Source organism: Staurois parvus, unplaced genomic scaffold (assembly GCF_062004578.1).
Source record: "Staurois parvus isolate SC_StPar_1 unplaced genomic scaffold, SC_StPar_1.0 ptg000051l, whole genome shotgun sequence".
Taxonomy (NCBI): domain Eukaryota; kingdom Metazoa; phylum Chordata; class Amphibia; order Anura; family Ranidae; genus Staurois; species Staurois parvus.
Genome location: NW_028317847.1, coordinates 10,146 through 298,503, shown reverse-complemented (window position 1 = coordinate 298,503; position 288,358 = coordinate 10,146). Strand labels below are relative to the sequence as shown.

At 41.8% G+C, this 288,358-nt stretch overlaps 2 protein-coding genes across 2 annotated transcripts in view; both read right to left on the bottom strand.

The window, feature by feature from the left end:
• The window catches only part of C1QL3 (complement C1q like 3), an 85,574-nt gene extending 68,216 nt beyond the window's left edge, over positions 1-17,358 (bottom strand). Inside the window, exon 1 of the mRNA XM_089666224.1 lies at positions 16,053-17,358. Coding sequence (XP_089522350.1) covers positions 16,053-16,646 — 594 coding nt within the window. The 5' untranslated portion in view covers positions 16,647-17,358. The remainder of the gene's footprint in view (positions 1-16,052) is intronic.
• Positions 17,359-88,275: 70,917 nt separating this feature from the next.
• Positions 88,276-258,436, bottom strand: RSU1 (Ras suppressor protein 1; the record flags this gene model as incomplete). Its single annotated transcript, XM_089666419.1, has 6 exons — positions 88,276-92,345; positions 193,579-193,711; positions 240,545-240,659; positions 244,336-244,418; positions 253,307-253,425; positions 258,316-258,436. Coding segments are annotated over 6 exons (674 nt in total), but the record flags the coding sequence as incomplete, so codon positions are not given.
• Between the last annotated feature and the right edge of the window lie 29,922 nt (positions 258,437-288,358).

Below are 288,358 nucleotides of genomic sequence, written 5' to 3'. Positions count from 1 at the left end.
TCCTGTTCTCTTTGTATTGCTTTCTTTGTGTGAAATCCCTGGTGTTCCTGCCAGTCCTTTTGCCTTCATATTTAAAAACTGACCACACTAGGAATGATAGCACAGTGTGGTTATTTCTGTAGCTGTGCTGGGAGTTCAGCCTGCTGTGCGCCAATAATCAGGTTTGTGCTGACCCCCCCCCCCCCCCCCCCCCCCCCCCCACACACACACACACACACACACACTTAAAGCCATTCACTGGGAAGATCAATGTGGTGCTGTTTCACCTCCCCCAGCTCAGTTCAGGTAAGAACCGAGAGTATGTCACTTATAAATCACTTATAAAAAAAGAAAAAAAAAAGTGTTTATAATGTCTTTTATATCTATATACATATATATGCAAATGTTTTGCCTTTCATTTCTGTTTTAGACTGAAAGGGTTGTTCTATATGGTGAGGGTTTGCATATACTTTAACAAACTCCCATGTGATAGCATTGGGCAGGTGACCGGTACTCTTTATGGGGACATGCCAGTGCATGTCTTTGTTCAGGTGGGTGATTAGGGGGCAGTAGAACCACAGCTCATCCAACTGGTTTTACCATCCACTATCCGCACAGGTGAGCGAAGCCTTAAAGAACAGCCTTGTGTCTCTAACAGGATAGATACTGCACTGAAATATTGTTCTAATCATTCCTGTAGTGCCCGGGGAATGTTCCTGGTAACTGCGATGACCGCGGTGCGTTTGGCTCAGTATCTTTGTTTCACGGTAAGCATGCATTATTGATAGGGGCAGGTAGGATGTGTGAACCGCGATTAAAGCTGAACTCCAGGAAAACAGCTAAACACACAAATGAAATACAATGGACAAGAGCTATTTTACCTGTCAAAGGCTTTGAATTTTTGTCCATCCCGTTGTGAGATTTGCACAGCTGTCACCAAGACAGCTCTGATGAAGAGGGGATCGCTCCTCGAAACGCATCAGTCATTCCCAAGCGTCCTTTTTACATGTGGGACTCGTGCCTCATCTCAGACCATGGACCACTAACGGTCATGATATGCCTGTGTACATTTGTTATTTGTGAGTATACATCTGCTACTTTGTATGATTAACATTTTTATTGAGGTAATGCTCAAGGCTTGTGCACCTCTTTTCCTTTCTTATTTTCTATTTACACAGCTGTGACCCCCAGCAAAGTGGTGTCTAGAAGGGGAGGGGGCCTGATGTTGCAGTTTCACTTATACTTACAGGTCCTCTTTCCACTCCCAACTGGTAAAAGAATAAGCAGCATACCAATGAGTTCATTTTTCAGTAACTCTGCTATATTATTATACAGTATTTATAAAGCGTCAATAGTTTGCTCAGCGCTGTACATTACAAAGGGGGACAGAACATGTGACAGAACAATACCAATACAATGCAAAACATGAGGGGATTGAGGGCCCTGCTCTTTCGAGTTTACAATCTATATCCTACTATCAGCAAGCTACTTGTGCAGCATCACACCTGATTAGCTCCTTGTGCTGCTTCTCCCTTCCTCATTCTGAGCTTTGTTGTATAGATTGGACAGTAGGCTGCAGGAGGCTAATACCAGGTCAAACTCAAGAACTTGGACTGCTTACATTTACAACATATAAAGAATAAATGATTCATTTTGGAGCTGCCTTAAAGATGAACTCCAGGTATAATGTTAATTACATAGTTACATTGGGCCAACTTGGATTACTGTAAGCATACATATTCCATACCTGTGGGATTGCTGTGGAATCAGAGAATCACTGTAGTAGTTGCTGCTGCTACTACAACGATTGCCATGGAGTTCTGGGTTCCATACTACCCAGAGAGGCAGGTTGGTGGTGCCACCATTTCATTCTCGTCCGTTTAGAGAAGGCTTTGTGTTCATCGAAAAAAATGCGAGCCGTTTAATGATTGGCAGCCATGCCAAGCGAGTGAAGAAGGGCAGCCTCAAGTATGGAATATCTATTCTTGCACAGATCCAAGCTGGAATCATGTAACTATGCAGGAAAAACCACACCCAGAGTTAGCCCTGGTTTACACTGAGGCAAAATTGCATCCAATGATGTGAAGTGGAACCGTTCTAATCGGTGTGATTTGTAAAGTAGTTCCTCCACTATTTTGCAGATTTGGGGTGCGACTTGCATAGACATCTGTGCATGAAGTCGCACTGCCACCCGACTTTGAAATCGTGCGTCTTCAAGTGAAGTCGCACGATTTCAAAGTCGGATCCAGTGTGAACCAGGGCTTAAAGTGATTCTAAAGAATAATTGTATTTATTTATTACAAACATGTTATACTCACCTGCACCATGCAATGATTTTGCACAGAGCAGCCGTGATCCTCCTTTTCTTGGGTCCCCCTCTGGTGCTCCTGGATCCTCTCCCCACTGAGAGCCCACCATAGCAAGCCGCTTGCTATGGGGGCACCTGTGCAGGTTCGCTCCCAAACTCAGCTCTGTGTGTCCATAGTCACGCATAGTGCAGCTCTGGCCCACCTCCTGCTCACTCCTCACTGGCAGTGATTGACAGCAGCAGGAGCCAATTGCTCTCACTGCTGCCTCTCTGTCCAATAAGGAGAGAGAGAGCCGCTGCTCTCGTGCACATTGCTGTATAAAAATTGGGTACATTTAGGTAAGTATAAGGGAGGGGGAGGGAGAACTGTGCATTGAAGGTTTTTACCTTATTGCACAGAATGCGTTAAGGTAAAAAAACCCTTTTACTTTTGGAACCACTTTAAAGTGTTACTAAACCCACAACTATAAAATCAGTCTGTATGCACAGAAAAGCAAGCCTGCTATACTCACTGTAGAACCCAAAGGGTTAATCCTCCGCATTGTGTAAAAATGCTATTTGATCATGACGTCTCTGATCGTCCCCTTCTTCCAGTGACCCCCTCTTATCTCCTGATAAAACAAATCGTGTGGAGACACTCTGCACATGCTCAGTTTGGTGTGTATTCTTGGGAGGGTGCATTTGAGCAGCACGGGGCCAATCAGCACTGTCCAGACAGAGGTCAGGGGTTCTGCATCCTACAAGAGCAGAATGAAAACTCCTCCTACAAGCTTTAACCAGTGTTCTGCTGGACACTGATAGAAGTCACAAGACTGCTCTAACTGCTGATGAGAAAAGGTATTTAGCAGTTTATATTTACTAAAATCATTGCATTTCCATGTTCTGTGTATTGTGGGAGACCAGATATAGTGAATGCAGGGTCCTGGGAGACCAGATATAGTGAATGCAAGGACCGGGGAGACCAGATATAGTGAATGCAGGAACCGGGGAGACCAGATATAGTGAATGCAGGGTCCAGGGAGACCAGATATAGTAGATGCAGGGTCCGGGGAGACCAGATATAGTGAATGCAGGGTCCAGGGAGACCAGATATAGTGAATGCAGGGTCCTGGGAGACCAGATATAGTGAATACGGGGTCCGGGGAGACTAGATATAGTGAATGCGGGGTCCGGGGAGACCAGATATAGTGAATGCAGGGTCCCGCTAGACCAGATATAGTGAATGCAGGGTCCGGGGAGACCAGATATAGTGAATGCAGGGACCGGGGAGACCAGATATAGAGAATGCAGGGTCCGGGGAGACCAGATATAGTGAATGCAGGGTCTGGGGAGACCAGATATAGTGGATGCAGGGTCCGGGGAGACCAGATATAGTGAATGCAAGGACCGGGGAGACCAGATATAGAGAATGCAGGGTCCGGGGAGACCAGATATAGTGGATGCAGGATCCGGGGAGACCAGATATAGTGAATGCAGGGTCCGGGGAGACCAGATATAGTGAATGCAGGGTCCGGGGAGACCAGATATAGTGAATGCAGGGACCGGGGAGACCAGATATAGTGAATGCAGGGACCGGGGAGACCAGATATAGAGAATCCAGGGTCCGGGGAGACCAGATATAGTGAATGCAGGAACCGGGGAGACCAGATAAAGTGAATGCAGGGTCAGGTGAGACCAGATATAGTGAATGCAGGGTCCGGGGAGACCAGATATAGTGAATGCAGGGTCCGGGGAGACCAGATATAGAGAATGCAGGGTCTGGGGAGACCAGATATAGTGAATGCAGGGGTCTGGGGAGACCAGATATAGTGAATGCGGGGACCGAGGAGACCAGATATAGAGAATGCAGGGTCTGGGGAGACCAGATATAGTGGATGCAGGGTCCGGGGAGACCAGATATAGTGGATGCAGGGACCGGGGAGACCAGATATAGTGAATGCCGGGTCTGGGGAGACCAGATATAGTGAATGCAGGGTCCTGGGAGACCGGATATAGTGAATGCAGGGTCCGTGGAGACCAGATATAGTGAATGCCGGGTCTGGGGAGACCAGATATAGTGAATGCAGGGTCTGGGGAGACCAGATATAGAGAATGCAGGGTCCGGGGAGACCAGATATAGAGAATGCAGGGTCGGGGGTTTAGTAACACTTTAGGTACGCTGTGGGGACATGCTGTATGTTTGTAGCCTTCTGTTAGTAATTTGTTATTTACACTTATTGCAATTTGTTACTATTAATTTATTTTTTACAAGCTGATTTACTACAAACACTGGGGTATATAATTTACCAGGAGTGTATGGGCAACACGGCTCAGATTTCGGATAAGCGTGGGATTATAACACTTTATTATCTGCACACAATAAACACATAAAGTCTAAATACGAGAATCATGCTTATTCTTTTTTACTTCTTCTCAGTATTCTTACTTGAATCTCGGTGTGCCTTGCGTGTTACTTCCTGATCTGTGCAGTAATCCATTAATCCAGTGTGAAATTCTATCTCTAATACAGACCAGTCACTGGAGATTCCTCTAATAAAGACCAGTCACTGTTGCACTCTCTCCTTGTGCATTGACTGGTCTTGTCTCCGCCCCCTCCTGTAGTTTTCTGCAGGCAGCCTGTAGTGGGTGATGCCTGCTGCACCCCCCCCCCCCCCTCCACCAACAGCCCTGCTGTCTGCACAGGCACAATGATGGTGTCACTGCTGCTTTTACAAAGTGATATCTGGGTTTGCACAGGGATTTCTATATTTTTGAATAACAAATGTTTGGAGATCAGCTTTACACTAACTGGCATCAAGCAAAATCTAAAACTTCAGCGATTGGTGGAATGAACTTTAAACTAAGAATATACAATCTGCACAATTTACTTTTTACAAATCTAATTATATTAATTATCTAAAAATTATTTTTTTTTTTGCACTTGTTAACCATCTGCTATAATAAGAGGTGTGAATTGGCCAGTACTTCTCTAACGTGTCTGTTTAAAAATATTTATAGTGAGATCACTGCGATGTATAAGAAATAACTAGGCTGTTTAGATGATATTTTCAGGCTCTTTCAAGGCTCAACAGAAGCGCATCTGCTGAGCTAGTAAAAAAAGGCGCCGGCCCCAATGAGAAAAAAAAAACCCACTTTATTCCTTCAGCTTACCCTGGCCCATGGAAGCACTTGGGCACTCAGTACTGGCGCCTGCTGAGCAGCCAAATCAAGCTCTGGTGTCTGCTCCATTAGGCCCCATTCACACCTGGGTGTTTTGGGATTGCGCAGAATCGCTGTGATTCTGCCCGCAATCTCAAAATGCACTACAATCGCATAACGCAGGTTCAGGTGTCATTATTTTCATTGGCACCTAAAATACGGTTTTGTCACACAATTTACTGTGTGGCAAATCGCATCAAGTGAACCTTGCTGTCCAACAAAGGAGCAGGAGCTTCTTTTGGATGACGAGCTTCACGTGATGCGATTTGCCGCATTTGTCACGTGATTTACTGTGTGGCAATTTGCATCATGTAAAGATTGTCACCAAAAAAGGAGCAGGAGCTTCTTTTAGACGACGGGCTTCACACTATGCTATTTGCAGTGCAACAATCTGCGTGGCAAAACCGCACCACGTTTCAGGTGCCACTGAAAATAATGCCACCTGAACCTGTGTTTTTCGATCGTGGGCAGAATTGCACTGCTGCAGGAACACAGCGCTGTATATACAGTAGCTGATCCTACATAGAGTTTATACAGCACTGACTGCGGACACATGTTAGTAAAGGAAATAGTTGGTCTGGACTAACTAAACCTGTAGTTAAAATTTAACAGGTTCTCTTTACACCAGGGAGTGGGGGATACAAAATATTTACTATGCACTGTGCTCTGTTCAGCCGTCAGAGCCGCAGAAAAACCAAGGACATCTGGTTATAGATGTGACTTTCTCCCCTTGCTTCCCAACAGTTCAGCACTTGCATGGCCAGTCGCATGTCCCATGGTGGTGGGGGAAGTGTGTCTACCTTGTATAAGATAAATTGTAAATTGGAAAATGCACTCCTAACAGTACTTGACCTTCAGATAAATGGTGGATGCTGGAATTGCTACAGATGGGGCCCTGCTGACACCAGATGAGAAGATATGAAGCCATCAGCACTCCAAATAAATTTCTTGTACATGTTTATTATGAAGAAACCATCACATAGGTCAACAGAATACCAATGTTTCGGGGTCCCTTCCTCAAGGCAACATGCTGTCTCTGTGTTGCCTTATATAGGGGACCCTGCAAGCTCTGAAAAGTTGTCTTTCTTTTGACCTATGTGACACATTCTTCACAAAAAAACATGTAAAAGACATTCATTTGGAGTGCTGATGACTTCATGTCTTACCTTGTGTCAGTCAATGCTGTGGGAGTTCCAGTTGAATGGAGCAATGGACACCTACACAAAGCAAGATATGAATTCACCAGCATTCCAAATAAATGTCTTCCACCTGTTTATCATGAAGAAAGTGTTACATAGGTCAAAAGAAAGACAAACTTTCAGGTCTTGCAAGGTCCAATCCTCAAGAAGAAAGGAGAGTATATTGCCTTGAGAGTATATTGCCTTGAGGAAGGGACCCTGAAACCTTGGCATGCTGTTCACTTATGTGACTTATTTTTCATAAAAAAACATATACAAGACATTCATATGAAGTGCTGATGACTTCATATCTTACCTTGTGTAAGTGTTGGCATTGTTGGGTCAATGTTGAGGGGGTTCCAGCAGTTGAATGGAGTGGTGGACAAGGTGACAGTATGTTGCTTTAAGAAAGGGACCCCAAAATGTTGGCACTTTGTTGACTTTTGTGATGCTTTCTTTACAATAAATATGTACAAGACATTTATGTGGTGTGCTGGTGACTTCATCTCTTACCTTGTGTAAGTGTCCACCGACTTATTCAACTACTGGAACCCCCACAACATTGACCAAACAATCCTGTAGAGGGCCAGGTGTGTTTAGAGACCCCTGACCCGCAACACTGGCCCAACGATGTCAACAATTACACAAGGAAACATATGAAGTCACCAGCATTCTAAATAAATCTCTTGTACATATTTATTGTGAAGAAAGCATCACGTAAGTCAACAATATTTTGGGGTCCATTCCTCAAGGCAACATACTGTTACTATGTTGCTTTGAGAAAGGGACCCTGCAAGCCCAGAACATTTGGCATTCTTTAGACCTATGTGACGCTTTCGTCACAAAAAAAAGTGTACAAGATGTTCATTTGGAATGCTGGTGACTTCATATCTTACCTTGTGTAAGTGTTGACATTAATTGAATCAAAGTTAAGAGGTTTCCAGAATGGAGTAGTGGACATTTACACAAGGAAAGATATGAAGTCACCAGCATTCCAAATGAATGTCTTGTACAAGTTTATTGTGAACAAAGTGTCACATAGGTCAAAAGAATGCCAACTTTTTGGGGGCCTGCAAGGTGCCCTTCTCAAAGCAACACAGTAACAGTATGTTGCCTTGAGGAAGGGACCACAAAACGTTGGCTTTCTGTTGACTTATGTGACGCTTTCTTAACATAAACATGTATGAAACATTTATTTAGAATGCTGGTGACTTCCTATGTTTCCATGTATAATTGTCAACAGTGTTCTGTCAATGTTGCAGGACAGGGGTCTCTAAACACGCAAAGTTGGGCCCTCTACAGGATATTATTTGGCCGCCATCTAGGGTCAGTGGCATATCCTCAATGTGCACAGATTAAGGGTTACGGTAAGCAGAAGCTGCTTATGGTTTCTGCTTCAAACCCCCCCCCCCAGAAATATACTCAGACTCTGTAATTGGGACCCTGATGTAAGAGGGATCTCTGATGGGGACACTGACATAAGGGGGGACTCTGATGGGGACCCTGACATAAAGGGGAAGTCTGATGGGGACTTTGACGTAATGGAGTACTCTGATGGGTATGCTTATGCAAGGGGATCTCTAATGGGGACTCTGAAGAACAGAGCACAGATGGTGACCATGATGTAAAAGAGAATCGAATGGAGACCCTGATGTAATGGGGTGTATTGGGGTCCCTTGATGTAAGGAAAACACTGATGGGGAATTTTTTCGGCCAACAAATAGCCTCTTTGGTTGATGGTCCATGCAGTTTTGGCAGCTACCAGCTATTGGTTTCGTTGCTCCTATACTTGTGGATAATATTGTGGGAGTGAGTTTTGGACGGCCATGGCTATATGACCAGTGTGTAATTGGAACGAGGATAGGAGCCGCATGGGAACAGCCTGCAGTGTTATGTACCTAATTACAAGCTGATCCCTGCTCTCCCTCGTTTAGAGCCAGATCAGAGTTTGATCCTGCTCTTTGCTAAATATTTCCCAGTAATGTGATTCTCTTCTCCCCACTAGGAAGGACGTATACCGCTTCAATCTTTTCACACTAGGTGATCTGATATGGCTTAGTGTTGCATCTCAAGTGTGGATCCTGAGGAAGCAAATGCAGCAAAACGCGTCGATCATATACGAGTATTGTTTGTTCCTCACAAACTTGACTCCTAATCACACATTGTCTCTTTCTTGCTTATCAATCATTCTGCATCAGTCGGAAGCACTGAGACACTTTGTTCATGAATACCAGATTACAAGAGTACATGGTGGAACAGAGATGTAATTGATCATTTATCTTGAGTATCGATCGCAATCCACTTCTCCGAGTGTGGCCTAGTCATCGAATGGGTTGTCAACTATGGATCGATCATTCCTATCAGAAGTGTTTGATCAAGAAAGAAATTGATCATTTATCAAAGTATATATGGCCATCATAACACTAATCCTCCCTGAAGCCCTAACACCAATCCCTCCTGTTACCCTAACACCAATACCTTCTGTAACCATAAGGACTCATTTACACTAGCGGTTCGAAGGCAGTAAAACCAGGTAGTCAAGCTGCGTTTTTACCACCCCTCAATTACCCTCTATTTAACTGGAAAGGCAATGTCTGTGGGTGTATATATAGCATACCCGTAATGCCGTGGCAGGTATTATACCCCCGTCATGTTCAGTAAGCAATACCACCTGCCAAATGCAACCCATTTCCCAACTGAATGGGGTTACACTACAACTGCCCTGCAACTGCACACAATACACAGTTATGGCGTGGTAGTCTACCATTGAGGGGGGCTTAAACAGTTGGGGGCATACCACACCTCCTCACTACCTGGCAAATGCTCTCTGGAGAGTGAGAGGAACATGGATTACTCTTCAAAGAGCATCACAAGTGTAAACAAAGCCTAACACTAATCCTCCCTGAAACCTTAACACCAATCCCTCCTGTAACCTTAACAACCTTCTCTGTAACCCCAACCCTCATACTAGCCCTCCTTTTAACCAACCTTCACACTAACCCTCCCGTAAGTAAACGTAACCCATTTTTTGTATAGTTACCTCTATTGCACTGGAATCCTCTGTTCTACAGAATAACTTTGCTGCCCTGAAAGATGCTGACATAAGAAATGCATTCTACATTCAGGAAAGGCTTGATGCCCATCCATGACCTCAAGGCTTACTATGACAACTAGGGCTCAGATATAAGCAGGGTAACCCAGTTCACTTTTCTGGAGTGTTTTTCATTTATCTCATACACAGTCCACCAGCATGCTGGTGACTCCAACGTTGTAGTAGTCCTTTATCGGATCCTATGTATCCTAGCTTATACCTAAACCTTGACCCTCAGACCAGGACCAAGCACAGAAGGAGGTATCTTCTCCACTAGGGTTACAGACAGCAACAGAATCTAATTAGATATCAAAACCTATCCCATGACAGCCGAAGAAGAAAAAATCTGGATGGCACAGCACTTTTTACAGTTAGGTCTAAGCCAAGGTGCCTATATAACCCACAGGCTGACCACACTTATCAACCAGACCTACTTAACTTGGGTAACAGAGCTTGCAGAGACTTGTAATTCCCAACAGCTGGAAAGGCGCACATTGCTGACTCCTTGCTTATATTCCACACTCCACCTTCCAAGAGAAGGGGGGCGCTACAACTGAGTGCAGAGTGAGAAGTCACTCTGTAGATAACATCCTCTTGTTATCAAATGCACAGTTCTCATTGTTTCAAGACCTTGCGTTCTGGAACTTGAAACAAATCAGCTTGCATAGCTTTATTGCAAGTCTCTATGTTACATTTTTTCCCTCGAAGTCACAGAGGATAATATGTCACTTGGAGCCCCAACCCCACCAGCATTCCAGGATTCTTTAAAATGGGCTGTGTGCATATAGAATACTATGCAAAGTAAGCAATTAGGCCCAGATCTTCACATGCCACAGGTTAGATAAAGAAATAGCTGCATTTTGAATGTAATTCATATGTTGGAATGAAAAATCTCCCATAGATATCGGCCTGTTATATTGAAGACTAACTGATACCATTTACTTGTGTAAGTGAATACATGAATATTCTAAAGAATCTCCTTTAATGGGTCTGGATATTTATGAGTTATCTATCTGTGGAAAATGTTTAAATTTCACATTGCATATGTAACTAATAAATAGCATACAAGCATACAGTATAGATATTGGTGGATAGCTAGATAAGTAAATGATGAGATAGATAGATAGATAGATAGATAGATAGATAGATAGATAGATAGATAGATAGATAGATTCTGACGCACACCTATAGATGCTCTTCATGAAACGTATACCTGCTATGTATTGTAAATTATTTAGCATTAGTATAAGAAATACAGTGGATCAACTAGAAATATCTGTATGTACAAAAATAATAAGAGTTTTGCCCTCACAAACTGTGGAATTTGTGACTTGAAAACAATAAAAATAAATAAATAATAATAACAATAATATTAAACATTTTCTACTTTTTTTCTAATCTGTCGTTTGTAATTTTTGTAAACATAACAATACAAAGCATATATTTAAATACCTGTTTTATAAATATATTTATACACTGTATATCTCAGGTATGCCTGGCAGAGCTTTGAGAATATTACCATGAATATGTATGTATAGACAAACAATTGACATAAATGGATGCCTTGCGTAACCCTCATCTGTAGATGTTAGATACATTTGTGTCTTATCTTATTGAAGGAATACAAAGGTCGGTGAAATAGGGCACAGCTTTTACGCATGCAGAGTCCTGATCCGGCCACGGGTAAATTGCCACTTTATTTAAAATTCTTATATAAAATGTTCCTTTTTTGCTCTTAATAAGCCATCTCAATTTGTCTGTCTCTTGTGGCTCTCATAGAGAAAAATGGTTGTTCCCTCTTCAGAAGGAGGCAAGGGAGGCTTATAAATGGGTAGCAGAAATCATGAGATAGCCTAGATCAATCTTCTACTAAAAGAAGACTACCTCAAAGTCTCTGCTTGATTGACTTACAAAATGAAATTTCAGATGAACTCTACACTCTTAATGTTAATGTCTTCCTATGAGACTGAGAACTTTCTTGGTGTCTTAAAGGTCACGTGACCAGTACTAGCCCCAATCAGTTTAATACAAAATAAGTTTAAAGGTGCCATAAACACAGAGCAGAGTAGTTTTGACAAAAGATTAAAAATAAATCAAATAAATAAAAATAAAATATTATATATACAAATAAATATCCATATCTAAACAAAGAAATTAGATTTTTTTGTGATCTGTTTTTCTGTACAATTAGTAACAGGTTTATAAATGGATCTGGACATAAAGACTGGATCGCTGTTCTCTATAAACATCCAATCATATTTAAAGAATTTTTCAAATTCACTTTAGACTGCTTAGCCATTTAAAATGAGTGCAGGATTTGATCTCAAAACTAATTTAGATACATTTCTCTGTTTATGCCTTTGTTTAATTTATTTATTTGTTTTTTTATATAAATCCATGTACAATACACATATTTCCAGTCCTTAAAAGGACTCTCCCTCTCTAAATATACATATATATATATATATATATATATATATATATATATATATGTATATTTCAATTGTATTATTTATTTATTTTATTGTATTAAATATATATATTTTTTTCCTTTTTAATTGTATTGTTTATTTATTTTATTGTATTAATTATTTATTTTATATTATGTGTGTGTATATATATATATATATATATATATATCTGCTGAAAATGCCACATTTTGGTATGCAGCCAGTCTTGGGCAGTCTTGCAATCCTAAAACCAATACATTAAAATTCTTTAATGTCAATGTAACTCCACCTCATTTCCTAACAAGTCCTAAATGAGAAGCGTCTTTATTTCCACCAATCAGATTCAAACATTCATGTCACCATGTTTTTTTTTTCTTCCATTTTTGAACTCTTGGGATCATTTTCTTGTTTTATTTATTTATACCATAAGGCTGCCCGTACATTATACAAATTTCTTGTACAACTTTCCTTTAGATTTACCAAAAAGCATATAATATGAGGTCAAACCTAAACAAAACTTTCAATTGTATTCAATCAGGCAGGCCCCTTGTACTACATAGTTGAAGGTAAATATAAAGGAAATTGTACAGAAATTGTACAATGTATGGCCAGCCTAAAGCTGTAATATTAAGCATACACCGTGGTTTGTAGACACTGGTGCAAGGAATGGTCAGACCCCTGGAAGATCTTCTTTCCACCCAACATTTCTATTCCATGCATGTTCCAACCCACTTTCCACAGCCTGCAACCTATAATTGCCACCAAGAACAACTAGAGGCTAATGAACATTTTTAACACTTTGCCCAATTATTTTTCAAACACTAGTCACCTACTGCTGGCCATACATTATACAATCTAATTGTACAATCTCCTTTAAACTACTACATTGTGCAAGGACCTGCCTGGCTAGACACAAAGGGGGTTATTTACTAAAACTGGAGCGTGCAAAATCTGGTGCAGCTCTTTATAGAGACCAATCAGCTTCCAGGTTTTATTGCCAAAGCTTAATTGAAGAAGCTGAAGTTAGCAGCTGATTGGCTGCCATGCACAGCTGCACTAGATTCTGAGCGCTCCAGTTTTAGTAAATCTCCCCCAAACAGAATCATTTGCTAAGGTTCATATTAAATCTCAAGGAGACTGATGTAGAGAATTTACAGTCCAATTGTACAGTGTATAGCAATCTTAATGCTATCATTTTATCATTTTAATGCCACCAGAATCAACTGGTAGAAGGATCGGGGGTGGGGGGGTGTTGGGGAGTCTTACTATTATTGGTTACAACTGTATCGTAAAAGTAGAGAAAAGTGGAGCGTTTGCCTATAGTAACCACTCTGATCTCTAGTTGCGTTTTCCCATTGAAGCTAAAACCTGATTGGTCGCGTTGGAGAAGCTTTTTCATTTTTGCTCCAGGATTCTGTGCCCCAGTTCTGAATGAATGTACTCACAACCCTGCCTTTACCCCCCTCCCCTCCATCCTCATTGAAAAGGATATTCTGTCACTTACAACGAAAACAATGATTCAATCTATTGGGGGGAAAAATATATTTTATATATATATATATATATATATATATATATATATATATATATATATATATATGATATATAGATGAGATACATATATGTATACATAAATGTAATTGTTCTTTAGAAAATAAAATGTTATAAACAATTTAGGCCGAATCTTTAACAAGTTATATAAAACTGCCGATAATGACGCAAGTACATGTTATTATGCTATTATTTGGTATTATTATGTTATTACATTATGCAACCAGCTATTACATAAAGTGTATGGTGACACAACAGCAGTGGCGCACGTTAAATCCTTTGTGTGTGATTCTGTTATAAAAGGTATTATGTCACAGGTCTGTCTCATCTTCAGTGCACTCAATTGAGAATACTGCATCAAAAACACAATAAACACACCCCGCTATTAAAAACATAAACCTAACTGCCTTCCGTTATAAATGGATGAACTAGCGTACAACTAAAATTCCACGCTTTGTCACACAAGAAGCCAGATTGCAGTCTTGTAAAGCTGACAGATACAAAAAAAAGGAAATCTCTTTTTACTTTTGAATTTAGAGCTGTCCTTGCTGAGTAAATAACAGTGGAAAGCCACTAGCAGTGACGCCTTTAGTTCTAAAATCTGATTCTGTAGTAGAGTCAGAAGCTCTGGATAAAGTTTGGTGACTTGACGCTGCTCATTAATATTCAAAATGGTTGTACCCACTCTGATGTTTGGTCTCCACTTTAACAGTAATCCAAAAACAGCCATTCTGGTCTCATTAGTAAGCTTCCCCAAACCAGGGCCTCTTTTTTGTGAGTGTTGCCTATTTACACTCTACGTTTACACAACTATCTCAACCTTTTCTATAATAATTAAAACACACCTGAAAATTTTGTTGTTTTCAATAATTAATTACTGTAGTAGCAGATCACCTAAATATTGTGCAGAGAAGTCTGTCTTACCATTTGGATATATTTTATTTTATGCAGAGCTAAAATGCAAATTTATATATATATATATCTTTGAAATATTACTGCATATTACTATGATCCATCAACCATATAATGCTGCAATACTAAGAACAAAACTTCTAACTTAGAGGAAACTGAACACAAAGTACTCGTTTGCAGAATAAGCCCCTTTCCCTCGTTCCTCTTTGTGGATTTCCTAATTCCAGCACACAGGATGTCTTAGATCAGAATCCATGGCTGTCATGGTGAATCTGCAAGTCCCAGCAGTCACTTCTAGCCTTCATGCTGGGACTCTCCCAACTACTGCTGACTTCCAGAAATCTGCATCTAAGGTGTTCATAAAGGAGCCAAATAACATATCTATGTGAATGAAGGAGTTGTAACAATATCTATGGATCATATTTAGAGACTTCCAAGAGATAGTAGCAGTATTTGACACAAGAGTTAGTATAGAATGATGTTTTTTTTTTTCTTTTACATTTTGTGATTTCTTCCCCATTGAGCAGAATTTTAGAAACTGTCACTTTAAGTGTATTAAACAAGTAATAGGATAAAAGCACAGACTGCACAGTGGTGATGTTATATAGTGCACTTTGTAGAGGGACTTGAAAAGTGTTTTTAAATGGTGTTTTTTTTTTTAAAGAAGGAAGGGAAGGAGGGAGGAGGGAGAAAGAAAGAACGAGCGAAAGAAAGAGAGAGAGAGAGAAAGAAAGAAAGAAAGAAAGAAAGAAAGAAAGAAAGAAAGAAAGAAAGAAAGAAAGAAAGAAAGAGAAAATGGAAGAGTAAGAAAGTAAGGACTAAGAAAAAAGAGGAAGGCATAATAGAATGAGGGAAAGAAAAGAAAAGAAAAGAAAGAAAGAAAGAAAGAAAGAAAGAAAGAAAGAAAGAAAGAAAGAAAAAGAAAGAAATACTGGAAGTAAGAAAAAGAGAAAAAAAAAAGAAAGAGTATGAAAGTAAGGAGTAAGAAAGAAAGGAAGGAATGTTAACATGGAGGAAAGAAAGAGAGAGAAAGAAATAAAGAGTGGAAGAAAGAAAGAGAAAGAAAGGTAAAGTAGAGGAAAGAAGGAAGGAAGGAAAGAAAGAAAGAAAGAAAGAAAGAAAGAAAGAAAGAAAGAAAGAAAGAAAGAAAGAAAGAAAGAAAGAAAGAAAGAAGGAGAAAATGAAAGAGTAAGAAAGTAAGGACTAAGAAAGAAAGGAATAATAGAATGAAGGAAAGAGAGAGAGAGAAAGAAAGAAAGAAAGAAAGAAAGAAAGAAAGAAAGAAAGAAAGAAAGAAAGAAAGAAAGAAAGAAAGAAAGAAAGAAAGAAAAAGAAAGAAAGAAAGATAGTTCCTCATAGATCTCATTTGTACATCTTGGTCTTACCTGGTTGTTCTTGCAGAGATCAGCCCACATGCTGGTGCCATCTCCCCCCCTCATTAGGACATGGTAGGTGAAGAAGTAAATGCCAGGGATGGAGCAGGTAAACTTGCCGGTGGTCGGGTCATAGTGATTGCCCAGGTTGGTGACCACATCGTCGAACTTGAGCAGCTCGTAGCCCTCATGCTGCCTCTTGAGCCCGGCATAGAAGGCGATCTTGGGCACGGTGGTGTAAGTGGCAGCGCTGATGGCTCCGGCGGCATTCAAGCCCGGAGTGCCCGGCGGCCCCGGTAACCCCGGTCTTCCCGGCTCCCCTTTATCCCCCGGTGGCCCCATGGGTCCAGGCGGTCCCGGTTCTCCCGGAGGCCCCCTGGGGCCAGCCTTCCCTGGCCGTCCCGGCTCCCCCTTGGCTCCTTGGATGAAGGTGGGTAAGGACTGGAGGAGGCTGTGCTCTCTCACCGTCTCTGCCGTGGCAGTGCTGGGGGGTTTGGTCCCATAGGGGTCGCAGACCATGCGGCAGGTGCCCAGCATCTCGTAGTGGGCTGAAGTCCCCGCTGAGTTGACCAGAACCGGGATGAGGATGACCAGCAGGAGGACCATGACCACCCCCAGGGCGCCGGCTGCCACCAGCCTCTTCCGGGCCACCAGCCGGCTCAGAGCTGGCCGTTCCTCCTGCCTGCTTTTCGACGAAATCTTGAAGCCTTTCTGGGCACCACCAGCCAACGGGAAAGCCAAGGACGTGGGGCGCCTCCTGGAGAAGCCGCCCGAGCCGCTGCGTGGCCGGAGCTCCGGAGCTGGCCAAGGTGCTGAAGCCTCTGCCGCAGGACCTCCTCGGGATTTGAGTCTAGCCTGGTGGCCCCCGGTCTCTCTTGTCCAACTTTGTGGTCTCTCCCCTGGGGGGGTCTGTACAGCTCTTGGAGGGGAGGCAGTCTCTTTCCTCTCCGGGTGGTCTAATTCTTCTTCTCTGCTCAGCGATCTCTCATTCCTTCAGCATCAAAGACAATGCTGGAGATACCTCTCCCACCTCCAACAACCTGGAGCCCACGTGGAGCCTCACAGCTCAGCGCCTCCCAGCACCCCTCCAGTCCTCTTAATTGGCATCGACTTTTTTTTTCCTTTTTTTTTTATTTGCTCTCTCCCAGTTGAAATGAACTTTCCTGCTGTTCTATCTCCTCTTCTCCTGAGGAGGTGACCGCAGCTGCTGTGTGCTTGGAGGGGTCCAGATGATTGATGGGGAGGGTGGTGCTGGCAGAGGATCCCTCACTCCATCAGCTCCTCTCTCTCTCTCTCGCTCCCTCTCCCTCTCTAGTGTGGAACATATGAACGCCTAGCAGCCATGCACAGGGCTTCCCTGTCGTCCTCTCCTTCCAATGCAGCTCCATGTGCAAGGTGCTGGGGTCCACACCTGTAGATCAGACACCCCACCCAAATCCACAGAGACCTCTTACCTTCCTAGCCATCCGTTGTCAGATCCAGATGCATCATTCATGCTCTGGGAAGGGGCTTCTGCAATACTGCACTTGATGACTTACAAACTGGATTGGTCAACATGACAAAATAAATAAATAAACAAATAAATAAATACTTAAGTGAATGACCCCCCCCCCCCCCCAAGAAAAAAAAAAAAAATTTTAATATATTGTGGGTTACTAATCCTTGAAGTGGTATTCAACCCAAGAACAAAAATGTAATATATTGCAGTTTACCAATTCCTAAAGTGATACTAAAGTCAAAAACATGTCTATACTTACCTGCTCCGTGTAATGGTTTTGCAGAGCAGCCCCGATCCTCCTCTTCTTGAGTCCCCCACCAACACTCCTTGGTTTTACACAGAGCAGCCCCGATCGTCCTTTTCTTGAATCGCCCGCCAGCGCTCCTTGGTTTTGCACAGAGCAGCCCCGATCCTCCTCTTCTTGAGTCGCCCGCCAGCGCTCCTTGGTTTTGCACAGAGCAGCCCCGATCCTCCTCTTCTTGAGTCGCCCGCCAGCGCTACTTGGTTTTGCACAGAGCAGCCCCGATCCTCCTCTTCTTGAGTCCCCCGCCAGCGCTCCTTGGTTTTGCACAGAGCAGCCCCAATCCTCCTCTTCTTGAGTTCCCCGCCAGCGCTCCTTGGTTTTGCACAGAGCAGCCCGATCCTCCTCTTCTTGAGTTCCCCGCCAGCGCTCCTTGGTTTTGCACAGAGCAGCCCGATCCTCCTCTTCTTGAGTTCCCCGCCAGCGCTCCTTGGTTTTGCAGCAGCCCGATCCTCCTCTTCTTGAGTTCCCCGCCAGCGCTCCTTGGTTTTGCACAGAGCAGCCCTGATCCTCCTCTTCTTGAGTTGCCCGCCAGCGCTCCTTGGTTTTGCACAGAGCAGCCCCGATCCTCCTCTTCTTGGGTTCCCCACCAGTGCTCCTTGCCCCTCCCTCCTGTCAGGTGCCCCCATAGCAAGCAGCTTGCTATGGGGGCACCCAAAACAGGTGTTCTCTTGAGCCACAGCTCTGTGTGTCCATTCACCCATGGAGCTGCAGCTCAGCCCCGTCTCCTCCCTTTTCTGATTGGCTCAATGGCTGCCATTGGTTCCCACTGCTGCCAATGATGAGAGATTCCCTGGAAAACTGTGGCTGTCATGGGCATCACTAGATCAGGATGGAGCTCAGGTAAGGGTGGGCTGGGGGGCAGCTACACACAGATGCATAAAGGTAAAAAACCTTGAGAATTTAGAACCACCTTAACATGGTTGTAAAGAATCAAGGTATTTTACCTTCATGCATTGTATACAGTATGTGTGTGCAGAAGCCCCCCCCCCCCGTACTTACCTAAACCCCCTCTCCAGCCAGCAATGTGCACGAGAGCCTCAGTTGTCCTGAGTCTCTCCTATTGGCTCCCACTACTGTCAGTCACAGCCAGTGAGCCAATAAGAAGAGAGCAGGGGGCCAAGCCGCATCTGTGTGTGAATGGACACACAGAGCAGCGACTTGGGAGCGAGCCTGCACAGGTGCCCCCGTAGGAAGCTGCTTGCTGTGGGGGCACTTGGCAGGAGGGACTGCCCAGAAGCACCAGCATGGGATCCAAGAAGAAGAGGATCGAGGCAGCTCTGTGCAAAACTACTGCGCAGGTAAATATGACTTGTTTACTGTTTTTTCTAAAAACTGCCTTTACAATCACTTTAAGTCTCAATTCACACTGATGACGCATTACTTCAGCACAATTTCAAAGTCACCAATCAGTGCAACTTCATAGGTGGTTTGCCAACATCTGTGTGACTTCATTTACACAAATGTCATGACAAGCCGCACATGAAATCGCACAAAAGTATTGCAGGAAACATTTTCAGTGGCTGCAACTTGAGTTGCACCAGTTTGAACGGTTCCATAAAGGCAAATAGAATGCGACATGTCATGCAACTTTGATGTGTCAAATCTCATGACAAGTCACACTGGTGTGAACCGGGGCTAAAGGGTTTCTTCACGGTTTGAGGAAAAAGTGAAAAGGTGAGCTAACACTGTACCTTCCTCCCACCTACCCCACTGTACATTCTGTGGTAGTCCAGGGACTTGAAATCCCCACGCTTCTTCCTCTTCTTTTGCAGCGCTTCCAGGACTGATTCTGATTGGTCAGTACTGGCACAAAGCCTCACTCTGATCTGTCCTGGAAGCCCTGCAGAAAAAAGGGGAGGAAGAGTGGGGATTTAAAAACCCCAGACTGCTACACTTACTACGTGGGCACTGACAGCTCATCACCTGTGTTGGTAAGTACAGCGGGGACCAGGGAGGTGAAGAGGGTGCAGAGCGTTAGTTCTCCTTTTCATTGTTTTCTGAAGAGGTGAACTAACCCTTTAAGTGGTAATAAATCAAAAAACCAAAGTGTAATATAATACAGCTTACCAATCCTTAAAGTGACAGTAACGGAGAACATTATTTTGACTTTCAAAGATGTTATACTTACTGTACCTGCTCTGTGCAACGATATTGCACAGAGCATTCCTTTTTCTCCGCTTTGGCAGTCCCTTACCAGCACTGTCCACTTCTCCCTCCACCGGGTTCCTTCTTAATGAGCCAGGTGCCATGGAGGCGTGTGTGTGTGTGTTCCTGAGCCGGGCTGTGTGTGGACATAGAAATTCACAGTGCTGGTAAGCTACGCTGCCTCTCCCTCCTCAAGGACTTTGATTGACAACAGCGGGTGCCTAGGGCTCCCCCTGCTCTCAGTGTCTCCTGTGAGACCAAGAAGTGAGAGGAATGATGCTGCAGCCGGGACACTAGAGTGGCACTGAGCCAGGCAAGTGGTTAGAGGGGGGGGGGGGGGGGTTACAGGTAGTGGGGCATTTTTTTACCTTAATGCAGGGAATGCATTAAGGTAAAAAAAAACATTTTGCCTTTAAAACCACTTTATGTGGTAATGAACCCCAAACCAAAAATGTAATATATTGCAGCCTGCCAGTTCATAATGTGGTGGCTGCATTCGTTTTCTTTTTTTGGTTTCTTCCTTTTATTTTCATGGGTGGATTTTTCCTTACCCTGGTGTTCAGCTTTAAAGTTAAATTCCAGGCAAACTGCTAAATATACGAAATATATGTGGAAATTGTTTTACCTGTCAAACAGCCCTGATAGACAGCAGACCGGTGACCTGACTTTTCTCTGCTACAGTTTATCATTACAGCTTGGTCACCTCCATGCCCCCAGTCAGTTACTGGGAAATGAAAAGAGCAGCAGCTGACTATTGAGCCTTTCTGTCTCCTCCTGTCAGCATGTTCCTTATCGGCACACATGCATGCAGCACACCCAGTTGGCCTCAAGTGCTGCTCCCCCCCCCCCCCCCAATCTAAGACTAGGTTCATACCTATGCAGTTTGCGTTTGATCTGTTTCTTCAGTACGTTTTGCATTGTGTTTTGTGTATTTGCACATGCATATTTGATGCTTTTTTATGCGTTTTGCATTATTTTTGGATTGGGGACAGTAGAGCTTTACTGCATATACAGACTGATTTTACTGTTGTGGGTTTAGTAACACTTTAACACTTGCAGCACAGGAGAAGGTATTTAAAGTGGTTTTAAATTCAAGAAATGTTTTACCTTGCGTTCCCTGCATTAGGGTAAAAGATGTCTCACTACTTGTCCCCCCCCCCAAACACTCACCTGAGTCCTCTCTTGATCCAATGCTGTGCCTGCCTGCAGCAATGCTGCTCTCTTTCTTCATCTTCTCACAAGACTCACTGAGAGCAGTGGGAGTCATCGATGTTAGTAAAGCCCTGTGAGAAGGGAGCGCTGTGTATGTCTATGGATGCACACAGCCTGGTTTTGGAGCAAGCCTGCGCAAATGATAGCAAGCGGCTTATTGAGAGGTCACTTGAAAAAGAGGGGAAGCAGACAGCACTGGCAGGGGACCCTGAAAAGAAAGTAAGTGGTCACTCTGGGCAATGCCATTCCACAGAACAGGTAAGTAAAACATGTTTGTTATTTGAACAATAACTGCTTTAAAGTGTTACTAAACCCACAACAGTAAAATCAGTCTGTATATGCAGTAAAGCATGCTTGTTATACTCACTGTGGAACCTAAGGGGTTAATCCACTGCATTGAATAAAAAAACCATTTGAACCTGACTTCTTTGCTCCTCCTCTTGATCAAATGTCCACATCTTATCTCCTTATAAGACAGACTGAACCATAGCCATTTTGCACATGCTCAGTTTAGTGTGTTTTGCTAGAGAGTTTTTTTTCTTGGAAGAGTGCATGTGATCAGCACAGGGCCAATCAGCACTGTCCGGACAGAGGCCAGGGGTTCTGCATCCTCCTAGAGCAGAAAGCTTTAACCAGTGCTCTGCTGAACACAGATAAAAATCACAAGACTGCTCTAACTGCGAAAAGGTATTTAGTAGTTTATATTTACTAAAATAATTGCATTTCCATGTTGTGTGTACTGTGGGAGACCAGATATAGTGAATGCAGGGTCCGGGGAGACCAAATATAGTGAATGCAGGGTCCTAGGGAGACCAGATATAGTGAATGCAGGGTCCGGGGAGACCAGATATAGTGAATGCAGGGTCCTGGGGAGACCAGATATAGTGAATGCAGGGTCCTAGGGAGACCAGATATAGTGAATGCAGGGTCCTGGGGAGACCAGATATAGTGAATGCAGGGTCCGGGGAGACCAGATATAGTGAATGCAGGGTCTTGGGTTTAGTAACACTTTAAAGGAGTTCTATGGCCACAGCTTACAGTTTCATTTTATAACATCAACATTGTAATAACAATACAATTGTTAATATTGAAAATCCAATGCAACCTTACTTGAAAAATCTAATTTCTATCAGCTTCTCTGCTGTTTACTTTCCATTTCTAAGGACTACGTGTCCCATGGTACCTTGCTGCCTGCAAGCAGTAATTCCTGTACTGACTCCACCTCCTGAAACTCCTCCTCTCAGCTCCACTTTAGTTCAGAAGGCAGGCACTGTGAAATGTGTGACAGAATTCAGGGCAGTAAATGTGTGGGGGTCTCCACAAAGAAAATGTTCAAACTTCAAGATCATTTAGAATAATAAATGTAGTGTGATTGAAATACAATGTGGAAATGAATAAAGGATTTTACTTAAAGTGTAGTTTACCTTGAGCAACATTTTACAAAAGGCCCCCCATACAATTCCAAACCCCTAAATGGTGCATACCTGTGTTCCTCAAATTCAAATTCTGCTCCTGCTTCTCATTATATACACAGCCATGGAGGAACCTCTCCGAAGAAACTGCCCGTCCCTTGATCCCTCTTTGTCCCTATTTAACATACTATTACTAGAGCAAGTGACACCAGAGCAAGCACCACAGTGACATTGTACTGCTGTGACAGTTGATCAGAGGCACTGGCTCTGTATGTCAGTGCCGCTAACCATTGTTTCTGATCACTGCAACAGCAGTACAATGTCACCAGTGTAACTAGTCACATCACCAGACCAGTGTCCCCATTCCCCCCCAGACCAGTCACAGTGTCCCAGTTCACCGCCACACCAGTCCCACCAGTATTGTGACATCCCTGCACAGATTTGTCCCTGGGAGCAGCGGCTGTGTCCATCCGGCCACTGCGTTCTAATGTACTTGAAAGGGACTTCCTACACAAGGTGCATGGAACACTTGTACATCCCTGTGCTGGAAAACACAGTTGTCACATGGGGCACAGATGCAATGGGGACTGCTAAAGGTTATGCTACACTAAGCTATATTCCCTGACCACTCATACAGAGGCGACCATTCAAATTCATTGTTTTCTGTACAGTGTTGGTTGATTTGTGTGATACACAAGATGTGTACGGTACATACTCAGTCCAAACACTGAAAACATCTCACACGTGGTATTCCCATACTCAGGAGGAGAAGTAGAATATGTTTTGGGGTGTAATTCTAAGTATGTCCATGATGTGTGTGAGAAATATCTTATTAAAGTGACAATTTTCTATAACAAAAGACTCACCATTCCTCTTAAAATATACCTTGAGGTGTTTACTCTCCAAAATGTGATTGTTTTGTGGGTGTTTCTCCTGTCCCGTCTTTAAGGCACTCAAGAAATATACGTTGTCAGGAAATTACATGTGTAGCTTATGCTCCTTGAAAGCCGAAAGGCACTCCTTGGATTTTGGGCCCCTCTGTGCATCTAGACTATGAAAAAGCCTCACGCGTGTGGTATCCCCATACTCAAGAGGAATAGCAGAATGTGTTTTAGGGTATAATTCTAAGTATGTATATGCGGTGTGTGAGAAATGACTTGTTAAAACAACAACTTTGTGAACATTTTTTTTATTTACATTTATTTTCCAAAACATTATGACAAAATATTACAACTTCAAAAAGCTCACCATGCTTCGCACTAAATTACTTGGACTGTCCTTTTGGGAGTTTATGTCCTGAGCTGGCATTTTAGGACCTCAAAAAATGAAATAGGTAGTCAGTACATCAAGAATGATTACCGTATTTTTTGCTCCATAAGACGCACTTTTTTCCCCCCAAAAAAGGGGGGAAAATGTCAGTGCATCTTATGGAGCGAATATGGAGCAGCCGGTCTGGTATTTCCACCGCCGCCGTGTCAGAATACCGGGCCAGCCACTCTACAGCAGAGCCTTACCTGTTGCTCGGTCCAGAGCTGCGCAGTCTTCCCTCGCAGGCTTCTTTAGTGTGGGCTCTCGGCTTGACAGCCGGGTGCCCAGTGCGCATGCGCAAGAAGCGCTGCGCTTTGTGAATGGTACAGCTTCTTCTGGGACACATGACAGGTCGCAGAAGATGCCGGAACAATCACAAAGTGCAGCGCTTCTCGCGCATGCGCACTGGGCACCCGGCTGTCAGCCGGGTGCCCACACTAAAGGGAGGACAACTCCGTGGAAGTGGGAGCAGGTACCTGTCAAATTCAGGTACCTGCTCCCCCTCCCTCCCCAAAGGTCAGCAGTCATCTCCTGTACTGTCCGCAGTCTCTGGTCATCCCCTGTACTGTCCGCAGTCTCTGGTCATCTTTTGTACTGTCCGCAGTCTCTGCTCATCTCCTGTACCGTATCCACAGTCTCTGGTCATCTCCTATACTGTCCGCTGTGTCTGGTCATCTCCTATACTGTCTGCAGTCTCTTGGTCATCCCCTATACTGTCCGCAGTCTTTGGTCATCCCCTGTACTGTCCGCAGTCTCCGGTCATCTCCTGTACTGTGTTCGCAGTCTCTGGTCATCCCCTGTACTATGTCCGCAGTCTCTGGTCATCTCTTATACTGTGTCTGCAGTCTCCGGTCACCTCCTGTACTGTGTCTGCAGTCTCCGGTCACCTCCTGTACTATGACCGCAGTCTCTGGTCATCTCCTGTACTATGTCTGCAGTCCCCGGTCACCTCCTGTACTATGACCGCAGTCTATGGTCATCTCCTGTACTATGTCCGCAGTCTCCGGTCACCTCCTGTACGGTGACCGCAGTCTCTGGTCACCTCCTGTATTGTATCCGCAGTCTCTGGTCATCTCCTGTACTGTGCCTGTAGTCTCTGGTCATCTCTTGTACTATGTCTGCAGTCTCTGGTCATCTCCTGTACTATGTCTGCAGTCTCTGGTCATCTCCTGTACTGTGTCCGCAGTCTCTGGTCATCCCCTGTACTGTCCGCAGTCTTTGGTCATCCCCTGTACTGTCCGCAGTCTCTGGTCATCTCCTGTACTGTGTCCGCAGTCTCTGGTCATCCCCTGTACTGTGTCTGCAGTCTCTGGTCACCTCCTGTACTATGTCTGCAGTCTCCGGTCACCTCCTGTACTATGACCGCAGTCTCTGGTCACCTCCTGTATTGTATCCGCAGTCTCTGGTCATCCCCTGTAGTGTGCCTGTAGTCTCTGGTCATCTCTTGTACTATGTCCGCAGTCTCTGGTCATCTCCTGTAGTATGTCCGCAGTCTCTGGTCATCTCTTATACTGTGTCTGCAGTCTCCGGTCACCTCCTGTACTGTGTCTGCAGTCTCTGGTCACCTCCTGTACTATGTCTGCAGTCTCCGGTCACCTCCTGTACTATGACCGCAGTCTCTGGTCATCTCCTATACTGTGTCTGCAGTCTCCGGTCACCTCCTGTACTGTGTCTGCAGTCTCTGGTCACCTCCTGTACTATGTCTGGAGTCTCTGGTCACCTCCTGTACTATGACCGCAGTCTCTGGTCATCTCCTGTACTATGTCCGCAGTCTCCGGTCACCTCCTGTACTATGACCGCAGTCTCTGGTCATCTCCTGTACTGTGTCCGCAGTCTCCGGTCACCTCCTGTATTGTATCCGCAGTCTCTGGTCATCCCCTGTACTGTGCCTGTAGTCTCTGGTCATCTCTTGTACTATGTCTGCATTCTCTGGTCATCTCCTGTACTGTGTCTGCAGTCTCTGGTCATCTCTTGTACTATGTCTGCAGTCTCTGGTCATCTCCTGTAGTATGTCCGCAGTCTCTGGTCATCTTCTGTACTATGTCTGCAGTCTCTGGTCATCTCCTGTACTATGTCTGCAGTCTCTGGTCATCTCCTGTACTGTGTCTGCAATCCATTGGTTCAGAATATTTTTTTTCTTGTTTTCTGCCTCTAAAACCTAGGTGTGTCTTATGGAGCGAAAAAAACGGTAATTTTCAGATATACTGTATATATCATAGTTTGTAGATTCTATAACGTTCAAAATGACTAAATAATACACACCCGTTTGTTCTTTTTTACCAAAAACATGTAGTAGAATACATTTTTTCAAAATTTATAAACAAAGAATATTTATTTTCAAAGTTTTATAACTAAACTAAGAAAAATATTTTTCTTAAATAAAATGTTGGCCTTTATTTTATATAGCAAAAAATAAAAACAAGAGTGATTAAATAACACCAAAAGAAAGTTCTATCTACCTCAAAATAATGATATAAAATTTGGGTACAATGTTGTACGACTGAGTAATTGTTATTCAAAGTGTGACAGAGTTGAAAACTGAAAAAATGGCCTGGACTAGAAAGGGTGAAACAGACCAGTATTGAAGTGGTCAACCACTTGACAACCACAATACGTATATAAACGCTCTGGTTTTCAAGTAGTTTACTGGGGTTGTGGCTGAAGATATCAGCCATAACCCCGGTATCTTTATTTTTTCAGCAGGCTCCCGGCTTTCTGATGAAAGCAGTCTGAGTGGCTAATTAGCCACTGGAACAGATTCACTGCTTTCCGAGAAAACTGGTGCTCCCGAGAAACAATCTGACAGTGCGGCCAGCTACTCCCAGGGACAATAAGAGACTCTATGGTCTCTGATTGCCTGTATGGTGTTGGAGGACCGGAGCGACGTCATGGCGTCACTTCCAGTCGGGGGCGAATATAAACAATTTTTTTCTTTTTAAAGCAAAAGATCCCAAAAAAAGTTTTTTTGATCTTCTGCTTTTAAAGGTAAAGGAGAGATTTGGGGTCTTAACCCCCCGATCTCCCCTTAAAGAGGACCTGCCGTGCTTATTTCCATTACAAGAGATGTTTACATTCCTTGTAATAGAAATAAAAGTGATAATAAATAAAGGGACAGTGTAAAAATAAAAATAAAATAAATAAGGAAACAAAAAATTTAAAGTGCCCCCATCCCTCTGTACTTGCATGCAGACATGAACGTATACAAAAGTCTTGCATGCATATGTAAACAGTGTTCACAGCACACATGTGAGGTTATCGCAACGTTAGAGCAAGAGCAATAATTCTAGCACTAGACCTCCTCTGTAACTCTAAACAGGCAACCTGCAAAAAATTGTAAAGTGTTGCCTATTTAGATTTTTAAGTACTGTAGTTTGTTGCCATTTCACGAGTGGGACATGTTAGGTATCTATTTACTCGCTGTAACATCCTCTTTCATATTTTACAAAAAATTGAGGTATGTATTGTGTTTTGTTTTTTAAATCATCAAAGTGTATTTTTTCTAAAAAAAAGCTGCGTTTGAAAAACTGTGCTGCAAATATTATGTGACATAAAAAATTGCATCGCCATTCATTCTCTAGGGTCTTTGCTAAAATATATATATATATAATGTTTGGGGATTATAAGTATGTTTCTAGCAAAAAATACTGATTTAGACTTGTAAACAGAACTTGCCAGAAAATGCTTGGTCTTCAAGTGGTTTTAAAGTCCCGTCTGTAATGTGAACATCTTATTTTGCACAGGTTCTCTTTAGGTAGCACAGTACCTATCTCATATGCTTTGCATCTACAAGGAGTCTATATGTTCTTACCCAAGTATTTTGTTCAGTAAACCACTTGACCTCCAGAAGGTTTACCCCCTTCATGACCAGAGCATTTTTTTTGCTATTTAGCACTGTGCTACTTTAACTTCCAATTGCTTGGTCATGCAAAATCGTACCCATATTACATTGTTTTCACACAAATAGAGTTTTATTCTGGTAGTATTTAATCACAACGGTTTTTTTTTATTATGTGCTATATAAATGAAATTAATAACAAGAATGAAAAAATACAAGATATTTTGCAAGTAAATAATCCTTCTTCATAAATTTATGTTCAGGTTTTACTACATTTCTTTTGTAAACATAACCCAAATCAGTGTATATTATTTAGTCTGTTTGAAAGTTATAGCATTTACAAACTATGGTATTTACAGTATATATTTAAAAAGTGATCAGTCCTGACCTCCAGATAGCCCATCTCATTTCTTGAGGCTTTAAAATGCCAGGACAGTACAAATACCCCCCAACTGACCCCTTTTTGGAAAGTAGACATTCCAAGGTATTTAGTAAGAGGCATGATGAGTTTTTTGAAGTTGTAATTTTTTATCACAATTTTTTGGAAAATGAAGACATGAAATAATATTTTTTTTTTCACAATTTGTTTTTTACAAACTGTCACCAGTGCAGTACAGCATCATCATATGACTGGTGTGGCGGTGATCAGGGATACTGACTGGTGACAGTATGTAAATAAAGGTCAAAAATAGAGGGAAGGAAAAAGGGGGGAAACAAGGGAGCAAATGGACTTTAGAGGCACAGAAACTCCAAACACATATTAGTAAAATCATTTGTACTTTATTATGACAATGAATCATGAAAAAAACATCTTTCAGTTTAAAAGAAATCATTCTATGATGTCCCCGCAGACAATGTCCCGCAGCCCACCATATTACATGGAACAAACTAGTGATGAAACATACAATAACCACTTATGGGAGGATGAGAGACAATAAGCCGCAGGAAGAATGGCCCAACATGTTTCACAACAATGATCACTTCTTCAGGGACTTAGTAGTAAAATCTAAAAAAGATATACATATATTGAATATATCAAATTACAACATGTAAACACAAAAAAGGATCTATCATACAATAATATAATATGACTTACATATAATATTAATATGCACCATGCAGTAGCAGAACCCTCCAGACATAAGGGGTAAGCCTCCTCTGTGTTCCCACAAGGCAAGGGACCATCCAGAAGGCCAGATATGGGGGCGCAACAATAGTAATAGTATGTAAATAAAATGTAAGAAATTTTTAATTACATTTTTTTTTACTTTTTTTCTTTTAACATTTTTTTTTTAAGATTTTTTTTTACATCCTGTCATCAGAGTAGTTCAGTGTCACCATATTGATACTTTACTATTCTGGGGGGTGATCAGGGATCTTGTTTTAGTACTGTTACTGCTTATATCAGTGATGATCACTGTTATAAGCAAAAATGTTTACTGTCATGAATAGCTTTCATTCATGACAGCTTGTGATCTGTGATTGGCTACAGCTAATCACATGGCAGAGAGTGCTGAGATTGGCCCAGGCACCACGTGATAACTTTTATCCAGTCATAGCATCACAATACTAAGCAAAAAGTCATGAATGGAAGCCATTTATGGCTGTTTTGTTTACATTGTAATTATGTGATTATGTGATAGTATGCATGTGCCATGCGGCGTAGCAGTACATCACCTGACCTGGCTCTACTGCTCACTAGCAGTATATGTACTGTTAGTGAGCGGAAAGTGGTTAAAGATTTAGCTAAGTGAGACAGTCATAGTTCCAGGAGGTTATACCCCAACCAGGGGCGGACTGACCATTTGGAAACTCGGCGCTGCCCGAGGGCCCAGGGTCAGTAGAGGGCACTGTTTCTTCCACTGAAACCAACAATGGAGCTCTATTTCTCCCACTGACAACAACAATGGGGCACTGTTTCTTCCACTGAAACCATCAATGGGGCTCTATTCCTCACACTGACACCAACAATGGGGCACTATTTATTTCACTGACACCAATGATGGGGCATTGTTTCTTCCACTGGCACCAATGATTAGGCACTATTCCTCCCATCAGTACCAATCAGGGGCGGACTGACAACTCATGGGGCCCCTGGGCAATAGGGGATCATGGGGCCCCTGTGTCCTTGCCCAAACTCAAAAAAGCCTATGAAAAAGGTACCAGGGGCATCTCATGGGGCCCCCTACTGACCCTGGGCCCTCGGGCAGTGCCCGAGTTTCCATATGGTCAGTCCGCCCCTGGTACCAATGATTGGGCATTATCCCTCCTCCTACTAACCACATGCATTTTGTAATTTTTTTTTACTCCTACTGACCACCAAGCCTAAGGACTTGTTTACTCCCGCTGATGCTGGGTCATTCTCTACTTCCACAGTCCAGCTCCCTTAAAATCTCAATGACAGTAAACAGACCCTTTGCTTAGAAAGTTTAGTGACCCCCTGGTACAGTATGAGGCCAGCTTGAGTCTAAGGTACAATGAGGGATGTGGTTTTCCTAGCCTATTTGTAATTAGTAGCAGCACTTCTTCTGTGCCGTGCAATTATGCCTTGTAAATTATCTTCCATGTGCCCTAAACCATAATCCATTTTGAAGATGCATACAGCAAAACTGGCCCCAACGCAGTGAGATGAGAACCAGGGATGCCTTCTAACACAATCTATTTAGGCATTGGGCACCTCCCCTGCTACGCCCTTAGTTATGCAGACCATTATTAAGAATGTACCGTATATGGCAAAAACTTTTTTTTTCCTATGTTACTTTTCCTTTGTACTGGTTTTTCAAAACAGTACAGTCCCTCTGAATCAGGATAATACAGTGAAAAGGTATTCGGTACCTTTGCGGAAAGAATGGGGGTCGTCAAAAAAGGCAGCTGGTTATTTTTAGTGCCATCAGGAGACACTAGTCTTCATCAGGCCTTAACACAGGTCCCTTAGAGCAATCTGTTGTGATTTTGTTGGCATCGACTTCCAACGCATTTTGTGGAGTCCTTTACCCCTGAAACGTGTTGGCTATATCTAATGCTCCTAATCATTAAATGTTTAAAAAAAATCCTTCAACTGAGATGAACTTCTGTACCAGCTGCTCCTCTATACATCAAAATTGACTTAGAATATACTGGAAATTTAGTAAGAATGTAAGAATGGTAGTTCAAAATTATATTAGTATATGGCAGCGGAATCCAAACTGCGGCCTGTGGACCAGATGTGGACCTTTGTTTGCCTTTATCCGGCCCTTGGGTCACTATTCCTCCCACTGTCAACAACGTTGAGGCATCCCTTCCACTAACACCAGTAGTTGGGCATAATTGCTCCAACTAACACCAACAATGGGGCACTGTTTCTTCCACTGAAATCAACAATGGAGCTCTATTTCTCCCACTGACACCAACAATGGGGCACTGTTTTTTCCACTGAAACCAACAATGGAGCTCTATTTCTCCCACTGACAACAACAATGGGGCACTGTTTCTTCCACTGAAACCAACAATGGAGCTCTATTTCTCCCACTAACACCAACAATGGGGCACTGTTTCTTCCACTGAAACCAGCAATGGGGCTCTATTCCTCCGACTGACACCAACAATGGGGCACTGTTTCTTCCACTGAAACCAGCAATGGGGCTCTATTCCTCCGACTGACACCAACAATGGGGCACTGTTTCTTCCACTGAAACCAGCAATGGGGCTCTATTCCTCCGACTGACACCAACAATGGGGCACTGTTTCTTCCACTGAAACCAGCAATGGGGCTCTATTCCTCACACTGACACCAACAATGGGGCACTGTTTCTTCCACTGAAACCAGCAATGGGGCTCTATTCCTCACACTGACACCAACAATGGGGCACTATTTATTTCACTGACACCAATGATGAGGCATTGTTTCTTCCACTGGCACCAATGATTAGGCACTATTCCTCCCATCAGTACCAATCAGGGGCGGACTGACAACTCATGGGGCCCCTGGGCAATAGGGGATCATGGGGCCCCTGTGTCCTTGCCCAAACTCAAAAAAGCCTATGAAAAAGGTACCAGGGGCATCTCATGGGGCCCCCTACTGACCCTGGGCCCTCGGGCAGTGCCCGAGTTTCCATATGGTCAGTCCGCCCCTGGTACCAATGATTGGGCATTATCCCTCCTCCTACTAACCACATGCATTTTGTAATTTTTTTTTACTCCTACTGACCACCAAGCCTAAGGACTTGTTTACTCCCGCTGATGCTGGGTCATTCTCTACTTCCACAGTCAAGCTCCCTTAAAGTCTGAATGACAGTAAACAGACCCTTTGCTTAGAAAGTTTAGTGACCCCCTGGTACAGTATGAGGCCAGCTTGAGTCTAAGGTACAATGAGGGATGTGGTTTTCCTAGCCTATTTGTAATTAGTAGCAGCACTTCTACTGTGCCGTGCAATTATGCCTTGTAAATTATCTTCCATGTGCCCTAAACCATAATCCATTTTGAAGATGCATACAGCAAAACTAATCAGATGTTTAATCAATTAAATATGCTGCATTTGCAATGCTAACGACCTGATTTGTCACAGGTATTATTCCCATCATCAAGTCGCTGAGGATCAATGGTGTGCTGAAGAAGTCAAAATTTTAATACATAAAAAAAAATTGATCCTTCAGTCCCCGTCTTGTATTCTTGAGCTGAGCTTGTCAGTCAAGCCTCAATGACATTTCCTTGTCTATATCTGAGCGATGTTCCCTCCAATGCGACTTAGTACACGAGGCTCAGAATCCAAAATGAAGCACGACAATCGAAAAACAAACAAACCAACATTCCCTGCTTAGGGTCCCTTCTTCATGTTCCCGCTTGATATTTTATTATCTCCATCCGCCTTTATTTTCGTTTTTATGCTGCAACACAATAAGGTCAAAGAGCCTGACTCCAGGAAACAAAGATTTATCGATTCCTACATTTAAGGAGAAATGTCAGATACTACTAAGCCTTCTTCCTGAATGAATGAGTAGCAGATATACAGAGAAGAAAATCGGCACAGCAGATATTATGCTTCTTTTATGATATCTTTCCCATCAGGCTGATAAGGTTTGGCTGTAGCTTTTCATCTTTTCATTTGTAAATATTGTATTTGTCCCATCCCGCATCTGTCAGCTCGTGAGCTATTATCTGTCTCAGACACATCGCGACGGTTTGGTCACCAGAGCAATTCGGTCTGGGAGGGACGGCGAGTGTGATGGGGATGGAACATTGGCGCTTTTGTCAGATGGCACTTGAATTTAGCAGATAAAGGAGCAGGGAGCTGCGAGAGCTGAATAGAAAATCAATGGCTTGTCATTTTTGAAACTTTTGACAACCGATCAGATTAAACAAGATCAAAGAGACAGAAGTTATGATTTGTTGTAAGTTTTGAACCGTGGAGTTGGGAAAAAACATATGAGGGATGATGGGGAATGACGGGCGCCATGTAAAAACGACAGAGATGGAAAATGGAACAAAAGGCAAAAACGGAAGTGACATATGTAATGATAGAAACAGGAAAGTACCGCAGTATGGCCATTGGATTTCAGTTCTTTCAATTATGGAGGCTCACATGTGGGCGGTCTGCATGCAATGTAGCCTGTCTAGACTGACATCCACCCATCAAGTCATTTTGATATTTGCATAACTCCTCCAAAGAGCCACCCACTGCTTGCATCATGGCTGGAGGCTCTATAGAGCAGTACTGAGGCAGGGTGCTGGGATGTTTTCAGGAAACCATGTACAGCACCCTGCTGGCCCCTCCCACCAGCCATGATCTGTCTCCATTGCATAGAGAAGCACATAGCGATAAATACACACAAATATGGCGCAAACCCTGGTCCACTTGAAAAAGAGATTGGAGCAAGTAAGCAATTAAATAAATGTATAATGTATGAGTCTATAGAGTCCAGATTATTGGCGAGTCCACACACATAACTATGGACTACTAGATGGACTGCTCCACCAAGAGACCTGAAATGATCTTGGCTGCAACAAGAAGAAACACTAGGGGGCACCACTAAGTGCAGTATTGAAAACCACTTTAATAAAACATCAATATTGCACTCACATGGGTGAAGCAAATACAGCGCTTGTAGTAATAAACAGCCCCCAGCGTGCAAATCTGGAGGTCCACCAGTGGCAGTGTAGAAGGTGGAAACCAAGCAGAGTTGAGGGACAGACTGCAATGAACCATCGCTGTCCAGAATGCGGAACCGGAGTGATGTCAGAACCACCGTGGACCGCACGACTAGACGTGATGTCAGAAAAGGGAGGGGCCTGGGTAACCTAGGTGATGCGTTTGGAAGCACCAATCAGCTCCTTTTCTCTCTCTTTTGAAAAAGGAGCTGATTGGTGCTCCGAAACGCGTCACCTACGTTACCCAGGCCCCTCCCTCTTCTGACATCACGCCCGGTCATGCGGTCCACGTTGGTTCTGATGTCATTTCCAGTTCTGCATCTGCTGCAATCCTGGACATCGATGGTTCATTGCAGTCTGTCCTTCAACTCTGCTTGATTTCCACCTTCTACACCGCCACTGATGCACCTCCAGATCCGCACACTGGGGGCTGTTTATTACTACAAGCGCTCCACTTGCCCCACCCATGTGAGTCCAATATAGATGTTTTAAGTGGTTTTAATATTGTGCTTAGTGGCGCTTCCTTGTGTTCTTGGAGAAGCACATAGACCTGCTGATTGCATCACTGGGCCTATAATAATGTATGTAATAAAACCAGAAAGGTTTTATTTAAAAATATTATTAGCATGTTGATGAAGGGGGAGGAAGGAACCAGGAGAGGCAAAATATAAGCGTCATAAAGTGGTAGTAAACTTGTATTTTGAATTTTACCTATAGGTAAGCTTATAATAAAGGTTACCTGTAGGTAAAATGAATATCTCCCAAACGTGCACTGTATAGGAGATATTCTCTCCTTCCTAAAGCTGATGCATGTGCTCTGAATGAGTAGCATACCTGTGCTTTTCAGAGCTGTTCACTGTGGCCCAGGACAACCGCGCACATGCACGGGAGTGACGTCATTGGGGTCCGGCCTGTCAGATGGCCGGAGATTGAGAACCCGGAACAAGGACCATGTGAAGATAGAAAGCCTCTGCAGTGGTGACAGCGTGCCGCTGGAGGGCTTCGTTTTAAGGTAAGTCCTTCCTAATGTGCTAGTATGCGATGCGATGCGATACATACTAGAACATTATGCCTTTACCATGCAGGGGACTTTTTTTCTTTTCTTTTTTTTCTTTCTTTTCTTGCGGTTTTCTATCACTTTAAACTTCAGTTCACCTTTGGTAATATGTTACATGTTAGACTCATATTTAGAGGTAACATATTACGAATGAGCATCTGTCTGCACCCCTCCGAGCCCTGCTGTCACAGTGGCAGAGGATCTTCTTCCTGCTGTCACAATTTAAAGCAGAGCTCCACCCAAAAGGGGAAGTTCCACTTTAAAGACTGGTCCCCCGCTCCCCATTAAGGATTGGCACCTTTGGGGAGCGGGTACCGAATTTCACATGTACCTGCTCCCACTTCCGCTGAGATTGCCTAGGCGATCAGATGTGGAAGTTGTCCTCCCTCCCCGTAGTCTTCTGAGACACATGACCGGTCCCAGAAGACTATGGAACTATTTAGGAAGCGCTGCGCTACTTGCGAATGCGCAGTGGGCACCTGGCTGTGAAGCCACAAGTTGTCACAGCTAGATGGCCACACTGAAGATGCCGGCACCTGGGACATCAGATGGCTGGTGAAATGTGCTGTGGGAAGGACAGGTAAGTGGCTGTTTTTTAAAAGTCAGCAGCTACAGTTTTTGTAGCTGCTTTTATTTTTTTACAGTGTGAGTGGAACTCCGCTTTAGAAAGAGCGCGGCCCAGACAGCTGTTTCATTCATTTACAGCAATCTGTGAATGAATGAACTACAACTACCACAGCAGATGGTTTCTTAGCTCTCAATGAACTGCGAGGGCGCTGGTGAATGCTCTTGTCTCATTGATCTTCCTGCTCTCCGGTACCTGTCTGCGCATACAGGAGGTACAGACAGACAGCTGTACTGAGATTCCGCAGGAGCCTGACATTGCATCAGTCATCTGCTGAGAGGGGTTGCAGTGCTCTGCAGGCTCCAGAAAATAATAAATGCACATTTTTTTTTCTACCTGCAAAAATATGTGCATTTATTATTTTTTGAAATGTGAACTTCGCTTTTAAACACCATACAGTATTATTAACATTTAGGCCTTGTTAGAAATAAGCTCAGCTTTCCTGAGATGGTTTTCATCAATATGACAGGAAGTGGTGGCGTCTGGCATGCCATAGGAGTACATGCAAACATTGGGGGTGTTTTTGCTTCTGAATAAAGGAGTAAGAAACTGCTGAGCATGAATGTAGGAGGAACATCTGTTTTACAAGCAAAGAATCAAAAGTATATAAAAGAAATTTAATTAGCCTCTTCCAAATAACAAACTATCGTTACGTAGGTGAGACATAACACCCAACACCTTGAAAGCATAACTGTCTGGAAATGAAATAAATAAGAAAAAAGAGATGGAAAGTTAAAGCTGAAGTTTATTCTTTACAGCTTTATTTCCCTTCCTTTCCTGTAATGAAGTATGTCTCACTATATGTAGGCTGCTGGATTCTGTAGAAATCTTCATTGCATAACTGCCCTGTCCTCTTCCTGCTGCTGGACATCCAGCGCTGTAGAGGTTAACAGCTTTGGGTCTCCAAGCTCAGCTGCATTAAGATGATCCGACAGGGCTGGTGCTAGGATTTTTGTCTATACAGGCGAAGATGCACTTTGCTGCCCCCCCCCCTTACCCTACGTCTGCCATCCCCCACTAAATGGCAGTATGTAATGAGGGGGTGGGGTATGCATTCCTCTTTTCCCCTTACAGCTGGCAGATGAAGCAAACTAAAACTTTTATGCTGCGCCTGGTAGAAGGGCGCAGCGTTAGGGAACAGAAGACAGGTATTTTAAAAATCTGAATTCCCAGCAAGTGGCTGGGGATTCAGCTTTCTCTGACCCCCGCCCCTCCCCTCATCCTGGCACCTTAGGTGGCTGCCTTAGCGGCCTTTTACTGGTGCCAGCCCTGAGAATACACCCTCTCTTTCCTTCTGCACTGAGGAGTTTTCGCTGACTACACTGCCTGTAACATGATCTGGTTGTAGCGTTACCCTCTCGAGGGCCACTACATTTGTTTGGGTTCCCCCAAACTCCGCACAGCTAGGCAACACACATTTTTGCACACTTGCACACTTGGAGTCAGTCATACAGTCCTTGAGCTGGTTTTTAGTTTTTCTTATTGAGGGAATAACAAGATGGGGTCTAGGAGTATATGGATGCCCAAGGAACTGCATACTTGAGGACAAACGTCTTAGCAACCTGTACATTGTACACAAATGTGGCTCAGAAAGAATATAGCTCTGTCCCTTTAAGGATCACAGATGTCCTCTTGATGTACCTCCTCAGACCCCAGATGAATCATTCCTCTTCACCTGGCTGCTCCCTGGGCAAGGGATTCCAAGAACTGGCAATTAAGTAGTCCCAGATGAGAACTAGTTGGGTTTGGCACCTGACCACCCTCTCCCTTTATCTGGCCTAGGGGGTCTAGGAGTACTCACACTGTCCTGTTCTGTCAGCATGGTGGGTTTGTAGCTGCTTTCAGGCCTTTCACTGGGCTGGCTCCTTCCCTGCTGCACAGGTTGTCCTCCCTAAGACACCCTGGGCAGTGGAGATGCTCCTTTCCAGTGTCCAGCCTGTAGGTAGGCTCCCCTGCCTGAGGCCCCTCCCAGGCTCCACATTCCAGCCTTCTCTCAGTCTATCTTCCACCCGACTCTCCTGCTGCTCAGGTTCTGCCACATTTAAGGGTTGTCTTTGGTCACCATGCTGAGTCTCCTGCCTGGGGATTGGACAAGTTCCCTTAAACATGCAAGTCTAGGCTTCTCCTGTCTCTAGAAACGTGTGAGGGCTCTGGAAGCCGTGAACTGTAGAGCCTCCCAGCCTGTCCTGAGGTGAACTTCTGCCTTACTCCCCAGCTGACTGATCCCAGGCTGCTACCCAGCCTCTGCCTAACCAAAATACCAAAACCTAGCTACCTAGAGGGATAGTCTGCTCAGTCACATGATTCTCTCCTCACACTGCCTCCTGGAATAGCTGTGTTGTAGCAATTCTAGGAGGCAGTGGGGCCTGCCTTAGGCCAGAAACCCAAAAGTGCTGCCTCTCAACACAAAGATCATAGGAACAGATTCAATCTTCTTAGCATTTGCGTAAGAGGGAGGGGGAGGGACAAAGTAATAAATTGTTGCAATTTATAAAGTAATAAAGTGAGTTAAGTCCTGCTTTAGCCACTTTTTTAGCTTTAGCCATTTTTTAAATATTTCGCACACATGTTAAAATCAGCAAATTTTGCTAGAAATTTCTTTAACCCACCAAATAATGCTATATTTTCTGAAAGCAGAGACCCTGGAGAATAAAATAGTGACAATGTTTTATGTTGCACAATATTTGTGCAGCTTATGAAACACATTTCAATGAACACAATATCCACTTCTGCTGTACATTGCAGGCGGGCAGTCTTTAAGTGGATAATATTGTGTTTGCATGCATTAAAATGCTGCTGTAGGCAAAGCAAACTACTTCCAGCTATCACTGCCTACTTCCAAGTATCGCTGCCTACTTCCAGCTATCGCTGCCTACTTCCAGGTATGGCTGCCTACTTCCAGGTATCGCTGCCTACTTCCAGGTATCGCTGCCTACTTCCAGGTATCGCTGCCTACTTCCAGGTATAGCTTCCTACTTCCAGCTATCACTGCCTATTTCCAGGTATCGCTTCCTACTGCCAGCTATCACTGCCTACTTCCAGGTATAGCTTCCTACTGCCAGCTATCACTGCCTATTTCCAGGTATCGCTGCCTACTTCCAGCTATCGCTGCCTACTTCCAGGTATCAGGCGCGAGCATGTGCACTCCCCGACCGGCACCCACTGTGATTGTACACAGTGGTAGCCTGTCAGCAAGTCCAATGATTCACGGCTGTACGATCACAGCCCAGGTCTCTGTGTTAACATTCAACACAGAGTTGTGTACAGAGGGAGTGATCTCTCTCTATCTCATCCCTGCAAGGAAACAAAGATCTATTATTAAAAGCAGCACACTTTACACATAGTTAGGCACACATTTAACCCCTTGATTGCCCTAGATGTTAACCCCTTCCAAGCCAGTGTCATTAGTACAGTAACAGTGTATAGTATCATCACTGATCACTGTATTAATGTCATTGGTGATGTCAGTGGCAGTTAATCAGTTCCCCCTACCATCAGTTAGTGTCAGATTGGCATCACAGTCCCGTTATAAGTCGCTAATCACTGCCATTAGTAGTATAACAAATAAATATATAGCAATCCAGTATATATACCATAGTTTTTAGAAGCGATAATGTTCACGTATACCAGTCAATATACTGTACACTTATTGGGATTTGTTTTATCAAAAACATGTAGCAGAATACATTTTGGCCAAAATGTACTAAGAAATTAGATTTTTTAATTTTTTTTTATTGGATATGTTTTATAGCAGACAGTAAGAAGAAAGTAAAAAATATTGGGTTTTTTTCTCAAAATGTTCAGTCTTTTTCATATCACAAAAAATGAAAAACCCAGAGGTGATCAGATACCAACAAAAGAAAGCTCTATTTGTGTGAAGAAAATTATATACATTTTGTTTGGGTACAGCGTTGCATGACTGCGTAGTGCTGTATAGCAAAAAATGACTTGGTCATGAAGGGGGTAAAATCTTCCGGAGCTTAAGTGGTTATACCCATTTTTTTGGGGAAAAAAAAGCATTAGATTGTGATGAGTATATAGATACCAAACATATCAACTCTTAAAATTTGTGTGAAATTGCAAAAAAAAGGCTGTATCCAAAATTCTGCATAGGTGGCGCCTTATCAGTTTAGAACTAGCTCCGAATTAAAGCTCTAGAATTATTGCTCTTACCCCAACATTTGCAGTGATACATGATCTGTGGAGAGACAAGAGACAGACGTGAAGTGTATGCCAATGTTTTATAAAATAGAAATTTGGCCTGTGCTAAATATTTACAGTCCCAATACAACCCCTGAAAAAAGGCAAAAGAAAGGAAAAGCAAGAGAGAAATTATAATTGCAGATATGCTTGGTTCACCTTAACAAATTAAGGCAGCTGAGGGGTTTCAGATTTATTCTTACTAACAGGGACGGACTGACAACTCATGGGGCCCCCGGGCAATAGGGCAACATGGGGCCCCTATGTCCTTGCCCAAACTCATAAAAGCCTATGAAAAAGGTACCAGGGGTATCTCATGGGGGCCCCCTACTGACCCCGGGCCCTCGGGCAGTGCCCTAGTTTCCAAATGGTCAGTCCGCCTCTGCTTACTAAATAAATGTAAATCTGTTTGTTTACACAGCTCAGGATACCAGAAAGCGAGACCATATTACAGTATATAGGTGTTTTTTCTATCTATTTATCTGTCTATTTATATATACTGTATAGATATGTGTGACAGCCCCAGCCAGGACAGGGGCTATTGGAGGAGACTGCAGGCTAGCCTCTTGCCTACTAACCATGGGACCTGGTATCTGAGGGGGCTCTATTCTTTGGGAGGTGTGTGCCTGGGGAACCTTTTGCAGTAGGTTTTCTTCGGATTCAAGTCCATGTCTTCCCAAAACACGCAAACTCTGAGAACTGGAGGAGCAGGATACAGATTTGGGGTCTCTGTGCCCAAACCAGCATTGACTGCTTCAACCCCCCCCAGTCTCAGAGACTCTAAGCAGATGTTAATATAATCAACTCAAAACAACCTGATGCTGAGGTCTCTTGCTGTAATCTGTTTATTAAGGTGTGATGTGTTTATTATGTCTTTGTCCCATTGTTAATTGAGTTAATTGAGTCACCTATTGTTTCAGTCTGTTGGCTAGTCCTCCTGGAGGTTCCTACATGATGGGATTAGTCAAGTGTCCACTTTACCTCGTTATCTAATCAGTGTGAGATGTTTATCCCAATGTGTAATATTTGTTTTATTGTTCATGTGGGGACTACCCCTATTTCTGAAGCGTTTAAAAATCTGTATTTCTGTTCAATAAAGTGTTCATTGTTGCACCTAAGCTAGTATCCTCTAGTTATTGGGTGCAATGCTCAGCTATAATACCTTGGTCCTGTGTCCCAGAGGCGATGAAGCAGTTCTCTGACGGAAGCACCCAGGTGGGGTGCCAGGCGGTCCGTCACAATATGTATTAGTCCACAATAGTAATTCTGCAGCACCTCAAGTGATTTATTTATTCCACAAACATTACATGTGATAAATAAATGCAATATATATATCAGTTTTAAACTGCACATGGTCCTTCCTCAAGTAAGGCATGTTTTACGTTACTTGAATTAGGACAGTGAGTGGTTCAACACTGTTTACATATTGTATGGATTGTAAGTGGCAGGAAATCTGCGTTCAGCTAAAAAAAATCATCTCCAGTATCGGATAACTCTGTATCCTGATACTACATACAGTATACACACAATAAGACTACAGAGTAGGGTTGCACCGATACCGCCTTTTATCGGCGAGTACAGGTACCGATCCTTGTGCTCAAGTACTGACCGATACCAATTACTTTATATCTTTGCAGTGAGATTTGAGTTCATACAAAATGAATGGCTCAAATCGCACTGCAAATCGCACCCGAAGGGAAAGTGCATGTGATTCAGACAGGAATCGCACCACATTCCTGTTCAAATCTCATGCGATTCTTTGCAGAGCAATTTGAGTCCATTCATTTTTTATGGGCTCAAATCGCACTGCAAAAGGTATCAGTTTCAGGTAGAGCATTGGCATGAGTACTCGTGCTAATGCTTAATATCGGCACTGATACCATAGTGGTATGGGGGCAACTCTACTACAGAGTGCAATGCTACAAAATATCTGCAAAAATGTCATCCCAAGCACTAAAAAAAATAAATTGTGAAATCAAAGACTCCAAGAGTGCGTCTATTACACAATCATAGAAATCCACGTAAGTGTGTTGTAGTTGCAATAAAAAAATTCAAACAATTTGCACATTCAAAAAAAATCTGTGCAAATGACGCATAAGTGCATTAAAGTGCAAAAACCACTATAACCAAAATATAAATATGTGAGCATGGTGTGGTGACACACAAACACAAGTGATGACAAAGTCCATACATAAAGCGCTTGATGGTGGTTATTAAGAGCATCAGCATATAAACAGTCCCCCTTGCTGGTGCCAGTGACAAGAACAGCAGAGCATACTGTGCTTCACCCACACAGTGTGTATAAAAGGCTTACGGGAAAATTAAGATCCTCAGATAAAGAGTAGTCACAAAAGGCTTTACATAGCAGACTTCTCCCAGCACACAGCAACTCCAGTTTCCTAGCACCATGAAGCAAATGGGATGGAAGATCCCAAGATCATCCCCAGCTCATAAGGATCGGTATATCATATGGAAATGTAAGATACAAAAACACTTCTATTAGTGGAAAGCCAAACTGCCAAAATTAAAGTTGGCCGTCACTCAGAGCACATGCATGGTGACATGTATCCTGGCTCCACCCAACATGTTTCGTCATATGTGACATTAACAGGGGCTCAAGCCTCCTGATGATGACACACATTGGGCAGTGCAAGGATACACAAGCCTCTGATGACATCACGTATGAAGAAACATGTTTTACACATCCTGCATGGGGTGAAGCATCGGAAATCAAGCAAGGGGGACTGTTCATATGAGTTTGATACTCTTAATACCCACCATTAAGCTCTTCATGTATGGACTTTGTCTACACTTCCTTTTGTGTGTCACCTTTATAAGGGTGTGTGCACATATTTATATTTTGGGAATAGTTTTTTTTGCGTTTTAATGCAGTTATTTGCAGATTCAAAACAGAATTGGGTTTTTTGCATTTATGATTATACAGCAGTATTGTTTGAATGTTTTTATTGCAACTACAACACACTAGTACAGAGTGGATTACATGGATTTATCACATGTGAAGTTTGTGGATTTTGCAAGGATTTAAATCACTTGAGGAGCTGCAGAATTACTATTGGAGACTATCTTCTATATATGGAAGCAGATTGCAGCCACAACTGCCAGAAGAATTGTTTCGGATACAAAGAAAAACCCAGTAAAGGCTTCTTTCTAGCAACTCGACCATGCAGCTAATTTTTGTTCAAGTATCGCCGTATTGTTCTTGAAATAATCACACCGTCTTTTTCCAGAGCAGTCTGTATTTTAACTGAGATTACCTGTGGGTTTCTCTTTGTATCCCGAACAATTCTTCTGGTAGTTGTGGCTGCAATCTTTCTTGGTCTATCTGAGCTTGGTTTGGTATCAAGAGATGCCCTAATTTTCCACTTCCTAATAAGTGATTGAACAGTACTGACTGACATATTCAAGACTTTGGATATATTTTATGTCCTTTTCCAAATTTCTAAAGTTCCAATATCTTATTACGCAGGTCTTTTGACAGTTCTTTTCTGATCCCCATGGTTCAGTATCTAGCCTGCTCAGTTTATCCAAGTGAGAGCTAACAAACTCATTGACTATTTATACACTGACACTAATTGCAATTTAAAAAGCCACAAATATGGAAAATGAACCTTTAATTTCCATTTTAACCTGTGTGTGTCACCTTGCGTGTCTGTACCAAGGCCAAACATTCCAGGGTATGTAAACTTTTGATCAGGGCCATTTGGGTGATTTCTGTTATCATTATGATTTAAAAAGGAACCAAACCACTATGAGATAATAAATGGCTTCATATGATCAATATCCAGGGGCGGACTGACCATTTGGAAACTCGGGCACTGCCCGAGGGCCTGGGGTCAGTAAGGGGTCCCATGAGATGCCCCTGGTACCTTTTTCATTGGCTTTTTTGATTTTTGGCAAGGACACAGGGGCCCCATGATCCCCTATTGCCTGGGGGCCCCATGTGTTGTCAGTCCGCTCCTGTCAATATCCTTAGTGTTTTGGCCTAGTCAGTCATATTTTCAATATCAATGCCACAATTTTACAATTTCTGCCAGGGGAGGCAAACTTTTGAGCACAACTGTATATATATTACAAATATTTAATATGTTACAACTATTTGTTAATGGTAAATGCTGTTTTTAATTGATAATAGTCAGAAAATCAGAAGTTTTTAAGATAGCATCAAAATACCTGAAAAGTAAACTCGAACCTCTGGATCAGATAGAGAAAACAGAACTCAGCTAGACCCCCTGAAGAATTAAGTTGGCCCAGCTCTGTGTAAGAGCCAGGAGCAAAGAAAGGCAATAAGAGCTACTGGATCCTCAGAGAGAGTGTTCAGTAAAAAGCATCAGGATGAAAAAGTGTACAGTAATGTAAAAAAGAGTAAAAGAAAGGCACATTGGTAACCTTTGGTGCCAATTAAAATATACAATATAACAGAAGGGACATTGATACATGTTGTCCATGAAATAGGCAATCTCTGCACTTTAGTAAAACATCTTTTTGCTAATTATGTTACTCAAAATATGTGCAGTAAAAAATGGAACAGATAAATGCAGGAGGTTGTGGGCAACTGGCAAAGGTGCAAATGTTCCCTAGACTTGGCTGCTTTGATGTTTGAGATGTGTGCGAGGACTAGGAGCTATCTTCAGTTCTATGCATTGTATATGCAGCACCTAAATCATCATTTCACTGATTTTCTAAAACAGTGTTAGAGGATAATGAACAGTCACAACCAATGTCTCTTCTGCAATAAAATAAACCTACCTGTCTGTTCGTATGTCACTAGGACGCACATGTGCAGCTCGGTATACAGTGCCTGTGTGCCAGCATGACTGAACTCCTGCACATGCACGGAAGTTGCATCATCCTGTGCCAGCCAATCAAGATTCCCAAAGAGCAGCGCTCGGAAGAAATTTGAGGAGATGGTGACGGCACCGGCAAGGGACCACAAGGGCATCAAGCCTTTGGTGCTAAGGTAAGTATTTGCAGATTTTAGAACAAAAGACAAAATGAGCACTACAGGCAAGCTGCTGTGACACCAAAAAAGGTACCAAAAAACCTTCCAAAATCAACAATGTATAGAGTAGGTGCAGTGCTGAAATCAAAATATCAAAATACAATAAAGTGCAATAAATCCAACAAACTGCAAAGTCAATCATAAATTAGCAGAAATAAATAAATAATTATATTACTATTCCGAGGTTATCTGTAAAGTGATAATAGTGCTTATAAAGTGACCATAGATAATGACATTTATAAGTCCATAAGGTGACAAAGTGATTGAAATAAAGGTAATACCACTCAAGGTGGTTATTGGTGCTAATAAAGTGACAAAGTCCAAAATCAATAATAAATGTGAAGATCCAATGAAGAGATCTCAGGGTATGGTGATCCACTTCCTATCTCCAATCATATGGTGGTGTGTCAGGAAATAGAAGAATTGCGCACTCACCAGATGCGCAATAACATCATGCATTTGAGAACACAAATATCTCAGCAGGTCAGCCAGATCCTCTTAAGGGTATGCACAACCTGGTCTGGCTGACCTGCTGAGATATTTGTGTTCTCAAATGCATGATGTTATTGCGCATCTGGTGAGTGGTGGTGTGTCAGGAAATAGAAGAATTGCGCACTCACCAGATGTGCAATAACATCACGCATTTGAGAACACAAATATCTCAGCAGGTCAGCCAGATCCTCTTAAGGGTATGCACAACCTGGTCTGGCTGACCTGCTGAGATATTTGTGTTCTCAATTGCAGGATGTTATTGCGCATCTGGTGAGTGCACAATTCTTCTATTACCTGACACACCACCATATGATTGGAGATAGGAAGTGGATCACCATACCCTGAGATCTCTTCATTGGATCTTCACGTTTATTATTGATTTTGGACTTTGTCACTTTATTAGCACCAATAACCACCTTGAGTGGTATTACCTTTATTTCAATCACTTTGTCACCTTATGGACTTATAAATGTCATTATCTATGGTCACTTTATAAGCACTATTATCACTTTACAGATAACCTCGGAATAGTAATATAATTATTTATTTATTTCTGCTGGTTTATGATTGACTTTGCAGTTTGTTGGATTTATTGCACTTTATTGTATTTTGCTATTTTGATCTCAGCGCTGCACCTACTCTATACATTATTTGTAGATTTTCGTTTCCCTCTGGGAAATTAACAGATTCCTCCATCCATGCTAAGCAATGTGGATGGAGGAATCTTCTGCTGCCAGATATTGTATTTTGTCAGAATATCCAAAAAGTGTCTGTGTCTGAATGCAGGCACTATTTAGCCAACAATTTTCCATTTGGCTCTGTCAACAAAAGTTGATTGAAAAGTCAACTTTTTTTGAGCTGGGGGTGGCAACATGGACAGCCTTGGCTCAAATTTAGTCCAACTCATTGGAGCTGTGAATGGCAGCCATTACCCTCTGGGAGTTAGGTTCCATCCATGTGGCAGATCTTCGGTGCATAATCCGCACCTGCACAGTAGCTTCCTATATTTCTATAGGTTGTCTTCCAAGTGTCCTCACTGCTCCAATCCTGACAAACCTTCATGTGAAGTCCACAGGAAGGCTGATGTTTCCAGGAGTGTCGATCTCCTAGGTCCCCCCACAACTCTCACTGGTTTCACCTGCTAACCTCCTCACTGCTCTATGCTGTGATGCGTGAAATAGAACCTTGAAGATTGACACTCCAGGAAGTGTCGGTTTTCCTGTGAACTTCACATCAGGAAGCTTTAGGTTTGCAAAGTGTTTGGTGGCAGTAAAGGTAAGTAGTCACAGTATTCTTTTACAGTTATGCCTCGAAGACTTTAGTATAATGGCAGAGTCTTTACAGTTTATTTTAAAGCGGTATTAAACACAAAACTAAAACTGTATTTTAATGCAGCTTACCGTTCATTAGATGTGGCAGCTGCATCAGTTTTCTTTTTTTTGGCTTTTCCCCTCTGTTTTCACCTGGTAATCTGACCAGTAACACACCTCCTGTATTAGAGCACTCTGGAGGAATTAGCCAAGTAGGCACAGCAAACCGCAGCATTGTCAGTCCTGGAGGGGAGGATAGTGTTAAATGTACTAGCAGATATAGATACACTAACAAATTGAAGTCAAACTCCAGCTCACACTTTATAATCAGTTACAGTTTTTCCTTTTGGGATAAAGGTTTTACATGAATAAAAAAAAGCTGATCGTTTTAATCACCCCTGTCAGTGTTAAATGGATTGTCTCATCCATGTAAACTGATACATTTTGATAAAGAGATTGTGCTTCTGAAAAACAACAGATTTGGTAGCTGGATTACTAGAAAAAATAGAAAAAGGAAGAAAACTAATGCAGACATCACATCTACGATTTAGTAACCTGCAATAAAATAAATGTTTTTGCTTTTGGATTTAATAATTGTTTAAGGGCTCATTCACACAGGCAGCCAGAGGGTGGTAAAAGTGGACAGTTAAACTATGGTTTTACTACTCCCCAAGCAACCACCTAAAGAAGGGTATGTAGCCATTCAGGGCTGTACACATGCTGCAGCTGCAATGCTTTGCTTCAAGATCATGGCAAACAAGAAAAAGCATATCGCATTTGGTGGGCAGTACTGCTGCCATACGTGACCTATTTAAGAGCTGTGCTGTAACCAGGGGCGGACTGACAACTCAAGGGGCCCCCAGGCAATAGGGGATCATGGGGCCTCTGTGTCCTTGCCCAAACTCAAAGCACACCCAAAAAAGCCTATAAAACGGTACCAGGGGCATTTCATGGGGCCCCCAGGCAATAGGGGATCATGGGGCCTCTGTGTCCTTGCCCACACTCAAAGCACACCCAAAAAACCCTATAAAAAGGTACCAGGGGCATTTCATGGGGCCCCCTACTGACCCTGGGCCCTCAGGCAGTGCCCAAGTGCTCGAATGGTCAGTCCGCCCCTGGCTGTAACCACTCTGAAATCACTTGAAATGGGCGTTTAACCGTTTTAGGGTTAAAACAGCAACCCGTGAAACACCTCTGAAAAGTGATTCACTGTGTATCACTTTTCAGAGGGGTGGCAAGGGCTTACCCCATGTATAAAGGACTTTAGGAAATTGGTAGTGAGTCATCAGTTCAATGATTGATTAGATTTTTTGCCTGATATTGATTTTGGGAAACTTGACACCAACCTGCAAACAGAAAAAATTTGGAAGAGGTAAAAAGTATAGAAAGATGGGGTCCCTGTTTAGTTGTGTAGCTCTTCCCCATCTGAGACACTTGGAAGCTGTGATATCTTATTAGCTCAACAACATTTTCAGGACATTTTATGCTCATTTTCTGTGGCAGAATCATTCTCCAATAACAACAGCGAGAAAACATATTTTGACCTGTCTAAATGCATCTTTCCTGGCTGGAAAATCTCATTTTTATTATCTAATAGCGTTCCCATCTGCTGAATCCAGGCAACATTTGGTCTGTTTCAATATAAGTGACTTGTGTGTTTAGGGTGTGTAGGCAGTTAGTTACCGCAGATGTATAATGTGGGACTTTAATCAATTACATCAAATGTAAATTGCAGATAGAAATCTCTCCCAATTAATAGCTCAAATGGGAAATTTAAAGCTAGAACATAAATCCTATCTGCTTATATGATGTCCTTTAGTTGAGCAAACCTTTTCCTGTCCTCGGCAATATGCTCACCGAAAACATTGATTACTACATTGAATTTGGAAATCTAGTCATTTTCTGACAACCAAACACAGAATGTTCTCGGCTTAAATGTATTCTTTATTTAAAGGAACCTACACCATACATGAAATGTGCACGTCTTATCATTGTAATATTTGAAGCTGAAATTCCGGCTTGCAGAAGGAAGCATCAACCACTCTACAGTTCATGGGCGAATGGCGGTAGATAAATGGTGGAAGAGACACTGTCACTCTGCCTATTCAGGACACAATGTCGTTGTCGCTTGATAGCATCAATCATCCTGATCCCCCACCACCACCACACCCAGGGCTGTAGATAAGGGGGTACCACCAGTCCTCCTGTACGGGGCCCAGGCCAGTAGGAGGGCCCAGGCAGTCAGCTGGGTGAATCAGATGTGGGCAGGGAAGGTGATCGGTGTGGCAGGGGGGAAATTACTGGAACCGATCCCCTGTATGTCTATCTCTGCGCAGATGAAAGCCAGCAGGGGAGAGAGGAGAAGAAGCCAGTTTTCAGCTGCTGCAGAGAGACCCATACAGGGGATCCAGTAATTGCCCCCCCCCAGCCACACCCAACACCTTCCCTGTGTACCATACATTTCTCCCTACTGCCCAGGCCCCCTTGTGTGCCCCCACCCCCGCAGTGCTGCAGACTTCCCTCCTCTTCTTTCCACCAGCAGCTGCAAGCCCACAATAGGATCCTTCAGGATGGAGAGTGGGGGAAGAGTCCGGTAAATATGGTACATTTACCAGACCCTTCCTTTCCTGAATGCACACAATGAGTGATCAGTACCAATCATTCACTGTATTCATTCATAACTGAAACATAGTAAACGTTTTTTTTTTTTGGGGGGGCTTGTCAGGTTGGCTGTATGGGGCCCCGTGGTTTCTAACAGCAGCCCTGACCACACAATCCATTGCTTTACTGTAGGGGTCTTTAGACTTTCTAAACAAAGCCAGTTGTAATAGTTAACTCACGCCTAATCAAAACATTAATATACGCCCAAAACTAAATGCAGACATGTGATGAACCTATTATTAATGAGCTGCTGCTTCTATGCAGGTAAAAAACTGCTAAATGCAGTCAATGCACATAATAGCGAGATGGCTGATGCTACACATCCGGCCAGGGATTGCAGTGTACTGAGGGTAGTAGGCGGAGTAAAACATATAAAAGAGATTACCAATCACCACGGACCTATGTCTCTGAGGATACCCAGTGGGAGAGACGAAACTCGTTAGCTAGGGGCTGTTTGCCTTTTTAATCAGCGTTTATGCTCGTTTTATTTTGGAGACATGTGAGTGTATTACCAGTGTATGTCATTTTACTTAATAAAACGGAATCACACTATTCAGATGCCTTTTTCCATTCTTTGCATGCACTTATCCTACTTCAAGATGGAATGATTGAGGACGATAAGCTCCATTTAAATCAGGAGGACTACAAGACCCAGCAGGAATTCCACATGCCCCCCCCCCCCCAAAGCATGTATGACTCTTGTTTATTATAAGACTCCAATATATCTGGTGAGTCGGTGGGCACACAGGAGGGGAGGAGAGAGCACACATCACTTATCACTTTTGAAACAGAAGCACCTGCACTTATTATTGGCACTAATGACTTTATTTCACTTTAAAGCTTTTTGCTGTGTATTTTATCGAGTTGTGTTTTTGCATATGTTCATCACATTTAGGCAGCGCTCTTATGTATCCAGTTTTAAACAAAGAACCAGTTTACTGTCCATCAGACTTTTGGGGGACTGGATTTTAGCCGGTGGGATTAGAAATTGTCCTGGGCCCCATATTAGTGAGAGTACACAATGCCTCAGGTATGGTGGGAGTAACAGAATGAAATAGCATCTGTGGTCAGTAGGAGGAGGAATATCACACTATCATTGGTATTAGTGGGATGAATAGTGCCCCATCATTAGGGTCAGTGGGAGGAATAGTGCCCAATCATTGGTATCAGTAGGAGGAACAGTACCACATCATTGGTATTACTGGGAGGAATAGTGCCCCATCTTTGGTATTACTGGGAGGAATAGTGCCCCATCATTGGTGTCAGTGGGAGGAATAGTGCTTCATCATTGGTGTCAGTTGGAGGAATATTGCCCTATCATTGGTATCAGTAGGAGGAACAGTACCACACCATTGGTATTAGTGGGAGGAATAGTACCCCATCATTGGTGTCAGTGGGAGGAATAGTTCCCTGTCAATGGTATCAGTGGGAGGAATACTGCCCCATCGTTGGTGTCAGTGTAAGAAATAGTGCCCCGTCTTTTGTATCAGTGGGAAGAACAGTGCCCAATCATTGGTATCAGTGGTTGGAATAGTGCCCAATCATTGGTATCAGTGGTTGGAATAGTGCCCCATCATTTGTATCAGTGAAGGAATATTGCTCCATCATTGGTATCAGTGGGAGGAATAGTACCACATCATTGGTATTAGTGAGAGGAATAGTGCCCCTTCATTGATGTCATGGGAGGATTAGTGCCCAATCATTGGTGTCAGTGGAAGGAATAGTGCCCCATCATTGGTGTCAGTGGAAGGAATAGTGCCCCATCATTGGTATCAGTGGGGAGATTAGTGCCCCATCGTTGGTGTCAGTGGCAGGAATTATGCTCCATGGTTGGTGTCTAGGAGGAATAGTGCTTCATATCAGTGGGAGGAATAGTGTTCCAATGGTCAGATAAAGGCTAACAAAGGGCCACATATGGCCTTCAAGCCACAGTTTGGAGACTGCTGCTGTAGTGGAACAGGAATTCTGGTTATGGAGGGACATGTGCCATTCCCCATGTAACAATCCTCAAACCTGAGGAGCCAATCACCAGGCCCAAACACTCTCACATTGCAGGAACAGTACTATCACACATCCAGGAAAGCTCCAATGCTATGTTTATTTGTATAATCTCTTTTTTTTAAATAAATCTTTCAAAATAATTCAAAGAGAATACAAAGTATAGAATAAAATTGGATATAGAAACAAACATGCTGTAACCATATATCCTTATGCCGTGTAGCCATCTGCTTGCTGTCGGGGCATCAGGTACAGGTTCTATATAACGTATACAGTATAAGGGCCCCAGTTGCCATGCAGGAGCTACAGTACATCTCTGCACATGGCCAGAAGGCTCCTGAATGGTAATCCGGTTGTGTCTTTTCAAAATCACTGTAACAGAACAATAACGCGAATAAACATATTTGATGGCAATGAAAAATGAGATTCGCATAAAAGATGAGTCAGGGTACAGGCAAGGGGAAAAATAGAAAAAATAGCTGAAACCAAAGTAGTTAACCACAGGATAACTATGATCATGAGGTACAGTACTAGTCCACACCAGGGGACAGCATAAACGTGCATGCAGAGGAGGTCAACAGATCACAATATGCCAAGCACCTGTCAATTAGTGTCTCCGATTGATTGTCAACATCTGAGTATACCAAGGGCGTACCCTGGTGATCCCAATATTCAGGAGGTAGTACCATCTGGGCTGTCTAGTTTCATAGAGTAGTACATCCAGCCAAACCAGATGTCATGAAATTTCTCAGGGTCATTCTTGACCGTACATACCCAGCATTCTGCCTCCATTATCTCCTCCACTTCCCTCTTCCAAGCTTCTATGCTAATTGACATCGGAGCTTACCCGGGATGTACTCCTGGAGCTGGGGGTGGTAAGGAGGCATGGATCGGTGTGGTGGTGAGGGGGTGATTGTAAGTGGCACTGAAAAAAGACTGTATTAATTCTTACAACTTTTACATTTTCCAGTGCTGCCTCTACCACATTTCCATGATTGTATTACATATATGGAGTTGTGTTTTTCTCCTCCAGTATTTCATTGAGCCTCTGTGTTGAAACATTTCTGAGAAAAGTCCCAGCCAGGGTGTGCCTTGTACCTAATTAAAGGGACTGTGGAGTTTTGAGTTCATTTATTCATTGTTATTTAGATTTATGTGACTTTTGGATGGTGTAAGAAGTTGTAATTAATATACATGTATCCCTCGTGTATTGAATCATATTGTCACTGTACTGTCTCGTGTACTGTCTCCCATTATAATGTACAGCGCTGAGCAAACTGTTGGCGCTTTATAAATCCTGTATAATAATAATATACAGTTGTGTTCAAAATAATAGCAGTCAGACATCACTAACCTGATCAATCACTGTTTTTGGTAGAAATGACATTTCTACATGGCAAATAATTTACTAGCAGGTGTAGTAGAGTAATAGAAATCCAACAGACCCAAGAGTCATGACATGCATGCTGCTGATTCTGTGTAATTGAATGACTAATTGAAAGGGGCATGTTCAAAATAATAGCAGTGTGGAGTTCTATTAGTGAGGTCATTCATTCTTTGAAAAACAGGTGGCAATTATTGCCCTTATTTAAGGAAGGAAGGCAGAAAATGTTGTACATGCTGGTTACAGTGCATTTCTTTCTGAAATTCTGAGAAAAATGGGTCGTTCCAGATATTGTTCAGAAGAACAGCGTACCTTGATTAAAAAGTTGATTGGAGAGGGGAAAACATATAAAGAAGTGCAGAAAATGATAGGCTGCACAGCTAAAATGATCGCAAATGCTTTAAAATGGCAACCAAAACCTGAAAGACGTGGAAGAAAGCAAAAAACTACCATTCGAATGGATAGAAGAATAGCCAAAATGGCAAGGACTCAGCCAACAATCAGCTCCAGGAAGATGAAAGAAGGTGTAAAGTTACCTGTGAGTACTGTTACAATTAGAAGACGCCTATGTGAAGCCAAGCTATCTGCAAGAAGCCCCCGCAAAGTCCCACTGTTGAAAAAAAAGACGTGCTGAAGAGGTTACAATTTGCCAAAGAGCACATTGACTGGCCTAAAGAGAAATGGTGCAACATTTTGTGGACTGATGAAAGTAAGATTGTTCTTTTTGGGTCTAATGGCCGGAGACAGTTTGTCAGACGACCCCCAAACACTGAATTCAAGCCACAGTACACTGTGAAGACAGTGAAGCATGGTGGTGCAAGCATCATGATATGGGGATGTTTCTCATACTACGGTGTTGGGCCTATTTATCGCATACCAGGGATCATGGATCAGTTTGAATACATCAGAAGACTTGAAGAGGTCATGCTGCCTTATGCTGAAGAGGAAATGCCCTTGAAATGGGTGTTCCAACAAGACAACGACCCCAAACACACCAGTAAACGTGCAACATCTTGGTTCCAGACCAACAAGATTGACGTTATGGAGTGGCCAGCCCAATCCCCGGATCTTAATCCAATAGAAAACTTGTGGGGTGACATCAAAAATGCAGTTTCTGAGGCAAAACCAAGAAATAGAGAAGAACTGTGGAATGTAGTCCAATCATCCTGGACTGGAATACCTGTTCACAGGTGCCAGAAGTTGGTTGACTCCATGCAACACAGATGTACAGCAGTTCTCAGAAACAGTGCTTATACAACCAAATATTCATTAAGTGATTCAAAGGAAAGCAAAATCTTCGAACATTTTTCAGTTTATATAGTGAATGTTTGAGTTTGTAAAGAAGAATGCAAACACTGCTATTTTTTTGAACAGTCTAATATTCACTTTTCTCCAATTTTTTTAGAGGAACAACACAAATTTGATATATTTTTCTTCATGTTTTGATTTTGAATAGAATGTGTCGTGTTCCCAATGTATTTGTGTGTATGGAAATAAAAGCTATTAGAAGGATTTTGAGCTTTATTCACTTTTTTCAACACACTGCTATTATTTTGAACACAACTGTATTAGTTGTATAACCACTATCTAATTATTTATATGTACAGGGTTTACTTGAGAGGCCATGATGAGATTTAGTTGTATTCATCTCCAGTCTGTCACCATTCACCAACATAATTCATTAGAGGTCTAATAGCAAGTGCTTGTATATACAAAACTGGATATTAGACTGTGATGTTTCTGTCTTTCAAATGTGCAATAAATGCACATGGCAGCAACTGAGCAGGAACTAGTCCAGCATTTCTCCGAGAGGAATGAAGGGTGCACTGTAAAATCAAGCATTTACCTGTCGAAATGGCCACTGATATGTGATCGGTGTTGGTGAATGTAACATTGACCGTATTACAAATACATTACTGAAATATTAATTTTCCATTGGTGAATGTCAGTTGAGCAAATACAAGAGAGTTCAGCCATCAGCTGTGCTTTATAAAGGAGCAATGCTCTCTGGAAGAACAGTACATTAAGCAGTTAAGTGTCACTGAGAAGTGCCAAAGTTGCTATCGTTGTAACAAGGTAATAAGTCAGTTCGCTAACTGCTCCAGGAAAAGCGCACAAACCTAAGACAGCTTCTCACTACTTTCCTGTTATCTGACACTCTGATGGAAAATGAAAATATCTACATGTAGATCAATGATTCCCGGGAATGACTGGCCCTGTTCACTTATCATTGATGCTCTCTTTCAGTAAGGTCAATTCATGGAGCCTCCATATTGACAAGGTGTAAGCGGACAGTCGTGGCTATTGATAAAATCCGCATAATGAAGAGGATTAATATGTGATTGGGGAGGCTCACATCAATGTTTAAGCCAACAGCAGCAGAATATTTCTATGCTAAATCGCACTACGTCTAGTGACGTACCCCTGAAAATAACATGAACCAGCAGCAAAAAAACACAATCTGTTTGCAGTTTAATAAGATCAGGATCTTTTGAGAAAATATATATTGCCCCTGTTTATTCCCTATTTTAATTGTATCATAAGTATTTTCAATTTCTTTTTGTGTTGTCAAATATATAGTTTTTTTTAACCAAAACTTGATTTGCTATTTATTCTTCACTAGTAACACCTCCTTCCCACCTCTACAGCCCACACAAAATGTTGGGAGTTGTATTCTGATGCTTTCAGATAAAAAGATAGTCATGTGCACTTTCAGGTAATCCAACCCTGCTGATAGGCCCTAATCACTCAGAGAGGCCAATGCTGAGCTACTGTATGTGGTGCTTGGGTCATAAGGCATAGGTAGATGAGGCTCGAAGAAACAAGATTTGCATCAGGTTCATTCCTCCATCATGATTACATTCCTGCATCTAATTTCCACTCCTCTCTTGTTTTTTTTTCAGTGCCCCAACTCTGCATCCCACTTCTTTGCCAACCCTTATTTTGCTCCTCTCCTTTTTGCCCTCTGCTCTTGTCTTTTCCTTTTTCCTCCTTGTCATCTAATCCTGGTACCTCCTACTTCTCCTCATGCCCTATCTTTACTATCCTGTTCCCTTTATGCAGCAGATCCCCATGTCTTCCCTTCTTCCACTTTGTTTGCATCCCCTTCTCTTCTCTGCATCCTCCTCTGTATCCACTCTTTGCTCCCTTCCCTTCCCCCCTTGTCATTACATATCCAGTATATTTATTTATTACAGATGCCCTGAAACAACCAACTGTGATCAATCCCATCACAATAAACAAGCTAATACACCAATAAAAGACACACATACATGAATAAACATAAATAATATCAATAAAAATAATAAATAGATCTATGTAATTATTTTTTCTTTATTATTTATTATTGTTATTATTTATGTTTATTCATGTATTTGTGTGTTTTATGGGTGTATTAGCTTGTTTATTGTGATGGGATTGATCACAGTTGGTTGTTTCAGGGCATCTGTAATAAATAAATATACTGGATACCGGGGAGATGCAGGGTTAATGTGAAGGCGCCTGGTTTTTGTGCAGAGGACGGGAGAAAGTGTTCTCAGCTGGAATTTGGTGGGATTCTTCTATCACCCTCACTTAAGACGGCCGCCGGTAGACTTCCAATGGTACGTGCGCAGTCCTCGGGCGGAGAACAGGCCAGTCTTAGCCCTTCCGCCAAAGAGGATGATGTACTTCTGGTGTCTCCAGTGACAATTAGACACGAGTTGTGGGTATGTGTGTGGCTATAAAAAGTTTAGAAAGAATGGCTCCCCACCTACTGAGAAAGCCCTGAGAGGGGGAGCAACGCATCTAGGAAGGAGGAGCCGGAACTGAGTTACCACTCCACCACTATCTTGCTAGCGGAGTGGTGAGCTGGATGTGGACACATTTTATACCTGTAAGTGCAATTTTATTGGGGAATTCAATAAAGTGTTATACAGAGACCACTATGTATTGGTCTTTCTGTTACATGAGATCAATTTTGGCCTGATGTCAGAGTATGTGGATATCGAGAGGATATAAGAGGAAGATACGCAATTGTGACTGAGGAGTTTGAAAACACCAGATGAGCGCATATTATCTTTTTTTGAAGTGAGCAGGTTTTTCACCTGGTGTGGTGGAAGAGCACTGAACATAATCAAAGAAGATATTCACAGAAGCGATGTACTTCACCGATGGGATGATTTATGGACTTTAATTTTGGGAGTCATTTATATATATATTTTTCACAGGCGTATGAATGTTTATTAATATTTATTAATTTAGAGAGTTGCGCTGCACTAGTCATTTGTGAATTATATTGTGCCGTCAATTTACGCAGCACTTCACAATCTAAGTTCCCTAACTCATATTCATACACACATTCTAGAGCCAATATGGACAGGAGTCAACCTACTGACATGTCTTTGGTGTTTGGGAGGATACCGGAGTACCCAAGGGAAACCCACACAGGCACAAGAAGAACATGCAAACTCTGTGTAGGTAGTGTTGAGGTTGAGATTTGAACCTATGACCTTAGTGCTGGTGTAGACTTATCGCTTTTTGACCTCTGACAGACACTGGAGTGTTCACTCCAAATTGGAGGAGAAGCAAGTGTAGTGATCAGTCACAATCAAAACATTTCCCACACCACTGCTGTCATCAATACAAAAAAAGTCCATGCACACTAAATCCATTGGACCAGAACTTTTCAAGTGTTCCATAGGAGCAGCTCGAGTAGGCAGAGTTTTCCATTGCAGACATCTCACACAACGGTGGCAATAGCCCACAACAGCTTCCCTCATTCGTGGCCAAAAAAAACGGTCTCGGATTAATCCATATGTTTTTTCAACTCCTAGATGCCCATGTCGGTCATGCAAACTTCTCAAAACAGATTTTCTGTAGACTTGAGGGAGCACTAGCTGTCTCCTTCCAGGATGATCATGGAACAAATGTACCCTATACAAAAGTCCATCGATTATTTTGAGTTCATCCCATTCCTTAATATAGTAGGTACTCTGCTCAGGTAGGGTTTTTCTCATGTAATTAGGATCTTTGCAGAAAACCGACTCTCTAACATGTCTGATTACTGGATCCCTCATTTGTAGAAGAATCATATCTTTCTTTTGCAGCTGGATGTTTTCTGGTACCCCTAGAGCAGTGGGGCAGCAATACATGTCCGGGATACACTCTTCACTAGCTCCCAATGAGTCAATAACTTGTAAGTCAGAGAAAACAATATTGTCTCCTTGTACAGCAGCTGTAGCACAGTAGGCATCCACAGCAGGCCCAGGTACTTCCTCCCATTCACTTTCTTCTAAGTTCATTGGCAATCCAGGACGCCTGGAGAGAGCATCAGCCCCAATGTTTTTGGGTCCTGGCTTGTACTTGAGAGTGAATTGGTAATTAGACAAGGCAGCAAGCCACCTATGACCAGTGGCATCCAGCTTGGCTGTAGTCAAAACATAAGTGAGGGGGTTATTGTCAGTTCTCACCTCAAACTGAGCCCCATACAAGTAATCATGCAGCTTTTCAACAATAGCCCACTTCAGGGCAAGAAATTCCAGTTTGTGAACGGGATAATTCTTTTCTGCTGGGCTTAGACTGCGACTGATATAAGCAACAAGCCTTAGTCCTCCTGGGTACTCCTGATGGAGGACTCCTCCTAGCCCATCGTAGCTGGCATCTACATGCAGAACATATGGCTTTTGTGGGCCTACATAAGCCAACACTGGTGCTTCTGTAAGGATTTTCTTAAGCTGTAGAAAAGCTTCCTCACAAGCAGAAGTCCACCTCTCACTGAAAGGAGTTTTGCTGGTTGTGTCAATGCCAGGCGTTTCTTTAAGCAAGTCATTAAGAGGCCGAGCAGTCTTGGAATAGTCTCTAATGAAGCGGCGATAATAGCCACAAAACCCCAAGAAGGACCGCAGTTCTGTCAGATTTGTGGGACGGGGCCAGGTTACCACAGCCTCCACTTTAGCAGGATCAGTTGCTACCCCTTCTGCAGATATGATGTGGCCCACAAAGTTTACTGAAGAACAGGCAAACTTACATTTGTCCAGGGAGCGTTTCAGACCTTCTCTCCTCAAACGATCAAGCACTTTAAACAGTCTCTGATCATGCTCCTCCAGAGTGGAGCCAAAAACAATTATGTCATCTAGGTAGACAATACAGTGAGTGGGACAAAGGTCTCCCAGTGTCCGATCCATTAGACGCTGGAAAGTTGCAGGTGCACCACTAATTCTCTGACGCATTCTAGCAAACTGGAAAAACCCCAGGGGGCAAATAAAAGCTGTCTTTTCTTGATCTTCCTCACTCATTGATACTTGGTAATACCCGGATCTTAAGTCCATTACTGTGAACCATTTGCTGCCTTGCAGGACATCAAGAGCTTCCTCAATGCAAGATAGCGTGTATTGATCTGGGACCGTTCGCCGATTTAGAGTCCTGTAATCAACACATATTCGCACTTCACCATTTTTCTTTCTGACCACCACTATTGGGGATGAATACAGGCTTTTAGACTCAACAATGATGTTTTGATCTTTCATTTTGTGCAAGCACTCTTGAACATCATCCAGATCTTTAGGAGGTATGCGCCTGGATCTTTCCCTAAAGGGGGTGCTATCTATTAGGCGAATACTGTGTTGAATACTTTTAGCACACCCAACATCCATGTCATCAGTAGAGAAAACATCATTGTATTCCATTAGCTGCTCTTCTAGTACTTGTTTGTGCTCTGCAGGACTATCAGCATCATTAAGGTGAAAGTCTAATTCGGTTTCTTTCTCCTCGAGCTTGACAGGGTAAGAGCTAATGGTTTCCACTGGGTAATAATAGGCTACCTCCTGCCAGGCTGGTATTATAACTGGGTATGTGGTAACATTCCAAACCGTAACAACATCCACTCTTGGACATTTTAAACGATAGTCTTTGCTTTCTGGTACTATCTCCCAGCCATTCTTTGCAGCCTCTTTCGGATCAGTCTCTAGCAGGAAAAAGCTACCGTTTGCACCCGGTGAAATTTCCACATAAACCCGCAACACTCTCACTCCCTTGGCTGGAAGCTCTAAGGGATGCCATGGATTCCCCACACATCCTCCAGCAAGATCAGGAGCAAACGTTTGGCAGATATTTTGAAGTTCTGGAGCAACAGGCAGTGAAGGTAGAGGAGTACCCTGTTGTGGCTGAAGAAACCTTATGAAAGCAGCCTCAACGGCTTCAACATTGGAACCCACAATCATAGGAGCATACTCACTACCCCCGGGTGGAGGGCTCACATAGGCAATGACTTTAAGTGGGGGATCCTCATCAGCTGTCACACTAGGAATGCGTAGCTCAACTTCCAGACAACCATCCATAAAAACAGGATTTCTCCTACACCATAAACAGACATAGTGTCCATAGGTTTCAAAGGGAGGTGGCTTAAGTGTTGCTGATAGAAGGGTCTGTAGATAATAGTCAGCTGAGAGCCAGTGTCAAACAGAGCATTAGTGGGTATATCATTAACAAACAAATTGAAAGTACATCTGCGGCCCACTCCAAGCAATTTAGTGAACATTTGTTTTCTTGATTTTCCCTGTTTTTTTTTATACATTTGTCCAGCTTTACTATGAATTTCAGAACTATCAGCAAGCTGTGGACACTGATGAACTGTGTGGCCTGCTTGTCCACAGCAGAAACATTTAATGTGGAAAAGAGGCTTATCACTGGAGGTTTTTTAGCAACAGTCTCATTTTTGTGCTCACCCAAAGAACTCTGATCAACTTTGCTTTTAGAAGGGGTACTAAAAAGGATATCAGCCTGTTTCTTTACTTCAGTCATATTCTCAGTAAAAGTAAAGTTTCTCTCTCTCAAAACAACTCTTAGGAACAGTGACATTGGGTGATGCGGCAGTAACCCCTTTATGATTTGAGCAGTTCTTAATTTATCAACATCTGTAGAAGAGATGAGCTTTTCAGTGAGCAATGTTCCTAGAAGCACTTCTAGCCTCCTCACAAACACAGAAACATCCTCTCCCTCTTTATGCTTTGTTTAAAATCAGCAAGCATCTGATCCGGGTCACGGTGCAGTCCATAAGCATCTGTCAAAATATCAATCTATTCTTCAGCACTGATACTCACATATGTGTCCTTGTAAGCTCTAACAATAATGGATGCTGGTGGTCTTAAGCTTTCCATGATGCGCTGTTTTCTCTTTTCCTCTCAGCAGTGCCTCCAAATGTAGCGCTACCTGTACACTCTTTGCGGCTACTGGGGTACTGGGGCGCCACCTGTATAGTATTTAAGAGCAGAATCCTTATAATCTGTGTGATCAGGACAAGATCTCTAACAAGCGCTAGTGCCTCCACTCAATTGGGGCTTGTGGATAACAAGTGAAATCCCAACTGAGAAATGTATCATCCACAGACAGTAATCCACACAGCATTGTATATGAAAGTCCATGTATTGAAGAAATAACATTCAGTGAACCATCAAACATAAAGTAACTTCAAAATAGGAACATTAACCACCTTCCGCCCGCCCTATAGTACAGGCGTAAGTTGGTTCTCTCGTTCTGATAGGACGTCATATGACGTCCTACCATTCTCACTGCGCATGCGCGGCGATCGCTGGTCCGCTGTGTCCCTCGGACACAGCGGATCACGGAAAGAGCCGAAGATGTCGGCTCGGTCATGTGATCAGCAAAGTCCAATCACAGCTGATCACATGTAAACACGGAAATGCCGGTTATCGGCATTTCTCTCCTCTCGAGCTGTCACGCTGAGAGCTCAAGAGGAGAGGAGAGCTGGTAATCGGCTTTCCGCGGAGGGGACATGTACACTGATCATCAGGGCACTGATGATCAGTGTGCCCTGATGATCAGTGTGGCCCCAGAAGTGCCAACTGTCAGTGTTTCAGTGCCAGTGCCCATCAGTGCCACGTGCCAGTGCCCATCAATGCCACACATCAGTGCATACCAGTGCACATCAATGCCACATATCAGTGCCCATCTGAGCTGCCTTTCAATGTCACCCATCAGTGTCAGTCAGTGCCACCTATCAATGCCAATCAGTGCTACCTATCAGTGCTGCCAGTGTTGCCTATCAGTGCCAGTCAATGTCACCTATCAGTGCCGGTCAGTGCCACCTATCAGTGCCAGTCAGTGCTGCCTAACAGCGCCAGTCAGTGCCGCCTAACAGTACCATATATCAGTGTCATGTATCAGTGCTGCCTTTCAGTGCCCATCAGTGATGCCTGTCAATGCCCATCAGTGCAACCTACCAGTGCCTCCTCATCAGTGCCACCTATCAGTGCCCATCACTGCAGCCTCATTAGCGCACATCAGTGAAGGAGAAAAATCACTTATTTACAAAATTGTATAACAAAAACTAAGAAAAAAATTTTTTTTCAAAATTTTCAGTGGTTTTTGGTTTAAGAAAAAAAAAAAAATCCCAGATGTGATTAAATACCACCAAAAGAAAGCTCTAGCTGTCTCAAAAAAACGATAAAAATTTCATATGGGTACAATGTTGCATGACCGTGCAATTGTCATTCAAAGTGTTGACAGCGCTGAAAGCTGGAAATTGGCCTGGGCAGGAAGGGGGTATAAGTGCCCTGTAGGCTAGTGGTTAAAGCATTACCAGTCTTTTGTGCATGTCTCAGTGAGGGGAGGCTGCGACACTTACAGTCCGAGTTCTCTCTTTCTCTCTCTCTCTCTCTCTCTCTCTCAGGAGAAACCACCTTCCCTCTTTTTCACAAGTCTCTCCCTAATGACCTCATCCTCAGTGCCCAGAGAGCATAGCAGCCATATTGGAAAAGGGCAAAACAAACACTGCATAATAGAAGTATACACTGGAAAATGGGCAAAGAAATGATCACATCACTACACAAGGATAATGTATGTTAGAACGCAAAGGAAATGCAGCCAAGATACGCTGGCCAAAGTAAACATGTGAATATAGACTACATTGTAACTTAAAGTGCCATTACATTGCTCCCACCTTGTGCTTTTTCCTCCACTTGTATAATGATAACACTGTTCAACAGGTAAAAAGTTTTGGGCATAAAATTAGCTAATCTTACATAATTTTGGGGTGCTGAATACGAAAATGACCCTAAAAAATGTTGATTGGCTCTAGTTTCCATGATATATTCACCCATCTAATGACGTAAGCCATTCAAAATTATGATGCAACTTCAGCTGCATATTGCGCAATTGATACTGGTGACCAATAGAAAATTGCATGTATACTGAGATGATGCAATATTAGCCTTTAATTGCATCACTTCACTGCATAAAAGCTGCAGTATCTGTAGCTGATTGTAGTTCGACAGCGTCTTTACATTTCGTTTTATGCTTATATAGGCTACTCAGTAATGCCTCGAACTTGTGTGAATAAAGCAGATAATTTCTGCTATATCTGCGGTGAAATAACTTTTATCTCACAAAAAAGGAGGATAACAGGAATGATTAAGAAAGCCTACAACTTGTATTTTGGCTGCAAGATAGGAGACCAGGACAAGAGCTGGGCACCACATACTGTATATGCTGCAATTCTTGTGGGACGGCACTGGAGCAATGGTTGAATGGAAAAAAGGCATCTATGTCTTTCGCTGTGCCAATGATTTGGAGAGAGCCAACAGATCATGTTAGTAATTGTTACTTTTGTATGGTGCCTCCAATTGTAAAAGGGCTAAATAAGAAGAAAAAGTTATCTGTGCACTATCCAAATATTCCATCGGCAATACGTCCAGTTCCTCATGGAGAGGGGCTACCAATTCCTAAAGCACCAGAATCCTTCGTGGTTGAGTCAAGTGAGGAAGAACCTGAAGCGTGTAGTCATGTGCAGTTGTAAGAGATAGCCCTTTCCTCGAATACAAGAGAAAAGCCAAGAGAAGCAAAACCGACACAAACTGAAGACAAAACTAGTGAGAATCCTAAGTATTAAAATGATTCAACTTAGCTTATGGCTATAATTTTTCTTGGTAATCCTATGCAATATATTATGCCATTTAGGCTGTTATGTAGTCAATATCACTTGCTTTATATTTGTGGAAAGACATCTATCTATATAATTATTGTGCATTATGTAGTCATTACGCCTATAGTAGAAAACTTTCCGTTTACAGAAAAACTAGAGCCAATTGACAAATTTCATTGTTATATTTGAACTCAGAATGTGAAATTCATTAAGAAATGGATCCTTTTGTTTCCAAAACTGGCAAAAAATAAAAATTTGTTGAACAGTGTAACCCTCTCACTGCTTGTCCAGAAGGACAAATACAAGGAATTTATGATGGAAGAGCAAAGGAACAAGGAGAAGACAGAAGTGTTTGCACTCAAGTACACAAAGATTCAGAGAAACCTCAGTCCCAATGTAGAACAGCCTGTCCAGCAGGGGAGTCGAGTGGAAGATGGACTGATGGAAGGTTGCTGGAGCGTGGAGCCTGGGAGGAGGGCTGGTTGCTGAAGTGTGGAGCCTGGGAGGAGGCTGGTTGCTGGACAGGAGATCTTCACTGTTCCACCATCTATTAGGGAGGACATCCTATGCAGCAGGGAAGGAGCCAGCCCAGCGAAAGACCTGAAAGCGGCTACCAACCCACCATGCTGACAGAACAGGACAGTGTGAGTACTCCTACACCCTCTGGGCCAGATAAAGGGAGAGGGAGGTCAGATGCAAGACCCAACTAATTCTCAGCTGGGACTACTTCATTGTTATATTTTGGAATCCCTTGCCCAGGGATATCCTCAATGCAGTTGGGTGAAGAGATGGATTCATCTGGGGTCTAAGGAGGTACACCAGAGGGGCTTAAAGCTCTCTGAAAGAGACAGTGTTATTGTTCTTGGATCCACATTTTTGTACAGTTTTGTTGCTAAGACGTTTGGCCTCAACTTTACAGTTACTTTGGTATCCCATATACCCCTAGATCCCATCCTAGTTGTTAACCCCTAATAAAAACAACTAAAAATATCAAGGACTGTTTACAGACTCTGAATGAATAAGTGTGGAAGATGCATGTTGCCTGACTGTGTAGAGCAAAACAAATACAGTGGTCCTCTAGGGTAGCAGCACAATTGTTTTGTAAATAAATATTTAACACCTAACATAACTAATGAGACCCTGTCTGCTTTAGACAGGGTCTGGTTAACTATGGGACATTTCTCTTAAAAATTCACTTATATGTGTCAGTTTAAGCTTATGTTTTTCAGATCTGTAAACAACAGATACATCAAAGAAGCAAATGGAGAGTCTAGAAAACATGAAAAAAGTGTTCTAATCACTACCTGCAAGCTCAAGAGAAAATGCAACAGATAATGCACTATATTTCTGATAAAACTGGCAAATATAAAAAATATGTAAACTTCTTTAGACCTAATGATAACATTGTATATAGTGCTTTCCCTTTAGTCTACAATTTTGCTGGTTCTACAAAAAGATAGCCTACGTAGCTACCAAGCAGTAACATTAGTGTAGAAGAGCTGTTACATGAATATGCTTCACTATACATATGTTTACCAAGACTACTTCATTCACTGTGTTAGAGAATAGTGTAAAATGGTTGCACCACCTCCTATTCTATGGGCTATTGGGCAACTCTTTTACCTACCTAGAGAGTTCAGCACTACTAATCACTGGTTAGTCTGTTGATGGTTCATAGCCAAAGCTGTCTTGGTATTTGGCTTGGGTCTACTTGCATACCCACCCTGATCCCTGATGGATGTAGATGTAGGAATGACTGAGCTTAGATCTGCTTGCTAGGTGTTTTTGGCTGCTTATAGATCTGTTCAGGTGCATTGAGTTATATAAGTTGTGATTTTTCATGTTATCTGTGTACTCATTGTCATTGATGACAGCTACGATAACTTGAAGAAAAATCTGACAGAACTTTCACAGCTTCCACTTGATTCTCAAGTGGTGATGGCATCCTCATCTGAAAACATACATTTCTGGATGGATGTTTGCTGCACTAGAGATTTGTAATTATTTCAAAAATTGTCTGGATACACTAAATATATTGTTGACATATCCACTTTCTTTGACATGTTTAATGTGCCCTACTGAGAGCTGGTGTCCAGTATCCCCACCACCACCATTATGGTTGTTGAAGGTTGCTGTTGCTCAGTGCTGACACTCTATTGCCCACGATTTCTCTATTTAGCATCTTGTCAGATACTTTCTCAAGTTGATGTATCTATTGGTGATTGTGGGCATGTTATTCTGCTGATTAGCTTTAAGAAGCTAAAAAGTTCTAGTGTTATTTATCAGCCCAATAAAACATAGTAACTGCAATTTAGGCACACATTTTATCTGTCTTGAGCACCTCATTCTGTTGAACTATTCATAGGAGCAGGACTGGTTTGCCATTACTGCAGTATGCAGGCACAAAACATTTGGCACATAGAGCAGAACCCCTTTGCTGAAATCCAAGCACAATATCCCCAACACACACATTCCTGAAAGTGGCTGTAGACCAGGGGCGGACTGACAACTCATGGGGCCCCTAGGCAATAGGGGATCATGGGGCCCCTGTGTCCTTGCCCAAACTCAAAAAAGCCTATAAAAAAGGTACCAGGGGCATCTCATGGGGCCCCCTATTGACCCTGGGCCCTCGGGCAGTGCCCGAGTTTACAAATGGTCAGTCCGCCCCTGCTGTAGACGTAAGTGGGTGCTGCAGCGACCATATGCTGGAAACTGAAGACATTAAAAGCAAAACAGTATGTCACTAGCACACAGAGGATCTTCAGAACAGGTCCAAAGTTTTATTCAGCAATCACATCATAGTTACAAAAGTGACATTTTGGAGGCTCGTAGGACCCCTTCATCAGGAATGTGACTAGATGCCCGATGAAGAGGTCCTGCGAGGCTTTGAAATGTCACTTTTGGAATCATGATGTGATCGCTGAATAAAGCTTTGGACCTGTTCTGAAGATCCTCAGTGTGCAGGCAACATATTTTTTGTTGGGTTTTTTTCACATGCATAATTACAAGGACCATGTCTCTGGAGAACAGAAGGAAACCCATGCAAGCACAGAGGACTCCATGAAGGTAGTTTCCTGGTTGAGGAGCCACTGTGCTGCTTAGATTTTTTATTCTATTTTATTTTGATCAGGCATCATTTAAAGAGGATTTTTATCCTGGAAACAAAAATGTCAAAGTCAGCAGATACAAACACTGTAGCTGCTGACTTTTGAAAAACACACACTTACCTGTCCAGGGATCCTGCACTGTGTTCACGCAGGCCAGTCTTTCGGTCCTCGGTGCCGGCATATTAACTGTGCGCAGGCAGCTGTGACTCCTTGTGGCTTCTTAGCCGGCCTCCCATTGCACATGCGTGAGCCACTCTACGATTTGTGAATGGTCCTGCATCCTTCTGGGCAGATAGGAGGAAAATGGAGAGCACTAGAATACAGTCCCAGGTAAATGTATACAATATCATTGTAAAATGTATAAGACCAGATGAAAAAGTACAAATGTGGCAAATGGTTCAGGTAGTAGTATAAGAATTCCAAGGGGGACACTGGTCAATTAATATTCCAGCAAGACAATGTAGTCCATAGTTCATGAATAAAAGTCTGTATACAAGTCCATGGGGGCTTTGAAGCAGATAGGTGCCAGCTGTAAGAGCTGAAGCTTCTCTGTAGAAAGGGATACAAGTGAGAAAATATGGCCTGAGGAAGGAACACGCATGCTGAAAAACGAGCGCGAATCAGTGAGCTTGCTCCCGCCTCCCTGCTTCCGGTGATGTCACGGCTGTCGGCTTCGGATCACTTGGAGTCCTGGACACCACCAATGCGGCCAAGTGGTCCGTGGATCCAAATGCCTACAGTTCCCGAGGCGAAATCAGTCTGGAGGAGCTAATTATGTTTATTGCGAGCCATATTTCATTACTTATGAGTTTTTTTACTATATTGATTAAACCAATCTTTTTAAATACTACACTCAGATCAGCATTGCTGTTTTTTCACCTGCATCCTTCTGGGACCTGTGATGTGTCTCAGAAGGCTGCAGGCAAACAAATGGGGCTGAACTTCTGCTTGGATTGCCTAGGTCAGCCTTTCTCAACCTTTTCAACTCTGAGCAACCCTTGAAATAACTTTCCAGTCTCAAGGAACCCCTACTAATATTTACTACATTGACAACTCATGATACATTATATATCACATGTAGCACTACTCTTGTGAGGGCCGCTGTGTAGTGGGTACCCCTAAACTTCTTTCTGCACAGCCAGGCAACAGGTATTTCTCACACCGATTTGCATCCAAAGACAATGACCAGTCCATGGGCTTGGTTTTGTTGTTTTATTAGGGGAAATTAATTTGGATAGGGAAATAGGGATTATGGGATGCCCACTTTGGCTTGAATCAATGGAAGAGGGACACTTCCTTCTTATATACAAAGGCAGATACAGGACTGTTCTTTTCCTGAAAGCCGTCAGTCATTGCAGGTCAGTAGCAAAAGCCCTTTACGGGCAAGGAACTAGCAGTCCATGAAGGAAACCTCTCCTAAAGCCCATGCACAAAAAAGCACACCTAGAATTTGCCAGGGCACATGATGAAAAAGAAGACTACTGGGACTCTGTACTCTGGAGTAATGAGACTAAGATAAATGTTTTTAGAAATGATGGCTTCAAAACTGTATGGCGTCGCAAAGGTGAGAGGTACAAAGAAAAATGCATGGTGCCTACAGTGAAACATGGTGGTAGCATTGTCCTTCTGTGGGGCTGCATGAGTGCTGCTGGTGTCGGGGAGTTGCATTTCATTGATGGCATCATGAATTCACAGATGTACTGCGCTATTTTGAAAGAGAAGATGCTACCATCACTCCGTGCCCTTGGTCGTTGTGCACTTTTCCAGCATGACAATGATCCAAAACACACATCTAAGGCTACTTTCACATTGAGGAGTTTTTGAAGCGTTTTTGCATTAAAAAAAAGCACCTGAAAAGCTTAAGGAAAATGCTTCCCTGTCTATGTGAATGTATATCTATGTATGTTTTTACACTGAGGAGTTGTGCTTGCGGTGCGGTGTAAAAACTCCGGATTGCAGCATCTTTGGGGCATGTTTGGTGAGTTAAAAGCTCCAAAAACACCTCTTCCCATTGAAATAAAGTGAAAATACCTGAAGAACTCCTGAAATGCATCTGAAAAGTGCCTCAAAAACTGCTCTGGGAAGAGTTTTTGGAGCAGTTTTTAAGTCACGTGTCCTTTAAAAACCGCTTGGCAAAAGCACAGTAAAAACACATGCGTTTTTGCTGTGTTTTTGCGGCGGATCAGTGAGAAAGTAGCCTAAGGCTACTGTTGCATTCTTGAAGAACAGGGTGAAAGTGATTCAGTGGCAAAGTATGTCTCCTGATCTGAACCCAATCAAACACCTATGGGGAATTCTGAAGAGACAAGTTGAGCATTGCTCTCCATCCAGCATCCAGACTCTAAAAGAGGTAATTTTTGAACAATGGAAAAAGGTCGATTTTGCAATGTTTTCATTGCATGCCTAGAAGACTTGGTGCCGTCCTTACAAATCATGGAGGTCATACAAAATACTAGATGGAGTAGTTTTTGTTGTGGGGCGTATTCATTTTTGCATCCACTAATTTGAGTAAAACTTAAGATTTTGTCATCTAAGTTATATTATTAACCTTACTTTCCTGTAATGAGCTATACAAATGTTCTATAAAACTCAGTTTTGGCAATATTTTGGAAATTGTTCTTGTGTTCATTGAGATATTAATTAAAATTTTACTTTTCAAACACACACATATATATGTATATATATATATATATATATATATATATATATATATATATATACAGTGGGGATCGAAAGTTTGGGCACCCCAGCTAAAAATTTGTATTAATGTGCATAAAGAAGCCAAGGAAAGATGGAAAAATCTCCAAAAGGCATCAAATTACAGATTAGACATTCTTATAATATGTCAACAAAAGTTAGATTTTATTTCCATCATTTACACTTTCAAAATAACAGAAAACAAAAAAATGGCGTCTGCAAAAGTTTGGGCACCCTGCAGAGTTAATATTTTGTACTGCCCCCTTTGGCAAGTATCACAGCTTGTAAACGCTTTTTGTAGCCAGCCAAGAGTCTTTCAATTCTTCTTTGAGGTATCTTTGCCCATTCTTCCTTACAAAAGTCTTCCAGTTCTTTGAGATTTTTGGGCTGTCTGTCATGCACTGCTCTTTTAAAGTCTATCCATAGATTTTCAATTATGTTGAGGTCAGGAGATTGTGAAGGCCATGGCAAAACCTTCAGTTTACGCCTCTTGATGTAATCCCCCGTGGATTTCGAGGTGTGTTTAGGATCATTATCCATTTGTAGAAGCCATCCTCTCTTTAACTTCAGCTTTTTCACAGATGGCATCAAGTTACCATCCAAAATTTGCTGAAATTTTATTGAATCCATTTTTCCTTCTACTCGTGAGATGTTCCCTGTGCCACTGGCTGCAACACAACCCCAAAGCATGATTGATCCAACCCCATGCTTAACAGTTGGACAGAGGTTCTTTTCATTAAATTCTGTATCCCTTCTTCTCCAAACGTACCTTTGCTCATTCCGGCCAAAAAGTTAAATTTTAACCTCATCGGTCCACAGAACTTGTTTCCAAAATGCATCAGGCTTGTCTATATGTTCATTTGCAAAGTTCAAACGATGATTTTTGTGGTGAGGGCGTAGAAGAGGTTTTCTTCTGATGACTCTTCCATGAAGACCATATTTGTACAAGTATCTCTTTATAGTGGAATAGTGTACCACAACTACAGTGTCTGCCAGATCTTTCTGGAGGGATCGTGCAGTCAAACGTGGGTTTTGAATTGTTTTTCTCACAATCCTGCGAGCTGTTCTGTCTGATATTTTTCTTGGTCTTCCAGATCTTGCTTTAACTTCCACTGTTCCTGATGACTGCCATTTCTTAATTACATTCCGAACAGAGGATATTGACATCTGAAAACAATTTGCTATCTTCTTATAGCCTTCTCCAGCTTTGTGAGCGTCAACTATTTTCAGTTTCAGTTTTCTAGACAACTGCTTAGAAGAACCCATGGTGCTGATTGTTGGGGCAAGGTCAGATGAGTCTGGGCATTTAAAACCTTTGAGATTGACATCATCTGGTCTTCCCAGATGATGATTGAGAACAATCCATGACACTGGCAGGTCTCAGCTTGGCAAAGGGGGCAGTGCATGCAATAAATTCTGCAGGGTGCCCAAACTTTTGCAGACGCCATTTTTTTGTTTTCTGTTATTTTGAAAGTGTAAATGATGGAAATAAAATCTAACTTTTGTTGACATATTATAAGAATGTCTAATCTGTAATTTGATGCCTTTTGGAGATTTTTCCATCTTTCCTTGGCTTCTTTATGCACATTAATACAAATTTTTAGCTGGGGTGCCCAAACTTTCGATCCCCACTGTATATACATATATATACATATACACACACACGTACATACATATACATACAAACTATAGAAACAACTATTCATTTTCTATCACATTCTTATTAGCTTGAGGTCCATGTACAGTGCCGAAACTATTCCAAATACTGTATTCTTGTATACAATTGTTAATATATATATTAATCATAAAATAATATATAATAATTATATACAATAATACAGTACTTGGAATAGTTTCTGTATATGGACCTCAAGCTAATGAGATAGTGTGATAGTGTGATTAGTGTGACATTACGATTGTGTGATAGCTCAAGCATAGTGTGAAATGAAAGAATAGGCATTTCTACACATTTTCTGCTACCAGATGAAAGATTTTCCTAGTACATACACAATACAACATGTATGATTTGTCTCTTTAAAAAAATTACATAGACCAATAGAATTACGAATAAAATAACAAAAAATGTCCCATCCTGATCTTTTGAAAGTTTCAGGTCGATATCGACCGTCAGTTTGACTTTACGAACGGTTAAAAATTCAAACAAACATTTTGAAAACAAAGCTTTTCAAACAAACCTCTAACAATGTATGGCTAGCATTAGTCAAATAAAGTGTAAGTACACAAAAGTTACAGTTTAAAAGCCATGATATTATTGATAAGTGTATAGGCACCATAATCTGCTGGTCATCACTGTCGTATTAAGTCATTGCTGCATAAATATTATCATACCAATAACCAGCATAGTCTGACAATGGCTCATATTGTCCCTTGATGACACGATGAAGCCCCCTTTAAATGCCATTGAATGAACTCCACACGCAATATCTAGGGGATGCTAGCATTTTATTACATTATGGGTCCTCCGGCAATGAAAGGTTAATTGCTTAAGTGGAAGGTTGAAATACAGTTTGTGACAGAGGATGCATTGTATGTGCTGTGATTGATCTACGATTCCACAGAGAATATTGTTCAATGACACTCCAGCTGTCCTTAATAGGTAATTTTATCTGGTATGCACACATCATAAATCACCAATAAACAAAAGGGGTTTGTGCTCCTCGTTCTATTAATGTAATGGTTTTATTGTGGGTTACAGGGCACAGTAATCCATACCACAAAGTAATAGCATATAAAAAATTAACAGCACTTCCATGTGAAAAGACAATTTTCTTTCATTGAATTCTATAAACATATATTGATTAATATGTAAAAATACATAAAAAAATAACCACTGGATATGTGTACATTTTACTGTTAACTCTGTATAACAGGAAACATAATAAAATACACTAACACATTTGATGCAAAAGGTGTGCAACTACTTACAAATGGATTGTATTGTCTTAAAGTGAATCTAAACCCAAGAACAAAATTGTAATACAACCCCTGGCAAAAAGTATGGAATCACCACTCTTGGAAACCGTTCATTCAATTGTTTAATTGTGTAGAAAAAACACCAATCACAGATATGCCTCAAAACTATTTTCATTTAACATTCCAACCTTCTGGCTTTAAGAAACACTTAAAAAAATAAAAAGAATGAAAACTGTAGTTATTGCAACTGTTTTTGCAGATCAAGCAGAGAAAAAAAAAAAAAAAAAGAAGATATGGAATCACTCAATTCTGAGGAAAATATTATGGAATCACCATGTATTTTGCAATTCTAAAACAAACATCTGCATCAGATTCCATCTGCTAATTAGTCTGAAGTTAAAAAAGAGTGCTTGCACACCTTGGTGAGCTGTTGCACCAAGCTGATTGACATGAACCATGGCTCCAACATGAGAGATGTCAGTTGAAACAAAGGAGAGGAATATAAAACTTCTTCAAGAAGGTAAATCATCACGGAATGTTGCAAAAGATGTTGGTTGTTCCCAGTCAGCTGTGTCTAAAATCTGGACCAAATACAAATCAAATGGGAAGGTCGTAAAAGGGAAGCGTACTGGTAGACCAAGGAAGACATCAAAGCGTCAAGATAGAAAACTCAAAGCAATATGCCTTGAAAACAGAAAATGCACAACTGAACAACTGAAGAACAAATGGGCAGAAACTGGAGTCAATGTCTGTGACCGAACTGTAAGACATCGCCAGGGGCAGACTGACCATTTGGAAACTCGGGCACTGCCTGAGGGCCCGGGGTCAGTAGAGGGCCCCATGAGATGCCTCTGGTACCTTTTTCATAGGCTTTTTTGTTTGGGCAAGGACACAGGGGCCCCATAATCTCCTATTGCCCGGGGGCCCCATGAGTTGTCAGTCCACCCCTGGACATCGCCTAAAGGAAATGGGGTTTACATACAGAAAAGCCAAAACGAAAACCATCATTAACACCTTAACTGAAAAAAACAAGGTTACTGTGGGATAAAACTTAACTAGACTGCTGGAACTTTTGTTTGGTGACGTTCCAATGAAATGTATAAAGACGACTGACTGAAGAAAACATGGAAATTTGCACAATCATTGGTGATATGGGGTTGCATGTCAGGTAAAGGTACGGGAGAGATGACAGCCATTAAATCTTCGATAAAATGTACAAGTTTATATTGAGATTTTGGACACTTTAAATATTCCGTCAATTGAAAGGATGTTTGGTAATGATGACATCATTTTTCAGGAAGATAATACATCTTGCCATAAGGCAAAAGCCGTGAAAACTTTCCTTCAAGAAAGACATATAATATCAATGGCATGGCCTGAAAATAGTCCGGACCTCAATCCAACTGAAAATCTATGGTGGGAATTAAAGAAAATGGTCCATGACAAGGCTCCAACCTGCAAAGCTGATCTGGCAACTGCAATAAGAGAAAGTTGGAGCCTGATTGATGAAGAATACTGTTTGTCGATAGTTAAATCCATGCCTCAGAGAATTCAAGTTGTTATAAATGCCAGAGGTGGTGCAACAAAGTACTAGTGGTGTAAAGTAGTGTTTTTTTCCCATTATTCCATAATATTGTCCTCAGAATTGAGTGATTCCATATTTTTTTCCTCTGCTTGATCTGCAAAAACAGTTGCAAATGACTACAGTTTTCCTTCTTTTTTATTTTTTAAGTGTTTCTTAAAGTCAGAAGGTTGCAGTGTTAAATGAAAATAATTTTGAGGCATGCCTGTGATTAAAACATATATTCATTGACTTAAACCCAAACCCCCAATTATAGTGAAAAAATCAAGACCCAAAGAGATTACCCAAAAATAAAAAATATCAAATATATATAAAAGAACAAAAATAAAATAAAGTCCCAATATTCAAAGTGTCCAAATAATGTGTCCAAACAAAGATCAATTTCTTGATAGGAAGACTCCACTGAAGAAGATGCAAATCAATCACAGGTGCTCTTCAAATACCTCAAAAACAAAATCTCAACATAGTATATTACCTTTTAAATCCCAGAACTAAAGTGCCACACGTGTATCATGCAAAAAAAAAAAACACTCCAGTGTCACAGCACTCATGTGAAAAAAAAAATAATAATTTTTAAATATCACTGCAAACTATATATATATATGTGTGCTGATTTATACTTATTATGCCTGTGATTAGTTTATTTTCTACACAATTAAACAATTCAATGAACATTTTCCAAGAGTGGTGATTCCATATTTTTCTGACAGGAATTGTATATCACACCTTACCAGTCCATAGATGTGGTGGCTGCACTTGTTTTCTTTTTTTTCCCCTATCACTCGCTCACTGCACTAGGTAGGGAAGAGCAGCGTTGTCACCCTAGGATAAGAAGTTTATTGGTACTACAGCACTATTCCCCCTCCCCTCATCTTCTAAGTAAGCCTGACCCTGTATAGAAAGCATCATGAAGGTCCAAGGCTTACCTTTATCCTGCTGTTCTACTGCCCAGATCTGCAGCTGAAACCCCCCAAAAACATGATACTTACAGGTAACAAATCTCCACCACTCTCTGCCTCCCCAAATGCAGAGCTCAGTGGTCAATCTCAACCCAAGGAGACAAGGACTTGTCTGCATTGGACTAGAACTTCAGGCAGCCTCTGACAGCAGGGAGATGTAGTGAAGTTGAGAGTCAATCCCATATGGCTCCTGATACATAGAGTTGGGTTTACACGGATCTTTTTATCAGTCTTACAAGTTCACCCTTAAAGACAACAATACATATATATACATATACATAGTTACATATTTAAATAGTTAGTCTGGCTGAAAAAAGACAAAAGTCCATCCAGTTCAACCATAGAAAAAAAAAGTTATAATCCTATACCCACAGTTGATCCAGAGGAAGGCAAAAAACCCCCCAGCAAAGCATGATCCAATTTGCTCCTGCTGGGAAAAAAATTTGTTTGTGATCCCAAGAGGCAATTGGATATTCCCTGGATCAACTTTACCTATAAATGTTAGTATCCAGTTATATTCTGAGTATCTTGGAAAGAATCCAGGCCTTTTTTAAAGCAATCCACTGAGCTGGCCAGAACCAACTCTTGAGGGAGTCTATTCCACATTTCCACAGCTCTCACAGTGAAGAAACCTTTCCGTGTTTGGAGATTAAATTTCTTTTCCTTCAGACGTAAAGAGTGCCCCCTTGTCCTCTGTGATGACCTCAGGGTGAATAGCTCTACACCGAGTTCACTGTATGAACCACTGATGTATTTATACATGTTGATCATTTCCCCCCATAATCTCCTCTTCTGTAGAGAGAATAAATTCAGTTCCTCTAATCTTTCCTCATAGCTGATCTCCTCCATGCCTCTTATCAGTTTGGTTGCTTTTCTCTGTACTTTCTCAAGTTCCCCAATGTTATTTTTGTGAATTGGTGCCCAAAACTGAACTGCATATTCCAGATGAGGTGTTACTAATGATTTGTACCGGGGTAATATGATATCTCTCTCTCTGGAGTCTATACCTCTTTTAATACAAGAAAGGATTTTGCTCGCTTTAGAAACCGCAGCTTGGCATTGCATGCCATTATTAAGCTTGTGATCTACCAGAACTCCCAGATCCTTCTCCACCATTGATCCCCCAGTTGTACCCCCCCTAGTAAGTATGATGCATGCATATTCTTAGCCCCCAAGTGCAGAACCTTACATTTATCAACATTAAACCTCATTTGCCACATAGTTGCCCAACTAAACAGAGCATTGAGGTCGGCTTGTAAGTTGGAGACATCCTGTAAGGACGTTATTCCACTGCACAGCTTGGTGTCATATGTAAAGCCTGAAATGGGATTTTTAATCTCAGACCCTATATCGTTTATAAATATATTAAAAAGTAATGGTCCCAACACTGAACCTTGGGGTACACCACTGATGACCCTAGACCATTCAGAGTATGAATCATTAACCACTACTCTTTGAATACGATCTTTTAGCCAGTTTTCTAGCCATTTACATACAGATTTTTCCAAGCCTGTAGTCTTTACCTTACAGAATATAAGTGGAATACCGGGGTTATGGTTGAAGCTATCAGCCATAAGCCCAGTATTTTTTTTTACAGCAGCCATTTCCCTTTCACATAAAAGTAATCAGAGTGGCTGAATCTCTTTTAGAAGCAGCAGGAGGGGGGGGTGGTCGCCGGTGTTTCCCAGGCTTACCGTTCTCATCCGTGAGCCCAGGATCCGATCCGGCGGCTGGACACAAGGGTGAGAAAAGACCAGATCGTCTTTCCTCACCTCTATGATCTAGGACACAGGTGTCAAACTGGCGGCCCTCCAGCTGTTGCCAAACTACAAGTCCCATGAGGCATTGCAAGATTGACAGTTACAAGCATGACCCCCAAAGGCAGAGGCATAATGGGACTTGTAGTTTTGCAACAGCTGGAGGGCCACCAGTTTGACACTCCTGATCTAGAAGGACAGGAGTGACGTTATGATGTCACTTTGGGTCTGGGCCGGATGTAAACAATTAAACATTTCTTATTCCTATCACAAGGGATGTTTACATTCCTTGTGATAAGAATAAAAGTGCTAACAAAAAATGAAAGTGTAAAAAAAAAATTAAATTACAAAAAGATTTTTAAAGCACCCCCATCACTCTGTGCTCGCACGTAGAAACGAACGCATACATAAGTCGCTCACACATATGTAAATGCTGATCGCACCACATGTGAGGTATCACCACAAATGTTATAGTGAGAGCAATAATTCTAGTGTTAGATCTCCTTTGTAAATCTAGCCTGGTAGCCTGTAAAATTTTTTAAAGCGTCGGCCTATGGAGATTTTTAAGTATCGCAGTTTGTTGCCATTCCACGAGAATGCACAATTTTACAAAATTACATGTTAGGTTTCTATTTACTCAGCGTAATGTCATCTTTCATATTTTACAAAAAAATTGGGTTTTATATTGTGTTTTTTTTTAATTCATGAAAGTGTATTTTTTCCCAAAAAATTTTGTTTGAAAAACCACTACACAAATATTGTGTGACATAAAAAATTTAAAAAAATTGCCATTTTATTATCTAGGGTCTCTGCTATAAAAAAAAATTACACACACACAATATACACAGTGGGGAAAATAATTATTTGATCCCCTGCAGATTTTGTAAGTTTGCCCACTTACAAAGAAATGAAGGGTCTATAATTTTTATCATAGGTGTATTTTAAATGATAGAGACAAAATATCAACTACAAATCCAGAAAAAAAACACATGATATAAATGTTATCAATTGAGTTGCAGTTCAGTAAGTAAAAAAAAAATTTGATCCCCTACCAACCAACAATAATTCTGGCTCCCACAGACTGGCTATGTGCTCATGTGGTACACAGATTAGTCCTGTCAATTTAAGAAGATGCTCCAAATGACAGCTTGTTATGTGTATAAAAGACACCTGTCCACAGAATCTCTTTCTTCCATTCAAACCTCATCACCATCATGGGTGAGACCAAAGAGCGGTCAAAGGACATCAGGGACAAGATTGTAGACCGGCACAAGGCTGGAATGGGCTACAAGACAAGAAGCTTGGTGGGAAGAAGACAACTGTTGGAGCAATTATTCAAAAATGGAAGAAATACAAAAAAATAACCATCAATCGTCCTTGGTCTGGAGCGCCATACAAGATTTCACCTCATGAGGTAAGGATGATCATGAGGATGGAGTGAGGGATCAGCCCAGAACTACATGGGAGGAGCTTGTGAATGATCCCAAGGCAGTTGGGAGCACAGTCACCAAACATACCACTAACACAATATTCCGCCATGGATTGAAATCCTGCAGCACCCGCACTCCTAGGCATATGTACAGGACCATATAAAGTTTGCTAATGAACATTTAAATAATTCAAAGAAGGATTGGGAGAAAGCGCTATGGTCAGATCACACAAAAATTGAGTGCTTTGGCATCAACCTGACCAGGGGCGGACTGACAACTCATGGGGCCCCCCGGGCAATAGGGGATCATGGGGCCCCTGTGTCCTTGCCCAAACTCAAAAAAGCTTATGAAAAAGGTACCAGGGGCATCTCATGGGGCCCCCTATTGACCCCGGGCCCTTGGGCAGTGCCCGAGTTTCCAAATGGTCAGTCCACCCCTGAACCTGACTTACCATATTTGGAGGAAGAAAAATGTTGACTATGACCCTAAGAACACCATCCCTACAGTCAAGGATGGAGGTGGAAACATTATGCTTTGGGGCTGTTTCTGTGCTAAAGGTACAGGCCGACTTTGCCACATTGATGTATTGTAAAATCTTGGATGAAAACCTTCTTCCCTCAGCCAGAACACTGAGGATGGGTCGTGGATAGGTCTTCCAGCATGACAATGACCCAAAACATACCGTCACGGCAACAAAGGAGTGGCTCAAAAAGAAGCACATTAAGGTCATGGAGTGGTCTAGTCGGTCTCCAGACCTTAATCCTATAGAAAATTTATGGGAGGGGCCTGAAACTTCAAGTTGCCAAGTGACAGCAGAAAAACCTTAAGGGTTTAGAGAAGCTCTGTAAAAAGTAGACCAATCCTTCCTGAAATGTGTGCAAACATGGATGGACCGAATCATGATATCCCAGAGGTGTTCAATTGGATTTAGGTCAGGCGAGCGTGGGGGCCATTCAATGGTATCAATTCCTTCATCCTCCAGGAACTGCCTGCATGCTCTCACCACATGAGGCCGGGCATTGTCGTGCACCAGGAGGAACCCAGGACCCACTGCACCAGCGTAGCTTCTGACAATGGGTCCAAGGATTTCATCCCGATACCTAATGGTAGTCAGGGTACCATTGTCTAGCCTGTAGAGGTCTATGCGTCCCTCCATAGATATGCCTTCCCAGACCATCACTGGCCCACCACCAAAATGGTCATGCTCAACAAAGTTACCGGCAGCATAACATTCTTCACGGCTTCTCCAGCCCCATTCAATTCTGTCACATGTGATCAACGTGAACTTGCTCTCATCTGTGAAAAGTAAAGGGCGCCAGTGGTGGACCTGCCAATTCTGGTGTTCAATGGCAAATGCCAATTGAGCTCTGTGGTGCCGAGCAGTGAGTACAGGGCACACTAGAGGACATCGGACCCTCAGGCCACCCTCATGAAGTCTGATTCTGATTGTTTGGTCAGAGACATTCACACCAGTGGCTTGCTGGAGATCATTTTGTAGGGCTCTGGCAGTGCTCATCCTGTTCTTCCTTGCACAAAAGAGCAGATACTGGTCCTGCTGATGGGTTAAGGACCTTCTACTGCCTTGTCAAGCTCTCCTAGAGTAACTGCCTGTCTCCTGGAAGCTCCTCCATGCTCTTAAAACTGTGCTGGGAGCCACAGCAAACCTTCCGTCAATGGCACGTATTGTGCCATCCTGGAGGAGTTGGACTACCTGTGCTACCGCTGTAGGTCGAGATATCGCCTTGTGCTACCAGTAGTAACACTGACATTAGCCAAATGCAAAACTAGTGAAAAACAGTCAGAAAAGATGAGTAGGGGAAAAAGGTCAGCAGCCTACACCTGTAAAACCATTCCGGTTTTGGGAGTTGTCTCATTGTTGCCCATCTAATGCACTTGTTAATTTAATTAACACCAAAGCACCTGAAACTGATTAACAATGCCCTCTGCCACTTAACTGACCAGATCAATATCCCTGGAGTTTAATTGACTTGATGCTATACTCTGATTAAAAAAGTGTTCCTTTAATTTTTTTGAGCAGCGTATATACTGTATACACTATATTATCAAAAGTATTGGGACAACCCTCTAAATCATTGGATTCAGGTGTTCCAATCACCTCCATGGCCACAGGTGTATAAAATCAAGCACCTAGACATGCAGACTGCTTCTACAAACATTTGTGAAAGAATGGGTCGCTCTCCAGAGCTCAGTGAATTCCAGCGTGATATCGTGATAGGTTGTCATCTGTGCATAAGTCCATCCGTGACATTTCCTGGCTACTAAATATTCCACGCTTAACTGTTAGTGGTGTTATAACAAAGTGGAAGCAACTGGGAACAGCAGCAACTCAGCCACAAAGTGGTAGGCCACGTAAAATGGCAGAGCGGGGTCAGCGCATGCTAAAACACACAGTGCGCAGAAGTTGCCAACTGTCTGCAGAGTCAATAGCTAAAGACCTCCAAACTTTGTGTGGCCTTCAGATTAGCACAACAACATTGCATAGAGAGCTTTATGGAATGGGTTTCCATGGCTGAGCAGCTGCATCCAAGCCTTACATCACCAAGTGCAATGCAATGTGTCAAATGCAGTGGTGTAAAGCACGCCGCCACTGGACTCTAGAGCAGTGGAGACGTGTTCTCTGGAGTGACTTATCACACTTTTCTGTCTTGCAATCCGATGGACGTGTCTGGGTCTGGCGGTTGCCAGGAGAATGGTACTTGCCTGACTGCATTGTGCCAAGTAGGGCCGCCGATAAGGGGGTACCACTAGGCCTCCTGTAGGGGGCCCGGCCAGTACATGTTCCATACAGGGGTGGACCGACTATTCGGCCAGGGGGCCCCATGTGAGGCTGTCACTGCACCTCTACCCATTGCGGGGCACTGTTCATACTACATCAAACATTTCTGCAGAGCAACCTCTGTTCACGGTGCTCTTCTCCACAGTCCAATTTCCTAGAGAGCCATGCATTACAAGCCCCGCCCCTCCACTCACTGGCCACCAGGATCACTGCCCTGCCCTTCTGCCTACCGGGATCATTGCCCTGCCCCTCCACTCACTGGCCTCCAGGATCACTGCCCCACCCCTCCACTCACTGGGATCACTGCTCCGCCCCTCTGCTCGCCAGCCACTGGGATCAGTGCCCCGTCCCTCCGCTCACCGGGATCACTGCCCTGGCTCTGCAGTCCTGATCTCCTACTCATTCTACTGTGTCCCTAGCTGGGAAGATCCAGAGATGATCTTGTGTGTGGATGGAGGATGATATTCCCCCACCCCTGTGAAAGGGGCTATGGAGGTGGCAGATTTAAATGTACAGAACACAGCAGCAGCTCTGGATCCTGAATGCCTGAGCCTACAAGACAGCAGCAGGATACCAGAATTGACATACTGCCCCAACTCGCTCTCTCACCCTTCCTCCACTCTCTCACCCCATCTCACCCACCCTTTTTCACCTCAACCACCCTCTCTCTCACCCTCTTTCTCACCTCAACCCCCCTCTTCCCCCACCCCCCTCTTCCTCTCACCCTTTCTCACTTCCCTCCCCCACCTCTTTCCCCCCTCAGGGTGTGGGGTCAGGGGCAGGGTTAAGGGGCCTCACCAGATCAGGCTGTGCAGGGCCCTGTGATTTCTAACAGCAGCCCTGGTGCCAAGTGTAAAGTTTGGTGGAGGGGGGATTATGGTGTGGGGTTGCTTTTCAGGGGTTGGGCTTGGCCCCTTAGTTCCAGTGAAGAGAACTCATAAAGCGTCAGCATACCAAGACGTTTGGGGTGGCCCCTTCCTGTTCCAACATGACTGCACACCAGTGCACAAAGCAAGGCCCATAAAGACATGGATGAACGAGTTTGTGAAGGCCAGTCAAGTTCCTCCACCACAGAGTCCTGACCTCAACCCGATAGAACACCTTTGGGATGAATTAGAGTAGAGATTGCGAGCCAGGCCTTCTCATCCAACATCAGTGCCTGACCTCACAAATGCGCTTATGGAAGAATGGTCAAACTTTCCCATAGATACCCTCCTAAACCTTGTGGACAGCCTTCCCAGAAGAGTTGAAGCTGTTATAGCTGCAAAGGGCGGGGCCAACTCAATATTGAACCCTACAGACTAAGACTGGGATGCCATTAAAGTTCATGTGTGTGTAAAGGCCGGCGTCACAATATGTTTCGCAATATAGAGTGTGTGTGTGTGTAATGTTTAGGGGCACAAACTACATTTTTTAAATGTAAACAAAAAGTGTCAGAGAAGGCTTGGCTTTCAAGTGATCAGGGAACCTGAAAATCCCTTATATGACCTTTCCATGTGTTACTGCAAAGAGGTCTCTTCACACACAGATCCTACACAAAGCCTTGGTGCTATAGTTTTCCCGTGGCACCTGCTGGTGAAATCTGGCATTGCAGAACATCTATAACATACAATGAGTCTCTGTAGGATAAACGGTGTTTTCATGGTCAGCCTTCAAACTATAAAAGGACATTAAATAACATGAAAACTAATGACCTGCTAAGTCTATTTACAAAAAGGCATGGACTACAGCTCTGAATGAGCAAAACAATATTCCTAAGCTTAAGGCATATTAATGCATTTGGGGCCACAAAACTGGGATCATTAAAATAATTACATGAAACTACACGTATGGGCACTTATGTAATTGCTATGGTTTATACAGGCAGGTTAATAGCAAGCACAAAGCTCATCAGGCACATATACTGCAATGTTATGCAACCTCAGTGGCTATTTTAATGGCTTGTTCATGTTTTATTAGTGTCGGAAGTTATTGTACTCATTAAATCAGGTATGTGCCACATATGCCACCTTGTACACTGCTTGGGAATACCAGATAAACAATACAGGCTGATTGGTGCTGTCCAAAAATTACAGTGGCAAGGAAAAGTATGTGAATCCTTTGGAAATAACTGGTTTCCTGTGGTAATTTGCCATAAAATATGATCTAATCCTCATCTAAGTCACAACAATAGACAAACAAACACAATGTGCTTAACCTGATAGCACACAATTCTAATTTCTTGAACACACCCATTAAACATTCACAGTGCTGGGAGAAAAACTATGTGAACCCTTGGAGTTAATATTATTATTATACAGGATTTATATAGCGCCAACAGTTTGCGCAGCACTTTACAAAATGAAGGTAGACATTACAGTTACAATACAATTTGGTACAAGAGGAAACATGGGCCCTGCTCGTTAGAGCTTACAATCTAGGAGAGCTCATTGAACCTTCTTTGTCAGCAATGACTTCAAGCAAGCTCTTTCGGTAGCCAAGGATCAGACCAGCACAACTTTCAGGAGGAATTTTTGACCATTCCTTCTTACAAAACTGTTTCAGCTCAGACACATTTATAGGATGTCTGGTGGTCTCTTGAGATCATCTCTATAGGGTTAAGGTCTGGGCTGTGACTGGGCCAGTCCAAAAGGCATGTTTTCTTTTATTGAAGCCAGTCTGAGGTGGATTTACTTTGATGCTTAGGGTCATCACCCTGCTGCATCACCCAACTGATATTTTGAAAAATATGAGAATTAATTTTCCCCTTGATGATGGCAAGTGGTCCAGGCCCTGAGGCAGAAAGTAAAACAGCCCAAATCATAATGTTCTCTCCACCATACTTCACTGGTGGGATGATGCTTTTATGCTGGTAAGCGGTGCCCCTTTTTGTGCCATACATAGTGCTGAGTATTCTTCCTGAACAATTTATTTTTGTTTCATCAAGCAACAAAACATTTTCCCATTAGCTCTACATTTTGTCATGTTGCTCTTTTGCAAACTTCAGGCAGGCAGCAATTTTTTTTTTGGAGAACAGCAACTTCCTCCGTGATGTTCTGCCGTGGACACCCTTCCATTTTAGGCCTGGTTCACGCCTATGCGTTTTTTGCAGAAATGCACTACAGTCCATTTAACATGGTTTCCTATGGGACACGTTTACATCTATGATTTTCAGCTTCTGTGTTTTTGGGAAGCGTCAGGGACTTTTTTCCCACAGCAGATTGCAACCCGCATAGGTGTGAACCAGGCCCTAAAGATCTGGATATGGTAGACTCATGAACAGGGATGTTTGCCAGTTCCTGTGAAGTCTTCAATCCTTTAGCTGTTACTTGTGGCTTCTTCTTCACCGCTTTGAAGATTGTGTATTGTGCCTTGGGAGTCATCTTGGCTGGGTGCCCACTTCTAAGAAGAGCAGCCGCAGTAATAAATGGTCTCCATTTGTAGACAATTTGTCTGTCCACTGATGGATGCCTAAACACTTTGAAATTGTTTTGTATCCCTTTCCAACCTTATGCAGATCAACTACTCTTCAGCAAGCTTATTTTATGGCACGATTTACATCAGCTGATTCTTCTTAGGAACAGTAATATTAAAATGTTTGGGTGTCTTATCATGCAAGGCTCTAAGCCCTGGTTCACACTGAATGTGACTTTGAAATCGCGCTACTTCACTTGAAGTAGAGCGATTTGTACCGGATTTCACAGCGGCATGCGACTTCATTTAACAAGTCAATACAAGTCACAATGATATTGAAAAAAGTAGTGCAAGAACTATTTTTGAAATTGCGCTACTTTATATCACACTGATAAAGACAGTGCCATAGAAAAACTATAGATGCGACTTCAGGTGTGATTTGTAAACGGCATGTCACACTGGTGTGAATCAGGGCTAAATCATATCTCCAAACCCATGTCATTAATTGGACTCCAGGTGTGCAAACTACTGATTAGCATTTATAGAATAGTTGGTCTACACGGGTTCACTTAGTTTTTTCTCCGGCAATGGGAATGTTTAGAGGGTGTGTTCAGCAGAGATACAAGAAATTAGAATTGTTAAGCACAAATTGGGGGGATTAAATAAAGCTGCTGTGCCAATTTCCCTGCATTTCTCTCTTATTAATGTATTCCTTCAAATTCATGAAGCATCTGTGACACTTTTGGTTCTGACATTGACTCCTGCTCCAAATGCAGGTAGTTCTAAAATTTGCCAAACTCCAAAAAATACTGACAGTTCGTATCTTTCTCAAATTAAGACCAACTCTTTTTTGGGGTACAGAGAGAGAAACTGGCACAGAGAGATTCTATGAATGCGTCTTACATGCATTCTAAAAGTGATGCTGCATGTGCCAAATTCCAGTACGAGTTCTTGACAAGTACATGAACTTGTCGCACGCTGCACCACTTTTAGAGCACGAGAGACAATTTTGTAAAAATCTTATTTGGAGTGTAACATGTTTCAACACATTTCAAGAGTTAAAAAAAACAAAACAAAACGCTTCATTAGGGCTTGGAGAGATTAATCAAAAAGGAACTGCTTTCTGCTGGGCTTTTTTCATACTAATTGGAACTGCATAGATTTGTCCACAGCTGTGACTGGCTATACTTGGGCTAAGTGTATGTACGCAGAATGGGGAGAGGTTAGCACATGCTTGACCCCCAAAATGCTTTGCAAAGTTTTACACTAAAGATAAAGTTTAATATTTTCTACCAGTTTCTTCAACTTTGGTATTTTCTGCTTCTTTGTATGATCATATCTGAGATCCTAAAGTTTCCTTTGGTACTTAAAGGATAAGTTCACTTTTGGAACATGTTACATGTTCCCTCTTACAGATAGTACGGGGAGAAGTGTCCCTGTACTGTCAGATTTGAAAACAGCACAGCTGTGCGGGGCTCCGCCCACACGGCCATATTATTCATTCACGGACTTCTGTGAATGAATGAATGGAAAGACCCGACAGCCTTACCGGCTGTGGGCTTGTAGTTTGCAATTAACTACCATGGCGCTTTGGTAGCTCATTGAAGCTTCCAGTCAGTATATCTGCTTACTATACATCCCGTACGGCAAGCAGATTTTCTGACAGGTCTGCAGGAGACTTGCATGGCATCAGTGAACTACTGATTGCTGGTGCAATGCTTTCCAGGCTCCTTTGGACAAAAATAATGCATTTTGTTTACCTGCAAAGAAATGTGCATTTATTATTTTTTGTCCAAAGGGTGAACTTATCCTTTAAAAGCAGCCAAAAAACAACCTCTCTGGCTATAGAAAGTGTAGAAAAATTCACCTTTACATTTCACAGCAGAAGCACTGAAATTTCAGCTATTTTCTATGAAAGCAAATTCTTGGTAGCCCGAGAACCTTTTGTAAACAAACATCAGGTACTTGGTCTCTGCTGTGATCTTTGAAAATTAATTACTTCACAGTACAAACAGATAGAGAGGTCAGCGAGTTCTTGTATTAAAGCTCCTTTACGGTTTGTTAAGAATATGTAAATACTTTAATGTCCATAGTCTGGTAACAACTTCACTTTAAACATGAAAGTTTGAGAATTATGCCTTCCTTGTTCAATAATTTTATGAGATAATAATAATCACAGAATCTCCCACACAGAAGGACAGGATTATCTGGTTGATATGTAAACACTAACATCAAAACAGAAGGAGTACATAAAACATGAGCAAAATTTAACAATCCAGTTTCCCGAGACTCTGACAGCACAGACTGTTGGGCGCTATCAGGGGTCAGTTATGATACAGTCGAGACAGTGTATGCTTACTATATGGAGAGAGGGGAAGAGAGAAGAAAACAAAAAGAGAGCAGAGGGGAAAAGAGAGGTTGTGTGCCCTAAGAGGGGAGGGGAGCAGAGCCCACCAACATGAGACAGACCATTTAAAAGTAGTATGAAGGCAGGGTGTACTGGCACTGGCATCACAGATCCTGTATTTGCTGGACATTTTTTCACTAGTCCTCATCATGGCCATATGGTCTTTATCTTCTTGAAATGGTTTTGAGAGCTTCTTCCAGGCTTTACCGATTGTCTTCTTAGCTGCTAGGAAAAGATACATGGCTAATTTCTGCTGGTGGGAAGATATTTCTAGAATATTGTGATAAAGTACAGCTAATTTGGCATCCTTACAAACTAGTGGATGAGGGTCTTAAGTAGGCAGAAGGTTCTACATTATAATGCAAGTTGTGGACAGGACCATCATGTATGGAGAACATCACCCTGCTGTCCACAACCCCTGAAGCATCTATTATTCTAGATGGGGTTTGCTTAAGATTTATGCCAGGACCTAATGCCACCTAAGTAAGACTTTGTAAGCAGATTCCAGGCTGGTGGGGTTGAAGGAACATTTACTTACTGATGGCCAGGCTTGAGAATAATGCCTTTCATACAATGTATCTGAACTAGAACCATATTATACAGGTCTCTACTAATGGTCATCCTGGCATTAATTTTTTGCAGCTAGGTTGCAGGTGTTTTATAAAGAGATTGCCCCAGAACCTGCGAAAATGCAAAGTGTTTCCTGGTTCCAAGAAAAATCACCTGTGGTTCTAAGAGGTTTCACAAGCACAGGTTAAATGTTTCACTGCTCTGGGTCTGCTAGTGCCGCTGATATCACATTTAAAATTGTGTTGCCTCACCTTCTCTCTTTTCTTGCCTTTTTCTCTTCTCCCTCCTTTTTGCCTTCATTCTGCCTGATTTTTACCGCAATATGCAATTCTCACCAGCCAGTGCACTGTTAGTCTCTCATTATATGAATTGCTTGGTTACCATTGGGTGGAATTTGAATATTTGCTTCTACTGATGCACTAAGCCATGTGCTTGAGATTTCCATCCATGTATGTTCCAGCTCCATGTATTAATTGCACTATTATTGTGCCTCACTTTTTGTATACTGCTCCTAGAAATTTTTTTTAAATTAAAAAAAGCCTTTAGAAAAAACAGGACGTTGTTGCGCAGTAGAAGCCTCAGGACTTTTGGATGTCCACATGAGGTAGTCCTTTGAGGGTAAATACCATACTTGAAACATGTTCAATGCATATAAAACCTTACAGGAAGACTTTTGTTGAAATTAATGGTTTGGCGACAGGCTCTTTTTAAAGCACCAAGTGGTGATTTCTTCAGAACCTTAAATTGTGGTCCTATAATTGGCAAGCTTGAAGATTACATTTACTTGACAGGCATGTGTTCCAGATTTTAGGATGAAGTGGCACCTAATGATACATCACAAGACCCATTCCAAGTGGCATTTGATGGAAGATCACATGATCTATTCGGTTCTTTGCTTTAGAATCTCTTAAACCATTTCTAGCACCAGAACACTGACATAAATGCAGCATCCTAATTCTAAAACAAGTCACATTCCTCAGATCTCTACCATCCTTCTCCAGGGTGACCTCTATTAACTCAGGTTGCACACATGTAAATTCTGTGTGGATGACTGCAATAACATATATTTGACAATGTATACATTAAAAAGCCAACAACTGTTTATACAGCAAGATGGACTTTTTTTTTTATTTTGTGTGATATGTGTAGCGATTAGTTTACAAGAATATCCAACACAAAAATTCATCCCAGTCTACATATCTTGCAGTTATATAGCTTGAAGAAGGTGTTTTATGGTGTTAAAACCAATCTCAGATTTTACCACGAATACAAAAAGAATGAGGAAGTATTATATTGAATGCAAATGCTTTTCATGTGAAGGTTCAGGCCAACAGCTTTATTGCAAAACACTGATTTAACTAATTTTTAAAGAGAAATTGTCACATTTAATTTTACTCCGATATCCTCTGGAGAACAATAAAATCTGTAGCGCTAGGAGTCTTCAGATCTCCTAATATCAACAATTTTACATTACCCTCTGTGTGGCCCCTTAGATTAATGTTCATGCTCTTTCAAGACCAACTTGTGTTAAAAAAAAATTTTTTTGATTTGAAAGTGGAATGGATATAACATTTTAATGCCATCTGTGTCTCGGTTGGGGAGATTTTACCTTGTTCCCTATACTAATCACCTAACACCATTGGAGAGATCCTCTCCCAGCTGACAAGGATGGCGATAAAGAGGTACTCACACCTCCCCCCCCCCCCACTCCATTTTAAAACAAGCAATCACTTCTTACTGTCTGTGCTCCTGGTGGAGACATTTTTCACACCTCCTGTCTCAATGACCACACGGAACATGAAGAAAAATGTGCCCAATGTGTACAGTAGCACAAAACTTGACATAGGTTCTAACCCTAAAAAAAGGCATTTACAGCGCATTTATAGTGTGCTTGAAGTGAGCTTGTGGTGGTAAATGGATAGCAGTGTTGGAAAACAGATACCAAAATCGATCTTCATATGTGCTCACAGACCTCGTACAGCATCCAGGAAACCCTGATATCTATTGTAGTGAAGATCTTAAAGTGTTACCAAACCCACAATAGTAAAATCAGTCTGAATATGCAGTAAAGAATGCTTGTTATACTCACTGTGGAACCTATGGGGTTGATCCTCTGGACTGTGTAAAAAGGCTGTTTGATCCTTTCTTCTCTGATCCGCCCCTTCTTTTGCTGTCCTCAATCCATGTGCCATAGATAGAGCTGAAGTGGCAAGTGTGCACATGCTCTGTTTGGTGTGTATTGCTAGAGAGGGGTTTTTTTTTTTTTTTTTAGGGGAGAGGGTGCATGTGATCAGCACTGTCCGGACAGAGGGTCAGCGATCATGCAGCCTCATAGGACAGTCAGAGAAGAATGAAAACACCTCCTACAAGATTAACTAGTCTTCAGCTGGGCACCAATAGAATGCACAAGACTGCTATATACTGCTGATGAGAAAAGGTATTTAGCAGTTTATATTTACTAAAATACTTGCATTTCCATGTTGTGTGTACTGTGGGAGACCAGATATAGTGAATGCGGGGTCCTGGGTTTAGTAAATCTTTAAGCTGGGTATACACCTTTAGTTTTTGTTTTCTTTGGTTGAAGGAAAAAAAAAAACCTCACATCCCCGCAACGACACAAAGGATGTATGATGCAGGGATCTCCCCTGCCGCGCTATTGTATTCTGATAGGGAGGCTTCCCCCTTCCCCACCAGAATACACAGATCAGTCCTTGCAGCCATTGGTCTGTGTACACTCTTCTTTAACCTCAGCCCCTAAGATGCATAGCCTCTTGAATGAATACGCAGATATAGGATATAGCAGGACCAAACTCCGAGCTATGGGAACTTAAACAAAATATTAATATTATATGCAATATTATGAGGCTCTGGACCATGGGAGCTTGTCTAAATTTGCATAGTGAGGGATCCATAAGTTTCAGGGCTGCGGGGGTACCATGAAAGGTACATGAATACCATCACTGCTGCAATGGACGCCATTCTTGTTTTCACTGTGCATGAAAAGAATATCTACTGCGTGTTTACACACATGTAAGCATGAAACAACACTGCTATTGTATCGGAACTTGTATCCAAAAGCTAGCAGAAAATGCATTGAAATTCACAAGTGTTCAAAAACATGTCAAAAGTACATACAAAAATGCATGCATTTTCGGATTATAAAAGTATGAATCTAGCCTTATAAGGGTGTGAGCATGTGGCCACTAAGGGTCTCCAAAGAAAGAGACGTTCATTACATCAATCAGCTCCGATGTGTGTTGGTGCATACAAGACGTGACTTACCTGTGGATGTAATTTATCAATCAAGCATGTTAAAGTGGACATGAACCATACACAGTACCATGATCTGCTAACCATCACTGTATGCTAGCCTGTGCTAAAAACAGAAGATAGCAGCAGGTGACACACTGGGCCCATGTACACAAGCCTTAAATCTTGGTCCCTTAACTGACAAGCTAGAAAACTAAACTTCATTTCACCTGACAGGGATGTAGTCCATGTTTTTAGGACAAAGTGGCGCTTAATGATCACATGACCCATTTTAAGTGGTATTTAATAGGATATCATAAACCTCTTAAGTTCCTCGCTTCCCTATTATCTCCAACTGCTGAAAATTGGATACAGCAGGTCCAATGAAAGCCTTAGCACTTCACCATGGCGATACTACACTCACTTCATCTTGCGAACACATCTGTGATTTGATATGCAAGATATTAATTCTCCATATTATAATCTATAATAAAAAAAAAATAAAAAATCTAAAACTATTGGGGCTACTGAATTAAACCAACACTAGCTAGATTGAAGAATGATTTTGCGACTTCCTAAAGAAGTCGAGTCAAAATCTAACTATGTTTAAACCTACTTCCACCTCCATTCTAAGCCTATGTTAACTACCCTGTAAAGGAAAGATGTGTATACCTACCTAATCTAAGGGTGCTCTGGTCCGGTCATGTGATCTTCCCATTGGCCAGTTTCAGGCTAGAGGAGAGAGCAGTAAGGTGGTGACATCACCCATAGGCTTACTATGAGGCACCCTTTATCCGCAGTCCCACCTCTACACTGAAGCTGGGACCCGATCACATGAGCAGACCAGAGTGCCCTGAGAATAGGCAAGTATACACCTTTCTTTCACAGGGTAACTAGCATAGGGCTTAGAAGGGGGGTGGGAGTAGGTTAAAGCTTAGTTAGGTTTTGACTGGACTTGTACTTTAAGGAATACATAAGTAAACAAAGTAATGTCTGTATAGGTTTGGCTTCAGTTAAACTTTGAGAACTAGTCAAGAAAAAGCATTGGTAACACACATTCTCCACTCCTAAATTGTTATAATCATGTAGCCTCACCACAGGGATTGCAGTGTTTGCCGTTATTCCCTTGTACTCTCTCCCCGTTAAAGCAGATATGATAGCCAGTGTCAGGCTGTAAGGCTTCCACGGAAAATGACCTGTTCTCTTTCCTGAGTTCATTGCTGAAAAATGCCACTGTGTCCAAGCTGCTAATTAGTGTAAAAATGGCAATTAACAATAATGATCAAATTAGACGAACTGCAAATTATCACACTTCCATTCAACTGAACATATGCAAGTAGATCTGTCTGACCTGCAGAGAATCAAAGCAACTAGCCAATTCAGACAATCATGACTCATGAATTGTTTGATCCTTCAGAAATCAGAAAGATCTTCAAATGCAATCCAATTAACAAATTAATTCATTCATCACTCTACAACAGCTTTGGTTAAAATTCCTTATTAAGGTCCAATACTTACAGTAAGAATCACTAGAAAATGATACACAAAATTATGTTTGTGAAATGTATAATTAAAGGCAAGCCTGTTAATACCTGATAATATGTATATAAATATAAAAGTGTAACAGTTATAGATGCATAGCTAATAATGCTTCTTGAAAAGCACAATATATATATATATATATATATATATATATATAAGGCAATCAAGGTCAATCCTCATGGCCCAGAATAATGGCAGTTCTCCCTTTCAAGGAAATAAATAGAAATAATGAGGCACATGCAGACAGGCTGTGAAAACATGGCACCTATCAAAAATCTATTTATTCTTGGCGGCCAAGGGCTTGCGGCTGATCTTCTTGGATTTGTCGTTGTTCTTCTTTGGGGGCTCCGGGTTTGCCTGCATGTGTCGTCCATAGAGGCTACAGGAAACCAAAGAAGGAATATATTACACAGGGAAAATATCAGAAAATAGTATTGACCGCTTAAACCGGTCACAGCTATTCATTTCACACACACAAATAAACCATAAATACATAACTGTATATTGGGTGTCAAGTAAGGCAGTTTTTTATCATTGTAGAAACAACAGCTTATTACATAGTTATAGTTAGTCTGGCTGAAAAAAGACAAAAGTCCATCCAGTTCAACCATTAAAAAAAAAAAAGTTATCCTACACCCCCAGTTGATCCAGAGAAAGGCAAAAAAACCCCCCAGCAAAGCATGATCCAATTTGCTCCTGCAGGGGAAAGAACAATGATGCAATAGACATAATATGTGATTACCATTTTTTTTTTTAACTGCCTTCCCCTCACAAAAAAAAAAAAGAAAAAAAAAAAGAAACCATTCAATGACTATCATTGCTCCACTTATAGGACTAATATACTGTATAAAGCCTAGCTTATACAAGCTTCAGCTTCTGAACAGCAATTCAAAGAACGTTTACATAAAGAATTTAAAAGGCATTCCGCAAGCCCCAAGCAACTTTATTTTATCTGTTAAAAATACATGGTCATAAAAAATATGGGAGGTGCAATTGCTGACCACTTCCTGAAAAGACTAGTTGGCACCTTAATATGATGACCTGCTAGCTGTAAAAGAACACTGCCCCTGGTTTCTTTCTGGCTAGGATGTTCCACCAGCAGGATCTCCAAACCATAATTCCAACTCTGTTCCTGGCTACCTACAAGTTTTGGTTGCTCTCACCCACCTTTGTGTCTTTCTGCTTCTCTTCTTCTGAATTAAAAAAAAAATCCAATAGAGATGGCGGCCTCTATTTTTCTCTGATGGCCATTTTACTTTAACTCACCAATGGTTCTAGTCTGAGTGAACACAGATCTTGGAAGTGTAGGAGGTGTGACAATTTATTTCATGGAATGCCCGTGGCGTAGAACTATGGTGGTGAGTCACACGACCATTTGCACACAGAAGTGTGTTCTGAAATGTTCTAACTTGAACTAGCCTGAGTTGCAGACCAGATTACTGTTTTTATGGAGCGGTAGAAGAAATAACGCATGTGTGTGTGGTGCCCTGTTGGCGGAAAATGAGTGACAGGAATCTGGAGCAGCGCATTGACATAAAATTTTGCGTGAAAATTGACAAAAGTGTGAGTGAAAGCGGCTCATGGTGAACAGTCCATGAAGAAATCAAATGTTTTTGAATGGCATAAGCAGTTTAAGGAAGGACGGGAAGATGTCCACAATGACAGCCAAAAACACAAAGGACAGATGCAAATGTGGACAATGAAAAGGTTACAGAAATCGGTTTGGAGGAAAAGACAAGAACTCTCTGATAAGCGGATTCTCCACCATGACAATGCTCCTGCACATGATGTAATAAGTGTTTTTGAGTTCCTGGCCCAGAAATCCATTTCCGAAACTTGACCAACCAACGTATTCCGCTGATTTAGCACCCTATGACCTTTGGCTGTTTCCAACTTTAAAAAATGCCTTAAAAGGAAACAGAGTTGATGACATTCTGGGCATCCAGCATGTCGTGACAAAGATACTGCTCAGTGTTCCAGTAAAAAAAAATTCCAGGCATGTTTCCAGCAGTGGCACAGTCTTCTAGAAAAGTGTGTCGCTTTACAAGGGGGCTACTTTGAAGGTGACAACAGCTGCTAGTGTGTAGGTAAGAAACTTTTTTTTTTAGCAGTCTATTCCAGGAATTAGATTGCCACGCCTCATATACCTGCAGTAACTCTCTGCAATACATGCATGTTTCCCTCCCCATGTTCTATCTCCTAAAAAATCTGCAAGTTCAGAAAAAGGAAACTGTTGCTCCTACCAAAAATCCGTAGTTCAGCCCTGCCTAGCCCCGCCTGCTGGATTACAGAGCTCTGCCTACACCTACCCTCTCTGCCCCTTTCTACGTATAAATAATGATTTATTTGATTTAGTTTCCCAGCAAAATAGGGCTGCTGCCGTGACTTCCAAAAAGCCTGTCCACGCAGTGTGTGTAGGAAAAGGGCTTTTGGAGATGTAGTTCTGGGGGCATACTTACGTCAATGGGAAATAAGCTCCCAGCAGCTGCTCCTGCAACACTTTTACAAGCCTAGTAAATACATCCTGGGGACTTATAAAATCGGTTTCTTGCAACAGCATCAAAATAAAAGAAGAAATAATAATGGGACATGATATAGGAGGGGCAGTGGGAGGTGTGGGTCTAAATTTGGGTCATGACTACAAATACCAAATAGAAAAAACAAAAAAACAAAAAAAGCCCTAATTTGATAAAAGCTTTGCAACTGTTTGCTGTACAAACTCCAGCTCTTCAGAGTAGCATATAAAAGCAGAAGGCTCTGTGATCTAAACCTGAAGTGACTGCAGTGCTACCTTTTCCATTCGGTATGTATCTTAAAATTTCAGTTGCTAATGCACAGATTGAAATTTGGAAACCGTAATATAATACGACAAGCACAGCCACTGACTTGAAACCTGAAGTTTTGCCACAATTTTTTTTCTTGTTTTAGTGTTTATTTATACTTTATTACCTGACCTACTGTCGGACACAAAGCCGGGAGACACACTGATCGCTCAGCCTTTTCAAGTCATATATATCTAATTCATAGCATGTACCTGTCACTGAGAGCTCCAACTTTCCTGATATGTCACATTACATTTGATAGACAACTGCTTGGTCCATTTTCTCTTTGCAAGAGATCTTGAGAAGCTTAATGCCTAAAGGAAGACTGCTATCAACCTTTATTTCAGTCCTTTGTAATAAATAACAGTAATTTTATATTTATTCTTTAATCTTTTTTTTGCAGCTAGGTGGCTTAGCAGATAGTACTGTGGGGCTGCTGTTCAATTTCCACTCAGAACTCCCACGATCCAAACACATACTGATTGATTTAGTTGGCTTTCAAAGTATGTTGGCTCTATTGTGTCTCTAGGACTGTAATAGGAACAGTAGACACTAAGTTCCCTTGGGACAGTGACTGAAGTGAAGGATTCCAATTAATTATCAGCAAAATGGCGAGTCCTCATTTCCCCAAAGTTTTTTAAAACTTTTAGAGATTTAGTAAAAAATTTGCTGTTTTGGCAAAATGCTTTCGAATCAGCAAACAAAACAAGATGAGTGTGGTTTCCCATAATGTTAAAGGGTGCAATGGGCTTTAAATGGATCCGGAGTGTTACAGTTGTACCTTTTGTAGCACCCTCCTAGTTAGCTAGGAGCATCCTCCTAGTTAGCCTTTCTAACTGAAAAATAATTAGCTGAGTAGCAGCCTGGACAATAGTAAGCTGGCTCAAATTTGGGTCAAGGCTAAGAGGCTCTGCAGATAAGTTCCTTGATATCTCCCCCTGCTCTAGAATCTTGGAGAAGATGCTAGAAGCAGTGGGCAGGGGTGAGGAGCTGGTCTGCACTCTTAAAGGATTCTGACCAATCCCCAAGCAGGAGGGCTTGACATGGGGTCAGGACAGCCCTTAACAGTGATTGAGCCTGCGCAGTGGCAGGGAGAGTTCGCGTGGAAGATGTGAAGAAGCTGAGATGTAGGAGCCTGGGTGGGGTGCAGTGGGAAAGGACCTACCTACAGACAGGGAGCTGGAAAGGAGGATCGCTCAGCCTCAACAGCCCCCAGAGCAAGGACAACCTATAGGGCCAGGAAAGGAGCCAGCCCAGCAAAAAGCCCAAAGGCAGCCATCTACCTAAATCTGCTCACAGGACTGAGGCTGTGTGAGTAGTCCTACAGCCCCCTGGGCCAGTTAAGGGAAAAAAGAGCACTTTTGTGAGAAACCTGATTAGCTCCTTACCCAGGACTGTTTCATTTAAAGTGGCAAGCATTGGATTCCTTTGGCCAGGGGTTCCCTCAGGCAGCTGGATAAGAAGAGGATTGTCTGGGGTGGTACACCAGGAGAAGCTGGAGAGCCCTCCAAGAAGGGTTCCTGGTGTAAAGACTTGTACATAGTTGATAAGGAGTTTGTCCTCGGTTTGTAGTTCCATATATATACACCCCTTACCCCATCCAAGTTCAACATCCCTTAATAAAATATAAAACCAAGCTCAAGGACTGTTTACTGACTCTAAATGCAAGTCTTTTGAAAATGCATGTTGCCTGGCTGTGCAGGAATATAGGGGGACCCAAATCTTCAGCAACTCCCAGGGGGGTAGTGCTACACTTTCAAAAAAAAGAAAAAAAGAAGCAACAAAATAATAATCAAATTCACAAACAAAAGGGGGGGACCCCACAAAAATCCATACCCTCAAGAGAAAATAAAAAAAAAAAAAAGAAGGCAGCATTTTTTTCCAAGCAAATATCACCTAAGCAGCAAAATGTCCGAGATTAAAACAGCAATAAACCACCACAGGAATAAAAAATACATTGTCCCCCCCCGCAGCAGGTTTAAGGCATAATGTGTTTAAATTTAATTTTTAAGTCATATGCACCACATACTAAAACACTATGACGGACTTACCTGCATACCGAGCCCTCCATGCAGCTCTGTCATGGCTCCCTGGCGCTTCCATCTCCACCCTGCCACGGCATGGTGCTCTGCATTCTATGGCATACTGTATGCTCTGAATACAAAGCCTTGCTGCGCATGCGCGGGTGACGTCATCAGCTATTTCCGATGTGAATATCTCCTAAACAGTACACATTTAGGATATATTCATTATACCTTCAGGTAAGCATGATTTTAAGCTTACTTGTAGGCTGACTTAAAGGTGCCGATTGTGTGAAACTGCCTCACAAAAAAATATTTTGCCAAAATCATCTAACTTTCCCCAATTTAGCGGTGCAAACCTGCAGAGGTTCTAAGTCTTTCCCATTCTACCCATAAGATAAAGAAAAAACTTTTGGCTGGACCTACACTTGTTTACGGCAATAACCGCAAACATTGGCATCATTGGACAAAATAACTCCTAGCACTGGTGTCAGTGGACACAATATGAACTCCCAGCACTGGTGTCATGACTATTAAACTCCCCATCTGCTTTGGTGGTCAAGACAGTGCAAGTTAACACCACCTCCCACCCTGCATTGGCGGTCATGGCAGTGAAAGTTAAGATTTTTCCCCCTTGTCCTCCCCACCCCTCCCCTTTGATGATCAGTTACTGGATCACACGCTCCCACATTTCATAGGCTGGCCATACACAGTTAGGTTTTTTTTGGGTCATTGTATTAAGACAGCGGCACCCTCTGCTGTCATAATACACAGGTCTGTGGCTGTAGCAAATTGGCTGTAGATGTTGATTGTCTGAACATTTTCTGACAAGCTTTAGAAACTCTATTGTTGAGCACTGAATTCCAGGGCCAGCACATCTGCTGTTGCCAGAATGAAGATTTGGTAATGTGCACACACAAAAAAGTATTTTTTCCTAACAAATTCATTCAAGACCATGTTGCAAAAATGAATACACCCCAATGAAAGTCAAAGCTAGATTTTGGACAACAAAATCCTAACAAGAATTCAACTAGAGGGGAGGCTAATTATTCATTAAACAGGTGTCCAGGCGACAGTGGATTATAAAAGGGTGCTACTTAAAGAAAACCCCTCCCATTTTATGCTGTCAGCAATGGCACCACATGGAAGAGAAAGAAATAACTTCTTTATACAAGAAAGGTGAAGACTAAAAGAAGATCAGCAAAGTTTTTTCTTATCAGTCAGAATACTGTAACAAAAGTGATACAAAAATTTAACAAAGATGGAACTGCAACCATCCCACAGAGACGTCCAGGCCATCCACGGTTAACACCTCGACAGGAGCGGTTTCTGATGAGAAGGGTTGAAGAAAATCGCCATGCAAGTTCATTGCAGTTAGCTAAAGAAGTAGAAAGCCAAACTGGGGTGGTTGTTTCCCGTGACCCAATACGGTGCACACTGCAGAGGAATGACATACATGGGTGTCTTGCTCGAAGGAAACCTCTAGTAAAGCCCATGCACAAAAAAGCCCACACAGAATTTGCCAGGGCCCATGCTGAAAAAGAAGACTACTGGGACTCTGTACTCTGGAGTGATGAGACCAAGATCAATGTTTTTTGAACGAATGGCTCCAAAACTGTATGGCGTCGCAAAGATGAGTACAAAGAAAAAAAATGCATGGTGCCTACAGTGAAACATGGTGGTGGCAGTGTTCTTCTGTGGGGCTGCATGAGTGCTGCTGGTGTCGGGGAGCTGCATTGCATTGATGGTATCATGAATTCACAGATGTACTGCTCTATATTGAAAGAGAAGATGCTACCATCACTCCGTGCCCTTGGTCGTGGTGCACTTTTTTCATGACACACCTAAGGCCACTGTTGCATTTCTGAAGAAGAACAGAGTGAAAGTGATTCAGTGGCAAAGTATATCTCCTGATCTGAACCCAATCGAATGGGGAATTCTGAAGAAACAAGTTGAGCATCACTCTTCATCCAGCAAGCAAGACTCTAAAAGAGGTCGTTCTTGCAGAATGGAAAGATAGATGTTGCAACTTGTTCATTCCATGCCTAGAAGACTTGGTGCTGTCCTTACAAATCATGGAGGTCATACAAAATACTAGATGTAGTAGTTTTTGTTGTGGGGTGTATTCATTTTTGCATCAACTAATTTGAGTAAAACTGAAGATTTTGTAATCCAAGTTATATTATTAATCTTACTTTCATGTAATGAGCTAAACAAATGTTCTATAAAACTCAGTTTTGGCAAAATTTTGGAAATTGTTCTTGTGTTCCTTGAGATTGAGATATTAAACTCTTACTTTTCAAAAGGGTGTACTCATTTATGCTGAGCACTGTATATAAGTAGGTGGTCCAAATCCTTTAACAATTTGTTTACTAGAGATCCCCAAATCATGTATCTGAACCTGTATGCAGGCACTTCTAGATATCTGCTATACATAACTGCCTGTAATTTAAGGGAGTTAAAATAAACACACATTCACTACAACATGACCAATAATCTGGAATGGAGGGTTTAACTTCCCTAAAGCCTTTATAAAACACATCAATCTTTCACCTTCTATCTTTTCAAGCATGCAAATGCAGCGAGGTATGCCTCAAGTATATGATATTCTAATTCTAAAACACGTTGTCAACATGTAATCAGGAGCGCTTATTATAGTGGCATTGATGTGTTGGTTGTGGTATCCCTACAATCAATCATGCAGGAAGATCCTGACAGCCCTTCTCTTTCACATCGCTGAGCCGTTAGGCGTTTTGGCAGAAGTTCCTGCATGCCGTGCTGTAGATGTCTTTGTTAGGGTGCAGTGCTGTCACAGATAAGCTTTTGTTAGCCAAGTCCTATGCCAGGCATTAGCTCCACATTTTTGGTTTGTGATTCTCTTTGTAAGGTTTTGTATTGGCAAAAAAACACTTTAATCAGGGCTTTTTTTTCAGCGGGAACCTAGGGGAATGCACTTCCAGCTCCTTCAGCACTGAATGTATCTAATGGCAAGGGGTGTGGGGTGTGATGGAGGATCTACTGATGCTGGCTGCTGGGGGATATATTGTCACAGGTGGTGATCTGTATTTGTGTGAGGGTCTATTGTTGCTGGGGGGGTCTTTTGTTGCTGGTAGAAATCTACTGTTGAGTGAGAGGTTGCTGGCTGCTGGGTGGTCTAATGATTCTGGTGTAGATATTTTCTTACTGGGGATGTAGTTTTGTTGTGGGTGATCCATTGTTGTTGTTACTGCAGGGGATCTATTGTTTCTAGAGTGGCATCTATTGTTGGGGGGTCCATTGTTGTTGGGGGAGTCTATTGTTGTGTGGGGGATCTAGTGTTGCTGGGGTGCGGTCTATTGTTGGCTGTAGGGGATCTATTTTACTGCTTTTCTTGTTATCCAAACAAAATTATTTAGGACCACAAAATGATACTTGGTTTCGTATTCTCTAAAAGGGGCGGGACTGGGAGGTGGGTAGGGGGTGGAACCAAGGAACGGTGCTCAGAGGAGGGTGGGGGTGGAGACAAGGGAAGACTCAGAAAGGGGGAGGTCCTGCACCTATTCTCTGAGAAAAAAGTCCTGCTTACAATGAAGTTCTACCTTCAGAGAAAACACTCAGACTGGATTTGCATTGTTCTGTGTGTATTGTAGCACATTTGGTAATATATATACATAGGTGTGAATAGGTTCATATAATTTCCATTTCACACCAAACTGCAGTGCAATGATGTGAATCAGTCACTTAGAATTAGAATAGGAATACTAATTGACTTGAATCTTCATGCAGCAAAATGCTGATCCTCACCCCAACTGCTTCCCATAAATGTGAAGAGATACTGGAGCCAGAAGATCCGACAGAATCCAACACTTCTCGGATTTCTGGTCCCCAACTACACTCAGTGGTTTGAACCACCAATCTCTACATCACTACAGATTCCGGTGTTAGAGTAGAAGTTGGCAGGAGGAACCAGATCACACAGTGGGGGCCAGGAAATTACCTCTTCAGGAAGTGTTGGTTTCTGCAGGAACTTTATGTCTCTTCACTATTGCAGGCAGTCGGAGAAGTGTGATGATGAAGTAGATGGACAGGCAAGAAATCAACTAGGGTCAGAATTGTACCAATAACATAACTAACACTTTACATGGTAAATATCCTAAAAGCACCATTTATTTACATCCATGGCAAAAATGATCCTCCTATAGTTTCTGGGAGCCATTCTGCTCCGCCAAACGCGACTCATTAAACTAAATGGGGTAGCGCCTCAACCTCCTGCCAAATGTGTACAATGTGAAGTTTGTGCAACTGAGCCCTAAGGGTGACAGCACTGCCTTCACCCTGTATGTTGTGACAGAATAGTCACTCTAACTGCAAACTGCCTTGACAAGAGGTCACCCGGCCGTAATTCGCATGGACACATCTAGCGTCATCCTCTGAAATCAAGAGAATGGGCCCACAAAGCATCATAGAACTTGTTATTTATAACGGGAACACTGCAAGAGAGGAGGTGAATATTACAGGGAAAACCATTTCAACTTAAAAGCTGTAACAGCCGGGCTTTACACCAGCAGCAAAAAAAAAAAAATACTGAGAAGAGAGATGAACATAGTCAACTGTTTCTATGGGTGAAGGGAAGAAGCTCTGAAAATGGTGATCTTTAAAGTAAATCCTCACATATACCCAGTGAAGTGACTGGCTTCAGGCGATACATAGAGATGAAACAATAAGTTGTAACAGAGATTAAACAAATAATACACAAGTTGTACCTGTTTATCTACAGCTGTCCCCTCCCTCATTCAAAGTGCAGAATTTACACAGGATCTCTCAGCTCTGAAAAGCAGGGGGTGGGGAGCTGCAGTTTCACTCAGTGAAGAGAGCCCTGAGAGCTGATTGGAGGGAAGAGACACACTCCCCTCTACACAGCACACAGGAACAGAGCTGAAGCTGTCGCTCACTGGCTGTGCCCTCCCTTGTCACCAATTTTCTCTTGGTGTCACAAAAACTCATCAGCAGTGACTCATGCCGATAGCAGAGGGTTGAGGCAACAGAGCGAAATGACACTTAGAACTCTGGATTGAAGCAAGTACACACTATAGAAGGATATGCTTTATTCTTATTTCATCCCTGAGGTTTACAACCACTTTAAGGAAAATATTAGAGCTTTCATGAAGAAACTGTCCAGCGAAAGCATTTTTCAAAAAAGGAACAGACCATTCGAGAATGGGCTACAGTTAAAATGAGGAAGGGTTGTAACAGCGCAAACACTGCAAAGTCCTGGGAAATGGTAGTATGGGGTGATCGTGGTATTAGTGGCTACTGTATGAAGAGCGTAGGATTCCGTGTGGCACTGAGGGCAAGGCTTCCAAATAAGCTGTAGCAACTTCTGTAGATGAGAAAAAGGAGAGAAGCGCCTCTAAGTGCAATAAGTCTTTTAATTCAAGTCTAAATGTAGAAACACTCACATGTGTGAAGTAATCATAAGCTTAAAAACCGTGGTTAACAATAGTTAACGGTGGGGTGGTAACCCGGGTGAAGAGCCGTCATCTTACTGCGATGTGGGAGGTCAGCTCTCGGCTGGAACAGCGTGGTGGCTGGAGGGGAACAGCGGTGAGGCCAGCCTTCATGCACGTCCTCCCTCAGAGCCGGATGGAACGCACGCTGGAACGTAGCGGCGGCGTGGCCGTGATAATGTCAGATCCCAGGGTGCACTGCGACGCGTTTCGGAGCATGCACTGGCCGTGGAAGGTGGAAGTGCGCTCCTTTTTCAAGCAGGGGGAGGTGGATGAACAGGGGTGAATATATAGGGAACGTGAGTTAAAATCTCTAAGTTCCTAAGCAAACTTCTGAGCACCAAGCATGGCTCTCCAAGCTTAAGGACTAGCAGAAGTTGATGCAATGGGTACCGTCTTTCCATTACCGTTTTCCAAACTATAACAGAATCTCGTGACCTCAAAATTATTCCACCATTACTCCCGTTCTTCCAGCCAACGTAACAAATGGAAGGTGACAGGTGATCTTCATAAGTCTTGCCATGAAACAGTTATTTTTTTTTTTCAATTACAAGTCATTGGGTTGCCCAGGAGCCTACATTTGGCTCCAGATGGCAGCCTGCAATAATCTTGCCTCATAGGCAGTGGCTCCTGCTCTGAAAATAGTTGCGGGGAGTTCTACAGTCACAGCACATAAGCACACGCTCAGTTGCATCTCAAGTCGTCCACCTGCCGGCAACGCAGTATGATCCGAAGGATATAGCTGGGTAAATGCTGTATTCCGACACAACTATCATCAATTCGATCACCTAAAGCACCGAGATGGGTCTATGAAACAGATATTCTGTAATTTACACATGAAAACATAATCCTCTACCAATGCTGAAAACGCAATTCTACCTTCATTATAGTTTTAGGAATCCATGTATCTGCATATTCTAAATTTCAGCTTTGGCTTTATCATTCATAGATCATCAAGTTATTTCTGCATCTTCATGCATAGGTTTGACACATTTACAAAAGTAATACACTTTCTAAGGCAGGAGCTACACATAGTAAACACACAAAATAGGGCCATGTTTGTACAAGGCTAAACACCATTTACCAATGCATTTTTGTTTCAAAAAATTCTGGTATTAAAGCTGCACCATAGTCAGATATAAAAGACACAAAGAATGCAGCTCAGTGATTAATACATTTTTTTTTTCATGCAAGCAGTGTTAGTACCCAAATGTATCCTGCTATCAGCCTCCTGCTGTCCCTGCACAGCAGGGCTGGAATGTGAGAGGAAGAAGCATCACAAGGAGCTATTCAGTACTGACAAAACCCCCCAAAATTTGCTGATAGGAAGCGAGCAGAGTGACAGTCTGCAATCACTGTGCTTATTCTCCTTTCACAGGTTGGGGCAGATCCAGGACAAGCTGTTCTCAGAAGTGGCTTGAATGATGTTAGCCATCAGCCTGAGCACATCTAGCAGCAGAAAAAAAAAAAAAAAAAGCACTGCAGGAAAATCTCTGGAATGAAGGAGATAATTGCAGCAAAAGCTGGTTTTGTAATTTTACCTTTAAATTGGATATTCATTCTTATCTTGGTTTTATTTGGGGTTCTGCTTTAAGTTACAGATATATAAATATATAATACTGTGCCGTATGGACTCAAACTTGCCTAAGGCAAACTTCAGCTTCTGTATATTCCGGACAACATCCTAGCAATTATATAAAACAAAGTGAGCGCTCCTGTTAAAAAAGTAAAAGTAAGCAGCTAATAGCACTAAAGGAGATCACAACCACCTCAAGTATAAATAAAGTGCAGCGCTAAAAATCAACAAGCAGAAAGTTCGATCTAAAAAGTTTGATCTTTAAAATTCGTTATCAAATGTTCGTAAATTATTTCAATTGATACAGTAATATAGTAGACACAGCTATGAGGAATCCGGAAGAAATGGCAGAAATGCGCACTGTGTGTATTAAATTCCGCAGATGTCGTTCTCCCTCGGGAAGGGGTGTCCTCAAACGACGATCTGCTGGACTCACAGGGCCTCCTTAGGATCGGGATGGATCAACCCGGGTAAAGACTCCCTCGAGGTGAAGGCTTCCCTCCTCTGGATGTAGTATGTATTGGAAGCCGTGTCTGCTAACCCCTCAATGAGGGGCAAAAAGTGGGAGAGTACCCATAGTGTAGTATGTCAAAATTTTATTAATAACAAACTCAGTGCAGGGCAGGTCAGTAATGGTGCTGGCAAATGCCAGAAAACACAAAATAAAATAAAATATAAGAAAATATATTTTCTTTTATTTTGTGTTTTCTGGCATTTGCCAGCACCATTACTGACCTGCCCTGCACTGAGTTTGTTATTAATAAAATTTTGACATACTACACTATGGGTACTCTCCCACTTTTTGCCCCTCACTGAGGGGTTAGCAGACACGGCTTCCAATACATACTACATCCAGAAGAGGGAAGCCTTCACCTGGAGGGAGTCTTTACCCGGTTGATCCATCCCGATCCTAAGGAGGCCCTGTGAGTCCAGCAGATCGTCGTTTGATGACACCCCTTCCCGAGGGAGAACGACGTCTGCGGAATTTAATACACACATGCGCATTTCCTATGCGCGGTCGGTGAGTGCGCATTTCTGCCATTTCTTCCGGATTCCTCATAGCTGTGTCTACTATATTACTGTATCGACTGAAATAATTTACGAACATTTGATAACGAATTTTAAAGATCAAACTTTTTAGATCGAACTTTCTGCTTGTTGATTTTTAGCGCTGCACTTTATTTATTTAACATCCTAGCAATTACACACTTTCACTGGAAAGCAGATTGAAAAGCTCCAAGATTTGCCAGCTCCATTAAAGGTTATATTAGTAGGTGAGAGGAGCTGTGCCAGCACAGATAAGGTGAGGGCTGTGCTAGGCAAATGAATAGTTAATAAGCATACCGCAAGTGAATACAAAATAATTTATGGAAAACAAAAATCGCTGCAAGTAAGCATTTGAAATACTTGATTTTCTGTGCTTTTACCTGCATTTTGTTAAGTGGATGACAGGGTCTTATGAGGCTTAGCATAGCTTTAAACTGAGTATAGACTGTCTCTATAGAGGTCAGGTCTCATCTTCAGAAGAATGACTATTGATGAAGAATCCTTGCAGAATCTAGTAGCTGGGTATCCATTGCTATACCCAAACTGTATTTCAGGGAATGGTCTGGACTGAGTGCGTGCAGCACACTCTGTTTACTCTTCAAGTGTCTAGCCATGTATAGAGGCTAATGGGCAGGAACACGATAAACAACATGTCAAGCCTATAACTCCTCACAAAGTGAAGGCCAGGATTAGAATTTGTCACAGATGAATGTATCTGAGCTCAAGGTTTACCAAGGATATTTCTGTACAATTTAACGGTACCACTTTACAACAGCCAACACCTTTCCAGTAACAGTCAATGCGGCGGAGATACTATACAATAATATGGATTACTAAGATATACTAGAAAAATGTAGGTTTGATGTAAAAAATCGCCACTAAGCTTACAAGGTTATTTATGTACTGCTGGGCTTATGTGTCGCAGCAGCTGAAATACCTGTATGACAGTCTACACAAGTACCAAATCTAATCACTATATGATGCACAAGCCAACACAAAACTTTTACTTCCTACGAGTCGGCCAAATACTCTCATTTGTGTCTCACATGTTCACCTCCCAGACACTGCAGCTCACAGTGGGAGGGTTTCAGCTACACAGGCATTGCTGCCAATCCAGAAAGCAGTAGGCAGGACTGGGTGTGGCCAGGTGCTGATTGACAACCTACAGGCTTGTGAATGAGTAGCGACAATGCTGATAGCCACACCTCCTATAACATCTGGTCTTTCCACTGTAGTACACACAGGCACAGTCTACATGAGAATGGCAACTCTGCAGTGCAGCATCATTGCCATCCCATTACAGGTAGCTGCATTAGGGTGGACTTTGCTGGCAGTATCTACAGGTATTTGTGGGGCTTTACAGAGAAAAACTGTAAATGCAGGCGATCTTACATTTAATAGAATTTAATAGCTCAACATATCTACTCCTCAAACTAACCTGCTCTAACCTTGCCTCCCCCAATGCCCCATCCACTAGCAGAGCTCAATAGAAACGTAATACACGAGACATGCTGTAGAGCAGGGGTATGGAATTAAAATTCACCAAGGTCCAGGTAGTAACATTTGCATGCATCAGAGGTCTGAATCTCACGTAGGCCCTTGTGGTGCATTTTCCAAGCCACATGCTGCTGCGGTGAGATTTTGAAAAAAAGGGTCGGGGACTTCTTCAGGTTTCCAGCATGTAGTGCTGACCTACCCACAACGTGTGCCCCAAATGCACATGTACAGATCTGAACCTGTTCTCACATCAGTGTCCTAAATCCTCACTGCACATCACAGTCCCCTCATTCACAGCAAGATCCCTGTTGATGAGTGTCCTCAGCAACCCCTTTACATCACCCCCTCCACCCCTTTCACAGTAGTGTTCTCACACTTCCTTGGCATCACCCCCCAACAGTACTGTCCTCTGCCACCTTCCTGAAGAGTACTGTGCCCCTTTTTAAATTATCCCCCACATTACCATCCCCAGACCCCCCATGTTAATGTCTCCAGTCTCCACATTACTGTCCTCAGCCCCTCCCACATTACTGTCCTCAGCCCCCCCCCCCAATACTGTCCTCAGCCCCTCCCACTTTAATGTCTTCAGCCCCCACACACCATAGTTTTTAGTCCGTCTACATTACTGTTCTCAGCCCCCCCCACATTACTGTCCTCAGCCCCCACACACCACAGTCCTTAGCCCCTCTACATTACTGTTCTCAGCCCCCCCCCACATTACTGTCCTCAGCCCCCACACACCACAGTCCTTAGCCCCTCTACATTACTGTTCTCAGTCCCCCCCACATTCAGTCCTCGGCCCCCCTTCACACTAATGTCCTTAGCCCCTTTAATTTCGCCCCCCACTGTCCTTCCTTACATGGACAGTGACTGATTGCTAGGGCTGGCCTTTATCTTAGCAACCAATCACCTGCTTGTTACCCTCGAACAGCTCCCACCCTCCATCCAGGACTGTCCTGCCTCCCGCTGTCAGCTCTGTGAGCATGACCGTGAGACAGCTGGGGGAAGAAAAGGCTCTTAAATGGCAGGACTGCATGGGTCCGGATGGGACAGTGACTCGGTCCGCAAATGATGTCATGCATCCCAGGAGTTTTCAGGAGGGGTTTTCTCAGCTAAGCACACCCTCCTGCCTGGATGCCTGAGCTAAAGGCAGATGGATTCCAGGATATAAATGCTACATGGATCATCTGCCCTTACTCAACACGGCCATAGCCAGAAATGCTAGGGAGGTGTTTTTCAAAGTGTTTTTCCAGCAAAATAAAGCATGAAGATATGAATGGATGGGGGAATTTACTTTGAACATTAAAAATAAATGAAACAGTGTTTTTGGTTTGTGGTGCTCAGTTCCGCATTGAATGCCAGGCAGATATAAAAACAGCACCAGTAACTGCAGTTATGGTATGTATTCAATGAAAATCATTAGAGCGGTTTCACTTGCCAAATGATTTATATTTCTGTCCATCCAGTTCTGAGATTTATAAAGCCCTGTCAGGTAGAACAGCCAGCCTGGTGACCTGACTTTTCTCTGTCTTTAGTTATGCAATACAGTCTGGTCACCTCCCTGCCCTCAGCACGTGACAGTGATGGAGCGGCAGCACACTGATAAGCTCAGCATACTGCTCTCTCCTACTATCAGCATGTTTCTTGACAGTATATATGCGTGCAGTGTACTTGACTGGTTCTGCTATGCAGGAAACTACAAAAGGCTGATAGCAAAACAAATTCAGGTAGATACTCTAGTTGCATTATAAAACAATCCTAATGATCCATGTATCTGTGTAGGCTATAATGTCATTATTGAAACTCTCATGTTCTGATTTTATACAGCGAGGTGGACTATGCTGGCGCTATAGAAAACCATAATAATAGAAATGGCAACAACAAAAAAAAGATTTGATATAAAATAACAAAGAAGTACACTTTAAATGAGTTTAGTTCCACAATAAACTGATGGAATTCCAATGAAATAAAGGAATTCTGACATACTGGTAATAAGGTCGCGTCCCTCAGGCACACATGACAAACAGCATAAATCACAAGTAAACCCACCATGTGTCCTTTGTATACTACTATCTACACGCTCTATAGCATGATGTGTTCCTGGGATGATATAGAAAGGTGATTGTGGTTTACATTTCTATATATAAACTGCGTGATTATCAAGCGTAGGTGTACATCTGTAAGCTGCTTAAGCGGGTTTGTGTGGTTTTTAATACACATATTTGTGGATATATGCTGAACAACACACAAGGGTTAGCTCATCAGCATAAGACATGCATTTTAATTAACACACAATTTTTTTTTTCTTTTTACAAGCAAATATTGGGTTTTCAATCCACCCAAGGTTTAATCCAACAGGTCTGCTGAGCTTACAATAAAGGGTTTATATAGCATGGATCAGCTGAATTTCCACATACACTATAAGAAAAGATTTTCACAGTATTTTGTATATAAATGTAAATTTAAAAGATTCATGTGTGATTTTTGCATGTAAAAAATGTGCATTGCATGAGATTAAGATTTTAGTGGTTAATATTTTAGTTCAGCACGGTTTATTTATTTCAGGTACTTATATAGTGTTGTCAATTTCCGCAGCGCTTTACATATATATTGTAGATTCACATCAGTCCCTAACCCTCATGTGGGAGGAGACTGGCGCGGCTGTGCCATTTTCAAATTGTTAAAGTGGGTGCGGAAATAAGATCTCCTCTGTCACAGAGAGGCAAGTGCTGGCGGTGGGAGGAGAGTGCAAAGGAGCATTTTGCACTCTAAATATGGATGTAACATGTACCATGATCCTAAAGGTGAACTTATCCTTTAACCTCCCTGGAGTGTAGCTCGGGGTAAAGTTTCAGTACCACAAGCGGTAACCCTGAGCCACACTCGGACTTACCATGCGGCGTTGCTCAGGGATTCCCTGCAGCGCTTACCTTGTCCTTCGCTCCCGCGATGCACCCCCTGCAGCGTCCCTGGCCATCTTCTACAGCTGATGTCGGCAACCGGCTTCTGTGTTCCAGTCCCTGTGAGCGTCGGGACGTACGGGGGCCGGAACCGGTGGCAAATGTAAAAATTTTAGAAACTGTCATTTTCTAATAAACGAATATGACATAGTAAAACATTACGGTTTCAAACCATTTCACATACATTTTGTCCCAACTGCTTTGTCCTGTGCCCTGCCTGCATTTTGACTGTTCTTTCTGCCTGGAAACTTAAAAACGTCCATGGCGTCCAAAAAGCGTCCCTTTAGGTCAAAAGCGGTTTTAGACCGGCTAGAGAACAGCGATAGTAAATTAGAACCACTTGCAGAATTGAGTGATAATGATTTGTGGGGAAATTCGTCATCAGACTCTGAAAACGATTTTGCGACTTTGCTCAGTGATGTGCGAACTTGGCGCTATATTTCAAATTTCAGTGTTTTTGGTTTGATTACATTATTGAATTAAATTTATTATATTATTTTTTATGATTATTTATTAAATTATAATTTATGATTTCGTGTTTCAATTTTTATCATACCCGGGATGTTTACTAGACTCTTGTTCGGACAGATTTCAGTGAGTTATTCCTAAAAATTACAGGTCTACAATAAAAAAAAACTACATATTTCCATGCAAAATAATGTACCGCTTTCAGCAGAGAAATATGGACATAATCAGACCGCTAGGGAGGTTAAATCAGAAGTCTTTGAATAACATGGATTAGGATCTTAGTGATATATTGGTTTAGGAGAATTTCCTTGTTTTTAAAGTTTTTTTTAGCAAATAGATAAGTGGATTAAAGGATGTTTTTGAACATCTACCTAGAGTTATGCTTAAAAAAAAAAAAAAAAAAAAGGAAGGACTGTAGAGCCTCGCATTCTTCCTTTGCCCCACAAATAAGGGAAGACTCTGGTTAGTCCAGTGAACTAACAATATCAGACAAGAAAGTCGCTCATTAAGCTTTATCATTCTGTCCGCTTTAATGGGGCCTTTACTTAATAAAAATTCCCTGAGCAATTGCCAGGATATTAGGCCATGTCCTTGCTTATGTATCAGGTGGTCTGAGCTGTCACCGGCGAACGTGCAGTTCACGAGGCGGCCTCTCTGGAGAGCACAGTGGATTTACCGTCCACATAATAAATGCGGAAGGCAATCGATAACTGTAGGCCGGCACATTAGTTAAGTGTTTAAGAAAATGGCCGATTCTTTCAAATTAAATGACATTGTGCTTAATGCTGTAATTTCCCACTTAAGATTTTGCACTGCTACATAGAAAATCCAAATGAAGTAATTTTTTTTTTCCCTTTTAACTTAAAAAGAACAACTACTCGAGGGATTTCCTGTGTGAAAGGAAACATATCCGGACAGACATGCAACAAGTATAAATCATATCCCGATGCTTGTATACTTGTATTGCGGGTCAGTTTTTCTGTATTGAAAACTGTCAGATGAAAAAGTAAACTGACACACAGTAATACTGGAAATGTTTTATTTCAAGTTCAGTAGAACCACAAGGCTAGGTAAGAATATGGCAGAGGTAATCACAGGAGTGATTACTCTTGGGGATCACAGAAGTGCATTTACTTTTGTCCTCCTTTGATCCAGAGTTAGCTGATAGCGGGCTGTTGCCTGCTATCAGCTGACAGGGTAAAGCCAGGCCAGGCTTGAGAAGGATCCAGATAATATTGTTAGGATTCACCCTACAGCCTTATTGACAGCTGGCCCTACCTTTCACTGTGCAGCTGACAGCCGGTGACAGCCACTCCCGTCCCTTCCCCAGCCCAGCACTCCAGTGAATGCTGAAGGAGCAGAACAGAGATCAATAACAGACAGTCACTGCTCTCCACTTAAAGCAGAACGAGAGCTGAGCAGTCATGTGATTGCTCAGATCTTGATCTTTGAGCTGGAGTGACACAGTTGTAGCATGGAGATGAGTAGGTAGGTTTTTTTTTTTTTCATCCTATACTTTTCCTTTAACGTGGTTGTAAACTTCAGAAATGAAATATGTACAAAGCATATCCCTCTATAGTGTGTACTTGTCTCAATTAGGAGCACTAAGTGTCATTTCTGTCTGCTGCCTCATTCCTCTGCAATCAGCAGGTGATCCAGTTACAGAGCATTTTCCAAAAGTAGTGCAATCGCTACTTATGGTGCAATGCATTTCAGGCCTTTCAAAATGAATGGGCTGAAACTGCAGTACACAGAACTAGATGTGAATTGCACAGGAACCGCACGGCATTTCGAAGTATGGGATTTTTTTTTTTAATAATCTTGCTTACCTAGGTGGATGCAGCATCAATCCAATGCTGCATCTGTCCCCCACTGGCTCTTAGGCTAAGAACTCTGAGCAGAGAGCAGTGGTTGTCAGTCACCGCCATCTGCTCTGCCCCCCCCGAGCTCACTGGAATGCTGAGCTGTGGAAGGGGTGAAAGTGGCTAGCTCAGGCTTTCAGCGGCTTGCCAAGTGACAGTCCAGGTTCCTGAGTGGATCCCAACCACCAACCATATAGTCACAATCCTTCCCCAGCTTGGACCAACTCTGACATCAGCGGCTTTAGCCCGCCGTCAGCTGAAAACGGTTCACAGGAGTTGAGAATGAACTGCACTCCTCCACAGGAGAAGTACAGCCAAACAAGCTTTCATTGCCCTTCTACTTCAATGAACACTTTTATTCATATATGGATGTGAAAAAATGTTTCTGTAAAGATGTTGATGTACTTTAGGGCCCTTCACGCCGATCTGTTTTTGATGCATTTTTGGGGTTAAAAAAAGCAGAATTATGCCCATAAAATGTATCCCTTTAAATCCCATGGAACTCTTTACACCAATGTGCTGTGGGTGCGGTGCGTTTTTAAAAGTCCTGCATGCTGCATCTTTGGTGCGCTTTTGAAAAGCGCAACAAACGCATATCCTATTGATTTCTATAGAAAATGCATCAAAAACGCATCTGCGATGTGTTTTTAGTGCAGTTTTTTGAGTCACATACCCAGAGATTCAAAGGTGCATGGTTGGAGTCAGGTGTCCAGAAAATGCGTCAAAAATGCATTTGTGTTTTTACAGCATTTTTTTTTCCAACAGAGCAGTTAAAATAGATGTTTATTCAATTTGTGATTCATTCATACATCTTTTAGTGTTGCACCTTTGTGAACACATATAAAAAAAGCACAGTGATGTCTGTGTGGCAGCCCCCTGCTAATTAGACGGATTCCCACTCCGCTGTATCACTCCTGGGACCACTTCCAGCCGCGGGGCCCTCGGAATGTGATCCTTGTGTAATCCTGACATTCAGTCAGAGGGCTCTGTGGGGATTCCGCATGACAAAGGCAGCCATGAGTAAAACAGACTGCAAATGGCTAACAGGGCTCAATGGCACAAGGTGAATTGCTCCCATCAATAGGAAGGCTGGTATTTCCCAGTTTTGTACATGATGCTGCAAATCCTGAATTCCTCTCTATAACACACATCAAACCTGTTGTCTCCAGGCTACAGATGTCCTACAGTTTGGCAGCCCTTGGACAGTGTAGGAAATGTAAAGCTGAACTCCGGCTGTACTTTCCGTCTTGCACAGTTGTACAGGCGTCTCTCCTGTACTGAAATTGTTTACTCTGATTTTACTGTACAATTGTCTCACAGTGGACATTAGGTACTGCAGCTTCCTTGCCGGGGTGATGTCCACCATCATCTAGCTCTTTCCTCCCCAGCTTTAGAGTCCCTGGCCCAACCCCTTCAATTGTTTGGATTTCAGTTACTTTGATAGCATCATGTGAGTGTTGCCGAAGGTAGTCTGCATGCAAATGAAGTCCACCCCTCCAGACATCCACCTATCAAGGCATTTAGATATTTGCATGACTCCTCCCAAGGGTCATCAGACTGCTAGCATCATGGCTTATGCAGGCCATAGACGGGTCGTTTATCGGACAAATTTTCGTCCGAACGAAAAATCAGCCGATATTCACAACGTTAGTGGGGCAATGCCGTCGGCCATTTTTCGTGGATCTTCTCATTTCTTTTTATCGGTCATGCTGGAAAATCCACAAAAAACAGCCGTTTTTCGTAAGCCTTGGTGGCAGCATCCATGGCAGCAATGACCGATTGTTCATTTATTGGCCGATAAACGGCCCATCTATGGCCAGCCTTAAGGCTACTGAGATAAGTACAGAGACATTGTTTTGTGATGTTTTCAAAAAGCTATGTACTACATCCTGCCGCCCCCTCCCATCAGTCATGATCTGCCTACATTGCATAGAAAAGCACAGAGGCACAGCAGGCCACTTGCAGTCTCCTTTAGAAGTCTGTGTTGTATGGTGACAATGCAAGAGCACAATTAGAAGACAAGGCCAGAGTGTTGTCACCCTGTTACAGGAGGTGCCTGAACAAGGACCTTCATGGCAGGATCACCGGGTAATGTTTTAATGAAAGCTGCAAATATAAATTAGGGTTGAAAACGAGTTATGAAATAACATTAATGTGTTAAAGTTTAAAGCGGTATTAAACCCAAAAGTAAATCTTTATTATATTGCAGCTTTCCAATTCTTACAGGTGGCTGCATTGTTTGTTAGTTTTTTTGTTAGGCTTTTTTCCTTCCTTTATTGATACCTGGTGATCTGGCCATTAGGGCTGTTGCTTTTTAACTTACATTAACAGACCAAGTTGTCCAGCAAAAGTAGCAGTTAGTGGACTGAGCAAAGCCATTGATCACTGACAGGGGTGCTTGCAATGGTCAACCTTTTTTTGTAAAACCTTTATCCCAAAATGAAAAAAAAACCTCTGTAACCGCTGTAAAGTGTTAGCTGGAGTGTAGCTTTATATTTTAATCAAGTCCATCTAAATCTGCTAGTGCTTCTAAGACTACCCTCTCATTGACAGTGATAATGCTGCTGTCCAAAGGTGTCTCTGTTGCTCCTCCATCCATAGTGAAGACACCCTAATGCTGGGTACACAGGGGAAGTTTTGTTTTGTTCAACCCAGGAAGCTGAAAAAAAAAAAAACACCTTACAGATCGCCATACAAACACATCCAATGTTGGTGCGACGATCTCCCTTCTGAACTATTGTGTTCTGACAGGGGGACAGCCCAATGGAACACACTGATCAGCACTTGCAGCCATTGGCTACGAGCGCTGATTGGATACTGGTTTTGCAGCAGAGACTGGCTTCTGTCAGACGTGGACCTGTACACACGGGCAGAAAGTTGGCTGGTTCCTGCCAAACTGACCGTTTTTGTCTGATTTTTTTATTTCTTTTTTATTTATTTCAGGTACTTACATAGCGCCATCAATTTACGCAGCGCTTTACATATATATTGTACATTCACATCAGTCCCTAACCCTCAAGGGGTGTACAATCTAAGGTCCCTAACTTACATTCATACATACACATACTAGGGCCAATTTAGACAGGAGCCAATTAACCTACCAGCATGTCTTTGGAGTAAATTTTCAGCCCATGTGTACCTAGCTTAAGACAGAAGTGTGTTACTGGCCGGATCACAAGGTGAAAATAAAGATTAAAAAAAAAGCCTAACAAAGGAAAACGAATGCAGCCACCACGTCTAATGATTGGTAAGCTGCAATATATTTAATACTGCTTTAAGCAATACCCTATTTCAGAATTGCATAAAGCCTGAAGAATGGATCCAAGTTATTAACCAACCTTTATTGGTTAAGTTATTAAAGATGCAAACTTATCACTTAAAGCAGTTTTACACCCCAAAAGCAAACATTTATTATATTGAAGCTACCAATTCTTAGATGTGATGGATGCATTAGTTTTCTTTTTTTTTTTTTCTTCTATTTTCATCTGGTGATCCAGCCAGCAAGTCTGTTTTTCAAAAGCTCAAACTCTCCAGCAGAATGTATCTGTCTACATGGGTGAGACAAAGCTCTTAACACTGGCAGGGGTGATTAACCATTAGCCGCCCGGCCTATAGCTGTTTGGCGGCCACAAAAATGGTTTAGCTATCCGGGGTGTATGCCATTTGGCGTCCTCCCGCACATGCGCAGTTGCAGACCCGCGCAGCTGCGCGATCTGTCACCGGCCGTGTACCTCGGACACGGCCGATGACAGATCTGAGTACCGGCCCCCGTTGCCGGTACCATGTGACCTGCTGTGACCAATCACAGCAGGTCACATGACAGTTGTATACAATGGATGGCTTCATTCATGCCATCCATTGTATACTAGTGCCTAGCTGTGAATGGTCACAGCAGATCACATGCACATGTCATGTGATTAGCTGTGGCCAAATCACAGCTAAACACACACAAAAAAAAAAAAAAAGCCTGAATGAATCGATGTCATTCAGGTAAATGCTTGCTTATAGCAAAGTAATTCTTTGCTATAAGCAAATTGTGTAAAAAAAAAAAATATATATATATATATATTTTTTTTTTCATACTGTCACCAGTCAGTGTCCCTGTTCACCGCCATGCCAGTTATATGATGACGCTGTACTGCACTGGTGACCGTATGTAAAAAAAAAAAGTGAAAATAATTTTTTCATTTTACGAAAAATGACAAAAAAAATACAACTTCAAAAAACTCGCCATTCCTCTTATGAAGTACGTCGGACTGTCTACTCTGCAAAAAAGGGTCATTTGGGGGATATCTGTACTGTTCTGACATTCTTGGACCTCAAGAAATTAGATTGGCTGTCAGTACTTCAGGATTGATCAATATTCAGATCTATACCATAGTTTGAGAACTCTATAACTTTCCTACAAACTAAAAAATACATCCTAATTTGGGTTATTTTCACCAAAGAAATGCAGCAGAATACATCTCGGCCTAAATTTATGAAGAACAATTATTTATTTGTAAAATTTTATAACAGAAACAAAGAAAAACGTGTTTTTTAAAACGTTTTGGTCTTTTTTTGTTAATTTAGCAAAAAATAAAAACCCCAGTGGTGATTAAATACCACCAAAAGAAAGCTCTAGTTGTGTGAAGAAAATGATAACATTTTAGTTTGGGTACAATGTTGTATGACCGCGCAATTGTCATTCAAAGTGTGAGAGCGCTGAAACCTGAAAAATGGCCTGGGCAGGAAGGTGTAAAATTGCCCGGTATTGAAACGGTTAAAAGGATCTAATTTTATTTAAAACCTTTCACCTAAAGAAGGAAAAGAAACTGTTTGCTGTAACTATTTATAAAGTGTGAGCTGGAGTTTGGCTTCAATTGGTGTATTGAAATCTGTTCATACATTTAACACTCCCTCCCCCCCCCAGACTGACAATGCTGATGTCTTCTGTTCTTCCTGTGCTCCTTCATACAGAGTGGAGGCCCACTAACATAGGAGGTATGTTACTGGCCAGATCACCAGGTGAAAACAGAGGGGAAAAAGCCAAAGAAAACTAATGCAGCCATCACATCTAATGATTGGTAAGCTGCAATATATTACATTTTTGGTTTAATACTGCCTAAAATTGCAAACTTTCTGCATATTAAATAAATGAAAACAACTACTTGCATTACCAATGGCAACAGAATTGTAACATTTATTCCGTCAGACACTTTGATGGACAGCAATGCCGTAACTTCAGATTGCTTCTTAAAGAACAAATGTGCAAAAAGAGAGCTGCCAGGATTTCCTACAGTAACAGAGAGGTCTGCTGCCGTCACACACTGCCACCTCGGCGGTGGACATCTGTATCTGTGCGGAGTGTGACACTTCGTCACGGATGACAGTCTGCTAATAGCTACCTCTGCCAGCCAGCCGCCGTAAAGCTGTCTATATCACTTCCCAGAATTGTGAAGCAGCTTCACCTCCCATCCATTCAGTGCTGACACTGTCAACAACGTACTCTGTCATGAGAAGTATGGGGGCTGCCACTGCCGATGTCCCCTTTGAGGGTGAAGGTACAAATAGTTATGAAATATCTTGGTTGACCAAAACACTGACTGCTGATAGGATAACCAAATGTCAAGGCTTTTAATCATCTGATCTCTGATGTCACCTGGCCGCTGTGGTCTGTCAACGGCTTTACTGCACATTCCAAAAACAGCGTGAAGCCAAGAGCCAGGGGGGTGAAGGGTCAGAAATTGCTGAATTTTTTTTTTTTTTTAACAGAAACCTTTTTTATTCATTTCCAGAAAGAAATGTACAACATTAAATATTAAAGTGATTCAAAAGGCTTTTTTTTGTTAGAAAAAAATCACACAGCAGGCAAGTATGACATGTTTGTTAAGTGGTTTTCCTGTGGGGTGCAAACAGCTTTCTATGGGGGCACCCGCTGCTCCGTGTGTCCATTCACACACGGAGCTGTAGCATGGCCCCGCCCCCTCTCTCTTCCCATTGGATCACCGGCTGTGATGGACAATGGCTTCCGCTTCTATCTCAGCCAATAAGGAGAGGGAGTCCTGGGATAGCCGAGACTCCAGTGCACATCGTTTGATTGAGAGGGGGCTTAGGTGAGTATTGGGGGGGATGCTGCACACAGGATTTCTACCTTCATGCATAGAATACATGAAGGTAAAAAGCCTTTACAACCATTTTAAGGCACAGAGTAAATCATCTGTATGCACTGAATGAACACTGTAAGAACACTGCCATCACACTGCACATTACTTCATTTCCAGTGAAACAATGAGAACTCTGTATGTAACATCAGACTGCAATACAGAGATTGACACAGACAAACAGGGCTATGCTAGTCCAATCCCAGGGGAGAAGATGGGGGGGTGGGGGGACAGGAGGGAAGAACCTCAGTGTTGTAACATTACCAGCATAGTATAGGAACACTTCCAAAGGGTCATACCCAGATCACCGCTCCACCGGGTCTCCCCCTCACAGGGATAGGGATCTAGCCTCTACCCAAGCAGCCCAGGCCTTGTCCAAATTTTTGGGACATTTACAACTCATAAGTAATTTTATGGAGGGGCAGAGCAGAGTCCACCATGGACCTCCATTGGGAGATCGCGGTAGGGTCTGATGGTTTCCATTTTGAAAGAATAACTTTTCTGGTGAAGAAGGCAACATAGAACGAAACTTCAAGTGACCTCTGACTCTTATGCTTAAAGTGGTTTTAAACCTATGAAAGGGGAACAAAACATATCCCTCTATAAAGTGTGCTCATCTCAGTCAAGAGCACTAAAAGTCATTTCTTTCTGCTGCCCCATTCATCTGTTATCAGCACGAGTCACTTCTGACACCAAGCGGTTAAAAACGGTGACAGTGGAGGGAGCTCCAGCACACGGCCTGTGATTGACAGCCTTAGCTCTGTGCCTGTGTGCTGTTTGAAGGGGGCGGGGGTGTCTCTTCCCTCCAATAAGCTCACTGAGCTCTGCAGAGAATAAGCTCAGACAAGCTGTATACATTCTGGACTCTGAACTGCTGTAGAGGGGAGAGGGTGCAGATAAACAGGTACAACTTATGTAGGAGGATTTGCTTAATCTCGCTGTATCACCTGAGTCTAGTCACTGGGTATAAGTAAGGGTTCACAAACACTTTAAAAAGGAACTATACCTCCCCTCCAGTGATGAAACGTCCATGAACTCACATGCCAGCACTAACATCCTCACCCACTCTCTCAGGTTCTTAGGCCATTGCCTATGCCGAGATAGAACCTCCTGTGTATACGTATTAGCTCACTCATCCTGGCATATGCCGAAATCAAACATTGCTGTGCATGCGCAACTTAGTGTGCATTGTATATAAGAAGGTAAATAGGCAGGTAAGAGCCCTTTACTGCATAAGAGACATAATATATCTCTTCTACAACAAAAAGCCAACCAGATTGCCTATTTTTAATTTATACCTAAAGCTCCACATATTACAATCTGATTGTACAATCTCTCTACAGTCTCCTTTATGGTGGCCATACATGCTTCAGTAAATGACTGATTTATTTTCCAATCAATTTCTCCCAATATGAATATTCAATCTATAGTCGACAACCCATTTGATCGCTAGGACACACAACGAGGAAGTGGATTTCGATCACTACTTGGAAAATACAATAGTAAGTTACGTATCACATCTGTTTTCCCCAATACAATCTCAAAATCTGATCTAATGAACAAAGCATCTCAGTGCTGCAAAATGATGCAACACGACTGAAAATGTTCTGCCCTGGTCAACTCCGCTTGATTGAATGTAACTCAACTGAGTCTAAATTGATCAGAAGGGAAATTAAACCTATCGAATTGCATTGATTGGATAATAAAATCGACATGTGTATAGCCACCATTAGATCAAGTAAACTCCTTAGCAGATGCCCTACCTGAACAACCCTTTTTATTGGTATCCTTTCAGACAACACAAAAAAGTAATCTCCCCACCCCTAGCCTGTGATTGGACAGTGAAGGAGCAGAAACAGAAGAGCTTATTTGTCTACTTTCTTCTCCTGCATGTCCCTTGTCTGCAGAGGTGAATGCAGGGCACCTGACTGGCCTTACTGCAGTCCCTGCCTATTATTATTATACAGTATTTATATAGCGCCAAAGGGTTTGCTCAGCGCTGTACAGTAGCAGGGGGACAGAACATGAGACAAGACTGTAACAATACACGAGGGGTTCGAGGGCCCTGCTCTTTTGAGCTTACAATCTAGGAAGAAGGGGAAGGTGGTACAGGAGGAAATGGCTGTGGGGGATGGAGTGGTGGGAGGAGTGGAGGAGGTTAGTTGTTAGGTGAGGTCGGGTGTTAGGTGAGGTTGGGGTAGGCTTCCCTGAGGAGGAGGGTTTTCAGGGTGCGCCTAAAGGTGAGGAGGGTAGGTGACAGTCTGATGGATTGGTGTAGGGAGTTCCAGAGGATGGGGAAGTCCTAGAAAAGTCCTGCAATCGGGCGTGGGAGGCGGAGACCAGGGAGCTAGAGAGTAGGAGGTCCTATGAGGAGCGGAGGGCACGGGTAGGGTAGTTATGTAGTTTGGGGTGGCGTTGTGAATGGCTTTGTAGGTCAGAGTTAGCTGTTTGAATTTGATGCGCAATTAAAGCAATGATGTATTTATTAAAAAAAAACAATGCATTTTATAGAAAATATTCTGATCTGTCTGATGCTGCTATATAGGAGAGTACAAGAGGCTGAAATTAAGTCTAATTCAGGTAATTATTAAAATAAACCAATTAAAGCAATGATGTATTTATTAAAAAAAAACACAATGTATTTTATAGAAAATATTTCAAGACAAGGAATACCTGTAAAAAAAAAAGTCTGTAAATACTTACCTTATCTCCTGCTCCTTATCTGTTGAAGTTCAAAGCGAATTAGGTGCTTCAGGGAGCGTTGATCTCCTGGGTCTATTGCAGCTCTCATTGATTTCTTCTTCCGACCTTACCATTCTAGGATATAGCAGTAGTGTGGAGGTCAGTCCCCGCTGACCAGTGAGGTCCTTGGGGACCTAGGAGATCGACACTTGTGTTGGTTTCCCTTTGCACTTCAGTAAGAGATTTTTCAGCATCAGAGAAGTTTTTGGTAACACAGGTATGCCTTGGTTTAAACCGATAATAAACCCCAAATCATTATCAGTCTGGGTGGGGAGTAGTGTTAGTTGAACTGGCAGATTTAGATGGACTTGAGTAAGGAATTAAAGTTGAATTTCAGAAAACACTTCTTAGTCCTCATGCACACTGGACATTTTTACAGCAGCTGTTTTTGGCTTTTGATGTTTTTTTTTCTACAGCCAGTAAACCCCCCCAGCATGCTATCCTGTGTGTCCATGCACATATAGACTGTATTCAATGTTTTTTTGGCTGGGACATTTTTTGGCTGGAAAAAACCCCAGGACTAGTGGGTCTCTAGAGGCGTTTTTTAGCTGTAAAACCGCTGAAACGCTTAAAGATGCGGCAAAATACCGCAAACCGGTTTTTGGAGTTTTTTTTTACCAAAAAAAAAATAATTGGGGGGGGGGGGAAAAAAAAAACAAAACTCTAAAAAGACGCTAAAGAATGTGGAAAAATGCCACTAATTGCAGCAAAAAACTAGTGCAAAAATGCTAAAAAAACTCATGTTTTTAAAGTGACTTTACACAGCCAACGTTACCAGCGTTATCAAAATGTCAAGTCTGCATGAGGGCTTCAGCAGTTACAGCAACAGTGATCTGTGACTGATTAAACCACAAGTCCTGTCGGCCACCAAGGCATCCGGCTTTTAGTTCTCAATGAAATGCAACGGCGCTGTAGTTCATGGATTCTTCCAGTTCTTCAGTACCTGTCTGACTGTACAGGCGGTACAGGCAGAGAGCTGTACTCAGAGTACGCAGGAGCCTGACCCTGCACCCATGATTTGCCAATTGAGGGTGCAATGCCCTGTAGACTCTTAGAAAAAAAAAAAATAATAGATGCATATTTTTGCAGGGAAAAAAATGTTGCATTTTTTGATTAACAGGGAATTTATCCTTCAATACCGGCTTGGTGTCAGCAAGCGTACAGTACATGTTTACTGGACAGCACTAGCTGGTCACTCACAGATTTTACTTGTCACTAGAACTGCTTTTTAAATGCCTTCAAACAAAATGCCATCAGTGGCTCCTCCGACATAAAAAAAATAAAAAAATAAAGCCAGAGTCAAAATGCCCTTTGTTCCTGGCTACTTTCTAGATCTAAAGATGAGCAGCAGAAACCATGAAAGTTTTTCTGCGCCCTCTTCAAGCGAAACCTATATCACTTCGGCACAGAGCTATAAAGGTTTTTTTTTAAATGCATTAACGGTCACGTAATGATTGCAGGACAAATTCCGCCAACGGAACCCTGGACGTGAGCAGCAGTATCGTTGACCTGAACTTGGCAGGATTCAATCAAAGGCTTGTCATATCTAATGTATAATTTATAGTCACTAGGACTTCACAGAAAAAAATACACACACGCACACATTACTAAACAACAAACATGTGTGTAGATAGACGGTCTCTTTATAGATTTCCCTGGCATCCCCATGGAACGCTGCCTTTCACTAGAAGAAAGCTTTTGATGTTAGCTTGCTAAATTTTCATTAAAGGAAAACTATAGCGTATCTACTGTGAGGACGTAGTTTGAGGTATTATTGAAATGTTATCTTAAAGTAAAGTAAACCTGCCAAAAAGGAATCTGAAACGGTCACCCCCAGCTTTTACAGTACCCCAATATCTCAAAAGTTAAAAAATTTCCAACATGCAAATGATGACTTCCACAAAGTCGAGCAATGACCCATCCCACACAAAGTAGGAGGAGGGGGCAGGCCAGCACTCAAATGTCAGTACAATTTTTATATCATTGTATATAAAAAAAATAAAAAAAAATTATATATATATATATATATATATATATACATACACATACATATATATATATATATACACACATACATATATATACACATATATATATATATACACATATATACAGTCAGGTCCATAAATATTGGGACATCAACACAATTCTAAAATTTTTGGCTCTATACACCACCACAATGGATTTGAAATGAAATGAACAAGATGTGCTTTAACTGCAGACTGTCAGCTTTAATTTGAGGGTATTTACATCCAAATCAGGTGAACGGTGTAGGAATTACAACAGTTTGCATATGTGCCTGCCACTTGTTAAGGGACCAAAAGTAATGGGACAGAATAATAATCATAAATCAAACTTTCACTTTTTAATACTTGGTTGCAAATCCTTTGCAGTCAATTACAACCTGAAATCTGGAACGCATAGACATCACCAGACGCTGGGTTTCATCCCTGGTGATGCTCTGCCAGGCCTCTACTGCAACTGTCTTCAGTTCCTGCTTGTTCTTGGGGCATTTTCCCTTCAGTTTTGTCTTCAGCAAGTGAAATGCATGCTCAATCGGATTCAGGTCAGGTGATTGACTTGGCCATTGCATAACATTCCACTTCTTTCCCATAAAAAAACTATTTGGTTGCTTTTGCAGTATGCATTGGGTCATTGTCCATCTGCACTGTGAAGCGGCGTCCAATGAGTTCTTAAGCATTTGGCTGAATATGAGCAGATAATATTGCCTGAAACACTTCAGAATTCATCCTGCTGCTTTTGTCAGCAGTCACATCATCAATAAATACAAGAGAACCAGTTCCATTGGCAGCCATACATGCCCACGCCATGACACTACCACCACCATGCTGCACTGATGAGGTGGTATGCTTAGGATCATGAGCAGTTCCTTTCCTTCTCCATACTATTCTCTTCCCATCACTCTGGTATATGTTGATCTTGGTCTCATCTGTCCATAGGATGTTGTTCCAGAACTGTGAAGGCTTTTTTAGATGTCGTTTGGCAAACTCTAATCTGGCCTTCCTGTTTTTGAGGCTCACCAATGGTTTACATCTTGTGGTGAACCCTCTGTATTCACTCTGGTGAAGTCTTCTCTTGATTGTTGACTTTGACACACATACACCTACCTCCTGGAGAGTGTTCTTGATCTGGCCAACTGTTGTGAAGGGTGTTTTCTTCACCAGGGAAAAAATTCTTCGGTCATTCACCGCAGTTGTTTTCTGTGGTCTTCAGGTCTTTTGGTGTTGCTGAGCTCACCGGTGCGTTCCTTCTTTTTAAAAATGTTACAAACAGTTGTTTTGGCCGCGCCTAATGTTTTTGCTATCTCTCTGATGGGTTTGTTTTGTTTTTTCAGCCTAATGATGGCTTGCTTCACTGATAGTGACAGCTCTTTGGATCTCATCTTGAGAGTTGACAGCAACAGATTCCAAATGCAAATAGCACACTTGAAATGAACTCTGGACCTTTTATCTGCTCATTATAATTGGAATAATGAGGGAATAACACACAGCTGTCCATGGAACAGCTGAGAAGCCAATTGTCCCATTACTTTTGGCCCCTTAACAAGTGGGATGCACATATGCAAACTGTTGTAATTCCTACACCGTTCACCTGATTTAGATGTAAATACCCTCAAATTAAAGCTGACAGTCTGCAGTTAAAGCACGTCTTGTTCGTTTCATTTCAAATCCATTGTGATGGTGTATAGAGCCAAAAATGTTAGAATTGTGTTGATGTCCCAATATTTATGGACCTGACTGTATATATACACATATACATATATATATACACACATATACATATATATATACACATATATACACATATATACACACACATATATACATATACACACATATATATACACACACACACACACGTACATACATATACACATACACACACATACAAATACAGTGGCTTGAAAAAGAATTCATACTGCTTGAAATTTTCCACATTTTGTCGTGTTACAACCAAAAAGGTATGTGTATTTTATTAGGATTTTATATGCTAGACCAACACAAAGTGGCACATAATTATGGAATGGATGGAAAACGATAAATGGTTTTAAAAATATTTTCAAATAAACATCTGAAACGTGTGGTGTGCGTTTGTATCCAGGTCCCTGAGTCAATACTTTGTAGAACCACCTTTCACTGCAATTACATTACAACTGGACCACGATCAATGGAAGGTTGAGTCTTCAATGTGTTGACTTGGCCTTCAAATTCTCCAGCTCTCAATCCAACTGAGCATCTGTCGACGTGCTGGAAAAACAAGTCTGATCCACGGAGGTGCAACTTTCACCTCGTAACTTCCAGGACTAAGGATCTGCAGGATCTGCAAACTGATTGGTGCCAGATACCACAGTGTACCTTTAGAGGTCTAGTGGAATCCATTCCTCAATGGGTCAGAGATGTTTTGGCAGTAAAAGGGGAATCTATTCAGTATTAGATGGATGGTCATGTTCAAGTACATCTAAAACCAAAAAGGTTTTTTTTTTTTGTTTGTTTGATTTGATAGATTCTCTCTCCAAAACAGTGACACCAAAAAACATGTTCTCATTGGAAGATATCCCCTTCTATTGCTGGTTTGGTGACAACTGTAAAATGTTGGATTCCCATCTCTTTCTGTCCTGCTGACAACATTTAACAGAGCAAATTTCCCCAGCAGGGACACAGACCGCATTAAAACTTAACAGGAGTTCTAACCCTTTCCGCACCCCTTTCATATGAACCATTGTGGGTATGGAGTTTAAGTTAACGACACCCCAAAATTAGCTCACAAAATGCGGTGCGATGTGCATAATCGGATCTGATTCTGGTGCGGGCTAAAAAAGGGTCCTGCACTTTTTTGGTTTGGATGCGATTTGAGCCATACAAAATGTATGGCTCAAATTGCACTGTACAGAAATCGCATGTAAATTTGCACAGGAATGCGTTGCAGTTCCTGTGCGAATCACATGCAATGTGCCCCACCGCATCAGTGTGAACCCAGGCTCATCGCACTGAGGAAACGGTTTGTGTGCTAAAACAGCCCTTGGGCTGGAGAGTGTGTGAGAGAACAGCTCACAAGGTACTGAATAGAGTAACAAGTATGCACAGCTGGTTGCTACTATGATCAAGGCGCCACAGCACTACAATGGCAGGGAACAGATTTAAAACAGGCAGCTGAATGTGCAGGCACACAGAATTCTACAATTGTATTAAACGTTTATGTGAACCCTCACCTTGTAAAACAACTCATGCAGTTTAAAATAGAAATGAAAGGCAAAACATTTGTGTATTCATATAAAAAAAGCAAAAAAAAAAAACCAAACAAACATTCTACATACCTTTTTTCCCTGTTTTAGAAGTGATCACATTCTCTCTGTTCTCAGCTGCAGCTGAGGGAGGAGAAACATTACACTGATCTTCCCAGTGAGTGGCTGGGAAGGGGTGGGGCATGTCAGGACAAGTCTGACCACTGGAAGAGAACAGGCTGAGATGTCCTTAAAAATGTTACTAAACCCTGGACCCTGCAGTCACTATATCTGGTCTCCCCGGACCCTGCAGTCACTATATCTGGTCCCCCGGACCCTGCATTCACTATATCCGGTCTCCCAGGACCCTGCATTCACTATATCTGGTCTCCCCGGACCCTGCAGTCACTATATCTGGTCCCCCGGACCCTGCATTCACTATATCTGGTCCCCCGGACCCTGCATTCACTATATCTGGTCCCCCGGACCCTGCATTCACTATATCTGGTCTCCCCAGACCCGGCATTCACTATATCTGGTCTCCCCGGACCCTGCATTCACTATATCTGGTCCCCCGGACCCTGCATTCACTATATCTGGTCTCCCTAGACCCTGCATTCACTATATCCGGTTTCCCACAGTACACAGAACATGGAAATGTAATTATTGTAGTAAATATAAACTGCTAAATACCTTTTTCTCATCAGTAGTTAGAGCAGTCTTGTGACTTCTATCAGTGTCCAGCAGAACACTGGTTAAAGCCTGTAGGAGGAGTTTTCATTCTTTCCTGATTATCCTATGAGGCTGCAGGACCCCTGATCCTCTGTCTGAACAGTACCGATTGGCCCTGTGCTGATCACATGCACTCTCCCAAGAAAAAAAAAACTCTAGTAATACACACCAAACTGAGCATGTGCAGCTTGCCTCCAACGCTCTGTTATATCAGGAGATGGACTGGGGATAGTAGAAGATGGGGAGGATCAGAGAAGACAGGATCAAACCTCCTTTTTACACAATGCGGAAGATTAACCCCTTAGGTTTCACAGCGAGTATAACAAGCATGCTTTACTGCATATACAGACTGATTTTACTGTTGTTGGTTTAATAACACTTTAAACTATCCATTATTATATATGTGTTCCAACTTTGGGGACTCTAAAAATGTATTGAGTTAGGACTGAAGTACATTGGGGTGCCTTAACGTGGCCTCAGCAGCGTAAACATATATTTGCAAATGTATGAAAACTAAACCCCAGCTGGGAATTGTTTGTTTGTTGACATGTGTCACCCTTCCATGTGCTCCTTGCTGCAAAGGCCAATTATAGGTTGGTGTGGTTGCCATTTGTGAGTTCTCAGCACAGCCAGTAAAATGACCACACTGTGCTCTCCTACTTAGTGTGGTCAGTTTTTAATAGGAAAGGAGGAGGACTGGCAGGAACACCAGGGATTTCACACAAAGGAAGCAACTCAAAGAGAACAGGAAGCTTTTTAACCTGTTCATGCCGGCTGAATGCAAATGTGCGGCCACCCAGCGTCTGGGCCTAGACGCCAAGTGGCCACACATTTGCATTCTATTAAAAAAAAAAAAAAAGACATATGTGCTGAGAGCGTGCGCCCTGCGCACTCGCAGCACACATGTCCGGTACTCACGGAAAGGTCCCGATCTCCTCTTTCGATCAGGACCTTTCCCGATCTTGTGACCGCCATGACAGTGGTCACATGACCCTAAACTCCACCCCACTTCCCTGCTTCTGAAACTCTTAAAGGGCCGGGATGCGCAGGCGCCAAGGGGTTAAACACAATTACATGGTACAAATGGCACATATCAAGAACAAGAAATGTTGGGTTTACATGTTCTTTAAGGTCCTGCTGGAAGTAGAATTTGGTACAGTAGACCATGGTTAGAGGACACACACATGTATGTGAAGAAACAATGTTGAGAGCCTGAAGATAGCCTGAGCGGTTCATTCTATATCCACCATTGATTTCCCAGTTTGCCTGCTGTCCTTTCTCTGGAGATATAGAGATTCTGGGGTACGGCAACAGCTATATAGTATCTGTGAGAGATGAAGTTGTCTGATGTAGTCGGTCTTCAGGCGGGCTTGCTGCAGATGAAAATGTCTGTGGCGATAAAGCTTTTTGCCTTCTCCATACCTATTCAGAATCATCCATCACCAGATGACGCATCAAGGACCTGGCTGTTGGATTAGTTAAGGAATGCTGAAAATATACAAAATGTTTGCACTCTTGTGGATTTACAGCCAGGCTCTTTTTTATATAGCCTTCTTGCTAGTTCTCATTTTAAGCCTTTTATATATATATGTGTCAGATTTTTTTTTTTTTATTTTGAAAGATAGACAAACGTGTTTTATATTATTTCACGTGTGTCTGCAATGAAATGTTTATAGAGAGCTTCCAGAACAGCTACAGTGAAGGTTATTTCCAAGAATTGAGTATAAAAGCTGAGTTTTTACAAATAGAAGGTTCCATACACACTTGGAAATAGTGCTGTGTGCATTTACATGCGGGAACCCCAGCAAGGGTTCCCAGCAATTAGCTACAGGACGAAGCCCCACTGAAAGCAATGGGAGGCTGACAGCTCCCGCAGCTAATTGTGGCTGTTCGCATGTAATCATTCAAGCAGTGATTACCTGCAAATGATCTGTCTGTGTCCAGTACCAGTCATTTGCAGGTAATCACTCCATGAGCGATAACATGTGAGTGGCCACGATTAGCTGTGGGAGCTGTCAGCCTCCCATTGCTTTCAATGGGGCTTCATTCCACAGTTAATACCCAGGAACTGCATATATTATTAAATGTGTTTTTTAAAATGCAGACAGTGTAGTACCTGAATGCAGACAGTGTATGTCTCAGAGGAAAAAGCAGCACAATGACCAATCAATTGTTCAGCAGTGAGAAAAGGATGCTGACAGGAGGATACAGCAGAGTGAGAGATGAGCTTATCAGTGTGCTGCTTCTTTCATAGTCCAGTCACAGGGTGGGGATGGGAGGTATTAGATTATCAGTGTTACTGAATTGCATCAGAAAAAAAATAATGTCTTTTACCTTGCTGTGCTATGGCAGAGCTGTGTAAATTTCAGGACTGCATAAACAGAAAAAAAGCTTTTGGAAGATAAAAACGGCTTCCACATGGGCAATCCATCTGTATACTTAGCTTTTTGCCTGCTGTTCAGCTTTAACCACCTTATTACAGTAAATAAACCGCATGCCATTACCACTTCTATCCCTGCGAATGACCAGCTTATATACTGTCCAAAGATCAGTGTTACATACTGTAGTTACTAAGGGTAAAAAAAAAAAAAAAAAAAAGAAGACAGAGGTCCATCCAGTTCAACCAATAAAAAATAATAATAACCAAACCAAATACCTCCATATACATACCTGTACTTGATCCAGAGCAGCGGTCTCCAAACCTGGATTCTCCTGGGCTCTCCGATAGAAAACTCTTATGGGGATTCCAATGCAAGGAGAAACTCTGATGGGGACACTGATGGATGTAAGGGAGGATCCTGATGGGGACTTAGATATACAGGGGGACTCTGATGGGGGCTCCAATGTTAAGGGGAATTCCAATGTAAAGGGGGAGGGGGGCTGATGGGTTTAAGTTTATTTGGAATTTGTTTTATTTTACTGAAGTTTATTTCTGCTCTAAATCATATCATGCCAATTACAAATAAAACTTTTTTCACTCATTTAAAATTGAGTAAGTTCATTTATAAAACTTAAAAATTTGGAGATCAATGAAGGCAAAAAAGAACATCCCTATAAAGCTCCATGCACACTAGCATTTTTTTAAGCTCCTAGAAACTGTTTAAGCGGAGTTCCACCCAAAAGGGGACGTTCCACTTGAAAGGTTGGTCCCCGCTCCCCATTAAGGATTGGCACCTTTGGGGAGCGGGGGGGAATGGATATCCGAATTTGACAGGTACCCGCTCCCACTTCCGTTGCGATCGCCTAGGCCAGTGATGGCGAACCTTTTTGAGCCCGAGTGCCCAAACTGCAACCCAAAACCAACTTATTTCTTTCAAAGTGCCAACACTGCAATGAAACCTGAATATCGAGCTTTTGGTTTAGAAAAAACAACTCGTACAGTAGTGCAAACTAATTAACAGTACAGGGATGACCAGAGACTGCGGACACAGTACAGGGATGACCAGAGACTGCGGACATAGTACAGGGATGACCAGAGACTGCGGACACAGTACAGGAGATGACCAGAGACTGCGGACACAGTACAGGGATGACCAGAGACTGCGGACACAGTACAGGAGATGACCAGAGACTGCGGACACAGTACAGGGATGACCAGAGACTGCGGACACAGTACAGGGATGACCAGAGACTGCGGACAGTACAGGGATGACCAGAGACTGCGGACAGTACAGGAGATGACCAGAGACTGCGGACAGTACAGGGATGACCAGTGACTGCGGACAGTACAGGGATGACCAGAGACTGCGGAAAGTACAGGGATGACCAGAGACTGCGGACATAGTACAGGGATGACCAGAGACTGCGGACAGTACAGGGATGACCAGAGACTGCGGACAGTACAGGGATGACCAGAGACTGCGGACAGTACAGGGATGACCAGAGACTGCGGACAGTACAGGGATGACCAGAGACTGCGGACACAGTACAGGGATGACCAGAGACTGCGGACACAGTACAGGGATGACCAGAGACTGTGGACACAGTACAGGGATGACCAGAGACTGCGGACACAGTACAGGAGATGACCAGAGACTGCGGACACAGTACAGGAGATGACCAGAGACTGCGGACACAGTACAGGGATGACCAGAGACTGCGGACACAGTACAGAGATGACCAGAGACTGCGGACAGCACAGGGATGACCAGAGACTGCGGACACAGTACAGGGATGACCAGAGACTGCGGACAGCACAGGGATGACCAGAGACTGCGGACAGTACAGGAGATGACCAGAGACTGCGGACAGTACAGGAGATGACCAGAGACTGCGGACAGTACAGGGGATGACCAGAGACTGCGGACAGCACAGGGATGACCAGAGACTGCGGACACTACAGGGATGACTGCTGACCTTTGGGGAGGGAGGGGGAGCGGGTACCTGAATTTGACAGGTACCCGCTCTTACTTCCGCAGAGTTTTTTTTTTATCTTACCTGTTCCTTTATCCAGCCGCGCGCTGTCTTCCCGGCTTCTGTAGTGTGGGCGCTCGTCGGACAGCCGGATGCCCAGTGCGCATGCGCGAGCAGCGCTGCGCTTTGTGATTGGTCCGGCGGCTTCTGGGATCTGTCATGTGTCCCAGGTACCGCCTTACCATTCACAAAGAGCACTGCTTCTTGTGCATGCGCACTTGGGACCCGGCTGTCACGCACACTACAGCCGGGAAGACAGCGCGCCGCTGGATTCTCCTGGCGTGCCCACAGATAAGGCTCGGCGTGCCGGCTGTGGCACGCGTGCCACGGGTTCGCCATCACTGGCCTAGGCGATAGCGAGTGGAAGTTGTCCTACCCACCCTGAAGTCTTGTGGGAGACACGTGACAGGTCCCAGAAGACGACGGGACCATTCAGGAAGTGCAGCACTACTCGCGCATGTGCAGTGGGCACCTGGCTGTGAAGCCGCAAGCTGTCACAGCCGGGTGCCCACACTGAAGATGCCGGCGCCTGGAATACAGGACGGCCGGTGAAACGGGCTGCAGCAGGGGCAACACTGGATTGTGGGACAGGTGAGTGGATGTTTTTTTTAAAAGTCAGCATCTACAGTTTTTGTAGCTGCTGGCTTATTTTTTTACAGAGTGAGTGGAACTCCGCTTTAATAGCATTTTGTTTCTGTTCCTAGAAGCTAAATAGTGTTGTTCTATGTGTCCATGCACCCTATCTGAGGCTATTAGCGTTTTGTGAGCTTCCGCTTCTAGTAGAAGTTTGAGTTTTTGGAGAATTTTTTCTCCTCCTAAAACGCTACTAAAATGCTAACAGCTTTTTTCTTGCTTTTTCTTTTTTCTACGTGTACTGTTAAAACGCTAATAAAACGCGAACGCTCATTCACCTTTCCAACTGCTCCATCTCCGCCACCCCCCTGTGCCAATCCCTCCACTGGCTTCCGATTGCGCAACGGATCAAATTCAAAATCCTAACACTGACGTACAAAGCCATCCACCATACTGCCCCGAACTACATCACTGACCTAATATCCAAGTACCGCCCAGCACGCACACTCCGCTCCTCACAAGACCTCCTTCTCTCTAGTTCCCTGGTCTCCTCCTTCCATGCCCGCCTCCAGGACTTCTCCAGGGTGTCACCCATCCTCTGGAACTCCCTGCCCCAACCCATCAGATTATCACCTACTCTCCTCTCCTTTAGGCGCACCCTGAAAACCCATCTCTTCAGAGAAGCCTACCCCACCCCCTGCTAACTTGACCGACCTCCTCCACTCTTCCTACCACTCCATTCCCCACAGCTATCTCCTCCTGTGCCACCATCCCCTCCCTCCTAGATTGTAAGCTCCAAGGAGCAGGGCCCTCAATCCCCTCATGTTTTGCATTGTATTGGTATTGTTCTGTCACATGTTCTGTCCCCCTTTGTAATGTACAGCGCTGAGCGAACTATTGGCGCTTTATAAATACTGTATAACAATAATAATAATATACGCTACCAAAAAACGCTATTGCCAGCATTTTTTATGCCTAAAAAAAAAAATGCTCTTGTGCATGGAGCCATGGCTCAATTTGCTCCAGTGCCGGGGAAAAAAAACAAAAAAACAAAACTCTTTTGTGATCCACCAGAAGAGAAGAGAATATTCCGTGGATCAACGGTCCTTATGACCTATAAATGTTAGTATCCAGTTATATTTTGTGCATTTTGGAATGCATCCAGCTCTTTTTTAAAACAATCTACTGAGCTGATCAGAACCAGTTTTAGATGGGAGTCTATTCCACTCACTCTTACTGTGAAGATATGAAGAAGCCTTTCAGTATGTGGAGGTGAAATCTCTTTTCGTCCAGACCTAGAGTGCCCCTTGTCCTTTGTAATGACCTTAAAGAGAATAACTCATTGCACCCAGTTCACTACATGGGCTGTAATTATGTAAGTGTTATGGAAGGAGAGTTTTTGCAAGAATAAAAGAGGGCACGGATAAGAAGTAGGGGAGGAGCTTTGAGATGCACCTGAAAAATTGCGCCGGTCTCCTCCACCAAATTCATTGTAATTTACAGTAAACCTTATATAGGGATGTGCTGGAGAAGCTTCTATTGCATCATAGGATCAGATCTTTTCATCTTTAGGTAAGGGGAAAAGTCATGTGAACATAAAAAAGGTCTACAGTTCTTATGTTTGCCATTGATCTGGTTATCATAAATCTTATTTTACTCAACTTTGTTTTTTTTTTTCCAAAAAATGAAATTGAGGTTATGTTATTCGGCCTGGTTAGATGCAAATAGGGCTTAGCATGTTTTTATTTTTGTAGTAAATTGTCCTGTATTTAATAACTCTCCCGGAGAGTGACAAGCCCTGGAATGCCATAGATCTAGCGAGATATAAAACCTAATGATCACAGAGACTCCTTTTTACCCAGCAAGAACTTTGCAATCATTTGATGTCTTTCAGTAGTGCAGCCAGCAAAGGGATTTCTCTGGGAATATGCGCCAGTCAGATCAGCACGCTTACTGCACATTACAGTTACTCAGCAGCTACAGAAGCTATACATGCAAAAATAGCACAGCGAAAGTACCCGGAGTTAGGCTATTTCTGTACGGACGTAAAACCTAAAGAATTACTCCAGGCAGTTTGCAGCAACAGTGTACAAAAAAGAAAAAAAATCCTTCCTTTATCTAAATCAAAAGAGAACAGCATGGCATAAATAATGTTGATTCATCCGGTCAATGCCACCAGAAAAACGGAATTCTGGAAACGCGTCAGTCAATTCAGATGGAAACTGGATCAGAGAAGTAAATTCTATCTGCAAGATGGAGGAACCTTAAAAAATTGCCTGTTTAGTTCCCCTAGTGGAGCAGGCACCCTTCAAACAAGTGGCACTGGCTGGCTAAACTGTTACTGTGCCTCTCGCAGAAAGAGGCGGTTGAACAGAAACTTTTGGCTGGTTATTGTTTCTAAAGTAAAGGAAGATTGCTAAAAAAAAAATATATTTACAAAAAATCTGAGCAGGGTATTTATTACAATAATTTACCAAATTACATGCAAATGTCCTTAGCAGTAAATGTCCTTTAACAAAGAAAAAAGAAAAAAAAAATTAAATTTGCCTACCTAAAAAGAATCTAAACTTTTATTTTTTTTAACTTAAAGTGTTACTAAACCCCGGACCCTGCATTCACTACTGTATATCTGATCTCTCGCAGTACACAGAACATGGAATTGCAATTATTTTAGTAAGTATAAACTGATAAATCAGGGCTTGACAAAATTTGCTTTGAATCTAGGAGCCAGCTACAAAAGTTAGTTTCATGGCACCTGCTCCTAGGACTGGTTCTGGGATTTTTATCTACGGAGGCAAAGATGCATTTTGGCACCCCCCCCCCCCTCTTCCTCCAGCTATCCCACCCTGGTACTGCTGTACCTCCCCTCATCCTCCAGCTACTCCACCCTTGTATTGCTGTACCTCCCCTCATCCTCCAGCTACTCCACCCTTGTATTGCTGTACCCCCCTCATCCTCCAGCTACTCCACCCTTGTATTGCTGTACCCCCCTCATCCTCCAGCTACTCCACTCTTTTATTGCTATACCCCCCCTCATCTTCCAGCCACCCTGCACTGGTACTGCTAGCTCACCCTCTTTCCAGCCACCCCACACTACTAAACCACCCTCTACCCCTCCCCCCCAGTCAAGGGCAACCCAAACTGGTACTTAATTCCCCCCCCCCCGCTCCAGCTACCCCACACGCTTGTACTGCTGGGCATTTGGATTTTACAGCCCCCACCCCTATCCTGGCACCACAGGGCAAGTGCCAGCCAGCATAGTCCGGAGATAAGGTCCCTGTCCCTAGGGGAGATGGGGTGGTGTATGGAAGAGGTGGGGCAGTTTCACTCACCGGAGGTGTAGAGTGAGATTGATGGGGTGCAGGTGCTGGTTCCCGGCAAGCATGGTTTGGCTGTGCCACCTCGTCCTGAGCACCTGGCTGTCAGTGAGGAAGTCAGAGCTGTACTCATGGGGCTGTCCACTGTCAAAGGCGGCAGGACTTGATGACCCTGGCTTCCCTTGGAGCACTCATCCATGGCCATCTGCTTTCATGCTGACAGTGCTGATAGATCGGGCAAGCCCTGCATGGCTGGGGGTCCTCAAGCAGCTGCCTGTATGCTGGCACCGGCCCTACAGGTGAGCAGGTCAGTGTGGGAAGGAGTGCAGGTCCCACTCAGGAATCCTCCGCCAGGCCTTGTAGCGGGCACAGCCAGCCTGGGGAAGTGAAAGCAAAGCTGAGCATTTGCTGATAGGCTCTGTTCTATCAGCAAATGGATTGGGGACAGTAGAAGGGGAGGATCAGAGAAAACAAGATCAAACAGCCTTTTTACACAATCCAGAGGATTAACCCCTTAGATTCCACAGGGAGGATAACAAGCATGCTTTATTGCATATACAGACGGATTTTACTGTTGTGGGTTTAGTAACACGATAAAGGCTAGGTTTCACCTTTGAAAAAAAAAATAGTATATGAAGGTTTTTGCAGGAAGAAAATGTGTATCAATTTTTATTTTTTCAGGAGCCTGCAAAGCTTTGCACCCACAATCAGTGGATTGGGGGTGCAATGGTAGGCTCCTGCAACTTCATCCTGCTCTCTGCCCATACCTCTGTACAGGCTGTCAGTTGTAGAGCTGGAGGAAGATTCTCGGGTCATGAGTGCTCCGATTACCACACTCAGTCTACTGAAAACTACAAGTTTGTCTGTGGCAGATAAGACTTGTACTTAATTCATTCACAGATCCCCTTCAACACAGCCACTTTTAAATGTGACAGCGGCTCTGGAGGAGAAGGGCAGTTTAGGGCTTGTTCATACCATGGTGCAGAGTTGTCAGTTTTTCTGCAGGCGTTCTGAAAGAGCACAATAAAATCAATTGTTCTCCATGTGTCTCGTTCACACCACAATACCAGTATCACATGCAGATTTATTTCTGCGCAGGAATCTGCAACATGAATAAAACTCATTGAAGGGTGCAAGAAAACTGATGTCTCTGCAAGTGAAATCTGTGTGTCAGTTGCCATCAGTTTTTCTGCACGTATGGTGTGAACGAGGCCTTAGGGTCAGAAGGGAGACATTTGCACCATGTTGCACCCTAAATATGCGTGTAGCATGTAACATGGTGCAAAAGGTGATCTTAGCCTTTAACCATTTCCTACTGACACAGCTAACTTCAGTCTGGGCATCAAGAGTCCAAAAGCAAAGTTTGCTTTGAGCAAGGCTATCCTTTTCATTCCGTAGAGCTGAGCCTTTGGCATAAATACAAACAGGAACCACACAGGTTCCATTTCTAAATCAGGTGGATACCATCAACAACTTACAACCCTTTTATGTTTTTCCCTCTCTTACAAATATATTTATCCTTACCTTTTCAACCCAGTATGCGACTGAGTAGACACTATTATATAAAATATATAAAAATATATACATGCAGTAATGTAAAATCAAGAGACTTGCCTCTTTATTTAAAAATGTATCTAAACCCAAAACTTATTTTTTGTTTTGGATAAAATATTGAAGGGTTAAACTCCATGTCAGTTTATTTTCTGCTGCCTGTATCCCACTGAAGAGATTTCCATTCATTTCCTGTCCTAGAAAGGCAACAGGGATTGAGAAGACATCTCTACAAAAAAAATTTTTTTAACGTTTTCCAATCTTAGGCAATTGTCACCAAAACAGGTGTCCTCACTGGAAGACCTGCCCTCTGGTTCTGGTGACAATTCTAAAATGTTTGATTGCCCATCACCTGTGGTCTCAATAACATTGGTCAACAAGTCAAACAATGATGGTGGATATACCTACTGAAGACACAAACTGCAAAAATAAAACTCAACAGGTTTTACATCCTTACCTATACTACCCAAAACCCTATAAAATAAAAGAAAGTGTTGGTATACATACGCTTACTAATGCTAATATATGCATCTGTATTGACAAATGATTCTTTAGGTCAGCTACTTTTTTCCCACTTTGAAAAATAAAGTATAATTAAACCAAATAAGTGCATGCTTTAGCTCCTTATGTAAATCCAGGCAAATCAAGTAATTCTGCAAATGCAACCTTTCACCCCATTCCTTTCACTTGCTGTGTACCCTAAGAGCCTTCAACATTCTGCCAGTTCAGATTTCCTGCCTGATAAGTGAGGAAAGCTGTCTGCAGGCATCCAACACAAAAGAAAAAGGCATCAAAGAACACATTCCTGCATTCTCCTGGATCTGCATGCTCAAAGCCCCAGATCTCCTGCAGGGATGAGCATGAAGCAGGCACAGGAGTAGGCAACCTTGGAGCTCTACTTTAAGTAGACTAAAGTGCCTAAAGATCTAGCGTGATAACAATGGTATTTGGTTTTAGCCTTGAAATGATTTGAAAATATTACTTTTAAGCTTGGAAGGAAGAAAAGATAAACTTAAAAAGAGCTATTTTTAGGTAGAAACCAGTTTACATGAACCCATCAAAAGCCATTGCAGATTGGCAGAGATCTTACTACTTGGAACCTCTGATACTTAGATGTTTTGACAGTGTTGTCAAGCAGCTTCAAGGCTACCACTGCCTAGAGAGCTGGTTTATCTTCATCTATATGACTCAGCTCAGCCTAAGACCCCATTGTGCCTTAACTGTGGTTGTACCATACACATACAGCTCAGCTTTAAAATAAAAAAAAAAAAACTAAATTGGCAAGCTATGGGTTCTTCAAGACAGACTCCTTGTATTGAAGATAGCTGATCAGTGGCAAACCTGAAGCCTCCAAAGCACATAAAAAAAAAAAAAAAAAAATTCAACCCCCCAGCACATCCAGCATATTTAATTTTGAATCACTCACTTAGAAATGTGCATGCTACCACAGCTCGGGTTCCCAACAATGCTGAAAGGAGGAATTCACAATGCTGGGTGACATTGTGATCCACCTCACTGACATTCAGCTCATGTAAGACCAAGAACATGAATTGTCAAGTTCTTCGGGATTGCTCAGGAATTCTGGAGCGGTCTGTGTGTGCAAAGAAATACTTTGTGAACATCTATTCCTAAAAAAGGTATCAAATATGGAGCCGGCTCCAGAGAACATAGCAAAATTGGACAAGAACTTTGTTTTATTGGTTCTCTTTCAGCTTCAAGAAGTATTACTTATTCATAATTGTTACTACAAACAGATTAATTCTAAAAATGTCAAAAGGCCTACCTGACAACATTAGTGAGAAACTAGGAAATTAGTGGCCAGCTGTCAGTCACCAAAAACAGTCAAAGTTCAGTAATAGAGTAGATCGGGCTTACAGTTTGACAGGTTTACAACTCAGCAGGCAGGAGAATTAAATTAGATCCTGAACATCACAAAGTTTACAATTTATCAGGCAGGAGGCCTAGACCAAATCTGAAGAAAGCATTTGTAACAACAGGCCAGATAACAAGTAGAACTTGTCAGGCAGAAATGGAGTGGTAAAAAAAAAAAAAAGAAAAAAAAGGGCAGTCCATGTGTAGAATTCAGAGACAGGTCATATAGCCCAGATATCAAACAAGAATCAATGACAGCAGAGCAGATGAACATATATATTTATATGCCTGGAGTTTGCATGTTCTGCCTGTGTCTGTGTGAGTTTCCTACAGGTACTTCGGTTTGCTCTCATAGTCCAAAAGACATGCTGTCCAGCTTGGTCCTAGTATGTGTATGTATGAATGTGAGTTAGGGATCTTAGATTATAAGCTCCTCAAGGGCAGGGACTGATGTGAATGTACAACATATATACAGTGCTCAATATAAATGAGTACACCCCAACAGATTTGTCAGAAAACCTTTAGTGTCCCTTAGAAAATGTTGATTCTGAAAGGAAAGTATACCACAAAATACTCCCACAAATGTGGGCCATTGATTGCAAACAAGATTTGTTTATTTGCACACACAAAAAAAGTATTTTTCCTAACAAATTCATTCAATACCATGTTGCAAAAATGAATATGCGCCAATGAAAGTCTTAGGAGCAAAGCTAAATTTTAGACAACAAAATCCTAATTAACAAGAATTCAACTACAGGCGATTCTAATTATTCATGTCCTGCAGACCATTTATTATAAAAGGGTGTTACTTAACAAAGAAAACCCCTCCCATTTCATGCTGACAGCAATGGCACCACATGGAAGAGAAATGTCAGAAGGTCTGAGAATGAAAATAATTTCTTTACACAAGAAAGGTGAAGGATACAAGAAGATCAGCAAAGCTTTACTTATCAGATAGAAAACTGTAGCAAAAGTGATACAAAAATTTAACAAAGATGGAACTGCAACCATCTCACAGAGATGTCCAGGCTGTCCATGGAAGTTAACACCTCTGATGAGAAGGGTTGGAGAAAATTGCCATGCAAGTTCACTGCAGTTAGCTAAAGAAGTAGAAAGCCAAACTGGGGTGACTGTTTCCCGTGACACAATACAGCGTACACTGCAGAGGAATGGCATGCATGGGTGTTGTCTACAAAGGAAGCCTCTCCCAAAGCCCATGCACAAAAAGCCTGCCTAGAATTTGCCAGGGCCCATGCTGAAAAAGAAGACAACTAAGGGGACTCTGTACCTTGGAGTGATGAGACTAAGATAAATGGTTTTTGGAACTGATGGCTTCAAAAGCGTATGGCATCGCAGAGGTGAGGAGTACAAAGAAAAATGCATGGTTCCTACAGTGAAACATTGTGGTGACAGTGTCCTTCTGTGGGCTGCATGAGTGCTGTTGGTGTTGGGGAGCTGCATTGCATTGATGGTATCATGAATTCACAGATGTACTGCTCTATATTGAAAGAGAAGATGCTACCATCACTCCGTGCCCTTGGTCGTCGTGCACTTTTCCAACAGAATAAAATCCAAAACACACATCTAAGGCCACTGTTGTATTTCTGAAGAAGAACAGGGTGAAAGTGATTTAGCGGCCAAGTATGTCTCCTGATCTGAACCCAATCGAACACCTATGGGGAATGCTGAAGAGACAATTTGAGCATCGCTCTCCATCCAGCCTCCAGGCTCTAAAAGAGGTTGTTCTTGAAGAAAGGAAAAAGACGTCAAAATATGTCGGCAACTTGTTCATTCCTTGCCTGGAAGACTTGGTGCAGTCATTACAAATCATGGAGGCCATACAAAATACTAGATGTTGTAGTTTTTGTTGTGGGGTGTATTCATTTTTGCACTAATTAATTTGAGTAAAACTGAAGATTTGATAATCCAAGTTATATTAATACCTTACTTTCATGTATTGAGCGAAACAAATGTTCTATAAAACTCAGTTTTGTCAAAATATTGAAAATTGTTCTTGTGTTCATTGAGATAATTATAGAATGAGTGTGCTGTACACTAAACAATCAAATGCAATATCTAAACACAATATATCCAAAAACATAAGTGAATAAATCACTAATATTGCACATAGTGTATTACTAAAGTGCTGTAAAAAGTCCATTACCATAGAGTGAACATAAAAGTCCCAAATCCAGTGACAAAGTGCTGTGTGCTAAAAACTCTTCCAACAAAAGTGTTTGTGTCCAAAAGTGCTTGCCACAACAGACAAATCAGCCTCTTACCAGACACATTGATCTCCAATCAAGAGATCAAATGAGCTGACGGTGTTCAAATCCCACACTGACACCCATGTTAGCAGTATCAAAAGAGATGAACCAACAACTGCAGGTTCATCCCGACGGATTCCTCACACCAAACGGCTCTCCAAACCCAGATGTCAGGTGTCCGGCTCGAGGTTTGAAGTCTGACTCTACTCCAGCACTATAAGGAGCATTTGGGGTCATGGCCGTGTGTAGCAGCCCAAAAAAGGCAAGCGGCCCTGTATGCCCAGTATGTCCACCCGGCTTAGGGTCAGTGTATCGGAAAGTAGTCCTCACCCAAGTATAGCACTAGCATGCCAAAATCCAGCTCAGCACTAAAGTGTCCTGTCTTCAAACTGTTTTTCCTATTTACGTGTACTCATTTATGCTTAGCACTGTATGTAAAGAGCTGCGTAAATTGATGACGCTATATAAGTACCTGTGTAACGTACATGTAAGATTTGAGTGGATAGATGTAAGATTTGAATGGATAGGATTTGATCAGTGGCAATATGTAATTGTAACCATAGTGCATTCACATGTGACATAAAGGTACAGATTTGAGTAGATTAGATGTAGGTTCAGTCCTTTTTATTACAGATGTGTATTCAGTCACAAATACTCAATAGACAATAGACAAAGACAATTCGCATCAATTAGTCTGAAATGCCAGCTTCTGTAATGTGACACCTTTGTGTTAATCAGGTTATCACCTTCTAGGAAAACCCAGTTTGGAGGAAATTACAGCAGGCAGGGTGTCTGCTGGACATTGAAAGCTCTAGAAGTATATTGATACAAAGAAGTATGTTTAATCTCTCATAAAAGCTAAAATATTAGCTGCAGAGAGATGAACATGCTCCCTTCTTGTAGAGCATGCTGTGCGCTGCATTTGCATATAAAAATGATATTCATGGCTTGGGGAGAAAGCCAGGAAAATGCAGGAAATGGTTAGGTGGCGCTGGGTTGCGACAGTCGAATGGTGTTTGGTACTGTCGCGATCGGACTGAATTGAAATAAATTGAAAAAAAAAAATGAATAAGTGAAAACTGCAGAATATGTCACATAACATTTAATGGCATTTCTGTTAATGTATCCTAGTCCTGGAGATGTAGCTATTTTCTGTCAAAATCCTGGTTGCTCCAAGATCAACTAGGCATCAGCATAAGAAAAAGGGATTGGTTTACTAAAGGCACATAGACTGTTCACTTGCAAGGGAAATTGTGCTTTGCAAAAGAGAATTTTCCCCTTAGTGAATGAGGTGCAGCTGTGCTGACTTTCATCATCCAATCACATTCTAGCAAAAATGCTGTTTTTTTCTAGTGAGAATTCTAATGAAAAGTGCAAGTTTACTTGCTAAGTGATTTGCCTATTCAACCTCAAAGCATTAGATCATGATCATACTCTGGCACTAGAGCAATGCATTCCTTTGTGCAACAATGGAAATGCAAGCTTTCTATATCTTCTTCTCCTGCCCACATTCTCTTTAAGGGCCCTTTCACATTAGAAAGCAGTGTGGGAAAGCTGCATTCCTGTTCCACATTCCAGTTACACTGCCCTTGCTATCTGCTGTGGGTGTTAGTGCAAAGTTATTGACACCCCAAATGCAGATCGCAAACACACTGCGTTTGCCTGCACCAGATCGCATCGTACAAAAGTTGCTGTGTGTTTCAAAAAGTAGCACATGCACTACTTTTGGTGCGGTGCAATTGCAGCTCATTCAAAATGAATGGGTTGATATCACACTGCACAGAACTTCATGTGAATTGCACAGAAACGGCAAAGCGTTCTTGTGCGATTAACATGCAGTTCCTAGTGTGAAAGTGCCTTAACGGTTTAGATATAGCTACAACTGTTTCAAATTCAGGTTTTCACTGCACTGATGATGATGCTGTAATCAGAAATTAAGTCTTTAATTGTGTGATGTCCACAACCCCTAATACCCATATGTGTAATACCCATATGACAGTTTCCTGGGTATCATGTAGATTTGCTGCATTCAGTACCTTGTAGCTTTTTCCCGAGAAAGTAAGCAGATTACGAATGCAAATTTCAATTTTGCATTTATGATACACAGGCTTTTGCAGATCAGTGACTTTAATGCTCCATTTACACATGAAGGTGTGGTGGAGTGCACAAGCTTTTTTGAATCTACCCACGTGTCACGTTTTAGGGTAGCCCATTAATTTTAATGGGCTGCCCTACACATGAGAAAAGCGGAAAAGAAGTCCCTAACACATTTTAAAAATTGCATTGCGCCAAAATTCAAGGTACATATGCATGGGATAGCATTAAAGTGTTACTAAACCCCGGACCCTGCATTCACTCTCTGGTCTCCCACAGTACGCAGAACATTAGTAAATATAAACTGCTAAATATCTTTTCCCATCAGCAGTTAGAGCAGTTTTGTGACTTCTATCAGTGTCCAGCCGAGCACTAGTTAAAGCTTGCAGGAAGAATTTTCTTTCTGCTCTAGGAGGATGCAGAACCCCTGACCTCTGCCTGGACAGTGCTGAGTGGCCCTGTGCTGATCACATGCACTCTTCCAAGAAAAAATAAACCTCTCTAGCAATACACACCACACTGAACATGTGCAGAGTGTCTCCACAGAATATGTCTTATCAGGAGATAACGGGACACTAGAAGAAGGGGAGGAACAGAGAAGTAAGGATCAAACAGCGGTTTTACACAATACATAGGATTAACCTCTTAGGTTCCACAGTGAGTATACAAAGCATGCTTTACTGCACATACAGACTGATTTTACTGTTGTGGGTTTAGTAACACTTTAAGAATTAATGTCCCCATCACAGATCTGCATGGGGGCAGCACGTTTCTGTGTTTTGTGGGAATGCACTTCATTTTGTGAGCATGTTCCCCAAAGCACTGGTGTGAATGCAGTCTAAGCACTGAAGAATACAGAGACAGACAGGCAATAGCCTCCATATTTCTCAATGCATAGGTTTCCTTTAAAGCCGGACTTCAGGAAAGCATAAAAGATACCTATTAATGCCTCTCTGTAATCAGCAATAGCTCATTAAATTAATTTTTAAATGTATCAGCAGAGCTTGGAGAGGGAGAAGGGGGATCGACACAAGAATCCAGGCGGGCTGCGCTGCATGGAGCAAGCTGGTAGGAGCCTGACAAAGAGATGAACTCTTCACTCTGCTGCTCCTCCTTTCACTATCCAATCAGATGATTTAGGAGGGAAAGAGACCTCTATGTGAAACTGCAGCAGACAAAGATCAGGTCCCTTCCCATGCCAAACAGAGTAAATCGCAGAACTAGATGAGCAGAAATATGATTTATCAGGTAAAACATCTTCCTTCTATGTATTTCATCTGTGTACTAGAGTTGTGGTTTGTCTGGAGTTCAATTGTGACTTAGTGACCCCAAGTCTAAATAAGGGCCAGTTCACACTCCATGTGTTTCAGTTACTTTTTTCTGCATCCAAAAACCACACAGAAAGTAGGTTGTATGGTTGTCAATGTCATAGTTCACATCACTTCTTGCAGTTCCAGTGCGTTCCAGTTGCAGAACATGCTGTATTTTTTCTGCAACGTGTACTGGAACGTGGTAAAACGCACTGGAACGCACATGTCCCTATTTAAATGGAAGAAAAAGAGGGGAAAAAATTAACTGGAATGCATAAAAAACGCATCAAATACGCACCGGAAAGTGCCAAAAATGTGCATGCAAAAACGCATTCGGAACGCATCTGGACTGCATTTCTATAGTGTGAAGCCGCTGTAATACAAGCGCTGTGTGCATCAGCTCAAACTGCTCCTTGTGTGTATATGGCCATGGTATTCAAATCAGACTGCAAACTCTTCTAGGACTGGTATACGTGTTTCTGCGTAAACTGCAGCTCTGATATTTCTGAGATATATGAAGTACAGAATTATTCTCTGTTATTTATACAAATGCAATCTTTATATAGCTGCGCCTAAAATTTATTTTGCCTTTCTCAAATGACAATTGTCATAAGCTCTCTTCTCAATATATAAACATGCATTAATTCATTAGACGTTGGTTATATAATTTGTTACATGCAAAGCACAAATATTCCCGTTCTTAGTCACACAGTCCTCGCGTTGGTTTGTCTACAAGGGAAAATATTTATGCTGCAGTTTTCAATTTCTTTCCTCTTGGCAGCCGAAATCCACAACCCGACAGATTGGTTCATATATAACATCCGGATTTTATTTTAAGGAACGTGCAGTTTGCTTTACACTGGACATTTACAGCAGCGCAGTAAAGGAGAAGTAATCTGACACCTTCAATCTGACAGTGAGGACAAGACAGGAAAACGACTGGATCTTCAAACTGCTTTTTATAACCCTCCAGACTAAAAATTAGTATATCTGATTACTACGGTAGTAGTATACATCACAGGTTCTCAACTTGCTATCTAGGTATCCCTTACAGATACTTCTGCCACATATTTCTTCTCGTTGAAGGAAAAAATATCATATTTCCAGAGTGGTAATTTTAATTTGGCATTGTAAAATAGAACATAATGCCTATTTGCTTGATTTACTATATTTCATGGTTAGATTTCATACACTAAAAATCTGACATCTTGATTGTTAGAGGCACAAAGACACCATCATTCTATTTTGTTTTTTTTTTTAACAAGAAAACTTCTCATTAATCAATGTGCCAACATTACCAAATTGCTCTCTTCCCATCAGAAAAAAGTTGCCTAAACCCTGGGAGCATCACAAAGAACCAATTTACTCTCCTAACCCACATCCCAATAGCCACAACCACAAGGGCATGGCCATCTGAATGCATCCAAGTGTTTGAGGTTAAAAATATACTGCACTGGACTCTGATTAAATGAAAAAGGTAATGGCAGATCTTCACGGTGGAAAAAAATTCTGGGAACCGTGGGTCTCACAATTTTTGCCTGCAAATTTCAACTGCTTCTTGAACTGTAATATGAGCATTGTTCCCATTCTGCTCAACATGGTGAGCCCATACATCCCTCACTACCCCTTTTTCCTTTACTTCCCTGGCTCCTTCTGATCTGTCCTCTCTCTCCTGCACCATCTCCTCTCTGTTCCTCACCATCTCCTCTCTGCTCCGAACCATCTCCTCTCTCTCCCGAAACCATCTCCTCTCTCCCCCGAAACCATCTCCTCTCTCTCCCGAAACCATCTCCTCTCTGCTCCCGAAACCATCTCCTCTCTGCTCCCGAAACCATCTCCTCTCTCTCCCGAAACCATCTCTCCTCTGCTCCCCACCATCTCCTCTCTGCTCCCCACCATCTCCTCTCTGTTCCCCACCATCTCCTCTCTGCTCCTCACTTCTTTTGACTGTTCTTACTCTTCTTCCCTTACAGCTATACAACTGGATCACTTTGTTGCAATTCAATGAGTTTCTATGTCATAGACATTGTACAATCAAATTGCTTGTAATCCAACATCCCTTTGGCAACCTCTGCAACTTTGAAAACTCTTCAAAAAAACCCTTTTGCTCGTGATGACTCGATGTGATGTGCACTGTGATAGTTTTTATGACACACTTGGATACTTAGCCCATTCAGAGCCTACTGAACGTCTAAGCCCCCAGCAGGTTATACTCCTCTATCTTCACTTCTTGTCTGCCTCCCTGCTCAGCTGCTCAAATAGATTCAGGCTACTGGGTATGTGTAAGCATGTGACCTTCCACATATGATAGTGCTTGGGTCTGAGTGGCCAATGGCCAGGCCTTCACACTGTTACATAAGGAGGGGCTGTGAAATCATCCACACAATTAAAGCTTTCATATCAAATATTTCCCAGGGTGGATTCCTACAGTAGGAGAGCAGCAAGGGGGTGTGGATGCATTTATTGCAGGTACTGATATAGCGCTTACAATTTATTCAGCTCTTTACAAAGTATATTGTCCTCAAGGAGTTTACAATCTAAGGTCCCTAAAACAAATTCATATATACACATACTAGGGCCAAATTAGACAGGAGCCGATAAACCTACCAGCATGTCTTTGGAGTGTGGGAGGAAACCAGAGTACCCGGAGGAAACCCACACAGGCACAAGGAGGACATGTAAACTCCTGACAGGTAGTTGCATGGTTGGGATTCAAACCAACAACCCTAGTACTGCTAGGTGGAAATCCTAACCCCTGTGCTGCCCACTGTATCTTGGTGGTGGGGTGGGCTATCACTGTCCTGAATGGGAAAGGTGACAGTGTCTCTAAGAGATCAAGAAGCTGCAGAAGGTGTATTAGTTTTAATCGGCCAGACTGTCTGGTAGACTTCCAGTGAGATTTGGGGGGATCCGTAACAAAACACTGTGCAACACTACTAAATACTGAAGATGAGCAAACTAGTTTGTGCAAGCCAGAATTTATGGTGGGCTAGCTTTAAAGGCTAAGTTCTTTTTTTTTTTTTTTAATCCAGCTCCCCTATGCACCAATATACCATTAATGTACCTCAGTTGCAAAAACATTCAAGCTCTCTTTGATCTGGAGAGCAAGGCCTTGCCTTAGCCTTTGGTAAATTTCTTAAAAAGCTTTATCAATTCCTAGAATGTAGACAGAGGAGCCAGCTGGACCCCGAGGGCTGATTACCAGCTGATCTCAATAGCACACACATCCTGCACTGACCTCATTAGTACACACCCTTCACCCATCAACTATTTTTCACAGCATCCCTGGGATCTTTCCCCACATGCATTTGCCCGGCCACCCCAGCGTCTCTACAGATGGGCTCAAGCCAAGTGATTGGCTAGATGCCATGTCCTAATTTTTATAATTTTGGTAAACCTAAAGGAGATTATACAGAGATTGTACACATACACACATATATATTATACATACACACACATTTTATTTATTTATATATATATATATATATATTTATATATATATATATATATATATATATATATATATAAAAACACACACACACTGGAACCCACAAGGAGACTTCCTCCGCATTGTGGAGCAGACAACTGGTTGCTCAACTGAAACAACTGCTTGTATAGCCTGAGGAACAGAAAAAAAGTCAAGGGAAATAAAAAAAGGAAATGTCAAGCAAAAAAGACAAGAAGAAATTGCCCCAAAGACAGCAAGAAAAGAGGAAAAAGGGGAAAAACCTGGGATGAGGGCAGAAAAATGGTGTATGTGTATGGTCCGGGCTTCGTGTAGCAGTGATATAATAGCTCGGGTAGACCATACAACTGGCACTCAAGGTTGGTAGGGTCGGGCTTGCGATGTCAGAATGCCTGTGTGTTCAGAGGGGATCTTGATTTTTACACAGCAGTTTGATATGGAACATGGACACCTTGCTCTCAGTGATTTCACAGTTCTAATAATGAAGTAGCAAACTTCCTTACAAGGTCCTCTTCTGATAAAGGATAATAATAATTTCTTATAAGGGCAGTGATGTCACACAGGGGTGCTGAACTTGCATATACAATAAAGAGCATTACATAACCCCAAAATAATGCATTGCATCTTACCTGCAACCAAAAAATGACATTATAAGTTCCCAAACTGATAACTACACCTGGTATCACAATACAGTATTTTTTTTTAAACTATACCGCAAGTGGGAGCGCTTTATTTGTAAACGTGTCATGCATTAAATATATTTAGTGCAAGCAAGTGCTTTATCTTGACTGACAACAATGCACTTCATGCAAAGTCACATAAATAATCCTCTAAGCATTATTATTGTAATAAAGAGTAGAAAATGGCACAACACCAGGATATCTTAGGGCTCCAGTACGTTTTATTAAGGTATGAAATCACACAGCAGACATCAATGGTGCATTGAGCACATATATGTTTTAAGTGAGCACAGACATGTGAAATGCATTACGCCATTCTACTGACTGCTGTTACATGAATTGATACTTTAATAAAAACTTGCTGGAATCCAAAGATCCCTTGGTGTTGGACCATTTTCTACAATATTTTATTTGCTGCAACTGGGCCCTTGAAAGGGGAGAAGGTTGCTAAAAAAGCTCTTTAAAGCTCTTTTGCTTTAGTGAGTGTCGGGAAGGATTACGACCTTATTCTGGTTTTACTGCTGAGTAAGTACCCATCTAGATTTCTCTTACTTCATGTCCCTATGACAAGGAGTTAGTGGGACAGTAAGGCAATACAACTACATTTTCTAGTACAATAGAAAAAGGTTACTCTAAGTTTTTAAATGCGCTGTGAGCCTATCACTTGGACACCAAGTCCTTTATTTCTTGGGATTGCACCACAAAGGTGTCACTGAGACACAAAGAGAGAGATTTACCAAAGCTGGAGCACTCCAAATCTAGAGCAGCTGTGCACGGTAGCCAATCAGCTTCTAACTTCAGCTTGTTCAATTTTGCTTTGCAAAATAAAATCTGGAAGCCGACTGGCTTCTTTGCAGCGTTTCAGCAGAATTTGCATGCTCCAGCTTTAGTAAATTCCCCCCCCCCCAAAGTGTAATTCTCCTCTATGAAGTCAGAAACAGTGATTTTAAAAAACCTGGCAGAGGTTCAAACTCTTCCCGCTTTATTCAGAACTTTAGGCTACACTTGGCCTTTAAGATGCCAACAGTGATTAGCAGAACTCTTCTGAGATCTGTAGCTGGTCAAGCTGTTAAATATGTCAGAAAAAAAATAAGCGAGGGCTTGGCCTGAACAGGGATGAGACTTGTGCTCTGCTACCCACATAAAACAGAATACTTAAAATCCTTCCTCCTTGGTGTCAGCGTGATGTATGCGGCTTCATTTTTTCTGCATTACAGAGCAAAGATTTATCACTCCAGTGTCTGTTTTCATTCTGGGCATTTATAACCAGCAGGTATTTGAAACTCTGCTTAATGTGACTCATAAATAGTACAATAGAGTTGCAAAATTCAGCAGTGTACATATGAAAAAGCAAAGAAAGTGAGGTCAAAGGTGTCCACACATGGCCTTGGAGCTGCCAGAGATGTGTCCAGTTGTCCCATTTTGTATATCAGTTGAGTGAGGATTGGGCAGTGTAGGGGTAAGTAAAGTCTGCACCAAAAAGGAAGCATGCACAGGAATGTGTTCTTTCATGTTAGGCCGGGGGAACAAAATTATTGATAGCAGAGAAAGCCATTAACTGTGGGTGGGGGATACAGATCAAGAGGAGAGAGGATTGAGAACGAATGAAGTTGTTCAGACTGGAAATACAGGCGGGCTCAGGATAGCTGCTACAGCTTCAAAGGTTTATGTTGTGGAGATGCAAGTTTGCATGGAATTAAAAGAACAGTTGCAAGAAAAAGTATGTGAACCCCTTGGGATTACGTGGAGTTTTGCATGAATTGGGCATAAAATGTGCTCTGAATGTCATCTAAGTCACAACAATAGAAGAACACAGTCTGCTGAACATAATACTACACAAACATTAGATGTTGCCATGGTTTAATTGCACATAACATGTAAACATTCACAGTGCAGGGAGGAAAATGTATGTGAGGCCCTATCTTAATGACTTCTCCCAGAGCTAATTGGAGCCAGGAGTGAGCCAACCTTGACTCCAATCAGTGTGATGATATTGGACGTGTTGCTGACAGCTGTCCTGCCCTTAAAAAACACACACCTGTTTTGGGTTTGCTGGTTTCAAGAAGCACTGTCTGATGTGAACCATTCCTCGCAGAAGAGAGCTCTCAGAAGACCTACGATCAAGAATTGTTGACTTGCATGAAGCTGGAAAGGGTTCCAAAAGTATCTCCAAAAGTCTTGATGTTCATGTGTCCACGGTAAGACAGACTGTCTACAAATGGAGAAAGTTTAGCACTGTTGCTACTCTCCCTAGGTGTTGTCGTCCTGTAAAAATGACTGCAAGAGCACAGCGCAGAATGCGCATGAGGTAAAGAAGAATCCCAGAGTGTCAGCTAAAGACCTACAGAAATCTCTGGCACATGCTAACATTTTTGTTGACACATCTACAATAAGGAAAACATTAAACAAGAATGGAGTACATGGGAGGACACCACGGAGGAAGCCATTGCTGTCCAAAAAGAATATTGCAGCACGTTTGAAGTTTGCAAAAGAGCACCTGGATGTTCCACAGCACTACTGGCAAAATATACTGTGGACAGATGAAACCAAGATTGAGTTGTTTGGGAAGAACACACAACACTATGTGTGGAGAAAAAAAAAGGCACAGCACACCAACATCAAAACCTCATCCCCAGACTTCCGGTTCCGGCGCCGGATGCTGTAAACGCGGGACCCGCGGCTCCCGGGATCCCGGCTATACAAATCCCGCTAACTGCCTCCGGGTCCCCGCTCTGCAGCCCTCGGGTGTCCCTTACCTTCTGGCAGTGGCCCCAGCATGGAGCGGTACCTTCTGCCGGCGCAGTCCGGCCACGAGTCGGCGGCTAGAGCGGAGGGGTGCGGCTCTCCCCCTCCTGCAGCCAAGATGGCCGACGATGCCTGTCACACTATGGACACAGGCAAGGAGCGACATCACACTCAGGGGGCAGTTGTAATGGAATCTCCCTCCAACCTCCTCACTGCCTCTCCACTCCCTTTGGGCACTGACTGCCTTAATGAGCAGTATATTATGATAGCACAGGCAGTGTCCTCTATATTGCTCCCTAATATCACTCAGGCTGTAGATAGAGCTGTCACAATGGGCATGGAACAGCTGAGAAAGGATTTATGTGATCATTCTAAACGATTGACTGAGGCTGAGCAGCGTTTATCTGATTTAGAAGATGAAGTCCATTCCATGCAAGCGGGTACATCACAATCCAATAGTATACAGCAAAGTATTTTGGATAAAATCGAAGATTTGGAAAATCGATCACGTAGGAATAACCTACGCATTGTAGGTCTTCCAGAATCTTTTAATACTGGATCTCTCCCCGATTTATGCTCAACACGGATCCCGGCGGCATTAGGCCTATCCTCCTCCTGCCAGGTCGAGAGAGCTCACCGCCTGGGGCCTCCGTCTACCGAGCGCCGAACGCCTCGCTCAGTGATTGTCCGCTATCTCAATTATGCTGACCGCGTGGCGATCCTCACCTCTTTCCGTAACTCACGCTCTTTGCAGATTGAGGGTCACAAATTACTGCTATTTGCGGACTACTCGCAGGAAGTGTCGCGTAAACGGAAAGCATTCCAACAAGTATGTGGCACTCTTTATCAGAAAGGAATAAAGTTCACATTGGCGTATCCGGCCACGTTACGGTTCACTGCACCATCTGGGGTCTCTAAATCTTTTGTCCATCCTGAAGAAGCCCACCAATTTATCCGAGATCACCTAGCCGAAGGGGATCCGGCATCACAGCCAGCGGGTAGAAATTTTGGGCCCAGAGATCAACGCAGTCCCCGCAAAGACCCACCTAAACGTCAACGCATCATTCCATCGTCCTCTAAAGCTCGTCCGCCTTGAAGGTCTAGGAGGCCATTGGTCTCTACATTAAAGCTTCAAGCTTTTCTCTTGATTCGATTGGCTCTGATGAAAGAGCTTTCTATTGGTATTCTTATTTTTGAATGGTATTTTTTTTTTTTTTGAATACTGACAGCTCACACGTTCTACAGTCTGAGTCTGTTCGATTGTTCAGCGCTAGATGTTCTATGTATTATTTGTTTGGCACAAGGCCTTTGCATTGTCGCCTACTTCAATGTCGTGTTTTATTTACATATATCCCTGAACTTTACTTATTCCTGCCTGCATTTGCCTTGCTCCATACATCAGCGGTGCTGCGGGGGAGGGGTGCTGGAGCCGCTGTCGGGAGTTCATTTGAGGGACGCCCTCACGTATCCTTAGCAATTATAACTTGGTCCCTGGGGCAGGCTCCTCTCACTGCTACTCCCGGTCACGCTGATGTTGGTGGATACAGCATGCGGAATGACGTGAAGTCCTTTATACTGTTGTGGTATATTATATGTTTGGTATTTTTGTTGGGCTCTGCTAGGGCCCCTGCTCTTGTCTTCGCTTTCTCTCCTCTTTTTTCTCTCCAATTTCACTTTCTCTTCTTTGGAGATCTCCGTCGTCTTCTGAGACCAGATTTACACCACCCACGTCCGCCTAATGAAGCAGCGCTAATTGTTTCTACATCTCTAATTGGTAAGTCCCGTATCTTCTTATCACATACCTTATCCCAGCTAGAATGACACGTATTTTTTCCTGGAATGTTAAGGGCCTCAGATCCCCTCACAAGCGCATGGCAGTACTAAGACATTTGCGGCGCTTACGCGCGGATATAGCTCTACTCCAAGAGACTCATCTTACACAGCCTGACTTTGTTCGTATGCGAAAACTCTGGGTGGGTCACGTCTTCGGCTCCTCCTCCCTTAATAATAAAGCAGGAGTACTTATTCTTATTCACAAGAGACTTAATCCTGAATTGGTCTCTGTGGACGCAGATGCCGAAGGCCGTTTCATAGCAGCACATGTCAAAATAGGACCCCAAGAGTTGGTCCTTGCCAATATATATGCTCCTAACTCCCCGACGAGGCAGGTTTTTCAGGGCCTGTCTTCACGGCTGGCACCCTATATCCACAAGCCGCTTGTCATAGGAGGTGATTTTAATTCTGTTATGCAGGAGCAGGAGGATAAATCGCAGACTGTTGACCGAGACTCTCGCTCTACTCAGCCTCCCCGTCCAACGCCCACTTTACTTGGTAATTTTGTTGAAGCTATGCAATTTACTGATATATGGCGCTTGACTCACCCAGATGGTAGAGATTATACTTTCTATTCTCCCGTTCACCACTCTTTATCTCGAATCGATTATATTTTTTGCAACCCCACAACGTTGCAACATGTTGTATCATCTACTATACATAACATAGCCATATCGGATCACTCTCCAATTTCTATCATGATAAATTTCTTAGATCCTACACCGCACCCTAGGATATGGCGTTTCCCCTCGTTTTTGGCAAATAATCAGGAGCTTTCCCGGCAGCTACAAGACACCTGGGCAGATTTCCAATCTACTAATGCGGCTCATGTTTCTAATCCAAATTTATTTTGGGATACAGGGAAGGCGGTATTACGCGGTAAAATTATTGCTTTTACGTCCGCATATAAAAAAAGAATTCTGCACCATTTCACGGAGGCTAGTAACCTTCTTAGACTGACTCAGCGCAGGATGACGGACTCAAATACGCAGGACAATAGGACAGCTTGGGCGGACGCTAAGAACCAGTTCAACACTTGGGCGGCAGCACAGGAAACATTTCATCACTCATACCTTGACCTACAGTATCACAGGTTTGGTAACAAACCAGGAAAATTTTTGGCGCGCATGTGTAGGAAGCCTTTTACCCCCACACAATTCACCTCTTTAAAGGATTCTCAGGGGATACTTAAACAATCATCGGAAGAGATTATATCTATTCTGGAAAGTTTTTACGCAAATTTATATGGGTCGGACCCTATAGACCAGGCACGGGCACACTCCTTTCTTGACAGCGTACATCTACCACAAATTGATCCAATAGCACTGCAATCTTTAAATGCCCCGATATCGCAGGCGGATATTTGTTTAGCCATTAGTTCCTTAGCCAATGGTAAAGCTCCAGGCCCGGACGGGTACACTTCTGAATTTTATAAACTTATGGATAAAACTCTCTCTCCTACTCTACAGCTGGTATATCAGTCTATTCAGGAGAGCGGGGTATATCTGCCATCAGCTTCGCAGGCCCACATTAAATTAATAGCCAAAAAAGGCAAGGACCCCTCGGACCCTGGTTCTTATCGACCGATTTCTCTCCTTAATCTAGATGCAAAGATTCTCTCCAAAATAGTAGCTAATCGTTTGGCCATCATTTTGCCCACCCTTATTCATCCTTCTCAAGCTGGCTTTATAAAGGGGCGCTCGGCCACCTCAAATATTCACAAAGTGCTCACAGTTTTACATCAGGCTAAACATAACCCATTACAGGATCTAGCGATTGTTTCCCTCGACGCTGAAAAAGCGTTTGACAATGTAAGTTTTCAATGGCTTTATTCGGTCCTCACTAAATTTGGCTTTTCCGGTCCGTTCACGCGTTTAATTCAGGCTATGTATTCCGCCCCGACGGCGCAGGTAGTGGCGGCGGGGAAAATATCCAATCCCATTCCATTACATAAGGGTACAAGACAAGGCTGCCCATTGTCCCCCCTGCTTTTCAACTTAGCTTTAGAACCCTTAGCCCGCTTCCTGTTGTTTCAATCACGACTCCATGGCATTCAAATTGTCCAACAGGATCTTCGTCTAGCTTTATTTGCGGACGACATACTAATATTCACCTCCAACCCGACTCTAGACTTACCGTACATTCAATCCGTTTTCGCAGATTTTCGATGCTGCTTGGGCCTCCGTATTAATTTTGCGAAAAGTGAGGTTCTGCCGTTGTATCACGCTCGACTCCCTGAGTGGGCTGGCGACTCACTCTTTAAAATTAATACGAACCATATCACTTATCTAGGTATTAAAATTGGGAAATTGGCCTCGTCCCTTTATTCTCTGAACTATTCACCAGTAATTCAAAAAATTTTAGGGGAATTGGAAATGTGGAAAGAACTGCCATTATCACTTATGGGTAGAGTCCATCTCTTCAAGATGACGAGTTTTCCGAAGCTTCTGTATCCTCTTCAAACTATTCCTCTCCTGCTCAAACATACGGATATAGTCAGGCTGAATAAAGCGATTTCTAGTTTCTTATGGAGGGGGCGCCGTCCGCGAATAGCTATACATAAGTTGTTTCTTCCTAGATGTGAGGGTGGTCTGGGCCTTCCTAACATTAGGCTTTACAACCTATCTTGTATTTTACGGGTGTGTGTAGATTGGATCTCCCGTTCGTCCGTGTTTTCTAATTACCGACTCGAATCTGCCATGGTGAGCCCATATGATCTGTCGGCCCTCCTACATTCTAATTCTGCCTCACTTCCTCCGCATCTTCAACACAATCCACTCATACGGGACACCCTCTTCACATGGAGGGAGGTCAGACGTAGACTAGGAGTTTCTCCCTGGCTGTCTCGATATCTTCCTATCCATCACAATCCTTCCTTTTCTGTCTCTCAACAGTATGCAGCTTATGAAAAGTGGTATGACCAGGGTCTTAGATTTGTAAGTCAGTTGTATGACTCAGCATCAGGATCCCCCCTTCCGTTCCAACAAATTCTCAGCACGTTTGACTTACCTTCACATCATTTTTTGTATATTTTGCAAGTTAGGAATTATGTGAATTCCATAGTACAAAATAAGTCTTCTCGCTTTTGTTCTACTATGATAGAAGTCCTTGTAAGGAATCAAAAATACAACATATCCAATATCTATGGTCAACTATCTATGCACTATGCAAAACCGCTGGATTCTTATACTTCCATCAAAACGTGGATACGAGACTTTGACAATGCCTTCACTGCGGAGCAATTGCTCACAGGTTTTAATACTACCTGTGCGTTCAATACGAACGAATTTTGGAGGTAGCAGCAATTCAAAATTATTCACCATGCATATATGCCTTGCCTGTACTCCCGAGCAGACTCATTGATCTCTACATGCCCGCTCTGTGGTTCATATAAACCGTCACTTCATCACAGATTCTGGAATTGTCCACGGGTCTGTATCTTTTGGAACCAACTTTTGAATTTTGTGCTTTTCGTCACTACTCTCCAGTTACCTAGGGACCCGCTGCTTCTTCTCTTTGGCAATCTGGAAATATTAGTGTCTGCTGCCTCACACTGCAATCTTGCTTTGTTCAGAGCAACCAAACCTTGGCTATCCATTTGCTTGATGGCGGCGAGAAGGTCTATTTTGAAAAAATGGGTCTCCAACTGTCCTCCTACCATCTCAGACGTCAAATTGGAACTCAACTTTCTACTTCGATTGGATCGGCTTGGTCTGCATATAGCTCCTTCTACAACAGGAGTGGAAAAGTTCAACCGCAAGTGGGGTCAATATGTTTCAAAAGTTCTCCCAAGTCCTGAGCCCCAGCACCCTTCTCATGGTTCTCTAAGCTAGATTTAAGCTAGTTTTCAGGGTATTCCTGATGCATGGTGTTTCTATTGCTCAAGGGGTCAAATGATTGCAACATTATAAATGCTGTGTACCTCTCAGAAATCTCTTTTGTTCTCGCTTTGCTCCACTCCCACTTCGCCAATCTGGCTTATTAATCTCTCTCTCATTTTCCTGGCGGACCTATATGAAGTGGTCCCCTACTAGCACATCTTTATACATACTGATGCGCTGCTTCTCACTATACTTTAATATCTCATTATACTTTACTATCTTATTACTTTATCAGTCTATTACTTTTTTATCCTAATCTCTTTATCCTGGCTTGTTTTCATGGTCCTCTGGCCTCAGACTTTTGGTACATAACTTCTTGTACTCCAGTTCTCCTTTTTTTCTTTCCCTTTTGGCATATTCTTTATATGCTGGCTTTTCCAACTCTCTGGTCTTATGTCCCTACTGCTCTATCTCTATCCTATATTTTTACTTTCTTTTTTCCTTTTTTATTCGCATGCACGATGACCTCCCTATCGGTCGATATGACAAATGGTTAACATTGCTCACGTCGCTTATTCTTTTGCTTTACGTATGTTTATATATATATATGTGATTTTTCGAAATCCTGCATACTTTAACTTCAAGCCCTTGTACCCTGACATATTACATGTGCTATATTTTCCCATAGATACTCTTCATTCCAAACTTCTTCATTCCCTCTCGGATTCTTTCGGGGCTTCTGTAATATGTTTATGAGTAAATTGTTATCCTGGAATTTATTCATCTGTTTTGGCATGTTGCCACGCTATGAATACTGACAAACCTCATCGTTGGTTATTTTGTGTGTACAATAAAACCCAATAAAGCTTCTTTTAAAAAAAAAAAAAAAACCTCATCCCCACTGTAAAACATGGCGGAGGGAGCATCATGGTTTGGGGCTGCTTTGCTGCCTCAGGGCTTGGACGGATTGTTGTCATTGATGGGAAAATGAATTCCAGAGTTTATCAAGACATTTTGCAGGAAAACGTACGACCATCTGTCCGCCAACTGAAGCTCCGCAGAGGATGGGTGATGCAACAGGACAATGACCCAAAGCATACAAGTAATTCAACAAAACAATGGCTGCGACAGCACAGAATACGCCTTCTGGAGTGGCCCAGTCAGAGTCCTGACCTCAACCCGATTGAAATACTGTGGCATGACCTTAAGAGAGCGATTCACACCAGACATCCCAAGAATATTGCTACACTGAAACAGTTTTGTGAAGAGGAGTGGTCCAAAATTACTCCAGATCGTTGTGCAGGTCTGATCTGCAACTACAGCAAATGTTTGGTTGAGGTTATTGATGCCAAAGGAGGGTCAACCAGTTATTAAGTCCAAAGCTTCACATACTTTTTCCTCCCTGCACTTTGAATGTTTACAGGTTATGTGCAATTAAACCATGGCAACATCTAATGTTTGTGTAGTATTATGTTCAGCAGACTGTGTTCTTCTATTGTTGTGACTTAGATGATGTTCAGAGCACATTGTATGCCCAATTCATGCAAAACTCCACATAATCCCAAGGGGTTCACATACTTTTTCTTGCAACTGTAGTCAGTTTCAACACAGGAAATAACCTGCTACAAGCGTGGGGAAAAATGTAAGGTCAAAGTTCAGCTCTAAAGCTACAGTATACAAAGTTTATACATTTGTGTGCTTCTATCTTTGTGGAAACAGTTTGGGGAAGGCAATTATCTGTTCTGGCATGTCCGTGCACAAACTCAGCTCCACAGAGACATGGTTTGGTGAATTTGGCGTGGAGGAACTCAAGTGTCCTGCACAGACATATGACCTCAACAACACTTAAAGTGTCAATAAACCCATATCATAAAAACTATCAATAAATGCTGTATTATATGCTGTTCATACTCTCAACCTATGGCATTTGTTTTCTGTATTCAAAAAAACACCTGGTTGATCCTGCTGTTCTGTCTCCTTCTGTCCACGTCCCCAATGCAGTTGGGGATTTTGCAGAGCAGTGTAGGCAGCTAGCGCACATGCTCAGTTTTCAGTGCATTTCAATGCTGAGCATTTCCTCCCTATCACATCTGAGCAGCCCATGTGAATGTATGTAGGTGTATACTTAGAGGCGGTCCCTCCACCTTCTCCATGCCAACTAACCAGCTAAACACAAGGGGGTTGAGGTAATATATTTTGATTGATTGAAGCTTTATCTTCCTGTAATTCTAAGACTGGTTGGACGGGTGTGACACAGCCTTTGACTGGCAGAAATTTGACTGGCTCACACCATGTAATTGCCAAAAAATAATAAAGATTTAATTTAAAGTATATATTTGTATGATGACTTAAAACAGTTTATTACATTTTAATTATTTTCACTCTATATCAAAAAGACTATTTGTTTTGAACACATGATCAGCAGCAGAGGACTAGAAGCAACTCCTGCTTATGTTTCCCTGCAGACATTCTGGGAGAGAGCTGGGTCATGTTACAGCTGTATAACAATTACAAAAAGGTACTTTTTAGGTATTTTTTTAAAAATATAATTACAGTTCCTTCATTCACATACTGAAAAAGAAGTGACAATGTAAATTAAAAACAGTGTTTGCTTAAGATCATTTTAACTTTTTGACAAATTTGAATGCCAATTGTATACAAACAGTTGCAGGCAACGAACTATACAGCATGGGTTTTTGGTTTGTGGCTGGGACCACATGAACTCTATTGCTATATCTATTTTTGGATATTTTCTGGTATAGCCGATACATATTTTGTATACTGACTGTATTGAACATATTTAAGATTAGATAGTTTTCCACAAGAGTGTATGCAAAAAATCTAAGTGCAGCCATTGGAAATAGGTGACAGTTTCAACATATTTTACCAGGCAAAACATTAGACCTTGATTCAAATAATGCCTACAGATAAGGGCTATATTTAAACAAATGACACACAAAATTGAAATGATTTATTATATTCATGATCTAAATGAATTAAAATGAAGATTTACCAAAGTAATTCTTACACCCATATATTTAACACCACTTCAAATCCATGAAATTAGAATCTGGTGTTCCAGATTAGATGCCAATGCTTAGAACCTCCTTAGGAAGTATGTAGGTGAAACCTGTCTTTCAAACCTTAACATGTGTGGTGTCATTCTGCCAAGGTCAAGAGAGTTTTCCAAGGCCCTTAGAAAGTAAGTTGTGGATGCTTAGGAGTCTGGAAAGGGTTTGAATAGATAAGAAAATGATCTGAATTCAATCATTCCTTCCACTGCAAGGAAACTAATCTACAAAGTTGCATACATTTCAACCAAATGCTAATTTGTTCAGGACTAGCCAGCCGATTAAATTAAAACCGAGAAGTGAAGAGGGGCTAAAAGAGTCCCACAATTTACTTGCAGGGTGTTCAGGTAACTCTTAAAACAGTTGGGCTCATAGTACATGCAACTATGATCAGAAAAAGGTTGCTCCAATTCAATCTGAATGAGAAGTGTGTTAAAAAAAACTTTTGATGTCCAAAAAGATCATTGGAGCTAGATTTTAGTTTGCCACTGAAAGGGCAAAGACCACACCCTCTGGAACAACTTGTTGAAATCTGATCACAGATAGAGTTGTTTGGTCAAAGAGACCATAGATATGTTTGAGGTAAAGTTAGGATAGTACTCCAAGAGAAGAACCTCAGAACAACTGTGAAGCATTGTGGGGGAAATATTATTTGGGGTTGTTTCCTGCTTCAAGGCCTAGGCAATTTGCAATCATCAGCAATTTCAAAGTGTGCTTGATGAGAATGTGATGCAATCTGTCCAAAAGTTGAAGATACACAAGAAACGAGACCTTTAATATAAGAATCTAAAGCACACTAGCAAATCCACCAAGTAATGTCTCAAAAAGAGGAAAAAGGATTATGGACTGCTCTCGTCAAAGCCTTGATTTGATTCTCATTGAAATTTTGCTCTGGGATTTTGAAAGAGGCAGTTCATAAAAGAAGCCCTCAAACATCTTGCAACTGAAGGAATTTTGCATGAAGAAATAGTCAGTTAATGGAGAGACTGGTGGTAGTTATACAAAATGCCTACACAAAGTAATTTCTGCTAAAGGTGGCAATACCAGTCTTTGATGCCATATGTGTACTTACTTTTTCCACATTACACCATTACATCTATTAGTATTTTTGTTGAATACATGATTGAAAAGGCACATTTTTCTTATTCAAGTATATCACCTTTATTTGCATGCACGGTTTTATTAATCTAATGTCTGCCTGTTCAAACATGTTAAATTACAGGGACTTTTGTTACTTTTAAATCATATTTGATGAGCTGTACTACGAAGTGCCTTTAACATTCAATAAAAATGTATTGGAATAAAATAAAAAATATTTACAGGGTTTGCCTGCTTTTTCACATGACTGTGTATGTTGTATGAAAAGGTTACCTGATGGCTAAAAAATAATATATTTTTATTTGATACATATTTTATCTTGTGTAATTGAGAAGCCTTTCATCTATATATTTCTTTTTTACTGCCAAAAACCATTTGGGGTTTTAAACCTTAAAGAATATGTAAACTCAACATTTGATATTCCTGATGTGCTTGCTGTACTATGTACTTGTATGAAAAAGTCTCCTGCTCTCTTTGTATTGCTTCCTTTGTGTGTCATCCCTGCTGTTCCTCCCAGTCCCTCTGCTTTCCTATCAAAAACTTACTACACTAAGCAGAAGAGCAGTGTGGTCAGTTCTCTAGCCATGCTGAAAACTCAGCCTGCTCTCCTCCAATGATCAGACTTGCCCTGACACCCCCGCACAGCCATTTACTGGGAAGGTCAGTGTGCTGCTGTTTCTCCTCCTATAGCTTGTATGCAGCTGAAAACACAGGGAATGTGATCACTTGTACAAAAAAAAAACAAAAAAAAAAACATTTAAAATGTTTGGTCTTTCAATTCTATTTAAAACTGAGTGGGTTGTTTTACAAGCTGAGGGTTTATATTCTCTTTAAGGTGGTATTACACTCAAAAGCAAACATTATATTGCAGCTTACCTGTTCTTAGATGTGCTGGAAGCATTAGCTTTCTTTTTCTTTTCTTTTCTTTATTTTCAACCAGCAATCCAGCCGTTAAGTCAGGTTATTTTCAAAAGAACAAGCTGTCCTACAGACTTAGCAGTTAGGGGGTTGAGACAAACCATCTAATACTGACAGTGGTGCTTACAATGGTCAGCTTATATTTGTGTAAAACCTTAGCCCCCTCCCAAAAATTGTTGCTGTAATTTCTGAAGGAGTGTTAGCTTGAGTTTAGCTGCAATTTGTTAGCTTATGTAAATCTGCTAGTTCATCTAACACTCCCCTCCCCCCAGACTGACAATGTTGCTGTCCAAAAGGAGTCTCTGTTGCTCCTTCATCCAGACTGGAGGCACTCTAATACAGGACGTGTGTTACTGGTCAGATCACCAGGGGAAATAAGATTAAAAAAGAAAACTAATGCAGCCACCACATCTAAATGATTGGTAAACTGCAGAATATTACATTTTTGGCTTTGGATTTAATACCGCTTTAAACCAACTTTCAAAAAACAACGCAAAGTGAAAACTGATCCATTTGCACCATTGTATTTAGCTGCATAATATTTTTCTCCCCCTTCACACAACAGTTTTGTTATCCTGAAACTGCATTTCTCTATTGTGTCCAGTTTAGGTGCAAATTACATGTGTTTAAATGTAGCTACATTGTAACACGAAGCATAAGCACGCATTGCAGTTTGCATGCTATACTACTTTACACAGGTACACTGCCCTGTACAACTACCTAAGCACACATCAGTTCACCCCATTAACTTTTTAAAATCTATACAGAATAGCGAGTCAGAAAAAAAAAAAAAAAAAAGCATGAAACACAAATGAAGACAAAACACCGGGTCCGATGCTGATTACCGTAACTGAACTGCAATTCAGTAGCAAGCCATGCAAATGAAAACAAACGAGGAAACAGACCGCATAACTTTAGGTCAGCGAATTATGGTGAACGGTTAATTAATTGCCTGTTGAAAAGTTACCGAGTACTGCAAGCTCAAAATTAAACGTTCTTTCTTTTCCCGTTTTTTTTTTTTCCTTTACAGCGGAAAACTGCCGTCAGATTCCATCTGGCATGAAAACTGTATGAGAGCAGCAGGACGCTCACCTGTCTGGAAATAATGATTATGAGCCATTAGCTGGAAAATTACGTGGAGCTGTCACCAGGGCACCAATATGAAGAAAGAACAAGAGCTAAACCGAGGGATTTTTTTGCACGGTAGGCAAATGTCACAGTGTAGATCAGGCCCGATTGTTTTCCCCCCTTACTGTGCTGCTGTGTAACAGCATTCTGCCGTGAGATTTATGAATGACAGGGCTAACGGGTACCTGTCTGGTGCATGCACTTTTAGAGAAAAAAAAGCCATGCAGTGCTGGACCATGGAATAGATTGGTATCTCAACTGGGTGTAAACACCTTTAGTAGGCATCTCTCTAGTGTCCCAGTCTCATGGTTAGACCTTTAGATCAATGTCTTCAGATTAGTAGAAATTAAAGTGCTAAGGTATTTCTGGGGTTGGGTGATAGGTGGTGATATATGGAAATCATGAGACATATGAGAAAAAATATTTATCTGTGGCCTGCTGACCTAGTATGGGTGGTGGACGTGCACACTTGTTGCTCTCCCCATCACGATTTGGAGTCAAGCTCAGAGGCCAGTAGCTATAGCAGGAGAGGCACCCATTGACCAGCTGGATAAGTACAGAAGTAGGTCACCCTGGCGGATGACACGGGCTTACCTGAAGTGCGGAGTCTAAGCCCTAACTGGTGGTCACCAGAGCTCCTGATGGTGGAGCTGGGTCTTGCTGCGTGCTAACCTCCCTGAAGGTATTCCCGAGTGTAGCTCGGGGTAAAGTTTCAGCACCACAAGCGGTAACCCCGAGCTACACTCAGGAATACCCCGCAGTGCTTCTCCAGCGATCCCTTCTGCACTTACCTTGTCCTTCACTGTCCCCCCTGCAGCGTCCCCGGCCATCTCCTCCAGCCGATGCCGGCATCCGTCTTCCATTCCCTGCGACATCGCGACGTAACCGGCGGGAAATTTGAAAATTTTTAAAAGTGACATTCACTCAATACACTAAAATCACATAGTAAAACATTACTGTATCAAACCATTTCACATACATTTTGTCCCGAGTGCTTTGTCCTGTGCCCTGCCTGCATTTTTACTGTTCTTTCTGCCTGGAAACTGGGAAATGTCCATGGTGTCCAAAAAGCGTCCCTTTAGGTCAAAAGCGGTTTTAGACCAGCTAGAGAACAGCGATAGTAAATCAGAACCACTTGCAGAATTGAGTGATGATTCGTGGGGAAATTCGTCATCAGATACTGAAAAGGATTTAGTGACTAAGCTCAGTGATGTGCGAACTTGGCGCTATATTTCAAATTTCAGTGTTTTTGGTTTGATTACATTATTAAATTAAATTTATTATTATATTATTTTTTATGATTATTTATTAAATTATAATTTATGATTTCGTGTTTCAAATTTTAATATACCCGGGATGTTTACTAGACTCTTTTCGAACAGATTTCAGTGAGTTTTTCCTAAGAATTCCAGGCCTACAATAAAAAAAACGACATATTTCCATGCAAAAAAAGTACCACTTTGAGCACAGAAATACCAACATAATCATACCGCTAGGGAGGTTAATACCTGGTTGTGGTCCTCAGGATTGCCACACTGGGAGGCGAGCAAGCCAGGGTCCAGTACCAGGTAGGGATAAGCAGAAGCATAGTCTGTAAACAAAGCAACAGTTGCTACCGAGCTTTTGCAGAATCGGATCAAGCAGAAGCATAGTTGAGGAACAAGCCAAGGGTCGGTAATGAGTGATAGCAAAGACAGCAGCAGGAGCGACAACAGTGAGATATTGTCTGGTGGGAGCACGTTATTCTGGGAAACAGGAAGTGCAAAGGCATGGGTTTAACAGGAAGTTCATGGGAGGAGCAAAGGGTTCAAGGTTCAAGACAGGATCATTCAAGGAATTGTCCAGAGAGCAGTCCAGCATTCCAGGTTGCTCAACCCAGACACAACAGAGTTTGCAGGTTCATATTCAGGCCCTAACACCCCCTTTCCTAGACACCTCATCTTCACGCCTATATAAGGGTCTTTTATTAATTTTAAGAGGGATCCCATGCCATTTTACTTTTTGTTTTTGAAACTGGTACAGCTTCCCACTGCTAAAGGATACCAGGCCGTATGTCTTCAACATCAGGAAGTTACCTTGCACGGAGGTCAGCAAAGCCTTTTTGTAAAGGCACATTGTTCCCAATGCTGAGGAGAAATAACTTCATTGCCAAATCCTGTCCCCAAAAGAAGGAATGAGAGAGGCTGCGAGGAGGTGACTCACCTCCGGAACTATGGAAGCTGTGCCAGTATTGCCTGTGGCCTCTCTCCAACTGATCTTTTCCTCATAACTGATTTACCATGCCCTGCTACTCTTTACTTTGTCTCTCTATAGGGACAGCTATCTTGGTAGAGGCACAGCTTTATTTCTTCATGATGGAGCCTGCAACAAGGAAAACAGTGAAGCACTACAGTAGTGATATCACAAAATATCACAAATCTGTTGAGTCTAGCAGTCAGAGGCAGCGGTTTCTTAACCCCTTCACGCCGGATCGTCCCGGCGTGAAGAGGAGTTCCTTCGCCGGGAGGTGGGTGGGGCTTAGTGTCATGTGGCCGCCGTGACGTCACATCATGGCAGCCAGATATGAGTACCTCATATGTGTGCTGGGAGCACGCAGGGTGCAAGGTCTCAGCACATATGTTTTTTGTTACATGAACGCAAATGTGCGGCTGCTCGGCGTCTAGGCCCAGACGCCAGGAGGCCGCACATTTGCGTGCGGCCAGCGTGAAGGGGTTCAATTATTATTTCACACTGCATGGCATGAGGTGTCAGAGCTGTAAACTTCAAGAACAAGATCTCACCACTAGAGTTTCTGTTTTAGACCCTGACACTAGGATAAAGAGTGGCAAACTGTTGAAGGTATGAAGCACCAAGGGGTAAGTAGGGCTGCCCGTCACACAGATGAGCCAATAGGAAACTATGGGAGCAAGGATTATTGGACATTCCCTGGAAGTGCTGGAGCTTTGCTTGTCAGAACAGTTCAGAATTTGGCAGTGAAAGGAGGGCTTGGGAGGTTGTCACAGGTATGTGCATTCAAAAATACCTGCAGCAGTTTGTCCCCCTTCCCTCCACCAAAGACCAAGTCTCTTTAATGTACATGTGTCAGCCCTCCACCAATCACTTATTACCAAAAGGACAGCTTTGAGATCAGCAAAAAAAACCCCAAAGGATATCTAGATGAGAATTGTACAATGCAAAAGACAAAAAGGTTGAAGGAGTTCCTTCATATAACTGATCGAATCATTTTTTAGAGATTGATCTTCAAAAGTCAGAACTGTCCTTCTAAAAGACTATGCTTGGTCAAGTGACTCACTCTGCAAACAGGAAATTGAACAGGCGGGTGTCATCTGTGCAGGATATGCCTCTTGTGATGCAATTAAATCATACAAAAAAGAGATACCTATGATATATTTAGCCTGTATTTTCTTGGCACATGCAGACTAAAATCAGCAAGATATCAGTTTCAAAAGAGCACCATATGTATATGTATATGTTCATAGCACTGAAATTATTTTGGGAAAAATTATAATAAGAAATCTGGAGGGCTCGTTATGTAGTCATGACAGCAGAAGACAAAGACATGCAAGAGAAATAATTACAAAAGAAAAAAAAAAGTTTCATCACCAACTTTGTCTAACCCTTCAATTTAAAAGCTTTGACTGATTTTGCAAAATATTAGTGCATTATGTGGTTTCATAAAAATTATTCAACCATGCTGTCCATTACCAATAGAACAGTTCAGACAGTGCATAGAGCTGATCCGAGCTGCTCTGTACCATGTGATTACCGTGATGACCATTCACAGCCATCACAAATGTAAACAGTTAAGTGTTTACATTGGAGAGCCCTCCCTTCCGCTTAAAATGGAGGAATCAAAGAATCTTCTTCACTAGTTCCAGATCAGCAGATCTCAAGGTTTGGAAATGTTTGTAATCCCCTCCCCCATATATCCCAACTCCCAAATTTCTGTGCAGTTATACTCCCTAATCCTGCACATCTGAAGAAAAAAGTGGAACTAAAGTCACCATACTTACCTCTTCTCTAATTATTCGAAGTCTGCAAGTGGTCCTTCGCTGGCATCTTCTCCCCAGGTGACGGGTTTTGGGCACCTTCACTGGCTGGGAGAGCCGAGGCTACCCCTGCACATGCGCAGGGGTCAGTCATCCTAGCAGAGAGGGACTTTTCCAGTGATGTAATCTGAGCTGCATGTGCACAGCTCAGTTTGCATGCTGCAAAAGACTGCAAGCAGGCAGGTAGGTCTTGCAATGTCTCTTCTGCGATGAATAGCCTGTCTACTCTCAAGTTTTTGTAAAATGCCTTCAGTTCCACTTTAACTCCCACATCTTCATCCTTTCACTGTATGCGACCTGTACATTAACTGCTCCACCTCCTCTTCCCTCTGTCTATGACCTGTACATATAATAGGCCTAGTGCACCATTACCAAGCTCCATGTTCCATTCTTTAGCTCCGTCAATACCAGCATGTTTTGTCATTTCCAAACAATAGTAACAAAGCAGATCACCTTGGGATACATTGAGGTTGTTCCTGCTATCCTGGCATTTTTTTGAAAAATAAGTTTTAGAACAGAGTTTTCTTTCCAAAATATTTAATTTATATGGTAAGAAAATAAAAACACAGTGGATATTAACCACTTGACCTTTGGAAGGTTTTACCTGCTTCATGACCAGGGAATTTTTTGCTATTCAACTCTGCACCATTTTAACTGGCAATTGTGCATTCATGCAACACTGTACACAAATTATTTGTGTAAAAAAAAAAATTCTATAAATTTAGAGCTTTCTTTTGGAGGTATCTGATCACCACTGGCTTTATATTTTTTGTGATATAAACAGAAAAATACAGAAAATTAAAAAACAAAAAAACAATTTCTACTTTGTTATAAAACATATCCAATAAAAAAAATAAATTTAGGCCAAAATATATTCATGGTATGTTACATGTCTATGGTAAAAAAAAAAAAAATCCCAATAAGTGGATATTAATTAGTTTGTGCAAAAGTTACAGCATCTACAAACTATGGTATATATACTGGAATTTTCTACAGCTATGACACTATACTAGTAATGGCAGTGATCAGCAACTTCTAATGGGCCTGTGATAGTGTGATGGGCAATCAGGTACTGGCTTGAAGGTACAGTAACGGACACTGACAACAACAGTGACACTAATACAGTGATCAGTGCTAATCTTGTACGCTGTCACTGTACTAATGACCCTGGCTGGAAAGGGGTTAACATCTAAGAGCAATCAAAGGGTTAAATTTGTGCCAAACAATGTGTAATGTGTGCTGCTTCTACTTTACTACGTATATCGCTGTTTCTTCTCCCTGCTTTGCAGGAAGAAGACATGGCCAGATCGCGGTTCCCTGTACATAGGAGTTTTGTGTTTTGTAAACACAGAACTCTGTGTGTGATTGGACACAGCCAATCAGCTGACTTCAGCCTAATCATTGGCTGAAAATCAGCTACCAAACATGTGCTGTGTCCAATTACAGCACGGGTCAGCAAGGGGCGCGCACATGCCCCAAACCTGGAATATACAGTTGTGACCAAAATTATTCAACCCCCACTGAAATTGAGTGTTTTGGCCAGTTTGACATTGCTTTTGATCATTCAGTCATCTTGCTTACATTTACATTAAAGAGGCACTTGTAGGTCAGACAAATATAACATAACAGTTATAATGAAATAACCACAAATGTCTTTTCTGTGCTCACAGCATTATCAGTTTTATTCAACCCCCAAGTGACATTCAATCTTAGTACTTAGTACAGCATCCTTTTACAGTTATAACAGCTTTTAAACGTGAAGCATAGCTTGACACAAGTGTCTTGCAGCGATCTACGGGTATCTTCGCCCATTCTTCATGGGCAAAGGCCTCCAGTTCAGTCACATTCTTAGGCTTGCGCACTGCAACTGCTTTCTTTAAGTCCCACCAGAGGTTCTCAATCGGATTTAAGTCTGGTGACTGCGATGGCCACTCCAAAATGTTCCAGCCTTTCCTCTGCAACCATGCTCTAGTGGACTTGGAGGTATGCTTGGGATCATTGTCCTGTTGAAAGGTCCAACGTCTCCCAAGCCTCAGGTGTGTGACGGACTGCATCACGTTTCCATCCAATATCTCCTGGTACTGAAGAGAATTCATGGTACCTTGCACACGCTGAAGCTTCCCTGTACCTGCAGAAGCAAAACAGCCCCAAAGCATGATTGACCCTCCACCATGCTTCACAGTAGGCAAGGTGTTCTTTTCATCATAGGCCTTGTTCTTCCTCCTCCAAACATAGCGTTGATCCATGGGCCCAAACAGTTCTAATTTTGTTTCATCAGTCCACAGAACACTATCCCACAACTTTTGTGGTTTGTCCACATGGCTTTTGGCATACTGCAGTCGACTCTTCTTATTCTTTGGAGACAGCAAGGGGGTACGCCTGGGAGTTCTGGCACGGAGGCCTTCATTACGCAGTGTGCGTCTTATTGTCTGGGCTGAAACTTCTGTACCCACATCTGACAAATCTTTTCTCAGTTCCTCAGCAGTCACACGGGGACTTCTCTCCACTCTACGCTTCAGGTAGCGCACAGCAGTCGAAGTCAGCATCTTCTTTCTGCCACGACCAGGTAGCGTTTCAACAGTGCCCTTTGCCTTGAATTTGCGAATGATGCTTCCTAAGGTGTCTCTTGGTATGTTTAACATCTTTGCAATCTTCTTATAGCCATTGCCCTTCCTGTGAAGAGAAATCACCTCTTCTCTTGTTTTCCTGGACCTTTCTCTTGCCTTCACCATGTTTGTAACCACACCAGTAAATGTCTAGAAGGAGCTGAGTATCACAGTCATTTTAAAGCTGCCTAATTGGTGCTTATTATGCTTGATTGCTGCTCGGTGACATCCACAGGTGTTTTCAATACCTGATGGAAAGCACCTGTATGAACCTCTGTTCTTCAGAGTGGTAGTCTTTAAGGGGTTGAATAATTGTGGCAATGAAGAAACCACATAAGAACCATTTACTACTGTATTACATAAACAATTGATGTCATTTTAGTTGCATTTGGGTAGTTACAACGTCCTTGTAGGATTTGATTCTGAATACAATTCCAAATGTACACTATAGTCCCTAAACCCCTTTACAGCATTGGGGGTTGAATAATTTTGGTCACAACTGTAGGTTGTGCCGCACAGGTATGTCACCCGGCCTAGAGCTGCTGTCTACGCGCAGTACAACTACTGAGGGGTCATTAGGGGTCAAGTCATTAACCTTTACCCGCCCAGCCTATGGCCAGATGGCGGCCGGCAAAATTCCTAAGAGTTCCGGGTGGACGCCATATGGCATCCTCCCGGGCATGCGCAGTTTGCATGCCTGCAATCTGTCACCAGCCGTGTACCTCGGACACGGCCGATGACAGATCTGAGTACCGGCCCCGTTGCCGGTACCATGTGACCTGCTGTGACCATTCACAGCAGGTCACATGACAGTTGTATACAATGGATGGCTTCATTCATACCATCCATTGTATACTAGTGTGCCTAGCTGTGAATGGTCACAGCGATCACATGCACAAGCTGGGCCAATCACAGCCCAGCTGTGTCACGTGATTAGCCGTGGCCAAATCACAGCTAAGCACAAAAAAAAAAAAGCCCTGAACGAATCAATGTCATTCAGGTAAATGCTTGCTTATAGCAAAGTAATTCTTTGCTATAAGCAAATTGTGTAAAAAAAAAAAAAATACTGATCACTTCCCCAAAGTAGTACAATGTTACTGTGGTAACATTGCACTACTTTGGTCATAGTGAAATATGACAAAAAAATAAAAACAAAATTTAATAAAAAAATTAAATTTTTTTTTCATACTGTCACCAGGCAGTGTGCCTGATCACCGGCATGCCAGTTATATGATGACACTGTACTGCACTGGTGACAGTCTATAAAAAAAAAAAATAGTGAAAATAATTTAATTAATTTTTTTATTTTCCGAAAAATTCTGACAAAAAATACAACTTCAAAAAACTCGCCATGCCTCTTATGAAGTACGTCGGACTGTCTACTTTGCAAAAAGGGGTCATTTGGGGGATATCTGTACTGTTCTGACATTCTTGGACCTCAAGAAATTAGATTGGCCGTCAGTACCTCAGGACTGATCAATTTTCAGATGTATACCATAGTTTCTGAACTCTATAACTTTCCTACAAACTAAAAAATACATCATAATTTGGGTTATTTTCACCAAAGACATGTAGTAGAATACATCTTGGCCTAAATTTATGAAGAACAATTATTTATTTGCAAACTTTTATAACAGAAACAAAGAAAAACTTCTTTTTTGTTTTCATTTTTTTCGATCTTTTTTTGTTAATTTAGCAAAAAATAAAAACCCCAGCGGTGATTAAATACCTCCAAAAGAAAGTACAATGTTGTATGACCGCACAATTGTTATTCAAAGTGTGAGAGCGCTGAGACCTGAAAAATGTCCTGGGCAGGAAGGGGGTAAAAGTGCCCAGTATGGAAATGGTTAAATACCATCAAAAGAAAGCTCTGATATTAAATTTATTTGGATGTTGCAAGTAATTGCCAGTCAAACTATAACAGCACCAAAAACTGGCCTGTTAATGAAGGCGTATTACAGGCTATTACTGAAGTGGTTAAGGAAAAAGAAAATCCCTTGAAACACGTGAATTAGAATAATTTCAGGCCAGTTAAAAAAAAAGAAAAGAATCCTAAAGAAGGAAAACCCAAAGGCCTCAGCAAAAACACGGCATGTCTAATTAATGTTTAAAATTGTTGCCACGTTGTCATAAAACCCCACAAGACAGGAGTATATGATGGTAGGAATATTCTTACCACCTAAAGCACTGAGCAGTGATGGGCTCCACAATCTATCGCCAAACACATCAAGCCCTGGCGCTTATTAACACCTGTCCAAATGCATGCTACACTTTTCAACACATTCCTCTGCTCTTACCATCTGTAATTAGTCTACCTGTCAGGGAGACACTAATAATATTCCAATACTGCGTGTTACATTTTTTTTTACCACTGTTTGATGGATTTAATAAGTAGATGACCTTTTTATTTTTTTCTCTGGGTAAGTAACATAAAAGTAGCTGTTTGTACATTCAAACCTAAGTGACATCTCTTGTTCATAAACAAAGAGGAAAGAAAATACAATGCTAAATGAAATAAATTTTAATTTCAAAATGGAATGAACATCCTTTATAATGGTCAGTGCAGTCAAAACTGTAATTTGCGTTTTTTTATTCACCCTTTCATGATCAGAAAGTCATGCTGACCTACATATCCAGACATAATTTGGCCACTTCAACGTATGTGCCTGTTCTCTTAACAATAATGGTTAACCTCCCTAGCGGTCTGATTATGTCCATATTTCTGTGCTCAAAGCGGTACTTTTTTTGCATGGAAATATGTATTTTTTTTATTGTAGGCCTGTAATTTTTAGGAATAACTCACTGAAATCTGTCCAAACAAGAGTCTAGTAAACATCCCGGGTATGATAAAACTTGAAACACAAAATCATAAATTATAATTTAATAAAGAATCATAAAAAATAATATAATAATAAATTTTATTCAATGTAATCAAACAAAAAAACACTGAAATTTGAAATATAGCGCCAAGTTCGCACATCACTGAGCAGTGTCGCAAAATCGTTTTCAGTGTCTGATGACGAATTTCCCCACGAATCATTATCACTCAATTCTGCAAGTGGTTCTAATTTACTATCGCTGTTCTCTAGCCGGTCTAAAACCGCTTTTGACCCAAAGGGACACTTTTTGGACGTCATGGACGTTTCTCAGTTTCCAGGCAGAAAGAACAGTAAAAATGCAGGCAGGGCACAGGACAAAGCACTCGGGACAAAATGTATGTGAAATGGTTTGATACAGTAATGTTATACTATGTGATTTTAGTGAATTTAGTGAATGTCACTTTTTGTCATTTTGAAATTTCCCACCGTTCCGTCCCGACACTCGCAGGGGACGGAACCCAGATGACAGATGCCGGCATCCGCCGGATTACATTGCCAGGGACACTGCAGGGGGGACATCACGGGAGCGCAGGACAAGGTAAGTGATCGAGGGATCGCGGAGCAGCGCCGCATGGTAAGCCCGAGTGTAGCTCGGGGTTACCGCTTGTGGTACTGAAACTTTACCCCGAGCTACACTCGGGAATACCGCCAGGGAGGTTAATAGCTTACCTACCTAAATAATATTTGCATTTAAAAAACATATTTGGTACAATGTTTTAATATATCTCTGGCTTATGTTTTTTCTATTTAAAACTGACAAACAGATTAAGAAAAAATATTTTATATAACTTATTACTATTTTAACACAACCAGTTTTCATTTTTTTTTTTTTAAACACAACAGCTTTAATTTTTAAAATTCATTATACAGTGCGTTGCACTGTCTGCGGCTGCCACCTATATGCCTCTCTCTGTGCAAGGCACAGTGACAGTCAGCAGTTTTGTTTTTAAACAAATCCATGTGACTGCCATCATTGGCAGTTATGATGATAACATAATCAGTAACCAACATGGATTAATGTTCTCTTGGTACAGGGAACTGACCTGAGGAAGGTTAACCTACAGATTACTGATGGGAACTGGTTGAAGTGATAGAGCACTTTTTTGACAGTTTTAATTTTGATGACATTTATGGTTTAATTTATGTAACCTTTTTCTATTAAAAAAAATTGTAATATAAAAGGCATTAAAGCCCAAATACAGGCTATTTTTTGGGGGAAATGATCTTGCAAATGAAATAAAAAAAACAAACATACATATCTTCAGCGTCATTCAGTATGGAAGACTAAGGACTATACATGGCAGCAGTAGAGTTGTATATGTGTGCAGAGTGACGATGTGGCTCCGTTCCCGCTGACAAAGTCCTGCCCAGGACATAACGCGTACGGGAGGAGCAGCTACGCCCCTGGCATCACCTGCGGCTATCTGCTGAATGTCTTGTTCACTGTACATAGAGAGCTCAATTATGCTCTTATGATAAGTGCTGGAATATGCAAGTGTGTTTTTAACATTTTTTATAGTAAAATTTTTAAGTAAAGAGTACTATTTGTCTTCCTCTTGATTTTGCATATCCATGGACACATTTGAGGATTTTCCATTATAGATCAGCAGTGTTTCCAACTAAGTGATACCCCTGTAGGGGAATGTGAGATGACTTTCCTGTTAGCGCAGGGGCCATATTTTTAACGTAAGCGGCCACATTTACATTTGGTGGTGGGGATCGAGCACCTTCTGCACCTGGATGTGTATACATGTCACATCTCCTATTCACTGTTTGATCAGTAGTTCTGCTTATGCCATTGGACTTTGTTTATGGACACTTTTTATATTTGGATTGTATAAAATATTTGTCCTTTTGCATTGCATTTTTATTTGTGTTAGCATAGCTACCGAGGTGTTGTGAATCAATCTAAGTGTTCAGCCTGCAGTAGTTTATTCTCTGATATTAATGTTGTAACTGCACTGATTGGTTTTGGTTTTGTTTTTTTAAAAAAACTTTGTATATAGGCTAGAATAAATTAATATCAATATGTCAAATAAATTTGCAAATTTATAGGATTCATCAACTAATAGCCTACATCACCGCGCCAAACTGATGTGATATAATAAGAAACAAATTCCTAATCTTCAAATATGTGATTAGAGCTGATATTTTAAACAAATAAAACAGTATATAAATAAATGGAAATGCCATAAACAGCGCTCTCAAACTATATATGCCCTTAAATTATATACAAATATAAATAAAATAAATCTAAATATGAATCAATATATAAATAAATACATTTATATATTGATTTATTTAATATTTATATATATATATATATATATATATATATATATATATATATATATATATATATATTTTATTTTTTTTTTAAGGGCATATATGGTTTTGTTTTTTACTTTTAATACATGGGCCCACCCTTTAAGTGGATATCACCACAATGCCCCATATTTACAGTGTATTGAAGCAGAAAGCGTCACCCGTTGCATTTTGGACCGCTTACCACTGAGAGAAGACTGCAGAGTTATCCTAGGTTCACACTTATGTGGATTTCAGTGCATTTTCCAGTGTGCATAAAAGCATGACAGCACATTTAACATGATTTCCTATGGATCTAGTTCATGTCTGTGTATTTTGAGCCAGTGTTTTTTTTTTTTTTTAAAAAGGGCCAGCGACTTTACTTTCTCGCAGCAGATTGCATTTTTTGTGAATAACATTTAATGGAACCGCACCAAAACGCAAGTGTTGTGTTTTCAATGCACTTTTTTTTGTAATAAAAGTATGACAGTCCTGTTCATGTAGTGCAACTTTGATGAGACTGATGCAACTTTACACTCTGTCATTCAAATGGCATCAACGTCGCACCTATCCAAAGTCATATTAAAGTAGCATTAAAGTCAATACTTTCCTATTGGCAAAAAAAATAACGCATCAAAAACATGTGCGTTTGGGATGGGGGAGAAGCTGATCCACTGGTAAGGAACAGAATGTGCGGTTGGCTTTAATACAGGGTACAGCCATGGCACTCTGAAAAGCATACTGGGAAAAGCCCCGCACTAGCACCATGCTAGGTAACACAATGTGTTTAATAACTAAACAACCAGAAAATGTGTTCGATTTAAATGTAAGAGGGAAGGATGAGGAAGTTCCCTACCACTGCCGACCAATTTCTGAAAGTGTTGCCCGGCTCTACCTGGCCCTAAACTTTGAACATCTGTGACCCAGAACAATCATGCAGCTAGTGATATCAGAATTCATCTAATTACTTGTTCAATACCAGTAACTTAATGTGATATTAAAGGCAGATTTAAGAAAAAACAAACATGGTATACTTACCTGCTCTGTGCAGTGGTTTTGCACAGAGCAGCCTTTTCTTCTCAGGTCCCCTGGCCCCTCCCTACGGCCAAGTGCCCCGAGAGCAAGCAGCTTGCTATGGGGGCTCCTGAGCTGCTTCTCTGTCTGTCCATTCACACACACAGCACCATCCCCCGCTCTTTCTTCATTGGCTTACTGGCTTGGATTGACAGTAGCAGGAGCCAACGGCTTCCAGTGTTGTCTCAGCCAATGGAGGAGGGAGAGACATAGGAGAGCCTCGGCTCTCATGCACATTGCTAGATCAAAATGTGTTCAGGTAAGTATTAGGGGTTGCTTTACACAGGTGTTTTTTTTTACCTTCATGCACATAATGCATGAAGGTAAAAAAAAAAAACCTTGAGTCTTTACAACCAATTTAAGAACTGAAGATTTTGGATCAACATACCAGCCAAGCACTTAGCATTTTCAAAAAAGCTCAACAGTAGCCTTGGTATTTTCTCAATACAGGCTGCTTTTAACTAGTCTAGCAAAAAAAAAAAAAAATTATAAAATTATATATATATTATACACACATACTGTACATACACACAAACACACTTTTCCCCCCCGATCCCTTTTCCCTGTTAACGGTACTGTTGGTATTCATTGACCTCACATTCCAATAGGTTTTGAAATCTTCACTTGCAAATTTAAATCGGTTTCATAGGGCAGTAGAGACAGTTATTTTAGACACTGATAAATCAGGCCATATGACCCTTACTAGCTACTACCCTAAAACTGTTCATTTCTTCATTGTTATCTTTTTCCTGGGTTACAATAAAAAAAAATGGTCCCTTTTTCCCAAGTGTGGTATGAAAAAAAAAAAATACAAAAGCAAGTAGCATGAACAGTTCTTCACATTCCTCCATGCTCAGCCTATTAGGGAGCCAGTTGTTTTTTTGATTTACAAGCTAATAAATTTTTGATGACTGGTAACTCCTATAAAATTGCTTGGGTGCTGTCTACATTGATTAATAATTCCAGAGCATCAGGGCTGTCAAGAATTCACACATCAGAGTAAATTACTGCCAGGAGTATATTAGATCTCCCATAAAACAAGGCATAAAGAAGGGTGACTTGGTAATTTTATCTTGCTTCCTTTCACATTTTTTTTTATTTATATTCGGAACCATCAAAGACAATTGCGTCTTTACAGCGCAAAACCATAAATGCACATAACAGCGAGAGGTTAAAGAATATAACCAAAAGACTGGCAATTGGAACATAATGTAGCAAATGTTTTAAGCAAACCTGTCTGTTGTCCATTCAGGGGCAAAGTAAAAGGTTTGCTGCATAGATTACCGATGCCTTTCCTGTACTTCCCGACGCTCCATTAGTCTGCTGGAGACTAGTTAAACAGCCCATACTTCCATCTATAGAGGAGATGCAAGTCTTTCCCTCTTCTCCCATGACACAGTAATGATACGGCAGTGGCCAATCACGCTGCTTGACTGCAGTCACATGGGAACAGGAGCCTTAACTCTATGTAAACTCTTAACCAAAGAGGAATTGTAGGATACACAGGAATTTTGAAGGGGAAACTGAGGATCTAACAGTATTGAAGGGGATCAAATATTAGTATTTAACAGTAGCAAATGGGATGGGCATAAAGTATGTAAAGTTCTTAGTAGAAGAAACTTTATTTCTGAATTCACAAAGATACCAGACCAGGATAAGGGTTCGCAATCTCCGGCAAGCAGCTAAAACATGGATGTACATACATGGGAGATGTCTTAATCAGCCAATTTTGTGTTTCTGTCCATCCAGTCCTGAAATGTACACAGCTCTGCCACACAGCACACAGCCCTGCCTGGCTGATTTTTTCTCGATGGGTCTTGTTCCTCTTCCTGCTTGTGACAGGATAAAGAAAAGAGAAGCAACATGCTGATAAGCTCATCTCCCCTCCAATTAGCAGGCTTTATGTTAGCACATAAGTACTGAAGCACAATTGACTGGTGCTGCTTTAGCTGCTTTTCCTGCTCAGTCTAAGCTGTGTCCATTCAGTGCTGAGAGTAGCACAGCCTTGTCAGACTTAAGCGCCAAGGTTATGAGATGACTTTTCTTTAGTGCAGTTTAGAAACACAGTTCCTCCCACCTTGTGATTGGGCTGTGAAAGAGCAGCAGCACACTGAGGAGATCATCTCTTTGCTCTCTCCTGCAATCAGTGTGTTCTTTTTCAGCACTACTCCTCCCTCTTTCAATCCAAATGTGCTTCTATTTAGGAATTACGGGAGTGGATACTAAAGCTGGCCAAACATTGCACAGTTTTTTTCAGCGGGCAGAACAAAAAATTTGAACAGATTCCCCCATCCACACTGACGGCAGTGACTTTGGGTGGGGGGCCCATGGAACGCAGCCCCCTTTGGAGAAGTGGGGAGACCCCTGTCTCAGCTCCCCATATCCCTATTATGTTTAAGTCACCCTGTGCCTATTAGGGGTACAGGGTGAAATGTCCTGATATTGTGTAGACATGTATAGGTGGGGTGGGGTTGTTCATTGTTTACTGCCAAGTGGTCCCATTGTTCTATTGTGTCTTGCTTGCCAGCAAACTATTATGGGATGTATGTGTTTATGTGTATTGGCTTGGTGGGAGGTGTCTGCTGTGCATCTCTTGTTAATAAATGTATTGCCCCGCCCTGTGTATATATCTTGTGTCTGTGTTAAAATAAAGCAGTCAATTTGCTGTTTTAATACAAGTCTGGTGCTGTCCCGTCTTGTATGGTCAGCGATGGTGTCCGTGGATCTGTGTTCGGACAGGGAAGTGGGAGTCTATTGGAAATACCCTAGTGCAGTCGGGGTCCGGTTCCCCCAAATGGGTGGATGGGGGTATCCTCCTCACTGTGCTATTGTATTCTTATAGTGGGGAGACTCTTCTGCTGTCAGAATACACAGATAAGCACTGCACCCACTGATTGAGCAGCTTTTCTCCAACAAGTCTGTTTAACAAAAGTAGACTTCTGTTGAAAAGCCGTGGTCCCACATGGATCGACATTATGCTTGCCCTTCTGAACCAGCCAAATTTCAATTCATCGATGGCAGTGGTGTCAAATTCAATTTCATTGTGGGCCGCATCAGCATTATGGTTACCCTCAAAGGGTCGGTTGCATCTGTAAGACTAGATGTTCAGAGCCCATCACCATCAGAAGTCAAGAGTTCACCACCCTCCCTTATATCACAGTGCACCCCACTTACCTTGTGCTGCTGCTGCCATGAAGAAACGGAGAGCGGAGCTGGGAAGCATAAAGTGCAAGGCTGGAGGAGGACCAGAGGAGGTACTTTAGATGCACAGAGAGTTGCAGGATCTGTAGGAGTGCTGTCCTCCCCTCTGCTGCCAACTGCTAAGCCAGGGGAGCGGAGAAGAGCCTTTCCGCAGTTGCATGGAGAAGTGCAGGATCTGGCGGAGGAGTTCTGTCAATTTTTCTGCTGCCAACTGCTAAGACAAGGTGGGGACAGAACTGAGGGGGGTGCTGCAGCTGCAGGAGAGGAGCGAGGGCCACATGAAATGGCCTGGCAGGCCAGATTCGGCCCATAGACCTTGTGTTTGACACATGTGCTCTATAGCCATCTTAAGCCATATCCATGTATTTACACTAGCCATTTAAAAATCCATGTTATTACATGTATCTTCACTAACTGTTGTTTTTCTTACCTCTGTCTGGAGTTCAGCCTTAATTTGCAGATTTTTAGGTCTAATAACCAAATGAATGGAGCAGCCAGCTCCTGGAAAACCACCAACTGAGGGGCACAAAAAAAAAAAATCCCTCCTAAGCAGCTGGGTGGATGTACACGCAGCTATCGGCTGGAAATTCTTCATCTTCCATCGTGTAATTAGTTCTGAAAAGTAACCGAAGCGACAGAACAGGCTGTCCGACTGTTGGGAGGGTTACTTCGTTATGTATTCAGTGGTACACTTGTTGGACTGTGTCCACGTATCATGAACAGTAAATATTTTCCTGGACCCCTCGGGACAATTTGCCAATATGCTATTGCCTCAATTTAACAGTTGGCAAACTCGAAAACTAGAACAAGCTATACACTAAATAATGAGCATTTTCACCCTTTCACTTTTAATCTGCCTGCAGATTTTGGATTAGACGCATCTGTGGCTACAGTTGAAAATGCATTTAAAGGAACACTATCTACTCATTTGAAAAATGAAATAATGTGTAAAAACAGCTACGTATTCTAGCATGCAATTTAATAGTAATGAAACGTATCTAAACCCAAAAACAAAAATGTAATACAGGGTGTCCGTAAAGTATTATTATTATTATACAGGATTTATATAGCGCCAACAGTTTGCTCAGCACTTTACAATATAATGGGAGACAATACAGCAACAATACAGTTCAATACAAGAGGGAAAGGAGGGCCTGATCCTGGGAGCTTACAATCTAGGACACACACACATACCGTATATATAGATAGATGGATAGAAAGAAAAAATATATCACTATACCGTATAAGCTCACCAACCATTAACCCTTTTGATTTCTTTTTTTGGGGTATACTAAAGGATCAGGTGTACTCAATGGAACTCACAGATATGAATCAGCTGAAGGAATGCATCATGAACGAATATGCTCAAATTGACGGAAATGTGGAGTCACTGCATCGGTTTCACGTGAATCTTGCAAAGCACATGGAACTTTGCATCATAAAAAATGGAAATTACATTGAAGAGGTTATTGATTAATATTCCAATGAAATACAGTTATGTTGAAAAATGTATTGAAATGTATTAAAAATGTGCATTTTGCCCATGTGTTCAAGTTATAGGGAAACCTGTATATTTGCAGTTCACCAGTCCTTAGATGTGATGGATGCTTCCTTTTTTTTTTTGTTTTGGTTTTTTTTTAAGCTAATAACATTTCCAACAAGTACAGAAAATACCTGTTTATCTTGCCAAAATTACAGTGTACTTGTCATTTCCCGTGAGCTGAAAAAAAAAAAAAAAAAAAAAAAAAAACAGCACAAAGAACCCTATCTTCATTAGATGAATTACTAATCCCATCAATCCACCATATAATGGATATGAACAAAGCCAGACATATCTGAAGCCCTTGTAATGCATCATACCACTTTACACTGACCTCATATAACCCTTTTTGAAGGGTGGATGACTGGCTAAGAGTTGACACTTCACAAGTCCACCCAACATTTCCTATTCCTGATATATGCTTGCTGTACCATGTACTTGTATGGAAAAAAAGTCTCCTGTTCGCTTTGTATTGCTTCCTCTGTGTGAAATACCTGGTGTTCCTTTCCAGCCCCTCTGCTTCCCTATTAAAAATGAACCACACTAGGCATGAGAGCACAGAGTGGTCTGTTCTCTAGGTGTGCTGGGAACTCAGCCTGCTGCCCTCCAATGATCAGATTTTTCCTGACACTCCCCCCCGCCCACCCCGCATCCATTCACTGGGAAGACCTGTATGCTGCTCTTTCTCCTACCTCACCTCTATATGCAGCTGAGAATAGAGGGCATGTGATCTCTTAGTTTTAAAAAAAGGAAATAAAAAGGAATTTAGAATGGTTTTTATATGTATACGCAAATGTTTTGCCTTTCATGTATATTTTAAACTGAGTAGTTGAGAGTTTACCTATACGTTAAGTCCAGCCTGTGCGACAAACATGACTGGCCCCATACATATCATGGAATAACAACTGTATATATGAAGGGACAGGAAGTGTTTTAGTCACAGGATTACAAGGTGAAAATTGAAGACTGAAAAATTAAAGCTAATGCATCCACCACCTCTTAGAAGTAGTAAGCTGTTTGTTTTGGGTTTTAGATACACTTGCATTACAGTTTGCAGTCAACTTTGATTTTCCAACCTTGGCAACATTACAGGCATGTGAGTGGCTCACTTATCTACCTGCACAGAGCTTGAAGCTAAGTTACAAGCATTCCCTGCTGAAATGCAGTGTAAGGTTCCAGCAGCTGTAAAGAGAAATCATAACTACAGTTCGATGAGCTGATTATTGGAAAAGAAGATTCTGACACTTTTCTGTCACTTTAGAAAGTGCAAATGAGCTATATAATAAAACTGAACTGCAGGTTGATATGATACACTTTTACCACTAATGTGGTGGCTGCATTAGTTTTCTTTTCTTTTTTTTAAGGCTCTTTCCTTTTATTTTCATTTGGTGATCCGGTCAGTAACACACTTCCTATATTAGGTTGTCTCTACTTTGGATGGAGGAGCAACAAAGACTGCTTCAGAAAGCAGCATTGTCAATCTGGGGAGAGGGTAGTGTTAGATGAACTAGCAGATTTAGATGGACTTGACTAACAAATTGAAGTGGAACTGCAGCAAACACTTTACATGCAGTTCTTATCAGGATCAAAGGCAGCATACTGCTGGAATTCAATATTGGTAATTCACTCTTGGGAAAATCCACCGTAAATAGAACACTGTGTGGTGTATCTCTGTATATACTCTATCTACACACACACTGATCAACCATAACATTATGACCACTGACAGGTAAAGTGAATACCATGGATTATCTCATGATGATGGCACCTGAAAGTAGGCAGGATATATTATGCATATTAGGAAGCAAGTGAACATGTCCCTGAAGCTGTTGTGTTGAAAGCAGAAAAAAAGTCATAGGTAAGAATCTGAGTGACTTTGGCAAGGGCCAAATTGATAAACTACTGGGTCAGAGCAACTCCAAAACTGCAGCTCTTGTGGGATGTTAGCGATCATCAGTGGCCAGGACCTAGCAAAAGTGGTCCAAGGAAGGAAAACCGGTGAACCAGTGACAGGGTCATGAGCAGCCAAGGCTCATTGATAGACCAGGTAGTACGATCCAATAAGAGAGCTACTGTAGCTCAAATTGCTGAAAAAGTAATTGCTGGTTCTGATAGAAAGGTGTCAGAACACATAGTGCATCGTAATTTGTTGTGTATGCGGCTGCATAGCCACAGACTGATCAGGGTGCTCATGCTGAACCGTGTCCACAGCCAAAAGCACCTACAATGGGCATGTGAGCATCAGAACCGGAACACAAAGAAATGGAAGAAGGTGGTCTTGTTTGATGAATTCTAGAATGGTTTGTGGGACTTGTGTAGAATGGTCTCTAAATTCTCCAGATCTCAATCCAATCTACCATGTGTAGGATGTGCTGGCGATTTCCAGGATATAAAGGATCTGCTACTGACTTTTTGTTGCCAAATACCACAGCATACCTTCAGTTCAGAGGCCATGCCTCAATGGATTATGGAGGGTGGTCAGAATGTTATGTCTGATTGGTGTGTATATATATATATATATATATATATATATATACACACACATATACATACATACACACACACACACACACATATATATATATATATATACACACATATACACACATACACACACACACACACACACATACATATATACACATATACATACTTATACACACACATATATATATATATATATATATATATATATATATATATATATATATATATATATATATATACACATACACACACATATATACACACACACACACACACACACATATATATACACATATACATATACACACACATACATATATACACATATACATACTTATACACACACACACTTTGGCAGCTCGGGGGAAGGAACATTTCAGTATGATTTGGAAGGGCTCTGAAGTTTGTCATTTTTAAGAACAGCTCTCTCTTTTTAATGGCCGGCTGTTCATCGTATCTACCTGATAAATATATGAAAGAAGATCCTTGCTTTCCGAAACGATGAGGCAGGAGATCTTGATTGTTACTTGACTGCCCTCCGGGAGACAATCCTTCCCGCTGCCTAACAACTGTTGACTTTTCCATCACGGCTATAGCTCAGACTCAAAAAAGGTCAGACAAGGAGACAACAGTCGTTAAGAAGTTGTTGACCAGCGGCTGTTTCGCTCGTCAACATTCTGGTCAGACTCCTGTCTCTTTTACGACTCTCTCAATAATATTCAGATTCTACCAATTCATCTACTTCCTGAGAAATTTAAATCACATTGACAAGAAGTAATGATGGATAATGACGACTCTTGGACAATGGAATGACAACGGAATGTATTTTTGACTCTTACTTCCTGAACCGGAGAACACAAAGACTGATTGCCTCTCTGGAACAGATAGGGGAGTAAGATTAATACCGAAAATGTTCCAGGACATCAATCTTCTTTAACCATGTCAAAATACACGCAGAGACCCAAAACTGCTGCTCTTAAAGCTTCTATATAATGAATAAAGTCTAATTTATCAATGTGCTGTGCCCCAATAACAATCTGTGCACATCATTAATGGAAGTTTAAAGGCAAAGCTTCAACCAGAAAACTATTTAAAGGGGATGCTAAGAATGGTTATGCTTTGTTGTATACATATGTAATAGAATGGGAGTACTGAAAGGCTCAGCACAAGGAGACAGGTTTGACATTATCTTGTCTAGGCAGGGCAATTGTCAGCCAGGTTGGCCCCCAAAAGAGTGGAAAATCTGACCCAGTAATGGCCTCAGGACGCAGAAAGCAGTGACATTCTGATCTGAGATCTGTGTTATTGTGTAAATTTTAGATTAGAAAGGTGAGTGAGGGAACCAAGTGGCCTTTGTTATGGACAAAGGATCTGCACCTGTGAAAGGGGCCTAAAGCAAAGGTGGGAAGTCATATCACATTTGGAGCCGTTAACTGGTTTCACATGCAGTCTTCAAGAGTAAGGTCTCTGTGAAACTGAAAGGAAAAATATGTCTTTGGATAGGACAAGGGTAGACATTAATCTCTGGTTCACACTGGTCAGTTTCAAATCACGACAAGTTGCACGTTATTGTCGGCAATGGAACTATTCAAATCGGTGCAAGTCCAGAGTCGCACTGATTTTGAAAGCAGTTCCTGCACTATTTTTTGCGATTTCAGGTGCGACTTGAATAAACATCTGTGCATGAAGTTGCACAGATGTCTGCCAAGTCGCACGGTCATGTGACTGTGAAATCGTGCGATTTCAAGTGAAGTTGCACGATTTCAGTGTTGGATCCAGTGTGAACCAGGGCTAATACTAGAAGGTTTAGGGTAATCTGAGTGAACCTGCAGTTCAAATGAACAAGTTCTCTTAAATCATTTTCAGGATTTAAAATGTTAGAGACACATCCCAAAAACCTTAACGTTTTTAGGACGCATCTCTAACATCCAGCTCTGCTCTGCTGCCACAATTACTGGCTGTCAAAATTGAAAACAGTAGCTGCTTTGTAATACACAACAGTATGGCTATAAAAACAAACAAACAAACAAAAAAAAAAATGTCATACTCCCCTGCTCTATGTGGTTTTGCACAGAACAACCCCGACCCTCCTATTGTTGGGTCCCCTGCGGGAATTCCTAGCCCCTTCCTCCTGACAAGTGCCCCCAGAGCAAGCAGCTTGCTATGGAAGCTCTCGAGCCGTTGCTGTGTGCGTCCATTCACACACAGAGCACCAGCCTCATTGGCTCACTGGCTGTGATTGACAGTCAATGGCTCCTGCTGTCTCAGCCAATGAGGAGGAAGAATCCCCAGAGAATCGCTGCACTCATGAACATCAATGGATCAAGATGAGGCCCATTTAAGTATTGGGGGGGGGGGGGGGGCTGCTGCACACAGATGTTTTTTCTAAACATTGCCAACCACAACAGCTCTCAAACCTTGGTGCTCCACAATTTCACACAATGTCTACCACTTGATGAGGTGCAGCCCTCCACAGATCAGGGAATCTAGGAATGGTCAAGAAACAAAATCACAAGACAGCACACTCTCCTTGTGCATTACCATGATACCAGATCTATTAAAAGATTGATCACCAATGGATACTCACAAGCAAACCATAACAGACAGAGCCAGATGTTTCAGTCCCAGAAAATGGGGTCCTGTTCCAAAAGTACTTGATTGGAATAGGTGACATGTTTCGAGATGAACCTCTGGAGCTGAACCAAGTGAAGGTGCCAATACCCCATATATAGAAAAAAAAATCACGTGTTAGTCATCAGCACACCCACTCCACATGGAAATGAAGGAGGGGCCCATTAGGGACCACCCAGAGTCATGTCCCCAACAGATGGACCACCAGGTTCAAAACTGGCATAAACAGCCACACACTGTGGATCACTCGCTCAATGGCGGTAAATGGGCATGTAACATACTGCAATAGATATAAAGAGTATTTGCAATTGCCATGAAATATGCCAATAGTATAAATGCATTTAACCAGTTCCTGACTGGCCGTTGTATATAAACGGCCAGGCGGGGGCACTGCAGGGTCGGGTGGCCATTTATAAACGGCCTCCCTGCACCCTGCTTGTGCGCGCTCCCAGGGATCACGCAGCACTGCGATCCCTGTACCTTGTACCATGTGACAAGCTGTGACCAATCACAGTACATGTACATGTACAGTACATGTAGAATTAAAAAAAAAATTAAAAAGTTACATTTATTAATTATTATGGAACATACACTGCTAAAAAGAGGTGAAGGAATGTCTGAATTGCATTTGATGTTAACAAAAAAAAAAAAAAACTGGACTACCTGCAAGGCCAAAACAGAAAGAAAAAAAAAAAAAAAAAAACACAAAGGAAAAAGGCCAGACCTTAACTAAAAGGAGAAGGTCATCCATAAGTGCATGTACACATGCACCAGGGCACGACCCTGTGATTGCATGCAAATGCATGTGGGAAGGATTAAACACATATGAGTCAGTAGGGCGTGTCAAAGTACAAACATGCCAGACCATAAGTCCAATGGCAAATCTAAATGTGAGCCAATTGTGGTTGACACTATTGGCACCCCTACAAGACCCTAACTATGAATATTGATTGATTCTACTAGAGCTTGAATGTCTAGTTCATCATTAAGACCCCTGGGAACCAGGGTGCCCAGCTGATGTATCCAAAAGGACTCCCTTTTGCAAAGTTTGCAAAACTTTCTACCCATATCAGTGTCACCCTGTAAGGCCTCAATACCAAATACTTTGAGTCCCTTAGGACTTTTGTTCATGTTCACCACTGAAGTGACAGGGAACCGTAAGTTTGTCAAATCTGTGAAATATGTTTCTCTTGTGCTCGCCAAATCTAGTTCTAAGAGTGCGTGAAGTGCGACCCACGTACAGGAGCTCACACGGGCAAACAGTAAATGACAAATTGTGCCACACAATTGATTAACTGTTTGATATCGTAGGCCTATCTATCCACCCCGACAACCTCTTTCTTCCTGTGCCACATATATGCACACGTGCCAGTTAGGCACCCCACATCTATAGCTATCTTTTGGTCAAATATGGTGCTCCACCCTGATTTTAAATGTTTGGTGGGAAGTTTGACACTACTTGGAGCTATAATGCTCCTCAGATCTCGAGGTCGGCGAAAGATTACTTCCAGCTAATGTGCGCTAGAATATCCCAATAGTTGCTGAGGGTTCTTTTGAAATCAAAGGCTGATTGTGGTTTTTTTCTTGACAGACGGGTGGTCTGTGTACTCTACTGTACTCCAAGAAAAGCATTTAACAGGTTAAGTCAAAAATTCATATAAAGAATATGCTAACATGTATGAGTAAACAACAACTCAAATTGCAAAATTATATAAAAGGTAAAAATATAAAAATATAATAAAATCCTTGAAAATAATAGTCTTTCAAAAAAAGTCCACAAAAACCTTCCAGCAAGCAGATGCTTCCAAAGCGATTCCTGAGATCAGACCTCAAAAGAAAAAAGAACTCACATAGTGTATTATGTGGGTCACACTAAAACCACATGTGATCACTACTAGAATAAGTGAGCAACTGTGTAGACGTGTACGTGAAAACTCTAGTGACACTTGCATGCAGTGTTCATACTGTGAGAAATGTGTCCACTTCTAAGTATGAGGATTTAATACCCTTACCAGAGCGTGAATATAAATCAGCATGTAATCATCCAAATGAAGAAACAGCCTGATAGGCTCAGCCAATGAATCAATACTCCACCGTCCACATTAAACTTCGCACAATGCCACCATATAGGGCTACATAATGATTCAGTCCATGATAGGCTCAACCATGAATTAATGTTCCTCTGTTTGCATAAACTCTGAACCGTACCACCATATAGGACTAGGCAATGATTCAGTCCATATGAAGCCAAAATATCTTTATTAAATGTTAAAAGTGGATTACCATCATATATAAAAGAAGTAGTATAATAATAAAGTAATCAGCCAGACCCTCTGTGGATCCTCAGGAGCGCTCCTTCCGTGGCATAGTCAAAAATTCGTATTTCCTAATTGTACAGCGTAGGACACAGGCTTCTTTACATTTCAACCAAAAGACTCCTCAAACAATACAACTGAGAGGTGGGCAACAGAGCAAATGCAGGTAACTGCCCTGAAGGGAACCAGGTTCCAAACTCAAACAGCCGAAATGGCGTCAACAGATGCCTGTATATCCAAATAGTAAAATGTTACAAAGGTGTGAACAGAAGATCAATTGGCAGTCGGCCTTGCAAATCTGAGAATCAGATGCCTGGTGCTGAAAATCCCAAGAGGCACTGACTGAACAAGTCAAGTGGGCATCAAGGAAAGAAGGATTCCTGTCCTATAAGGATTTAGGGAAATTGGTAAAACCCGCCTCAACCACACAGAGCTGGTGGAACTAGAAGCAGGATAGTCCTTGTGAGAGCCTGCAGGGAGTACCAACAGAAACACTGGCATCTACTACAGCTTAACAATGTAGAAAGTTCTCTTTGGAGTGCTTTTGAGCAGGACAAAGTGAATGCAGCACAATGTCCATTTTAATGTGGAAGAAGAAAACAGGTTCAGGGTCTGAGAACCACACTGTCTTCATGAAGAATAAAGGGTTCATCACAGGATAAGGCTGCCAGTTCTGAGACCTGCCTCAGGTCTCAAAAACTACCTTATGAGTAAGGTAAGCCAAGGGAATATCCCGAACAGGCTTACAGGGAGGTTTCTGTAAAAATGACATGAACAAATTATGGTCCCAAGGCAAGACAGGTGTATGAACAGGGGGAGTGACATGAGCCATCGCCTTAACAAAACCATTTATTTCTAAACCAATAAAAAGCACCAAACAAATGTAAAAGAGTCCAAGGTTTAAATGATTAACATTTGTTTGGTGTTCTCATTGGACTGTGCGTTCTCCGCTGCGTTCTTTCTCTGTTTCTGAGGGTGTGCTTGTCCTGACAAGTGTGGCTGAATTGGAGCCAGTGTGCCCAGTGACAATTTTAGTGACTCTTTGAAAATCTGAATCTAGCCCCGTTTGTTCTTGTGTTTGGACTTCCTGAACAAAGGCCTTTACCAGGGAATGAGAGATTATGGATCTTTGAAAGAGGATACTGTATGTCCCACAGTGTATTGTCTAGGGTGAAACTTACGTGTTTCACACTATACAAAGTAAGCCTACCAAGTACAATGATAGATTTTGCAATAGGTACATTTCCTAGCTTTAGGAAATGTAGGAATAATGTAGTCTGAGATATCCTGATCTCAGGACTTGGGTTTTAAGAGTCAAGCCATCAAATCCAGTAACAATGAAGCACAATGGTAGGCTAGTCCTTGAGACAGCAGGTCAGAAAGTGCCCATGGAGTGATTCCCAGAACTGAGAATGTCCTGAGTACCACGTCCTTCTGGCCCAGTTTGGTGGCACGAAGATCACTGGAATGCCCTTAATCTGAGAAGCAGTCAAGGGAGAATCTGTAGCAAGGGAAGGCTTAGATCAGCCGGAACTGATCCCACAAGGTCACCAGTATATAAACTGCAAAGGCCTTCCCTGTTCGTGATCCTAAACCTGAATGATGGGAAGAAACAGCGGTTGGACAGCCATAGCCTCGTGTACCACGAGCTGCGAAAGTCTCTCAGCGAGGCTTTGTATGGAAGGTCTGCAGGGTGGGAAGACTATTTTAACACCACAGTGTGTGCTTGTATGAATCGAAGCGGAAGTGTCCCAGAGGGCTGCAGGGTTGAAGGGGGTGAATGCCGAACTTTTTTTGGGATCATATGGATCCCCAAATCCAGAAATCAGAGTTCTTGATATCTGATAAAACCTAGGCCCAGTGACCTGGTATCCATAAATAGAGCTTGAGTGGCCAATGGTGGCCCTCTTATTGTACTTGAATGGAGGTGGTGGGTCTCATCTCTAAGTTGATCAGATGCTCAGACCTTTGCCTAGTGTTATAATGAATGAGCTGCCTTAAAACAACATACACCAACGCAATCCATATTGGACATTATTGCGCACACAAGATCGCTTTGGTGTGCATGGGTCCTCACTGTTTTCCACTGTGCCAAGTAACTAGGTAATATCTTTACACAATAGCCAAGGGATTTTATTTTTTCAGCCAACACATATTACTAAAAAGGCAACAAAAACTGAAGCTTATCCCAAAATAATAGAACCTAGTTCTAAATCCCATCCTTAAAAAAAAAAAAGAAAAAAAAAAAGTGTGGACTATAGCAAAATGATTCCAAATAACATGGTGTCATGGGTATAAAGTTTTTTTTTGCAGAGTTCAGACCTGTTCAGCTGCGACATGCTGAGAATGAGGGGCCACAAACTAGTCATTTGTTTCTGATCTCATGAGGGGTGTCTGACTGTCAGAAATATGGGGATCTTATATACGGTAACAGACATCCCCAAATAAGGCAAACAACATAACTTCAGCTAAAAGGACTCCATATGGAGGTTCGCTCTTTGCACAGCTGTATTGAATAATCTTTGTTCACAAAAGGAGTTTTTCTAAAATCACACTGGGCATTTTTTGTGGCCACTTTTGGTTTACATAGGGATTACTAGAATACTAACTCTGTTTTAAAAACACCCTTTCTAAAGGCTTGCTCGCACCTTTCCCAGTTATATTCACATTATCAGCAATCTAGTGACACTTCTGCATCTGCTGATAATGGATCACTGGTAATGTGAATTCAACTGGAGAGGGGAGCCTTTAAGGTGTCAGCATCTCCCTAAAGTAGAACTAAAGGCAAAACTTCTTTTTTTTTAGTCTTGGAGAGGGTGGAGGGTAGAGTGGAGAGGGATTAGAATGCTTGCCAGTTTTTATTGCGTGGCCCCCATTAAGGAGATTCACCCTCTCTATTTGTCCTGTTTACCATTATCATTGAAAGTGAAAGTAAAAGAAAATCTCCAATTTTGGGTTATCCCCAGAAAAGTAATAGAGGGGAAATCTTCCAATGGGGACACTAGTTCTGGTGACCTGGGGGTCCCCAAGGAATTCCCTTAATTTGCAGGGATTTCCTCTCACTTTTCGTTTGGCTATGGGACAGGAAGTGAAGGAAAAAAATAATAATAGACAGCGGTTATAACTCTTCCTTGCTCTATCCAAAATGATAAAAAAAATTTTGCCTATAGTTCTACTTTAAATATGTGAATGACGTATAGCAAAACAAAGTGACAGAATATACATAAGTTACATGGAAGCAAACCCTACACCCTTACCGGCAATGCATTTGAGTCAACCTTCAATTCAAACACACACATACGCACGCCAATCCCAACTTGAGACTGGTTCAAATTGCTCTCTTTTTTATGAAGGTAAGGGAATGATTATGCCATCTCAAATGCGCCACAAACGCCCATCAGTTATATAAAACAATTCGTTAGCAGTTGTATTTCTCAGGAAAATGGACTGTGGCCGGTCTTAGCAAGAAGTAGGCTGCTGATTAGCTATAGTGAATATTAATGATGGATATAAGCAAGACCAGACAACTCCCCATTTCAGATTCCTACTGAATAATTACATCTAAAAATAGATCTTTATCCTCTCCATTGGTCTCCTTCCTTAAAAATCAATAAACCAGCAGAACTGCTCCAAGCTGTCAAGTGGGTCAACATCCACGGTTTGATCTTGCTTGGCTGATTCTGTTGCATCAAAGTGTTCAGTTTAGTATAAGGTTAGCCACTTGTGAAAGGATTAAAGAAAACTTCTCTTCAGCCTGCTGATTTGCTTAATGAGAAGCTGGGTACTGTGACTCCTGGCATTCTTAGATGAGAGGCAAGAGGAATCTCAGGGTCACTTTAGCAGACCACATATTAAAATATGCCAGGGATGACAAACGTGCAGATACTTCGCAGAAGTAGATGGCATTCTTGGAAGTTAAAAGGTACACTTCAGTTAAACACAGAAAACTTTGTATTTAACCTACTTCAAGGAGGGTTGAAGAATACCTCCTGAATGGGCTCCACGTTAAAAGAGAACCAATCATGAAGGACCTATGCTGGAATTCAGCCCGTATATACAGAAAAACTTCTGAGAAATTTGTGTTTCACATGTATTTAGCATTACTGATGCTTTAGACGGAGTGTCAGAGGTCACCTGAAGTTGGACAGTTTCTATCTGTCATCTGGCTGCACACTCCAAAGCTGGGAAATAGTGGGTGAGATCAGGTAATTGAGAGGCCAGCAATAATTAGGGTTAAAGTGACTGCCTCAGCAATAACCGTTCCAATTTTTAACGCTGACAGCTTCCTTTTAATCATGGCCACTAGTTGCTTTGCCACTGGTTGCTTTGCTTTAAGAATCTCTGTAGCCCTTTACAGCCAATTTTCAAGTGCAGCACAATCCAATTCATTAGTCCAAAGATATCGACAGCAGGAATGATTGGCGAAGATAAGAAGTGACATGCTTGGCATCAAGGTGACAGATGTGCTGAATCCTACCACCAAAGGAGCAAAATCAGTCGCTCACCTTATCAACATGACCTCTGCACCAACAGGTAAGTCATGACAAGCATTCCCCTACGGGGTTAATCCTGGATGGGACTGCTGAGACTTGCAGCCCCAAATATTGGATTTCAAGACAGAATATGATGTGCATGTAAAATCAAATTGTGCTCTCTATTTTAAAAGTTTACTAAAATAGTAGTATAAAATCACACTTCCATGGATCAGCAGTGACCCCAGTACACGTACTAGTGCTCATTTATAATTCAGCAAAAGCCATTCACTATATAGCAACAGCTGACTTTATAGATGTGGCCTCTCCTGATGAAGCTCTGCCCAGGATGTAACGTGTATGGGAGGAGGAGCCCCGTTTATTTAAGAAGCATCTAAGATCATTCAGAGTTCCTAGATAACTGTATTTGACCTCCTTCTAAGCTGCATCAATATGCTTTAAGTTGCTTTTGAATACATACTGGCGGTTGCATGATCACAGCCGCACTGAAACAACATAAGATTTGAAAGCACATAAACTGATCGCTAAAAATAGTAATAGGGATTAAAAAAGTTTTAAAAAAATTCCATTGGCAGTCGTCCTCTGTGTGATCAGGCGCAATCATTAGAGCCAAAAACTGTCCCTCTCTGCTTCTTTATGTTAACAGCCAGGGCAGTTATCCCCCAACCTTGGAGGACCACACACACACACACACACACACACACACACTCCTACAATGCAGGAATAGGCTAATGAACGGAGAGGCTGATCACCCGGCTCCCATTGGTACACCTCTTACATATATACTTAGACCACCTAAACCATTTCCATGGTTCTTCAAAGTCCACAAATGCCTTCATCTTCATGACAACCAAACCACAACTCTGGATGGCAGATTCTGTTTCCCCTTCCTGAGAACCTAGCTTTGCTCTTTTCCTCTTTTAATTGCGGTTTCCTTTTTGTGTTCTTTTTTTTGCTGTGCTTCATATATATCTTACCCTCTCTACAGCCAGGTGGGATGGCAGTGTCCCTGTTCATTTCCCTCTTGCTGATACCGCTACTCACTATAACATTCAGTTCTGAAAGAACAACCTCGCTGATTCTATATGACCTCGTCTTCTGGTTTAGTGTGTATGCATATTATTGCAACTTGCTGTATTTGTCTAATGAATTGGGAAAACATAAAAAAAAAAAAAAAAAAAAAAAAAAACCTAAAATAGTTTGTATTTAAAATGGACACAGAATATTTCACCATAGAATGTCAGCAATTTTTAAGAAGTTGAAAGTAGCCACACTTACTATTTGTAGGTTTCAGATCGGATGTACTCAAACACATGAGAAACTCCCAACTGGAACTGATCAGCGATCGGTGTAACCCAAGGGTTATTCTCAGCCTTGAAGACCTGCTTTTGACCTGTTAAGTCCAAATTTCCTGAGGAAAAAAACAAACAAACATCTACATTAAAGAAAAAAAAAATGCAGATAAAATAAGGCTGTACTTTCTAAAATGTACAATTTAGGAACAAATATATATATATATATATATATATATTTTCTTTTTTTAAAAAAGGGATAAAAAAAAATCCTTATTAATTAATTTTTGTATACACTATGTGACCAAAGGTGTATGGATACCCCTCCAAATTATTGAGCTCAGGTGCACAAAGCCAGGACCATAAAGATATAGCTTGATCAGTCTTGTGTGAATGAAACTCAACCCTACTAAACCCTTTGGGATGAACTGGAGTACTAACCGTGAGCTAGGCCTTTCGTTCAACATCAGTACCTGACCTTACAAATGCTCTTTTAGCTAATTATCAATATTAAAATATATATTAGTGCTGTATCCCTAATAGATTTGAACCGAAAAGACCTAAGAATGGGGACTTTTGAGGCACAACAAAAGGCATAATAAGTAAAAAGTTTACAACATCAAGGAACAGCATATCTCTTCTCATATGATCCAATTCTATGCAAACTGTAGGCTCATTAAGCCTATAAAAGAATGAACCTAAAATTTGCAAAGAATTGAATTATATGCTGTTCCTTTATGTTGTAAACTTTTTACTTCTTATATGATTCAGTATTGTTGATTCTGATCGATTTCTGTCTTCGACCGATCGATTTCTGTCAAGCAGGGATGTCACAGGCTGACCAAAATTCAGCCGGTCCCTTCTGAACTGGCTATGTAAGGCACAGAAAACCAGTTTGACATTTGACTCAATTAAAAGTTCCCACCCATTCCTGATATTTTGGGAAAATCACAAGTTTTGAAGCTTTGTCCTTAGGAACTCTTGTCCATGGAAATGTCCTTTGCTTTCAGGAAGATCAGGCAGTTGAGGAGAACACTTTGCAGATGACGACCTTGATGTGGCAGTGCGCCTTCACATGTCTTTGCAAATATGTGGAAAAAGAATGCTGTGTTTATCTAAATTTTGTAATAATTTAATTTGTTGTTATGTGTCAACAAGCTGGACCACATGCTGTGAAATTTTTATATTGTTCCCTGTACTTCCCTGACCGTGCACGTTTTTCTTTGCTTGTTGAATACTGAACTGTGTGGTTGTCATTTTTGGGACAATAAAATCTGTTTTCATCTACCATGCAGTTGTGATCAATTTTTCACCTTTTGTTGATATAAACACTACCAACTTCATTGCCTATTCCTTCACCTAAATTACAAAGTTGCCTAAAAGTGCTTAAAGACTTTAGCTTCCAGCCGATTGTTCTAGAGCAATCTTACAAATACGCAAGTACCACAAAAAAAGTATAACTAAGGGCAATTTTTGTGTTGAATAGATTGTAGACAGATTAGGACTCCTGTCAAGTTTTCATAGTGGACCGTGTCCCTGCTAGGGAGATTCACCCTCTCTACTTGCTCTGGTGACCATTTTCGTTGGGACTAATGGTAAAGGAAAATGTAAAATTTAGTTTTCATCAGAACAGGAACAGCACAGAAATCTTCCAATGGGGAGATTTTCTGGTGACATCTAAGAGGAGATGTACCTCGCTTTGGAGAAATTTTCTCTCACTTCCTGCTGTGTGTACACTTCTTTAAATGGGACAAAAAACAGTGAGGGTTTTAATGATTCCCTACCCTGCGTAAAATGGAAAAAAAATGGAGTTATACTTTAAATGAAGTTACAAGTTTATGCCTGTGAAGTGGTGAAGCTTTAGCCTGTCTCACATGAAAAACAACATTGGCTTTCAGAGCAAATCATTCTTGACAAACAGTTGTCTGTAGACCTATGAATGCTCCATAGCACAACCAAAAATGGTGGTATCAGGTTAACATTTTTTTAAGTCTGTGAGTACTTAGCTGTCAGGACAGGGATCTGAGCCCAAGACCTCTGCTGTGCCTGGCAGTAAATCTTCTTGCTGAACCACCTGAAATGCTGGACAGTGCCTTGCTTGAGTACTTGGACAAACTTACTTTGTTTTTTTTCTGATTGAACCTTGAATTTTTGCTCCTTCTATGAACTTCCTATTTAAGCCATGTCTTTGCACTGTTTTGCAAGATTGTGCTCACTCAGCCAATATCTCGCTCTGGTACTTCTGTTGCTGTCCATATCTTCGCTACCACCTGTTACTGACCTTTGGCTTGTTTTACAACTATTCTTCTGCTTGATCCCTACCGGCTATATCCGCTACTGACCTCGGCTTGTTCACATCCTGGTGAGGCAATCCTGAAGAATGTGACCTGGTACTAACACAGAAAAACCCGTCTCCACCATCAGGAACTCTGGTGAATACCAGTTAGTGGTTAGACCCCGCACCTCTGGTGAGCCCACGTCATCTGCCAGAGTGACCTGTCCATTTACTTTTCCTGCTGGTCTCCAAGCCTGAACCCTGATGCTGACACTAACACTGCAGCAGCTCTGAGCTCCCTTCTGCTGGGGGAACCTGAGCACAACTGCAGTGACAAACATTGTTGAACTGTAACCATTAAACATCTTTGCCTATTAGATTAGCCAACAGAGCAGCATGTTATAATAAAAGGTTACATGGTTATGTTAATAGCAACCTTTATCTTGACTTTAATAGAAGACTAGCATTTTAATTATGAAATAAACATTTTTTAATGCAATTTTGCAGGAATATGAAGATGTTTTCTGAAGCAGTTCTGCACTGGAGTGAGATGCACTAACAAACCTCTCCTGGAAATCCTTTCAAAACATTGGCAAATATCTTGTCTGTGGCCACAGTTTGCCCACACAGGCCAGGCTGTAACTGTACCAGTGACCAACTAAAGCCTACAAGTCATTAGAACCTGGTGGGCATCCAAGTGCACCAGGCTGTATAGACCAGTGCTCTCCAAACTGCTTGACTTAATCTGGCCCTTGAGGGAATGGGCAGCCTGGTTCGAGATGATAGAAAGGCAACAGTAACTCATGTCGATATTATTATTATATAGTATTTATATAGCGCCAAAGGGTATGCTCAGCGCTGTACAGTAGCAGGGGGGACAGAACATGAGACAAGACAGTAACAATACAATACACGAGGGGTTCGAGGGCCCTGCTCTTTCAAGCTTACAATCTAGGAACCAAAATCTCTGAGGAAGGTTTCCCATACCTTGTTGATTCTATGCCACAAGGAATTAAAGCAGTATGAAGGCAAAAGGGGGTCCAACCCGGCACTAGCAAGGAGTACCTAATAAAGTGGCCAGTGAGTGTGAGCGGACAAAGCTACAAATATTAGCAGAAAATGGCGTGTAACCAGCGTATTGCAGCCTGCTTACTGTGCAGACAGGAAACATTTCTGTAAGACACAAATTCTCAGTAAATCATTTCAGTAGCAGACTGGTAACAAGTAACAGATGTGCATTAATAAATGCAGCTTCCCACGCCTACTACAAATGTGCCCGCTCCACAGGTACCATCAGCGCTGTGCCATCTCTCACAGTCAGACAACATGCATACACCTGATGGGAAATTGTAACTTATTTCCAACTTAAGAAATTCTTCCAGCCATTATTGCTATGTAAAACTTTTATTGAGGTGCCCAAATGTTTCAGGCGGGAAAAGATTTATCACAGAAAATGTAAAGCAAAATAAAAACTATATGTTCTTATATGACCCGATAATAGGAGACTCAACTTTCCAATCTGGACTACAAGACCATACATTCAAACCCTTTACACTAACAAAGCAATTCAGTTTTTACAATATCCTCTCCTTGGGGAATGGAAAACAACCTCAAATATTAGAATGACTGACCTATCATTGAAACTCTGGCAATCTATGCAACTCAGACACTTATTTACTATGAACAAACCCCACATTTTCACCAACAACATCCTCTCAACATTCGAAAAATACTCAAGCCCAGTGCAGCACATCCAGACAGTTACTTACAGTCTCCTTATCCACTGTATCCCTATTATTGATCAAACCTTCACACAAGAACTAACAGACTATGTGCTATCTTACGCACATAAATCAGCCAGTTCTAGCAAAATTCAGGAATTGGGATATAAAATCATAATTAGCTAGTATAGGTTGCCTGAGCTCTGAAACAATATGGTTGAAGGTGGAATTGGGGAAGACAAATAAGTTGTATATGTTTATCTGCAGCCATCTCTCCTCTACATCCATTCAAAGTGCAGTTAGATCGTAAGCTCTCATGAGCAAGGCCCTCCCAAACCTCTTGTATTATAACTGTATAGTCTCCCTTTATATTGTAAAATGTTGCACAAACTGTTGGCACTATAAGAACTCTGTACTATAATAATAATAATAATAATAATACAACCCCTGGCAAAAAGTATGGAATCACCACTCTTGGAAAATGTTCATTCAACTGTTTAATTGTGTAGAAAAAAAAAATAAATTACAGACATGCCTCAAAACTATTTTTATTTAATATTCCAACCTTCTGGCTTTAAGAAACACTTAAAAAAAAAATCATTGACATGAATCACGGCTCCAACACGAGAGATGTCAGTTGAAACAAAGGAGAGGAATATAAAAACTTCAAGAAGGTAAATGATCATGGAATGTTGCAAAAGATGTTGGTTGTTCCCAGTCAGCTGTGTCTAAAATCTGGACTGAGTGCAAATCAAATGGGTTGTTAAAGGAAAGTGTACTGGTAGACCAAGGAAGACATCAAGATAGAAAACATAAAGCAATGCCTTGAAAACAGAAAATGCACAAAACAAATGAGCAGAAACTGGAGTAAAAGTCTGTGACCAAACTAAGACATCGCCTAAAGGAAATGGGATTTACATACAGAAAAGCCAAACAAAAACCATCAACACCTAAACAAAAAAAAACAAAACAAAAAAACAAAAAAAAAAAAAGGTTACAGTGGGCTAAAGAAAAGCAATTATGGACTGTGAATGACTGGAGGAGTTATATTCAGTGATGAATCAAAAATCTGCATTGGGCAGGGTGAAGATGCTGGAACTTTTGTTTGGTGCTGTTCCAATGAAATGTATAAAAGACAACTGCCTGAAGAATACAAAATTCCACAACCATTGATGATATGAGGTTGCACGTCAGCTAAAGGTACGGGGAGATGACAGTAATTAAATCTTCAATAACTGCACACGTTTATATTGAGATTTTGGACACTTTTCTTAATCCATCAATTGAAAGGATGTTTGGTGAGGATGACATTTTTCAGAATGATAATACATCTTGCCTTCAAGAAAGACACAATGTCATGGCCTGCAAATAGTCCAGACTCCAATCCAACTGAAAATCTATGGCGGAAATTAACCGCTTCCCAACCACCCTATAGCAGAACTACAGCTACAGGGCGGCAGGGCTGTGCAAAAATCATAATATGAGATATATCTCTATCTACACACATACATATATACACACACTAGGGAGCACGGCGGGTAGGGAGCACGAGCGACACCCTACCTGCGACGCCATTGGCAGCTTCGGCTGTCGATCACCGGGTCTCGGTCGGAGATTTCCTCGCCGGCGCCCGGAAGGAACAGTGACAGAGGAGAGGTCTGTATGTAAATAAAATACAGATCCCCTCCCGTCAGCTCCAGCACATTGCTTTGTATTGCTCTGCATAGAGCAATACAAAGCAGCGTGCTTACACAGCAAAGCACACACAGACAACACAGTAAAACAGCACACAGTTAACCCTTTGATCGCCCCACAAGTTAACCCCTTCCTGCCCAGTGTCATTAGTACAGTGTCAGTGCTTTTTTTTAGCACTGATCACTGTATTAGTGTCACTGGGGATGTCAGTGGCAGTCACCCCCCCCCCCCCCCCCCTCCAGTGTCAGAATGCCCGCCAAAAGACCCGCTATAAGTCACTGATCACTACCATTACTAGTATTAAACAAAAAAATAAATTCCAGTATATTTACCGCCATTTATAGATGCTATAACTTTCATGTAAACCAATTAATTTACACATATTGGGATTTTTTAGCAAACACGTGTAGCAGAATACAATTTGACCTAAATTTATGACGAAATTTGATTTTTTTTTTACTGGATATGTTTTATAGCAAAAAGTCAAAAACAGGGTTTTTTTTATTTTTTTTTTCAAAATAGTCAGTCTTTTTTGTTTATAGTGCAAAAAAATAAAAATCGCAAAGGCAATCAAATACCATTCAAAGAAAGCTCCATTTGTGGGAAAAAAGGACATAAATTTAATTTGGGTGCAGCGTTGCATGACCGTGCAATTGTCAGTTAAAGTAACACAGCGCCGTATTGCAAAAAATGGATGGTCAGGAAGCAGGGTAAATCCTCTGGAGGGCAAGTGGTTAAAAAAAAAAAGGTCAATGACAAGGCTCCAGCCTGCAAAGCTGATAAAGAGAAAACTTGGAGCCGGATTGATGAAGAATACGGTCTGTCGATCGTTAAATCCATGCCTAAGAGAATTCAAGCTATTATAAAAGCCAGAAGTGGTGCAACAAAGTACTAGTGGTGTACTGTAGTGTTTTTTTCATGATTCCATAATATTTTCCTCAGAATTGAGCGATATTTTTTTCCTCTGCTTGAGCTGCGAAAACAGTTGCAACTGACTAGTTTTCTGTTCGTCTTTATTTATTTTATTTTTTTTTAAGTGTTTCTTAAAGCCAGAAGGTTCTATTGTTAAATGAAAATAGTTTTGAGGCATGTCTGTGATTAATGTTTTTCTACAAAAGTAACAGCTTCCCGTACGCCCTATAGCAGAAGTACTGCTACAGGGCGGCTTGGGTGCGCAAAATCACGGATTATCAGTGCATCTCCCCTGTCTCATTTGCCAGTTATCTGCAGTACTTTCCTCATGCTGTCACAGCGTGAGGAGAGTGCTTCCGATAACCAGCAACTGTATTTACATTGTGATCTGCTGTGTCATTAGATCCGTAGGACACAGCGATCACTGACAGCGCCGGGTGCGCACCGCTGGGGGCGCGTTCTGGGAGGATGTCCATGAATGCTTTCCCAGAACTCTTTCAGCTATAGCGCAGCTGGGAAGCGGTTAAGACTACATGAACATGGATTTTTTCCAGCATAAAATATCCCTAACATAAAATTCACTTGAAGTGCCGCAGTTTGGGGCGTGCAGCTGGCCACAAAAGTGAACATCTGTATGTCCCTTAATTCATGTAAATGCTGATGCATTAGTGCATGACATATTCCCTGAATGTGAAACTCCAGCATTCAGAAAATATGTCGTAGGGACATGCACGGGTAATGTGTAAATGTCATCCTTCTCCGTGCATTAAAGTACAGAGGCGTACAGTCATTTACTTCTATGGCTGACAGTATGCTTAACTAGTGGCTTTCTGGGTGCCGAAAAATGCTGGGAAATGTACGCTAGACATATTTTATGTCTGTATGATGCCTAAAATGTTTTTGTTTGTGTATTTTTGGGGGGAAGTGATCCCATCACTATATATCCTAAACGCAAAAAATGAAGCCTGTGTGGGTTTCCCCTGAGTACTCCGGTCTCCTCCCACACTCCAAAGACATGCTGGTAGGTTAATTGGCTTCTGTCTAAATTGGCCCTACTATGTATATGTATGAATGTGAGTTAGGGGTCTTAGATTATATGCTCCCTGAGAGTCAGGGACTGATGTGAATATAGAATATATATGTAAAGCGCTCCATAAATTGACAGCGCTATACAAGTACTTGAAATAAACAAACAAAACATTTTTTATATTATATATATATATATATATATATATATATATATATATATATATATATATATATATATATATATATATATTTACATACACACAACATGCGGTCATGTTGGGACAGGAAGGGGCCATCCCCAAACTGTTCCCACAAAGTTGGGAGCATGAGATTGTCCAAAATGTCTTGGTATGCTGACGCCTTAAGAGTTCCCTTCACTGGAACTTGGGGACCAAGCCCAACCCCTGAAAAACAGCCCTACATCATAATCCCCCCCTCCACCAAACTTTACACTAGGCACAATGAAGTCAGGCAAGTACCTTTCTCCTGGTAAACCAAACCCAGACACGTCCTTCACATTGCCAGACAGAGAAGTGTAATTTGTCACTCGAGAGAACATGTCTCCACTGCTCTAGAGTCCAGTGGCGGCGTGCTTTACATCACTGCATCCCATGCTTTGCAGTGTACTTGGTGATGTAAGGCTTGGATGCAGCTGCTCAGCCATGGAAACCCATTTCCTGAAGCTCTCTACACACTGTTGTTGTGCTAATCTGAAGGCCACACCAAGTTTGGAGGTCTTTAGCTACTGACTCTGCAGACAGTTGGTGACTTCTGTGCACTTCAGCATGCGCTGACCCCGCTGTCATGTTACACAGTTGTTCCCAGTTGCTTAAACTTTGTCATAACACTACTAACAGTTGGCCCTGGAATATTTAGTAGCAAGGAAATTTCATGGATGGACTTATTGAACAGGTGGCAACCTATCACGGTAGCACGCTTGAATTCACTGAGCTCCTGAGAGCGACCCATCCTTTTACAAATGAATGTAGAAGCAGTCTGCATGACTAGGTGCTTGATTTTATACACTTGTGGCCATGGAGGTGATTGGAACACCTGAATCCAATGATTTGGAAGTATATATATATATATACACACACACACACACACACACACACACACACACACATACACACACACACACTGCTTAAAAAAATTAAAGGAACACTTTTTTATCAGAGCAAAGCATCAAGTGAATTAAACTCCTGGAATATTGATCTGGTCAGATAAGTTGCAGAGGGAGGGGTTTGGTAATTTCATTACAACCAAAGAAGCTGAAACTGATTAACAGGTGCACTAGATGGGCAACAATGAGATGACGCCCAAAACAGGAATGTTTTACTAGTGGAGGTAACTGACATTTTTTCTCTACTCATCTTTTCTGACTGTTTTTCACTAGTTTTCCATTGGCCAGAGTCAGTGTCACTACTGGTAGCATGAGGCGATACTTGGACCCTACAGAGGTTGCACAGGCAGTCCAACTCCTCCACGATAGCACATCAATATGTGCCATTGCCAGAAGATTTGCTGTGTCTCCCAGCACAGTCTCAAGAGCATAGAGGAGATTCCAGGAGACAGGCAGTTACTCTAGGAGAGCTGGACAGGGCAGTAGATGGTTCTTAACCCATCAGCAGGACCGGTATCTGCTCCTTTGCACAAGGAGGAACAGGATGAGCACTGCCAGAGCCCTACAAAATGACCTTCAGCAAGCCACTGGTGTGAATGTCTCTGATCAAACAATCAGAAACAAACTTCACGAGGGTGGCCTGAGGGCCCAACGTCCTCTAGTGGGCCCTGTGCTCACTGCCTGGCACCATGGAGCTCGATTTGGCATTTGCCATTGAACATCAGAATTGGCAGGTCCGCCACTGGCGCGCTGTGCTTTTCACAGATGAGAGCAGGTTCACCCTGAGCACATGTGACAGACGTGAAAGGGTCTGGAGAAGCCGTGGAGAACGTTATGCTGCTTGTAACATCGTTCAGCATGACCATTTTGGTGGTGGGTCAGTGATGGTCTGGGGAGACATATCCATGGAGGGACGCACAGACCTCTACAGGCTAGACAATGGCACCCCGACTGCCATTAGGTATCAGGATGAAATCCTTGGACCCATTGTCAGACCCCACGCTGGTGCAATGGGTCCTGTGTTCCTCCTGGTGCACAACAATACCTGGCCTCATGTGGCAAGAGTATGCAGGCAGTTCCTGGAGGATGAAGGAATTGATACTATTGAATGGCCCTCAGGCTTGCCTGACCTAAATCCAATAGAACACCTCTAGGATATCATGTTCCGGTCCATCCAACGCAGCCAGGTTGCACCTCAGACTGTCCAGCAGCTCAATGATTCCCTGGTCCAGATCTGGGAGAAAATGCCTCAAGACACCATCCACCATCTCATTAGGACCATGCCCTGACGTCGTCGGGCATGCATACAAGCATGTAGGGGTCATACAAACTACTGAGGACCATTCTGAGTTGCTGCAATGAAATTTCAGCAAAACGGACTAGCCTGTTGCATCATTTCTTCACTTTGATTTTTGGGGTGTCTTTGAATTCAGTCCTCTGTAGGTTAATAATTTTCATTTCCATCAAACAATGGTGCATCCTTATGTTCCCAACACATTACCCAGTCCATATCAGCATTGATATCCAGCATAATATTTTTCCCCAGTGAGATCTGATGTGTTTTCAGAGTGTTCCTTAACATTTATTTGTGCAGTGCATTTATTTATTATAAAAAACGCATTACAATTTTTTTTATTTTCTTACTTGTCTAAAGGTGCCCCAACAATCTTGGCATAAAATAGGGAAATACTATGGTTCCATGCCTTCACTTTTATGTTGACACTTACTTTAATGATAAGTGTGTTGAGCTACTGTTAAAACACAGAGCACATTGGCATCCCAGTGCAGACCCCACACACCTGAAGAGGTTAAACAGGAGAGCAGAATGAACACAGCATTTCACCCTCCACCAATCAAGCAGCTATTGCCCTAAATGCTCACTGCCTGAGTGGTCCTGCCTGAAACTGTCTCCTTTATTAGAGAGTTCAGAAGCAATAGTGTTTAACAAGGATCAAGCAGCAGGCAGCCAGATTAAGCAGCGTGACAAAGAGAACCTAATAAGCCGGGAGCCGATGAATCTCAAATGATGCTGCCTGGCTAGAAGGAGAGGAGCTTTCGCTTTGGCTCTCTCTTTATCCGCTTTCCAGGCTTGTTCACTTCCCAGCGCGCAGCCGGCAGGAGAGGAGGTGTGCCGTGATTAGCAGTCACCTCTTGACCAGCCCTGCCATGAAGATATATATCACTCACAGGTTGCTTCTGCAATTGCAAATTGGATTTTGTGTTTATTGCTTAAAATGGAACAACATGTCTGTATCCAAAGTCATATAAAAAGTAGCCCTGTCCATACTGAAGCGTAATAAAAAAAAAAAAATGTGGGACTGCTAAATTGGAGAAACCAAAAACCTGAAAAAAATTAAAGAAAAACAGTTTAAGAGTACCTGTCACTAGCACATAAGAAAAATAGACCAATTTTATGTAGGAATATTATGAATGAACAGTTAAATTTACCTGAAACTAAATTATGCCAACAGGAAAGGAAAAGAAACATTGGACTACTTGGCGACTACATAAATTCCACTATTACCCTGCAGCTCTGGACAAGGATACAACATTGTAATTAAAATAATGACAATACTGTATAAGAATTTTAATTTATATAAAAGTATGCTATCCAATTTAAAATTTTCCAAGACAATGAAGAAATAAGGTATTTGAAGTAATGTGGGAGGCCCATGATTGCCTAAAGTTTTGTAGTTGGAAGAGCTTGTAAAGTCACGGCTCTGTACAATAGGGTGACCGTCTTCCCAGTTTTTTTTTTTTGGTTTGTCTGTTCTAGGCATCCCCCCCCTCTTTTTTTTTCAATTTTTGCTCAAACATTGAAGCAGACTTTAAAGAAAATCTGCCACAAGGCCATTCTTCTCAACAAAAATCTTTCCATAAATTTGCATGCATGTGTAACATTTTATGCATGTTATTTACCTGTAAAAGCCTCCCTTGTGTAGACATCCAAAAGCCATGAGACTGCTGTTGGGTGCTGCCATCTTGGATGTGATGTCAGCAGCCTCTGTAAACTCAGAACTGCCACTCAGTGATACTCTAGAGAAGTCTCACTCAACATTTGTAACATGGAGGAACCTTTGAAATAATTTTCCAGTCTAAGGGAACCCTACTAATGCCTATATCTACAGCTCATGGTACATTAGCATGATTTCCACTGGAAAGAATGCTCCTTACATTTGTGGTCAGAGGGAAGAATTTCCCCTTCAAGATAACTGAAAAGATCAGTGGTCTCAGTGGTTACTCTTTTAAGAGGCATTGCTCAAGGAAGCTCTAGCAACCTCTGGAAGAACCAATGGGCACCATAGAAACGTGGTTGAGAATGGCTGCTCTATAGTATTTACATCCCCCCCCCCAAATTTGCTACATAAAGCTTCATGCAGAGTGGTGAGATCAGGGGTGGAGAAGATGGGCCAGCACAGACAATTAGACACTCCCAGAAAAGGACTATGACATGCAAGGAGGGAGGAGGTTGTGCTAGGGAATGGAGTCAAATTTCCTAGCAAGTTTAAAGGCACATTGTTGCAAGTGAATAAAACATAAAATTTAAAGAAATGAAAAAAGTAAGCATTTAAATTATTGTCTCTTTCTGGGGCTTTACATATTTTTTCAAGTTGGTGACAGGGTCTCTTTAACGTGGCCGCTACCTACATGTACAAACAACAAGTACAGCTTAAAAGTCCAGTCTCACGTGTGTACATTTCCCAAACTCCTTAATTGCAGAACTGTTCTCAGACGTTCCATGTTTAATTTACAGTGCATATTAAGCAATCTGGGGACCCTGTCACTGGAGTATTCCTAAATCTGCAGCAATATCTTGCCCACTGATTTCATTCTTCACTTCTTTATGTTTCTTCACAAAGAAAATATTTTATAGAGAGAAGATGCACTAAACAAAAGCAATGCAATGACATTTGGATTTAAAGTGCACACCAGCCAAATATGAGCATTCTTCAAGGACCTCCACTAAATACAATGGCTGTCATTTAACATGATAGCATTCAAGAGCCAATAAGTAGCAGAATGATCACACTGTCCTGCTTACAGGGAATTCTGCGTTACTTACTCATGCACTCTGTTACTTACTGCTCACCTCTGCACTCTGTTACTAACTCCTATCCCCTGCACTTTGTTTTACTTACTGCTGATTCCTTCACTTTCATTACCTACTACTGACCTTTGAACTCTGCATTACATACTGCTGACTTCTGCATTTATATCAATGATCTATTAAATCTGTGTTACATACTATTGACCTTACACTTTGCATTACTTACTACCAACCCCTGCACTACATACCACTGACCCCTACATTACTTACCACTGACTGCTGCACTCTGTATTACAGTGATTTCAGGTTGTTCAGGTAGATTTTCACCTCTCCAGGGTTCCTTACCCTACCTACTACAAAAGGGAGTCATCATTCAAGTCCCCAGAGTAACAGGGTGTTAACTGCCAACTACCTACTAAATGGTCTGTGTTCTTGCCATTTATCTAATACTAGATTTTATTTGGAAAACTTTGGCCTGGTTCCAACACTGCCCACACATGAGATAAAGACTGCACAGCACAGAATCATGTATTCATCCAGAGGCGCAATGAAAAGCCTGCTAAAAGTAGCCACATCGTATTTAATATACAGATACAGACTAAATGATAAAGTGGACATCTAGAATTTAACACAGCTGCTATGCTAATTGGGTGGAATATGATGCTTCTAAATTTCTGGAATCTACTTGGGAGTTCCACTTTAGCGCCTTACGATTTAAATACTTTTTTTGTAGCACAGGAGCAGAACTGCACCTTTTTGACCTTCACGAGACAGGCAACAATTCCACACTCATGTGTAAAAGGGCTCATTAAGAATAATGTGATTCTTCATCTTGAGTGCTGTTGTGCTTCAGGAATCATGCAACAAAAACACTCAGATGTGAAGAGGGCTTAAAGTAGATGTAACGGCAGCAAAAACCCCATCTCAAATGGTACCTCTAACAGCGCTTATTCATGCTCTTAGGTTTAATTATTTAAACATTAAATGACAATTTAATTTATTTTTTACATGTGGTCACATGGCTGCTAACCATCTGCGCTGGTGAGAGGAGGGCGGAGATTTCCAGAGGGGTGATGAAAGGGAAGGAAATGGCATTCCTTCCTTGAACTCCATTCACAGTGAGCAGGGGTGGAGGGAATGGAGCTCTATTATTTATTACTACAGGTACCTATATAGCGCCGTCAAATTGCATATATATTGAGATTCACATCAGTCCCTTTCTGCGCCTGAGCATAGTTGGAGCTGTGAGCCTGCACAACGAGGGGAAGCCCAGAGATTATGCACATCAATTAAGTGGTGAAACTTCTGGGTGCTGACGTTTAGGCAGGGCCGCTGTTAGACATCATGGGGCCCTGTACAGCCAAACTGACGGGGCCCCGTTTGACCCAACCCCCGACTAAACCCCTGGTCCCTATTCAAAACAAAATGCAGCTTTGTCTTCAAGTGTTCTATAATAATATGGAATAAGCATACAAATATCAAAGGCCAGGGCCAGCATAATGCAACTTAGGCAGCTGCCTTAGGGGACTGGGCAGGGGGAGGGGGGCAGTAAAATCAGAATCCCCAACCATTTGCTGGGGTTTCGGATTTTCTATGATACCAGTCTTATGTCCCCCCGCCCCCCCCCCCAGTAGGCAAACTTAAACTTCCATGCTGCTCCCAGTGGGAAGGAGGGCACAGCATGGAAGTTTTAGTTTGCCAACACAAGGCTGCTGTCAGAGAGAGGAGAGAGCAGGAACTGGCAGGCAGGGAGGTCTGCATGTCCTGCTGTCAGAGTGGATCTTCCAGGAGGCAGAGGAGGGCGGAGTGGTGGGCCAATCCCTGGTGAGTGCAGGGGGGACACTGTCAGACAGGCTCCTGTGTTGTCAGGAATGGTGGTGTGCACCCAGCTGTGCCAGTGGGTGGCCCCATGGAGGAGAAGGAAGTAGAGGACAAGATCAGGATGGAGGAGTCTTACCCCTCCCTCCTGCTCCTAAGGCTTCATGCACACTGGGTGTTTTGATAACGTTGGTAATGTTTGCTGTGTAAAGTCACATTAAAAACGTGAGCTTTACAGCTTTCTTTAGCGTTTTTACATTAGCTGCGTTTTCACGCGTTTGCTTTTTTTAGTGTGTTTTTTTTACCAATAAAAAAGGCAAAAAACGCCGGTTTGTGGTGCTTTACAGCGTTAGAACATTTTTACAGCTAAAAAACTCCTCTAGAAACCCACTAGTTCTGGGATTTTTTCAACCAAAAAATGTCCCTGCCAAAAAACACTGATTATAGCCTATGTGTGCATGGACACATAGGATAACATGCTGGGGAGTTTACAGGCTGTAGAAAAAAACGTCAAAAGCCAACAACAGCTGCTGTAAAAACGTCCCGTGTGCGTGAGGACTAGTAGCGCTCAGTCTGGCATGAGCTTGCCACGAGTTTGCCACAGTCCTGCCATGCTGATGATTTCCTCTCAGCCCTCTTCTCAGCAGGCAGGGAAGAAGATATCACTCCGCCATCAGCAGGGAGTGCGAGCTGGGGATTTAGGAGCAAATGCAGCACTGGCTGTTGTGTGACTCTGCCTGTGCCAAAAAAGAATAAAATAAAAAAAAAAAAGTCCCTCTGTCTCTATCTTACAGTCTCTCAGGCCCCTCTGGATGAACTGATGGGCCACCCCCCAGCCCAGAGAATATGATTACTTGGGATCTACTGGGGAACATTAGAAGGTAACATTATTTATGCCCATGTGTACTACATTATGAGGTTCGAAGCTGCTGCTGGCCGGGCCACCCTGTTAAAGTTATGAGGTCAGGCCCCCTACAGGAGGCCTGGTGGTACCCCCCTATCAGCAGCCCTGCGTTTAGGGCAGGGGTTCTCAAACTTTCTAAAGCTTGAGGCTTTAGGGGGGCAGGACTGGCCAATGGGAGTAGAAAATGCCCCAGCATCAGTGCCCCAATATTGACGTTATTGGGAACAGTGCTCCATTGTTGATATCAATGTGCAGAATAGTGCCCCATTCATGGTGTCAGTAGGGGGAATGGTGCTCCACCATTGGTGTCAGTTGGTGGAATAGTGCACCTAGGGCCAGATAAAGGCAAGGAAAGGGCCACATCCATTTCAATATGTCTGTATAGCGCTGCTGGCCCGGCACTGGAAACCAAGCAATGCTCATGAAAAGGGCAAAATCACCAGAAAATTTAATTACACAAGATAAAGGAGCATATTGTGAATGAACATATATTATGGTGACCTGGCAAGAGACCAATTCAGGTTTCACTGGAGAAACCCTTTAAAGTGTAGCAAATTACTTCACTGGGGAAATGCAGATTTGTAAAAAAAAAGGAACATGAAGGAAAAAGGACGGAACTCCAAGAGGACAGGGGAGACACTGTATAACCAGAATCTGCTGAGATGCCACAGAAGAGAAGAATATTTTAATAGTTTCAAAAGAGATACAGCGAGATAGAGCAGAAGTCTCAGAAATTGTGTTTCCGCTTGCAAATGGACCTCATAAAACACAAAGCAATCCCGGCTGCTCACTGAGAGAAACGGCAATGATAAAATAACGCTGGGCAGCTGGAAAGAGGACACAATATATTTCAGTCTGCTCTTACAACTTTTTACTTCTTAACCATCATCTTTTACATCCTGAAGGACAGTTGTGGGTGACTTATCCCTCTCCAGCAGATGATGAGCTATACATCCCAACAAGCATGCTACATACATATAAGAAAGATCTTGTGTCAGGACCCTCCTACATAAGTAGTACCTGTTCATCTGCATTCTTCTCTTTTCTACAGTCAATGTCAGGAATTTATAAAGCATGTCTGAGCTTTCAGAAAACGGGGCAGAGCTGAAAATACACACTGCAGAGCTCAGGGAGGTGAGCTCTGAGAGCTAATTGGAGGGAAGGGACACACCCCCTTCACATAGTACAGAGGAACAGAGTTGAGGCTGTCAAAAAACTTTAAAGGGAACCTGTGGAAATACTGGAGCAGCCATCCCAGCCTGGCCACATGCAAAGTGAAAGGTTTTCTTGACAGGTCAACCTCCCTCACACACACAGATTCGCTTGCATCCAACACCCCCCCCCCCATCCTCCCCTGCTGCTCCCTTAATCTGTCAGAGCCTGAGCCTAAACACTCTTTGTAAGCTCCATACCTGTCTGTGGCAGAGCTTACACAGGGTAATGACCTTCTCTTCTCCTTGTGGCAGTGTTCGAGTCTTGTGAGTGGCTGCTCACCATAATGCCTCCTGGGAGAAAGGGCAAAGGGTCTCACTCCACCCTTTAAGCAGAGGGATTTTGCGAAGGCTCTGAAAGAAGAACCCACACAGCATTTTGGTGCTATGCATTAAAAAAAAAAAAAAAAAAAAAAAAAAAAAAAAAGGTGGGGTGGTCTGTTTAAACTGCCTTGTGGTTTGTAAGCAGCACATTCAACATACATTCCATGAATAAAAAGGAAATCCATTTAATGTATTGCCTTAGACAAGGACAGAAGGACAATCATTTTTGCAAGTACCTAAGCAGCAAAGGAAGGTGTACAAAGTAAACCTCTGCCTAGTGGAGTACACCATGTAATATCAGGATTTATCCATTTAATTAAGCCTAGCAGCATGGCTGACATATTAATGTAAAATTCTACACAAACCTAAGTAACTAAATTCCAATTTTATTAAAGGTTAAGCAAGGGATCAAAGAGAAAATGTGTTGTACAACCTAGAAGGTAAGGAGTAATGGAAGGTGGAGGTGCAGCAACACCCTCTTAAATGCACCTCTTTACTCCAGGGCTGTGAAATCTTATTACTTTGGAGCCGGGAGTGAGCAGGCTGGGTGATGGGAGTGTGGGAACATTGTCACACAGGAAGAACAGGAAGGAGAAAATAAATCACCCATATCATCTATTCCGCTCTTCTTCCACTGGAATCCAACATTATATTTTTATTACTTTTTTTATATAATTGTTTAAATCCTTGATCACTCACAGGTCCAAATGCGTTACATGTATAGGCAGTACTTCTTTGTGTTACGTCAGATGATGTGACAAGGATTTTACTATTAAGAGTTATTCTTTGCACATCATATAGAAATGTCTGCCTGACTCTTTTTTTCGAAGCAGAACTCCAGACAAAAACAAGAAAAAAATGCACAGCCCATTAAAAAGGTAAAATAATCAAAACCAGCCTGTTTTGCAATATTCTGCTTCAATACAGAGATTTCCTCTTCAGTATTTTTTGTCTGCCATTTGATATCCTCCAGTCTGATGACCAGCGTCATTTAACCCACTTCCTCTGAGCCCAGGTTGTCCTGGACCTGCCCCAGCCCTTGACAAGATGGTGAAAGAAGCAGCACTGTGATAAGCTCATCTCCTTCACTCTGCTTTTTCCTTCTATCAACACATTTCTTGGCAGCACAAGAACAAAGACAATAGACAATTTTGGTGGCACATAGGATTGAACTCCTTTATCTAGATTTCAAACAAAACAATTATATTTCTTTCATTATTTTTATTGAAAGTTTGTAAAATAAATAAATAAATAAATAAAAGACAGAAAGCATCTTCAAAGTGTTTTGTGTATTTGCTATATCTTTCTTCGTTTTCTACATGAAGGCTTTTTTTTTTTTTAAATAACAAACATGTCATACTTACCTGCTCTGTATAATTGTTTTGCACAGAGCAGCCCAGAGCCAATGCCCCTGATCCCTCCTCCCTGCTGAGTGCCCCCAGAGCAAGCTGCCCCCCACTCGCCTCATCACTGGCTGTGATTGACAGCAGCGGGAGCCAAAAAGGAGAGAGGGAGACCAGGGAGAGCCGCTGCTCCCATGCACAGCACTAGATCAAGTTCGAGCTCGGGTAAATATTAGGGGAGGCTGTGGAGGGAGCGGCATCCAGAAGGTTTTTATCAATCATTGCTTCAACTCATTTACATTGTGTGTAAATCTGCACTTGACCTACTAAGGAGTTCTTGGAAAACAGGTAAAAAGGAGACTAGAGCTCCATCTGTTGCCTCAAATTAAAAATAAAGATTAATAGGCATTTCATATTTAATCAAACAAAAAAAAAATCATTTTCAAAATGTTAAATTACTTCATCAAAACACAAAAGAAACTATGCAGAAAGTAATGTTAAATTCCACTTATAATAAACAGTTGTGAAACAGACGATGGAGCTAAAATAAAGAAGTGATGAGCCACTGTCTTATGAGGATATTTTTAGATTTTTAAAAATGCTTGCACTTACAACTACACATCTACAATGTGACACATTCAAGATCACAGGAAAGGTTGTAAAGATCATTAGAGAAAGAATTGTAGGGTTCTGGCAATATATTATTCCTGTAACACAATAAAGAGAGGATAGATTAAAAAGCTAAAGACCAAGTGCCAGTGATCAAATACATGCAAAATGGAGTCATCATTTAACTCCTCTAATCAACTATCAATCATGACTAAGAGAGGTAATTCTGTATCTGAGCAGCCCTCTGTATGATGGACGCAAGCTTTCACGTCTCCCAACTCATGAGCAATTATAGATAGCTGTGTGAAGGTGAGCACAAAATGGGGATATCCTATTCATCAAATAACAGCCACACTTTTTTTTTTTTTAAATACATATTCACTCCACTACTAGTTAACTATGAAAAAAAAATTTAAAAAAGCCCTTAAATTTAAAAAAGTTTTTTTTTTCTTTTTAAATAAAACATTTCTTGTTCAATAATTTTTTATTCAATTGCGGCATTAAAACACAATACAAAAAAAAACAAAAAAAAACAAACAAAAAACACCTAGCCTGCCCAGACCATCCTCCGCAAACAATCACATTAAACCAAAGTGCGACATACAAAAGGTGGCGGGGAAGACCCTATGGCTGTCAAAGGCAGCCAGGACATATGAGCTAGCAAACCATATTGTAAAGAATCCTGGTCATAAATTAATTTGAGCACAAAGACCCATCATAAGAAGAAGATGACAAGAGAGGAAACAAGAGAATGAGATGAAGACAGAAGTAAAAGGGAGAAAGATAAGGGTCTCGGGATCATCAGAGACACCAGTCTGGGTTGACCCACACTTGTCAAGGGAAGGTCAGGAAAGGCATATGCCAACCATAGTTCAGAGATTTTCAAGAATTTGGTGTGGGTGTCATCAAAAATACTAGACATTTGTTCATTAAGCATCATAACTGCCAGGCAGTTTTTCATTCCCTAAAAAGGGACTGTAGTTTTCTTCCAAGCCTGGGCAATTTTCCTCTTGGCTGCTATGAACAAATAGGATGCCATTTTTTGTTGGTGAGCAAAAAAGCCTGGGATGAGACAGTGCAGCAGGGCGAATTAAGCCTCCTTTTGGATGTTACTGTGGTACAGGGAATACAGCAGACCAAATACTTGGGACTAAAAGCCTACCAGTTGCGTACATGTCCACCAGATCCCTGCAATGACCACACCCCTGGAAACAGTGGCCGCTAGAAGTCAGAAGAAGAGAGAAGAAAACCAGGAAATTTCAGGTGGTGCAGGAGATGAACATCTTTGCCTTTCTTCCTGGGATGAAGCCGACTTTGTCCCTATGTATTAAGTGGCACATATACTTGATAATACACAAGCTCGGGATCTTCCCCACAATCTTCAGGTCAATGTTCAAAAGGGATTTCAAATGGAAGGCACAGGGTTCATTCCCCTGACATTTTGAGAATCATCGAGATATGAACTCAGAGCAGCAGAAGAGGGCATTGAACCATGTTTCAAGGCATTGAAAATGTTAGCTAGATGAGGTGCCAGAAGGGAATGTCTTATACTATAGGCCCGAAAACCCATCAGGGCCTGGAGCCTTTGAGGGCTTTAAAGATTTAATAGGCTGAAGGACTTCGGCCTCTGAAATACTGGTGTTGAGAGCATTGCAAGCTCCGTCTAATAGTGCAGGAGAACTGTCCGGCCAGATCCAGAGGAAAGGAACCTGCTTTACCATAGAACGGAGATAGAAACTGAGAGAAGCTAGACAGGATTTGTAGAGGGTTGGAAGTGAGAACTGTTTGCGTCCAAAGTCGGCCAGACTTACACAGTTTCCCCACAGAGTTTAATTTTTAAGCCAACGTGGGACCAGGCTTACCCTCACATGTGTAATACTTATGTTTGGTCCAGCTCCATTGCCAAGGTGTCACAAGCCTTCCTGTGCGCTGTAATGGGACATGCCTTCCAGAGAGCATCTGCAGCTGCCAGCAGGGAATGCAATTCAGTGATTCAACGCTCCCCGGCTTGTTTACGAGAGGAGGCAAGTTGGATGTGGCCATGGACAGTAGTCTTATGGGCTTCCCATAGGTACAAGACTGTAGCGAAAGAGCCCACATCATCAGCAAAATAAATTTGTATGGAAGATTGAATGTGCTGACAAGTAGCCTGAGTGGTAAAAAGAGATTCATTAATTTTTCAATGAAAGGGGGCATTTGGTAAGGCCTGAAAAAGACACAAGAAAAACCAATGGGTCATGGTCAGACCATGGGGAGGAAGGGATAGAGATCTTGCGAAAAGGGAAGATGATGTACCTACATAAAGACATGGTCAGTCCTGCAAAAGCATCATGTGGGTTAGAATAGTACGTAAAATTGCAGGCAGTAGGGTGAAGCTCCAGCCAGACATCTATCAGGCCAAAGGCTTGTAAAACCTCACACAGTTGGCCCTTGCATACAGGGTTGTGGGAGGGAGTGATCATCTATCCAGAGCTGAAGGGCAATGTTGACGTCACCTATCAGAAGGAATAAGCCCTTGCGAGATCTATTGCGGCAGGAAGACTTCTCCCAAAGGCAGCTGAGATGAGAAGGGGCCCGCTGGGAGCCTTAGGGTTGTGATGACCTGGAGCCGGAGCCTGCAGGGGGAAGTAGATGTAAGGCTTCAAGCACTGACTGTGCCTCCTCGGAGGTGCTGATGGAGTGGCTCCTACCTTGATAATTGAAGGACAGCTGAAAGGGGAAGCCCCAGTTATATTTAATATGGTGGTTCAGAAGGACCATGGTGAATGACTTCATTTGGCGTGGCTTCTGTAGGGTGATGTGAAGAGGTGGTAACAGTTCCCCTGGAAGCACAGCTCAGATTTGTTTCTTGCTGCCATCAGGAGCGTCTCTTTCATGTGGTAGTAAGTGAATTTGATAATGAGCCATCTTGTCTCCTCATCCCCCAAGGCTCGGTGGATATGATCAAACTCAAGATGTTCTATAGGTATGGCAGGTACCAGCTCCTGAAACAGGGCCATCGCAGTGGAGGTGAGATCAGTGACTGTCTCAAGGATGCCCCACAAATGTGGGTTCCTGCAGCAAGAACATAGTCCCTTTCAGAGTCCTTGAGCCGCAACAGGGCCATTGCCAATTCCTTTTAAAGGTCAGATAGGTCCTGCTCATGATTTTTGATGACTAATGGCAGCATCCATCTTGTTCTCCAGATCGTTCGTGCAGTTCCCCAGCTCCCATATCTCTCAGTGATATGGGCCACAAGTTTAGTAGTGGCAGCCGACAGCTCCGTCCGCAGCACGGGTTTAAACTGTTCCATGAGTTCGTCATCAGTCAGTCAGTGGGGGAGGCTGTGGCGGCAGGGATGCTTCTGCAATGCTCTCACCTTTGGAAAAAAGGTCGGGCTCGCCCATCAGCATGAGTGGTAGGAGCACCAGGCTCAAGGCCAGGGCTTCCAGTGAGTCTGCAGGTGAAGAATCCTCACCATGCGGGTCGGCTGACTTAACGCTGGAGGCGCATGTCAAGGTAGTCTTTTTCTTCATCGGTGGGGCCAAGCTGCACGGTGTGTGTTTATGGCCACACAAAGCTGCCTTGGGAGCGAGCCTGCACGTCTGCCCCCATAGCAGGTGCTTGCTTTGGGGGCAGACACGTAAGAGGAGGAGCAGACAGCATCAGCACGGGACCTCAGGAGAGGATCAGGGCTGTGAAAAACCATTACAGAAAGCGGGTAAGTATGTTTGTTATTTAAAAGAAAAAAACAAACAAACACAGAACCTCTACAATCACTTTAAATTAGATAGTCAAGTCCATCTAAATTTACTGGTCCAGCTAACACTAATCCTGCTGTCCAAGGCCTTGTTGCTACTCCATCCAGAATGGAGACACCCTAAGACAGGAAGTGTGGTACTGGCTGGATCATCACATGATAAAACAAACAAAAAAAAAAAAAAAAAAAAAAAAAAGGAAAATAAGATCCCCAAAAATAGTGCAACCACCACATATGGGCATTGGTAAGCTACAACAAATTACATTTTTCAGAATGTTTTCTAAAACGATTCTTTCCTTCCACCACCCGTGTTGAAAGGAAAGAAAATTGCATAATCTATGGTCCGCCTTAGATTATGCAATTCTCTTTCCTTTCAACACGGGTGGTGGAAGGAAAGAATCGTTTTACAAAATCAACTTGTGTACTTGTCTAGGGTGCCCATAAATTGATCGAAATGTGTCTGGTTCCTCCTGAACTCGTCGAACTTTGATCTATGTACGGGGGGGGGGGGGAAGAGTTATTAATTAGCTGGTAACCTCTGCAAATCAGAGATATTTCCAGAGTCAACTCCAAAAGAAAAAAAAAAAAAAAAAAGTAGCAAATAAAAAGAATAAATAATGGGACTCTAAGAAAAAAAAAAAAAAAAAAAAAAAAAAAAAACTTTCAGAGAGTGCAGTAGATTTGAACATCCATTTAAAAAATTAGAAAAAAAACCTGGTGTTGTTCTACTTTAAAAACAGATTGTGAACCTTGATAAAACTATGCTGCAGGGGAAGATGTTGGTTCTATATCCATAAAGGATAATAATGATATTGACTGCACTTGGTGTGAACACAGAGCTTTGACAAACATTTTAAAAATGATACATTCCCTCTACCTCAGAGTGATAGAAAAGGGATATATTTAGCTACGCTTTGCCATCCATCACTTCCATGTCGTTACAATGTCAAAAAAAGTGCTCGAGCTTCATCAATAAGACTGCTTAAAGACGACGTAAAGCTCACTTCCATCGATTATTTATGAACAATCACTGTTTGTTTAGGAAGGACTTTGTCTGCCTCAATATAGATTGGAATTTAAAGAGAGCACCCAATTACAAGCAATTATAAATCGGTACTGACATTGATACAAGTACATTACAGTATATTGGTATCTCTGGATGGCCAGTTTTGAACAACATCTTATATTTGCTGGAGTTAAGTCCAGTTTCTTACTGCACTATAATGTGCTGTCCCCCTAAAATGTATGTTAGTGAAAGTATTAAAAAGAAAGACCCCAGATCATAGGAGGTCTTATAATGCTCTTGAATTCCAGAGATCCTTTGCAGCAATCATACACAGAGATCGGAAACCACAGGATCCTCCATCACGGATAATTTATGGCCAACACCTCCGCTCAGTATACAGTATCTCACAGAAGTGAGTACACCCCTCACATTTTTGTAAATATTTTATTATACCTTTTTATGTGACAACACTGAAGAAATGACACTTTGCTACAATGTAAAGTAATGAGTGTACAGCTTGTAAAACAGTGTAAATTTGCTGTCCCCTCAAAATAACTCAACACACAGCCATTAATGTCTAAACCGCTGGCAACAAAAGGGAGTACACCCCTAAGTGAAAATGTCCAAATTGGGCCCAATTAGCCATTTTCCCTCCCCGGTGTCATGTGACTCCTCAGTGTTACAAGGTCTCAGGTGTGAATGGGGAGCAGGTGTGTTAAATTTGGTGTTATTGCTCTCACTCTCTCATACTGGTCACTGGAGGTTCAACATGGCACCTCATGGCAAAGAACTCTGAGGATCTGAAAAAAAGAATTGTTGCTCTACATAAAGATGGCCTAGGCTATAAGAAGAGACCATACAGCGGTTTACCAGGACAGGTTCCACTCAGAATAGGGCTCGCTATGGTCGACCAAAGAAGTTGAGTGCACGTTCTCAGCATCATATCCAGAGGTTGTCTTTAGGAAATAGACGTATGAGTGCTGCCAGCATTTCTGCAGAGGTTGAAGGGATGGGGGGGTCAGCCTGTCAGTGCTCAGACTATACGCCGCACATTGCATCAAATTGGTCTGCATGGCTGTCATCCCAGAAGGAAGCCTCTTCTAAAGATGATGCACAAGAAAGACCGCAAACAGTTTGCTGAAGACAAGCAGACTAAGAACATGGATTACTGGAACCATGTCCTGTGGTCTGATGAGATCAAGATAAACTGATTTGGTTCAGATGGTGTCAAGCGTGTGGCGGCAACCAGGTGAGGAGTACAAAGACAAGTGTGTCTTGCCTACAGTCAAGCATGGTGGTGTGAGTGTCATGGTCTGGGGCTGCAGGAGAGCTGCTGGCACTGGGGAGCTACAGTTCATTGAAGGAACCATGAATACCAACATGTACTGTGACATACTGAAGCAGAGCATGATCCCCTCCCTTCAGAGACTGGGCCACAGGGCATTATTCCAACATAACGACCCCAAACACACCTCCAAGACGACCACTGCCTTGCTAAAGAAGCTGAGGGTAAAGATGATTGACTGGCCAAGCATGTCTCCAGACCTAAACCCTATTGAGCATCTGTGGGGCATCCTCAAAACGGAAGGTGGAGGAGCGCAAGGTCTCTAACATCCACCAGCTCCGTGATGTCATCATGGAGGAGTGGAAGAGGACTGCAGTGGCAACCTGTGAAGCGCTGGTAAACTCTATGCCCAAGAGGGTTAAGGCAGTGCTGGAAAATAATGATGGCCACACAAAATATTGACACTTTGGGCCCAATTTGGACATTTTCACTTAGGGGTGTACTCACTTTTGTTGCCAGCGGTTTAGACATTAATGGCTGTGTGTTGAGTTATTTTGAGAGGACAGCAAATTCACACTGTTATACAAGCTGTACACTGACTACTTTACATTGCAGCAAAGTGTAATTTCTTCAGTGTTGTCACATGAAAATATATAAAATATTTACAAAAATGTGAGGTGTACTCACTTCTGTGAGATACTGTATGTCACGATTCCAGTAAAAGACAAGCAACAAAACGCTCCATACTTTTAACCTGCTTAGTTACTTTAATAAATTAAAAGCAAGGTACTTACATTTCCCAAATACAAAAACTCAGCCGCCGTTCCACCGGGTGAAATGATTACGTCTGCACAGACTCCGCCCTGACTATATCTTACACTTACTTACACACACTGAACACTACATGATTTGCAGGTGTGAAAGTGATGACATGTTTTGTGTTGAAAGCGGAAGTGATGTAATATTCTTCTGCTGTGTGATGAGACACCTAGCTAACAGGTGAGAAGCCTGACTTTTGTCATTCACAGTGTGTGCCACTAGTAATACAGAGTCATGTCAGAGCTTACTGAGCTTCAAAGAGGGCAAATTGTTGGTGCCGCTTAGCTGGTGATCCTGTGGCTGAAGTTGCCAATTTATGTGCCATGTGGTGAGGTACAGTATCAAAAGGTTATGACGGAATATACAGTTTCCAGAAAAACCTCATCTGATAAACAAACCGTTGAGCAGGATTGTGACCCAGAATGAGAAAAACAACTGCCACAAAATTAACTGCAGAGCTCAAATCTCAGTGTTTTTAGATCTGCAAAGAGTTCAGCTTTAATCCATCCCTAAGAAAAACAAACATTTGGCCCCAGAGACATCTTCAAACCACAGTTCCACAGTCTCTCCATGCCTGGGATAACCAGAATCAATATACACAATGGATCCTTCAAAGTCTTTTGTAGGTGCTAGAAACCGTAATTATGGAATTACTAGGATATGGTAACTTCTGGATATTATATTGGATTAATGGCTTCACAAGAGACTATCAACAGGTTCTTCTATCAAATAGTGTTGGAGGATTCTCCCTTGCTGGCTATTGTATTCAAGCAACCGTGGTGGCTTGAATACCCAAACCCGTCACTGACACCAACACTTGTCCACTCAGTTCAATCAGATTTTACATTAACTTTTTGTTGAGCAAGGTAGTACTAGCAAGGCCACCCACGGCTAGAATTTCACAGAACATCATTAGTTACAATTCAAATTTAAAAGAAGAATACCATGTATAAATACCTGATAATCCTGCCAGTAGCCACCCCTTTTCCAGAAGGGTGACAACACTTCAGTGTGCAACGCTACCGACACTAATTAGCACTGGCCACTTAATCCAAGGAGGAGCCCTGCATTATATGTAAGAGGCACAGAGATTCCCCTTGGGGTGAAAACCTCTGTGGCCTTTGTTATGATGTCACAGGAACAAAGAAGAGGATTCCATCACTTATGGAAAGGGTAAGTTAAAGGGTTTATGGGGGGGGGGGGGGGGGGCGGAGCTGCCGAAGGGAAAAAAGGCAGATCAGAGAGTGACTTTAAACCCTTTGTGACCAGGGGTATTTTGTGTGTTTACAATCCCAATCCGAAGGCTACAGGTGATTATTTCCCTTACAAACCTCTACAAAGAGCTTTAAGTCACTGCAGAGGTCCATCCTTTGCAATATCATTTCAACAAAGTGATCACTGTCAAAAGCTAGTGATCCCCTGCGGGAATCAATTTTTTTTTTTTTTTTTATCTCAGCAGCTTCACTGTGGTCTTGGTTGTTGGTAGCAGCCTTTTCATTGCAAGTTTACAGCCCCATGTATGTTCACATTTCAGCGCCCAATCACATGTGCACAATCCTGTGGATGGTAATTTTCTAAAATCTCTCAGGGATTCCTGTGTAGAGAGCTCTATTTTTTTTTATTTTATTTTATTTTTTTAATTACCAGGCCTTTGTAATGGGATCCTAGGGAATGAAGTTAAGAACTAAGGTGGAGATATTTTCAGCAGAACTACTGACATTTCCTGCATTATCAGATGCCTGTGTCTCCCTCTGTGCTATGGTTTCTCCCATCAGTTCCTACATCATTACACAATAGTCACAACAGAGGTGCCAGTGGACTGAACCACACTGTGCAGAAGGGGATGAAGGCATCTGACACCCAACGTGTGTCAGATACTGAAGATTCTTTGGACACCGTGGTTTTTCAAGAGAGCAAAGCAGGTACAGTGTGCAGGAGAGGTATTCATGATCATCTTTGCACCTGTTTAAAAAGATGTTCTAGCTAAAAGTGTGTATCGAATTATACTAAAATACAGAAATAAAAATGCAGCAGCTTTGCCAGTAAGCACATCTCTCTGCCTGGCCAGTTAACAAACCCAGTAAGGACAGTATGTCATCCAGAGCTTGCTGAGCACACAGAAAATGTATTTCATGTTCTTTCACAAGTCCAACTGTGCACTAGGCTGAGCCACATTGTTACTTTGTGGGATGAATACAAAAATGAAAAGGAAAAGTGTTTCAGTGTACATTTCCCTCCATCCAACCTCATTAAGGAGACTCAGACAAAGACTCAATAGGAGCTCCTGTCAACTCATTTCTTAGCGACATGGTAAAATACACTTAAACACATTGGAATTGTTCCACTAGTTCTGAGAACTTCACAGGAGCATAGTGCAGAGATAGACAAACATCTGCATCATAACCAATCTGATAGAGTTCAATGGGGGAGATTTACTAAAACTGGAGTACACAGAATATGGTGCAGCTGTGCATGGTAAACCAATCAGCTTCCAGTTTTTATTGTCAAAGCTTAATTGAACAAGCTGAAGGCAGAAGGTGATTGGTTACCATGCACAGTTGCACTAGATTCTGTGTGCACCAGTTCTAGTAAATCTCCCCAAGGTGTGTTGCAGCCGATATAAAGTATGACTGCATCATATCACTACAGACTGCACAGAGGCTATTGTTCTCATTTAGAAAGTCTGTGATTTCAGAGTGACAGAGTATAAGCAAGATATAACTAGGAAGCAAAGCCTGCTATGTAATGAGCAATTATATACACCCCAATACACAGAAATAAAGTCTTTAACATTAAAGACCCCTTATCAACATGGTAATAACATTTTTTCAATGTGTAGGGACCTTAGATTGTATGCTCCTTGAGGGTTAGAGACTGATGTGAATGTACAATATATATGTAAAGCGCTGCGTAAAGAGGCATCACTACATATAAATACATGTAATAAATAAATAATAAAAATAATAAAATAAACATGTTGCATACTTACCTTTATGGCTGGTGGCAAGTGAAACAGTAACAGTTTTGGGTGTCTCTGCTACCCAACACTTTCAGGTGCGTCAGATAGCATGCCTCCCCGCTAAGCACTGTGGTTCTGCCTGTGGCAGCTATGCCCATACAGAACACAATAGTGATCTAGGGGACAATGGGAGGAATCCTAACACCCACCAGGCATACATTATAGGACACCAAGAGACGTTGCGTTGCTCACTACGACATCTAAAAATTCAGTCGTCGCCTGTGGGAAAGGAGAGTGTGCAACATGTTCTTTAACCGCTTGCCGCCCTGCCACTGTGTATATACGTGTGCAGGGCGGCAGTGGAGCGCAAAACCACGTTTAAAAACGGGTTCCGCGCTCCCGACACTTTCGCCGGCAGGGGGCGCGCGCGCGCGCTCCCGCCGACCCGCGGGTGACACTATTTGATCCAGGAGGGATCAATCATTAGATTTCAGCCAGTGATTTCTGGCTGAAATCACATGATCGGTCCCTGTCCTATCCTGTCCTGTGTTGACATACACACAGGGCAGGATATGATGTCATTCTTCTCTGCTTGGACACATTCCGTTCCAGACAGAGAAGAAGACATCCAAAAAGTGAGTACACAAGCACTACACTACAGTTAGAACACTCTAGGACACATTTAACCCCCTGATCGCCCCCCCCTCCAGTTAACCCTTCACTGCCCTGTCACCAGTGTTACTGATCAGTGAAGCGATTTTTACTGATCAGTGTCGCTGGCGACTTCCGATAGAGTTAGCGCCCCTCCCAGATAGCGCCAGATTGCCCGCCAGTACACCAGTAATCCCGTTTAACCCCTTGATCGCCCCCCCCCCCCAGTTAAACCCTTCACTGCCCTGTCACCCAGTGTCACTGATCAGTGAACCAATTTTTACTGATCACAGTATCAGTGTCGCTGGCGACTTCCGATAGAGTTAGCGCCCCTCCCAGATAGCGCCAGTTTGCCCGCCAGTACACCAGTAATCCCGTTTAACCCCTTGATCGCCCCCCCCCCCCCCAGTTAACCCCTGCACTGCCCTGTCACCAGTGTCACTGATCAGTGAACCGATTTTTACTGATCACTGTATCAGTGTCGCTGGCGACTTCCGATAGAGTTAGCGCCCCTCCCAGATAGCGCCAGATTGCCCGCCAGTACATCAGTAATCCCGTTTAACCCCTTGATCACCCCCCCCCCTCCAGTTAACCCCTTCACTGCCCTGTCACCAGTGTCACTGATCAGTGAACCAATTTTTACTGATCACTGTATCAGTGTCGCTGGCGACTTCCGATAGTGTTAGCGCCCCTCCCAGATAGTGCCAGTTTGCCCGCTAGTGCACCAGAAATCCCATTTAACCCCTTGATCGCCCCCCCCCCCAGTTAACCCCTTCACTGCCCTGTCACCAGTGTCATTGATTACAGTGAACAGATTTTTACTGATCACTGTATTAGTGTCACTGGTGACTTCCGATAGTGTTAGCGCCCCTCCTAGATAGCGCCAGTTTGCCCGCTAATGCACGGGATTTTTTTTACCAAAAACATGTAGCAGAATACATTTTGGCTTAAATTTATGACTAACTTTGAGTTTACGATATATTTGTTATAGCTGAAAGTAGAAAATATTGTTTTTTTTCAAAATTTTTGTGGTTTTTTTGTTTATAGCGCAAAAAATAAAAAGCGCACAGGTGATCAAATACCACCAAAAGAAAGCTCTATTTGTGTGAAAAAAAGGACGTAATTTTCGTTTGGGTGCAGCATTGCATGACTGCGCAATTATCATTTGAGTTAGTGCAGCGCTGTATAGCAAAAAAAGGCATAAATTACAGTATCTATACCATAGTTTGTAGACGCTATAACTTTCACACAAAGCAATCAATATACACTTATTGGGATTTTTTTTACCAAAAACATGTAGCAGAATACATTTTGGCTTAAATTTATGACTAACTTTGAGTTTACGATATATTTTTTATAGCTGAAAGTAGAAAATATTGTTTTTTTTCAAAATTTTTGTGGTTTTTTTGTTTATAGCGCAAAAAATAAAAAGCGCACAGGTGATCAAATACCACCAAAAGAAAGCTCTATTTGTGTGAAAAAAAGGACGTAAATTTTGTTTGGGTATAGCATTGCATGACCGCGCAATTATCATTTGAATTAGTGCAGCGCCAAACAGCAAAAAAAGGCCTGGTCATTAAGGGGGGTAAATCCTCTGGGGCTCAAGTGGTTAACAGGGTGTCTCCTATTTCATTTTGTGTAGTGACAGGCTTCACATTAAAAACAATGAATACAGTCATGTATTTAGTTTTTTAAAAAGTTTATTTTAAATGTAACAAAGTTAACATCTGGCTATGATGTGATTTCAGCCTCTTGTAATTTCCCTGTACAGCATCATTCAGACTGTAAGGGAAGGGCAGTCTGTTGCTCCAATCAGGTGTCCTGCAATTACATGTGCTGACAAGGAACCTGCTGACAGGTGAAGAGAGCAGAGGGAAGACCTCAGTCCACTGCTGCTCATTCACTCTCCAACTGCAGGCTGGGGACCTAGTTGTATTGCAGCACAGAAACGTCAGGCCACCAGGTTGGCTGTGCTGTGTAGTAGGATGGGCAGAAAAACAAATCTTTTAGTAGGTAACACAGAATATACATAGGTGTTTAGCAGTTCCCCTGTAATTCAGCTGTTAAAGAATGGATAAAATCAAGAGAGTATACAATATAAAGTTAACATATCTATTTCATGATTTGTACTGCAGCAAGTTCGGTGCTTTCTGAAGAGAGAGACTTTTCTCACTCTCTCCTAGCAAAAATGGAACCATCTTAACAAATCAGTCAGCAGAGGCTGGCAAAAAACATTAAAGCAACACCTACTGCCACTGATTTCCAACCGCCTGTCCCATAATAAATGTTTATAAAAAGATATCATATGGCCTTGCAGAAAAAAAAAAAAAAAGAAGAAGGAAAGAGTGGAGATTTAAATTCCCCGCACCACTACACCAGTTGCATGGGCACTGACAGCTCATCATCCACAGAGGGCAATCATGGCGCTTTATTTCCTCTGCAGCCTGATTAGTTAAAATGGCATTACCTCTGCTAGCAGAGTGAGCAAATTATGTCTCTCACTTTCAGGGCTCTGAAAGGTGAACTGACCTTTTCATTGCATGAGGCTCTGCAATCATGCCCCTGCTTGACATAGTTCAGGCCTGGCGACTGGTCAGGCAGTGAGCACTGCATCGTGGGAGGACAGGGGAGGGAGGACAGGGGAGTGCAGATCTGCCCAATATTTGGAAAACTGGGCTCCAGCAATAGACTGGCATCCAGTGATGTGCAGGAAGAGCAGGCACCTCATGCCAACTGCTGCAAAGCTGAAGGGTCACTTTACTGTCTCCTTGCAGTAGCAAAAACTTTACCCAGATCCTCTATGAAAATGCATTAACTTTATGCTTTCTTTGGGAACAAATACCATGCAGTCTTGTAGCACAATACAATGATGAACGAGTATTTTCAGGCAACTTGGAACAATAAAAGGTGACAAAGCTGTATTTGGAGGTGGAGGGAGTGGAAGCAATGAAAAATTATAACAAACAGGCTGAAGGGTAAATTCTTCTTCACAAATTTGTGTTGCTGAGGCTTTATGGCAGCCAGAGGTCATCCATACTCCATGCATTCTGTCCCACGACCCTCCCAGGAATTCTCCATACATAACGACAACAATACATTTCCACCTATAGGCCTGGAGAAGGCAACTTTTCACACTTTTACAGTTTAGAAGGGAAGCAAACAAGCAGAACCTCATTAAGTTTAAATCTGAGCTCTCATGTGTCATTCAGCACAGAATTATTTGAAGAAATGAACAACCGCTACTAAATAGTCATTTTTTCCCCTAACTGTCATTTTTTCCAGCGTTTGATTGTCCCAGATGCGCCGTAGAGAGATGCATCAATGGGTACATCACTTCCTTGGGAAATTCATTGTCCCGGGAAGATGCAGGTACAGAGATGGACAATGAGCAAAATAAAAATAATGAAATCTGGATTTTACTCTGCGGACGCAGGCAGTGTCAGAGTCTATATTACAGGTATTTGATTTTCCGAGCAACAGCGCTGTGAGGAGGTTGGAGAAGGGGGGTTACTGAAATTGTTAAAGAAACAGTAAACCAAAAGCACACTTTAGCATTAAGTATATTCCACAATTATATTCTTGCCAACATATAATTTAGTGCCTTACAGAGTGCATAGAATCATTTGTATCAGTCAAAAGAGCTTTCAATCAGCTACCTCTATTGCAGTGAGCTTTGCGCCCAATTTGTTTTTTTTTTTTGGTTTTAAATACACACAATATAAAATACACACACATACATACATACATACATACATACATACATACATACATACGCACATATATACACATATTACACACAATTTCCAAAAGTATTGAGACGCCTGCCTTTACACGCACAACTTTTATAGCATCCCAGTCTTAGTTCATAGGGTTCAATACTGAGTTGGCCCACCCTTCTGCTGTTATAACAGCTTCAAGTCTTATGGGACCTATCAGGTTGAGGTCAGGACTCTGTGCAGGCCAGTCAAATTCCTCCACCCCAAACTCGCTCATCCATGTCTTTATGGACCTTGCTTTGTGCACTGGTGAGCAGTCATGTTGGAACAGGAAGGGGCCATCCCCAAACTGTTCCCACAAAATTGTTCAAAATGTCTTGGTAAGCTGACGCCTTAAGAGTTCCCTTCACTGGAACTAAGGAGCCAAGCCCAGCCCCTGCAAAACAACCCCACACCATAATCCCCCTTCAAACTTTACACTTGGCACAATGCAGTCAAGCAAGTACCATTCTCCTGGCAACCGCCAAACTCAGACACGTCCATCAGATTGCCAGACAGAGAAGCACGATTCGTCACTCCAGAGAACATGTCTCCACTGCTCTAGAGTACAGTGGCGGCGTGCTTTACACCACAGCATCCAACGCTTTGCATTGCACTTGGTGATGTAAGGCTTGAATGCAGCAGCTTGGCTATGGAAGCCCATTCCATGAAGCTCTCTACACACTGTTGTGCTAATCTGAAGGACACACAAAGTTTGAAGGTTTTTAGCTGCTGACTCTGCAGACAGTTGGCGAGTTCTGCACACTGTGAGCTTCAGCATACACTGAGCCCACTCTGCCATTTTATGTGGTCTACCAGTTCGAGTTGCTGTTATTCCCAGTTGCTTCCACTTTGTTATAATACCACTAACAGTTAACAGTGGAATATTTAGTAGCAAGGAAATTTCATGGATGGACTTATTGCACAGGTGGCAACCTATCACGGTACCACACTTGAATTCACTGAGCTCCTGAGAGCGACCCATTTTTTCACAAATGTTTGTAGAAGCAGTCTGTATGCCTAGATGCTTGATTTATACACCTGTGGTCATGGAGGTGATTTGATCCAATGACTTGGAAGGGTGTCCCAATATGTTTGGCAATATAGTGTGTAGATGCAGAAACCAACAATTATATTATGATGTCTTTGTTATATCTTATGTTGGTCTTATAATGTATTTTTGTATCATTACACTGAGTACAGGGCACCATGGCAATGCCCCCAACCAGGTTGAAGACTTCTGGAAAAATTGGAAGATTTAGAAAAAAGAAAAATATGTTGAAGGGCTTTCAAGATAAAAAGGGGGAAGAGTGTGGAAGTCAGGACCATGAAGCCTGGAGTTGGACTTTAAAGAAAACCTGTAATTTGCCCATGCAAGGCAAAAGCAACCCACTTGTGTTAAAGTGTGTCGAAACCCTAAAATCAAAAATGTAATATATTGTAGTTTGCTAATCCTTGGTATGGTGGCTGTATTTGTTTTCTTTTTTAAGCTTCACTTGCTTTACTTTTACCTTGCAAATAGCACACTTCCTGTTTCTGGGTGGCTACATCACTCCTGCACTGTATCTGTGGAGGGAGCCACGGTTTTCACAGTAGGCTGCTCTCCTGATATGAGTTTCAGACATGTCCGTTTCTCTTCTTCTCCATTGCATGGGGGGCAGAACAGTTTGTAGATTACACCAGATTGCTAGGAAGGAAGATATTATTTTCTGCAGATCACAGGAAGTGACAAGAACATTGCATTTCTAGCAAGATCAAAAGGTGTTTCAGTATTTGCCAAAAATGTTAGCTCAGAAAGAAAAGTTTTTATATATATATATATATTATAAATAATTAATGCAGCCAACAGACCTAAGGACTGTAAGCTACAGCATATCACGTTACTGTTCTTGGCTTTTACTAAAGCTCCCCCAAATCCACCCCATGACCCTGCTGTATGCAACTTGCTTGCGACTTTGTAATGACTGGCTACAGCCAAAGTCTCAAAACATCAGAGTGTGACATTACTGAACCTACAAAACCCTCTGAAGCCGCAAACAAATTAATTTGAGGATTTTGTTATAATTTATTTTGGATTTGTAGAAATTCGTTATATTATTGTGATTTGGATAAATCCAAATAAGGAAAATTTCATCCAAATTTGGATTCATAACAAAACAAAATCACACATGTCTAGTTGTTGGTACGCCTAAGCAAGATCGTACGATTACAATGCAATGTGTACAGTCAGGTTATTTACCAGCTCTTACCAGAACACCGATCCTTCACTACCCAAAACTCAACGTTAGTCACCCAATCATCTCACACAACTATCTATACTTTAACAAAGCACTTACAATGGAGATGCCGACACATAAATAGTCATTGTAATACTATGAGACTGACAAAGCTGCGGACTACTGGGACATACAGAAGATTGATCTTACTAATTGTATCTGCCACTTGACGCGAGTTTACGGCCTCCAATGTCGCACGCCCTTCTAATGGTTAAATGGTAAGAATACAAAAAGAGACAGCTTTAGTGATTCTGTGATGATTTATATATCAGACTGCCATGGGCTTGCCAGGAATCATGATTTATACGTGTCACTTTCCAGGATATAACCTTCCACAGGCCTCAAACAATATCAGATCTGTTCATTTAGCTTACAATAACTATTTTACAAACCTTCAGAGATGAGAAAAAAAAAATGCTTTCAGAAGGCCATCATATAGGAAGAAAACATGTCAGTGTGTTTCTTTTTTCCCTCCAGGCGTTTTAAAGTGCACCAGTTACCTAGGCACTTCAGGGCTGATTTATAGTTATTTTTGTTAAGCAATAATGAAATGGTTAACCAATCTTACTACTTGTTTTGCTCTACTAGTTTTTCTCGCTTTCAACTCAAGTCACATTTGTATTGAGGCAATGTAGAAACAGCCGTCATTTTCATAGTTTTTCCTCTACTTTCCTATTCCAGCAGTTTTGCTGAGTGTATAAACATGAATGTGCAGTCCAATAAGCAGCAGAATTCTACCCTGTGTACTCAGTAATCCGACAGGAGTGAGATGGCATAACCCCTCCTCCAGGTCTGCATCTCATTACAAAATGCACCTTCCAGTAACTTTGCAGCTACACATTCCTGACATGTCACAATGTAATGAAACATTATGATTTTTTAAAAATATTGCAGCTTTTATCATCATTAAAAATCAGTCTGTGGGCTCCATTCTAGCGACTTTGCCTAGGCTAAGACAATGTCATCAGTCTGCTGCAGGCAAGAGAAAGCATTTCCTCAGTCTTTTCCCCCACTGATCTGATTGCAACACTAACTTTTTAGCAAGTCTTAGGGCTCTTTCACACTTGTGATCCGATTGGGTCTGGCTGTCAGTTTTTCAGGCGGACCTGATCAGATGGTCCAAGCATTCCTATGAATAGGCGGGTGTAAATGGACTTCGTGTGTCTATTTATTTATTTCAGGTACTTATATAACGCCGTCAATTTGTGCAGCGCTTTTACATATACATTGTACATTCACATCAGTCCCTAACCCTCAAGGGGCGTACAATCCAAGGTCCCTAACTCACATTCATACATACACATACTAGGGCCAATGTAGACAGGAGCCAATTCACCTACCAGCATGTCTTTGGAGTTATTTAACCCCACCTACCTCTGGATCCGATCAGGCCTGCTAAAGAAAAAAAAAAAAAAAAAAAAAGGGAGGACTGTGTACACTTTCGTTGGGGCAGATCAGATCATAGGCAGCAGGATATAAATGAACAGCATAGTCTGTTTATTCCAGACCCTCCATACACCAAAGAGGGAACTGTTAGTGTCCACTCTGCTGAGCGGACATGGACCTGTCATCTGCACCGCTCTGCTCTGATCAGCAGGGGATCAGCTCTAAGATCCCCCGTTGAGCAGAACAGAAGCCACTCAGGTGAAAGGGCCCTTAAGGTGAGAGGCTGCAGGAGGAGCTGCTCTGTGTCAGATATTTGTGAACATAGTGGAGAACTGTGCAAACACCAGATTTACATGGAACAGCAACCCTACCAGCCACGTCAGGGTGGGTGGACTTTTGGTAGAGACATCCATTGTGCACTTTAGGTCTTAAATTTGGTTACTCTTGGAAACATTTGGAGCATGGTGGTTTTAGTTTTCGGTTTGCTGTGCACACCAGATCTACAGGATTGTGCCATCTCTCTTCAGTCAGTCCAGGGAGCAGATGGTGATTGGATAATACCTGAATAAAACCTCCAGTGTAAACAAATTTAAAGCGGTATTAAATCCAAAAGCAAACAAACACTCATTATATTTCAGCTTACTAATTCTTAGATGTGATGGCTGCATTAATTTTTTATACTTTCATTTTTACCTGGTGATCTGGCCAGTAAGTCTGTTGATCTTCAACAGAACAAGCTGTCCTGCAAACGTAGTAGAAAAGGAGCGATGAGATAAACCGTTTACTACTGCCAAGGGTGGTTAAAATTATCTGCTTTTATTTATAAATGTAAAACCCAGGCTGGGGGGGGGTGTACTGGTGTAAAGCCCTCTAGTGTAAGACTTTTTTTTTTTTTTGTGCAGTTAAAGGCTTGCTAGAAGCCTGGGTATGAGTCAGCGAGGTCACTTGAGGTTAAGGCTGAAGGGCTTTACAGGTCAGTTCTCAGATACCTCTCCCTGCTCTAAAAACTTGGAGAAGTTTCTAGGAGCCAGTGAGCTGATCTGCATACTTAGGGGAATCTGGCCAATCCCTGGGCAGGAAGCCTGGCATGGTGGCTAGGTCAGCCCTTAAATATGGGAGAGTCTGATCAGGTGGGGAGTCCAGCAGAAGATTGAGTGAGGAAGTGCTGCTGGTGTGGATCCTGGGAGGGGGCCCAAGAGGAGGGGGATCTGCCTACAGGCTGGAAGCTGGAAAGAAGGACCTCCCCTGTCCCCCAGTCTACCAAGGAAAGACAGCCTGTCAGCAGGGAAGGAGCCAGCCCAGTGTAAGGCCTGAAAGCAGCTTCACCCTTTGAAGCTACAGGAACAGGACAGTGCGAGTTACTTCTACACCTCCTGGGCCACAGAAGGGAGCAGGCGGTCAGGTGCAATACTCAACTAGTTCTCCCTGGGACTACATTACTTGTGTGTCTGGGAATCCCTTGCCCTGAGATACTCTCAAGACAGCCAGATGGATGAGGAGACTTTCATCTAGGGTCTGAGGAGGTTCATTTAAGGGGACCAAGTGCGCTTTGCAAACACTGTATGCTGATGAAGGTGTGGAAAATGTGTACTGACTGGCTGTGCAGAGCTTAGGGGGACCCAAAAACTCAGCGGCCCTCAAGAGGGTAGCAGTACACTGGTTTACTTACTCAGCACACTAATGACCAGCAAAGTTGAAAAAAGTTAATCATATTCAATTACTGCATTTTACTTTTTCATATGTTATTTACCTGCGGAACTCTTTTCCGCTTCCAAGCCTGCCCGTTTTACCCCACATTGTCTGAAGAATTGTGGTGCTAAATTTTTCATTACAAAAATTTATAACATCAAACGACTTGTACATGAATAGATTTTCAATGCACAAACAGTCCCTTGTGATATTTTGGCATTCTTGTTATAAATTTAATTTTTCTTTATCACAACCAAAAAATTCAAAATACATACTTTCATCTTCAACCCGGACCTAGCCCCAAATTCTAAAACCATCTTGTGAAAGGTAAACTTTTGTGAAAACAGAAATTCAAAACAATCATTAGATCCAAATGTATACAGTATGAGGCTGAATTTATGCAAATATTAGCTTTAATTAGAAAAGTCCAGATTTGTCCACCTCTAGTGCCTGCAAAGTCTCCCTGTTAATTAAAAAGGCCAACCATTACAATAAAGTAACAAGGAGGCTTGGGAGGGTAGGAATGGCAGAGATAGCTAAGGGAAAATTAAAGCCCAATTCCAGAAAATCTGCAAATTCCTCCTTGCTGTGGGGCTGCACACCCATGGCAAGGGTTAAGTGCTCGTGATGGTCTAGGGAAGTGAAAAAAAGCATTTACCTTACCTGATCCTCCACTCCCCCGGCAGATGGAGCTCCCCCATGCTCTGACAGTGGACTGTCCCTTGTTGTCAGAACAGGCTATGGACCCTGCGTTGGTGTTGATGACATCAGGACTTTAGACTGCTGGAGCATGGGGGAGAAGGTGCTACAGGAATCAGTCTAATGCAGGCCATAGATGGGTCGTTAATCGTCTGCCGAAAGAAAAAAAATCGGCCGATTTTCGTACCGTTAGTGGATTAGTTCGTCGGCCGTTTTTCGTGTATTTTGCACTTTCAGATATCGGTTATGTTGGAACATTTGTGGCCGATTGGCCGATTTTCCCGGCAATGATGGCCAAATCGGATGATCGTTTTAACAAAAAATCAGCGCATGAGCTGTGACCTGAAAGGGACAGAAGTTATGGGGTGAACTTTATGATTTAGTCGGACGTGGTAACATCGGCCGAATGACCGATTTTTCGTTTATCGTTCGAAAAATCGGCCGATGTTCGACCCGTCTATGGCCTGCATAAGGCCCCTTTCACACAGGCTGGCTCTATTAAGATCAGCAGGGCACCTGTCTGCTAATCCAGGGCAGCACAGTGGCTAAATGGTTAGCACTACTGCCTGGCAGTTCTAGGGTCGTTGGTTCACAACACCGGCACCACCTGCTTGGAGTTTGCATGTTCTCCCTGTGCCTGCATTGGTTTCCTCTGGGTACTCCGGTTTCCTCCCAGACTCCAAAGACAAGTTAGGGACCTTCGATTATACGCCCCTTGAAAGGGGCTAGACAGCACAGAAAAGCAGCGGATCAGGTAAATAAATATTATTTTCTATGCCTCCTAGACCTTAATGAGCCCCACTACAAGGAGGTATTTTCAAGTTCCCCAGAGTTGGGCTTTTAGATTTGATTCCTTCATCTCCAGATATACAGATGGATCTGACATTTGGTTTTTACTTAGGGTAAGCTCCGTTAAATTTTTTTTTTTTTTAATCATATACTAAAAATTTGAGTATCCCAGATAGACTTCCTTAAAAAGGTCAGTCCACTTAAGAGAAAGCTGGAGAGCCAAACCACTTAGCGGTTTCGTACTCTTGCGGACTTCAAGGATGAGGTCTTTGTAATGGAGTCCCCAGGTCTGCCCACCCGAAGTGTCTATTATGGGAGATCTGACTCTCACAAGCAAAAGCCTGTCAACACGAATCCTAGAACAGTTCCATTACGTGGTTGTCAACTGTTTGGCTGAAGTTGTCATTACAAATGGTTCAGCATGCTAATGTATATAAAACTCCTAGTGATACATTGGCGCTAAACAAACCAATACAAAAAATTAAGTATATCAAACTCGCAAGCAGGTGAAATTCAGTCATAGTAAAAATCTCAGTACTAGTGCAAAAAAAAAAAAAAAAAGAAAAGATTTATGGATAAAAAGGTGAAATCTAGTTTAACCAAACAGATCGCTATAAAAAGAAGCGCTTCACACTTTGCAACACTGTCATTCTCCCATCGCCTCAGTTACACGACATTGCCATTAATCATGACAGATACCTGCTTTCATTATCATAGTCTGAGCTAATTAACTCCACTGATCAATACAGCTTCTCAATTTTAATCAGTATTCTGGACGAGATAGACCATCTACACCATCTAAAACGTCAATTATCTTTCTGTATTACATCAATTAAACTGGTATTAACGCTTACAAAGGTTATATACATAGATTACACCCTGTGGATGTTAAGCACAATTAATAATTACATGTATGATTTTATTACACCGATGTTGACCTGCGATTTGGCTTTTTAATACAGATGGTAAAAGTATTAAAACTTTGTAGCACAAAAATATTTCATCGTACACAAAGACCATTGCAGTCATAACAATGAGAGCATTCTCAAGACTTCACCATTTTAAAACAATCACACAATTGACATGGCACAAGGAACAAAAAAAAAAAAAAAGAAAAATATAAAAAATGTTTTATTCTTCAAAATTCTTTTCATATTTAGAGACATGTACTCAAACTTTGTATGTGTTTCATCTTCTACAAGTTAAAGATAAACACTGGGCAGATGTAAAAAACCCATCAAGTTAATGCAGTTAGGTATTGAGTAAAACAATTACATTTATTTTTTTAATTCGAGCGATACTGAGGAGACTCATAAAAATGGCCTGAACCTTGTTAGGGATTTTGCATTTTTCATTTTCTATTCAATAAAGGACGTGGTATCAGTAAAACCCACTAACAGAAAAAAAAAAACTACTAGGATTTTTAGGGAACCATACCAACAACAACCATAAAAAGTTTATTTTTAAATATCTTTATTACACATTATTTTTGTTTTTGTTTGTGATCCTAGAGATATATGCCAGATCTCCCCGAGGAAGTAGGCTTTGCTCTGCAAAATGCGTCAGACCTATTCACATCAAAGTATACAGTGGATATAAAAAGTCTACACACCCCTGTTAAAATGTCAGGTTTCTGTAATGTAATAAAATGAGACAAATAATTTCAGAACCTTTTCCACTTTTAATTTGACCTATAAACTGTACAACTCAGTTGAACAACAAACTGAAATCATTTAGGTGGAGGGAAGTAGAAAAAAAACACAAAAAACTAAAAATATGGTTGCATAAGTGTGCACACCCTTAAATGAATACTTTGTTGAAGCACATTTTGATTTGATTCCAGCACTCAGTCTTTTTGGGTAAGAGTCTATCAGCATGCCACTTGACCTGGCAATATTTGCCCACTCTTCCGTTCAAAAACACTCCAAATCTGTCGGATTGCAAGGGCACCTCCTGTGCACAGCCCTCTTCAGATCACGCCACAGATTTTCGATTGGATTTAGGTCTGGACTCTGGCTGGGTCATTCCAAAACATTAATCTTCTTCTAGTGAAGCCATTCCTTTGTTGATTTGGATGTATGCTTTGGGTCGTTGTCATGCTGAAAGATAAAGTTCCTCTTCATTTTCATCTTTCTAGCAGAAGCCTGAAGGTTTTGTGCCAATATGGACTGGTATTTGGAACTGTTCATAATTCCCTCTACCTTGACTAAGGCCCCAGTTCCAGCTGAAGAAAAATGGCCCCAAAGCATGATGCTGCCGCCACCATGCTTCACTGTGGGTATGGTGTTCTTTTGGTCATGTGCAGTATTGTTTATGCACCAAATATATCTTTTGGAATTATGGAAAAAAAGTTCAACTTTGGTTTCATCAGACCATAACACATTTTCCCACATGCTTTCGGGAGACTTCAGATGTGTTTTTGCAAAATTTAGCCAGTCTTGGATGTTTTTCTTAGCTGTTGTTTGTAAGATTGTAATTCTTGGTAATGTCACTGTTGCGCCACATTTTCTCCAATTGATGACGGTCTTCACTGTGTTCCATGGTATATCTAATGCCTTGGAAATTTGTTTTTACACTTCTCCTGACATACCTTTTAACAGAGATCCCTCTGATGCTTTGAAAGCTCTCTGCAGACCATGGCTTTTGCTGTAAGATGACTAAGAAAATGTCAGGAAAGACTTACTAGAACAGCTGAACTTTATTTGGGGTTAATCAGAGGCACTTTAAAGGATGGCAGATGTGTACTGACTATTTAACATGATTTTGAATGTGATTGCTTAATTCTGAACACAGCTACATCCCCAGTTATAAGAGGGTGTGCACACTTATGCAACCACATTATTTTAGTTTTTTACGTTTACTTCCCCCGATCCCTCCTAAAAGATTTCAGTTTGTTATTCAACCGAGTTGTACAGTTTATAGGTCACAAAGTTGGAAAAAAGTTCTGAAATGATTTATCTTTGCCTCATTTTTTTACATCACAGAACCCTGACATTTTAACAGGGGTGTGTAGACTTAAGATCCACTGTAATTTCTTATTGGCATATCATGTAACTGTGGAGCCATTTACATTAAGCAAATTTTTCTCACTGGCATTTTATGTAATTGTACAGGTTTTTTGGAAGGCATTTCTATGCTCAGGTTTTTGTACTACACTCATGATTTTTAATATTGTGTAATAAAATACTTTTTTTCTTCTTTTTTACAGTTGTTGGTATGGTACCCTATAGGTCCTAGTAGTTTTTTCGGTTAGGGTTTATGCTATTTTTTTTAGAACAACTATGCAAATCTCAGGACTGGTTGGACAGAAAAACAAATCCATTGGCCAGTTAAATGACTCCCAAAGTATATGTGTTCATCTGTTCATTTAGTCATTTGCCTGAAATTTAATTTTGTGACCTTTAGTAGACAACACTTTTTTTTAGTTTTGGATAGAGAGTAGATATGGATTAGAAGACCTGTGAATTTTTATTGCTGTCTGTGCCCCCATTATGGAGATTCACCCTCTCCATTTTTCCTGTCTACTGTTATCATTGAAAGCGAAATTAAAAGAAAATCCCAAATTTTGAGTTGTTCCCAGAAAAGTAATAGACAGGAAATCTTCCAATGGGGACACTAGTTTTGGTGACCTGGGAGTCCCCAAAGGAATTCCCTTATGTTGTAGTGATTTCCTTTCCTATCCCTGAGGAAGTCATGTGATTCGTGATGCAACACATAGGAAGGAAGTGTGGTGACATCATTTCTGGTTGGAAGGCGGCTGCCAACTTGGCAAACCTGTTCCTAAGTATTTGATGATCAATGCTTGTATGGGTCTGCTGGCCTGATTTTAAAAGTTGAGTATTCTATACCTGGTTTGTATACATTAAACATGGATGTATTACATTATGAGATGGCCTTTGATTTTTTTTGAACATGAATTTCTGATGAGGAATTGGAGAAGGAGCCAGTAAAGTACACTTACAGAGGAGAGCTGGTTGGATTTCAGGTTGATATTAAAGCGCATATGACCTATATTCCCTATCGGTCAAAATGGGAGGTGAGCGTGCACACTAGTTGGTGGAGGATTTTTAAGGGTGATCAATGTTCAAGTCACATGCGTTATATATACTGATTTGAAGTTTTTTCTGCATTACAGATCTTGATTTTTACTACATTTACGGACATTTATTCACAGACTGTCACTGGGTTGAGGGCTCAGCTGGGTGTTTATTATTCATCATTTTCTTTTTATTTTGTGTGCTTTGTTTTCTACATATATTATCATTATTATTATTTATGCTTTGATATACATCACTCTGATTGTTTATTTGCACATATGTTGAAGTTTCACTTATTGAATTGTTCATATTTGTTATTGCCTAGCAGGGCTTCTAGTCTGTTTGGATATTTTCATTCCCTTGTGTTTGGTTATTTTCTAGGTATGCACGTATATCACCTTAGTTAGGGGCTCTGTCAGGTGTTTACGTTTTGATTTATGGTTAGGTTTAGTAAGTAGCGCAGCACTATTTATCTATTCATTTCTTAGTGTTGTGGGAACGCAATTTGGTGTTTGCAGCCACTCTTAGTTTATCATTGTAGGTTTGGCAGCGCAAGAGGATTTTTTCTTTATTTGTTGGTCTTCGTGATTTGATTACTTCTTGTTTTGGCTATGGGACAGGAAGTGAAGGTATATTTCCCCAATGGGACACAGATGTAAAGAAAAAAAAATTTGAAAAAAATTTGACAGGGATTACTTTATCCACAATGAAAACAGTTTTTTTTCCTGTAGTTCTACTGTAAACTATAACTAAAAACAAAACTTTTTTTTTAGTTTCGGACAGAGTAGAAAGGGATTACAAACACCTGCCTGTTATTGTTGTCTGTGCTCCCATTGGGGAGTTTCACCCTCTCTATTTATCCTGTTTACTGTTATCACCCAGAGTGAATGGAGTTGTCACTTAACAGGAATAGGGGGGGAAATCTTTCAATGGGGCAGTAGTTCTGGTGACAGCCATGGATTCCCTTACTTTGAAGGGATTTCCCTTCTCTTCCGGTTTTGGATATGGGACAGGAAGTGAAGGAAAATCTCCCCAATAGGTCAGAGATGGTAAAAAAAAAAAACAAGTATAGGAAAATTCTACATTTTTGTATGACCCCAGAAAAGTAATAAGAGGGGAAATCTTCCAATAGGGATACTAATTCTGGTGACTTGGTGGCCCCAATGAATTCCCTTAATTTGCAGGGATATCCTCCCACTTCCTGTTGTGGCTATGGGAGGCATATTCCTTCAATGGAACACAAATAGCAAAAAACCCTACCTCCTTATCCAAAAGTCAAAAAAATTGTAAAATCCCTATTTCTGAGTTCATTGACAGGCAAAGCTCTTCTGATTCTTGGGTTTGGGTTGGGTTTATAGCACCAACTACAGGAGTAGGACACTAGACAAAGAAAACAGCACTGTCTATAGGCAGTCCTGCCTGGTATAAACGCCCTCTCTGCTATAGGCAAGCTAGATAGTCATAAAGCAGTGTCAGAAGCATAAACTCCAAAAAAGTAGGGGTTGGTGCTGTGTCCATCAATGAACTAAAAAAAAAAAAAAAAAAAGATTTTAGGGCTAGTAACAAAAATCCCGTTTTCAGAGAGACGCTCTTCAGAAAGTATCTGAAAGGCTGTGAAGAGTGCTCTTCAGAGATCAAAACACATGTGAACAAGCCGCAATACGTTACAAACAAAATCCAATGAACTATTACAGAAATGTTTTACCTACATTTTATTAAATGAAGCAACAGCCCAACAAATCTCTTTTGGTCAATAGGTGACTCAATACAAAACTTTCAGATGATGTTTTCCCGGAAACTCTATATGCCATCATAACCTTTGATACTGCAACTTGCGACACAGCAAATAAATTGGCAGCTTCAGTCACAGAGGCACCAACTAAGCGGTACCAACAATTTACCTCTTTAAAGCTCAGTAGGCTCTGACATGACTCCATATTAGTAGCAGCACATGCAGTGAATGGCGAAAGTGAGGCTTCCCAACTGCTAGCTAGGTGTCTCATCACACAGCGAACACAAAAGAGTGTTACGTGACTTCCGCTTTCAAGTGAAACATTTAGTCACTTTCACAACTGCAAATCATGTAGAGGTTCCATTTTTTGTCCAACCCCTGTATTTCTGTCATAGCAGGTTTCTTTTAACGCACTATTCTGCTTTTCTATTAGACTGGAACTCTTGTTTAATAGGGAAGTAACTATACATCAATCAAGTTACTGACCTAGAACGGTTATACAGGCGTTCTGACTTCAAACGGCTGCATGCACGTTCCATGGTTGCAACACACTGGATGGTAAAGCAATTCTGAGTTTGACAGCCACAGATGCATACATGAAGTCAACAATATCAGATCATATTTCTGTTACAACAGAGTGACTTGGATCTAACATAGGGTTTCCTGAACTCCTTCTCACTGGCAACCAGAGCAGCTCGGGGGAGTGCTGGAAAGGGAAGTATCAGCAATAGCTATGGCCACCACTGGTTCACTTTAATAAAGACTTGGACATTTGCCAGACTCAAATATTAGTTTGGATAAAGAAGAAGTCCTCTTTGCCCTGTCTGCCGCTCCCCCCTCCTCCTCCATGCATGCTGAGCGCCATACCAAAAAAGCAGCAGCTGCAGTGCTTGGAGTGTGTAGTGTGCTGGTATGCTCCAGGATCCCCAGTCTCAGTCACAGAATGGTAATGTAAGGGGTCAGGTCAGGCAACGCTTATATTGCTGTGATCTAGCTTAAGCCAAAAAAGAAATACTGGGACAGTATGAAAAAAAAATCAAATAAAAAATGAGCCGGCAAGACATAGAACAGTGCACGATGATTAAAAAGGATTAAGAAGTAATGTTACCAGTACTTACCAAGTTCTGGGGGCAGCACAGTCAGCCTGTTTCCTTGTATGTGCAGCTCCTTAAGCTGACTCAGCTCCCCTACCTCTTTAGGCAGCGATACTAGGTCATTATCCCGCAGACTAATCTGTAGAAAAATTCAAATAAAGCAAGACAGTCTAATACCAAGATGAAATAGGAGAATCGGCACTTGAAGCCATTATACTATATATGTAAAAGTAGAAAACTGCACTATGGAAATGCTGAACAACAAAGTCAACTGTGTTTTAAAAGGGAATTGTAGAGGGGTTTGTATACATTTTTCTTTATATTTAAAATATTTTTATCATCAGGTAAAAATGAACAGTTGCATAGGAATATTCATATTTTCCTTTCCAGCCAGCAGATGGAGCTTTGAGCGCCCTTTTACAAGTTTTGTAGGTTATCCTTATTTGCGTTGCTGATTACAGAGCCTAAAATGTTACAAAACCCACAACAGTAAAATCAGTGTATATATGCACGATAGCAAGCGTGTTATGCTCACTGTGGAATACAAGCGGTTAATCCTCTTCATTGTGTAAAATGGCTGCTTGATCCTGACTTCTCTGATTCGCCCCTTCTACTGCCCCCAATCCATCTGCTGATAGTACAGCACTCTAGGAGTCACTCTGCACATGCTCAGTTTGGTGTGTGTTTTTTTGTCTTTGGGAGCGTGTATGTGATAAGCACAGGGCCAATCAGCACTGCCCGGACAGAGGGTCAGGGGTTATGCAGCCACATAGGATAGTCAGATGAGAATGAAAACTCCTTCTACAAGCTTTAACCAGTGCTCAGCAGGACACTGTTAGAAATCACAAGACTGCTATATACTGCTGATGAGAAAAGGTATTTAGCAGTTTATATTTACTAAAATAATTGCATTTTCATGTTCTGTGTACTATGGAAGACCAGATATAGTGAATGCAAAGTTCTGGGTTTAGTAACACTTTAAGAGCTCCAGGTAAATGAGTAAGGGAGGCCATAAATGATTTGATTTTCTTTCCTACAACTGTAGGTTGTAGGAAACTAAATGGCTTGACTCCCCCATCAACACGGTCAGTGCTGTGGGGAATCCATCCCACAACGCTATTGTGTTCTGCCGGAGGGAGGGGCACAGGAAGCCTTCCCGACTGGAAGAACACAGCGATTACTGCCCTCAGCTATTTCTGCTGGCAGTAATATCATGGCAAAAATCTGACAGTCCCTGGTGAACCGACCAAAATTCAATCCATCTATGGTGGCTTAAGAGTAGTGACTACTCACACTTTGACCTTGCAACCATGCTATTGGCCATAGTTTGTTGGATTCCATATGCAACTGTACTCCCTAATTACCTTTGATGTGCAGACACAGTTCCCTACCTGTGTTTTTATGCTTTACTCTGAAAAATTATCTTTTAATACCTGAGGCTTGTACCCTTGTTTGTCTTGTGTCATAGTACTGGTTTGTCCTGGACTTCATGAGCTGCATGTTGGAGTGCATTCCTATCATCTCCCCATCGCTGTTCATTATGGAATTTATGGACTGCAATTTACCAGTTAGTACACACTACACAGTGTAGTGACTTCTTTTTTTTTTTTTTTCTCTGTGCTTCTCCTCCTACCTGCCTGTTCAGATGGATCCATACAGAGTTACAACCAGAGATAAAAGAGCCTGAAAATAAACCGCTACTGCTGTGCTCTTCCTTTAATTCTCTGGAAATCCTCTGTCAAGGATGCACATTTTGTTAAATGTTTTTGTTTGTTTTTACTATTTATATAACATTTTGTTTTAATATATAGATTAGTTTAACAAACTTATAAGCTCCAAGCACACTAGCTTAAAAAAAACGCCAGTGTTCTTGGCAGAAACAACTGGTGTTTGAGTTTTTAGTGGTTTTTGTGCCAGAAAAAAAACAAACAAACAAAAGCACTCAAAAAACACATTACAGAATGTTTCTGCCTGTAAACATGGAGCTTAAAAAAATGCCTCTAGACTGCCTAATGTGCATGGACATATAGGATAACATTAGTTGCTTCTACAGGAAAAAACAATAAACTCCTCTAAGAGTTTTTTTTAAGCCAGTGTGCATGGAGTTCAACTAAAAAAAAAAAAAGAACACATTAAATAATATTGACCCCTAACCATTATAGTTTCTCTTTAAACACACTTCTCACAGATCATCATGCCACCTTCTTTATAAGAAGTATTCTCTTACTTTTTTCCCAACTTACTTTTTTTATATGTGAAAGTTATTAATTCATGTTCATTGTACTGTATATGTAAAGTGAATCCAACAGCCATTTTGAATTTCAACTTAAAAAAAAAAAATAAAAAAAATCAAAGCATGGGTGGAGATTGGTTTGGTGGTAGAACTTCAGAAAAAAATAAGCCCTTAGGGCTCGTTTACATGGACAGCCAGTAAGGGGAAGGAGGGGGGCAGTAAAAATGTGTAGTTGAGCAATGGTTTTACTGCCCTTCTCAAGTTGCAACAGTGGCCAAGGGGTTGTACACATGGCCATGCTTCGCTTCAAAAATTATACCCCATGCCACATTTGTCAGACAGTAATGACATCAAATGTGACCCAAGTAGGCATTCAGGGTGCACAGCGGATTGCATTTTAAAAAAGGGATGGCAAGGGCTGCTACCTGTGTGAATGAGCCTTTAGAAGGACATTAAAACAGCTTTTTGGGTTACAAAGCTAAAAGGAACTCACCCTATTGTGTCTGTTTCTAGGCAACACCTTTATTTTTAAAAGCTCAGCACAGCTGGTGGCTTATCTAATAAGAAATTGCAGCAAGACAAAGCAAGCTGAGATTTCAACTATCATACGCCTGACCTCAGTAACCAGAAAGATCCATTTTAATGCCAGCCCCAGCAGCTGCACATATTCAGCCTACCTTTGCTCACGCATACCTCGAAGCAAAGCGACATGCTGAGCTCTTCCCATTATTAAGGAGCATGTTGCATACAACCCTCTCATGCGGCAGTGCCGACTGTCCACTTAGACACCCATTGCTGTGACATGGGGTACAGACAGTCCTCAGTCCTGTGTATGCTCCAAGTCTTGACGTAAAGCTTACACACGGCTTCTCCTGCCTCCCTGCAACTGGACAGAGAGGTGGGGGGGGGGGGGGGGGGTGCAGGTAAGTCAAGAATAAGCAGCTCTGGTGGGGTGGCATTAAAGTGTACCTGTTGCTTTGCCCTGCATGACCGAAACACCTGAAATGGGTTTTGTAGAGTCTAATATTTTGACAGGTCAGACCCATTCCTATAGACGTGTAGCACAGCCATTGTGCAGCACAACCTAGGAGCAAGCAGAACATGCCTATGTAATCTGCAGATTACAAACTACGTATAGTTGATATAAACAGCTGGCACTTTGTAACATATGTTTGGTCACGTTCTCAAAAAACATAATAATGATAGTTTCACTTCAAACTGATGTGAGGGCACAAAATGGGCATCAGCAGTGTGGTGAGTGCGGCAAGGCATTGAAAAGTGTAGTCCTTCACCCATGTTGTGCACTCAGCTACACATAAAGGGTTTGTGAATTATATGACATTTCCCCCATCTGTGCTCAGCTGTGCTTTTAACAGCCTGCCCAGAGTCGCCCTTTAATCACACATTCCTTGCAGCGATGGCGAACATGGTCATACTGACAAAGACAGGCTGATGCTACTAGTCGCAGTAGTTTATTTCTGCAAAATAAACCCAGCTACTTCTCAAATTGACTCAAGTTTACTCTCACAAAAAGGCTCAAGAAAGTGAATTGATTTTCCAGGAATTTAGATAAATTACTTACTATCTGCAACTTTGTGAGCTTCCCAATATCGGCCGGCAGGGTTTCAAAATCGTTGTCACTTAGATAGAGAGCACGCAGGGTGGCTGCAAATTAAACAGCAATATATAAACAGAGTGTCGTGAAGCTGCAGCGCAGCAGCCCTGATCAATAGCGCAAGTCAGCTCTGATTAATAACCCCGGCTCGGTGAAAAGCCTCTGACATACCCAGGGCTCACGGTAATAACAAGGAGGTCAAACGCAGATTTAAAGGCTTATTGTATACCTCGCATGTACAGGAAGACATCTATATATATATATATATATATATATATATATATATATATATATATATTGGAGAATGACAATTAAAGTAGGCCTGTCCCACAAGCACTGTGAACTCCTAATTAAAGCTGAATTCCATGAAGGTAAAGAAATAAAAAAAACAAAAAAACAAAAACACCAATTAACACAGTTATGTATTCATTAAAAACAAAATCCTTTTGAAATTTAGCCAAATACCGGATTTCATCACCTTCTTACAATCCCCCATACAACAGAACGCAGACTGGGAGAGGGAGGGCCAGTGTAAGGAGCAAAATCAGGGTCTCCTGTATGCACATGTGCAGACAGGAGACCAGAGGGATGGACTCCTCAGTGTGCTGCTGCCCCTTCCCTGTCCAATCAGCAGCCTAATGGGTGTGTTCTTGACCAAAAAGGTATAGCAGTGGAGCTCCAGGACCTGGCTCAAAACAGTTTGCAATTCTGAAAATAATTCTCATACACAAATTTTAGCTGTGCTTAGCAGTTTGCCTGAAGTTCAAATTTAAAGTATATGTGGAAATTTGGGAAAAAAACAAACAAACAATCTTTTCAGTTTAGCCCCCATTTACACCAGGTGCAACTTCTCATGCGACTTGACAGATCAAAATTGCATGACAAGTCGCACTATGGAATAGTTGAAATCGGTGCAACTTGAGTCACAGCGATTTTGAAAAAGGTTCCTACACAGTTTCTGTGCAATTTCATGTGCGACTTGCATTGACATCTGTGTATGAAGTCGCACAGATGTTGACAAGCAGCACATGAAGTCGCACTGATTGGCGGCTTTGAAATCGAGCTGACGTGGCGCAACTTCAAAGACGCACCCAGAGTCAACTGGGTGTTAAAATAGAAATGAAAGGCAAAACATTTGAGCATAGATATAAAAAACATTATAAATATCTTGTTTCCTCTTTTTATATAAGTTATCAAATACCCTCTGTTCTAAACTGCATATGGAGCTGGGGGAGGAGAAACAGCAGGATATTGGGAATAGCAGTGCAGGGTGGAAGCAGGGGGGTGTCAGCACAAGACTGAGGAGAGCAGGCTGAGTTCCCAGCACAGCTAGGGAACTGACCACACTGTGTTCTCATGCTTAGTGTGCTCAGTTTTTAGTAAGAAAAGCAGAGGGACTGGCAGGAACAGCAGGGAGTTCACACAAAGGAAGCAATACAAAGAGAACAGGATACTTTTTCATACAAGTACACGGTACAGTAGGCACATATCAGGAATGTGAAATGCTGGGTGTACATATTTAAATTTTTTTTAAAAATAGATTTTAAATATTTATATTTTAAAACATGCCACTGCTAAAATTACTTTTTATAACTAACACTTGAAACTCCTTTTATTGCAATGAGAAAATAGGTAATAAAACACTGAACACCTGTTTGTCAGCCCCTGCCCCTCCACCACTGTACCTTGACTGACAGCACACAGTTACACATGGAATAGAACAGGGACACCTGGGCTGCTTTATTTTCTGGTTCAGACATGGAGACAAGGGATAATGGCCATACACAACAAAAGAGAAAAAAATTAACATTCCTCCATGTGCGTATGTGATCAGATTGTAGTCTTTGTAAACCATTATGGAGCTATGGAAAGGGCTGGTTACAAGCCTGTCATGCTAACCCCGTTTTCAATTCTCTCAATATTACTACCACTAGAACAACTATCGTCAAAAAGCAATCTTTATATTCCACACACCTCAAAACATGGATCAAAATTTGGCCGGTTGAGCAGAAACCGGCTGAATTTCAATCTATCTATAGCCATTCCAGTTCATGAGAAGTTGATCTATTGAGAGACTTCTTATGAACTGGCCTGTTGGAAAATTTTGCTTCCATAAAAATGACATGAAGTCATTCAGCTGCAGTACTGATCAGTGTATTCTGATGGTGGGGGGAGTCCCGTGTTCAGAATACAATGACACAGCGGGGAGGATTTCTCCATCCACCTCAAATGTGGAGATGGAGGAATCAGTTCCCTTTTTTTCCCCCACTCAGCTCACCGACTGAACCATGTATGGCCAGCCCTACAGGTTTTCATGCTGATTCTCTGGTTTCATTTATTTTCTGGAAGTGGTTAAAATGTACCTGTCACCCATAAGCATGCCTGTTGGTGGAATGGCACCATTATGTAGAGCAGCCTGTTGCAACCAGGGTGCCCAGGCATTCTGGAGTGTCTTCGGGGTGCCTTGGCAAAATGCCTAAAAATTGCACCAGTCAATGAGTGTATGAAGCCTGCCTTTTAGTTATACAAAGCCACAGGTTTTCATTGTGCACCATTACAACCTTCCAGTCACTAGCATCCTAACAACCAATGACATCATCAGTTTATAAAAAGGATGTTGAGCACCTACACCGCATCCTTCCCTGCCCCTCTCCATCAACACTGGGGTCACATTAGCTGAGGGAGAGAAACAGAGAAAAGAAACATTGGAATCCTAGTCAGTAACAGTATGCAAAGGTGTATTTGTTTGGAACAATAAGTCACCTCTAACATTTATGAATGGGGTGCCTCAAGATTGTGCAGAATTTTAAAGGGTGCCTTGACTGAAAAAAGGTTGAGAAACACTGATTTAGAGCGGTGGTCTTCAAAGTGCAGGCCAGATGTTGTCCTTTGCTGGTATTTATCCAGCTCTTGGGGCATTGTTACGTTCACTGATACGAAGCACTGTTCTTCCCAATGACACAAACGATGAGGCACCATTCCTTTAACTGGCACCAACAACGGGGCACTATTCCTTCCACTGACACCAACAACGGGGCACTATTCCTTCCACTGGCACCAATAATGGGGCACTATTCCTTCCACTGACACCAACAACGGGGCACTATTCCTTCCACTGATACCAATGATGGGGCACTATTCTTCCCACTGACACCAACAACGGGGCACTATTCCTTCCACTGACACCAACAATGGGGCACTATTCCTTCCACTGACACCAACAACGGGGCACTATTCCTTCCACTGATACCAATGATGGGGCACTATTCTTCCCACTGACACCAACAACGGGGCACTATTCCTTCCACTTTCACCAACAATGGGGCACTATTCCTTCCACTGACACCAACAACGGGGCACTATTCCTTCCACTAATACAAATGATTGGGCATTATTCCTCCTCCTACTGACCACAGGTGTTATGTCATTTTTGTCTACCCTTACTGAGCACCAAGACTGAGGCATTGTTTACTCCCACCCACTGATGTTGCTGCATGTTCTACTCACACTGGCTACAGTCCGGCCCTCAAAGTCTGAAGGACAGCAAACTGACCCTTTGTTTAGAAAATTTGGAGACTCCTGATTTAGAGAATACAACTTCTAAGTTCAGTAGTTATAGGTAAGTGACATGATTAATAAACATATATAACCGATCGCATATAGATTGGGTATTGATTGCTTTTGCACACTAAAATTCATTTAGGAGTATTTTTCCTGAAAATTTGTGTTTGATAATTGACTGCGCAAACATTGTGCATCATAAAAAAATTGAATCAGCCACCATTTTATTCTCCTGGACCTCTGCTATCAGGAAAGATTTAATGTTTGGGGGCCTAAGTAAATTTCAAGCAAACACAAATGCTGATTTTAACATGTATGTGAAAATTTCAACATTGCCAAGAGGAAGCAAGTGGCTAAAGTGAACTTGTCACACAATATTTCCCTTACATAACATACATTGGTGAAGTATTCTTTCCGTACCGCTCAAAGCCCTCTGAGAAGCTCACATCCATAATGTGTTTTACAATAAATGGTATCTCTGTGTAACATCCTCTGGGTGATGAATTTATAGACTGGCCTGTGTTTATGGACTCATTTGCATTTTATACTAAACGGAATTTCTGAACTGCAAACGGGCTTTTATAGTGCACACATAAGGGCCGTTGAGGCTCTGTAATGGCAATGTACATAACAACTAAAACCAAATTATTGCTATGGTTTATTTAATGCGGTTTATCAAGAGTAATGTAAAAAACTGAGCATTGGGCCAACGTACAGAACAATCAACAGGACACAGTCTGAATAATAATGTGTCACTTTTGTGGTTTGCTGTATCATGTATATTCAGTTAATTTGTTTTGAGTGTTTTTTTCCTTGTTGACTTTTTCCCTGAACACTGCAGATGTATATTCTTGAAGAGATGAGAGAGAAGTAAGAATAGAGGTCGTAGGAGGAATAGTCTAAAATGACTGATCACTGATCGATGAAGAGCTTTAAAAACTGAAACATCCTTTAAACACGGAATGCAAAGAATGAGAATACTACAAGTTAATAATAAATCCAGTATAGATTTAATAATCTTGATAAACGATCAGAAGGTATATCCAAGGTATATTCATAACTGGGATCACAACTGCGTTACGGGCATCACAACTACCCTTCATCAGGGCTTGAGTGCTATCAGTGATTGAAGGAAATGCTGGACAAAAAAAAAGGATTAGGGATTAGTGCACATCACAGTGCAGGTGCCAAGTTGACTGGCTTTACCTTCTGAACATTTGAGATTAATAACTCTGTACTAGACTTATTATAAATGCTGCATTCTCTTTGGGCCATTCTAGGGACCTGCAGGGATATATTGTATGCTAGAGAGCTGCCTCTTAGAACTAGAGATCATACTCGACTATACTTATCCTTGGATCTGGCACCCCACCAACTCTTCCCTTAGATCCTTTAACCATGCCTATGCAGCACGGATGTCTGTGGGGAAATTGCATATTTCATATTCTTTATTAATGTTGGCCTCACAAATATCTAATGAAGCCTCTAATATTCTGATTATTCTGGTTACCTTAGTTGACTATTGGAAATTCATTGTAAACTGACTAGTTGGACAAGCCAAGCCAGACCACTTCTCTTCTTTCAGGAATGTGCCATCTTTTTTAAAAGGTCATCATGTTGTTTGTAACGGGGGGGGGGATACTTTATCTGTATCTGCCATTACTTGTAATAACTGTTTTACTTATAAATATTTGTGTGATCTCTCTTTGCACATATCAAATACAACCCTAAAACCGTTGCAAAACAAATGTCTAAAACTATAAGGTATAAAGTGTCAGTGCTTGTGAGCTACTATGGTGTATTAAAAAGCAATTGTGAAACTGTGTTAATTCTTATTGCGGTTTGTCGACACTGACACATACCCATATAAATGTGTAAATTATCTAATGAAAATTATATATTACGTTAGTGTCACGCTCCATAATAATTAAATTTAAATAGTAACTATATTAAAAAAGGAAATTTATTTAACAAGTCCACCTTAGTGTATTCGGAGTGCAATAAGTGCTCTAATAATAATATTAAAAATATATAAATATGTGAATAATGTTTAAAAAAAGATAAAATATATTATTTAAAAAAGTGATAGAAATTAAATATATCAATACATTTATGGTGTTCAGAATTTCAAAAGAAATCAAAATAATGTCCAATCCAGAAAGTCCACTCCGTGATTATAGCAAAATGCCAGATATAACTTTCTTTCTTATGCACTCACCTGATTTTTAGCCCTACCAAACAGTAAGGCTAAAATAGCTTTTTGTCTTTTTTGGACAAGTAAGGTAATTTCCAAACTTTGGCTGTGATCCAGAGCTGATGGGCAGCTGAATGCAGTGATTCACTTTTCCCACATTTTTTAATATATTTACTATTTAAATTTAATTATTACGGAGCACGACACTAACTTAATATATAAATGTCTAAAACTGGCCATGTGTTTTACAGTAGGTTGGTGCACTCCTCTTCAAGTTCAGCAACAAATGCATACAGTGAGGTACCTCTACCATTCAGCAAATCTAATTCTGTGCCCTCTTATAGCCTAATGCCAGATGCACTTTCTAAACAGACTTCAACTGTCTCCAACCCAAACTTCTGGCACCCCCACACACTAAATTGGTGGCTTCTCATTGGCAGAATAAAAATGAATATTGTGGCATTCACAGACAGATGTGCTATTTCTAATCATAGTGCACATGTGACAGGATGCATTTAAAGTGTTTGTAAAGCCTGAAGGTTTTTTACCTTCATGCATGCTATGCTCCACCAGGTCACCTCTTGATCCAGAAATGTCCGTGAGAGCCTCAGTTCTCTAGGTACTCACACTCCTGATTGGCTCACTGGCTGTGACGGCCAATCAGGAGAGGGAGGAGTGAGGTGGGGCCGAGCCATGTCTGTGTGTGAATGGACATGCAGAGCCGTGGCTCGGAAGCACACCTGCTAGGGTGCCCCCTCAACAAGCTGCTTGCTGTGGGGGCACCTGTCGGGAGGGAGGTTCCAGGAGCGCTGGCAGGGAACCCGAGAAGAAGAGGACCCAGACTGCTCTGTGCAATACCATTACACAGAGCAGGTAATCATGACCTTTTTTTTAAAAAAACAAACAACTTTAGTATCACTTTAAAACTGAACATATACAGGACGGATTTACCAGATCAAGGATTTATATTTTGGTTCACCCAGTCCAGAGATTTACACAGCCCTACCAGACAGAACAGCCAGTACGGTGACCTGAACTTTGGCTACCACAGCTTAGTAATATTAGTTGGTCATGTCTCTGCCCCTGGCCTGTGACTGGACAGTAAAGACGAAGCAGCACACCATTGAGCTAATCTCCAGAGCACTGCAGTATGTCTGATTAGCTTCTTGTGCTGTTTTATCTCTCAGAGTTCAACTTTATAGGAGATTTCAAGAGACTGATGACAACTCAAATTTAGATACTTACTAATAAAAATGCACTTAAAGGGTAGCTCAGCTTTTGGGGAAAAAAAATAGCAAATAAAGAAAATATAGCATATACAAATTGCAACTCAAGTCATATTGTAATTAAAGGTTATTAAAAACTACCTTTACTTTTCAATCAGCAGCACTGCAATTTTCTGTAAAATGCAGTACAATATGGCTACCTGGAGGTGTTTTGTACACAGAATGTTATTGGCTTACTGATTTTCCCAGAAGTCTGCACTAAGTTACAAATCAGATTTCAGGCATCCCCTGAAAAAAAAAGTCATTTTTGGTGAGATACTCCTTATAGGAAATCACATCTAAAGAGATGCAGACCCTGCAGTTTTCCTCAGAGCCCTGCAGTTGCAGCAGCTGATTGATAATTATAAGACCACTACCATTAGTTCACTTTGCACATGGACACTGACAAACATCAAGCTCTTTCTTCAGAATACCAAACAGAAGAAATCTGCAACAAACTTTGCTAAAATCCTTGCAATGTACATAGATCACCCAGAGGGGAAAGTTTTTTTTTCTCAACAAACGTGGAGTGACGCTTTGAAAAGTAACTTCACTTTTAATGAGAACAAAACAAAAAACACAGACCCCTCTGGGTGATCAATGCTCAATGCACTTAACAAAATCTGTTGAAGCTCTGCTTATGCTCTGAAGAAAAAGCGGTTTGTCTTTTACATATTGAATGGGAGGGTCTGGTTCACAGGTAATCAGCAGGTGTAATTGCAGTGTTCTTATGAGTCTGTATCCCTTTAAGAAGCAAAAAAAAAAAAAAATGACGTTTGTGTTGCAGAGGATACCTAAAATCTGATTTGTATCTTAGTGCAGATTTCTGGGAAAATAAGTGAGCCAATCACACAAGCAGGAAATTACATTTTTGGAGGCATTCTGCACACCAATAGAATAACAGAACACCTCCAGGTTGCCATATCACACCGAATTCTACGGAAAAAAAAAAGTGCTGTGGACTGAAACAGAAAGGCATATTTTTAGAACATTAAATTACAATATGGCTTCTGTAGCAATTGTATATACTATATTATTTTTTTGAGGTGTTATTTTTTTTCCCCATGAAAGTGGAACTCTAGTTGTTTTTGAACACCCCCCAACCCCACATAGGAAAAAAAAGATTTATACAAAAGGCCGTATGGTGGTATCTAGAGACAAAAATGCATTACCGCAGAGTTCTCTCCACTGAGGCCTGGTTTACATCTATGCAGGTGGTAGCGGGTGTGGGAATTGCAGTGATTCCCACACCCGCTACCACCTGCAATCAAAACACGCTACTGTTTACAAACGTGCAGGGCTGCCATTCATTCATAATGGCACCCCACGCATCTAAAAATGTGTTGCGTTTGTGGGTGCGGGAACCGGCTGCTGCATTTTTAAAATGCTGCATGCACCTTTATTCTGCGGGAAATGTAGGCACAGAAGCCCATTCAAATGAATGGGCTGCCGTGACACGCAAACGCAGGTCACAAACCCGTGTAGATGTGAACCAGGCCTGAAGGTATATTGCAGTAAAAGTTTAATTTCTCTTTTTCATAGCGCTGACCTCTTCAATTCCAATAAAAATGGAGTTCTGTTTTTTTTTTTTTTCTATTAAGCACATACCTGCATGAATTGGTGTTTTTGTATAAATTGCATGTAACCATCACTAAATATGTAATTACAATTTGGAACGCATTTGCTTACAGTTTAAATGTTGAATCTGTGGGACAGGACCCCAAAACATCTTACAGTACATTTACTGGGGTCACCATATTGTTAGAAATTCTATTAACTCACCAGAGTTCTACTGAAGTCTGTTTTGAGGATACAGGCTGTTGGGGTCCCTAAAAGCAATATATTGACACCTGGGCCACAAGCGTTAAGCAGCTCTGGTATACAAAGGCCATGAAAGCAGGATAGAGAAAGCTCTTACTTAAGTAAAAGAAGTTTCCAGGTAAGTAGGTCTCGCTCAGGTTGTTATAAGTCAGATCAAGGACTTCCAGTGCTGGCAAAGAGCCAAATCCCCTTGGTAAGGAATTTAACCGGTTCATGCTGAAAGACACAAGAAAAGGAAACCCAAATCTACATTTAGCATTAAAGGGCAAAGTAAAAGATACAAAACACAGAAAGTGAAGGCTATTAAACACTGCAAGTGTGCTAAAACTGCAAAATTTACTTTAAAATTACCTTAATCTGAAATTTCAGCATACCACTTCAGCCAGAATCCACTTCAGCCAGAATCCAGAGAGCACCTCATATGGTCAGTAGAAGTGTATATCTTGAAACCATTCCAATCCCCAAACATATTGCACAAATGTCCAAGGCAGGTTTAAATCTGGTGGATGTCTGTCTATCTGTATGTATGTGTAGGAAAGGAAGGATTCTCCAGTAGGTATGTCTGGGAATACCCCTTCAGCTTTACAATCTGAGAATCACAGAACCCCTGATTAATGACAAGAGCAGTGTGCAACAATGTCTGGGTACAAAACCGAACCCCTGAAAGGTAGTCTGCGGTCCCTCTATGCATCACAGGCTTAATTTCATTTTTAGAAAAAAAAAAAAAGCACATCCACTCTAGTTCCCTGACCAAATCTGACCTAACTCTCCTCCCCCTAATCCTGTTGCTTACCTCTGTCTGGTGATGGCAGGCTCCTACAAAGCTCACCACGTTGGGCCCGTAATCTTCTCCAGAGCTACCCGCCCATGCACAGTATCTCCCTATAAACTTTTATGGGGCTCAACAGTAGATGGCAAGGAATTCAGGCCAATTCAAAGAAGTTACTTGGCAGGTGCAGGAATTCCCAAGGAAGCCAAGCCTTGCCTCCTCCAGCTCGCGGATTACTGCTGCAGCCCTTCGCAGTAGGCTGGCTCTTGGGAGGAGCTATGCAAATATCAATATGTCTTGATAGATGGATATCGGTCTGGAGGAGTGGGTGTTACTAGTGTTGGTGACCCTCCATGACCAGAGATGGGACGTTGGGGTAAAAATAGGAAAAGAAAAAAAATCTGGGAAAAAAAGTTTTTCCCCCCCATTTTTTTTTTCCAAAGCCTTTTTTGTTTTATTTCCCAGAAAGTTAAAAAAAAAAAGTGTGGAACATGTTATTTTACTATAATAAATAATATATCTATGACATGGTATTCAAAATATCTATCATGAAGACCTTAGTGAAAGATTTCTGAGACTATGTAAAGTCTTACTGCAAGTTCTCTCAGCAGAAGATAAGCAAATCCTGTAATACAATTCAAGTAACACTGTACTTCTGAATGCATGTCTCAAACACGATATGCATGTCTGCCACTAGGGGGCACTGCAGGGGAAAGCCTCCAGTTTAGTTTGCTTGTGGGCCCCATCTTGTATCTCCTACATTTGGGTGATTGTTGGGGTACAGTAGAAGATAGTTTCTGCCCTCCTCTCAAGCCTTAATTGATAAGTAAGAAGGTACATTTGACAAAGTGAGTTTATCTTTATAACCTTTACATTATTCCTCCACCATCACAGAATAATGTTTCCTTTTGTTGCAGTTGTAGTCTGCTCAGTAAATTGTGTTTTCTTTTCCTCCTCTCAGTAAAATGGTGAGAGTTTGGAAACATTTCCACAGTACAATTTCTGCTGAGAGCAAAGCTGCAATTTGCAAATATTAGGATAAGAAATATTCTTTTCCAAATGCTACAAGGATGACAAAAACACATCCCTGTATGCCAGAGGTGCTCTAAAAACATTAAAAAATACTTCATGGAGTTAAATGATGAAGAACCAGAATGAAAGTGCAAGTAGCTTTTCCCTTCAGAGTTCTCATTCCACAAACACTCGTTATGCTGCTTCTGGATCATCACAAATTTTAAAAAGCAAGTTTAGTTTGTTTACGGAATAAACTGTACATTTATTTCAAGCATAATACTTTTATATACACTGCATTTCATGTACTCAGTGTAACAAAAATCGGGCAGCAGCTGTAGCATTAGGAACAGATTACCCTAAAAACGGCTGGAACATGTAACATGTTCCCAAAAGGTAAACGTATCTTTTAAGTCTTTCTGCCCTATAAAACTGTAAAATTCGGGAAAGGAGTTTCAGTGGGAGCCGGATCGCCATCATCATCATCCAGGAGCTTACAAAATTAGGTCTGCATAATTTGACCTGGAGCATCCCTTTAGGATTGGACCTGATAGGCACAACACAATTCTTCTTTTCCAGTTCCTATAAGCTGTATTGTCCAATGTTCAAGCAACAGTTTGAATCAAATCTGATTATTTTGTCTGAGTCAGTGAAGAAAAAAAAAAAAGATCCTTGATCAAGAATGATTGTTTGCCAAAATAATATGATTTATGGCCATTATTTTTGCCCTACTCCTTGGGCCTTTAAAACAATCTTCCCCTGTATGTTGATTGAACGGAACAGCTTTCAGGAAAAATTGATGGAACACTCAAATACTTAGAGATATAGATGTTTGAATAACCCTGCTGGGACTATATTGTGTTCTATTTTTATCCAGAAGATGCACTTGATATTCAACCCAGTCCAAAACTTTATACCAGATATTCTAATGGAAATGGCTGGGGAGATTTGTTTTTCGCTTGTTACTGACATCTTTCACTGTCATCAAGAATAAAGCTGATTTCTGGTTGAAATTTCTCTGTGTCAGCACTTATGAAAGTCTGCAAGATGACATTATGTGGTAGATTTACTAAAACTGGTGCACTTCGAATCAGCCAATCAGCTTCTAACTTCAGCCTATCCAATGAAGCTTTGACAATAAAACCTGGAAGCGGATTGGTTGTCTATGCAGAGATTCTGCCCTCTCCAGTTTTAGTAAATCTCCCCCCATATGTCATCGGCTTACAACCAGGAGAATTTCAACTTTATCCTTCAGCTACACATGGAACTTCTATCACTTCAACAGCTAGTTTATATATTTCTAATATGCAAACAATTAAATGTAAAGAAAGTGAAAGGACAAAACAGAACTTTGGAAGACATGCCCATAAAAAGGCAGGCAGAGGGCAAAGGTCTCGTCACCAGTATTGCAAAGGTGGCCATCTTGTAGGGCTTTGCTTCTTCATGTTGGTGCCTCCAGCAAGCAGAACAATGAACAGCACAGTAGCACAGCATTGCCAATCTCACTTCAAATCATCTGAGACTAGAAGAGGCAGAAGTGCCTTAGAACAGGGGTCTCCAGACTTTTTAAACATCCTTCAGACTGTAGGGGGGACTGGACTGTGGCCATTGGGAGTAGAAAAGGTCCCAATGTCAGTGGGAAAAAAACAATGCCCCATCTTTGGTGCCAGTGGGTGGAATGGTGCCCCACTGTTTGATGTCAGTGGGTGAAATGGTGCCCCATTGTTGATGTCAGTGGGTGGAATGGTGCCCCATTGTTGATGTCAGTGGGTGGAATGGTGCCCCATTGTTGATGTCAGTGGGTGGAATGGTGCCCCATTGTTGATGTCAGTGGGTGGAATGGTGCCCCATTGTTGATGTCAGTGGGTGGAATGGTGCCCCATTGTTGATGTCAGTGGGTGGAATGGTGCCCCATTGTTGATGTCAGTGGGTGGAATGGTGCCCCATTGTTGATGTCAGTGGGAGGAATTGTGCCCCATCATTGATGTCATCGGGACCAAATATTGGTGTCATTGGGAGGAACTGTGGCCCGTCATTTGGAAAAACTGTGCCCCTTCATTGGTGTTGGGGGGTTGAAATTATGCCCCAGTGTTGGTATCAGTGGACCGGCCCCTGGGCTGCAGTTTGCAGACAACTGCCTTAGTTGTTCTCAAACCACAGATACACAGCCTTGAGGCTTAAGCACACACACACACACACCAGGAAGTGCACTGATACGTTCCGGGAGGAATGATATGTTCCTATAACATAGCATATCTTTACTTTTTGAGTTCAGTTTCACTTCTGCTTTTGTCTAGGTAGAGAAAATCTATATTTAGCTGATGGTGAACAGAAAAACTATCTATCCAATCCCATGAAACAGCACTGAGCCAATCGCCAAGCAGCAGAACTGTCACACGAGATGAACGTTCGTAAGTCACATGCTGCTTCATACCCAGAAGTACCAGGTATTTTCTTCCCCTCTTTTGGATGAACAGCCAGTAAGACACTAACTGACATGATGTGATAGCACTCCCTCTACTGTATCTATGGGGAGCAGCATTGTCAGCATTGGGCAGGACTACAGAGTGCCTCCCCTTCTCCATCACTAAATGACGAAGATGTTCAGTAGTTCACACACATAGTTGTGAACAATGTGACTGATAACAGTGCTGCACAGGCAGAGAGCACAAGTTATCAGATGACAAGATTTCAGACGGGACCAAAAGGTGTTTTATGCACTTATGATTTAATTGGCATACTACCCTCAAGCAGTGATGGACCTTGTGGTATTTCAGTGCATCACATTGCTTTTTGTTTAATTTTTTTAATCTTTGTTATGAGTGTGCAAATATACACACCTTTCAAGTCTCTACACAGCAGCTAGGTGCTATTAACTGCGGTGACTTTTCTTGCCATCAGATTTACTGCAGAAAAATGCAGCAGGTCCCACACATCACTCCAGCATTGTAGCGTAAACAGGGCATATAGGAATCAATTATTCTCTATGCACCATAGCACCGACCTGTGTTGTTCTGTCCTCAAATACACAGGTCACCACATATAATGTGATAAAGCCTTAACATGGCAAGAGGGAACAAATAAGAGAAATAAGAGAAATTCAATGTTCAAAATTTATATACCATATTCACAAGTTATTCATTTTTTAATTACTTTACAACTGAAAAGAATTGAAAGGCTGTGCATACATAATAGTGTTTATCCCTCTTGCCTGCTTGTTGCCTGTAGACAAGAATGGACCACTGTAAAGTCAGCTGTGTTCAAGGACAACACTGCCCTGATGCTCATCTTTTGGCCAATTAGGCTTAAAAAAAAAAAAATCATACCCGAGATTAAGATGTTTGAGCTTCTGAAGGCTGCTGATCTGCGTTGGAAGCTCCTCAATCTGGTTGTTGAAAAAGTTGAGAACCTCCAAGTTTTTCAAATCAGCAATGTTGGCTGGCACACCTAAAAACACAGAGGAAAAATGTGTCATCGACAGGAAGAAAAATATCCATACAAAATCAGTTATCACTGTTCTTTATGCTTTGCTTTTGGCCCCACACTGTTAATGATGGTAGACATAAGGATACAACACAGTGACATCGATTTACTGAAAGAGTAGAGTATGTTCACTTTCAAAGTGAATTTTTACTTATGTCAGTGAATGTGGAGAAACAAAGTGAAAATTCAGTTTGCAAAGAACACCCAACCAATTGGAAGGAACATTTAAAAAAAAAAAAAAAAAAAAAAAAAAAACAGGATTTCTGCTTGATGCATTGGATATTTTTAGTAAGCACAAGTTCACCTCACTGTGCAAGGAAGGAAAATTCACTTTGTACAGTGAAGCCCCGCAATTACACCCGAGTGTTTTGGCACACAATTCCAAAAGCTTGACAACACCCAAGAGCAAGAATCCTGCTATTTACAAAAGGCCTGTTCATACCTGAGGATTGTGTTGCTTGTTACCTCTCCTACAATTTTGAAAAATTGGGCAAATCTGGGGCAGAATCATGCATTTTTAGCCCTATAAATGTTAACCCATTTTCTGGCTGTTATTAACCACTTCCCGACTGGCCATTGTATATAAACGGCCGGACGGTGACACTGCAGGGTCGGTGGCTGTTTATAAACGGCCTCCCCGCACCCTACTTGTGCGCGCTCCCTGGGAGCGTGCAGCACCGCGATCCGGTGCCCACTGTGTCCTCCGGACACAGTGGAACATCGTTCGTCGGATGGACCTCTGTATGAGGTCCTGATCATGAGATTGCTGATTGGCCAATCAGTGATCACATGCAAAGTAGTAAGCAAGATGTCACTTGTGATATCATTGCTTACTACGTGTGAAATCTGTGAATGATCACAGAGGTCACATGGTACAAGGCTATTCACAACAGCCTTGTACCATGTGACAAGCTGTGACCAAATCACAGCTCACTCAGTACTTCTCAATGACTGCAAGAATGCAGACAGAGAGAAAGAGAAATGATTGCTTTTACATCCTATATGGGTGTAAAAGAAATCAGTGTAAAAAAAAAAAAAAAAAAAATCTTCATAACCCGCTACAAGTAGTACAGTGTCACCATGGTGACACTGTACTGCTAGGGTGACAGTATGTAAAAAAAAAATATATATATATATATAAAAAAATAAAATAAAAATGTAAAAAAAAAAAAAAAAGTTTAAAAATTATAAATTTTTGGTTAGAAACTAAAATTTGGATTTTTTTTTTTGTTACCGAAAAGATAACGGAATAAATTTTGGCCAAGATTTATGATGAAATATTATTTATTTGCAAAATTTTATTTAAAAAAAAAAAACGTTTTTTTCAAAATTTTTGGACTTTCATTTACATAGCAAAAAAAAAAAATCCCAGCGGTGAATAAATACCACCAAAATAAAGCTTTATCTGTCTCAAAAAATGGTAAAAAATTAATTTGGGTACAGTGTTGCATGACCGCACAATTGTCAAAGTGTGATAGTGCTGAAAGCTGAAAATTGCCCTGGTCAGGAAGGGGGTAAAAGTGTCCAGTCTGGAATTGGTTAAGCACATTTAAAAACACATTTTCGGCCTGAAGATTAGCTAAAACCACCATAGATTATATATTTTCTCAAAGCAGACAAGCTAGAAAATAAAACCGTGGCAGTTCCAATTGTTTATGTCACAAGATATTGGTACAAAAGTTTATGAAATGCTAAAATTTCAGTAACAAATACACTAAAGTTAATTTTAGGGCACACAAACGCAATATATTACCAAATTGTTTTTTAAAATATAAAAGATGAAGTTGCGTTGAGTAAATATATACCAAACATGTCAAGACTTAAAACTGCGCGCGCACCTGTGAAACAGCGTCAAACTTCGATACTCTATATTTTCCATAAATTATCCTTTAAAAGGGTAACTGTGAAAAATGGCCCTAGAACTATTGCTCTTACTCCTGCGTGCTGATAGTATCATTGACAGTGAAAGAACAAGAATACAGGGGAAATCTTCCAATGTGGACATTAGTTCTGGTGATCCTGGTGGCACTCCAGGATTTCCTCACTTTGTAGGGATCTCCTCTCACTTCCTGTCTTGGCTATGGGGAAAAAAAACCTGACAGGGATTATAACCCTCCTTTGCTCTAACCAAAATTAAAAAACTAAGGAAAAAAAAAAAAAGGTTTTGCCTTTAGTGACACTTTAATGGGAGCGCCTGAAAACAAAATGAAAAAGTATTTTTCCAGAGCTCCTATTTATAAGTCAGTCTAAAGGAGCCAAAAATGCACAATTCTGCTCCTGTGCAAAAAACAAATTCCCTCCCCCAGAAATCTCTAAAATGTTGGCTAACCTCATGCTCAGATTGAATGGGGGGTTTAATTAGTAAATCAATTGAGTAAATATTCTGTATACAGTGACTTGCTTGTATTGTATTTAGCTCATATGCTGTACATGTTGAACCATGCAACTATTTTTGGATAGAGAAGGGTTAGAACATCTGCCAGGTATTTATTGCTGTCTGTGCCCCTGCTGGAGAGATTCACCCTCTTTCTTTGTTCTGATGACCACTGGCATTGGGAGAAGGAGATGGGAAATTCAGAACAACAAGATCCAAAAACATCAAGCATTCTTAGAATATCTAATGAATCCAAAGGAAACCCCCTCCCTTATAAAATATACACTATATTGCTAAAAGTATTGGGACCATCCAAATCATTGGATTCAGGTGTTCCAAACACCTCCATGGCCACAGGTGTATAAAATCAAGCACCTAGGCATGCAGACTGCTTCTACAAAAATTTGTGAAAGAATGGGTCGCTCTCAGGAGCTCAGTGAATTCAGGCATGGTACCATAATAGGATGCCACCTGTGCAAAAAGACCATTCGTGAAATATCCTTGCTACTAAATATTCCACAGTCAACGGTAAGTGGTAATATAAAGAAGTGGAAGCAACTAGGAACAACAGAAACTCAGCCACGCAGTGGTAGGCCACATAGAGACAGAGCAGGTGTGAGCCCATGCTGAAGTGCATAGTGCGCAGAGGTAGCCAACTGTCTGCAGAGTCAATAGCTAAAGACCTCCAAACGTCATGTGACCTTCAGATTAGCACAACAACAGTGTGTAGAGAGCTTCATGGAATGGTCGAGCAACTGTATCCAAGCCTTACATCACCAAGTGCAGTGCAAAGCGTTGGATGCAGTGGTGTAAAGCATGGTGCCACTGGTCTCTAGAGCAGTGGAGACGTTCTCTGGAGTGACGAATTACGCTTCTCTGTCTGGCAATCCAAAACAGATGTCTGGGTTTGGCAGTTGCCAGGAGAACAGTACTCTTCTGACTGCATTGTGCCAAGTGTAAAGTTTGGTGGAGGGGGGATTACGGTGTGGGGTTGTTTTGCAGGGGTTGAAGGGAACTCTTATGGAGTCAGCAAACCAAGACATTTTCGACAATTTCATGCTTCCAACTTTGTGGGAACAGTTTGGGGATGGCCCCTACCTGTTCCAACATGACTGCGCACCAGTGCACAAAACAAGGTCCATAAAGACATGGATGAGCAAGTTTGGGGTGGAGTCCTAGCCTCAACCCGATAAAAACACCTTTGGGATGAATTAGAGTGGAGACTGCGAGCCAGGCCTTCTTGTCCAACATCAGTACCTGACCTCACAAATGCACTTGTGGAAGAATGGTCAAACATTCTCATAGACACTCCTAAAGATTGTGGACAGCCTTCCCAGAAGAGTTGAAGCGGTTATAGCTGCAAAGGGAGGGCCAACTCAATATTGAACCCTACGGCCAAAGACTGGGATGCCATTAAATTTCATGCATGTAAAGGCAGGTGTCCCAATACTTTGGGCAATATAGCGTATATACAGCGGGTAAAAAATATAAAAAATGTAATTAAAAATATAAAAGTATTGAACCTATCACCATGTTTCTCAGTAAATATATTTCTAAAGGTGCTATTGACATAAAAGTTTCACCGCATGTCGCTAACAACCCATGCAATCCATACATACAAAGCAATCAAAACAAATGAGTTCAGAAATTAAATTATGTCTAACAAAATGGAATGACACAGGAAAAATGTATTGAACACTCTAACTGAAATTTAATACTTTGTACAAAATCCTTTGTTGGTAATGACAGCTTCAAGATGCCTCCTGTATGGAGAAGGTAGTCGCATGCATTGCTCAGGTGTGATTTTGGCCCATTCTGCCACACAAACAGTCTTCACATTTTGAAGATTCTGTGGACCTCTTCTATGAGTTCTGATCTATAGTTCTTTCCATAGATTTTCTACTGAATGGTGGTTGGCTGGGCAACTTTATTTTCTTTGAAACCAATTGAGTGTTTCCATGGCTTTGTGTTTGGAATCATAGTCTTGCTGAAATGTCTACTCTCATTTCATCTTCATCATCCTGGTAGATGGCAGCAGATTTTTATCAAGAACGTCTTGGTACATTTTTCCATTCATCCTTCCCTCAATAATATGAAGTTTGCCAGTACCGAATGCTAAAAAACAGCCCCACCTCCACACTTCACTGTTGGTATGGTGTTTTTGGGGTGATGTGCAGTGCCATTTGACCTCCAAACATGGTGTGTATTATGGCATCCAAACAGCGTCTCCCAGTGTTTCACAGGCTTGTCTAAATGTTGTGCAGCAAACTTTAAAATGAGCTTCAACATGCTCTTTCTTCAGCAATGGAGTCTTGCATGGCGAGTGTGCATACAGACCATGGCGGCTGAGTGCTTTACTTAATTGTTTTCTTTGGAACAATTGTACCTGCTAATTCCGGGCCTTTTTGAAACTCTCCACAAGTGGTCCTTGGCTCTTGGACAACTCTTCTGATAATTCTTTTCACACCTGTCAGAAATTTTGCGAGGAGTACCTGGTCATGGTCGGTTTATGGTGAAAGGATGTTCTTTCCACTGCTGGATTATGGCCCCAACAGTGCTCACTGGAACATTAAGTATAGAAATACTTCTGAAACCAATGCCATCAGTATGTTTTGCAACATTAGGTTGCGAAGGTCTTGAGAAACCCCCTTGCTTTTACCCATCATGAGATATTTGTTGTGTGACACCTTGGTAATGAGACACCTTTTAATAGGTCATCAGTTGAGAATGAGCCAGCTGATTTTAATTTGCACTGACGAGGGGCAGGTTTGCTTGGTAATTACTGATAGATTTCAGCTGTGTCTTGGCTTTCAATGCCTTTTTCAAGCTCCATTTCTTTGGGTGTTCAATAGTTTTTCCCTGTGCCATTCCATTTTAATACACATACCTTAAATTTCTGAACCTATTTGTTTTGGTTTCTTTGTATGTATGGATTGTTACCAAAATGTGGTGAAAATTTTCCGTTAATAACACCTTTAGAAATATATTTACCTAAACAAATGGTGATGTGTTCAATACTTATTTTACCCGGTGTATGTGTAATATATATATATATATATATATATATATATATATATATATATATATATATATTTAATTAGGCCTTTTTACTTTCTGTATCAGTACATATTGTACATGCAGTCATTTAACCCTTGCTGTTGTACATTTTCTATTGGATGAAAGTAGACCTCTTCATTTCATTTTCTTACAGCAGCAATTACACCCGTGTCCTCTGGCTCATATTCTCTCCTTGCAGCCAAATTAACCTTTTATCTGCAGACTGGTATTCAGTCGGTGCTGTCAGGAAACTTCCTCGTGTTTCCAGATAATAGCTAAACATTGATCTGCGGCTAATCTTATGTAACCTTTTGTGTGTATTGATCAGAGCCGTGTACTCGGGGTGGGGGGGATGAGGCCAAGATCCAGTTTGGCTTAACAAGAGATTTTGGTATTTTGGTGACTGTGCCTTGGACTCCTCTTCATGTTTAATAGGAAACAGAGTTAAACACAAAGATTAAAAGGGTACAGTGCATCCAGAAAGTATTCACAGCGCTTAACTTTTGCCACATTTTGTTATGTTACAGCCTTATTGCAAAATGAATTAAATAAAATTTTTCCCCCTCAACATTCTACAAACAATACCCCATAATGACAATGTGAAAGAAGTTAATTTTGAAATCTTTGCAATTTATTTAAAATAAAAAACAGAAAAAAAAAACAAAACACTCACACGTACATAAGTATTTACGACCTTTGCTCAATACTTTGTTGGAGCACCTTTAGCACCAATTACAGCCTCAAGTCATCTTGAGTATGATGCTACAAGCTTGGCACACCTATTTTTGGACAATTTCTTCCATTCTTCTTTGCAGTACCTCTCAAGCTCCATCAGGTTGGATGGGAAGCATCGGTGCACAGCCATTTTCAGATCTCTCCAGAGATGTTCAATCTGGGTTCTGGCTGGGCCACTCCAGGACATTCACAGAGTTGGCCCGTAGCCACTTCTTTGTTATGTGGGCCGTGTGCTTAGGGTCGTTGTCCTGTTGAAAGATGAATCGTTGTCCCAGTCTAAGGTCCAGAGCGCTCTGAAACAGGTTTTCATCAAAGATGTCTCTGTATATTGCTGCATTCATTTTTTCTTCGATCCGGACTAGTCTCCCAGTTCCTGCCGCTGAAAAACATCCCCACAGCATGATGCTGTCACCACCATGTTTACTGTAGGGATGGTATTGGCTAAGTGGCGAGCAGTGACTGGTTTCCTCCAGACATGACGCTTGGCATTCAGGCCAAAAAGAGTTCAATCTTTGTTTCATCAGACCCGAGAGTTTTGTTTCTCATGGTCTGAGAGTCCCTCAGGTGTCTTTTAGCAAACTACAGATGGGCTGCCATTTGCCTTTTACTGAACAGTGGCTTCCGTCTGGCTACTATACCATACAAGCTTGATTGGTGGAGTGCTGCAGAGATGGTTGTTCTGGAAGATTGTCCTCTCTCCACAGAGAAACGCTGGAGCTCTTTCAGAGTGACCATCAGTCACTTGGTTAACTTCCCTGGATAAGGCCCTTCTCTCTCGATCACTTATTTTGGCCAGGCAGTCCACTCTAGGAAGATTCCTGGTGGTTCCAAACTTCTTACATTTACGGATGATGGAGGCCACTGTGCGCTCATTTGGACCTTCAATGCTGCAGAAATGTTTCTGTACCCTTCCCCAGATCTGTGCCTTGATACAATCCTGTCTCGGAGGTCTACGGACAATTCCTTGGACTTCATTGCTTGGTTTGAGCTCTGACATGCTCTCTTATCTATGGGACCTTATATAGACAGGTTTATGCCTTTCCTAATCATGTCCAATCAACTGAATTTCCCACAGGTGGACTCCAATCAAGTTGTGGAAACATCTCAAGGATGATCAGTGGGAACAGGATGCACCAGAGCTCAATTCTGAGTGTCCTTGCAAAGGCTGTGAATACTTATGTGAATGTGGTCTTTTGTTTTTTTTTTTAATAAATTGCAAAGATTTAAAAACAAACTTCTTTCACGTTGTCATTATGTGGTATTGTTTGTAGAATGTTGAGGAAAAAAATGAATTTCAATCATTTTGGAATAAGGCTGTAACATAACAAAATGTGGCAAAAGTTAAAGTGCTGCCAATACTTTCTGGATGCACTGTATATTATTTCAAGACACCCTCTATCCATAATAGTCAATTAAATGATGAGATATTATACACAGATCCAGTATACATAAAATTTCTCACAGATTCTCAGAACCAAAAACTTAAAGCTGAACTCCAGGTAGATATAAAAAGATAAATAAATGCAGCTCTGTAATCATTAATCAATTAATGCATTTTTTTTTCGTTTAATAATAGTTTTTTTAGTTTTTTTTTAGAGTCCGTAACAAAAGAAAGGCACAAGTAGTGTACGTTGTCAGGTAAATAAGTGACAAACAAAACGATTACATTATTCAATTGATACAATGTAAGTCCAATCATAAATAATGCCTGAAAAAAAAACAGAGCAACAGCAATGTCCCCACCTAGGACAGATAGAGGCAGTGCAAAAACACTCAAAGGCCAATGTAAGTACTAAGGGGGGGAGGGGGGTTAGAAGTATGAATGTGTGAAAGTGGTTGAGGGAAGGTTAAAGCTGGCCCAAACTAACTATTTTCTACACCAACTGGTGCGCCCACCTTATCAGCTATGTGCATGCGCTGCGCTCTGCTGATGTATGCTCTCTATAGTACGTGTCTTCGTCTGCACAGATGAGAGTTTCTTAGTGAATGTAATCAATCAGCATATTATATCCCACTCCCCATAGCAATTAGCAATAGGAGGACTTGAAGGAGGAGGGATGGGGGTGTCATTTACCACTGTGTATACACCCACATATGCGGCTATATAGTCATATGGGCGGCAAAGATAAGAAAAAAGAGGAAAGAGTTTAGAAGGAAACAAACTGAGCATGCTCAATAGAGGACACCAGCTGATCTACACAATTTCAGGCTGCAGTGGGGACATAGAGAAGATCGGAGGGGACAGCTGAAGGCAGGATATTTAATTCTACATAAAACAAATACTTTAGTGGCTTTGTGAGTATATACACTGTTATATAGCATGTAATGAGAGTTTTATACAGTGTGGGTTTAATGACACTTTAATGGGAAGGAGTGGGTAAGACAGGGAGGGGGAGAAATAGGACACATTATAAAACACACAGGGTCCCAACCTAAAGTGTTACTAAACCCACAACAGTAAAATCAGTTTTTATATGCAGTAAAGTACGCTTGTTATACTCACTGTGGAACCTAAGGGGTTAATCCTCCGCACTGTGTGAAAAGGCCTGTTAGATCCTGTCTTCTCTGATCCTCCCATTCTTCCGCTGTCCCCAATCTATCTACTGATAGCACAGAGCTCTTGGAGTCACTCCGCACATGCTCAGTTTGGTGTGCAGTGCTAGAGTTTTTTTTTTCCTTTGGGAGGGTGCATGTGATCTGCACAGGCCCAATTACCACTGTCCAGACAGAGGTTCAGTGGTTATGCAGCCTCATAGAACAGTGAGAGGAGAACGCAAACTCCTCCTACAATCTTTAAACCAGTGCTCAACTGGACATGGATACAAGTCACAAAATTGGTATGTATGGCTGATGGGAAAAGGTATTTAGCAGTTTATATTTACAAAAATAATTGCATTTCTATTTTCTGTGTACTGTGGGAGACCAGATATAGTGAATGCAGGGTCCTGAGTTTACCAACACTTTAATGCATTTTTTAAATGCAAGCAGTGTAAGCACAGGAGTATGATCTGGTATCAGTAGGTAGTAGTAGCTGGCATGTGAGATAAAGCATCAGTACATGCAGTCGATCAGTTCATGTGCTTAGAAGAAACATGCTGACAGAAAGCATGCTGACAGCAGAATGTCAGAGAAAGGAACTCATCACTTTGCTGCTTCTCCTTTCACTGTATTTACAGATTGAGCAGGTCCAAAATGATATGGGCTCAGAGGAGGTAAGGTTGAATTAGGCTGGACGTCAGAACTTTTCTGACGCTGGATGTCCTCAGTCTATGGGGAAATCTCTGGCACAGAAACTGAAATGTTCAGAAAAAGATGTTTATTTTATCCCCCAATGGACTATTCATTTTATTTATTATGGTTATTAGCTGGAGCTCTATTTTTAGCTGGAGCCATTTTATTTCCAAATCTTAAAATACCATTGACTATTTTTTTGCCCCTTGTCACTTTTGCAAGACAGCTTGGAAATGTTTAGAGAATATACATAAAGTCATGACCAAAAAAAGGGGACAACAAACACTACACTACGATTAAAAGACATTGGAATTCAGTATTTTTCATGACTCAACAAGCAGTTTGTATCTAAAATTAGTACAATACATCCCCCATTATAATATGGAGAAAAGACTTTGGCAGTTTCTGCATGAAGTGTGAACAACTTGGAACATTTGATTAGAGAGACTGCTATTCTACTGCAAGTGTAATTTATGTAGATTTGTCTAGGGATTTTTTTTTTTTTTTTTTTACATTATTCAATTTTTACTAAAGATCATCAAGAAAGAGAAAGAAAGATGAGGGGAAAAAAAGCTTGTCGTTCTATAAATTTTAAGTGTAATTTCAACTAAACTGGTTTCTAGATTTGGCTAGGGTTGGGCAGGGTTAGAACCTCTGTTAGATTTTTATTATTGGGATCCAGTTGGGGAAATGTCCCCTTGCTTTCTGTCCCAATGACACCAGTCTCGAATGATAGCCAAAACATGGCTTGAATTTCTGATGATTCTGGCTGAATCAGACATAATCCACTCTGTGCAAGGCAGTGTTTGCACCACCCGACTCCAAAAAAGTCAATGTAAAAATTGACTGAGCCAGGAGGAATATTGTCGGCAGAACAGTGACTGCATCTTATCAGATGAAGTCATTGTTTGGGTATTTAGACAGCTACAGGATGTGGCTTTCTGAATACATAGTGTGAATGGGGTAATCAATTGATTTCTCTCGTTCAGCCCACTAGAAAAATGTGCATTTATGATTTCTTTGCATTTGAGTCAGCAGAGCATCGCAACCGTGATCAGTGGCTTCTGCAAACTATTCCTCCAGTTCTGGCCCATGCTGAGGTATGAACCTTTACTTAGGTCTGATTCACACCTATGCATTTAGTGTGTTTTGCAGAAACACACTACAGTCCAGTAACATGGTTCACATCTATGCATCATCAGCAGCTGTGAATTTGTAAAGGGTTAGGGGCTTTTTTCCCCCCACACTAGATTGCGTTTGTGCAACAGACTCAATGGGACGGCACCAAAAACAAAAGTGTTGCCATTTGCAATTTTTTTGGCCAGTAGGAAAGTATCGAGTGCGGCTTTGATGCGAATGTACACTTTCTGGCACTCAAGTCACCTCAAAAGTAGTGCAGGTACCTTTTCAAGTTGCTGCAACTTTTAAAAGGTTCCTGCACTACTTAGAGTTGCATCAAAGCCACATCAAAGTAGCGCAGGAACCTTTTAAAAGTCGCAGCAACTTTGAAAAGGTTCCTGCAATACTTTGATGTGACTTTGCACTCTCGCACTCAGAGTTGCATCAAAGCAACATCAGAGTGCCAGAGAGTGCAAAGTCACATCAAAGTCGCATCAAAGTACTGCAGGAAAATTTTCACAGTCGCAGCATCAAAGTCGCACTTGATACTTTCCTCTGGGAAGCGAAAAAATGCAAAACGCATCAAAAACAAGTGTTCAAAAACTCAAAATGCATCACAAAACACACTGGAAAAACGCATCAATCGCAACACACATAGGTGTGGACCAGGCCTTGGAGATGAAGTATCAAGGAGTACAAGTGTGATAATGTCACCATACTTGTGCTCCACTGAGCCATGCTGGCAGAAGGGATTTGTGGTTTTTAAATTCACAACTCTCTGAAAATGAATGAATTGGCATTCCCAACGCACGGCTAATGTGTAAGGTAAGGCTCCATGCACACTGACCCAACTAAAAATAAAAAAATGCTGCTTCTAGGAGGAGTGTAGCGTTTTGCCTGTAGAAGCAACTAATTCTATCCTCATTGTCCATGTACCATAGGTAGTCTAGAGGCATTTTTTAAGCTCAGCTTTAAAGGCAGAAAACCATTCTGTTTTGCGTTTTTGAGAGCGTTTTTGTGGGAAACGAAAACATTAAAAAACGCTCCTAAACACTACTACAAAAACACTCAAAATTAGTACTTTTTTTCTGCCAAAAGCACTGGCATTTTTTTTAAGCCAGTGTGCATGGAGCCTGTAAGTGGATAGATAACTGGCTAAAAGACCACATTCAGAGAGTAGTGGTTAATGATTCATACTCTGAATGGTTTAGGGTTGTCAGTGGTGTACCCCAAGGTTCAGTTTTGGGACCCTTACTTTTTATTATATTTATAATTGATATAGGGTCTTTGATTAAAAGCACCCTTTCAGTCTTTGCAGATGGCATCAGGTTATTCAGTGGAAAATCATCATTATAGTATGTCTCCAATTTAAAAGCCGACCTCAATGCTCTGTTTAATTGGGCAATTTAGCAGCAAATGAGGTTTAATGTTGCCAAGTGTAAAGTTATGCACTTGGGAGCTAAAACATGCATGCAACATACATGTTAGGAGAAGAGCAGCTGGAGGAATCAATGATGGAGAAGGATCTGGGTGTTCTCATACACCATAAGGTTAATAATAGTATGCAATGCCAAGATGAGGTTTGCAAAGGGAACAAAATCCTTTCTTGTAATAAAAAAGGTATGGACTGTAGAGACAGAAAGATAATTTTGCCCCTGTACAAATCATTAGCAAGACCTCATCTGGAATGTAACAACAACAAAAAATGTTTGAGTAAAAGCGTGGTATTGAATCATATACATAAACTATTCCACAAAGTGTTGAGTCGCATTCAATGGTCAAGGTACCGTAGATTGATCTACACATTTTGGAACTCATCTGGCTTCATCAGGACCATATATTGTCAGATTTCATTATCCAGCAATGTTTACAGTGATATATGACCCTTATCTCTCTGATATAGGGACCACCCCACCTCATCCAGGGGTCACACAAAGCAGCGACTGCTGGCCCGTGGGAAGACCCCAGGGGGGGCCCTCAGCACAGTCTCTTGATTAGTGAAAATTGAGGGTGCAGATACCTGTAAAGCACTCAGAATCTGGTGCAGCTGTACATGGGAGCCAATCAGCTTCTAACCTCAGCTTGTTCAATTAAGCTTTGACAATAAAACCTGGAAGCCGATTGGTTTCTATGCAGAAGTAAGGCTACGTTCACACTAGCGTTGTGTGCAGATGCCAGGGAGGCATTTGGGAAGCTTCCCAAACGCCTCGGACAATTCTGCACATTGCAGCACATGGTGCTGTTCTAACAGGAGCGTTAGCGTCGCGGCAAAACGGACGCCCCTGGTCGAGTCAGGAGGCGTTGAAGCCTCCTATTCTAGTCTAGGTGCCGCTCTGCAAACGCCCGGCATTTGCGGTGCAGTTGCGATGCGAGGGCGGGGCATTTGCGGAGCGGTAACACCATTTAAACTTCATTATAGGTGTTTGTGGGGTGTTTTTAAACGCTCGGCAAACGCCTAGCAACCACCGCTAAACCACGCATGCAGAGAATTTGCCAAGCGTTAAAAAACGCTCCGCAAACGCCAGACCAACGCTTGCCAAACACTATAGGGACGTTTGGCAAGTGTTGTTAAAATAGTCAAGTGTGAACGAGCCCTTAGCCTGATTTTGCACTCTCCAGCTTTGGTAAATAAACCTCGAATCTTGATGATTTAAGAGCATCCACAGACAAACGTGTATGTAATTCATAAACGTAAAAATAATGGTGTCTCCCTCAGTACAGAGCTCCAAGGAGGATACAAATTTTCATGCCAAATATCTTTGTGGAAATATGTAAGAAACATGCCTAAATAGAAAGTTACATTTTAATTTCCTTGCAGGTAAATATTCCAATATATACTTCCCTTTAATCACTTATAGGTGCTCATTTACTGGTATACTAGCTTCCCAACATGAGAAGCATGAAATGTAACGGAGCCACAGACTCTATCCTGGAACATGCAGGGCTCCCTCTGGTTCTCTGTGGATACAATTAAATTCAGATCCAAGGTATTACCCTCCTGACAGCATGAGAGATTATTCCAGTCTCCTTCCTACATCAGTCCTCCTGTAATTTAGAACAATGAATTATGGGCACAGTGTTCCGGGCACTCATCAGAATTGATACCGCTCACTTCATTTTTCTAAATCACCTGCTAACATCCGTTTGGCATGTAAAATCCATCGCCCGGCACTTGTGGATCTTTACCTGTTAACCTCTGTGAGTAAAGATAGCAAAGCAATAGTAAAGACAATATGTTCTAGCAAGGCCACCGTCATTGCCTAAATCCATACTATGACTAATGACAACCACTAAATACAAGAGGCATTTGTATCATTACTGGATCTCGGTGTGCTTTGTGTATTTCTTCCAGATCTCTGGAGTGATCCAATGTAAAACTTTACCTCTGTGTAGGAGCTTCCTGTAATAAAGACCGGTCACTGAACTCTCTCTGCTTGTGCAGGTGACTGGTCTTGTCTCCACCCCACCTGTAGTTTTCTGAAGACAATGTAATGGGTGGAGCATCTCCAAAACTGCAGCTCTTGTGGGATGTTCCTGGTCTGCCTGGGTCAGGACTGACCAAAAGTGATCCAAGGAAGGAAAACTGCTGACAGGTTCATGGGCGCCTGCAAAGGTCCAATATAAATCAGAAATTTGCATATATTATGAAACTAGGGATGTGGTGTGTTAATCCTTTAGGCCCCTTTCACACGGACGGGCTCCACCAGAGGATCCCCTTGCTCAGCAGGGGATCTGTCTGCTGATGCCAACTGAGCAGACGGATGACAGGTCCGCTTATGCAGAGCTCTATGGGCGGTCAGATGTAAAGGGCCTGCTTGTCTGTCATCCAATCCAATAGGTGGAAGGGGAACGGATCCTCATTCGTCTGTTTTTAACAAATGGGTTCAGATTAAATTCAGGCGGGTGTAAACAGACACATGCCCATTTACACCCACTCTATAGAGCAGGGTTTCTCAAACAGGGTTCCTCCAGAGGTTGCCAGGAGTTCCTTGAGCAATTAGCAATTTTTGCCTCTAAGGTAAGTTCCCACTGACACCATTGATCTTTTTAGCAATCTGTAAGGGGGTAATTCTTCCCAATGACCATTCTTACCTCTGACTATCACACTAATGTATCATGAATTGTAGATATAGTCATTTTTAGCAGGGGTTCCCTGAGACCAGAAAGTTAAGTCAAGGGTTCCTCTGCGTTGAAAAGGTGGAGAAAGGCTGCCATAGAGGGTAATGGATGGTCCAACTGAGTCTGCTTGAAAAATGGACAGGTGGACCCGATCAGTCCTTTCGTGTGGGCCTAAAGCCAGATGTGACTTTTTTAATCAAATGCTACAGAATGGCAATCATATCAGCGAGACAGCAGCACCTCACCCATCCTGGCAGCAGGGGAGTGACATGTGCACAGTATTTTTTCTGGCCAGTCATGTCCTGCTGATTGATCCTGGAGCTGGCGAGCAGTCCCCAAGTGCCAAACCTGCGCCACGCAGCCCACAGCAACCTCAAAAAGTACATGGGATATGTAGCAAAAAACCTGAAGACTGCTTTTAATGCTTATCCCCTTCCACATCAGCATACATCACACAAAACTGAAGATAGAAGTTCACCGAACTAGAACGACAAAACTGCGAGTTATTACTTTTCCTCTTTTTTTCTGCCCTTGAGTAGAGTTTCACTTTATAGGCAAACAGGCAAATTTATTATACCAGAAAGAGAAAATGAGCAGAGAGTAGCCGGAAAATTTCTAAGTATTAAGCAGAGGTATCCTAGCAAGGAGAAATCAGCTTGACAGAAACTGCAGATATAGAGCAATTAAAAGTAAAATGTTGAAACTCAGTCGGGTGATACATGTCACCGCAGTATAAATATAACTGGCTATAGAATTCATATCATATATATATAAAAACTAGAGTTCCTTCAGTTCTCAAAGTTCAGACTGGCGTTCACATGCAATTTATACTTTCTGACCCTACATATTAACAAATTTGCCAGCAGCTCTGTCAATGTCTTGGTAGGAGACTGTGATAGGATGATCTGGTGATAATGTGACAGCAACAAAAACACCCAGTCAGTTTGTACCTGGAAACCATTTCAGATCGAATTAAAAATAACACCGTCACCCGTCAACTGACAACATCTCAGAGAAATGTTTACTAAACGTCTAGATGTTCACACCACAGATTTAGCCCGAAATTCTAATTACTTTAAGAAGTTCATATAAGAAAAATAAAAACACTTTATGGCCAGGTAGTAATGCAAGAAGAAGTCAAAACTTAAGCCGGGAGACAAGAGGGGTGCTATTCATAACAGTGGCCACTGCAGTATGAGAGTCTCCATGGTAACAAGCCAATATAGGCGCCCACAAATTAATATTTTGAAAATATGAAAAAGTCAAACTAAAAAGGCAGAACATTTTTTTTTAGTTTTGGACACAGTGGATAGGGATTAGAACCCCTGTCAGGTTTTTTTGTTTTTTTATTGCGGTCTATGCCCCTGGAAATTCAGCCTCTCTAATTGTCCTCTTTACAGTTATCATTGAAAGTGAAAGAAAATCCCACATTCTGGGTTGTCACCAGAATAGGAAAAAAGAAGGGAAACCTTCCAATCAGGACTAGTTCTGGTGACATCCAGGGATTTCGTCTCATTGGAGACATTTCCTCTCACTTCCTATTGTGACTAAGGGACAGAAAACAAAGGGAAATCTCCGCAATGGGACACAGATGGCCTTCCTTACTCTATCCAAAGATACGCTCTCTACTCTTAATCTCCCTTAGGCAGGCCATAGACGAATTTTAGTGGTGCACCAAAATAAAAATTGTGGACTGAAACCAAAATTCAGGATGCATTTGTCTGAAAACCAAAACCAACAAACACTTTTTAAAAATTTGAGTCAATGGGATGCGATTTTGCATTGAAGTCAATAAGATGCAACTTTGCATTGAAGTCATTGATGTGATCGGCACCTTTTTTTTTTCCCAATCGGTAAAATGGCGATAACCCTATTCTCGGCCAATAGATCAGTGCATCACTAGCATGGGCTGTGGGAAAGAAATTTGCACAGACAGACAGTGTTGACAGGGGAATCCCTCCCATCAAGCCATTGTGTTCTCCTCCACTGGGAGAAGAAAGTGATCATTGCTAGTAGCTATAACAGTTGATAGCAATAATAACATGTAAAATCTGGCAGGCTGATTGTACCGATCACTTGGGTACATTCAGCCTGCCCATACATGGTTCGAATCTCAGCCGGTCCCTGATGAACCAGCCAAGTTTCAAACTGTCTATGGCCAGCTTAACTATCCAAAATTAAAAAGAAAAAAAAAAAAAAAAAAGTTTTGCTTTCAGATGCCAAGAAGATAATATATTACATTGTCTGTGCAGCTATGTATACATAACATAAAATCACATTAGAGCAGGGGTGGGCAAACTTTTTGACTTGAGGGCCGCAATGGGTTCATATATTGGACCCGGGGGCCGGACCAAGAGTAGATGAATGATGTGTATGTGTCATCCATAGTAAGTATAGCAATATTCCCCCATAGTAAGCATAGAAATTAATCCCCCATATAGTAATTCATCCCCCATAGTAATTCAGCCCCCATATAGTAATTCATCCCCCATAGTAATTCTTCCCCCATATAGTAATTCATCCCCCATATAGTAATTCATCCCCCATAGTAATTCATCCCCCATATAGTAATTCATCCCCCATATAGTAATTCATCCCCCATATAGTAAATCATCCCCCATAGTACTATTCCCCCCCCTAGTAAGCCAAGTCCCCCCTGTGTAAATTTACTTACCTTTGCTCCGCGCGTTCCTCTCGCCGTGTTCCCGCGCCGTTCCGGTCTTCAGGGCGGACTGTGAGAGGAGCCTAGCTCCCCTCACAATCGTCACGCTGCCCCGCCTACACACATCCTGACAGCCAATGTATCACGCTCCGCGGGCCGGATTAAAAGGTCCGCCGGGCCGTAGTTTGCCCATTGCTGCATTAGAGGCATACTCCACCTTTCTGATCAGGTTTCACGTTACATCCATATTTAGTGTGTAACTTGGAACATGTCACATTTCCCAACCCCCACCCTCAAACTGCCCCACACTTATCTGAATCGTACAGTGCTGGTCCCTGCAGACTCCATCCACAGGGAACTGTGAATGGGAAGACTACAATTTCCATCTGCCACCACAGCACATGGGCTCATAGACTGCACCTACAGTCCATTGTTTGCTTCCTCCTGAACATCAATACCTCCATATAAAACTTGTTAACCAGGTGAAAAAAAATGCAGAGGTATGTGCTTTGCATCTACAATGCACTGACTGTGGTTGCAATGCTCTACAGGCTTGAATGCAAACTTAATAAATGCAAATACTTTTCATTTTATTAATGTGCTTTCATTTATTAAATTTTTTTTACAGGTGGGTTAAGCCCATTTAAAATGCAGCTAATGTAAACTGTATACTTTCCTACCAGCTCCATGGTATCCCCTGTGCAGCAGTGTTCAGACTGGGACAGTGAGAGGCAACACTAAAAGCCAGTCAATTTGCATGAAAGGAAACGTGCTGCCAGGAGGAAAGTGTTATTGGTGACTTGTGAAGATGTTCTTTCATTGTCCAATCCGCAGCCTCACGTTCTTGAAGCCCAACTGAACCCTGATAATTAACAGAGGAATGAAGTAAAGCTACAAAAACAGTAATAAAGTACTGTTCACACCAGAATGCGGGGTGTTTCCGTGCAAGTTTTCCGCAGCGCATGTGCTGCCCTTGCTAGATTAATTGTTAATGGTACCCCAAACACATCTAGTAAAGGCAGCTAAGTATGTGCTGCTGGGAGATTGGACTCTATCTAGGCTTCCATCTACGGGGATGGAAGAACAACATGGATACGCTGCTCCTAGATTATGTCATATCTAAAGGAGCCCTGTGGGTGTGCTGCTTTGACACATCGAAAATGGGAGCACAGCAAATGCAGCACCTTTGCAGCCACCAAACCGAGTGCTACTATAATACCATACGATTTGGTGTGGCGCAGTTGGTAAAAGTAGCATCTGCACTATTTTTGGCATGTTCCATGTGTTTGGCAGCTCATTGAGATGAACAGGCTGTCAAAACTGGAACGGTATAATGTCCATTGTAGTGTGAACCTGCACAAAGTCTGCTGATCTTTTGCTATTAGCTGCAGCGAGGGTTAAAATACTTTGGGCTGGTGGCACACTGGAGAGTCGGACTGCGGCTCTCAAACCCATCCTCCATCCAACAGTCCCCCCTCCCTAAACAGTGCTCTTGCTCTCTGAGCAGCACAGACGACTATAGCAGTATATAGGAGGGGAAGGTGAGCAGGAAAAGAGGAAGCTCATGAGCTTGTTGCTGGAGTTCCTGGGAGCGGTTAGAGCCCATCTATAATGCATATAGCTTTTAGTGGCTGACCCTTTAAAGCAGAATTTTAAAAACATGGCCCCTATTGTCAGCTCCACCAGTTGCTGCTGTACTGTGACGGAATTGTCCCTTGAAAAATTTTCTAAATTCAACACTTCAGAGAGGTGAATTTTAAACATGGTTTTTCAAAGGCCATATACTAAACAATTTTTGTTTTAGGAAGACAAAGTCACTTTAAAAATCCTCTATACAGTGGATATAAAAAGTCTACACACCCCTGTGTCAGGTTTTTGTGATGTAAAAAAAAATTACAGAAAGATAAATAATTTCAAAACTTTCCACCTTTAATGTGACCTACAGTTGTGGCCAAAATTATTCAACCCCCACTGAAATTGAGTGTTTTGGCCAGTTTGACATTGCTTTTGATCATTCAGTCATCTTGCTTACATTTACATTAAAGAGGCACTTGTAGGTCAGACAAATATAACATAACAGTTATAATGAAATAACCACAAATGTCTTTTCTGTGCTCACAGCATTATCAGTTTTATTCAACCCCCAAGTGACATTCAATCTTAGTACTTAGTACAGCATCCTTTTACAGTTATAACAGCTTTTAAACGTGAAGCATAGCTTGACACAAGTGTCTTGCAGCGATCTACGGGTATCTTCGCCCATTCTTCATGGGCAAAGGCCTCCAGTTCAGTCACATTCTTAGGCTTGCGCACTGCAACTGCTTTCTTTAAGTCCCACCAGAGGTTCTCAATCGGATTTAAGTCTGGTGACTGCGATGGCCACTCCAAAATGTTCCAGCCTTTCCTCTGCAACCATGCTCTAGTGGACTTGGAGGTATGCTTGGGATCATTGTCCTGTTGAAAGGTCCAACGTCTCCCAAGCCTCAGGTGTGTGACGGACTGCATCACGTTTCCATCCAATATCTCCTGGTACTGAAGAGAATTCATGGTACCTTGCACACGCTGAAGCTTCCCTGTACCTGCAGAAGCAAAACAGCCCCAAAGCATGATTGACCCTCCACCATGCTTCACAGTAGGCAAGGTGTTCTTTTCATCATAGGCCTTGTTCTTCCTCCTCCAAACATAGCGTTGATCCATGGGCCCAAACAGTTCTAATTTTGTTTCATCAGTCCACAGAACACTATCCCACAACTTTTGTGGTTTGTCCACATGGCTTTTGGCATACTGCAGTCGACTCTTCTTATTCTTTGGAGACAGCAAGGGGGTACGCCTGGGAGTTCTGGCACGGAGGCCTTCATTACGCAGTGTGCGTCTTATTGTCTGGGCTGAAACTTCTGTACCCACATCTGACAAATCTTTTCTCAGTTCCTCAGCAGTCACACGGGGACTTCTCTCCACTCTACGCTTCAGGTAGCGCACAGCAGTCGAAGTCAGCATCTTCTTTCTGCCACGACCAGGTAGCGTTTCAACAGTGCCCTTTGCCTTGAATTTGCGAATGATGCTTCCTAAGGTGTCTCTTGGTATGTTTAACATCTTTGCAATCTTCTTATAGCCATTGCCCTTCCTGTGAAGAGAAATCACCTCTTCTCTTGTCTTCCTGGACCATTCTCTTGCCTTCACCATGTTTGTAACCACACCAGTAAATGTCTAGAAGGAGCTGAGTATCACAGTCATTTTAAAGCTGCCTAATTGGTGCTTATTATGCTTGATTGCTGCTCGGTGACATCCACAGGTGTTTTCAATACCTGATGGAAAGCACCTGTATGAACCTCTGTTCTTCAGAGTGGTAGTCTTTAAGGGGTTGAATAATTGTGGCAATGAAGAAACCACATAAGAACCATTTACTACTGTATTACATAAACAATTGATGTCATTTTAGTTGCATTTGGGTAGTTACAACGTCCTTGTAGGATTTGATTCTGAATACAATTCCAAATGTACACTATAGTCCCTAAACCCCTTTACAGCATTGGGGGTTGAATAATTTTGGCCACAACTGTATAACCACTTCCCAACCAGCCACTGTATATAAACGGCCGGACGGTGGCACTGCAGTGTCGGGTGGCAGTTTATAAAGGGCCTCCCTGCACCCTGCTTGTGCGCGCTCCCCGGGAGCGCGCAGCACTGCGATCTGGTGCCCGCTGTGTCCTTCGGACACAGTGAAACACTGATAGGCAGACGGGACCTCTATACGAGGTCCCGATCATGTGATCACTGATTGGCCAAATCAGTGATCACATGCAAAGTAGTAAGCAAAATGTGACTTGTGACATCATTGCTTACTACGTGTAAAATCTGTGAATGATCACAGGAGGTCACATGGTACAAGGCTATTCACAACAGACCAATCACAGCTCACTCAGTAGTTCTCAATGGCTGCAAGAATGCAGACAGAGAGAAAGAGAAATGATTGCTTTTACATCCTATATGGGTGTAAAAGCAATCAGTGTAAAAAAAAAATCATCACCCCCCAAAAGTAGTACAGTATCACCATGGTGACACTGTACTGCTAGGGTGACAGTATGTAAAAAAAAAAAAAAAAAAAAAAAAAAAAATGTAAAAAAAAAATAAAAAAAATGTTTAAAATTTATAATTTGTGGTTATAAACTAATTTGGGTTTTTGTTTTTTTTTACTAAAAAGATAACGGAATAAATATGGCCAAGATTTATGATGAAATATTATTTATTTGCAAAATTTTATAAGAAAAACACTTTTTTCAACATTTTGGACATTTTCATTTACATAGCAAAAACAATAAAAGTCCCAGTGGTGCATAAATACCACCAAAATAAAGTTTTATCTGTCTCAAAAAAATTGTAAAAAATTCATATGGGTATAGTGTTGCATGACCATGCAATTGTCATTCAAAGTGTGATAGCGCTGAAAGCTGAAAATTGCCCTGGTCAGGAAGGGGGTAAAAGTGTCCAGACTGCAAGTGGATAAACTGTACAATTCAATTGAAAAACAAATCTGAAATCTTTTAGGGGGGAGAAGTAAACATAAAAAACTAAAATAAAATGTGGTTGCATAAGTGTGCACACCCTCTTAAAACTGGGGATGTAGCTGTGTTCAGAATTAAGCAATCACATTCAAAATCATGTTAAATAGGAGTCAGTACACACCTGCCATCATTTAAAGTGCCTCTGATTAACCCCAAATAAAGTTTGGCTGTTCTAGTAGGTCTTTCCTGACATTTTCTTAGTCGCATCCTACAGCAAAAGCTATAGTCAGAGAGCTTCCAAAGCATCAGAGGGACCTCATTGTTAAAATGTATCAGTCAGGAGAAGGGTAAAAAGAATTTCCAAAGTAATAGATATATCATGGAACACAGTGACGACAATCATCAAGTGGAGACAATATGGCACAACAGTGACATTGCCAAGAACTGGACATTCCTCCAAAATTGCTGAAAAGAAGAGAAGAAAATTGGTCTGGAAGGCTGCCAAGAGGCCTACAGCAACATGAAAGGAGCTGCAGGAATATCTGACAAGTACTGGCTGTGTGGTACATGTGACAACAATCTCCCGTATTCTTCATAGGTCTGAGTTATGGGGTAGAGAGTGGCAAGACGGAAGCCTTTTCTTACGAAGGCAAACATCCAAAGTAAATTTTGCAAAAAACACATCTGAAGTCTCCAAAAAGCATGTGGGGAAATGTGTTCTGGTCTGATGAAATCAAGGTTGAACTTTTTGGCCATAATTCCAAAACATATGTTTGGCGCAAAAACAAACACTGCACATCACCAAACGAACACCATACCCACAGTGAAGCATGGTGGTGGGTGGCAGCATCATGCTTTGGGGCTGTTTTTCTCCAGCTGGAACTGGGGCCTTAGTCAAGGTAGAGGAAATAATGAACAGTTCCAAATACCAGTCAATATTGGCACAAAACCTTCAAGCTTCTGCTGGAAAGCTGAACATGAAGAGGAACTTCATCTTTCAGCATGACAACGACCCAAAGCATATATCCAAATCAACAAAGCAATGGCTTCACCAGAAGATGAAAGTTTTGGAATGGCCCAGCCAGAGCCCAGACCTGAATCCGATCTGCGGGGTGATTTGAAAAGGGCTGTGCACAGGAGATGCCCTCACAATCTGACAAATTTGGAGTGTTTGTGCAAGGAAGGGTGGGCAGATATTGCCAATCAAGATGTGCCATGCTGATAGACTCATACCCAAAAAGACTGAGTGATGTAACAAAATCAAAAGGACCTTCCCTCCATCTAAAATATTTCAGTTTTTTGTTCTGAGGAGTTGTATAGTTTATAAGTCACATTAAAAGGTGGAAAAAGTTCTGAAATTATTTATCTTTGTCTCATTTTTTTAGATCACAGATCGTTATTTGATTTTTACTCCAGGCGTATATGATAAGTTTGGAAATTCTAAAGGGTCATTGGTTCAAATCCTAACCACGGCACCACCTGCCTGGAGTTTGCATGTTCTCTCTGTGCCTGCGTGGGTTTCCTCCCACACTCCAAAGACATGCTGGTAGGTTTATTGGCTCCTGTCTAAATTGGCCCTAGTATGTGTATGTATGAATGTGAGTTAGGGACCATAGATTGTACACCCCTTGAGGGTTAGGGACTGATGTGAATGTACAATATATATGTAAAGCGCTGCGTAAATTGACGGCGCTATACAAGTACCTGTAATAAATAAATTATAAAGTTGATTGGGAATATCGGATTGCTTCTAGGGGGATCAGGAAGGAATTTTTTTTCCCTGCAGGAGCAAATTGGATCATGCTTTGCTGGGTTTTTTTTGCCTTCCTCTGGATCAACTGTGGGTATAGGATTATAACTTTTTTTTTTTTTTTTTTTTTTAAATGGTTGAACTGGATGGACTTGTCTTTTTTCAGCCAGACTAACTATATAACAAATGTTGTGGATCACTTGCTCCCCTCCCCAACTTGCTTCCATATGCAATGGTCTACCACTAGCTTACCATGGCTGTAAGCTGTTGTCATTAGACTGCAGTGACATACAAACTGGAGACTGTTTTGGATGTAATAAGCACACCATTTTATGCAATTAATTTCACACTTGCAGTTTAAACTGGCAGAGTTCTGCAATTGTTTTAACAGTCTCATTTGTTCCATTTGGCTGCAATGTGTATAAAACTGACACAACACTGCCCCCTACTGAATACAATAGACATCGCATTAGGTTAAATGTTGCACTTCTGAGCTTGAGGAACCCACAGTGTATTTTCAGCATTTACACATTTTAGGTTATATTGTGCTAACCTCCAACTTTCACATACACATGCTTGCTGGTCTACATTATGGTGACGATATTTTATACACAGATGGGTAGAGGATCCTTGTGTTGGCTATTTCTATGGCAAGAAGAGAGATCAGCGCCGTTGATACCAACTACATATATCAAATAGGCAGAAACAAAGCCAGCCCCTTTCAAATCAGTTTTAGAATATTTCAGTAGAAGGGGAACCACACTTTAACGGATTTTACATTTGTCCAATCTGATCATTTAAAACAGTGATGGTCAGCTTTCAAAATGGGGGGCCTCAAGTGAACTCCCCCCCCCCCCCCCCCAACATCAAAAGGCCCTACACAAAATTCAGTGAATATTCATTGTCAAAGACAGCAGAGACACACACACAAAACAGGATACAGTCAAAGACTATGGGCATGACACAAGAGATGGTCAGAGATTGCGGACAAAAGACTGCAGACATGATACAGGAGATGGTCAAAGACAGTAAACATACTATAGGGAATTGTTAGAGACTGTCTCCTGACGCATGTCCCCAGTCAGACTGGAGGAGCATTACATGAGACTGCTGGAAATCACGGCTATAACTGGGCAATATGAATACACAGATTAGCGTCTGCAGGGGCCCCGAAGGCTGCATGGCAGAACAGTGGCACAACCTGCCTGGAGTTTGCATGTTCTCCCTGTGCCTACGTGGGTTTCCTCCGGGTACTCCCGTTTCCTCCCACACTCTCAAAGACATGCTGGTAGGTTAAATTGGCTCCTGTCTAAATTGGCACTATTATGTGTATGTATGAATGTGAGTTAGAGACTGAGGATCATAGCTCGAGGGCAGGGACTGGTGTGAATGTATAATAATACGTATATAAAGTGATGTGTAAATTGATGGAGCTATACAAGTTCCTGAAATAAATAAATGCGGCCTCCGAGTACCAGGGATTTCAAAGTTTACCTACTTTTACATTAAAAACTGATTGCTACTAAAACACACACACACTTTTTTTTCGCCACCTGAATCTCAGCCTGTACGTGCCTCTTCATTATCAGGCCATTCTTCAGTTTTCAATGCTGTGACAATTTGACTGACAATTAATTGGACATACAACACTGTACCCATATGAATTTTCTCCTAGATTGTAAACTCGAAAGAGCAGGGCCCTCGATCCCCTCATGTTTTGCATTGTATTGGTATTGTTCGGTCACATGTTCTGTCCCCCTTTGTAATGTACAGCGCTGAGCAAACTATTGGCGCTTTATAAATACTGTATAATAATAATAATTTTAGAGACACCTTTAGTGGTGATTATAGAGGAACTTTACCCAGGGTTTCTCCAATACTGTAGCTGCTGACATTTAAACAAACAGGTACTTACCAACCCATGGAGTCCACTGCTGTCTTCTCCAGAGTCTTCATCTGAGCTTTGGATCCCTGTTGCTGCCATCTCAGATTTGGGAGCAAGCTTCGACTGCCTGATGTCCCATAGCCAACACCCCACTGTGCATGGAGGATTGCATGGCACTGTGACAAGTCCCAGAAGGCCGTGGGCAGGGGGATTGGGGAGGGCCAAACTGATATCACCCTCGCTTAGGCACAAAAAAAAGATGGTCTCTCATGGGACTTTAATGCATTTATGTTTATGTGCGTGGCTGCATTAAAGGATTTTATTGATACAAGTTCCATTAAAAACCATCACAATAAAATATATTTTGGCTTGGACATTCAAACTGTAAACAATTAAGCAACTTGTGCCTGTAGACATGAATAACCAATAATATGGCATGGGCCACTTGAATGGACATATAATATACAGTCTATCCCCAACGTGTTCCAATTATTATACAGTATCTCACAGAAGTGAGTCCACCCCTCACGTTTGTAAATATTTTATTATATCTTTTTATGTGACAACACTGAAGAAATGATACTTTGCTACAATGTGACATAGTGAGTGTACAGCTTGTATAACTGTGTAAATTTGCTGTCACCTCAAAATACCTCAACACACCGCCATTAATGTCTAAACCACTGGCAACAAAAGTGAGTCCACCCCTAAGTGAAAATGTCCAAATTGGGCCCAAAATGTCAATATTTTGTGTGGCCACCATTATCTTCCAGCACTGCCTTAACCCTCTTGGGCATGGAGTTCACCAGAGCTTCACAGGTTGTCACTGGAGTCTTCTTCCACACCTCTATGACGACATCAGCTGGTGGATATTAGAGACCTTGCGCTCCTCCACCTTCCATTTGAGGATGCCCCACAGATGCTCAATAGGGTTTAGGTCTGGAGACATGCTTGGCCAGTCCATCATCTTTACCCTCAGCTTCTTTAGCAAGGCAGTGGTCGTCTTGGCGGTGTGTTTGGGGTCATTATGTTGAAATACAACCCTGTAGCCCAGTCTCCGAAGGGAGGGATCATGCTCTGCTTCAGTATGTCACAGTACATGTTGGCATTCATGGTTCCCTCAATGAACTGTAGCTAGCCAGTGCCGGAAGCACTCATGCAGCCCCAGACCATGACACTCCCACCACCATGCTTGACTGTAGGCAAGACACACTTGTCTTTGTACTCCTTACCTGGTTGCCACCACACACACTTGACACCATCTGAACCAAATCAGTTTATCTTGGTCTCATCAGACCACAGGACATGGTTCCAGTAATCCATGTCCTTAGTCTGCTTGTCATCAGCAAACTGTTTGTGGGCTTTCTTGTGCATCATCTTTAGAAGAGGCTTCCTTATGGGACAACAGCCATGCAGACCAATTTGATGTAGTGTGCGGCGTATGGTCTGAGCAATGACAGGCTGACTCCCCCCGCCCACCCCTTCAACCTCTGCAGAAATGCTGGCAGCACTCATACATCTATTTCCTAAAGACAACCTCTGGATATGACGCTGAGCACGTGCACTCAACTCCTTTGGTCGACCATGGTGAGGCCTGTTCTGAATGGAACCTGTCCTGTTAAACCACTGTATGGTCTTGGCCACCGTGCTGCATCTCAGTTTCAGGGTCTTGGCAATCTTCGTATAGTCTAGGTCATCTTTATGTAGAGCAACAATTCTTTTTTTCAGATCCTCAGAGTTCTTTGCCATGAAGTGCCAAGTTGAACTTCCAGTGACCAGTATGGGAGAGTGAGAGCGATAACACCAAATTTAACACACCTGCTCCCCATTCATACCTGAGACCTTATAACACTGAGGAGTCACATGACACCGGGGAGGGAAAATGGCTAATTGGGCCCAATTTGGACATTGTCACTTAGGGGTGTACTCACTTTTCTTGCCAGCGGTTTAGACATTAATGGCTGTGTGTTGAGTTATTTTGAGGGGACAGCAAATTTACACTGTTATAAAAAGCTGTACACTCACTACTTTACATAGTAGCAAAGTGTCATTTCTTCAGTGTTGTCACATGAAAAGATATAAAATATTTACTAAAATGTGAGGGGTGGACTCACTTCTATGAGATATTGTATAATCTTCATCAGGCAAATATGGCAGTACCATATTAAAAAATAGTAAAAAAAAGAGACCAAAACAGTAGGATGTCAAAATCAATCATACTTATCTTGTTCTATTTCACATTTCATTTGTAACACTCACTTGAATTGCCAGAGAACATATAAAAAGGTTGCTCAACATCAACTTGGAGGACCACAGAGGTTGCATGGCTGTACTCCAAGGAACCCCCAATTAGCCAACATTGCCACTCAAAACCGAATGGGAATCACAACCCCCAGCTGTAAAGGGATAAGGGAAACAATTGACCACAAATAATTCCATAAAAATATTTTTTATTTTGATGGTTTTTAATGGAACTTGTACCAAAATCCTTGTTATACATTTAATGTTTAAGTGTATGGCTGCAATAGAGTCCCTTGGGAGACAATCTAAATAGGGATGTAGGAGCCCCCAATGCATGACAAATTCACCCATTTTTGTGCTCACCTGCAAGAATTGAGGAAATAGAAGCAGGTACCGGTAAAAAAAAAAAAAAAAAAAAAAAAAAAAACCACCACAGTTACCTGCTCCCTGGGAAAAAAAAAAAATTGGGGGGTAAAGGTTCACTGCAGTTTCATTATATATATATATATATGATTTGCCTCAGTTTACGCTTAATCTTAAAAACAAAAAACACACACCGCTATCCCACAATCACCCCTCTTCCTATCTATGCAGCCTGACCTGCATTAAAAATAAATAAATAAATCTGTGAACTTGCATATCTTCAAATTGCTCGGGTCCAGTCATGTGATCATGCAACTTTGTGTCATGGAGCACTCCTCAAGGGCTGTAAAGAGCTGTGATGTTACCCATATGTTCCCATGGCCCAGCTGTTGGCCCTCCCTCCAATACCCTGACTGACACAGGGAAGCTGGAGCTATGAGATCACGTGACAGCACAGGAGCAGATTAAAAATGGGCAAGTATACAGACCTTTTTTATATAGGTTAGGTTAGGAAAGATAGGAGGAGAGCACAGGAAACTTCTAGTTTGGTTTTTCTTCCACTTTAAATTTGAACAAAGTTTTTTAAAAGGTTATGGCCTTGCAGTTCAGAAGTGGTTGGACAGTCAGAAGGAAACGCACACACTGGCCGCTTGCAATTATTTAAAAAAGTGTAACCTGATCTGAAATCCCATCTCTTGATGATGCAAATTAAAAATTAAGATTTACAAGTAATTATAAATGCAATGGTTTAAAAATGGCTTTGGCCCGGTTTCCAAGATAAAAATGTGTGGTGTATGAGGAGGTCTGTACAGCTTCATGAAGTTCTTTCTGCAGGTTGGGAGAGTCTTTCGGTTAATTAGTTGGTCAAGCAGTGTGCAATTTTCAGCAGACAAAGAAAGAAAGAAACATGATTATTATAACTTCTGAGTACCAGTGGACAGAATCTCGCCAGACACACCAATCACCGGACATTACCATGGATTCCGATGAGTGACAATATATTCCCCTAATTGCTGACACTCCGGACATTTTGCATTAATGACTGAGCACGGATAAAAATAATCCTTCTGTTTTACATGCCTTTGTGCAAATCAAGTAGTGGAAAGAAATTTAAAAAAGGAAAAAAAAAAAAAAATGGGGTCCTACAGTTATAAAAATGAACCTGTCACCGAGCCATATCTATTATACCATCATGTCGGTCTCTCAGTCTGTGTCAAATAAATGTCACGTGTATGTGGTGGACCTTGCAGGTGACTGCACTAACCTCTGCGTGTTAAATGCGGATTTGTGGGTCATACCCCTTTGGCCTGTGGACCCCCTCTGCACAGTACTTTGGTCTGCTGCTGAAAAGCCATGGGGGTTATTTACTAAAACTGGTGTGCGCAAAATCTGGTGCAGGCCTGCATAGAAACCAATCAGTTTCCAGGTTTAAGCCTGGATTCACACTGGTGCGGTACGTCGCATGTGATTCGCACAGGAACTGCACTGCATTCTTGTGCAAATCGCATGGAATTTGAGTCATACATTCTGTATGGCTCAGATTGCACCGCATCCGCACCAAAATAGTGCAGGACCCTTTTTTATCTACACCAGAATCTGATTGCATGGCTATTCCCACCCATGTGATCAGATTATGCACATCGCACTGCGTTTTGCAAACTGATTTCAGGGTGTTAACTTAAGATGCACACCCGCAGCGGTTCACATGAATGGGGTGCGATCACGATGCAGTGTGGAAATCACACATGCATTTTTACCGCTTTTTTACAGGACATGTGACTCAAAAGTGCACAAAAAAAACATGTTGTGTTGTTTCCATTGATTTAAATAGGAAGGTAGTTTTTGGTG